This window comes from Pogoniulus pusillus, chromosome 17 (assembly GCF_015220805.1).
Source record: "Pogoniulus pusillus isolate bPogPus1 chromosome 17, bPogPus1.pri, whole genome shotgun sequence".
NCBI classification, from domain to species: Eukaryota; Metazoa; Chordata; class Aves; order Piciformes; family Lybiidae; genus Pogoniulus; species Pogoniulus pusillus.
Window position 1 is genome coordinate 14,458,329 of NC_087280.1, and position 277,215 is coordinate 14,735,543.

General features: G+C 51.0%; 7 protein-coding genes, 1 long non-coding RNA gene and 1 other non-coding gene across 19 annotated transcripts; 6 read left to right on the forward strand and 3 right to left on the reverse strand.

The window, feature by feature from the left end:
* Positions 1 to 2,521: 2,521 nt before the first annotated feature.
* On the reverse strand, positions 2,522 to 8,305 carry LOC135183057 (protein regulator of cytokinesis 1-like). Of its 2 annotated transcripts, none has more exons than XM_064157829.1 (13): positions 8,164 to 8,305; positions 7,660 to 7,792; positions 7,208 to 7,330; positions 6,676 to 6,909; positions 6,425 to 6,595; positions 5,708 to 5,857; positions 5,238 to 5,385; positions 4,995 to 5,131; positions 4,646 to 4,741; positions 4,367 to 4,513; positions 3,912 to 4,022; positions 3,510 to 3,659; positions 2,522 to 2,910 (listed from the first exon to the last, which is right to left on the reverse strand). In XM_064157829.1, the coding sequence occupies exons 1-13, from the start codon at positions 8,187 to 8,189 to the stop codon at positions 2,809 to 2,811; spliced, it is 1,728 nt and encodes a 575-aa protein (XP_064013899.1). In that variant the 5' UTR covers positions 8,190 to 8,305; the 3' UTR covers positions 2,522 to 2,808. The 2 variants fall into 2 exon arrangements, with proteins under 2 accessions (XP_064013899.1, XP_064013898.1); XM_064157828.1 differs by having other exon boundaries at positions 3,474 to 3,659; positions 8,164 to 8,304.
* A 2,238-nt stretch (positions 8,306 to 10,543) lies between these two features.
* On the reverse strand, positions 10,544 to 12,626 carry LOC135183068 (uncharacterized). Its single transcript, XR_010305395.1, has 2 exons — positions 11,825 to 12,626; positions 10,544 to 10,931 (listed from the first exon to the last, which is right to left on the reverse strand). It is a non-coding gene; the product is annotated as an uncharacterized LOC135183068 (long non-coding RNA).
* Positions 12,627 to 13,104: 478 nt separating this feature from the next.
* Positions 13,105 to 24,896, forward strand: EIF3J (eukaryotic translation initiation factor 3 subunit J). 2 transcript variants are annotated; one of them, XM_064157834.1, is made up of 8 exons: positions 13,105 to 13,237; positions 13,324 to 13,424; positions 18,302 to 18,359; positions 18,583 to 18,674; positions 19,191 to 19,305; positions 20,956 to 21,114; positions 22,852 to 22,925; positions 23,873 to 24,896. In XM_064157834.1, exons 1-8 carry the CDS (start codon positions 13,210 to 13,212, stop codon positions 24,002 to 24,004), a joined length of 759 nt encoding a protein of 252 aa, XP_064013904.1. In that variant the 5' UTR covers positions 13,105 to 13,209; the 3' UTR covers positions 24,005 to 24,896. The 2 variants fall into 2 exon arrangements, with proteins under 2 accessions (XP_064013904.1, XP_064013905.1); XM_064157835.1 differs by having other exon boundaries at positions 23,876 to 24,896.
* A 1,989-nt stretch (positions 24,897 to 26,885) lies between these two features.
* Positions 26,886 to 73,245, reverse strand: SPG11 (SPG11 vesicle trafficking associated, spatacsin). 2 transcript variants are annotated; one of them, XM_064157808.1, is made up of 40 exons: positions 72,838 to 73,245; positions 71,669 to 71,856; positions 70,719 to 70,946; positions 69,884 to 70,082; positions 68,674 to 68,811; positions 66,996 to 67,444; positions 66,137 to 66,282; positions 64,695 to 64,827; positions 63,691 to 63,846; positions 61,601 to 61,779; positions 61,279 to 61,455; positions 59,930 to 60,001; positions 59,133 to 59,260; positions 58,246 to 58,418; positions 57,608 to 57,815; positions 56,212 to 56,415; positions 55,586 to 55,692; positions 54,225 to 54,370; positions 53,231 to 53,392; positions 51,415 to 51,481; positions 49,659 to 49,824; positions 48,944 to 49,149; positions 47,377 to 47,485; positions 46,330 to 46,489; positions 43,907 to 44,140; positions 43,003 to 43,203; positions 42,270 to 42,377; positions 40,364 to 40,526; positions 39,204 to 39,418; positions 38,016 to 38,760; positions 36,872 to 37,014; positions 35,542 to 35,740; positions 34,517 to 34,654; positions 33,365 to 33,498; positions 32,564 to 32,671; positions 31,003 to 31,171; positions 29,526 to 29,614; positions 28,893 to 29,048; positions 27,852 to 28,003; positions 26,886 to 27,271 (listed from the first exon to the last, which is right to left on the reverse strand). In XM_064157808.1, the coding sequence occupies exons 1-40, from the start codon at positions 73,191 to 73,193 to the stop codon at positions 27,091 to 27,093; spliced, it is 7,392 nt and encodes a 2,463-aa protein (XP_064013878.1). In that variant the 5' UTR covers positions 73,194 to 73,245; the 3' UTR covers positions 26,886 to 27,090. The 2 variants fall into 2 exon arrangements, with proteins under 2 accessions (XP_064013878.1, XP_064013877.1); XM_064157807.1 differs by having other exon boundaries at positions 58,246 to 58,424.
* A 1,391-nt stretch (positions 73,246 to 74,636) lies between these two features.
* Positions 74,637 to 85,020, forward strand: CIAO2A (cytosolic iron-sulfur assembly component 2A). Its single transcript, XM_064157798.1, has 5 exons — positions 74,637 to 74,852; positions 79,066 to 79,230; positions 80,070 to 80,119; positions 81,763 to 81,808; positions 84,526 to 85,020. The coding sequence occupies exons 1-5, from the start codon at positions 74,726 to 74,728 to the stop codon at positions 84,621 to 84,623; spliced, it is 486 nt and encodes a 161-aa protein (XP_064013868.1). The 5' UTR covers positions 74,637 to 74,725; the 3' UTR covers positions 84,624 to 85,020.
* Positions 85,021 to 91,039: 6,019 nt separating this feature from the next.
* ADAMTS7 (ADAM metallopeptidase with thrombospondin type 1 motif 7) lies at positions 91,040 to 144,844 on the forward strand. Of its 2 annotated transcripts, XM_064157799.1 has the most exons (24): positions 91,040 to 91,146; positions 92,331 to 92,683; positions 94,270 to 94,441; positions 97,109 to 97,305; positions 98,916 to 98,999; positions 100,096 to 100,220; positions 101,895 to 102,044; positions 103,208 to 103,351; positions 109,351 to 109,495; positions 109,666 to 109,758; positions 111,351 to 111,496; positions 112,628 to 112,797; positions 113,949 to 114,082; positions 115,123 to 115,243; positions 116,426 to 116,670; positions 118,672 to 118,813; positions 119,691 to 119,817; positions 120,766 to 120,979; positions 125,081 to 126,859; positions 128,740 to 128,892; positions 129,743 to 129,916; positions 130,684 to 130,830; positions 131,524 to 131,683; positions 143,343 to 144,844. In XM_064157799.1, the coding sequence occupies exons 1-24, from the start codon at positions 91,041 to 91,043 to the stop codon at positions 143,513 to 143,515; spliced, it is 5,454 nt and encodes a 1,817-aa protein (XP_064013869.1). In that variant the 5' UTR covers position 91,040; the 3' UTR covers positions 143,516 to 144,844. The 2 variants fall into 2 exon arrangements, with proteins under 2 accessions (XP_064013869.1, XP_064013870.1); XM_064157800.1 differs by lacking the exon at positions 91,040 to 91,146 and having other exon boundaries at positions 92,656 to 92,683; positions 94,274 to 94,441.
* Positions 144,845 to 149,311: 4,467 nt separating this feature from the next.
* Positions 149,312 to 149,384, forward strand: TRNAK-CUU (transfer RNA lysine (anticodon CUU)). Its single transcript has one exon. It is a non-coding gene; the product is annotated as a tRNA-Lys (tRNA).
* A 236-nt stretch (positions 149,385 to 149,620) lies between these two features.
* MORF4L1 (mortality factor 4 like 1) lies at positions 149,621 to 170,871 on the forward strand. 5 transcript variants are annotated; one of them, XM_064157802.1, is made up of 14 exons: positions 149,621 to 149,772; positions 152,827 to 152,873; positions 153,679 to 153,746; positions 155,415 to 155,480; positions 155,879 to 155,965; positions 156,707 to 156,787; positions 159,231 to 159,293; positions 164,356 to 164,381; positions 164,961 to 165,049; positions 165,343 to 165,444; positions 167,362 to 167,450; positions 168,891 to 169,063; positions 169,393 to 169,477; positions 170,069 to 170,871. In XM_064157802.1, the coding sequence occupies exons 1-14, from the start codon at positions 149,733 to 149,735 to the stop codon at positions 170,151 to 170,153; spliced, it is 1,101 nt and encodes a 366-aa protein (XP_064013872.1). In that variant the 5' UTR covers positions 149,621 to 149,732; the 3' UTR covers positions 170,154 to 170,871. The 5 variants fall into 5 exon arrangements, with proteins under 5 accessions (XP_064013872.1, XP_064013873.1, XP_064013874.1 ...); XM_064157803.1 differs by having other exon boundaries at positions 155,454 to 155,480; XM_064157804.1 differs by lacking the exon at positions 159,231 to 159,293.
* Positions 170,872 to 190,417: 19,546 nt separating this feature from the next.
* UACA (uveal autoantigen with coiled-coil domains and ankyrin repeats) lies at positions 190,418 to 230,151 on the forward strand. 3 transcript variants are annotated; one of them, XM_064157809.1, is made up of 19 exons: positions 190,418 to 190,509; positions 206,517 to 206,650; positions 207,539 to 207,627; positions 208,686 to 208,750; positions 209,513 to 209,570; positions 210,562 to 210,632; positions 210,737 to 210,843; positions 211,752 to 211,933; positions 213,010 to 213,047; positions 213,644 to 213,730; positions 215,868 to 215,975; positions 217,567 to 217,599; positions 218,427 to 218,537; positions 218,723 to 218,759; positions 220,560 to 220,612; positions 222,724 to 225,408; positions 226,448 to 226,600; positions 227,454 to 227,519; positions 228,280 to 230,151. In XM_064157809.1, the coding sequence occupies exons 1-19, from the start codon at positions 190,453 to 190,455 to the stop codon at positions 228,349 to 228,351; spliced, it is 4,206 nt and encodes a 1,401-aa protein (XP_064013879.1). In that variant the 5' UTR covers positions 190,418 to 190,452; the 3' UTR covers positions 228,352 to 230,151. The 3 variants fall into 3 exon arrangements, with proteins under 3 accessions (XP_064013879.1, XP_064013880.1, XP_064013882.1); XM_064157810.1 differs by having other exon boundaries at positions 218,427 to 218,525; XM_064157812.1 differs by lacking the exon at positions 217,567 to 217,599.
* The last annotated feature ends 47,064 nt before the right edge of the window (positions 230,152 to 277,215 follow it).

The following is a 277,215-nucleotide window of genomic DNA, read 5'->3' on the forward strand; positions in this document are numbered from 1 at the left end:
AGATACCCGAGCAGATCATCCTGAATGCCATCACAGGGCACCTACAGGCTGGCCAGGGGGTCAGACCCAGCCAGCATGGATTTAGGAGAGGCAAGTCCTGCTTCACCAACTTGATCTCTTTTTATGACCAGGTGACCCACCTGGTGGATGTGGGGAAGACTGTGGATGTAGTCCACCTCGACTTCAGCATGGCCTTGACACTGTCTGCCATAGCAAACTCCTGGCCAAGCTGGCAGCCCATGGCTTGGGCAGGGGCACTCTGTGCTGGGTTAGGAACTGGCTGGAGGGCTGGGCCCAGAGAGTGGCAGTGAATGGTGCCACATCCAGCTGGCAGCTGTCACTAGTGGTGTGCCCCAGGGATCAGTGCTGGGCCCAGTCCTGCTTAATATCTTCACTGATCAGCTGGACGAGGGGATGGAGTCCAGCATCACTAAGTTTGCAGAGGACACCAAGGTGGGAGCAGGTGTGGATCTGTTAGAGAGTAGAAGGGCTCTGCAGAGGGAGCTGGACAGGCTGGGCAGGTGGGCACAGTCCAGTGCCAGGAGTTTTAACAAGTCCAAGTGCCAGGTTGGCACTTTGGCCACAGCAGCCCCATGTGACTTCATCATAAAAAGCCACTGAATTTGTCAGGCATGGTCTGCCCTTGGTGAAGGCATTGCTGGGTACCACCAGTCAGCTCTGATTTGTTTTCCATTTGCCTTAGCAGAGCCTTCAGGAGGATCTGCTCTATGCTCTTGCCAGGCACAAAGCTGAGAACTGACTGCTCTGCAGTTCCCAGGGTCATCCTTCTTTCCCTTCTTGAAGCTGGGCATTGTTTGCCCTTCTCCAGTCAGCAGGAACTTCACCAGTCTGCCATCACCTTTCAACTATGATGGGCACTGCTTTAGCAACTTCATCTGCCAGTGCCCTCAGGACCCATGGGTGGATCTCATCAGGCCTCACGGACTTGTGCACATTCAGATTCCTCAGGTGCTGATGGATGTGATCTTCCATTACAGTGGGCAGAGCTTCCTTCACCCAGTCCTTACTTTTGCCCTCTGGGACTTGGGCATGGTGGTTGGTGTCCTTGCTGTTGAAGACCAAGGCAAAAAAGAGCCTCTGCAGACCCCTCTCTTGCTGCAGCCTGTGGAAAGCTCTTCCAAGTGCAGTTGTGTCAGCAGAGGTTGCCACCTCCTGTCCCCAGACACTGATGATTCCCCAGGGCTCCTCTGCTCCGTCAGGCTGAGCTCTCTGTTTAATTTTCCAGCCCCTTCCAATTCTTTCTTCCTCTGACCCAGCCCTGGCAGTTAAAGCCCCTGGTGCTTTATGGGCCCCTTGTTCAGCAACCCCTGGCTCAAGTCTGTATATGGGTTGCTGAGGTGCTGGTCTCATGTGCAGGACACCCTGCACTGGGCACCTTCTCCCATTGCAGCTCAGCTCTTTCCCATTTCTTGAGCCAGCACTCCCTCTCAGCCACGTGTCTGCCCTCAATAGCTCAGCCTCTGCCAGTCTGACTAGTGCCAGGCACTGTGTGTCCCACTCACAGCCTCCACCTTCTCTTGGGCAGTGACTGCCACTACCTGGCACCAGCTGTGGCAGTACCCATGGTGGCACAACTCACCCACGCAGGGTTTCACACACCCCAGTGTGTGATCCAAGTCCTGCCCTTCATTGCCCACATGCTCCTGCCCTCCTTCGTGTGCCAATAATGTGAAATGCTCATCATGGGGGCTGGTGCCATCCTGGGATGGGCCCCAGCTTGTCCTCTCATGCTTGCAAGTTCAGGGCCAAAGTGATTGCTGGGATGGTACTGGTGGTGGCGCAGCATGGCCTAGAGCAGCTGTACCCAGGCTGCTGGCTCTGCCTGAACTCATGGGCACGTTTATCAGCTCAGGGCTGTGCCTGTCACCACACAGCACCTGCAGGACCACAGACACCCCTCTCACAGGTGACTGCAGCAGGGCAGGGCTCAGGGCAGAGCACGGCCAGGAGCTCCTGCCTGCAGCTGCTTGTACCAGGAGGCTCTCACCTGTCCTCTCTCCCTGCCAAAGCATCAGAGGAGCTGTTGCAGAGGCCCCATGCCCTGTAGTATCTGCAGGGAAATGCCAGTTCTAAAGCAGCTGGGGCACAGGCAGAGGAGGTGGTGTGCAGGCCTAGGGCACGGTTTCTTCCTCAGCTGCCAGCACCCAGTGCCAGGTCATGTTCACTTTTTCCATCAACTGACAGCCTTCAGTCTTGCTCCTGGGGACATACAAGGGAACAGAAAGAACAACCACACCTGGTTGTTCCAGGCATGGGTACAACCAGTGAGGAAACTCAAGGTCACACTTGAAAACACAGGAGGTGTGGTTTCAGGCTGGAGGCAGGAGGAGGGGAGAGGCAAAGCTCTGCTCCCGCACCCCTGCTGCCTCGCTCTGCTCCCAGGGATGGGGCAGGCAGTCCCCAGGAGCATCTGCTGCGGTGTAGCCCCCGTGGTGACACAGCTGACAGGCTGGAGCTGGGCTGCAGCCCCACGCACGCCGAGGACAAGCGAGGGCCAGGCTGGGAACATGGACTGCAACCTTTATTAAATCCTTCTTTTTAAACACTTATTTTCTGCAACACCTACTCCCATAAAACAGCTCTTGCTCACCCTGGACAAAGTGCCCTGCTGCTCAAGCCCCTCACCTTCCATCCCCCTGCACCTCCCCTGCATCCCCAGCCCTGCAGCTGCTGGGGGACCCCTCAGCACCGTGCCCAGCCTGCAGCCAGGGCGAGCCCAGGGCGCGGGGGACGCAGGCAGAGGGGCAGCAGCTGCCTGAGCTCTGACCCAGCAGCGCCGCCTGGCGGCTACAGGCAGTTAGAGGCGGCGGCAGCAGCGCCGCGGCAGGAGGCAGTGGTGGCGGTGGAGTTGAGGATGGTGTCGGACCTCGATGCCTTCGAAAGGTCACGCTGTGGAGAGAAGTGTGAGATGAGGATGAGGGGATGGAGCTGGTGTGGGGAAGCAGGGGCAGCTCCTGGGGAGGGGAGGGCAGGGCAGGGCAGGCTGCTCCAGCTGCTTTGGTTTCTCCCCACAGCTTGCTTCAGAAGAGGGCAGGAAAGTGTCACCCTCAAGGAGGTGAGGAAAATCTTGGGGTATCAGGCCAAAGATGGGAACAGCCCCAGGCTGAGAGCCTTGTCCCTCCCTCCTGCTGCCAGGCAGCTGTCCTGGGAAGGGTCACAGAACCAGAGCCAGGAAGAGACTCCTCAAGCTCATGCAGTCCAAGCCCCTGCAGGCAGCAGAGACATCAGCAACTAGAGCAGGTGGTTCGGAGCTCCAAACAACACTGAGGGACAGAAACAGCCCTGCTGAGCCTTGGACAGCATCACCACACTCAGGCTCAGTCTGGGCCAGCCTCAGCCCCACACCTTACTTCAAGGGTCTGGATGCAGAGCTCAGTGGGGTGCCCGGGGAGCAGGGGGCAGAGCCCTGTGGTGCCCAGCGCAGGGAGGGGAGGGTAGGAGAGCTGAATTACCGCAAACACAGAATAGGTGCTGGGAACAGAATTAACACCAAGGTTCTGCTGGGCAGGGGCTCCAGGGGTGCACCCACTGCTCAGGGTGGTTCCGTGCTGCTGGGCCACGTTCTCCTTGTTCTGCTCCCTGTATCCAGCCCGAGGGGTCTTCGGGGTCACAGGGCCAGGGGTCCGAGCTGGCCTGAGCTGCAGCAAGAAGCTGAGGTCAGACAGGCCACAGGAACCAGGCAGGGCTAGGGGAGCTGCACTGGTTTAGCTGCCCATGGCACAGCAGTGCCAAGCACCAAAAGCATTTCAAAGTCCAGTTCGGATTTAGTTCTGTAGCCCTGAACTCCCTCTGGGTCACTGCACAGTGCTAGGTTAGCCACGAGCATCTGTCCATCCAGGGCAGAATGCTCAGCTGCAGGCAGTGTGCCAGTCTGGCACAAACAGTTTTACCTTCCTTGCTTTGCCAGGCACGTGGGGGCCAAGCATCTGGCGTTTTGATGGCATCAGTGAGGAGATTCCATCCAGCATCTGCATCTCAGTCTCACGGATCCTCTTCAGCTGCTGCAGAGGGAATTGAGCTTGGAACCCCAGCAACGAGCAGCTGCCAGGCCAAGGGCAGCCCAGGGCACAGCCCCACAGCAGCTTCTGCCTTTACACAAATGCACAGGCACCCAGAGCTGTGGTTCTGGCACAGCTGGGGCCACGGGAGGGGCTCAACACACACAGACACCGACAGCAGTGGACACCAGTCCTGCTCTCAGAGGTGACCATGCAGACAGAGACAGCACCAAGAGCCCTGGGCAGCGACTTGGGGCAGCCATAGCAGGGCAGGGGCCCTGACACCTGCATTTGCTGCAGCAGAAGCTCCCCAGACTAGCAGGCAGCAGGTTCAGCTCCACACTCACCCTCTCCTGCTTCTCCTTCTCTTTCTCCAGGTGGTACAGCTGCCACTGCTCTTTCACATGCTCCATAAACTGCTGCCCCTTCACCAGGAAAACTGCCTGGTGCTCCTGCTGCCAAGCCTGGGTCTTGACCTCCAGCTCCTCCTGCAGCTGGTGACAACACAAGGATGCTGTGGAGAGGATGCTCTCCAGAACGTGGCCACCTCCACGCACAGAGACAGCCCTTGCTGGCTCCACGCACTGTGCTCGCCCTCAGTCGCTGCTGCACAGGCCTGAGCCTACCTTTGACAGCACCTTCTGCAGCTTTGCTCGCTGCTTCTCCTCCTTCAGCAGGTTGCCCCCACGGTTGGTGAAGCGGCTGGGGTCAGTTGCCTTCCTCTGGCAAGGGAGGGAGGTCAGCAGAGCACCCAACACACCACCCCTCTGACAGCCCAGCACGGGACAGGGCCACTGGAGGAAGCCAGCCCCATCCCAAACCTCAGCAGTGCTCTGCCTGCAGCACCCCAGCCCCTCACCATCCCACTCTGGTTTCCCAGGGGCCCCTGGCCTCTCCAGCAGCCTGCTGCAGCTGGCAGCAGGGACAGGCACTGCCCTCACCTGGCCCTCAGCCATGTTCCTGCCCGCACAATACCTCCAGCTCCAGGAACAGCTTCCAGTTCTGCTCCCACTTCTGCACAGCCTCAAAAAGGTCTTTGTGTGATTCATAATAGTGCTTCATCTTCACCACCTCAGCGTCGTGGAGCTCAAGCAGGGTCTCTGTATAGCTCTCTGCACAGGAGACAAGAGCACGTTCAGAGGCAGCAGGGCCCCTGTGGCTCCCGGGCAGCCTGCAGCTCCCTCTGGGGGTCCACGAGCAGCCAGAGCCAGCACCCACCTTCACAGTAGGGGCTGAAGGCCTCCTTCTGCTCCTGGCTGTAGAAACACCTTTCCCAGTAGTCAGCCAGCTCTGCCCGGGTCGCCTCAATCACTGCCTTCATGTTCTGCACCTTCAGCTCCTCCAGGTGCTCCACTTCCAACTGCAGCTGCCAACAGGACCAGAGCACAGCCTCACAGAAGGCAGCACCAGCAGGAGCAGGCCAGGATTATCCTCGGCAGAAGCCTCCAAGATGAGGCAGCTGAGACAACCAACTCCCAGCTCCTCCACTTGTGAGGACAGCATTTGGCTTGCTCCCTTCATAGAACCAGGGAATGCTTTGGTTGGAAATGAGCTTTGGAAGCTCTCCCACTCCAGGCCTCCTGCAGCGAGGACACTGCTGGAAGCAGTGCCCCACTTCAGCTCCATCACCAGGAGTGCTGACCCAGGGCTACCCCAGCTCCCCTCCCAAGCCACAGGAAGGTCCTTACAGCATTCCTGGTCCTGGCTCTGCACCCAGGCACATGCACTGCAGAAGTTTCTCTCTCCTCCACGGGCACCTGCAGGCGCTCCCAAAGCTGCGTGATCCTGGAGCGCAGCTCTGTGCATGCAGCTTCGTTCTGGGCCCGACGAGCTTCCAGCTGCAGGAGGAGAGCAGGGCTCAGGGGCAGCCAGCCTGGCCCGGGGGCATGAGCAGCTCCTTCGCTCTGCTGCAAGCAAAGCCCCCAGCTCCCCTTCCAGCGTTCGCAGGTGGCATCAGGTTGGTTGGAAGGGACTCTCCCAGGGCTTTTTGTCCAACAGCCCTGCAGTCAGCAGGGGCACCTCCAACCAGATCAGCCTGCCCAGGGCCACATCAAGTCTGAGCTGGAATGCCTGCAGGGATGAGGCCTTCACCTCACCTCTGGACAACCTGGTCCAGTCTCTCACTACCCTCACCGGGGGGAAGTCCTTCACAACATCCAACCCAAATCTGCCCTGCTCCAGTTCCAGTGCAGTGCTCCACATCCCATCCCCACAGGCCCCTATGAACAGTCCCTCCCCAGCCTTCTGTAGGTCCCCTCCAGGTACTGAAATGCACTTGTAAGACCTTGCAAAAGCTCCCCAGAAGCCATTGCAGCACAGGCTGCCTGCAAGCTGAGGAGCTGCTCCTTACATCGCGGTGCCAGCTCCTGCCAGGACCCACCCACGGCCTCAGCATGCCAACGTACCTGCCGCAGCAGCTCCTGGAGGGCAGCGAGGTTGTCCGTGGACAGGCAAAAGGCTTCCACATCCTCATCCACCACATCCCTCTCAAAGCTGGTGTCTGGAATGTGCTCCAGCTCCTCCATCAGAAGGGTGATTTGCCGCCTGCTGCGCACAAACTCTTCCTGCCTTTGCTCCTGAGGTGAGGAGCACAGTTAGGACCCAGCCAGTGCCACGCCTGCCACCCTGGGTGACACCACCACCCCTCCTCCCTTACTTTCTCAGCAGCCAGAGAGGCCAAGTGACGCCGATAGCGATCCAGCTCCTCCAGGCTGGGCACAGCCTTGGCATCGATGGAGAACGGAGTGGTGCACAGGATGTCACACAGGTCCTGCTCCTGCTCTTGCAGGTTCTTCAGCTCCTGCTTCCTGTCCCACCTCTGCTTCAGCAGCACTTCCATGCGTGTCCTCAAGCTCTTCTCTCTCTCCAGAATGGTGCCTTCCTCCTCTGTCTGCAAAAGCCCAGATATCAGCTTTCTCCCCCTCACCTTGCACACCTTCCTGAAGACTTGGAGCAGCAGCCCCAGGTCTGAGTAAGGGACTCCCCAGGCAGGTACTAACACAGCAGCACTGCACAAAATTAGATCCTCGCTCCCCACACAACCATCTCCCACTGCCTGACCTGCCAGGAGCCACAAAGCTCCACCAGGCACCAGGAAAAGTGGCTTTGAACAGGTGTTTGCCTCATGAGCTTTCGTCTGTCCAAGGCAGCCAGCTGGAACCCAGGAGGGCAAAGCAACACTTCTTTACCGAAAAGGGCTCCAGCTGCAGGTCCTCACAGAGGCTACGAAGCTTCTCCTGACACAGCTCAATGCTTTTCAGAAGACGCTCTTTCAGGTCCTTCTCCTCTGCCACCATCTCATCCAGAAGCTCCTGTGGCACAGGTACGGTTAGGGATAGGGTTGGGGAGTGAGAAGGGGACACACAGAGAGAGCAGACAAGGCAGTGGAACCGTAGCTAAAGAAACACTCTAGGGGACAAGTGAAAGATGGGCAGGTAGGGTGAGTGGCCCAGCAGAAAGGGGACGAGGGCAGGGTGCAGCAGTACCCTCGGAGCTCCTGATAGACCCAACTGGCTCTGACTTTCTGGGCAAGCTCACATCGAGCTACCCTGGCTCAGGGATCAAGCAGGGCTGGCTGTAGCCGAAGGGACTCGGCAGTGGTCCCGGGACCTCCTTGTTTCAGGAACCCCCTACCCCTCACCTTGATGTGATTTTTGGCCGTACGGGTACGCTCCAGGCGCTGCTCCTCCGGGATTCCGATCTCCTCCCAGATCTCCCGCAGCGTCTCCATGGCTTCGGTCAGGGCCGTCACGACCTCGGCCGCCAGCACCTCGCTGAGAGCACCGGTACCCAAAAAACATCAGCATCGCTGGCCGCCTGCCTCCCCCACTCTTCGTCCCGCTTGCCGGGGCCCCGCCGCCACCCGCTTGTCTTGTTGCCGTCTTCTTACCTGGGTCGGCACATCCCGGTGCAGCCGTACTGCCCCACCCTGAGCCTCCCCTGCCGCCCCAGCTGTCCCGGAACCCCACAGTTGCTCCCCCAACTCATCTCTTTACGGGGCTACTCCTACCCCATCCTAGGCTGCCTTGGTGCCGCCACTCTCCGTCTCGTCCCAGGATCCCCTTCCCGGCGCTCCGCCTCATCACTCGTCCTACTCCCTGGCTCCCACACCCCATTCCGAGTACTGTCCGCCTCGACGCCGTACCTCTGCCTTGTCCGAGCTCTGTTCATGGCGGCTCCGCTTACGGCTGGCGCTCCGCTTTGCGTTTCTCTCCCGCTAGCTCCTCTCTCCACGGCCCCACCCGCAACAACTCTCTCCGGGTCGCTTTCGCCCCCGATTCAAACCGCCCGCAAGCACCGCGAGCGCTGACGTCACCGCAGCCCTGCGGCCGTGACTCCGCCCCAAGCCTGACGCCAGCCAATGGAAACGAACAGCTCCCGGCGCTCTAACCAATCCCGAGCGGCGGCGCTGGCGCAGCCAACGGCGCTCCGCGGCGAGTGTTGGCAGCGGCCACGTGACGTCAGGGGACTGCCTCGCCGCGGTGCCTCCCTTGCGCCGGGCTCCCGTCCGCCTGCAGCGCCGGGTCCAGCCGAGCAGCAGCGCCGGAGATGTTTATTGGTACAGTCTCTGTGGCCTTGAGGCCGTGATTCCAGGAGCACTCCCAAGCTTGCTCCCTGCTCCACGGCCTGCAGCTCTCCACCGCTGCCGCTCCCACCTCTCTCCTTCTCCAGGAACCGAAGAGCAGCGATCTCGGAGAAGGTGCAGCCGCCCAGGAAGACAGCAAGGATGACGCGCTGGTAGTCCCAGGTGGGACTGTCCTGCACGGTGCTGTCTGGGTGAGGAGGCACAGACTCGTGGGACCTGCCAGCCCCAGGCGCACCCATCTCCAGCCAGCCGCTGGATCCACCTCAACCTCCTCAGCACCTGAGACTGCAAACACCAGCCAGCCCCGGCGCTCCAGCACCTGAGGGATGGGGCTGGGGGTCAGGACCGGCCCGAGGGAGGCTGCGGGCTGAGAGACCCCCATAGAGCTGCTGGCAGGGGGAGCAGGCTCAGGGTGGTGCTCAGCTCCAGGTGGGCTCACCTGCTTGATGATCTTCCAGCCGAGGGGGACGTAGGCCCCGCTGAACACGTATGCCATGTCCCGAGGCATCTTCTGGCAGCAGGGGGAACACAGCCCCCCGAGGACATACCAGCCCCAGCTTCTTGCTTATGGCTCGAAAGTTGCTCTTCCTTGCCAAGGAATTGAAGGCATCTGTGATCTTCCCTGGAAGGGAGGACACAAAGTGGCTCAGAGCCTGTGCATTGCTCATGGCTGCAGGCTGGCAGAGCTGCTGTCTCTAGTGAGGGCAGTGGTGCCAGCCCTGCCACCCTCATGGGCAGTTCACACCATGCCTGGGGATGTGCTCTGTGCCCACAGCTTCCACCTGGCTCTGCAGCAGCTGCCAAGGATCAGGCCATGGCCGCAGGACCCCTGTGGCAGCTCGGGCTGGCTCTCACCCGTGGCGCAGTCAGTCACCAGCCTGCTGACTTTGCTCTCCACGGCCGTCAGGGTGTCCCCAGCCGACTGCTCGGTCAGCAGCCCAATGCGCTTCAGGTTATGGAAGGTCAGGAGGTGCTCAGGGCCATCGCTCTGAGGAGGGGGCAGCTGGGTCAGGGACAGCTCCTGTTGCCAGCATGGGAAGGTGGCAGGGTGCTGGTGCCACCTTCATCAGGTGGCAGTCACAGAATCAATGAGTGGATTGAGTGGGACCATTCAAGCGCTTCAGTCCAGCCCCTGCAGTCAGCAGGAATATCTGTGCCTAGAGCAGATTGTTCAGTCTATGTCTCCCATCTTCTAGCTCAAAGCCTTTTTCTCTCATCTTCTCTGTAAGCCCTTGTCAAGTGTCCCTCCCCAGATCTCCTGTAGCCCCCTTCAAGTACTGGAAAGCTGATATAAGCTCTCTGCAGAGCCTTCTGTCCTCCACATTAAACAGTCCCAACTCGCAGCTTTTCCCCACAGGGGAGGTGCTCCTGCCCTCTGAAGATCTTTGTGGCTTTCTTTAAACCCTCTCCAGCAGCTCCATGTCCCTTTTATGTTGGGGGTCCCAGGACTAGATACAGTGCTTAGTTGGGGTCTCAGCAGAGCAGAGGAGCACAATCTCCTCCCTTGTCCTGCTTGCACACTTCTCTTGATGCAGTCCAGGACGTGGTTGCCTTCTGGGCTGCCAGCGACCACTGACAGCTCAGAGTGATTTTTTTCACCGACTGTCAGCCCCAAGTCCTTCTCTTTTAAGTCCTTTGAGGGTCTCCAAGGCCACTCCCCCTATCAGCATAGGTGCTTTGATGTTTTTCCCCAGCACCAACACGAGATGGTGGTGGTGTGCAGGCCCTGGACACCCTACATCTGTAGGCTGGAGGCAGGAGGAGGGGAGAGGCAAAGCTCTGCTCCCGCACCCCTGCTGTCTCGCTCTGCTCCCGGGGATGGGGCAGGCAGTCCCCAGGAGCATCTGCTGCGGTGTAGCCCCCGTGGTGACACAGCTGACAGGCTGGAGCTGGGCTGCAGCCCCACGCACGCCGAGGACAAGCGAGGGCCAGGCTGGGAACATGGACTGCAACCTTTATTAAATCCTTCTTTTTAAACACTTAGTTTCTGCAACACCTACTCCCATAAAACAGCTCTTGCTCACCCTGGACAAAGTGCCCTGCTGCTCAAGCCCCTCACATTCCATCCCCCCCCCTCCCTTTCCCCTGGATCCCCAGCCCTGCAGCTGCTGGGGGCCCCCTCAGCACCGTGCCCAGCCTGCAGCCAGAGTGAGCCCAGTGCGCGGGGGGCGCAGGCAGAGGGGCAGCAGCTGCCTGAGCTCTGACCCAGCAGCGCCGCCTGGCGGCTACAGGCAGTTAGAGGCGGTGGCAGCAGCGCCGCGGCAGGAGGCAGTGGTGGCGGTGGAATTGAGGATGGCGTCGGACCTCGATGCCTTCGAAAGGTCACGCTGTGGAGACAAGAAGTGTGAGATGGGGATGAGGGGATGGAGCTGGTGTGGGGAAGCAGGAGCAGCTCCTGGGGAGGGGAGAGCAGGGCAGGCTGCTCCAGCTGCTTTGGGCTCCCCCCACAGCCACTCTGCCCCAAGCCTGCAGCATTGATGGGGTTGTTGTGACCCAAGAGCAGGATCCTCACACCATAAAACATGCCCTGTGACAAGTAAGGCTTTATGTACAGCAAAGCACATCCTTGAACTACAAATGGCCATCTCCTGGCTCACAGCCAGGACACCTTCTGAGCCTGAAATGCAGGAGTTATTTACTTCCCAGGAGCCAGTCCCTGTGCTGCGTGTCCTTATGGAAGTGAGCAAATGTATGTTGTGAGCAGGAGCTGGAAGCCTTCCTGTCAGCTGAGCCTGCTGGAGCTGCAGCAGAGCTTCCCACACTGTATCTACAGAAAACACAGGCTGTGCAGCTGCAGCTCTGCAGAGAGAGCACCTCTGAGCTGAGAACTCCCACCCCTGTGGCAGTGATGTGGCTCTGAGTGCACCTCACAGATTCAAAGATTGCATTGGGTTGGAAGGGACCCTCAAAGGGCATCTTAACCAATCCCCTGCAGTCAGCAGGGACACCTCCAAGTAGATCAGACTGCCCAGGGCCACATCAACTCTGATCTTGTGTGTCTGCAGGAACAGGGCCTCAGCCACATCCTTGGGCAACTTATTCCAATGTTCCACCTCTGTCATTGTAAAGAACTTCCTCCTACTGTCCAACCTGTATCTCCCCTGCTCCAGTTCCAAACCTGAACCCAGTAACACAGCTCCAGCAACAGGAACTGCAGTTCAAGCCCTGCTGGCTTTATTTGCCCTGTGTGGACACTGTGAACCACAGGGAAGAGACCAACCTGTATCTCTGTGACCCAGTTCTGCCAGACTCCTCCTGTCTGGCACCCAGATGAGATATCTGCTCCCCTGGCACGGGCAGCACAGAGGAGCCTCCCCTGATCCCACAGCTGTGGGGAAGTGATTGTCCCTTGCTTGCACTGGTGAGGCTGCAACCTTGAATCCTGGGGTCAGTTCGGGGTCCTCACTCCAAGGAGGGCGTGGAGGGGCTGGAGCAAGGCTAGAGAAGGGCAAGGAAGTTGGAGAGCAGGTCTGGTGAGGAGCAGCTGAGGGACCTGGTGTTGTCTGGTCTGGAGAAAATGAGGCTGAAAGACCACCTGGCTCTCTACAGCTCCCTGAAAGGAGGCTGGAGCCAGGTGGGGCTTGTCTCTTCTCCCAAGGAACAAGTGACAGGACAAGAGGAAATGGCCTCAAGTTGCCCTGGGGAGGGGGGGTTAGGTTGGACATGAGAAACAATTTCTTGCCCTTTAGGGCTGTCAAGGCCTGTTGGAGGCTGCCCAGGGCAGTGGCAGAGTCCCCATGGCTGGAGGAGTTTCCGAGCCGTGGAGATGAGGTGCTGGGCGCTACCAAACGGTGGTGCCCTGGTAGCGCCGGAGTCAGAGTTGGACGTGAAGATCTCTTCCCACCCAAACCATTCCGTGGTTCCGCCGGGACAGCGCCGGACCTGAGAGAGACCAGCAGCAGCCGGAAGGTGCCCGAACGCCACCAGCAGCCCTCCTCCGCTCCCGCCGTGCCTGCACCGGCGGCTCCGGGCCCGGCCCGCGCTGGGCGGGGTGTGCGGGTCCCCGCGGGCGGCGCTGTGCGGGTCCCGGCGGGCGGCGCTGTGCGGTTCCCGCGGGCGGGGCTGTGCGGGTTCCCGCGGGCGGGGCTGTGCCGGTCCCCGCGGGCGGCGCTGTGCGGGTCCCGGCGGGCGGCGCTGTGCGGGTCCCGGCGGGCGGGGCTGTGCGGGTTCCCGCGGGCGGCGCTGTGCGGGTTCCCGCGGGCGGCGCTGTGCGGGTCCCGGCGGGCGGCGCTGTGCGGGTCCCGGCGGGCGGGGCTGTGCGGTTCCCGCGGGCGGCGCTGTGCGGGTTCCCGGGGGCGGCGCTGTGCGGGTCCCGGCGGGCGGGGCTGTGCGGGTCCCGGCGGGAGGGGCTGTGCCGGTCCCCGCGGGCGGGGCTGTGCGGGTTCCCGCGGGCGGGGCTGTGCGGGTCCCGGCGGGAGGGGCTGTGCGGGTTCCCGCGGGCGGGGCTGTGCGGGTTCCCGCGGGCGGCGCTGTGCGGGTTCCCGGGGGCGGGGCTGTGCCGTCCGCCCGCCGCCGTCCCGGCGTGCCCCGCGCGCGGCGCTGCTGGGGCCGCTCTGCCCTCGCCGTGCCTGCAGCCAGCGCCGGCGGTCACGACTCGGCGGGAAGATGGCGGCGGAGGCGGCGGATTCGTGGGGTAGGTGGCGGCGGCCGCCGTGCCGCGACCCGCCAGCAGCCCCAGCCCTCTCCGCTCGCCCTCACTCCCTCTCCTCTCCCCTACAGACGCCGACAGCTTCGAGGTTGTGGAGCCAGTGGCGAAGCGGCTGGTGCCGGGAGTGGCCGTAGACCGCTGGGCCGGCGAGGATGAGGAGGACGATGTGAAGGTGCGGCCGGGCGGGCCCTCGCCGTGTGGCGTGGGCACGGGGCTAGCCGCACGGACTGACCGCGGTCGGGGAGCGACGGGAAGCGGATCGGGCCTGCCCCGGGCCGCTGCCATATGGGGCCGCGTGTGCGGGGCGGGCGGCGGCGAGGCCCGGCCCAGGGCAGGGCAAGGGAGGCCCCGCGTCGGGGCACGGGAAGCCTCCCGCTGGGGTGATCGTGCTCGTCGGGCTCCAGGGCTTCACCCGTCCGCGGTGGGGAGGCGGCGGAGAGGCCCGGGCGGGTCTGTGCGGCTCCGCCTGTGTGGAAATGGGTGTCGGGTGCTGGCGCTCCGAAAGGGCAGCGGGCGGTGACAGATGACAAGTCCAAATGCCGAGTGGAAAAGGAGTCTGGCTGTGCCCCGTGCCCCTTAATCCCCGCTCAGAGCGGCCGCCTGTGCCCGAGCTTTGTCCCTGCTGCGTTCGGCCTGCGAGGGTAGGGGCAGACAGACGAATTTCCAGCCTGAAGAGGCCTTTCCTGATCTCTGATGGATCCGTCCGCACCTTGCCAGATGCCTGCCAGGCTTCTGGGCACTTTGCTGTGGCTGGTTGGTTTCCCCTCGATCTCTGTAGCCTTTCAGACACACTTTGGAGCGTGGTGAGACGGTTGGTTGGGTTATCGGATGCAGTGCTGTGTTAGTGCAGCCCCTCTGGATCAGATACTTCTGTCCTGTAGCAGTGTAGCTTTTCCACCTCTTCGCTACTTTGTCACACCCCACAGCCACAGCTGGAAAGTGCAACAGCCTCAGCGTGCAGTTCCAGATGTGGCAGTGCCTAGATCATGTAAGATTTGTTTACTTAAGGCATTACACAAAACTGGATTTTACTCTGTTTGTGTGGAATTGGCATTAAACCACGAGGGTGCTCATTTCTGGTGCTTCTGAAAGCAGAACTGCCTTAACAGCTGATTTCCAGCTGCCCCAGATCAAGCCTGGGGGACTGAGTGGTGGAAACCTTGGTTTGCTCTATGTTCCTATGGACTGTGAGCAGAGTGATGCCAGAGGACACACAGGAGCTTGGTGACTGTAAGGAGTGGAGATGGGTCAACTGAAAAGAGACCTTTTTGTTTCAAATCAAGCTGCCGAGGTATTCTAGTGGACAGTCTGATGAGGTGGCTTGGTCATTGTGATGTGGTCAGAAGTGTGAAGCTTTCTGAGGTAGTTTTGTTGCCTGCCGGATGAGGACTTGTTGGGTTTGTTATTTAGGCCACTGACTGTTGCCAGAGTCTCTGGAAAACACCAGCATGGTGTCCTTGGAGCCTAGGGTGGTTTTCCTTTTATAAATAGTGTGGGAAAAGTAGTTCATCTTATCTTAAAATAAAGCAAAGTTCCATTTCTGGGCATTACAAGCTGTCCATCTCCCTTCTTACACCTACCAACAGCCACAGCCTGCGGTTTCTGTAGGTGTCACACTGCAGCAGGCAGTGCGTGACGGTGTGTAGCAGCCACAGCCACTTGCAGTGTGGTCAACACGTAGCTGTGTGCAGGTATCTGATGTCTGTGTAGCTTGGACTCGCTGTCTCTAGGACACTTCTCCTCCTTCCTTTGAAAATGAGACTTTGCTGCTGCAGTGAAGTCCAGGAGCCTGGTCTCTGATGCGTTACTTAGGCTCTTGAAGACCCCTCTTGAAGCAGCTTTCTCTGACTGCTCTAATAAAGGACCAAACATGTCCCACATGTACTAGGAATGCAACTACTTTTCCTCAGAGTGCTGGGGCTGCATCTGGAGAGAAGGACCAGTCCAGCAGAGAAAGCTGGTTTGGCTTACTGTAAAAACACTAAGGAGCTGAGCCTGGGAGGTGGCTGCTTCACTTTTAGGTGCTTTGTTTGTAAGGGTCCACCTCGGGCAAGTCCCTGCGTGAGAACAATGATGTAAACCAGAAGCACAAAGTGTTTTCTGCACGAGGTTGGCCTTTCACCTCTTGGGCTGTGCTTTTGTCTCTTCAGACTCTGGGGTTTATTTTGGAAGACGTTTTAGTAGTGAACTCAAAGTGAGTGTTGGGAAGCTTCCGACTTCCCCAGGTTTAAAATTAGCAACTTCACCGGTAACCAAAACGCTCCCCAGTGCTGCCCTGAGCACAGGTTCCCCAGAAGACAGGCCTCCTGCCAAGGAATGTTCATCTCTTGACTCTTGGGCATTTCAGTGCTGGGCACTGGGCTGGTTGTCCTCTGGGAGACATCTCTGGCATGGCACAGCCCTTCTCTCTTTGAGGGAGAGCAGTTGGATTCAGCTGGGAACCTAAATGCTGGAGATTCTGTCACTTCTCAGTTGTATCTGCTGGGTTTGGGGGGCAGAATGGGCAATGCTGGAGTTCCTGTATCTTTCCAGTCATGTCTGCTGGGTTTTTTTGGGGAGAATGTGCAGTATCTGTTTATGGTCCAGATAAAATCATGCCAGAGAGGTTTAGGTTGGATGTTAAGAAAGTTCGCAGGCGCTGGAACAAGCTGCCCAGGGAGGTGGTGGAGTCAGCATCCCTAGAGGTGTTTAAAAGCCACATGGATGTGGTGCTGAAGGATGTGATGTAGTGGTTTAACAGTAGTGATGGGATTTGATTTGGCGATCTCAAAGGTCTCTTCCAGCCTGAACAGTTCCATGGGAGAGCTGCTCTCATCAAGGCTTTATTCACATGAACTGGAAGGTGCTGGCAGTGGCCTTACTTTAGGCAAATCTGTGTGAGTCCAGATGAAGTGCTTGGAAGTTCTAAGCCACTTTAGTGGGTGTGCTTGGGAGTAAGGATGTCCTCTGTGAATTCATGATCAGAGCAAAGATGCTGCACTGAAGCCATTTCCTGGTTCCTCCAGGAGAGCTCCCTGGAGTTTATGGAGCTTGGAGACAGGTGGACATTTGGGTGCTCAGCTCAGTAAAACTAACCAAAACCCTGCCCAAGGTGTTCACCAACTTCTATTGCTGCTTGAAAACAAAAAGTCTCTGAGAGTGGAGTGAGACAGCTCAGGAGACCTGCATGTCTTGGCACAGCAGGCTGGAGAGTGAGTCCTCAGCGGGCAACCTGGTAGCAGTTGCCTTCAGTCCTGCAAGTACCTTTAGGTCAAGGACCTGGTGCCCTTCTGCTGAGGTTTGCACCACCAAATGCCTGATGCTCAAACCTGGCTGTGAAGGACAGGGCAGGGGCTAAGGCAGGGAGCTCCACACAGCAGTACTGAAGAGAGCTGCTTAAGGAGTGGGTGTAACAAACTCTTAATTAGATAGCAGCCAAAATGCTGCTGCTCCAAATTCAAGTCAGCTCCTTGGAATGCAGAAGGGAAGCTGAGTCCCTGCAAGTGCCAATTAGCTCAGTGAGCTGGTGAGGAGCTCGAGTGGCTTCCTTGCTTGGGTCAGCAGGTTGCAGTGAAACACCAACTCCTTCCACCAGTGTCCTTTGTCTTTCCTTTTCCCATGGCAGCAGCGCCCTGAGAAGCGAATCAGTGATCTGCATTCCTCTTGTGAAGGGGGAAATGGCAAAATTCAGGATTCAGGGGGTTCAGCTTTGCAGAAGGAGGTGCTGACAGGGGTGTGTTTGTGAGCACTGGGCCTTGTCAAGTGCACTCCCAGGCTTGCATCTGGAGGTGAAGTGGGGACCTAAAATCAGCTTCCTAACAGATGTCTTGGCTTAGCTTCTGGTGTGGGCATTGTGTGGATCTTGGTGTGTAGATTAGTCCTAGACCATTGATTTCCACCTGCTGGGATGTGCAGTGCAGATTCCCATGGCCCTTCCCAGGTGATGTCAGGGAGAAGCTGCAGAATTACTGCTGGCAGAGTCTGCAGGTGGCACTAGCAGGTCAGTTCTGTGCTTCCTCAGTGTTCAGTTGAACCATTGGTGGCAGGTTTTTTTTTTGTCATAGGCTTGTACTCATCCAGCTTGGAAAAGACCTTTGAGATCATTGAGTGGATGAGTTGCTGCTTTTGACAGGAGGGAGACTGTGATGGTGAGACCTGCAGTGTGTGGCTGAGGGCCACCATGAACGTTGAACATGATGGAGGCAGAGAGTTACAGCAGCCACCAGAGCTGAGGCTGTTTGAAAATACACATGAATGTGGTGGCTGTTGGAGAAGATTTCAGCTGGAGAGTGGGGGTCTGGAGAGGAGTGATGGGGCCCTGGGTGGTGGTGGTGGCAGCATACTCTGGGTTTAAATGGTTTCAGCTGAGTTGCCCATTCCCAGCAGTGCTGTGCTACCTGTGTGCATCCACTGGCATCCCAGTGTCCCGTCAGGTGTAACACAGGTGTTCGTCTCCTGCCTTATAGTTTTAGGGGGCTACAAGAAAGCTGGGGAGGGGCTTTAGACAAGGGCCTGTGGTGCTAGGATGAGGGGCAATGGCTTTGAGCTGGAAGAGGGGAGACTGAGACCAGCAATTAGGAAGAAGCTCTTTATACTGAGGGTGGTGAGACACAGGAAGAGGTTGCTCAGGGAGGCTGTGGATGCTTCCCTCCTGAAGGTGTTCAAGGCCAGATTGGATGAGGCCCTGAGCAACCTGGTGTAGTGGAAGGTGTCCTTGCCCATGGCAGAGGATGGGTTGGAAATAGATTATCTTTAAGGTCCCTTCCAACCCAAACCAGTATGTGATAAACTCCTGTTGTGCTGTGGGTGTTGATTTGACTCTGTGAACTTGCTGTTGTAACTATGGAGATGAGATTTCTGATTCTTTGAACCAAAGTCACCTTTTTTATGGTAAAAACTGATCCTGGAATGTCTTGGCCACTTTCCAGGAGCTGTGCCCTTGTTCAGCTCTCATGAGTTCCTCACTGTCAGATGGACAGACACAGCAGCACTTAAAGAGGCTGTGTGTGAGCTGCTGTTCTTTGTTACCCTCTACGAGGAAAAGAAATCTAATGGAAACTTACTTTGTAGGATAACTGGGATGATGAGGAGGAAGAGGAGGAAGTAAAGGAGACAGAGATAAAACAAGGTAAGAAGGAAGGAACACCTGGGAGCACTCAGCATCAGGACAGACATGCTTTTGTCCTGAGTGTCTGTGGAGAATCCAAACTGCCTCCTGGGGCTGGGTTTGGATTTGGCACAGCCCTTTTCACCCTGCTAAGAGCCCAGTGCCTGGGCTCTGGCTTGCTCTGGGATTGGTACCTCTGTACTTGCTGACAGCACTCCTGCATTTACTGGGCCATGTTTTACAGAACCCAAAGTTTCAGAAAAAAAGAAAATAGCAGAAAAAATAAAAGAGAAAGAAAAGCTACAGAAGAAAAAGCAAGAGGAGCTTAAAAAGAGGGTAAGTCCTTATTTCTTCTGGGTCTCAACAGGTAGAGGGCAGGTTGGGTTTCTGCTGTTGAGCTGCAAAGTTGTTTATTAGCCTGATAAATAACAGCTGGGGGACCTAGCTTGAATTTCTCTGCACTTCAGCCAGTTACTGAAGTCATGTTTAGCTGTTTCTTCTGTGTGTACCACGTCATAAACCGTGCCTTAGGTGAGGTCTTGAGCAGCCTGGTGTCCCTGTCAATGCCAAGGGGTTGGAACTGGATGATCTTCAAGGTCCCTTCCCACCCAAACCATTCTGTGCCATGGTGAAATGTTGAACTTTGTTTTTTCCCCACTTCTTGTCAAATTAACAGTTTAATCACCAAGGTGACATTGTTTGTTGGACTTCAGTGGGGGATGACTTTGGGTTTGGACGTGCCTGAGGCGTGTTGCAAGCTGTGGTGTCGGGTAAGGGGTGGCACTGGAAACCCCACCAGCCCTGCTCAGGGTGGGATGTGTAATGTTCTCCCTGTCTGCGTTTCTGTTTTAGTTAGAGGCACCAGAGGAACACAAAGAGCTTACACCAGAAGAACAGTTAGCAGACAAACTACGACTAAAGAAGTTACAAGAGGAGGCAGACCTGGAGTTAGCAAAAGAAACATTTGGTGAGTGCATTGTGAGTGGAGCAGCTGGTGTCACGCATGTGCTGTGTCTTCTTGAGTAGAACAGTGTCACAGGTGGGTACCTCAGGAAGAAAGAGCTGATGGAGCACAGGCAGGTTGCTCCTGGGAATAGAGAGGGGTTTGAAGCAGACTAGTGGAGGCATGTCTGAAAGACACAGAGATGTAGTGCTGAGGGACATGGGTGAGCACCAGGCTTGGTGAAGTTAAGAGAATGGTTGGACTTGATCTGAAAGGGATTTTCCAACCCAACCCATTCTGTGTCCTGGTACTGGGGATTGGTAACAAGAAACAAAAACATAGTCGTGGATGCTGCCTCCTTTTCTGCAAGATGACCATGGTTTAATGGCTGTGGTGGTCTTATGTTGAAGGTTGGACTTGATGATCTTAAGGCCTCTCCCAGCCCAAACAATTCTAAGGTGTTTTTTCTGGTGGGAGCTTACAGGAAGAAGATGGCTGGTTAATTATCCAACATTGGTGCTTCTGGGAGAAAGATGAGTGTGTACAAAGAGAAGAGCTGGCTCTTCATGTCCTGAGGTGCTTTACAACCTGGATTTCACGAGGCTTTGGACAAGTGTGGCACAGCACAACTCACACTTCACTTCAGGCAGCCTGCAGTAAGCTAGGTGTTGCCCAATCCATCCAGGCCAGTGGAGTGAGCTGGCTTCCTGAAGCAGCCTTGGAGCTGCTCCTTCTGGTTCTGTGCTGTGACAGGCCTGGCAAAGACCCTGATTCATAGTAGTGTCCTCAGACATGAAAGGCTGCTCCTTGAATTACAGTGAGGTGCAGAGCTTGGGTGCTGCTCTGAGTCCTCTGGGGAGGGGCTGTGCACTGAGTACAGTGCCAAGAACCAACTAAATCTTGCTCTTAGGAGCTGGGGGCAGGAGGCTGTTGATTGATGTGGCTTCACTGAAGGGGCTTCATATAGTGTCTGTTGCTCCAGAGGGCAAGAAGAGCTGCTTCATATTGCTGAGCTTTACAGCAGATCTCTGTATCCAGGGAGCACCTAACTGTGGCTGGAGTAGCAGCCAGTGGCTGAGCAAGAAACTTGGAGTTAGTTCTGGGCCCCTCACTCCAAGCAGGACATTTTGGTGCTGGAGTAAGCCCAGAGAAGGGCAGGGAACCTGTTGAAGGGTCTGGAGAATAAGTCTGAGAAGCAGCTGAGGGACCTTGGGTTGTTCAGCCTGGAGAAAAGGAGGCTGAGGGCTATAGAACTTCTTGAAGGGAGATTGGAGCCAGCTGGGGGTTGGTCTCTTGTCCCAAGGAACAAGTGACAGAACAAGAGGAAATGGCCTCAAGTTGTCCCTGGTGAGGTTTAGGTTGGACAGGAGGAACAATTTCTTCCCCTTAAGGGTCATTAAGGGCTGGCCCAGGCTGGGCAGTGGTGGAGTCCCTGTCCCTGGAGGAGTTTCAAAGGCATGGAGATGTAGTGCTGAGTACCATGGTTTGGTGGTGACCTGGCAGTGCTGGGGTAATGGTTGGACTCCATACATGAAAGATCTCTTCCAGCCTAAGCAATTCTGTGACTCTGTTAAGGCTTAAGAGGAGGGAAGGGTCTCAACGTTAGTGTGGTTCCTTGTTCCCTCCGGTGCCGTCTTTTATGGCTCACAGCTGCTGTTCTCTCTTTCCCTGCAGGTGTAAATAACACTTGTGGAATAGATGCCATGAATCCCTCTTCTAAAGAAGACTTCACGGAATTTGGCAAACTGCTCAAAGAGAAAATCTCACAGCATGAGAAATCCTTACATTACGCTGGCTTCTTGGAAGCCTTAGTGCGGGACCTCTGCATCTCCTGTAAGTGGAGAGAAAGGCACCTGAGAACTGTCTTGGGCTCTAATTCCAATTCCCAGAGACTCTAATAAATCTGATAGAACCAATAACAACTTGTAGAGTGCCCTCCCCTCTTCCCCCTTCTTTGCCAAAGGAAGGGATTAGATCTAGGGAGAGAGAGAGGTAAACACACCCGAATAAATCAATCTCACTTGATTTGGAAGTTGAAAGGAAAAGTTTCACAGTGACTTAGAAAGGTATTGGAGGGAGGGAAGATTACAAAGGATAGGGAAGGGGAAAAATGGCACAATACAAAATGTGTAAATACAACCCGAGTTGGTGGTGGTGGCTTTGTCTGCCTCGTGGTGTGCTGGTATGCAGGTAGTGGAGAGAGATGCTGAGAGTGAGGTAAGGGGAGCGGCAGAGAGAGAGAGAGACCCCCCTAGGGTCAGGTTCAGGGTTACTCCTGGAGTGTTAACCCTATACAAGAACCTGCTGCTTGCTGTGCTTGGGCTGGGCTTGAAATCGTGCTGCTAGAGCCTTGTGAAATCCAGGCTGATCCATGTGGGTTTGTACCAAGTGAAGGGTCTGACTCACTGAGTGGTGTCCAACACCTGCAGCTTTGATCAGAGAGCTGCTTGTACAAAAATTCCTCTCTCTGCCTGCCAAAGAGTCACTCAGATCAGCACCAAAAGTCACTTTGAATCCTGAACAGTTTTCCTGAAGCCATTTTTTACATTATTAATGATGATTATTCTTTGAGCCAGGTAACTTTGAAAGGAAACTATTCCAAAATAAGATCTGTGGGGGAGACCCTAGAGCAGCCTTCCAGTATGTGAAGGAGCCTTCAGGAGAGCTGGAGAGGGACTTGTTCCAAAGGTGTGGAGTGACAGGATGAGTGGTGATGACTTCAAACTGGAAGATGGATTGAGATGAGACATGAGGAAGAAATTCTTCCCCATGAGGGTGGTGAGACACTGGAACAGGTTGCCTTGAGAAGCTGTGGAGGCTCCAAGCCTGGAAATGTTCAAAGCCAGGTTAGATGGGGCCTTGAGCAACCTGGTCTGGTATGAGGGGTCCCTGCCCATGGCAGGAGGTTGGTCCCTTCCCACCCAAAGCAGTCTGGGATTCTGTGAAAACTGAATTCATGTAATTCTGGAACTGCAAAGCAGACTGTTCTGGAATTCAACATGAACTGTAGACAGATAGAACTAACTCCACTCACTCTGCTCCTCTGCTGTGGAAGGATGAAGGACATGCTGAGCTCATTGCCTGGGCAGTACAGGTGTTGCCCTTCAGAAGTGGGAAATTGATGCTGTAGAAAGAGTTAGTGGGGATGGTAACTTCCCTAGCAGGATTCCAGAGTTTCTGACACGCAGGATCTCCACCTTTTGGAGCATGTATTGTTAAAACCAGTCATTTATTCTTAACCCACTACTCCTTTTTATGTTTTCACTGCATCCATAACTAACTGCTCACATTCCCCTCCTTAAGACTTGACTCACTAACTCCTAACTTGCGAGTTTCACCTCCCAGCATTCAATGAAGCTGCTTCCTGGGCACCTTCTGAACTAGTGACTGATTGTAGGGACCAGAGTCACCCCCTTTGCATTTTCCTGATTTAATCAAGTAATTATCTGCATTTACTACAAAGTTCATTCCTACTTTTTTAGAGTTGTATTGTTAATTAATTATTTAACTACCTTCTAAGAACAACACTGATGAGGAATCTCTTTATGTTTTTTTCTTCCCCTGCCATAGTGGAAGTTGATGATTTGAAAAAGATCACAAATACTTTGACAGTACTATGCAGTGAAAAGCAAAAGCAAGAAAAGGTAAGGGAGGTTTGTGTGTGTTTCTGCAGCAGCAACAACAAACACCCACTGAAGGGGCTGGATGGGGGCAGCAGGTCTCAGGCTGATTTGAGCAGAGCAGAGATAAAATGATAACCTCGATACTGGGGTAGTGTTAAATCCTCTTCAGTGTGTGAAGTCAGCAGCAGTTGAATGAATCTGGAGATCACAGGCAAAACCTGGTTGAAGTTAGATTTAGGGCAACCAAGCTGGTGAAGGGTCTAGAGAAGAGCAGATGAGGGCCTTGGGGTTGTTTAGTCTGGAGAAAAGGAGGCTGAAGACCTCATTGCTCTCTACAACTCCCTGAAAGGAGGTTGGAGTGAGGTGGGGGTTGGTCTCTTCTCCCTAGCATCAGATTGAGACAAAATGGTCTGAAATTGCACCAGGAGGGGTTGAGCTATTAGGATAAACTTCTTTCCTGCAAGAGTGGTCAGGCATTGGAATAGGCTGCCCAGGGAGGTGGTGGAGTCTCCCATCTCTGGAGACAGTCCAAACCCACTTGGACGTATTCCAATGTGACCTTTTCTAGGTGACCCTCCCTTGGCAGGGGTTTGGACTTCATCTCCAGAGATCACTTCCAACCCCTACCATTCTGTGATTGTGACTCTGGGGGGAAAAAGCCATTTCAGTTCCTTCATCAAATTAGTAATTCCACAGAAGCAAGCTCCAGGCTCTGCAGTTCCTTAGCTCTGGTTGTTCAGGGTGTAGGGAAAGCAGGACGGGTGGCAGCACCTGGGCAGGTGCTGCGGGACAGCTGAGAATACCCCAGGCTGCTCTGTGGGGTGGTGCAGGGCACAAACCACTGCTGACCCGGCACTCACTGCAGGGGCATGCAAATGCTCATACCCAGAGAGACGTGGCACTGCTGTAATCAGCGTAATGACTAATTACTGTGGCTTTGCAAGTAAACTTGGCTCTCCTTTTTTAAGCAGAATAAAGCCAAAAAGAAGAAAAAAGGTGTGGTGCCTGGAGGTGGTTTAAAGGCGACGATGAAAGATGACCTGGCTGATTATGGAGGCTACGACGGAGAATATGTACAAGACTTTGAAGACTTCATGTGACACCAATTTCCCCTTCTGTTGTCTTTCTGTTGCCCATAATCCCTTAAACATGTAGCACAACTTCTCTTCCTTTTCAATTCTGCCAAATGCTACAATCAGAGTTGCAGTATCTCTGTGCTGGTGGCTTCACTCTCGACGGGTTTCCTGCTCTGCGGGTGGGGGTTAGGATCTGAAGACATCTGAAAGCTTCTTAAAATTACAGCTTAAAAAACCCCAACATTTTAATGATGGTAACTTGTTGTTGTTTGGGTTTGTAGTGACAGCCACTGAGCTTGGGAGAGGCATCTGAACAGGGTGAAGTATTCTTGCCAGCATAGCTCAGTGACATGGCCTTAACTGTACCTCCTTGGTGGACACAAGCAGTTTGCAGCAAGGGCATGGTGTGCACTTAGTGTTACAATTGCTTTGTCTTGACTTAGAGCTTGGGGTGTTGTGAAGGGGAACTGCTAACTTCAGAGTGAGGATCTGCATCAGGCAAGGCAGCCACTGACCCCAGGCTCCACACCCACTGGGTCAGAATGATTCTTTCCTTGAGTAGTTGCAGAGGTGGGGCGGGGAAATAAATCACAGTTTGTGTCTGGGGCATGAAGTTGAGTTTCCATTCACCTCCATTTTTACTAATGCAGCTGTAGGGATTGGGTGTTTTCTAACAGCCTCCTTCTGGCCTCTCCTGGGTTGAGCTCTCACCCTTTGGCCATTTTTTTTTTCCATTAAGAAACAAACAAAACAAAAACCAAACCAAGACACAACAACAACAACAATTCTCAAACCAATCTTGCTTAGCAAACTGCAGCAGTTACTACAGTTGGGCAAATTGTTATGTTAACAATTATGATATCTGCAATGTTTTATAAAGCAACTAATTTAATAAAAATCACTATTGAGGACTTCACTTAGGGCTGACTTTGGAGCAGTTCTTTTGGTAGCTGAAAAGAGCGATGTGCTGGAGCTCTTTGGGTGTGTGTGATAAGGTCTGCTCTGCTGAGCTGCTGTTAAGAGGAACATGGTTTCACCTTGTAAAAAGGTGGTAAGAGTCTTGGTTCCTGTCAGCACCTTTTAGGAGAGTCCTAATCCAGGCATTTCCATGAGGAACTTCATCTTTTGTTGCTGGAACTGCTGAGCTCCATGGCTTAGGAATGTTGTGGGGTAGCCCTTATCAGTGAAGGCAGGTGCTTGATTCCAGCTGGCAGCTGCTGTTGCCAGGAGCAGTCCTGGGGTTTATGCAGGTGTTTGTTCCCACTGTGTGTCCAACAAGGCAAGTGTTCTTCAGAGCCCTCCCACCATTAATGGACCCAGGGATGGTAATGGTCAACAGCTTGAGGTTCTCCCAGGAGCTTTAAAGTTCAGGCTCAGAGCTTGGTACTTAGCCTTGGACCGATCACAGCCAGCTCAGTTTGAATTTGGTCTTAGGAGACTGACTGGAAGTGGAATTTTAAGTCAGGTTCTGCTCAGGCAGAAACCTTCCTCCACAAAATGTTTTGTTGATCAGAGGAGTTGTGACTTGTCTGTGACTTGTCCTCCAGTGCTGCCCCTGCAGGCTTGGGGTGACACTGGGCAAGTAAATATTTGTCTGAGGCCTAAAAACGTTCCGCAACCAACAGAGGACACTGCAGGCTGTAAAGCCACCTTGTCCTCTGCTAATGAACTAACGGTTATTGCTGTGACACTGTTTTTCCTAGGCTAATGCTGAAAGATAGTAGAAAGTTGTTGTTTTGTTTCACTGCAAAGCTCTGTCTACTGTAGGCCACCCATTTTGGACAGGTGATGACATCTCTGGATCAGCTGGAAACTCTGCAGGTTGGTTGTTTTGGGCAGCACACAGAATACAGAGTACAGAGTGAAACAGTTTCTGCATGAAGCAGTGTCCAAGTCTTGTAGCTCTTCCTGCTTAAATCAGCCCCAGCCTTGTGAACTTACCAGAATACCTTGAGAAGCAGCAGGTTGGTAGTTCCTGAGAGAGGCTTGAAAGCAACTCTGTAATCGTGGAAAGGAGTTACTTTACTAACGGTAAGAATCCAGTTCTATTTGGTCACTACTTCTACTCAAGAAAAGAAGCTGAGTGTGTGCTGTGGGAGCTCACTCACACACCTCATCACTAAGCTGGAAACCAAAACCAGTCAAACCAGACTGGGATCAAAGAAGGGGTTATCTGGGAGTGGGAGGTGGAGGAGTCATCATCTCTGGAGGTGTTAAAAAAAGGAGTAGATGTAGCACTTGGGAACATGGTCTGGTGGTCATGGAGGCGTTAGGTAGAAGGTTAGACTTGATCTTAGAGGGCTTTTCATAGAATCAGAATCAGCCAGGTTGGAAGAGACCTCCAAGCTCAGACAGTCCAACCTAGCATCCAGCCCTATCCAGTCAACCAGACCATGGCACTAAGTGCCTCATCCAGGCTTTTCTTGGACACTGCCAGGCACAGTGACTCCACCACCTCCCTGGGCAGCCCATTCCAATGCCAGTCACTCTCTGGGAAGAACTTCCTCCTAACATCCAGCCTAGACCTCCCCTGGCACAACTAGAATCCTAAGAGTGGTTTGGGTTGGAAGGGACCTTAAATATTTACTTCCAAGCCCCCTGCCATGGGACAGCTTTCACTAGACCAGGTTACTTAAAGCCTCATCCAGCCTGGCTTTGAGCACCACCAGGGAAGTGGCCTTAACAATTCTATTTCCATGATTGATTGATTTCAACCTTAATGATTCTATGAGTGTGTACCTGGAACTTTCAGAGGAGGTTCCTCATTCTGCTTCCTCCACTGTCCATGTGCTGGATGTTGTGCACCTTCTGCATCAACCTGTTGAGCCACCATCCACGTCTTCATTGGAAGGGCTGCTGGATCTCTGGTTCATCCCCAGTCTCTTATTTGCTGGCTAGTCAAGCATTTGGTAAACAGATTTATTACAGAAAACATAATTTCAGGTCAACACAGTCTCTCTTTTTAACTCTTTACAACCACCACCAGTCCTCTGGAGTAACTTTCACCTAGCAGCAACCAGTGCCAGTAAACAGCTGTCAAGGGAAGCAGGATTAACTGCTGTGTGGCGTTGGTGCTCTCCAAGGCAGTCTCTGCCCCAGGTGGTTGGAGTCTAGTTTGCTAACATGTCATTGAGGCAGCAGCCAGTCTGGGCATCCTTCAGCAGCGTGTTCACCACGTCGTAGAACTTGTTGTCGTAGGCCAACCTGTAGTAGGTGTAGATGTCCTCACAGTGAGCCAGCAGGCGCTTGAGGTTCTTCAGAGCAGCCTCAGAAGGTGGCTGTTGTTTGACTCTGGAAGGAATTGTATGTTACATTGGAGTAGAAAAGCCTCACAGACAACAATTATCCTGCCATGGACCAACAAGAACTACAAAGGAGGTTGTGCTCAACATGTACAGTCAGCCCCTGGATTCACTCTTAAAAGAGATTGGATCTGGCCAGCCCTCCTCTGGGGCAAGAATGAAATCTCAGGCTGCACCACAGGAAGTTTAGGTTGGATATTAGAAGAAACTTCTTCACTGAAAGGGTTCTCAAAGACTGGAACAGGTTGCCCAGGAAGGTTGTGGATGGCCCCTCCCTGGAGGTGTTGAAGGCCAGGTTGGATGGGGCCTTGAGCATCCTGGTCTGGTAGGAAGTATCCCTGCTCATGGCAAGGGGGTTGGAATTGGATGATCTTTAAGGTCCCTTCCAACCCAAACCATTCTGTCACTCCATGATTCTATGAATCTGTGGTTTATCACCAGCCTTGGTAGAGTTAGAGAATGGTTGGACTTCATGGTCTTAAAGGTCTTTTGCAATCTAAACAACTCCATGATTCCTCTAAAGTACTCTGTGTAAAAGGAAGTTCCAAGTTGACCACAGAACCACTTACTTCTTGGCAATCTCCTCAAAAATGCTTGGCTTCAGTGGTCTTTGTTGTTTGAATTCTTCAAAGTAAGTAAAGTCTCCCTTGAGGATCACTTGTTGATAGAGAACTTCAGCCCAGTCTGGAACAAACTCATAGGCTTCAGCCACAATGGCTGCCTGTGGGGAGAGCAGATGTTGGAATCCCTGCCCAGGAGGGGTTCATCACTGGCCCAAGAAGGATTTCTCCCTGCCCAGGAGGGGTTGTTCCCTGCCAAGGATCATATGGCATTTCAGAACATTGTTTAACAGCCATGGTGGTCTTAGGTTGATGGTTGGAGGTCTTTTGCTACCATAACAATGATTGCCAAATTCACAAAGTGATGGCTGCCAATGTTGATCAGATTTCAGGGATCTAAGGCAGCTTCACAGCAGTATGGGCAGCTGCTGGGCAGCCAAGGTCCTGGCTCTGTGACAACAGAAAGCCAGCAAGGACCACAGGAAGCATTATCTGCAGCAGGACTGAGATGTCATTGTCAGCCTCATTCCCATCTGCAGCAGTATCATAGGATCAGAGAATGGTTTGGGTTGGAAAGGACCTTAAAGATCATCCAGTTCCAAACCCCCTGCTGTGGGCAGGGACAGCTCCCACTAGACCAGGTTGCTCAAGGCTCTATCCAACTTGGCCTGGAACACCTCCAGAGAGGGGGCACCCACACTCTTCCTGGGCAACCTGTGCCAGTGTCTCACCACCCTCACTGTAAAGGACTTCTTCCTCATCTCCATTCTAAGTCTCCCCTCTTCCAGCCCAAAGCCATTGTTCCTCATCCTACCACTACGAGTCCTTGTAAAAAGTTCCTCCCCAGCTCTCCTGTAGTCTCCTTCAGTTACTGGAAGGCTGCTCTAAGGTCTCACAGGAGACTTCTCTTCTCCAAGCTGAACAGCTCCAACTCTCTCGCCCTGCCGCCAGAGGGGAGGTGCTGCAGCCTCAGTGGCCATGTGCAGGAGCTCAGGTACCTGCTGTTTAGAACAACTTAGAAGAAACAAGAACTGTGGCAGGCCAGCTTACCTGGTAGAATCTAGGCAAGGAGAGGATGGAGTCCATCAGGTCCTGTCGGGTCAGGTTGATCAGCATGGTGCTCTGGCCAGTGTTGAGGAAGTGCAGCTGGAGGGTGATCAGCTTTGTCAGGCGACTGCAGCGCAGAGACTGCCGGACGCAGGAGTCCTAGGGCAGAAGTCAGAGGCAAATGCAAGCTTCTGGGGCACGCTTCTAGGGGAAAGGACTGAGACTGCCCTCAGAGTAATAGGTTCAGAGCTGGATTTAATCTTTTAGATCGCTGCAGTTTATCAAGAAGGACAGGGACTTGCTGGAGAGGGAACAGTAAAGGGCTACAAAGATGCTGAGAGGACTGAGACATCTCTGAGAGGAGGAGAGGCTGAGATTTGGGGCTGTTTAGTCTGGAGAAGAACAGCCTGAGAGGGGATCTCATCAATGCTTCAAGGGTGGGTGTCAGGAGGGCAGAGCCAAGCTTTTGTTAGTGGTGCCCTGTGTCAGGACAAGGGGAAAGGGGCACAAACTGAAACATCAGAAGTTCCATCCATCTAAACATGAATCAATCATCACACAATCAGAGAACTGGTTTGCCTGGAAAAGACTTCCCAAGGTCATCAAGCCCAACCATTTAATCTCATCTCATCTCACCTTCGAATAGCTTTCTGCTGCATCAATGAAGAGAGTCAGAGCTTTCATCAGCAGCTTCTTCAAGTTTGTGACATCCTGAAGAGACTCCTCTGAAATGGGGCAGGGAAGAAAAAAAAGAGGAATCAATCCTGTATAATAGATAAAAATGTAATCTAAATCAAGAAACTAAATTCATAATCAAGAAAAAGACTAATCCATTCTTGATATGAACTCTATTGTTATGATCACCTTTGAAAATAAAGGTGACAAGGGCACAAAAACACCTCCCAGTACCAACTCTGTCCCTGGCAGTGAAGCCAGTTCACCTAATGGACCAAGCTACTGCTGGGGCCTAGCTGAATGACTGAAGAAGTGAGAAGAAACCCACTGACTGACACCAGGTAATCCAGAAAACCCCCACTTGGTAGAGCTGCTGTTTGAAGTGGTTGTGAAGGTCCAGGGCTGAGTGCCCTGGGGTGAGATGTCCATGTGCTCCACAGCATCTTCTCAACACACACAGCTCACGGAGTTTAGATGTTGAGAGGTTACCTGCACACACACACACACACACTTTGTACAGATCCCACTGTGCCACCTCCTATTAAAGGGAGGAAACCTTGGACATGTCATAGAATGGTCCAGGCTGGAAGGGACCTCCAAAGGTCATCCAGTCAAACCCCTCTGCAGTCAGCAAGGACATCCTCAACTAGATCAGGTTACCCAGAGCCCTCTCAAGCCTCACTCTGAATATCTCCAGGGAAGGGGCCTCAACCACCTCCCTGGGCAACCTGTTCTGGTGCTTCACCACCCTCATGGTAAAGAACTTTGATCATAACATCCAACCTAAATCTGCTCTTCTCTACCCTCATGATAAAGAACTTGTTCCTAACATCCAACCTAAACCTGCTCTTCTCTACCCTCATGATAAAGAACTTGTTCCTAACATCCAACTTAAACCTGCTCTTCTCTACCCTCATGATAAAGAACTTGTTCCTAACATCCAACCTAAACCTGCTCTTCTCTACCCTCATGATAAAGAACTTTGATTCTAACATCCAACCTAAATCTGCTCTTCTCTACTTCGAAGCCACTGCCTCTTGTCCTGTCACTGCAGCCTCTCTCCATCCTTCAGGTACTGGAAGGCCACTATTAGGTCTCTCCAGAGCCTCCTCTTCTCCAGACTGAACAATTTCAGCTCCCTCAGCCTGTCCTCATAGCAGAGGTGCTCCAGCCTGTGGCCCTCCTCTGGACCCACTCACCATCTCCTGCATGTGGTAGCACAGAAAAGGTTACCTCATGGTTAAGAGAAAAACATCTCAGTTCTTTGGGGAGACAGCAGAGCAGCCAAGAGTGAAGCCCACAGATGCCCCAAGCCTGGCTGGGCAGGGTTCTCCTCCCAGACAGCACGGTCTAATTTCATCAGGAGGGCTGCAGGAGGTGTGATGGATGCAGGACCCCTGAAGGACCTTTGCCCGGCTCCCTCCGTGGCAGCACTCACCCCAGGGCCGCGAGTCGATGAGTTTGAGCTGGATGGAGGCAGCAGCCTCGTGGTTCTCCCCGATCTCACGGCACATGCTGAAGCAGAGGGCGATCATGTTGTGCTTCTCGCTGTCCCCGGGGCGGCACCGCTTGATGTAGTCCAGCAGAGCTGTCTTCAGCGTCCCGCTCTGGGCAGGCGAGTCACAGAATCACAGATGGGACCCCTCAGAGGTCGTCGTCTCCTACGCCCCTCCCCTCAGCCCAGACAGCTCCAGCTAGAGCAGGCTGTTCAGGGCCCCATCCGGTTTGACTTGAACATTTGTCTCTGGCCTCTGGGCAACCTGTTCCCCTATTTCACCACCCTCACTGCCATAGAATCACAGAATTGTAGAGCGGCTTAGGCTGGAAGGGATCTTAGAGATCATCTACTCCGACCCCCACTACAGGCAGGGAAGCCTCTCAACTAGATTTGGCTGCTCAAGGCCTCATCCAACCTGGCCTTAAACACCCTTGGGGAGGAGGCATCCACAACCTCCCTGGGCAGCCTATTCCAGAGTCTCACCACCCTCCTACTGAAGAACTTCTTCCTAAGATCCAGTCTGACCCTGCTGTCCCTCAGCTTCAAACCACTCCCCCTTGTCCTATTGCTAGACACCCTTACAGAAAGTCCCTCCCCAGCCTTCTTTCCTCCTACTGTCCAACCTAAATCTACCCAAGAAATGCCAGTTTACCAATAAAGCTCCTCAGACCTTAACTGCACAGCTGAGTATCCAGAAGCAAAATCTCTTCTGGTACAATTCTCATGACACTCTTTGAAGGACAAGACCTTGAGCAACCTGGTCTAGAGTGAGGTGTCCCTGCCCATGGCAGGGGGTTTGGAACTGGATGAGTTTTAACATCCCTTCCAACCCAACCATTCTGTAAATGAATCTCCATGCTCTTTTAGAGCATGATGGCAACGTTATCCTTGGGGATTAACCACACTACATCAGCTAAGACAATCCAGCACCTATCCACTTACTTATTTCTACACAAACATCAAAGCTGGACTTTACCAGACCTTATGTTTGACTTTAATTGAGGTCATTGAGTCCAACCTTCAGCCTAAGACCACTGTGCCCATCAAACCACGTCCCAAAGTGTCATGGCCACGTGTTTACAGATTCACAGAACCCACTGGGTTGAAAAAGACCCTCAAAGGTCATCTTGTTCTTTATGTTACCAGACTCTGTGTATCCTCCCAGACCTTGTGTCTGACTTTATGTCACCAGAAAGCTCCAAATATTTATGATTCTTATATCCCCACAAAGCTGAATTGGAAGTAAACCCAAAGCAGGACAGAAAAACTCTCTCAGTGCCATTCCAAGCTTGAAGTTACATCGCTGCACTGAACTAATCAGAAGAAACTTGTTCAACTAAAACTAGACTAAACCCAGACTTAATTTATGATGATGAGACATGGACCCTGCCTGCACTCCAGGAATTAAGATCCCCAGACAACTCCACCTTGCTGTGAAGAGTTTCTGACATGGCCACACAGCTCTCTGGAGGTTTTCTCCCTGCTGTCTTCCTGCACCTACCGGGTCTAACTTCTTCCTCATCAGCACCTCGAAGTAGTGTTTCTCATGCAGCAGCTCGAATATGTAGGTCATCTCGTTGTATCTGCCAATCCCAGTGAGAAGACGAACCTGTGGCAGTGACAGTGGAAGGATGAGGCCCAAAGGAAAGCAGAAAGACTTTTCCCCCAATGCAGCTGGTGCTGTGGTGAGGCTGTGTCAATTGACACATGGAACCACAGAATCATTTTGGTTGGAAAAGACCTTTAAGATCAAGTCCAACCACTCTTCAACCCTGCTGAGCCTGGTGCTAAACCATGCCCCTCAGCACCACATCTCTGTGGCTTTCAAACCCCTCCAGTGATGGGGATTCAATCACCTCCGTGGGGAACCTGTTCCAGAGCTGAGAATCCTTTCAGTCGAGAAGTCTTCTCTAATCTCCAACCTGTCTCAGAATCCTGGAGTCCTTTGCAGGCAGGACTTTAAGACAGCTGAGAGCCCAGTGACAGAAATCATCAGGTCAGGAGTAGCTGACTGACTCTGACCCTCCTATTCTGATTGACTGCTCTAACTGTCTGCTACCTCCTCCTCTAATTTTCCAGAGAGGTCTTCTAAGAGCTTCTGTGGCAAAAATCACTACTTGACCACATGAGACCAAATGCTTTTAGCTTCTAGAGCCAGGCAGGAGAAGAGCAGTGAAACAGAGGTGACACCTGTCCTCCATTCCCTCAGCCACCTGCTGCCCTGCCCTGCTCATGAGCAGTCAGGCCTATGTGCAAGCCTTCCCACAGCACCTGGACAAAGCCAGGTGACAAAGACACACACCACCAGTCCGTACTCCTCGTTAGGAGCCAGGTGCTGATCCGTGAGCAGCCGTGCCGCCTGCAGCACTCGCGTGATGCCTTCCATGTGGCACGTCAGACTGAAGCAGTTATGGGCCAGGATCAGCAGCTCTGTAACTGGAGGACAGAAGAACTTTCAGTCAGTACACTCGGAACTTTCAGCACTTCAGTGGAGACAATCACTGACTTGGTTTGGTTGGAAGAGACCATTAGGATCAGGGCAAGGCTAGAGAGGTGGGCCCAAGCCAACCTCACGGAGTTCAACAAGGCTAAGTGCAAGGTCCTGCACCTGGGCCGCAGCAATCCTGAGCACAAATGCAGGCTGGGTGAGGAGTGCCTCGAGGGCAGTCTTGAGGAGGACATGGGATGGAAGGCTGAAGCAAAACTTCAGCAGCACGGTCACTTCCTGCACATGTACTCACATCCAGGAATTTAATAGAAGGGAGAGCAGCCAGCAGGTCAAGGGAGGCTCTTCTCTCCACCTGCTCAAGCCTGGTGAGGCCACAGCTGGAGAACTGGGTCCAGTTCTGGGCTCCCCAGTCAAAGAGAGACAGGGAACTACTGCAGTCTGGTGAAGGCTGCAAAGATGCTGAGGGGCCTGCAAGGCTGAGAGCCCTGGGGCTGGTGAGCCTGGAGAAGAGCAGCCCCAGAGGGGATCTGCTCAATGCTCAGCAAGAGATAAAGGGTGGGGGGCAAAAGGATGGGGCCAGACTCTTTATCAGTGGTGCCCAGTGACAGGACAAGGGGCAGTGGGCACAAACTGGAACCTAGGAGGTTCCAGCTGAAGAGGAGGACAAAGTTCTTTGGTGTGAGGCTGCTGGAGCCCCAGAGCAGACTGCCCAGAGAGGTTGTGAAGTCTCCTCTAGAGAACTTCCAAACCCCCTGGCCATTGTGTTCCTGGGCAAGCTGCTGTGGATGCCCCTGCTTTTGCAGGGCAGTTGGTCTGGATGACCTCCAGAGGTCCACTCCAAGCCCACCACGCTGGGATTCTGGGATTCTTTAGTATTGCACTAAAGCTCAGCAAGAGAGGCTTCCATGGGCTCTGCTTTTCCTCTTTGTGCTGTGATCTCAGAGCAAACAGCAGCATGTTCAGCAGGGCCCTGGTTACTTCCAGCACCATTTGCTCATTACTTACTGCAAGACAGTTCCCCACGTGGCACTGAGGAAATTTTATCCAGTAACTTCATGCCAACTAGTGTGAGATCCTGGCAGAGCTTAGCCAGCTGCAGGAATGTCTGGCTCTCAGACGCAGGGTTGGAAACCTGCTTCTGTCCTGTGGTTGCAGAGAGAGGAGGGGGAGAAGGGAGAAGGGAGAGAGCTGCTTAAATTAAGAATCAGCCACTACCTCTTTGCCAGCTGAACCCAGTGACAACCTATCATCACTTCACAAACCCAGCAGGCAGATGCTGCTGAAAGAACATTTTCCTTTTCCTTTCACAACACAATTCTCACCCACTCCTTGCACTTCCATTTACACCCTTCCATGAACCAGCTCAAACCCACAAACCCAAGAGAAAACTCTCATCTTCTGGGTTTGTTTTCTGCCGGGTTAGGAAGCTGCCTGTGCTGAAGGAGGTGCACCAAACGGTCTGAGCTCACCACAGGGAGCAGCAAGGGTGAAGGGTAGCAGGGTGGGAGAGCAAGAGCAGAGGAGAGCACAGCTGCACTTGTGAACCTCCATCTCGTGGCTGAAAGCTTCTCACAGAACTTTGTCATTAATGCTGAGACAACACAAAGTGACATCAAACAGGAAAGTCACCCAGATAAGTTCTTGCTCTTATGAGAAGCACCCCTCACTGCACAGAGTCAGAAGGGGAAAACCTTTTGGCTGTGTTTTACACCAAAAAATGAGCCCTTCCACTCAGATGATGAGGGGACTGCGAAGATCATGATTAAAATCCCAAGCAACCTTTGTTTTGAGACTCACTGAATTTACATCCATGAAAAAAAAAAACAACCACCTTAATGACTGCAGCACCACCCTGGACACAGAAATAACCAAAAACCATTTACAGAAAACCTTCTTTAAGGTAGGCAAGGATTACAAACCTCAGTGGAGAGCTGCCCAAACACCGCTGGCTATAAGCAGCCCTCAAATGGTATCTGGTTTGCAGATACAAACCAAAACCACTCAAAGACAAGCCCAAGTCTCTTTACTACCTTTGCCTTCTGAAGATGCCAACAATTCCTGCATGATTTCTTCAGCCACCAGCTCTGCCACAGCTGCAGACTGCAGCCCCTGTGTGCTGATGAAGGCCTGAGCCTTCCTGCACCTGTCTGGCTGATGGGAGGACAGGATGGCCCGGAGCACCTTCTCAGGGTCGTGGGCTGACATTTCACTGTAGGAGCAGTTCAGTTCCTGAAACACACAAACACAGCAAGAACTTCAGTGAAGGATGAGGCCAGGCTGAGAGAGTTGAAGTTGTTCAGCCTGGAGAAGAGAAGGCTCCATGGAGACCTTCTAGTGGCCTTTCAGTGCTTCAAGGGGCTGATCAGAAAGTAGGGGACAGGCTTTTGAGTAGGGCCTGTTGTGACAGGACAAGGGGTGACCTTTTGAACTAAAAGAAGGAGATTCTGACTGGAGAGAAAGAAGAAATGTTTGACCCTGAGGGTGTATCTGGTCTAGGATGCCCAGAGAGGTAAAAGATGCCCAGGGCAGTGGTGGAATCACCATCCCAAGGGATGTTCAAGTGCTGTGTGGACCTGGTGCTTAGGGACATGGTGTGGTGTTGACCCTTCAGCGCCGTGTCAAGGGCTGGACTGGATGATCTTGGAGGTCTCTTCCAACCAGACACATTCTGTGATTCTGTGACACTGATCCTTTCAGCACACATGCTGCTGCTTTTATTCTGGAAAACATCCTGATGTTATGTTCCAAAAATGCAGGCCAAAGGTCATGGAAAGGGATTCTGTGTCCCCAGAGAAGGGTCGAGCAGCATCCTCTGGAGAAGAAGCGGAGGTGAGCTGCTGGCAATCACATGGGTCACCAAGCAGAGAGGCAGCAAACTACAATCTGCTGCTTCTCCTGTCTGGAGCAAAGGACTTGGAACTCCTTAGTCACTGCCCTGAGCAGCCTGTGAGTGGGGAGCTGTCTGTGTGCAGCCTGCAGGGCCCTTCTTCTGAGGCAGCTGCTACCTGTGCCTGCTCCAGGGTCAGTGCTGACTATGAAGGCATCCCACAACAAAGGCCTGCAGCAAAGAGTCAGATGAACAACTCATGCTCAAGAGACTAGAAAAAAAGAGGTGGATCAGAGAGAGGGGCTGATTTGTGGCTTAGTGGAGACAGAGCCAGGGGCCTGGGGAATCTGGGGGTCAAGTTCATTTCAACACTTAATTCCTAGGAAGCATCTGGTCATTTTTCCACACCAAGGCTTGGTAATTTCACCCTCTGAAGCTTTTTTCAGGCACCCGATGAGTGCTTTCACCACTCTTTATCCTGTCCTCCACAAACAACACAGTAGTTTTCTTCAGTCCTGTTACTAGACACATACCTTGGAAAGCTCATAGAGACAGAGAACCTGTCTGCAGTAGTTTCTGCCATGGACACACTCATCTATGAGAGCTTTCAGACTGGTAACAACTCGATCATCTAGAGGTGGAGCCACAGCGTGTGTCCAGTCCTCTGTGCTTGATGCTGGAAACAAAAAGAGTCTAAATTCCTTCTGCATAAAGACAGGTGACACCAACAAGCCTTAGACCTGGAGCAAGGCTCTAGAAATGGGTAGCAGATAGATCATAACCTTCTCAGTCTGAAAACTGAACTCTTGATACCTGGGATTTTGATGTCTGTTCTTTCAGTTTTAGGGTACAAACAGCATGAGAGAACACAAATGTGCCAAAATATCCACAATAGTCTCTCAGACATGAAACTCTTCAGCAGAAGAGAACAAAAGGCTTCATCAGCCTTTCTGACAACTTAGGCTTTACTTATTCTCTTCTGTTTCTGTCAAGCTTTACACAGGTTAGTACCAGAAAGTAAACTGCCAGCTGACAGCTTTCACATCCAGACTTTAGAAATGAGCAGAGAGTATTTAGATATATTTATACAATCAAGCTTAGCTTGGATAAGAAATGCTAAACCCTTCACAATGCACAAAGAAGGGAGGCTGGAGTGAGGAGGGGGCTGCTCTGCTCTTTGGTGTCAAGTCACAGGGCTACAGGAGATGGTTCCAAGCTGTTCCAGGGGAGGTTCAGGCTGGATATCTGGAAATATTTCATCCCTGAAAGGGTTCTCAAACACTGGAATGGTCTGCCCAGGACAGTGCTGCAGTTACCATCCCAGGGGATGTTCAAGTGCTGTGTGGACCTGGTGCTTAGGGACCTTCAGTAGTTGGGTCAGGGGCTGGATTGGATGATCTTAGAGGTCTCTTCCAACCAGATACATTCTGTGATTCTGTGTAAAAACTGACAGAGTAGGAGACCATAAAACCCCAGACAGAAACACCCTGCCTGAAGCACACTGGAGTCCTGGCTGTCACAAGGCTTCAAATTCCTCTCAGGAGAGGACTTATGAACCAGGAGATAAGCCATTGCCATGATGACCTTACTTCCTGCAGAAATCTTGGGGGAAATTAACACTGAATTAGGTCAGGAAGAATCCAGTGCAGCCCCAGCAAACTGGACTGTGTCACTTACCACTTGGGACTCTGCCCTGCTGAGATGAACTGCTCTCAGGTGTCCTCTCCCTGGCTGCCAGCAGAGCCTGGATATCTGTGTGGAGTTTGTCCAGCTCAGCCTCCCCTGAGGCCAGAGCTCTGCAGTGCAGCACCAGTGAAACATCTTTGCTGTAGAACTGGAAGTACTGGCACACACGACTGGCTTCATGCACACTTCCTTCATCCAGAAGACAGCCAATCAGGAACTTGAGGGCTTCCTCCTCATCACTAGTCAAGGTCTGTTGAGCCTCTCTGAATGCAAGACCCTCCAGCTGCAAGTACTTTGGTGTGTTTAGAGCAGGTAGCTTGGAGAAAGAAAACTCCTTAGCTAAGCTGTCAAAGGTAAGATCTCTGTCTGCTGCAGCCTGGGAGGAAAATCTGTCCTTGCCTGACTCCTGGTCTGTGAGGAGGGTTTGTTGTGTGATGTGACAGATCCAGATCTGCTTCTCGATCTCCTCCAACCTGCGCAGCGGCACCGAGTCGCTCTTGGCCAGCCAATGGCCAGCCAGGGTAAGCAAGAGATGTCTCTCCATAATGCTGTTAATCTTCTCCTGACCTAAGGATTCAAACACTGTGTTTGCCTGCTCGAAAAAGAAATCAGATGCAGCTTTGCTGGAGATGGAGTTTTTCAGGAAGCTGTCATGACATTTTCTCCAGAACTCAACTCTTGTCTGGTTTTGGTGCCACTGGCCAACATCTCTTAATCGGTGTAGATCTCTCAGAACCTGCAACATTCACAGAGCCTTTTCAGTAGATGTCCTTCCCCCTAGGAATCCTCACATTCTATGGCCAAAATACTCTCCTCCCTCCCCAGAAAAGTCAGTTTAGATTAAGTGGCTCAATATGCAACAAATCAACTTATCTTCTCACTGAATTAAGCACTGCAAGGCAAGTGTGGTTTAATGGCCACGGTGGTGTTAGGTTATGGTCAGACTCAATGATCTCAGGGGTCTTTTCCAACCAAAATAACTCTGTTTTAAGCAAAAATAGGAAGAGAATCAGGACAGCTCCACTGTCCTCCAGCCAACTTGTTTGGTGGACTTGCATTTAAAACTGGGAAGAGATCTGAAGCACAATTTGTGCCTTGGAAAGGCTGAGAAGAACATTCTCAACGCTGCCACTAACAGGAGTGTTAAGAGGTGAGTAGCACCACTCAGCTGCACTGTACCTCTCGTGTAACTATGTTGTCCATGGGCAGCTCAGCCAGAGTGGCTACCTCCCGAGCTAGAGAGAACATCCCTTTCTCTTGCAGCTGCTCCAGAATGGACCTGCACTCCCTCTGGAAGCTCTCCATGCTGTAACTGGTTAGGATGGAACGGTTAATAGATATGGAGCAGTCCTTCAGGGTCTCACTCAGTGCACAGAGCTTCTTCACATAAAGACCTGTTTTAGAAGAGGACAAACAACTTAAAGGCAGCTGTGGTTTAGAAAGCTGGGGAAATGCTGCTATTTCTATCAGCATTCCCCTGCCAGAGCAGGAGGTTGTACACTGAAAAGGAGCTCTGCATCCACACAGCAAACCCTTCTGCAGATAACAGGTGTGCTCCTCATCAACACTTGTGTGCAGGTAATGAAACACTTCCACAGTTACATCTTTACCACTGTAATTTACCATAAGAGGGTGGCTAGCAGGTCAAGAGAGGTTCTCCTCCTGCTTTGCTCTGCCCTGGGAGACCACACCCAGAGTACTGTGTCCAATTCTGGGCTCCCCAGTTAAGGAGGACAGACAAATACTAGAGAGTGTCCAAGAGAGGTTATGAGGATGCTGAAGGGACTGGAACATCTGTCTGATGAGGAAAGGCTGAGACCTGGGGCTGCTGAGCCTGGAGACAGCAGCCCCAGAGAGGATCTTACAAGAGTCTATAAATACCTGAAGGGTGGGGGTCGAGAAGAAGTGGCCAGGCTCTTTTCAGTGGTCTCCTGTGATAGGACAAGGGGTAACAGATACAAACTGGAACCTAAGAGGTTCCACCTTAACACAAGGTGAGAGGGTGTTGGAGCCCTGGAGCAGGCTGCCCAGGGAGGCTGTGGAGCCTCCTTCTCTGGAGAGATTCCAAACCCACCCGGCCACTGTGATCTTGGGCAAGCTGCTGTGGGTGCCTCTGCTGTAGCAGGGGGGTTGGACTGGGTGACCTCCAAAGGTCCCTTTGAACCCCTATCATTCTATGACTCTATGATAAGCACCACGTCTGGTTATCTAAATTCTTACACAAACATAAACCAGGGTGAATGCACTTAAAAGTTCACATTTTCAGTTGCTGCAAACCCACTGCTCGTGGCCTTGAGCTTCAAGCAGTGATGTTCTCTAACAGAGGAAGCTGTATTTACCATCAAGCAGGAAACTGTCTGCTGCAGCAAACAGCTGTAAGAGCTTTCCCAGTTCATACTCTGTTTTACACTGCTGCATCATCAGCTCAAGAAGAAACAATGCCTGTGATTCCAACCACTGCACAGGTAATTCTGAACCTGCTGGCTCCTCTTCAGTTTTCAGCTGTGTAGATAAAAAGAGTTTTAAGAAGGTTAAGGCTTGAAGTATTTCTTTGCAAGTATCTTCTTCATTTTGATGGGAATCACACTGGAAATGGAAGGTACCAGATCAATCTCCCTCTGAAAAGCAGTGAGCTGCCATGCCCAAGGGGATATCACTGAAGTAAGTTTGACTTTGATCTGCAAGTGGTCAATTTCATGAGAGAGTGACCAGGTGGTAACCATGGAAGAGATAAAAGATGCAAGAAGGATCAGGTCTGAGCAGATAAAACAAACTGCCAGGTTAGCAGCTCCTGTCACACTGCTCTTCATTTCATAACCACATCTGTTATGCAAGTGGTGCAAAGGCAGAGGAAACTGATCCAGCCTTAGCTTGGATCACAAGAAGGAAAATCCCTCATGGCATGGACTGTTAGCTACTAACTTGCACTTGCAGCCAGGAGGGCAAACCAGATTCTGGGCTACATCAGGAGAAGTGTTGCCAGTAGGTTGAGGGAGGTGATTCTCCCCCTCTACTCTGCTCTGGTGAGACCCCACCTGGAGTACTGTGTCCAGTTCTGGAGCCCTCACTACAAGAAGGATGTGGAGATGCTGGAGCGTGTCCAGAGAAGGGCCACTGGGATGATCAGAGGGCTGCAGCAGCTCTGCTATGAGGACAGACTGAAAGAGTTGGGGCTGTTCAGTCTGGAGAAGAGGAGGCTCTGAGGTGACCTACTGTGGCCTTTCAGTATCTGAAGGGGGGCTACCAAAAACGCTGAGCAAGGACTTTTCAGGATATCAGGGAGTGACAGGACTGGGGGGAATGGAGCAAAGCTGCAGGTGAGTAGGTTCAGGCTGGAGGTGAGGAGGAAGTTGGTCAGCATGAGAGTGGTGAGAGGCTGGAATGGGTTGCCCAGGGAGGTGGTTGAGGCCCCAACCCTGGAGGTGTTTAAGGCCAGGCTGGATGAGGCTGTGGCCAGCCTGCTCTAGGGTAGGGTGTCCCTGGGCATGGCAGGGGGGTTGGAACTAGATGATCCTTGTGGTCCCTTCCAACCCTGACTGATTCCATGATTCTACTAAGATATCCAGGGAACTAGAGAATTGTGATGGAAAGGAAAGAACCAAAATAAGTTTTGAAAACACCTGTATGGGACCAACACCACATGAAAACACTCAGGAAGCCAACAGCTGCACCACTGTCTTAACTGGTGTGCAGTTCATTGTCAAACAAAAGTCTACACCACTACCAAGACTAAAATGGCATCACAGATTCATCTAGAAACTGCTTCAGAAGAGCTGTGTGGCTTCAACAGATATTCCCTCCCACACACTGCTTTACCAGCTCAGTCTTGACTCAGAATCAAGGAATTGTTTTGGTTGAGTAGAGAATATCCCACACTTAGCACAAACAATTCGATTTACCAGCAGTGGTTCTGCTTGAGTCAATGTCAACCTTCAAACAGCAAAGTGCTCACAGGAGCAGTATGACTTGGTATTTCAATCTGCCCAGGTCACCTTGATTTGATTTAGATGGATTGCTTAGATTGATCCAATCAGTCCAAAGTGATTCAGGAAAATGTGCTGTAGGTTTTCATTTGTCAAAACCAATTTGTTCAAAGCAATAAAAAGAGAAGCTGCTGCAGGCTGCTGCTTCACAAACCAGCTCATAGCTCATTCTGAGTGTCCCCCTCCCTCATTAGACATTAGATGGCAAATCCCATTCTAACAAAGGAAGACCTCTAAATTTAGAGAACATGAATCTGCTTACTTTGGTGAGACTGTCCTGAAACTTGTCCAGTTTGCTTTTAGCTTCGTTGTATTTCTTACAGTTCATGCACAGCTCATACATCTCCAGGATATGCAGTAAAGGGGAATCCTTTAAGACACACAAACAGGTTAAAATTCTTCCCTTTCTCAACAAATGTAGAATTTGCTTTCCTCAGCACCAGAACAAGAAAGCTCTCACTGATCAAAAAAAATCATGTGAAAGGCTGACATGATCTGCAGATGTGTCACAGCTGGAGGGATTCCCACTCTAAGATGGTCTTTCTTGACTGGGATTTTTCACAGAATCCCCAAATCCCAGCATGATGGAAGTTGGAAGGGACCTCTAGAGATCACTCAGTCCAACTCCCCTGCTCAAACAGCTTGCCCAGAATCACAATGGCCAAGGGAGTTTGGAAGCTCCCCGGACAAGGAGACTCCACAACCTCTCTGGGCAGCCTACTCCAGGGCTTCAGCAACCTCACCCCAAAGAACCTTCTCCTCCTGTTCAGATGGAACCTGCTGGGTTCCAGTTTGTGCCCAGTGCCCCTTGTCCTATTGCTGGACATCACTGAGAAGACTACATCCAGTGGATTACATCCAGTTAATGTAGGCCACATACAGCGAGAAACAGGGAGTCTAAAATCCTTCCCAAGACCACCCGACCCAATCCATGTTCTCACTCAATACATCACTACAATACACTCAATACACCACCAAAAAAGACATTATCTTACCTTTAAAAACAGCTGGAAGCCACTGAGAAGTGTTTTATTTTTTTGCTTTCTTAAAAAGACTTTCCAGATAACTGATAGGTCATGAAGACTCCACTCATGGGTTTCTGCTGAGCTTTGGATATGGTCTGTGGCTTCAGCTCTGGTAGTATCATCCACAGTAGTAATTATCCAAACACAGAGGCAGTGAATGATGTTTGCATCCTGTCAAGTGACAGAAATTATGGTTGTCATGGAACCAGAGAATCATAGAATGGCTTGGGTTGGATCTTAAAGATCATCTAATTCCAACCTCCACATCATAGCCAGGGACATCTACTACAGCAGCTTGCTCAAAGCCACATCCAACCCAGCTTTGGACACTTTAGCCTTGGAAGCCCAGCTGCTCTGGGCAACCTGTTTCAGTGCCACATCCAACATGGCTTTGGACACTTCCAGCCTTGCAGGCTCCACAATTGCTCTGGGCAACCTGTTTCAGTGCCTTCACAAAGAAGAATTTCTTCCCAATGTCTAATCTATATCCACCTTCTTCCACCTGGAAGCCATCATCCCTCGTCCTGTCACTCTGTGACTTTGTACAAAGTCCCTCTCCAGCTCCTCTGTAGCCCACTCCAAATACTGGAAGGCTGCTCTAAGGTCTCCCTGGAGCCTTCACTTCTCCAAGCTATACAACCCCAACTTTCTCAACCTGGCCTCATGTTTCTCAGTTTTGTAACAGCCAGAGGCAAACACTTCCTTGTTACACATCCCTTGGCCAGATCTGTCAGATAATTGACAACTGCTACAACAACTGAAAAGGAAACCTTGATGAATGCAACCTACTATTTCCCACTGAACACACCTGTGTGCAACCGTCCTTGTTTTATTACTGCTCCCTCTGGAACACACATATTTCATCAGCACTCACCTGGAAACAGGCTGCTAAAACACTCAGAATGGGAGTATGCTGTCTCAGGCCCTCAGCCAGAAGATAAGCTGAAGGGCTGGAGTGCCCCTGGCATTGAAGCAGGATTTGAAAGAGGCTATCTGCATATTTGCTCCTCAACATACTCTTTTCAGGACTCAAAAATGGTAACTTCTCCAATGCCAACATCAAGTGGTCTTGCAACACAGGAGTAAAATCCTGAAGGATGGACATGACCTAGGAGGAAAGAAGCAAAAGCATCTCTTCAGAGTGAGATCCAAGAAGAGGAAGGAGGAGGAAGAAGGACTGAAGAGTTAAAAACACCAACAAGACAAAGAAAACATTCTTCACATTCGAGTTTTCAGATGGGTTTTGGAGACTAGAGATGGAAATATGTTGGGTGGGTGTGAATCACTCCAGTAACTGAAGCTCATCCTTTCACTAAACACCTCTCAGAGACACTTTTGGCACATCTCTCCCACTGCCACCAGCACAACATGAGAAGAGCCTCCTTACTTGCTGGGGTGTAATTAAGTGTTTTAATTTTCAAGGCAACAACAAAGAGATCCAAGTCAAAATCCCAGCCCTGCTGAGCATCATTTTACCTGGAACTCTCCAGTTAGCTTCTTTGCCCAGATTGCTTTTCATTTTGACATATTTGCCATTGAAAAAAAAAGTGTTGAAAACAGAAAGAAAACAAAAAAGAAGATTAAAAATTCTCAAAGGGTTAAGCCACAAAAATGGATGTGGGTTTTGAAAAGAAATGTGAGTGGCTTAATTAAAACCTACATTGAACATATGAAGCAAAACCAAACCAAATCAGTGACAAAACCATTCAAAAGAAGAGCTCACTTCAACTTCCTCATCCTCTTGCATGTATTTTAACTACACTGAAAACAAAAATGGAGTCCTTTCTTGGCAAATACTTTTGTGACCAATCCACCTCAGAGATACTCAAATCATTCCTCTCTGAAAATGGTGAGGTGAGAGGCCAGGTGAGAGGCCTGGAACACAAACCTTATGAGGAGAGGCTGAGGGAGCTGGAGGTATGCAGCCTGGAGAAGAGGAGGCTCAGGGCAGAGCTCATTGCTGTCTACAACTACCTGAAGGGAGGCTGTAGCCAGGTGGGGTTGGTCTCTTCTGCCAGACAAGCAGCAACAGAACAAGGGGACACAGTCTCAAGTTGTGCCAAGGGAGGTCTAGGCTGGATGTTAAGGGGAAGTTGTTGGCAGAGAGAGTGATTGGCATTGGAATGGGCTGCCCAGGGAGGTGGTGGAGTTGTTGTCCCTGGAGGTGTTCAAGGCAAGACTGGATGAGGCACTTAGTGCCATGGTCTGGTTGACTGGAACAGGGCTGGGTGCTAGGTTGGACTGGATGAACTTGGAGGTCTCTCCCAACCTAGTTGATTCTATGATTCTATGAAATTGTTGTCTCCATCACTGATTAATAAGTAAGATATTTCCATCAGGGAATTTTTGTTTTCCTTAATCTTCTCCTTTAAGAATTCACTTTTGTGCTCTTAAGAGCATATTATGGCTTTTTGCTTGTCTCTGCAGAAATGCCTCTCTACCTCTGCTCTTCCCATACTTCCCTCCTTGGCAGGAGAAAGCACAAAGGTTTTGCTCTCTTGAAACCAGTCAGTGACAGATGAGTATCAGCTGCATGATATCAGACTGCTGGATGTGGTCCAGAGGAGGCCACGAAGATGATCAGAGGGCTGGAGAACCTCCCCTGTGGGGAGAGGCTGGGAGAATTGGGGCTATTCAGCCTGGAGAAGAGAAGGCTCAGGGGAGACCTTAGAGCAGCCTTTCAGTATCTGAATGGGGCTCTAAGGTCCCCATTCAGGACAGGAGGGGAGGTATGTTTTACAAAGGCTTGTAGTGATAGGATGAAGGTTAATGGATTGAATCTTGAGGAGAGGAGATTTAGATTAGGGATTAGAAAGAAATTCATAGCAGTGAGGGTGCTGAGGCACTGGAACAAGTTGCTCAAGGAAGCTGGGGATGTCCTCTCCCTGGAAGTGTTTGAGGCCAGGTTGCATGAGGCCTTGATCAGCCTGGTCTAGCAGCAGGTGTCCCTGCCCATGGCAAGGAGCTGGAACTGGATGATTTTTAAGCTTCCTTGCAATCCAAACCAGTCTGTGATTCTGTGATTATTACACCTGCTGAAAAGCCTCCTCTCTTTAGACTCACATTTCTTTGTTTTGTGTTAGCTTTTCATGCAGGGAGAGGGAAGTAGTAAATTTGGGAAGTCCATCTGTAAGAGAAAGGTTATCACACCCAAAGCATCCTGAGACAACTCTTAATTCCCTGCAAACTGATGAGGCTTCAGTTTGATGTTGCCTCCACAACTGTCTTATTAAAAGGATCTGGTTTTTCTTCTTGATAAGCTCCATCTTCACATGAAATCACACCAGGCAAGCTCACCTCATCTGGCTGGTAGCTGTAGAGCTGAGTTTGGATGATGAACTGCAGCCAGTCGTTGGATTTGGCACACTCCTTTAGGTAAGATGTACTCAGGCTGATGTTATGGACTTTACAGAACTGCATGACCAATGCCCACTGCCTTCTAGAGTCACTAGAGGTCCTGCATGGAATTGAAAGAGCTTCAGCTGTAATAAATTGATGTTTGCAGATGTTAACAATGTCTCTACTCATCATGTGGCCTGTGAACAGCAATTCCACTGACTTCACTCTAGATAAGATCACTCTCCACTGTAGGAGCTTCTCCACCACTAAAGCAGGACTATAGTCCTGTCTTGACAAAAGGGCAATGAAGCTGGAGAAGAAGCCTTGTGAAGAGCAGCTGAGGGAAGTGTGGTTGTTTAGTCTGGAGAAAAAGAGGCTAAGGGGACACCTTGTGTTCTACAACTTCCTGAAAGGAAGTTGGAGTGAGGTGGAGGTCGGTGTCTTCTCCCTAGTATCAGGTGATGGAATGAGAGGAAATGGCCTGAAAGTGTGCCAGGGGAGGTTTAGGTTGGAGACCAGGAAAAAATTCTTTCCTGTAAGTGGTCAGGCACTGGAACAGGCTGCCAGGGAGGTGGTGGAGTTACCATCCCTGGAGGGGTTTTAAGAAACCTGTGGCCATTGCACCTGGGGACAAGGTTTAATGGCCATGGTGGTGCTGGGCTGATGGTTGGACTCAATGATCTCAGAGGGCTTTTCCAACCCAAACTATTCTGTGATTCTGTGTTGGCTTTGAAAACAAGTCAGCAACCTCCACTCCTGAGCATGCTGCAAGAGCTCTGTGGAATAGATTCACATGGAACATGCTAACCACACTTGCTCTTGGCCCAGACTCATCTATTACCTGCGTTAATGGAAATGCCAAGACTACCTTCTAAATTCCAACACTGCTGCTCAAGTTACTGCAAGAAACCACACAGGGATCTCTTTAGCATTACACACAAATGGTAACACTCAGTGCTCAGCCTCAATCTGCCAGCATAATCCTTCAAATCATGTTCTACTCACTTCTTTATTCCTTGGTGCTCAACTGAATTCCAAAAGGCTTCTTCTAAGGAGAGAAGAGCTTCTTCTGCTGCTGCTTTTCCACCATCAGCCAATTTTGTTAACTTCTCAACTGTTTGAAAGAAGAAAGTACTACTTTTGAGGAGCTATCTGGGAGTAGAGCAAGGGCAGCACCTTCAGAAGCGGCAAAATCAACAAGCAGAACAACTCCTACTAGTGTAAATGTTTCAGTGGTCAATTATGCCAAGGCTGGCACCAAAGTGGCTATTTGATTTCTGAGAAAGAGCTGCAACTTTGAAATCTCTTCCTGAGGTTTTAAATGGGTTTTTTGAATGATCAGAAAACCAGAACAAAGTATTTATAGGAACAAAAAGTAGTTTCCTAGCTGTGACAAAAAGAGACCTGTGGACCTTTAGTTAGAAGTTCAACTTCCTGAAGTTATTCCTAGGATAGATTTTATTTCCTTCCAGCCTTGAACATCTGATTTCACTGTAAGACAGTTTGTAAGTACCAAAGAGAAAGGAGATTTGGTAAAGCACCTTTGTTTAATTCTGCAGTTAGATTATTACAGCATTAGGCTGTGCTTTACTAACATTACACTGAGCCTTAGGCAGGCATCCAGCTCCTGCACTCTGGGTTCTGTGCTGTATTGGAGTCTTGCTGCCTTCACAGCTATGCCAGCTTCAAAATGCACTTCAAAATTAGGAAGCATCTGGGTCAGGCTAACCCCAGGCACAAATCCAGGCTGGGTACAGAATGGGTTGAGCTCTGAAGAAAGAAACTTGTTGATCGAGAAGCTCACCATGAACCAGCAGTATCCACGAGCAACTCAGAAGGCAAATCATGTCGTGGGCTGTATCAAGAGGAGTGTGGCCAACAGGGCAAGAGAGGGAATTGTGTCCCTCTGCTCTTGTGAAACCCCATCTCAAATACTGCATTCAGTTCTGATGTCCTTAGCATAAGAAGGACATAGAACTGTTGGGAGTGAGACCAAAGAAGGCCACAAAGATGATCCAAAGGCTAAAACACCTCTGCTATGAGGACAGGCTGAGGGAGCTGGGAGTGTCCAGCCTAGAGAAGGCTCCAGGGTGACCTTATAGCTGCCTTCCAAAATCTGAAGAGATCCTACAGGAGGGCTGGAGAAGGACTTTTCATAAAGGTGTCTAGCAACAGGACAAGGGAAATGGTTTTAAGCTGAGGGAGAGTAGGTTGAGACTGGATCTTAGGAAGAAGTTTCTCAGTATGAGAGTGGTGGAACTCTGGTATGGGCTGCCCAGGGCTGTGGAAGCTTCCTCCCTGGAGGTGTTGAAGGCCATGTTGGATGAGGCCTTGAGCAGCTGAGTCTAATTGAGAGGCATCCCTGCCCATGGCTGGAGATCTCTGAGGTCCCTTCCAACCTAAGCCATCCTGTGAGTCTATGAATAAATGAGCAAAATGCTCATCTCTCCAAAGGAGAGGATGCTTGTACTGCACTCCTAAGAAGCTGGACACCATCCTTCAGTCCATCACTGCTTCTTCTCTCAATAAACACAGAGCATGTGATGCTAAGGCAAACAAAAGACAGCCTCACCCAAAGATTCTCGTATTTGATGGTGCTGAGATTCTTCATTTTGAGTTCTGTAGCTGAAAATCATGTTTGCAACTTTAAGATCCACCCTGAGCTTGAGGCTGCTGAGACCCAGCAATTCCAGGAAGCACACACAGGCTGCTCCTACTGCAGGTACACTGAAGGAGGAGAGAGCTAAAACATAGGCTTCGTTTCCTGCTTGCTGAATCCTGAAACAAGAAGAACATCAGTTAAGAGGTTAAGATTTTAACCCATTTTCAAACAGGAATATTCCCCACATAAATAAGCACCTCCAAAGTTTATTAAACTCAGAGTTTCTGAGCCTGAAATCTCTTTACAACCCAAAAGTTTCATAATGATTAAAAAATATAGAGTAGGAGGATAAAGCCTCACCCACGATAAACAGAGGCTGAAACTGAACCAACTTTAACAAAAAGCCAAAGTATTTGAAATGATAAATAATAAACCACACTTGGCAGGAGTGGTAGGGCAAAAAGACCCACCACAGAGCTCACAACCCACACACAACAGCATGAAGAACTCGAAAGTGATGTGTGGATTGTGCTGAGGGCTAAAAAAGGTACCCTTGAGGGTGGTGCACACAATAGTGTGCGTTGGGTCACTTGGTGTTCTGGATGGCCTAGGATTAATGTCCCTCCACGTGGCTAGATTCTAACTCCAAAAGAATTATCCAATGGTCATTTTTGAGAAGACTTACAACTGTTTGGGGGATTTGCTCTTTATTAACTGCTGGACCAAAAATGTACCAAAAGCAAAGGCTGGGCGCCCATGGTGCAAGTAGTACAAGAAATCCAGGCGTTCCATGATGGCATATTTGTTCACCAGCTCAGGGGATGAAAAATGAGGGAAGTCACTTGATGCATCTAGAAAGAATACCAACATTATGAGCTGAGAAACAGGTGAAATTCAACACAGAAAACAGCTTTCAGCTACAAAATAGGAGGTGACAGAATCACAGAACGTTCAAAAGGACTTCTGCAAGGGTCCAAACCCTCTGCCACAGCAGGATCACCCAGGGCAGGCCACACAGCAACACGTCCAGGTTGGCTTTGAAAGTCTCCAGAGAAGGGAATTCCATAACCTCTCTGTTTCAGTGCTCCATCATCCTCTCACAGTGAAGAAGTTTCTCCTCATGTTGAGGTGGAACCTCCTGTGTTCCAGCTTTTACCTATTATTCCCTGTCCTATTACTGAAAAGAGTCTGTCCCCTTCCTCTTGGCACCCACCCCTCAGGTATTGATAGAAATTAATAAGATCACCTCTCAGCCTCCTCTTCCAGACTAAACAGCCCCAGATCTCTCAGCCTTTCTTCATGGGAGAGATGTTCTAAAGTCCCTTCACCATCCAATCAATATTTCTCTTCCTAGTCCAATTCAGATCTCAGGTGCCCAAACCCCACTGCAATTCCAGCTCTCACTGTGCAACCAGAACTTCTGATTGATTCTTAGGCCCTCAAGTTGCTTTTAAAAGAAATCACAGAATCACACAATCAACCAGGTTGGAAGAGACCTCCAAGCTCATCCACTCCAACCTAGCACTCAGCCCTGTCCAATCAACTAGACCATGGCATTAAGTGCCCCATTCAGGCTCTTCTTCAACACCTCCAGGGACAGCGACTCCACCACCTCCTTGGGCAGCCCAATCCAATGCCAATTGCTCTCTCTGGCAACAACTTCCTCCTAACATCCAGCCTACACCTCTCCTGGCACAACTTGAAATGCAATACCTCAGCACAGGAAGAACATGAACCTGCTGGGAAGGTCCAGAGGATGGCCACAAAGATGTCTGAGTGGCTGGAGCTGCTCTGCTATGAGGACAGACTGAAGGAGAGCTGGGGTTGCTCAGCCTGGAGAAGAGAAGGCTTCAGGGAGACCTTAGAGCAGCCTGCCAGTACCTGAAGAGGGTCTACAAGAAGGCTGCAGAGGGGCTGTTTCCAAGGGCCTGCAGTGATAGGATGAGGGGCAGTGATTTGAAATTAGAAGACAGGAGATTTAGGTTGGATGTTGGGAACAAGTTCTTTACCATGAGAGTGGTGGAACACTGGAATAGGTTGCCCAGAGGGGTAATTGAGGTCACAGATATTCAAGGTCAGGCTTGAGAAGGCTCTGAACAACCTGACTGAATGGAGATGACCTTGCTGACTGCAGGGATGCTGGGCTGGATGACCTTTGGAGGTCCCTCCAAGCCCAAGCTGCTCAATGATTTGTGTTATACATATTCAGATAATCTATAGAATATATTTAGGGGGCAAAAAAAATCTGTCTGTGGAGAGCTTAATGGGCAAAGGAAACTCATCCAGGATCCAGTTGCCACTCAAAATTTTAGTAAATTACTCATCTTTTTTGAGTAAAGGAATTGTCTTTTGAAGAAATTCATTGTCAAACCACTCCACTGGAAGGTTTTATTCAAGGTGCCCAAGCTAGAAAGCATCTTAAAGGTTGAAATGCAACATACCTGCTACAGCAAGAGTGTTTGTTGATTGCCAGCCAAACAGTTTAGCAGGGTCAAAGGGTGCTAATGACTGAAAAAGAAACAGAAGCATATTACATTTAGAAGCTTAAGATTTACTTCAGAGCACACTGAAGGAGTTTCCAGGGTGCTAGAGCAGCAGCCTGAATTGCTATCAAGCAATGATGCATCTTCAGCAAGTTCTCTCTCAAAGGTACATTTTCATCTACCCAGGTTTAGCATTTTGGGGGTTTGAACAGGAACAGAACCCCCCAAAAAAGTGCCAGGAAAACTTTAGACTTTGGTCTAAGGAAAGGGGGGGGAAAATGCTTCATTATTTTGCTAAAACAACTGCAGCCAAGTGAACATTTTCCTTGCAATGAATCATTTATAGCATTTCTTCCACCTTGCAGTTTCTCTCACTTCCAGCTTTCAGTTTCTCTCACACCACAGCTCTGAAGGGCCCAGAGTGACATTCCATGAGGCTCCTCCCCTTAATTCCACATTTCAATTTCCCCCAGACAATTCAAAACACCTTCATTTTTTGCAACACTAAACCACCTGAACACTGTTAAGAACTTCACTGACGCTTCAGGGCTGCTGAAGTTAATCGTTGCAGCTGTCTTTATGTGCCTGGGTCAGCAGGGGGAAGCCAGACTCAAGGTATTCAGAAACCATTTAGAAACCTGGTCAGAATGAAGCTATAAACTTTGGCTCCTAATTAAGGACCCAAAGGGAACAACATGTGGTGTCCACCTGTGCTAGTTTGAGACTAACTGAAATATTCTAGTGAAAGACTTAGATTACAGGGCTGTGAAAAGGAAACAGTGGTGATGTCTGCTTCACTCATAGGCTTGCTGAAATGTGTAAAAGCAAGAACATAAGCACAGATAACTCAGTGTGGCTCTCTGATGCAGTTAGTGCCTGTCTTTTTTTCTCCCTAGCCTGCTTTCTGTGTAACTAATCCTTCTGTTTTCTAACCCCCCTGCCCAATCCTCCAAACTGATCTTGCACATAAGGCAAAGTCTGAGATGAGGTAGAGGAGTGTAAAGGAGGTGGAAGGGTGGTTGGGAGCCCCTTCTGGGGACTCAGGTTTCTGGGAGGGCTGTTGTGCTTCTGTATTACTTTTAACTTGTGTATTTCTGCATATAGCTGTATATGTTGTAAATATCTGCTCCTATATTGTGCTAAGCTGCAAATATAACTTCATTTCCTTCATTTCCAGCTTGGCTGGGTCTAGTCTGGGTGATTTCATAAGAGTAGGGGGGGCAGGTAACTCCCAAACCATCATGGAACCCTTCAAGCTTTCAGCTGTCTCTACACTTAGCTCACATCTGGGGCTACACCACAGCAGTTGCTCCATCACACAAGGACCCCCTCCCTAGCTAAGAAGAGGATCAAGAAAAGGAGAGGAGACCTGTGGCTGCAAATGAAAATGGATTTAATGAAACAAAAAAACTGACCCCAATGCCAACAGAAAGTACTTAAAGTGGTGCTCAGCCCAGCAAAGCTGTGCTGGTCATGACAAACAGGAATTCTTCCTAAGGAGGGGAGCAGAGGGAGGCAGGGGGAGGCAAAAGCTCAAGCAGCAGGGCCCTCTGTCCTTAACAAACTTCTCCCTTTATACTAAGCTGACATTTCTGGTCTGGTATACACCTGGGTCCAGCTCAGCTCAGCTGTCCTGGCTGACTTCAAACTGCTACCAGGCTGCAGCCCATGGCTTTGGGATTCTATCCCAGGCAAACCAGGATAAGCTGAAAAGAAGTTTCTCTCTGTTTCCTTTGGTTCTACTTAAAACACAACCAAGAAGCATTTCATGTACCTGAACAAGATGGTAAAGAGAGATGTCAGGTGGCAAAACTCCATGAGAAGTGCAGGGGGGGAAGAGAGCAGCTTTCAGTTTGGGGTAAGGAGTCAAGGCCATTTTTAAGAGCTGGGGATCAACTTTCTTTAGAGGTTTTTCCACATCTTCATTCTGTAGAACCTGCATTGCAAAAGAGCAAAATTATTTCATTAGGAAGATGAAACTGCAGTAAGATAATAATAAAAGAGCCTCTGAATGCACCCAACTGCCTCATGGGCATGTGACATACAGTGACAATGCTTGGTGGTATCATTTTCACCTGCAACTTCTTTTAAAGTTCTATGAGACATATCTGGAAGAGTACCTGATGGATTAGGTTACTGTGCTCTGTAGCAGAGAACTACCTGAGTGAATAAATTCTGCTTCAGCACATGGTTCACCAATCCAGAAGTTTACTCAAGGTACTTTTCTACACTAAAACTATTTGAAGAACGAAAGCAACTCAGTTGAACCTGTTAGGAAGGATTTGAAGACAACTTGCAGCTCCTGTGTCTTGCTGTGTCTAAACCAAACCACCTCAGACTGCTCTAGTTGCTTCCTTTGGTCATACCAAACCCAGACTTTTATCAAAAGAAATGTTATGATGGCATTAATATTTTTATTTCCATATCCCTTTGGGTTTTCAACACCATCTGAGAACTTCTCCTAAAGAAACAAGTGAAAGGATAAGAGGAAATGGCCTCAAGTTGCCCCAGAGGAGCTTTAGGTTGGACATCAAGAACAATTTCTTCCCAGAAGGGTTGGCCTGTTCCAGGCTGCCCAAGCAGTGATGGAGTCCCCATCCCTGGAGAGGTTTCAAAGCTGTGGAGATGTAGTGCTGAGGGCAGTGGTTTAGTGGTGACCTGGCAGTGCTGGGTTAATGGTTGGACCTGAGATCTTAAAGGTTCCTTCCAAATCCAAAACAATTCCATGATTCTCCCAAAGCCTGTCAGTAGCTGGGTGCAGACAGTACCTGATCAATGCCTCCAGGAGCATACATTGTAGTAGCAAGGGCCAGCAGCGTCCGTCCCTCCAGCAGCATGCTGCTGACACTGGCTTGGTTACTCGGGATCAGGATCTGAGCATTTGCTAGACTGGCCTGGAAAATCATCCTTGGGTCTTGAAAGGGAAAAAAAAAGAGCTGTAATTTCATGCAAAAGCAGTGTGAGACCACCAAAGCATGCAGCAAAGCTGTTCAACAGCTGTGAAAAAGAACGAATTCGCTGTGGTTTATTATCAGTTTTCTAGACTGGAGATTAGGAAGAAAATCTTTCCACTGAGGGTGCTGAGACACTGGAATAGGCTGCCCAGGGAGGTTGTGGATGCTTCCTCCCTGGAGATCACAGGATGATAGAATCAACCAGGTTGGGAGAGACCTCCAAGCTCATCCAGTCCAACCTAGCACCCAGACCCATCCATTCATCTAGACCATGGCACTAAGTGCCTCAGCCAGGCTTTGCTTGAACACCTCCAGGGACGGCGACTCTGCCACCTCCCTGGGCAGCCCATTCCAATGCCAATCACTCTCTGTGGCAACAACTTCCTCCTAACATCCAGCCTAGACCTCTCCTGGCACAACCTGAGACTGTGTCCCCTTGTTCTGTTGCTGGTTGCCTGGCAGAAAAGATGTTCAAAGCCAGGTTGGGTGAGGCCTTGAGTAACCTGGAAGGTGTCTCAGCCTATGGCAGGGGGCTTGGAACTAACTAGATAATCTTTAAGGTCCCTTCCAAGCCAACCCATTCAATGTTTCTATGAATTCTCTATCCTGTACTGGTTACATTCTCTGAGAAAGCTTCACTTGGGCTGATTTTAATCATTTATTAATGTGTGACTCTACAAAAGATAAAATCTTTTGAAAGTGAAAGTGAAATGACTCGAGGACACAAATTCAGCTGATTTGCAATGACAATACCAAACAACAACAACAAGAAGTAAGGCAAACACACAATCCAAGAGGCAGAGAAGCCAAAATGTGCCACAAGAACTAGAGGAAGCCTTAATTTTAATAGTTTATCTTGTTCTGAATTCTTCTTCTGGTCAACGTGTTGAGAACATCATCAAATGGGAGGGAATTATGTTCATACACAAAACAATTCCCATCTGTCTAGAGGCTCCAAACCTTTCTGTACAGGAATTTTAAGCCCTATTTTCATAGAATACCAGATTGGAAAGGACCTCAAGGATCATCTAGTCCAATCTTTCAGGAAATGAGGAGTTGATGCACACGGAAATGATTTGCCACGGGCAGAAAAAACCCTTGCAGCAGAGCAAAGAATTAAACTCAGTGAGCAGCATAAACACCAGAGCACCTGCTGAGAGAGGCCAAGCTCTCACCTCGTGGATTACTGGCAACCCCTCGACACTGCACGAGGAATTCGAACCAGGGATGAGCTTCATGCAGTTCCTTGTTATCCAAAAGAGGGCAATTTGAAGGAGTTAAACTGGAAACAAGATAAGTAGCAGCACAGTGAAAATACAGCATTTGTAACCTTCCTCTGCCCCAGCACCACACTGTGTTAAAAACCAGGAGCATCTGAGAGTGGTGCTAGGGACTTATTTCATCCATTCTTCTGGAGGAGTCAAGCCACAGCACCCTTTTGCACAAAGCTTTAGTTGAGGTGGCATCTCTGACAGCTCATTTACAGGTGCTCAAGTGAGAGAGTTCTGAAGAACAAGTTGTCTTGGCTCAGTCAGGATTGAATTGCTTCTAGTATTCTACTAATGACAACTCTAACTGTTCCCTTTGACGACTGACACCAATTAAGGCTGCCAAGACAACCGCACCAAGTTTCAAAATGCAGCACGGAGCCTCACAAACTGCCACACAGCTGTTAGTGAACGACACTGCTGTGACCTTCTCTTGCCAAACAGGAAGGGATTGAGCAATACTCTTACTGCCAACTATTAAAATGTCACGGTTGAAAGCCGCAGGAGGCCTGAGGGATGAAAAACATTTGTACCTGTAGTAGTCCAAGTAAGTGTACAACAGATACTGCAAATTATGCTCTAAGCAGTGGAGGATGAAGCGAGCATGGAAGTCCAAGGCACCTGCAGCACTGTATTTCAGAAGAGGGTGAGGGGTTTGCAGTACTCCCCCGAGGTAAGACAGCCTTTGGAGCAGAAGTTCAAAATCCTCCAGCTCAGAAGAGACAAAAATGCCATTTCTAGCAGAAAAGAGAAAAAGCCATACACAATGATTACACACTTCTCTCTTCAACCAAGTCTGAAAGGTGTTTTCAGCTCAGGATCAGAAAGCAGACCAGGCCTGAAAGGTGTTTTCAGCTCAGGACCAGAAAGCAGACCAGGTCTGAAAGGTGTTTTCCTTCCAGGGGACTGCTTCACCATTGAGGTAAACACAACATGCAGTGCTCAAAGAATAGCAGTTACTACAGCCTGCTGCAGAGAATGAGGTGTGAGGAGTGATATGCTGTGTGCAGAATCACACAGAATCACAGAATGGCAGATTGGAAGGGACCTCAAGGATCACAGAATGGTCTGGGTTGGAAGGGACCTCTGAAAGTCATCTAGTCCAACCGTCTTTGCAGTAAGCAAATCAAGCTGCCCACAGCCCTGTCAAGCCTCACCTTAAATATCTCCAGGGATGGAGCCTCAACTACCTTTCTGGGCAACCTGTTCCAGTGTTCCACTACCCTCATGGTAAAGAACTGGTCCAACCTTTCTAGGTGATAGTGGAGCTGAAAGGAGCTGGCCTAGCCCCTGTCCAGCTGAGTCTTAAAACTGAGCAGTGTAAGGGAATTTCCTCCTCTGTGTTAAAATGGGCATCAGGAATATAATCACTGTGAAAGATCAAAGGGCTGATGGAGGATTTCTACTGCTGTCATGCTGCTGTTTTCAGGGACCAGAAAGTGCAAGTACAAGACTACAATTAACTGTACCAAAGTATGCTGTTTTAAAAGAGGGCACTAAGTACAATATAAAAATTAATAGGTATCAGAGATTCATTAACATGTACCTGAAAGGGGCTTAGAGTGAGGTAGGGGTTGGTCTCTTCTCCCCAGTATTGGGTTTTAGAACAAGAAGTGGCCTGGGGAGATTCAGGTTGGAGATCAGGAACAATTTATTTCATGCAGGAGGAGTCAGGCATTGGAACAGGCTGCCCAGGCAGGTGGTGGAGTCCCCAGTCCCTGGAGGTGTTCAAGAAATGTGTGGACATGGCACCTGGGGACATGGTTTAATGGCCATGGTGCTGCTGAATTGATGGTTGGAATTGATGATTGATCTTGGAGGGCTTTTCTAACCCAAACAGTTCTGTAATTCTATGTACTTCTGCAACTATCTGACAGTGGTGCCATGTAAGACAGAAAGTTAGAAGAAGAATGCACTAAGGGCACATACCTAGCCAGCTTGTTTAAAATGTCATTTCTCATGTAGCTACTGCACAGCATCTTCTGGTCAATAATGGCTGGAGTAAGAGGAGGCCAGTTAGTCTGTCCACATGGAGTCTGGCAGGGATCAGATTCTTCAATCCATGAGCAAATACTAAGCCAATCGTGTTGGGCTGTCAAGTGCATCCAAAGAACTTCAGGATTACAGGTCTTGAGGTCTGTGATTCAGAAAGGCAAAGTGATGAGAGCAGCACAGACAGACACAGCTTCGGGAAATGCTGACGGCGCTTTGCATATGGACGGATTTGTAAGGCACATGTTTAGAGACCAGAAAAGCTGAGATGAAGAGAACTGTCACAGCTTGTTAGGGCTTCCTCTTGGCAAAGCTAAGTGGGATCAGTTTTACAGAAGATAGCAGAGTAGAAAATTTACAAGTGGCAAGTCCTTTTCAGCCAGTTGTACATTTTGCTCTTCCCTGCCAGAAGGTAAACAGGATGGAAACTCTTTGTTTACCTTGTATCACTGACCAAAAAAATACATCAGTGACCTGCTGTGGTTTCACCCAACTTTAGTTCTATCCATGCCACTCCTACACAATTTATGTCAAAGACAGGCTTTTTACCCACATTTTAAGCCCAGAATACTTGCCTTGGCGTGGCTTTCTGGGGAGAAGAATCATTTCCTGCACAACCTCATCCCACCACTGAGCCCAGTTCAACATGATTTTAGCTCTCCTCTTGTGAACCCCACGTCTGTCACCACACAGCAGTGAGTCTAGAACATCCACATGCCTGGAAATATCTTGTTCCTTCCTCCAGCTCCTGAAACTGCAACAAGGTGCTGCATTAGAGAGGTTTGGCAGTGTTCTTTTCAACAACAATCCACCAAGCTGACAAATCAAAGATGATGGATGGGTCAACAAATTGGGTTAGCCCATTTGGAAGAGAGTTCTGGAAGTGGTGGAGGGACCTAGTTCAGTTTGAGAGTGCTGATGAGAGGAAGGAGCAAAGGAAAACTTCACCTCTCCACAGCTGACACAGCAAGTGGTAAGATTTGTAACACAGAAAGGCTTGTAACATAAAGAAGAATCAAACTAAAGAGTTAAATAACTCTAAAATGATTTTAAGGTTCTTTAGTTTGCTTTATTATGGATTTCCTATCTCCAAAACAGAGCAAACATTCCATCTGCACCTTTGATTCATAATTCCAGTCATAGCAATTGTTATTAAAAGGACTTCATTTTTGATGATGGCATGAACAGCAAACCTCTGTTCCACTGACAACAGCATGGTGTGGCTTAGTCTGGAAAGAACAGGGCAGGAATCATGACATTAACCAGAGAAGTAATTCTGCCCTCACTGTGCCTTAGTTCTGCAAGTAAACATCAGTGTGAAATACATGAAATTACAGCAGGCTGCATTTGTTAGTGCAGCAAATCACAGCATTGCTTCAATTGGAAAGACCTCTGGAAGCCACCCCATTCTACATCCTATTAGCACTATTAATTAATGATTAAAACTGATAACCCACATTACCTGGAGAGAGATTGAATCTCTTTATTTTCTTGGAAGGATCCCGAGTAAAAGCTTTCAACCTGATGCACAAAGTCTATCATTTTCTTCTCTTTTTCAGAAAAGTAATTGTCTTCTTGTAACACTTTGACCTTTAATTCAAATTAAATCATTGCCTCCAATTACAATTGTTATCTGCTTAGGAGACAGCAAAACTAGAAATGATGCTGCAAGTGCAAAGAAGTAACCAACTAGGAGAAAAAAAAATGTGGGGAGCACTGAGATCAACACATTGCAATTACAAGAGGGTCAAGATTTTGGGTGCAAGCAAAAGAGAATTTAGATCAAAGCCAGGACAACGAAAAAAGGGACATTTAAAACCATTTTAAGGATTTAAAACCATTTTAAGGTTAAATGGAAACATAAAGGGCTTGTCAGTGACTTTGTATCAGCAGCTAAGCTGCAAGGGCGCAGGGACAAAAGCTGTCTGTTCCTATTCTGATTGGGTACTCAGCACAATGTTTTCTAGGCTGGGTGTTAGGAGGAAGTTGTTCACAAAGAGAGTGATTTGCCATAGGAATGGGCTGCCCAGGGAGGTGGTGGAGTCGCCAGACCTGGAGGTCTTCAAGAAAAGCCTGGATGAGGCACTTAGTGCCATGGCCTAGATGACTGGCTAGGGCTGGGTGCTAGGTTGGACCGGATGACCTTGAAGGTCTCTTCCAATCTGGTTGATTCTAGGAGTCTAGAATTCTCTCAGGGTAAATACACATCAGACTTCAGAACATCAGCTAGGCCCTGAAAAAAGCTTTTCCCAGGCTCACCAACAGATCTCGGACGTGTTTGTCAGCAGTGTAGAAGCAGATCTTATGCAATTCCTCATGTACATCAAAGCCCTAAGGAGAAAGAAGACACTCAGTGTATGCAAACTGTAAAAGGCAGCTGCAGACAACATAATAAATGCACCCAGCTTCATCCCAAAGCACACAGCCTTTCACAGGCATGCTTGTGACAGTCACCTCCTCAGTTACTAAAGATGATTTGTGGGATGTCTCCAGTGTGGTTGGAGATAAAATTTGTGCCTGCTAATATCTGACCTGCCAAAACCACCTTTACACTTTGCTGATCACTGTATCGATCAATACATGCTCATAGCCCACCTCAGTGTTCTGAGTCATTTGGGTTGGAAAAGACTTCTAAGATCATTGAGTCCAACCATCAACCCAACACCATCACTGCCATTAAACCATGTCCCAGAATGCCACATGTTTCTTAAACGCTTCCAGAGATGGGGACTCCACCACCTCCCTGGGCAGCCTGTTCCAACAACTGAACCCTCCTGCTTGAAAGAAGTTGTTCCTTATGTCTAACCTAAACCTTCCTTGCCACGATTTCAGGCTATTCCCTCTTGTTCTATCACCTGGTACTGGGGAGAAAAGAGCAATCTCCACCTCGCTCCAACCTTTCAGAGAGCTGTAGAGAGTCAGAAGGTCTCCACTCAGCCCCATTTTCTCCAGGCTAGACAACTCCAGTTCCCCCAGCTGCTCCTCACCAGGCCTGTTCTCCAGATCATTCACCAGCTTCATTGACCTTTGCTAGACATACTGCAGCCCCTCAATGTCCTTGATAGAATGAGGGGCCCAAAACTGAACCCAGGATCTCAGAGGCAGCCTCAGCAGTGCTGAGCCCAGGGATATGATCACTTCCCTACTCCTGCTGGCCACACTATTCCTGATGCAGGCCAGCATGCTGGTGGCCTTCCTGGCCACCTGGGCACACACTAGCTCATCTTCAGATGGCTTTCCAGCAGCACCCCTATATCCTTTTCCACCAGGCAGTCTCCAACCACTCTGCCCCAAGCCTGGAGTGTTCATGGGGTTGTTGTGACCCAAGTGCAGGACCCAGGCTTTCACTCACTGATCCCGCCTGGCCAGATCCCTTTGCAGAACTTTTCTACCCTCAAGCAGATCAACACTCCCACCCACTTTAGTGTCATCTGCAAATTTACTGAGGGTGAAGGCACCAGTGATCAAAGCAATTCTTTCAAACAAGTTAATTTTCATTGCAGCAAGTGTGTGGTGTTGGAATCGACACATCCATCGGAGATCTAAATGCCTCCCACACTCTCTCTCAGCATTCATTTACTTTGTTAGACTTACTGAACACTTCTCACCATATTCTTTAAAAGCTCAGAGGCCTTTCTGGTGTTGTCCTTCAGAAGACAGTCATAGACCAGGTTCAAACCTGCCTGAATAAACTCTGGAAGGCTCTGAGCAGGATGCTGGCGTGTTCGGAAGAAGGCCTGGGCCTCTGGCATTTTGTTGCTCAGGATGGCCTCAGCAATCACTTCCTAAAAGAGGGAGAAAAATGGAACAGTCTGCTCTCATCCATCATCCCTGTCTCATTTTCATCCCTCTCCAAGCATTTAAAGTCTTGTCCATATTAGCAATTCCCTTAAATATATTTAACAACAGTAAAAAAAGGACTCTTTTTACCTCTGCTGTCAGTTTTTCCCACAGGTGGCTTTCTTCTACCAAGAGGTCTTCATCAAGCTCCCCTCTTCCTGTCTGCACTGTGTTTACTTGTGGTCTAGGATATCTCCTCAGGAATTTTCTTAGTTTAATAATGTAATCAGTTAAAATATCTGCCCCTTTCTGCAGGAATCCATCAGGTTCTGTCAAAGAGCATCCAAGAGGTCACTTAAGCAGAAATTAATGAGATTAGGTAAGCAGAAATGAACAACACAAAGTGTTTACTGCTCAGCAGTGCTGGTTGATCCTGACTAATGAAAAAGACATCTCAGAGGAAAGGACACATCAACTCTGTACTGCAGTTTGACCTGTACAGGGCCTGACACCAACCCACCACTACCAGCTCACTGGCAAGTCATGGTTACAATCCTGTCAGCGCTCCACAGAGGCTCCTGTGTCTTCATCTGGTCTCTTTTGGGACCAAATAAATGAGAAATGAAAGTTTTTATTAATCCTGACCACTGGCAAATTCTTTTGGAGTTAGAATCTAGCACATGAAGGGACATTTATCCTCCCCAACAGTGAACAAGTGGTGTGCATTGGGTCACTTGATGTTTTAGATGGTCTAGGATCAAGTAGGATAGAAACCAAGTATCACCTAAAGGAAAGTGTCTTGAGTGACCTAAACAAAATCTACTCCATGAAAGCAAGGAATGAAAGATTCTTGCCAATGAAAGATGTTCCAGCCTTATCAAACATCTTTAGGCTCTTCCTCTAGGGATCTGAGCTTCTAGATCACTCAGTAGAGTAAAAATATCCATCATCTAGAGGTAGTAAATGTCTCATCCCTGGAAATTTTCAAGGTGAGGCTTGACAGGGCTGTGAGTAACCTGCTGTAGTTGCAGATGTTCCTGCTGACTGCAAGGGTGTTGGACTGGATGATCTTTAAAGGCTCCTTCCAACCCAAACCATTCTGTGGTTCTCTTCCTGGGTATTTCCTAAGGATGACACTTCTTCAGTTCTTTACCTCTGGGACATGGCCTAGTGGCCATGGAGATGTTGGGCAAAAGGTTGGACTGGATGATCTCAGAGGTCTTTTCCAACCTTACTGATTCTATGATTAACCAATTATTAGTCAGCTAAATGCCATTTAAAACATACAGACTTTTAAAGCTAACATTCATGTAGTAAGAAACCAAGACTACTAAAAATCATGTCCAGAAAATGATTAGCAGCTAATAATGTGCAGCTTTTACAGTCAGAAAGCATCAGTTCTGCATTAACATGCAAAGCCTGTTGGTTAACAGACCAAACCCCACCACTGACAGGGATTCAGACTCAAGCAGCAGCACAGCACTCTCTATGTAAGGACATCTCACCCCCTTTTTCTCTAGCAAAACAAAGTTGTCCTCTGAGATTCTGTCATTTTCAGAGTCATTGAATGGTTTGGGACCTTGAAGATTATTTAAAGACTGACATAAAGAACTTAAAGGTAGGATAAAGAGTTCATAGAATTATTGAATGGTTTGAGTGTGAAGGGACATTAAAAATCAGCCATTTCCAACCCTCTGCCATGGACAGGGACACCTCACACCAGACCAGGTTGCTCAAGGCCCCATTCAACTTGGCTTGGAACAATTCCAGGCTTGAAGCCTCCACAACTTCTCAGGGTAACCTGATCCAGTGCCTCACCACCCTCACGGGGAAGGATGTCTCATCTTGACAGCTTTCAGCCTGAAGCCCTCATCACTCACCCTCTCACTCCATGTCTTTGGAACAAGTCCATCTCCAGCTCTCCAGGAGGCCCCTTTGCATACTGCAAAGCTGCTCTAAGGTCTTCCCACAGACCTTATTATGGAACAGTTCCCTTCCAAATGAGCTACTCAACTTATCAGCCTCAGACAGTAACAGCAAAGGGCATTATTATTTTAGAAATAGCCTTCAGCAAACTGTGCAGGATTCCAAGTCTCACTCCATGCCCTTTCCCCTCCAGCATATTTTGGTTTTAGTTCTAGGCAAACATAGACATTCAATTAAACAAAAATTTAGTTGTTCTTAGTTACCTAAACAATGACTCATGACATTACTGCGTGGTTCAAAATGAGGAATCTCACCTTCTGTGTGCACAAGAACTTCTTCAAGCTGCTTTGTAAGGAAAGTCAAGGTGAGGTGTAGCAGCTGCTCAGAGAATTGTTTGCTGTGAGGCTCCAGATCATTTTCTCTGATTGCTGAGCAGAGCAAATTCAGAGCTGGCCTCAGCTCTTCCAATTCTGCAACATTTACAGACAAAGTTAAAACATCTGCATTTTACCATGGGACTGATCACATAAATTAAGCATTTAAGGTAAAAAGTCCTAAAGGTATGCTACAAAAATCTTCTTAAATGTGTTAAAAGGTTGGACCAGTGATCCTTGGGTCCTCTCCAACCTGGCACTCTATGATTCTATGAAGTAATCACAAAATCATAGAGTGCTTTGGATTGGAAGGGACTTTTAATGGTCATCTAGTCCAACATCCTTATAATAATGAACTAAAATGCTTTGCTTTCACATCCAAATGCATGGCAGCAGCAGAACACAGCAGAGCCTCTGCACATCAATGGCAGCAGCAGAATGCACCACAGCCCCTGCACATCAATGGCAGCAGCAGAACACAGCAGAGCCCCTGCACATCAGTGGCAGCAGCAGAACACACCAGAGCCTCTGCACATCAGTGGCAGCAGCAGAACACAGCAGAGCCCCTGCACATCAGTGGCAGCAGCAGAACACACCAGAGCCCCTGCACATCAATGGCAGCAGCAGAGCACACCAGAGCCCCTGCACATCAGTGGCAGCAGCAGAACACATCAGAGCCTCTGCACATCAATGGCAGCAGCAGAACATACCAAAGCCCCTGCACATCAATGGCAGCAGAACACAGCAGAGCCCTTGCACATCAGTGGCAGCAGCAGAACACACCCTGCACGTTATGCAGCATTTCTCCCTTATCTCCCAAAGGGAAGTGGCAGTGCAGCATCACTCTAAGGTACACAAGCAGAGGCAATTCCATCTGCTGCTATAAACACACAGGCATAAATTGAACTTCCAAGCCTCTGTGGGGTCGCAGGTGTTTGACTTACTTTGCAGGTAAGACTGGGAGGCACTGGCAGGAGGCTGCTCAGGTCCAGAGCAGGCTGCAGACAGACTGAAAAGATTTTCTTTGCTTTTTAAAAATAAGTCTACTGTGTCCAGCTGACGATTTTCCAAACCTGCCTGGACAAACACAGGATCATAGCATCACAGCACAGCCCAGGCTGGAAGGGACCTCAGAGATCATCTACTCCAACCTCCCCAGCTGGCCTCATCCATACTTGTTTTCAACACCCATAACCCAGCACTGCCAGGTCATCACCAAACCATGTCCTTCAGCACTACATAGGACCAGGGAGGTTATTCTTCCCCTGTACTCAGCACTGGTCAGGCCACACCTTGAATGTTGTGTCCAGTTCTGAGCTCCTCAATTCAAGAGAGATGTTGAGATACTGGAACGTGTCCAGAGAAGGGCAACAAAACTGGTGAGGAGCTTGGAGCACAGCCCTATGAGGAGAGGCTGAGGGAGCTGAAGGTGTGCAGCCTGCAGAAGAGGAGATTCAGGGCAGACCTCATTGCTGTCTACAACTACCTGAAGGATGTAGCCAGGTAGTGGTTGGTCTCTTCTGCCAGGCAAGCAGCAACAGAACAAGGAGACATAGTCTCAAGTTAGGCCAGGGGGCATCTAGGCTGGATGTTAGGAGGAAGTTCTTCCCAGAGAGAGTGATTGGCATTGGAATGGGCTGCCCAGGGAGGTGGTGGAGTTGCTGTCCCTGAAGGTGTTAAAAAAAAAGCCTGGATGAGGCTCTTAGTGCCATGGTCTAGTTGACTGGACAGGGCTAGGTGCTAGCTTGGACTGGATGATCTTGGAGGTCTCTTCCAACCTCATAGATTCTATGATCTCCACAGCTTTGAAACCCCTCCAGGATGGGAACTTCACCACTGCCCTGGGTAGCCTGGGCCAGGCCTTGACAACCATTTTGGGGCAGAAATGTTTCTTTATGTATGTATCAAAGCAAAACGTTTAGAAAGCATATGAGAGATCAGCCTTGAAACTGCTACCCCAGCCTGAAATGTGGCAACACAGGCTTTAGAAGGGTGGTATAATACAATCAAAAAATCAGCTTCTAAGGAGCTATGTAACTTAATGTATGAAACCTGTGACCTATTTTTATCTCTGGCATTTTGCAAGAAGGCAGAAAGTGCTTCAGAAATTATTTTGGGTCTAATTAAGAGGGAGTTTTGACAACAGCTGAGTTTAAAAAGTTGAGTCCTTTTTAATGTGCATTAACTTTGTTGCTGCATTTCTCCTTTTGGGTTACTCGTCTGGGTTCCTTCAGGGGTTTTTTGTATTGATGATTTATTAACTAAACTACTACTTTTTGCCCCTAGATTACTTCTAATAGTGTCTAAAAGCATCATGAACGTTGCTGAAATGCCTTTAGGATTTTAAAGAGGTGTTTTTTGTTCCCTGTCAGGTGGATTTCTTTACCTCTAGTGCATGCATTGGAATTGAACATCGCTCCCACCCATTGAGATGGCAAACGGCGTCGACGACTCCAGCGCTGCCATAGATCATCAGCCTGTTCAAAAACTCTTCTTGAGTTAAACCAAACAGGACTAAGGAGAGACCATCCTCTAAAGAAGAGAATCAAACCATCACTAAAAACAGAGAACCAAGTTGTGACACAACAACATTTCTGTCTCTTATGAGGAGCGGCTGAGAGACTTGGGGTTGTTCGGCCTGGAGAAGAGGAGGCTGAGGGGAGACTTTCTGGTGCTACAGCTCCCTGAAAGGAGCTGGAGTGAGGTAGAGATTGGTCTCTTCTCCTCAGTAGCAGGTGATAGGAGGAGAGGAAATGGCCTGAGATTGTGCCAGGAGAGGTTTAGGCTGGACATCAGGAAAAAAATCTTTCTTTCCAGAGTGGTCAGGGATTGAAACAGGTTGCCCAGGGAGGTGGTGGAGTCCCCATCCCTGAAGGTGTTTTAAGAAACCTGTGGCCATGGCACTTGGGGACACAGTTTGATGGCCGTGGTGGTAGGTTAAAGGTTAGCCAGCACAACCTTAGAGGGCCTTTCCAATCCAGTTTTATGATTCTCTTCCAAAAGAGTGACACAGAAACACAGAATTGCTTAGATTGGAAAAGACCTTCAAGTTCATTGAGTCCAATCATTAGTTTCACAAGTCCTTGACTAAACCAAATCCCTCAGCACAACACAGACACAGAGCTGCTGAGGGTCCACTTAGGTCCCATCTCCACAAGAAAACATCAGCAATGAGCCAACAGCAGCCAAAGAGAAAAAAAGCTTCTTATCAGAAGGCTAGACCAGAACTGTTATCCACACCTCACCTGTCAGAAGCAGGCATGTTGGCACCTCTGCACTGCACTCCACATAAACACTGTTTTTGCTGAAGTGGTAGTAAGTCACATCTCCTGACTCAAAATCCCAGAGAGCAAGGGTCAGTCCTCTGCCAGCTGTTAACACCACAAACAGGGCTTTAATTCCAGTCACCAATTTGCACTCCAGTTTCACCACTTCCTGCGGTGCTTCTAGGGGGATTTGTTTCCATTGCTGTCTTGCCCCACTGCCTTGGGCTGCTTTGGAAGGGGCCCAGGAAACAACCCGTGGAACAAAAGCCAACATCTTCTCTGAAGTTTCATAGATTTCAGGATCATGATCTTCAAGGTGGGTAAAAAACTGGTACCAGGGTAAATTCAATTCATTCACTGAATTTGAAGGACCTGGTCTTCCTCTTCTTACTCTGTCAGAGAGTGAGGCTAAATGTGCCTTCCAGGACCTGGGGTGAAGAAAGAAGTTGTCTCTAAAATCAGGTATCACACAAAGACCACCACAGATAAATACTTTTTAAGTTTCTTTAGTCAAAAAACGTGCATTTTAAGCTTATAGATCCCACCCAGCATCTTGCATTTTAACCTTAAACTGTCATAGAGTCATAGAATCAACCAGGTTGGAAGAGACCTCCAACATCACCCAGTCCAACCTAGCATCCAGCCCCATCCAGTCAACCCAGACCATGGCACTAAGTGCCTCATTCAGGCTTTGCTTGAACACCTCCAGGGATGGTGACTCCACCACCTCCCTGGGCAGCCCATTCCAGTGCCAATCACTCTCTCTGTCAACAACTTCCTCCTAACATCCAGCCTAGACTTGCCCTGGCACAACCTGAGACTGTGTCCCCTTGTTCTGTTGCTTCTTGCCTGGCAGAAGATACCAACCCCACTTGGCTACAACCTCCCTTCAGGCAGTTGTAGATAGCAATGAGGTCACCCCTGATCATTCTAGGTTTGTATGAATCTAAGCTGGATGATCACAGCTGCATTAACTTGCAGCATCCATTAACCTGAGCATTTTCAGCAGGAAACTTTCTTTTCCTCACAGAAAATGCCACCATCAATAAAAGCAAAAGGAAATTAATTTCAGATTTGAGTACTTCACATTTGCATCAAATTATAATGAACATATTTGATTTGTATGAATAACTCTAAGTGTCACAAAACAGAATGACAGAATGTTAGGGGTTGGAAGGCACCTCCAGAGACCACTGACTTTAAGCCCCCTGCTAAAGCAGGGTTACTTAGGGCAGGTCAGACTGGACATGAGGAGGAAGTTGTTCAGCATGAAAGTGGTGAGAGCCTGGAATGGGTTGCCCAGGGAGGCAGGTGAGGCCCTGTCCCTGGAAGTGTTTAAGGCCAGGCTGGATGAGCCTCTGGCCAGCCTGATCAGGGTTAACATGTCCCTGCCCATGGCAGGGGGGATGGAATTAGATGATCCTTGTGGTCCCTTCCAACCCTGACTGATTCTGTGATTCTATTCTATGATTCTAGGTCACACAGAAACTCATCCAGGTGTGTTTTGAAACTCTCTAGAGGAGATGCCAGGCAAGCTGCTGTGGGTGCCCCTGCTTTGGCAGGCAGGCTGGACTGGATGACCTCTAGAGTTCCTTTCAACACCACCGTTCTGGTACTCTGTGAAAATCCAGCCCGGCTCAGGATTGTCATTACCTACCTGTCTGTGCGGAATGGCAGCGGCAAGAGCTCCATGCTGTAGTCAGAACTAGCAGGATCATCCTCATCAAGTCCTTCAGGAGGCTTCAACGGAAGACTTTCACCATCTCTCTTACAGAACAAATGCACAGGGAACTGTCTGTGAAGAAATAAAGATGAGATCTCAGCTCCTTCAGATGATTTAAGATTTGGTTTTCACTTCATGTTCAACTCCTGCAGGAGCTACCAGAGTATCGGTTTGCTCTCAGGCTCACAGTGTTCAGAGATGTATCCAGGTGAGCCCTCAAGACCTAGTTTGTTTACTCCAGTTTTGAGGTGGACACCACCTCTACATTACAACCTAGCACTCTTCTATTAAGCCAAACCAGTAAAGCTCTGTCAGAAGAGTTTAAACAATCCCATTCTCTCCGGTGTTTCTATAAGGTGCTAGCAGGCACCATGGGCACTGACAGCATGGACCATCAACTTCCTAAGAGGACTGCAAAGTCCAGTATAAATAATTTCTATCTGTTAAAAGGTTAAATCTGAGCAGATTTCTGTTTGTTAAAGTGGCAGAGCATAAACTGGAGCAAATAATCAGAGAACAGAGTTAATGAAGGTTGGAAAAGACCTCCAAGATCATCAAGTCCAATTGTTAAATAATGGCCAATCTTTAAACACAACTGGATCCAGTCTTGGGCTCCCCAATTCAAGAACAGGGACTTGCTGGAAAGGGTACAGCAGAGGGCTACAAAGATGCTGAGGGGCCTGAGACATCTCTCTGAGGACAAAAGGCTGAGAGAATTGGGGCTGTTTAGGCTGGAGAAGAGCAGCCTGAGAGGAGATCTCATCAATGCTGATCAGTACTTCAAGGGTGGGTGTCAGGAGGGTGGGGACAGGCTTTGCTCAGTGCTGCCCAGTGGTAGGACAAGGGGAAATGGGCACAAACTGGTACATCATAAGTCCCATGTGAACATGAGCAGGAACTTCTTGAATTTAAGGGTGACAGAGCCCTGGAGCAGGCTGTGTCCAGAGGGGTGGAGTCTCCCATTTCTGGACACATTCAAACCCATCTGTATATGTTCTTGCATGACCTGCTCTAGGTGATCCTGCCTTGGTAGGTGAGTTGGACTCGATGATCTCCAGAAGTCCCTTCCAATCTCTTTCCAGGACCAAGACACTTTGTCATGTCAGCTGTACTCAAATCTTCCACTTAGGAACTGCAAACATACCTGAAGTAGATGTTTAGATCCACTGGAATGGCAGAGTTGGAAGAACTGATGACAACAGCAGTGCTGAGGTCATGCGACACCTTCACGGCGGTGAGCGGCGATCTGACAGCTGCATTCCTGTCCCCATCCTCCATGTCTCCCTGGCAGAGTGCAATATCCACCTTTGCTAGATTTCCCCCATCAAAAGAGTCAAATATGTCTTTAAGCAGTGTCAAAGGAAACAGCAGGCCTCAGATTGTCCACCAAACAAGAGGTTACACAGAAGAAAAGAGTGAGGTCATTCTGTGGTCCAAGCCAACCTCTGCACAACAAAACGTTTGGTTTACAGGAGCAAGGTTCCTAAACTCAGCTGGGATCAGGAGGGAATTGTGCTGGGTGCTGTACAAACACAGCTTGTGCCACCTCAAGAGTTCATAGATTCATAGAATGGTTTGGGCTGGAAGGGACCTTGGAGATCATTTAGTTCCAGCCCCCTGTCATTGGCAGGGACACCTCCCATTTCATTTATACTTAAGGGGCAAGCGGGACAAACATTAGCAATCTAATCTAATCAAGACAAGACTTCAGTCTATTACACCCAAATCCACACATCAAACATGCTGGAAATCATTACTGCAGCATGAAACATCTCCAGTAGCACACTCAGAAACTTCACCTAGCCACAACTCTAGCATGTGGTACCACAACATCCAGCACTTGGCTGCAGAACCCCTTTAGCGAAAGCACCTCCAAACCACACACTTGAACATCTCATTTCTGCTAGGCAGAACTAAGATTAACATTTATGCTCTTCTAGAGGATTCACACTGGGATCAGTCCCTGCAGCAAAGGATACAAATCCAGCCAGAACTGTCTAGCAGGAACAGGATCCCTCTGCAGAAGTCTGTATCTGTTACCCTGTCCAAAACTGGTGGAGGCAAATCAAGGGCAAAGCAGCGACACATCTCTAAGGGTGAGTCTCTCCCAGGAAAGGTAAGATGCACAACGACAAACTTATTGAGCAGAAGTTTACACTTGTTGTTTCCAAAAGACAGCAACCTCACAGAGAAAACTGAAGACAGACCTGTAAATGTAAAGGTATTTTGAGGGTTATGGCAGCCTGGCACATGTGATTTGTGAAGATACCTCAAGAAAGACAGCTCAAACCCATTCGCTCTGCTACCACCTTAACAAAAGCTGGGAGTGGGGAAAACAGGAGGCTTGGTTTGTCTTTTTCTATGTCAGGTGCACTAATTTTACAAGTTTGCTACAACAGGGAAGGCTTTTTAAGTGGACAGTACTATGAAGAACACCAACAAGCCCTCCCAAAAGAGTATTTCAGTCAGAACTGAAAGTAAAAACTACACTCTTTGGAAATAAAAGTACTTTAGCAAGGGGAGAAAAACATCAGAGGTCTAGGTCCTGCAGACTGTACATTGCAGCAGGGCCTGATGCCTGCTAAGCAGAGAATGCACAGTTCAACCAGAATTAGTCCTTGCAGGAATAGTGAGGAGCCCTCTCTCCATTTTGTTCCCAATGTCAAAGGGAAAATCTGAGCTTGCAGCCTTGCATGAGTAGGCTCCATTAAAGCTTCTTTTTCTTTCACCCAAACACCTTACTCTACACACCTTTAATTCCCTCTACCAGCCTCTGAATACAGAAATGTTTCTTGATCACTTGAAAGCAGTGTGAACGTACCTGACACCTCCCCAATGTTCAGGTCTCCTCCCTCCCTTTTCACCAAGCTGAAGCAGAGTCAGACCCATAACCACATCAGCCATGGCACAGACAGGGAAATCTACTCACTGATGTTTTCCACTTCAAGATGCTTTTTAAGTGTGTCTTCCTTACAACTGTGCAGGGCAACTGGGTTGTGTTTTCCATCTTTTAGAGTGAATTCATAGACAAACAGCTCATGATTTTTACTAAGAGCCAGTATTTTGGTCTTGTCTGCTCGCAGATCATCATCATCTTCTGTGCTCTCCCACATGAAGCTAAAGACACAAGATGCACTTTGTTTACTGACCGTTGTCTCTTGCCACACTCCACACAGTGAAGGGTTGTGGAAGTGTGCTTATGATGGTTGGTATAACTTTTATCTTCGCAGTAAAGATTCTGCCACCACCCCCTCCCCTCCTATTTCACCTCTGCCAGAGATTGCAACACTTGAGAAAACTCCTCCTCCTCTTCCTCTCAAGAATACACAGAGCTTTTCTCTGTCCTTGTGTGTTTCTTTTCTTTAGTCATCCCTGACAGGTGCCACATGAGTGATGCTCTACTTCAGGACTGCAAGGAGCAGGAACACCAGCACTGGCAGCTAGGAAGGGCAGAAGAGATTGCCCATTTCCACAGCTTTTCCTTCCCTGTTGTTTAGGCCACAGAACCCTCCAGGTTTCTGTTTCCACACCTGTTCTCCTATGGAAAGGGGATCAGTTACACAGGAAACACCTAAAAGGCCACTTAGGATGGTGGAGAGTGAAACACAAGACTAGAGGACCACAGCAGAGTTGGTACTGCTTGACACATTTAGGCATTTAGAACTGCAATGTGACTGTGGTTTTGACTCAGCATTAAAAGTCACTAATATCTTGTGACCACTGAACGTCATACACAAGAGCTTGCCCCTGACCAACAGACAGGGAAGTCAAGCAATCAGGGCACAAGACAGACAGACATATCTTCTCCTTCTCCTTTTCTACTGTAATTAATATACCCACGACCGAACAATGAAGCAGATACAAATAAAGGTCCCCTCCCACAAAGTTATTTTAAGCAGAGGGCATCCCGTTCCAAGGCAAAGTGCAAAAGAACTCAGTCTCTGGCAGCATTCAGGGCTGCCCTCACCTCTCCAAGACTGCTCCCCTCAGGGGGTTTTCTCAGCTCCTGTTGTCCCCCCGGCACCTTCCACCAAAGCAGAACGACACCAGCGGATCTCTCCCGGCCTCCCCTTCACCTTCTCGCCCCCCGCCACTTACTCAGCCCAGTCTCCCGGGAGGACGCTGCCCCGAGCCCGGCCGCCTCCGCCCGGCACCAGGGACTCCAGGTAGATCCCACCAGAGACCAGCAGAGTGCCAAGAGCATCTTGGCCCCTGCTCAGCCGGACGCAGGCTGCGTCCCTCGGGGAGTGCCGCGCGTCTCCCGAGCGGGATGCCAGCAGCAGGCGCAGCTCCCGTGCCGAGCCCTCCATCCGCCTCAGGGACCGCGCGTCAGCCGAGCGGGATGCCAGCGGCGGGCGCAGCTCCCGTGCCGAGCCCTCCATCCGCCTCAGGGACCGCGCGTCTGCCGAGCGGGATGCCAGCGGCGGGCGCAGCTCCCGTGCCGAGCCCTCCATCCGCCTCAGGGACCGCCGCTACCCCCGGCCCCGGGGCCGCCCCGGAACGCCGCCATGTTGGACGGGGTGGAGCCTTCTGCCCGGTCAGGTGACAGCGCTGGCCAACGCGGTGGACTACAGCTCCCAGAACGCACCGCGGGCGGCGCCCGCACAGCAATGCATCCTGGGAGCTGCGGTGTCTCTGAGCGGCGGCGGGCGCCGGTGGGAGCGGGAGAGGCTGCTGGTTGCGGCGCCTGTATAGACCAGAGGCATGGAGTCGTTTGAATTCGAAGAGATCTTTTAGTTATGACGGAGTCCAAACATTAACTTAGCACTACCAGGTCACCACCAAACCGAGGTGGGGGGACAGGCTCTACTCACTGCTCCCTGGGATAGGACAAGGAGCAGTGGGTGTAAGTCGCAGCAAAAGAGGTTCCAGCTCAACACAAGGGGGAACTTCTTTACAGTAAGGGTCACAGAGCACTGGCACAGGCTCCCCAGAGAGCTTGTGGAGTCTCCTATGGAGACTTTCAAGGCCTGTCTGGATGTGTTCCTCTGTGATCTGTGTTAGATAGGATTGTCCTCCTCTGGCAGGGGATTGGACTCGATGATCTCCTTGGGTCCCTTCCGACCTCTAACATCCTGTGGGCCTGTGAAACCATGGTCCTCAGCACCACATCTCCAGGGCTTTGAAACTCCACAGTTCTTACTTAGAACCATTGATGGTTTTAAGTACTGAAACATCACACAAGTTGTAACCTGAGTTTGTTGTTTCCTCTTATCCTTTTCAGCACTGTGTACAATGCTGCATAAAAGCCTCACACTACTCCTAAACGCCTACAAAATAAGAGTTGATTCTATGATTCTATGATTCTACCTGTGAGCTTGACAATGGCTTTGGAATCTTCTTGGATTCTACAGGCAGCATAGAATCAATCATCTTGGAAGAGACCTCCAAGATCATCCAGTCCAACCTATCCCCCAGCCCTAGCCAGTCAACTAGACCATGGCACCAAGTGCCTCATCCAGTCTCTTCTTGAAGACCTCCAGGGATGGTGCCTCCACCACCTTCCTGGGCAGCCCATTCCGATGGGAAATCACTCTCTCTGTGAAGAACTTCCTCCCAACATCGACCCTATACCTACCCTGGCACAACTTGAGACTGTGTCCCCTTGTTCTGTTGCTGGTTGCCTGGGAGAAGAGACCAACCCCACCTGGCTACAATGTCCCTTCAGGTAGTTGTAGACAGCACTTCCAGAGAAGAAATCTTTCTGTGTTTCACAACCTCCTCGGTCAGACGCCACCACCTCCCGGGCCAGCCTTTGACAGCCCTCAAGGAGCGGAGACTCTTTGCAGCGTCCACCCGAAACCTCCCCCGGGCGGAGCATCCGCAGAGCGGCCCCGCCCCCACCCCGCTTCGGCCCCGCCCCCACCCCGCTTTGACCCCTCCCCTAGCCCTTCCCTGGCCCCGCCCTCAGAGGAGCTTCCCTCTGCCCGCGGCCGACGGTGGCCGTGAGGGTCTGCTCTGCGCTCTCCCATGGCGGAGCGGGAGGATGTCGGCGGTGCTGGGGCTGCTGTCGCACACACTGAGCAGGGTGCTGTGGTACTCCGGGCTGCGTAGGGGCTGCCATGCCCCCCGGAAGCAGGCCATGGAGCAGGACAAGGCGCTCGAGGTTTACGGTGACTGTCGTGGGGTGGTTGAGGAGGGTGGGTTCAAGGGTCGCGCCTCGGAGAGGGCTTGAGGTGAGGGAGCCTGTGAGGAGAAGTGAGGCGAGGGGATGAAGGAGCGTGGGGAAGGCGTGTATGAAGTGCTGTGGGTTGTGAGGGACCGTGGAGGCTATCGGTATTGTGCCCTTGGGGTGTGTGTGGGGGGAAAGCAGGCCCGGCCAAGCCCTTGGCGGGGACCGGGAGCTGTGTCCTGCGGTTGAGTGCGCGGAAGGCTCCTGTGGGGCTCCCGGGGCCGGGGGGAAGGTGACTGCGCTCGGTGTGCGGCAGAAGGAAGGGTATTGTGGGGCAGGTGTGGTGGGCGGCTGCGAGGGGCTGTGGGACAAGGGTGGTGAGGGATCCTGGGGCTGTTGGTGCTGTGTCCTTCGGGTGTGAGGTGAGGAAAGCCAGATCCTGCCCAGCCCTCGATGGGGGCCGAGAGCTGTGTTCTGGGGTCGAATGTGTGGGAACACTCCCGTGGGACTCCTGAGGGGCTGGAAGGAAGGTGGCTGCTCTTGGTGTGGGGTGGGAAGGAAGGATATTTAGCTTACTTGAGGATTGGAATCGCTGTCAGAGGTGTGGGGCACCCCTGCGGTACTAGGGGATCCAAGAAGCATTAAGGCAGGGTGAGGGGCAGCCTTGGGTGCCAGCTTTCCCCAGCACACTGTCGTCCCAGGCCGTGCCTGAAGGTGGGTGGGATGCTGTGACCTTGGGATGGGACATATGCTGTGGTCATTCTTAGGATCTTGAGCAAGGAGTGTGCTGAGAAAACTGTCTGATGCTGTTGGGTGCTGCTGCTGCTGCTTCCCAGCTCCTGAGCATGTGGGAAAGGGGCTGGACTGCTGCTGGGCTTGCTCAGGCCCTGTGCTGGGCTGAGTTACCTTAGTGTTTCATCAGCTTAGACAGAAGAGGAGCTGCACACACCTAGGAAGGCAAGTAATTCCAGCAAGGTCAGCCACTTAGTCCAGAGAAAGGGAGATTTCTGTTACTGAATGACCAAGGAGTTAGTGAAAAAGAGAGATTTTACATCTGGAAATGCAGCCTGTAGGATCCAAGAGTATGCCAAAGCCATTGCCAAGCTCACAGACACTCTTATTTTGTAGGCATTTAGGAGTAGTGTGAAGCTTTTATGCAGCATTATACACAGTGCTGAAAAGAATAAGAGGAAACAACAAACAAACTCAGTTTTACAACTCAAGTGATGTTTTAATACTTAGAAACATCAGTGATTCCAAGTAAGAACTTAGGTTACCAACTTGAACCATTCAGGCAGCCCTGTTAATTTCCCTTCATCCACAGGGTTATGCCTATGTGTGAGATCTGTGCAGAAGTAAAGAATCTGTCCATGTGGAATTTAGATTCAAAAGGCCAGAGGCATCCATGAAGCCCTGCTGAAGTAAATCAGCCTGTCTTCCTCTTGCTGCTTGGTGAAGGAACTGGTTTTCTCTTGGGCCTTTTCACATAGGAAGAGGATGAAATTTAAAAATAAAGGAAGAAATGTATCAGAATAAATCAGAAGGAGACCTCTATGTGAAGATAATTCTATTGTATTTAGATGTGAAGTCATTTCTTGTTTGGCTAGACTGCAGTAGCTGCCTAGGACTTGAAGGTGATACTAGAGTCAGAACAATGGAGAAGAGGTGGAAATTGGCTTTTCTATTGGCCTGACAAATGAGTCTGTTCATCTGTTAGCTGGAGAATGTTCTAATAAAGCCAGACACTTCCTTTGCTACCATCATGATGCTTAGTGTAGCTGAGGGGACAGTTCTCAGTTCTTTGGGAGCACAGAACTAATAGCCTGTGTCCTCAGCAGCATCATATCCTCTTGTAATCAGAGAAACAGAGGCTGGGGGCTTCAGAACGAGGCAAGCAATTCTCTGCCTCCCTGGAAGTCAGGGAGTGGGACTCATCTCTCTCACCCATCTCAAATTTTGGCTGAAGGTATGAGTGCTGACAGCTTGTTTTGGAAGGCAGGTGTTTCCCAGCCTTCTTGAAGCAATTCCTAGGTCTGAAGAGCGATTTGAGTGACCTTTACAGGAGGGTAAAGGTTTGCAGAAGGTAAGCTGAGTCCCAGGCATGAAAGCTTGTACAAACTCAAGTCTGTAGGGGTCTATCTCTGACTTTAGGCATTCCCCCTCTGAGGTGGATGGACTCCATACAGGCATTCCTGCCTGCTTCCTTCCTTCCTGGGAGTAAGAGAGTGCTGTGAGGTCCTTGCCGTGAGGCTGGGCCTATCAGCTGCATGGCAGGAATGCACCAAAAGCAGCTTTGCAGCTCTGCAGGGCTGGGTGGGTCTGTCTGTACCTACAGATAGACTGGAGTCATCTGCTGCAGCAGGGGCTGGAGTCACATTTGCTCCAGCAATGCTGTTAGCTGCTGTAGTGGACCTGTTGGTAGGGTGACACTAAAAATAAAGTCACTACAGCCAGCTAAAATTACCCACTCATGCCTTTTGTTAAAGGATACAGGTTAAGAGCTGGTTTAGTTACCCTATTTAGAGCAGAAGTGCTGATACTTGCATTTCTGAGGGGCAAACAGCTGCAGACAAGGCAGAAGCAAGTGCAAGGTGGCAGCTGGGAGCTTTCTAGGTTTGGCATTCATTGTCTGAACGTTTCTTCATGTTATGCTGAGTCTGTGGCACTGATGAGACCTCTCCTGAGCTGAATTGCTCAGCAAGCACTCTGGAATGTCCTTCTGTCAGGTTCTTAGGAACTTACTGAATCCCCTCTCCTGTGCTTTGTTTTGGTGGTGTCTTACAATCCAGTATTGCAGCTTTTGAACGTTGCTTCAAAACTTCTGCTTTTTGGCAGAGTGGCAGCCAGTGTGATTCTGTTTCATTGTGTGATGAGACCTCTTTCAGCTAACCTTGCCCACACTGCTTCTCTAAAGGCAGGGTCGTTGCCAGTTTCTAGACAGATAGCTTCAAAAGTGTAGTTTAGTAAAAGAAAGTGACCATTGCTGCAGCTAAATATGGTTCAGTGTAGTGTTTCTCTACTGGCTTTCCTTAAGATGGCTTCAGAAGCTTATCTATGAGGCCCAGACAGGGAAGTGGAAAGAAGATGAGAAGGAAATCTGGCTTGTCTGGTCAGTTAGGTAGATGCTGACAAACCCGAAGGGCAAGCAGACCTCTCTGAAATGCTACATCTGGGTGTATCTGTGGAGTAGGTTAATGTCATAGAATGGTTTAATCTGGAAAAGGCCTCGTCAAGTACAACCATTACTCCAGCACTGCCAGGTCACCACTGAACCATGACCCTCAGCACTTCTCCATGGCTTTGAAGTGCCTTCAGGGGTGGGGACTCCACCACTGCCCCGGGCACCTGGGGAGCAATAATAAACTGCACCAGTAGAGGCTGGGAGGTGATCTGCTGGAGAGGAGCCCTGTGGAGAGGGACCTGGGTGTGCTGGTGGGTAACAAGTTGTCCATGGGACAGCAGTGTGCCCTGGTGGCCAAGAAAGCCAATGGGATCCTGGGGTGTATTAGGAAGAGTGTGTCCAGCAGATCAAGGGAGGTTCTCCCCCTCTACTCTGCCCTGGTCAGACCTCATCTTAAATACTGTGTTCAGTTTTGGGCTCCCCAGTCGAAGAGGGACAGGGATCTGCTGGAGAGGGTCCAGCGGAGAGCTGTGAGGATGATGAGAGGACTGGAGCACTGCCTGATGAGGAGAGGCTGAGGCACCTGGGGCTGCTTAGTCTGGAGAAGACTGAGAGGGGAGTTAATACATGTTTATATTATATATCTGAGGGCTGGGGCACAGGCTCTGCTCACTGCTCCCTGGGATAGGACAAGAAGCAATGGGTGTAAGCTGCAGCACAGGAGGTTCCAGCTCAACACAAGGGGAACTTCTTTACTGTGAGGGTCACAGAGCACCTGAACAGGCTCCCCAGGGACACTGTGGAGTCTCCTTCCCTGGAGACTTTCAAGGCCTGTCTGGATGTGTGTCCTCTGTGATCTGTGCTAGATTGTGTGGCCCTACTTTAGCAGGGGGTTGGACTTGATGATCTCCTTGGGTCCCTTACAGCCCCTAACATCCTGTGAGCCTGTGAAGCAGGCTGAGGTAATGCAATGCTGATGTCTATAGCTTTATCATTTCTTGAGGAAAAAAAAACAGTGTCAGAAAGAAGGTTTCTAATGAAAATTAAATCTGGGCAAGCCACTTCATTGCTGTCTGTTTCTCTTCTGCTTCAGATATAATCCGCACCATCCGGGACCCAGAGAAGCCAAACACTTTAGAAGAACTGGAAGTGGTAACAGAAAGCTGTGTGGAGGTGCAGGAGATAGGTGAAGATGAGTATCTGGTCATCATCAGGTTTACACCAACAGTACCTCATTGCTCTTTGGCTACTCTGATTGGTAAGATTTGTTTTGTTAATCAGAGAATCCCAGGCTGGGACCTCTCAGGCTCATCCACTCTAAACCTCCTGCAGTCAGCAGGGACATCTGCAACTAGAGCAGGCTGCTCAGAGCTCCAAACAGCCTGACCTGCAATGGTTACAGAGATTAGGGCATCTCCTACCTCTCTGGGCCAGACTCTCACCACCCTCAGTCTCAATCACTTCTCCTTCTCTGCAGTCTGAATTTCTCTCTTTTAGTTCAAACCATCACCCCTTGTCCTGTCGCAGCAGGCCCTGCTCAAAAGCCTGTCCCCAGCTTTCTGATCGACCCTGTTCAGTACTGAAGAGCCACCAGAAGGTCTCCCTGCAGCCTTCTCTTCTCCAGGCTGAATCAATGATTTATGCTGTAGGGTGGCAGGGTAGCTGGTTAAAGCAGGAATTAACTGATTAAGATTTTACTCTTCTTTTTCAGCCAATGCTCAGAACCAAGAACATTTGCATGCACAACTCTAGTGTGCAGAACCAACTTCTTCTCACCATCTCAGTGTGAAGTTAGTTTTAGGTTGTCTGAATAATAGCAGCCTTAGTTAAAATTCAGTATTATTTGGCCAGGACTTGCATCTTGAGGTCCTTTCTAGCAATGCAGACAAACAAAACCCAGGAGGAAACATGGGGATGTTCATGTAGTTTTATCAGGTTAGGGCAGCTCTTCAGAAAAGCTCTCTCCTCCAGTTCATGCTGCTCAGAACACAAGAGGGGAAAGCTTCTCTGGTGGGTTTTGATTATTAAATAGGGATTCTTTGCAAACTCACCTGAAACCTGGAAGTTTTACAGGAGAATTCTGCATTGTCTCCACAGGCCTATGTTTAAGAATCAAGCTTCAGAGGTGTTTGCCTTTCAGACATAAGGTAAAGTATCTGGAACTTGCTTTTAATGACAGGAGTCTGTGCCAGGCTGTGAAGATGTGTAAGCTGCAGGGTCAGATGGGCTGTGATTTAAGGTTGTGGTTATGAAGGGACAGAGTGTTACAGGACAGTGGTGCTACACTGAAGGGGTCTCAGAAGAGCTGTGCATCTGCCTTTCCTGCACCTCTGAAATCCACTCTTCAAAGGGATTTCCACACCAGCTGTCAGTTGGATTCTGGCCAGCTGGTAAAGTGTTCAAATGTAGTGCTATGATGAAAGAAAGTGATGCTCTTGTCTTCAGGCAAATTAATTTGGCATTCTGCACTATTTCAGTGTCTCCAAGCATCATAAATATAAAATGCAAAGAGTTTCTGACTCTGCTGTGCCTTTTGGAATATCTGAGAGGGTTCTCCAATGTACCAGCCCTCTGTGAACAAGTGCTGAAGGCAAGGAGAATGTTAGAAACTGATTCAGCAGAGCTCCACTGCTTTGTGTAGGCATCATCTAGGAAGGCAAACTTGAGAACAGATTCATTACATGTAGAAGAGCTGCAGAATTCAAGCATTGAAGGATCTTCTGATGACTTTGGTCTTAGGACTGTTACATAAGTGGCACATGGGCCTGACTTTGGTCAGTGCACTGTCCCTAACTGGGGCCAGCCCTGCCTGTACTGCTGAAGCCTAAGGAACTCCATAGGAAAGAGTTAATATATCCTTAATATAGCCTTAAATATGTCCTCAAAGCTGGTTAGGTCTTAGCAGGAGCTAAGAGTAGACCTTTAATGACAAGCACCATCTTTTACAGACCTTTAGAAACTTGCCCAAGCTAATGTAAAGTGTCAATTAATGAGCTGAGCATTTCTGGTGCTGATTTTTTGTTGTTGTTGCTAGCTTTATCTTTCTAGTTAATCCAAACTAAGACTCTGACTTCTAGAGAATTAGGTGGACAGGGATTTCTTTGGCTGGACACATGGCAACAAATAGGTTTAGCTTTGGTGAAAATAGGATAAAAGGCATGAGATTTGTTTACTTGGCTTTCCCTTGGGCACAGCAGCTCAATGTGTGTGAAGGGTTTGTTTTTGTTGGTTTTCCCAGGCCTGTTAAATCCATGAAAGTGGTTTAGGTTAGGAAATTGATGCTGCATCATACAACCATCTTCTCATCAAATATCTGTTATGATTCTAATCACTGAGCAAAACTTAACCAGGAGTGTCTTAGGAACAATCTCTTCCTAAGGACATCTTTTCAAGGGTGCTTAGCTTGTAAGTGCTAGTTCTTAAACTCTTCTGAATTGTGGCCTGCAGAGAAGTTGCTGAGGAAGCAGTGCCAGTTCTCCACTCTGTTTCCAGCAGCCTGTCTGCAGTTATTTTCTCCAGAGCAGTTGATATGAGTGAGGAGCAAATGAGTGCTTCCACAGCTCTGAAGAAAGACTCATTTGAGACCTCCCTCTGAAATGGAGGAGGAAATTGTGTGGTGTAATCGAGTCTTAAGATGAGTTCTTGACATTGATCCCTTCTCATTGTCTGTGAGCATCCAACTTAGAAGTGGAATTAAACGTGTTGCATGTGCACTGTACAGTGCTTTCTCTTCCAGCAATGAATATATACAGCTGTTGCATGCATCTAACACGAATGATCTCTCCTCTAGCTGGAAATCTACATATCTGAAGGTACACATTCCACTGAGGAGGACAGTAAGTAGAGCTTGTGAATGAGTGCAGCTTTAGCCTGTGTGTTTGCCTGCTTTTGAGAAGTTCTTTCCTTCCCCACCTTCCTCTCTATTGCACAAACAAACACACTTCAAGGCTTTGAAATGAAACCTGCAGTTGAGGCTGATTCAAAAGCTGTTCCGTGTAGGTTGCCTTTTTGTTGTTGGTTTGGTTTTTTGGGGGCTGGCTTCTTTATAACAAAACCAAAACAAACCCCCAGGCTTCTCCCAGGTGTTAAGTTATGTTTACAACAAAAAGAGCTGCTACTGTGCTGCTGAAAAGAACTTCCTGGCTGATTGATCTTCACATCAGCATAAGAAGAAAAATAGACTTTTTTCAGCCCGTGCTTTTTGAATCAGAAGGCAGAGGATATGCAAATTCTTTCCGACCTTCAGAAAATCACTGTCTGAAACACCTGTTGAATCCTTTGTCCAGGCAGTGTCCTAGGAATTTTGTTCTTCAGCATGAGATAACTTTGCATGGTGGCAATCAGTTCGTTTTGACTGACTAGAAGTTGAAGCTGGAGAGCTTGGGGCTACTAATTTGTCAGGAATTTCACCCTTGATATTAAACGGGATCGTTAGAGCACTTTGCATTCTTCTCCTAAACTAAACGAGTCACAGAAATGTTTGATTCCTGATGTTTTTTTCTTTCTTTTATGTGACTTGAGCTGCTGTTTGCTGTGTTCTGAATTTCCTATGGATCCTCAGTCCTTTGCTGGCTCTTCATATTATTCTTATCTTGTCCTTCTGTTGTTGCTGGCACAACCTTAGTCTAGGCCATGCAGTTCTAAAAGATCTGTCTGTATAGTGCTTTATTACTGGTACAGTAGCCTCAGCTTTGGCTATTATGCAGATACCTTCCACCTAAAGAGACAATTGGAAAGGAAGTTATCACAATGTGCTGTTACTGCACCTTTTTTCAGTCTCTGAGTTGGCATCTCACACAATCACAGAATGGTAAGGGTTGGAAGGTGCATTGATCTGAAGATCATGTTCAACCCCCCTACCAAGGCAGGGTCACCTACAGAAGATCACACAGGAAATGTCCATGTGGGTTTGGAATGTCTCCAGAGATAGACACTCCACCAGCTCTCAGAGCAGCCTGCTCCAGAGCTCTAGCACCAGTGGACTTCAGTTCTCAACTCAGTGGCAAAATGACTCTCATTAATTGTGAGGAGAGTGCTGGCATTTCTCTCTGTAGAAAAAGAGAAGTACTATGCCCCACATAACTAAAACCACAAAACCAAACCAAGAATGGAGCCAACAATCCTAAAAGTAGGTTGCACTCTTTAACGTTCTGAGCTGGCTCCTAGAAATGCTGCTGGGCACCGCTGAGGGAGGGCACAGGCAGCCAAGGACACAGTGGCTGGAGGCAGTGCCACATCCCTGGCCTGCTCATCCTTATCTGCCTGATAGCCCAGTGGCCTCAGGGAACCACTTGTATGGCCAGACATAAACACTGACATCATTATGAGAGCTAAAACTAGAGAGCAAGGAGAGAAAAGCCAGCATAAGGTAAGATTTTTAGAAGCTTTTGGTTCAGCTGAACCAAATTAAATTGAAGAAGTTCCTTCTGGTGTTAGATGGAACCTCTGATGTTCAAGTTTGTGCCTGTTGCCTCATGTCCTGTCATTGAGCACCACTGCAAAAAGCCTGGTTCCACCCTCCTGACACCCATCCCTTAGATATTTGTAAGCATTAATAAGATCTCATCAGGCTGGAGGATCTTCACTGTGATATCTTGGCTTTGTCATGTTGCTGAGGCAGTGTCTGTGAAGTACCTCTGTGTCTCAGTTCTAGTTTAAATTGCCCAGAGACTCAAATATAGGTAATGGAACCAATGACAATTTGTAGGATGCCTTTCCCTCTTCCTCTCCTCTATTTTTTTTTTAATCAAAGAAAGGGAATTAGATGTAGAGAGGGAAAAGTAAAACACAGCCAAAGAAATAGTCTCTCTTCAATTTGGAAGTTAAAAGAGAAAATTTTAACAATAAATAAAAGGTATTTGAGGTAGAGGAGTTACAAAGAGGTATAGAGAAGGGAAAATAAGATACAGTATATCATAGAATCAACCAGGTTGGAAGAGACCTCCAAGATCATCCAGTCCAACCTAGCACCCAGCCCTAACCAATCAACCAGACCATGGCACTAAGTGCCCCATACAGTCTTTTCTTGAAGACCCCCAGGGACGGTGCCTCCACCACCTCCCTGGGCAGCCCATTCCAATGCCAATCACTCTCTCTGTGAAGAACTTCTTCCTAACGTCCAGCCTATACCTACCCTGGCACAACTTGAGACTGTGTCCCCTTGTTCTATTGCTGGTTGCCTGGGAGAAGAGGCCACCCCCCACCTGGGTACAGCCTCCCTTCAGGTAGTTGTAGACAGTAATAAGATCACCCAGGTTGATGGCAGTGGGTTTTGTCCCTCTGGTGGTAAAACAAAGAGCAGCAGGAACAGGATGGTGATGCTGTCAAGCAGGGAGGCAGAGCAAGAAAGAATGAAAGGGGGAGTGCCTCTGTTTTTATAGGGGGCTAGACAGGAAGTGGGCTAAACACTACACCTGGAGTAAGGCTCGGACCCACCCTCAGGGAGGAGTCAGGAGAACCTGGGGGTCAGAGTCAAAACCACTCCCTGGAGGGTTAACCCTTTACACTCTTGAAAGCTGCTTCTGACCTGACACTTCCCTGTGATGTTTTGCAGTCAACAAGCAGATCAATGACAAGGAGAGAGTAGCAGCTGCCATGGAGAACCCAAACCTGCGTGAAATCGTGGAGCAATGTGTCACAGAACCTGACTAGCAGCTCTGGTCCTCACAGAGTTACCATTTTGATACATTTCTTAAAAAAAAAAAAATCTTTGTTTAAAAAAAAAAAAAGAAAGAAAAAAAAAGGAGAAAAATAATAATCAAGGCCTTGAGTTTAATACTTGAGTTCTTTTTATCTTCCACGTGTTTTTTAAATGAAGCTGTTTATAAGAGATGATTTAAATGCTGAGGAATTAGTCTCTGCAATAAAGTGATGTGTACAGTGCTAAAAAGGTTGTAATTTCTGGTGTCCAGAGGAAATACTTTGATGATTAAACCCCATCCATATTGCCTTCTGATGGACATTGTGATAGCCATTGCTTTGCAAGGTCGATTTCTATATGGTTTCAATCACTGCACTGGAAAAATAAAACCAAATTCTTGTACTGAAATGCTCTGAGCTCAGAAATTCTTATTGGTTTTGGGTTTTGTTTTCTTTAGGCTTAGATTTCTGTTTGAGAAGGAAGGGTTTCGCTCAACTTCTGTGTTGACAAAGGCCTGAAAGCTAAGATTAATTCAGAAAAGGAGTTTGGAATGCAGAGACTGAATTAGAACAAGGTAGATTTTTAACTGGGTCACTATTCCAGCTCAATATTTGTGCCTTCTCCTCCTCTGAGTACAAGTTCTTGGTTCTGGAGGCTTTGCTTTAGAAGTCACCTGAGGGTAGAATTTTCCTGTGGATGAGGTCTTTGCGGTTTGATCCTGCTTTGTCTTGCAACTCATCCTTTTAAGTACTGAAAGCCCTGAGTCTCTCAGCCTGGCCTCACAGCAATGGTCTTCCAGCCCTCCCATCATTGCTGTGGCCTTCTCTGCCCCCACTCCAATAAACCCATTCTCTGCTGTGCTGAGGACTCCAGAGCTGAATGCACCACTCCAGGTGAGATTTCAGCAGAGCAGAATCACATAATATATCTGGTTGGAAGAGATCTCAGAGATCATCCAGTCCTACCTTCAAACCAGTACTGAATCCCACAGCCCTTCATTCCTCTGGTTCCCCCTGGCCTGTTTCCCACTAATCTTATCTGGGATGTCTGTGATGTTGCCAGCTGTTCCTTGTGCTCTCCGTAGAGAGAGTTTCCATGCAGCTGTGGATTTGGCCAGGGATTTACCTTTCCCTGAACAATTGGGCAGAGATTCCTCCCTCAGATGTCCTTCCAGAGGAAGTGATGTTCAGCATCTACCATACAGCCAGAGAAAGGTCTTGGTGGTAAATACCTGCTGAGGGAGAGAGGATCCTGCCACCATCTCGTACCTCGTGGTACTGACAGTCTCTTTGGGTGTCCTAGGGTTGTGTTATCTGGATGAAGTGGTTCATGAGAGGTTCAGGAAGCTGTTCCTCCATGAAGCAGTAATCACTCCACTGGCCTTGTGTTTGGTTAAGCAGTGAGAAATCCTGGGAGTTCAACTCAAACATCTGCTGAGCTTTCAGGGATTTGTAACCATTGCACTAATAAGCCCCAGAAAGCTTTCCTGGAGGCACGAAATGATTGAATGGACTCCGGCGAGGCTCTGCAGTATAAACAGTGTGTGTGGGGGGACCTTCCCTTTGTAAACCAGCAAACTGACACATGTCACAGCTGTGCCAACAAGAGCTCCTAATCTCCCTGCCTCCAGTGCCAAAGCTGTCCTACGAAACAAGAGGAGGAAAAAAAGGGGGAGAAGAGAGAACAATTCCCTTTTCCATAGCTCACAGCACATCTGCAGCACTGTCAGTTTGTGCGTGGGGATAATCATTGAACTCCAGCTCCTCAGCTTCAATTCCATTTTACTCACCTTTCACAAGCCTTTGTTACCCTCCTTGCTCACCCTGGATTAACCCTGAGGGAAGGGTCTATGTCCTTCAGCAGCACTTCTACAGATGCCTCAGCAAAGTGTAATTAGCTGTAAGCTTTATTGTGGGACACGGCCCCGGCCACTACCTGAGCTATTCAGCAGAGTGTGAAGGGGATTTGCTACTTGATGTTTGTATGAGAAACTAAGAACTTGGTGTTGCCTCCAAAATAAATAAAGGACACATGGAGCAACACTGATTTAAATCCTACTTTGGGCAAGCCCTAGAATCTGTGAGTTGAGGCTCCTACTAGAATATCTGTTGTAAAGTACCCAAAGAATTGAATTTGTCAAGGGATTTTTGCCAGGTTGTTTTGTTCCTTGTTTCTCTGTTGTTTCTTTAGCTGGAGAGGCTATTTCTGTCAGGTGATGCCTATGAAAAGAAGGTGAAGATGTTTTCCTACAAGGTTCCCAGTTCTGTTGCACCAGGTGATGGGAACAAGGACAGAACAAGACCCATCTTTTTCTCCTCCACTCTTTCCCCTTCAATAAAACACTGCAAATTATCACTTCAGTAAATGCAGTGAGAAGTTCAGTTCAGGCTTGGAAGGGACATTGAAAGATCATCCAGTTCAACTGCTCTGCTACAGCAGGGTCACCTAGAGGAGGTCACACAGAAATACATCCAGGTGGGTTTTGAATGTCTCCAGAGAAGGGGACTCCACAATTTCTTTCAGCAGCCTGCTGCAGGGCTCCAGCACCTTCACAGTGAAAAAGTTTTTCCTTATGTTCCTCTGCTCCAGCTTGCACCCGCTGCCTCTTGTCCTATCATTGGACATCTCTGAGCAGAGCCTGGCTCCATCCTCCTGTCACCCAGCCTTCACATCTTTAACAACATGAATGAGGTCACCCCTCAGGCTCCTCCAAGCTGAAGACTCCCAGCTCCTCAGCCTGTCCTCACAAGAGAGATGTTCTACTGCCTTCAATATCCTTGTGGCTCTGCACTGGACTCTTTCAAGCAGTTCCCTGAGGTCCTTCTTGAACTGAGGGGCCCAGAGCTGGACACAATATTCCAAACATGGCCTCACCAGGGCAGAGTAGAGAGAGGAGGAGAACCTCTCTCATCCTACTAACCACTTCCCTTCTGATACATGCCAGAATGCCACTGGCCTTCTTGGGCAGAAGGGCACATTGCTGGCTCCAGGGTATCACAGAAACTCACCACAGAAGTCCCTCTCCTCTGAGCTGCTCTCCAGCAGGTCAGCCTCCAACCTATATTACTCCATGGGGATTTATGAAGGCTTTATTCTCTGTAGTGACTTTGTCATCATCAACCCAGCCCTTCTAATGCAGCTGTCCTCCCCAAAACCTTCTGGGTTGTTAAGCCATGATGTCCTGTCACTCTTGGGCTGGTCCTTGCAGCTTCTGGGTTTGTTTATTGCTCTGAGAAACTTGCTGTGGTGGGCTGTATCCAAAATGGCTTTGAGGCAGTGGCTGCAAGGCCACACAAAGTCAGCTTGAAAGAGAGAAATCCTTCATCTAGAGGCATCTCCATTTCCATTTTGTAATGAAATCTAAAGTGAGTTTGTTTCAGTTAAGTAGATGCAATCTGGATTTTTTTGGTCTTTTTTTTTCTGTCTGTTTTGCTTTGGATTTTTTTGTATGTTTGTTTGTTTTGCCTTTTCTCTTTCAAAAGGAGAAGAACAAAGGATTTTGAAACGGTTCGTTTCTGGAGAGAAGGAAGTGAGCAGAGCTGGAATTGGTATCTCATGAGGCGGATGTTGAGGAAAGATCACAGAATCAGACTGGTTTGGGTGGGAAGGGACCTTTGAAGTTCACAGTATCACAGTATCACAGTATCACAGTATCATCAGGGTTGGAAGAGACCTCACAGATCATCAAGTCCAACCCTTTACCACAGAGCTCAAGGCTAGACCATGGCACCAAGTGCCACGTCCAACCTTGCCTTGAATCCAGTCCAACCCTCCTGCAGCCAGCAGGGACATCTGCAGCTAGAGCAGATTGATCAGAGCCCCTAACAACCTGACCTGCAGTGGCTCTCCAGGCATGGGGCACCTCCCACCCCTCTGGGCAGCCTGGGCCAGGCTCTCACCATCCTCAGAGTCAAACATTTCTCCCTTCTCTCCAGTCTGAATCTCCCTCTTTGAGTTCAAACCATCACCTTTGTTCTGTCACAACAGGCTCTGCTCAAAAACCTGTCCCCAGATTTCTTATGAATCCTTCAAGTATTGAAAGGTCTCCCCGGAGCCTTCTCCTCTCCAGGTTGAACAGCCTCAACTCTTTCAGCCTGTCTCCACAGGAGAGGTGCTCCAGGATCACAGGATGTGAGGGGCTGGAAGGGACCCAAAGAGATCATCGAATCCAACCAAAGCCCTGTGGTCACCATCATGATTTCTTCTGGACCCACTCTGTGCATTCAGAAGCTTTCAAAAAACCTGTGCTCAAATTCCTTCTTTGTATTTCCCCTTCTTCATGCCTAAAATCAAGTCTTTTCACCTCAAAGGGCAGCCTGGCACACCTGCCAGCAGCCAAACACCAGCTGTAACCCAAGTCCTGGTCTGGTGCCAGCACAGAGGGTGGCTGAGAGTGGGCATGGGTGAGGGTAAGCACAGCTCAAAGGTTGTTATTATTTACTGTTGATCTTTGCTTTTTTGGGGGGGGCTGTTTAATGATGATCCAAGATGTAAATATATGGGGGCAAAGATAATGTTCTTCACCAGAATTCCAGGTCACCCTGGTTTAAAGCTGCCATTAGACCCCAGGGAGTTGTCCTTCAGAGCTGAATCTTTATCTTCTAATTCCACACTTTACCTTTCCTTGGCTTTAAGAAAAGACTTCCTCAGAAAACTTTCATCATCTGAGAAAAACTGTTACCACCAAACAGCTGCATCCCATCCTGTGCTTGGCACTGGGGTCGTTGTGCTGGTGTCCATAAGATCCATCTTATGACTTAGCTGCAAAATTAGCAGCAGATCTCTGAGCAGTCCCTTGAGCACCCTGAGGTGCTGGAGATAGTCTGGAGCACAAGTTTTGAGAGGAGCAGCTGAGAGACCTGAGGTTGTTGAGCTTTCTGATTCTTTACAACCTTCTGGCTGTCTACATCCAATGGGATGGTATTCAATAGCTCCAAGTGCAGGGTGCTGCACTTTGGCCACAACAACCCCATGCAGAGATACAGGCTGGGGTCGGAGTGGCTGGAGAGCAGCCAGACAGAGAGGGATCTGGGGGTGCTGATTGATACCCACCTGAACATGAGCCAGCAGTGTGCCCAGGTGGCCAAGAGAGCCAGTGGCATCCTGGCCTGCATCAGGAATGGTGTGGTCAGCAGGAGCAGGGAGGTCATTCTGCCCCTGGACTCTGCACTGGTTAGACCACACCTTGAGTACTGTGTTCAGTTCTGGGCCCCCCAGTTTAGGAGGGACATTGGGATGCTTGAGCGTGTCCAGAGAAGGGCGACGAGGCTGGGGAGAGGCCTTGAGCACAGTCCTACGAGGAGAGGCTGAGGGAGCTGGGATTGGTTAGCCTGGAGAAGAGGAGGCTCAGGGGTGACCTTATTGCTGTCTACAGCTACCTGAGGGGTGGTTGTGGCCAGGAGGAGGTTGCTCTCTTCTCTCAGGTGGCCAGCACCAGAACGAGAGGACACAGCCTCAGGCTGTGCCAGGGGAAATTTAGGCTGGAGGTGAGGAGAAAGTTCTTCACTGAGAGAGTCATTGGACACTGGAATGGGCTGCCCGGGGAGGTGGTGGAGTCGCCATCCCTGGGGCAGTTCAAGGCAAGGTTGGACGTGGCACTTGGTGCCATGGTCTAGCCTTGAGCTCTGTGGTAAAGGGTTGGACTTGATGATCTGTGAGGTCTCTTCCAACCCTGATAATACTGTGATACTGTGAACTCCCTGAAAGGAGATTGGAGCCAGGTGGGGCTTTGGTCCCTTCTCCCAAGGAACAAGTGACAAGACAAGAGGAACTGGCCTCAAGTTGTGCCAGTGGAGCTTTAGTTCGGTGTTTAGAAGGAACTCCTTCACTGAAAGGGTTCTCAAAGTGTGGAACAGGTTCCCCAGAGCAGTGGTTCAATCCCCACCCCTGGAGGGGTTTCAAAGCCGTGTAGATATGGCACTGAGGGACATGGTTTAGTGGTGACGTGGCAGTGCTGGGTTAACGTTGGACTGGATGATCTGAAAGGTTTCTTCCAACCTCTGATTCTCTTAACTCCACCTTCCCACAGCGTTACTTTAATTACATGAAATTGCCCACATTTTGCATTTCCTGCTTAGCCCCTCCTCAAAACTCAATTAACCCCAAGATGCAGCTGTGGAACCGCCTCACCGAGCCAGCAAAGCTCCAAATTCTCCTCTTTAACGCTGAGATGCGCACAGGGCTCCGAGGCAGGGGGAACAGCCGCACGGAGCCGCCAGGCGGCGCCCTCGGGACGCGGAGGCCGCGGGAGGGACTCTGTTCGCTCACTCCCCTCTGCTCGGCGCCACGCCCACACCCGCGAATCCCCGCCCACCAGAGCGGTTAGCCCCGCCCACCAAGCAACGCCCTGCCCCTCGCCCAAGCTGCCCCCGCCCCCGCTCACCGCTGCAGCGCCGCCGGCTGCGTCGAGCTGCCCGCTGCCCGCACCCATGCTGGCCCCGGCTCTGGCCGGCCTTCTCCGCCTCGCCGCTGCCCTGCTGGTGATGGCCATAGGTAGCCATCGCCTGCAGGCAGGCGGAGGGACCGCGCCGACAGGTCCGCGGAGTGGAGAGAAGAGAAGGGTGGTCCGGGCGGGATGCATGCGGGAGGCGCGGGGATGTCCGCGGGTCGTCCTGCGGGAACCGGAGTCGGGCTGCACGGTGCTTGACCGGACGATTCGGTGGGCTGGGCAGGGCCTGACCCCTGACTCCATTTGGCTGCTCCTCGCACCCCCGGCTGTTCCCGGCGCCCCTCGACTGCTCTCTGTTCCTCCCAATCCCCCCGAATGCCTCCGGTTCCTCCCGGGCTGCTCTCGGCTCCCCGCGGCTTCTTCCTTGTCCCCCTCGCTGCTCCCGGTCTCCCCAGTTCTTTTGACTGTCCCTAGCTCCCCGCGGCTCCTCCCGGTTCCCCCTAACTGCTCCCAATGCTCTCGTCCGCCTCCGGTTCCCCCGGATTCTCCCGAGTGCTCCCGGCTCTCCACGCTTTCTCCCTGTTACCCCTAACAGTTCCTGGCTCCTCCCGCTTCCCCTCGTTGCTCCCGGCTTTTCCAACTGCTCCCAGCTCCGCCTGGTCTCCCCAGTTCCTTCTGGCTGCCTCCGGTTCCCTTCGATTTTCCCCGCGGTTTTCCCGAGCGCCTCCAGGTCCCACCGGTTCCTTCGGCTGCCCTCGGTTCCCCCGCGGCCGGGGAACTGCGGGGCGTTCATTTCCCGTGGAGTGCTTTGCCCCCAGAGTCGTCTTCCAAACATTACCTCAAAACTGGGATTGGGTTTTTTTTTTTTGGGGGGGGGGGGGTGGGTCTGGGGAGGTTTTTTCGGGTGTGTTATTTTTTGTTGTTTGTTTTTCCACCGCAGTTGGGGATGGGGAAACTGGGACCAGTCCCTGGAGGAGCTCCCTCCGGAGCTTCCCACTGCCAGCCCTGACCCCACCAAGGGCGGGAGAGCCCCCGTGCTCTCCATGGCTGGGGGGTTCCTTCCCTTCCCTGCTCCACACTGTGCAGCAGTTACCAGATCCAACTGGAATCTGGATTCCTGACCCCAGCAGTTATCGGATGCATTTGGGTGCTTGACCCCACCAGTTACCAGATCCAGCTGGAATTTGGGTACTTGACTCCACCAGTTCCTAGTTCCAACTGGAATTTTGGTACCTGACCCCACCAGTCTCCCTTGGGAGTTGAGCCTCCAGCCGAAGGGGTAGGAGAGGAGATGAACCCCAAAGGTAACACTGAACCTCTGTCCTCCCAGAGCCTGCTCCACCATCCTCCAGCAGTGACATCGTCCATCCCATCAAGGTCGATGAGAGTGGTTCGTTCCTGTCCTATGACTTGTCCCACCGAGCCCTTCACCGGAGATCTCCTTCCTCCAGGAGCAAGTTCCTTGCCTTCTATCAGCTGCACTACAAAGGCCAACCCCTGAAATTCAACCTGAGCCTCAACAGCCACCTCCTGGCTCCTGGCTTCGTCAGTGAGAGGCGCTTTGGGGGCATCGCCGGCGCCAAGATCCGGACGCACACGGACAGCTCCTGCCATATGATCGGGGAGGTGCAGAGCCAGGTGCAGGCAGGAGGTCTGGCTGCTCTCAGCACCTGTGATGGGCTGGTAAGTAGGGAGATCCTTCAGATCCAAAGGCCTTTTTTAATACTGCCACAGCGAAACTCCTGACAGCAGCAGATGGGATCTCACCAGGTGGGTGTCATGCAGCTGTGGAGGAGCTGAGTGTAGATTTCCCAGGGATTCCAGTGGTTTGGGAACTTTCTGGGGTTGTGTTTCCTTGTTTGGATCCGGATTTGCAAAGAGCAACTCTCCTGGCACCTCCACCTCCAGTGCATAAATGGAGGACTGTGAGAAGTCATAGAGCTGTAGATTCACAGAATGGTTTGGCTTGGAAGGGACCTTAAAGATCATCCAGTTGCAACCCCCTGCCATGGGCAGGGACAGCTTCTACTAGAGCAGGTTGCCTCATCCATACTGGCTATGAAGACTTCCAGGCTTAGAGCCTCCACAACTACTCTGAGCAACCTGTACTAGTGTCTCACCACCCTCATGGGGAAGAATTTCCTCCTAATGTCTTGTCTAAGTCCAGCTTCTTCCAGTTTGAAGCCATCGTCCCTCGTCCTCTCACTACGTGCCTTTGGAAAGTGTCCCTCTTCAGGGAGGGGGGATGACTTCCTGGACATCCTCCTCTTCCCTTGGGATTTTCTGGTCTTTGACCACGGGAAGTCTGTGGCTTGATGGTTCTCAGCTTGGGCAGTGCAAAAGGGCAGAAGCCACTGGCTGTGTTTCTGAGGGTGTCCTTAGGAAAACACCTCTGTTTGGGCTGCTGCTGAAGACACTGGTGCTGCACTATAGCCAAAGCCCTCCTTTGGGGCTGCACTTCCCACAGCATCTCCAAGAAGGTCAGAGAGAGGAGGGATGAGCCCAGAGGAAGGAGGATAGGCAGACTCTATGTCCATCTATTGCTGGTGTTGCTCTGGCTGCTTGGAGAAGCTAGCCAGGCAGGGCTGGGGGATAGGTTGGACTGGATGATCCTGGAGGTCTCTTCCAACCTGGTTGATTCTAAGATGTTGCTCCCTCTCAGCACCCCTGATCTCCTCACTGTAAGACACCTACAGGGTTCACCACCTATCTGCATTTTGTGATGGGATCTCTTCAGCCTTTTGATTTTGGTTTGAAAAAGAGGAGGCTGAGGGGAGACCTCATTGCTGTCTACAACTACCTGAAGGGAAGCTGTGGAGAGGCTGCTGCTGGTCTCTTCTCACAGGCAGTTGCAGACAGAGCAAGGGAGAATGGCCTCAAGCTGAGACTGGTGAGGTTTAGATTGGACATCAGGAAAAAGTTTTTCACTGAGAGAGTGGTCAGGGACTGGAATGAGCTGCCCAGAGAGGTGGTGGAGTCACCCAGCCTGGATGTGTTTAAAGTTTGTTTGGATGTAGGGTTATAGGTTGAACATGGTGATCCTGAGGGTCTTTTCCAACCTAGGTGTTTCTGTGATTTGGCTTTCTTAATGCTCACTTGATGCTGGGTTCTGTTTGCTCTGGGACTTTGGAGCTCAAAACCTGCTCCCAAACAGTTTCTTTACAGTAGACCCTTTTCTCCCTGGAAAATGTTGCAACCCCCCTTCCATTCCCAGCTTCTGTGCCGGATACAGGTGGCTTTATGGTGACAACTTTGTCTCTCCTTGCCAGAAAGGTGTGTTTCAGCTCATGGATGAGGACTATTTCATTGAACCAGTGTCCACCAGCTTCCAAGAGCGTGGGGCACCGCAGCCCCATAGGATCTACAAGCGCCAGACTCCTGAGCATGGGGGAGAGCAAGGCAGGAGGCCACCAGCTCCACAGGAAAGCTGTGGTGTGCAAGGTATGGTCCTCTTGCAGACTTTGAGGTCTACTCAGTGGGTATATAACATGGCCTGTGTGCAGTGCATGTGGATCTCTGCTGCCATTTGGGCTACCAAAGTGAGTGAGATGTCCTGAAGAGCCTGCAAGACTTGAATTCCTGAAACCTTTTGTCCTGTACTGGTGCATTGCTGGTTTCCTTGCAAAGCACCCCACAGCCAGATGGTGTTGGACTGCTAAGTGATGTGTAGCTTCTGTCAACAGTCCTGCTGTCCTGGGAGTGCTACTGGACAATGAGGTCACCGTGAGGCAGCAATGTGCCTTCGCAGCCAAGGAGGCAAATGGTATCCTGGGGTGCATGAAGAGGAATGTGGCCAGCAGGTGGAGAGAGGTTCTTCTTCTCTACACTGCCCTAGTGAGGCAGGAGTCCTGGGTCCAGTTCTGATCGACCCAGTTCAAGAGACAAGGAGCTACTGGAGAGAGTCCTGGAAAGATGCTCAGCATCTCTGCGAGGGAAGGCTGAGAGCCCTGGGGCTGATCCCCCAGAGGGGATCTGCTTGATGCTCAGCAAGAGCTAAAGGGTGGGGGGCAAAAGGATGGGGCCATACTCCTGTCAGTAGTGGCCAGTGACAGGACAAGGGGCAATGGGCACAAACTGGAACCCAGGAGGTTCCATCTGAAGAGAAGAGCATTCTTTGTTGTGAGGGTGCTGGAGCCCTAGAGCAGGCTGCTCATAGAGGTTGTGGAGTCTCTTTGGAGAGCTTCCAAAACCCCCATGTCATTTTGATCCTGGTCAGGCTGCTGTGGGTACCCCTGACTGAGCAAGAGGATTGGACTGGATGATCTCCAGAGGTCCCTTCCAACCCCCACCATGCTGGGAGTCACTCAGTCCCTGGTGCAGCCAGTGTGTACAGCTGGGTAGGATTTGAGAGGGCTCTCCAAGGGATAGTGCCACAGGAGCCCTCCCCTGGAAACCCTGGGAGGTCCCCACACCCATCTTCTGCTCAGTACCTTCCCATCCTGGCTGGAAGCTTGGCAGCCAAGGACACAATGGAGACAAGCTCCAGGGAAGCTGCTGTGATGAAGCTGACCCAGTGCTATTAGCAACTCGTCAAATTATCCGGATAGTTGGGATTTTTCTGGCTGGGAGATAAATTCTCTTCCACAGCTCATGTAGGGGACAGTCCCTGCAATGCCCATTGTTAACCCAGTGAGGCTGAGCCCTCAGAAACTGGTCATAAAAGCAATTCCCAGTGCGTGGGATGGGGTTTGTAAAGCCTCTGCCCAGCTTGGGGCTGACCCTGACCTTGCTCTTGGAGCAACGTCAGAGGAAAAGTCTCTGTGTGAGAATTCCCAGTTGCTGGAGTGCGTGAGGAGCATCCCAGCCCTCCTCCACCTCCCATCCCTTCCCAGCCCAGTGAACATTCCCCTTGTTTCTCCCTGGGAAGGAGCAGAGCTCAGCCTCCGTGCGGCTGAGGAGGTCTCTGTGAGGTCTTGCAGCACCTCAGGCTTGCCCAGGGCACTCATGGTCTTCAGGGTTTGGCTCCAGACACCAGTCCAGCTTCAGCAGCACAGAGTTACCCTGCTGGGGAGCTGCTCCTCCCTGCACAGTACAGATCTGTGATGGGCACCAGAGGCACTGAGCCCCCAGGGTTGTTTCCATGGTTGTTAACCATGAGCCAACAATGTGCACTCGTGGCCAAGAAGGCAAATGGTTTCCTGCAGGGCATGAAGAAGAGTGTGATCAGCAGGCCAAGGGAGATTCTCACCCCCTCTGCTCTGTCCTAGAGGGGCCACAGCAGGAATCCTGGGTCCAGTTCTGGGCTCCCCACTTCAAGAGAGACAGGGAACTGCTGGAGAGAGTCCAATGTAGGCTGGGAAAATGCTGAGGGGCCTGGAGCATCTCTGTGAGGAGGAAAGGCTGAGAGCCCTGGGGCTGGTGAGCCTGCAGAAGAGCAGCCTCAGAGGGGATCTGCTCAATGCTCAGCAAGAGATAAAGGGTGGAGGGCAAGAGGATGAGGCCAGACTCTTGTGAGTGATGCCCAGTGACTGGGCAAGGGGCAATGGGCACAAACAGGAACCCAGGAGGCTCTATCTGAAGATGAGGAGAGAGTTCTTTGTTGTGAGGGTGCTGGAGGCCTGGCGCAGGCTGCTCGTAGAGGCTGTGGAGTCTCCTCCTCTGGAAAGCTTCCAAACCCACCTGGCCATTGTGATCCTGGTTAAGCTGCTGTGGGTGCCCCTGCTTTGGCAAGGGGATTGGGCTGGATGATGTTCAGAGGTTCCTTCAAGCTCCACCATGCTGTGAACCTGGGATTCTTGGTGGTGCGTGCTCGAGCCTCTCTGCAGGGCTGTCTATAAATTAGGCATTTGAAACCCCACATGCTCCACTCTGCTCAGCTCTCTGCTCCTCAAGGAGCGTTGCAAACCCTTTTCCAGTCAAAGAAGTCCCTTCAAAGGATGTATTTATTTGGTTTCCTATCCTGCCTCAAACTGGGGTCAAAGACTTCACCCCCCAGGGACTTTTTGGAGCGCACAGTGAGATACATGTGGGTTATGGGTCTCAGCCTGGAGCCTCCTCAGCAGCAGAAGGTCGTTTCTTTGAATTGAAGAGGAAGATGTTTAGTCAAAGTTGCAGACATTGTATGAAAGAAAAACAAACCTCTTCTTTCTTCCCCTCTTGATCCCCCAGAATCTCAGGAGAACCTGGAGAGGGCTGAGAAGCGGAGGGAAAGATGGGAACAGAAGCAACACAGGAAGAGGAGAATCAAGCAGCGTTCCATCAGCAAGGAGAAGTGGGTGGAGACCCTGGTGGTGGCAGACACTAAGATGATCGAGTACCACGGGAGTGAGAACATAGAGAAGTACGTGCTGACCGTGATGAACATGGTGAGTCCTGCTCCTCTGGGCTGCAGAGCCACCGGCTCCCTGGGCACCTGGCTGAGAGGCACACAGGCCACTGGGCTTGCCTGGCCTCAGCCCTGCTGGGGCTTCAGCAAACTTCTCACCAGACAGGCTGCTCCCACCCAGGCATTGGTGTCTCTGCCTTGCTTGGTGCTCTGTCTGCTCTGGGAGGATGGGTTGGTGTCAGCAAGCTGAAGCCCAAAACCTTCAAGTGTGTGCGTGCAGCTCAGCCCTTGACAGCTTCACCTTCCTCCTGGGGCTCCAGGGCTCTTCCTTTGTCCTTCCCACCTAGGGGATGGGTCAGTGCAGGCACAGCTCAGCCCATGGCAGCTTCACTTTCCTCCTGGGGCTCCAGGGCTCTTCCTTTCTCCTTCCCACCTAGGGGATGGGTCAGTGCAGGCACAGCTCAGCCCATGGCAGCTTCACCTTCCTCCTGGGGCTCCAGGGCTCTTCCCTTCTCCTTCCCACCTAGGGGATGGGTCAGTGCAGGCACAGCTCAGCCCTTGACAGCTTCACCTTCCTCCTGGGGCTCCAGGGCTCTTCCCTTCTCCTTCCCACCTAGGGGATGGGTCAGTGCAGGCACAGCTCAGCCCTTGACAGCTTCACCTTCCTTCTGGGGCTCCAGGGCTCTTCCCTTCTCCTTCCCACCTTGGGGATGGGTCAGTGCAGGCACAGCTCAGCCTGTGGCAGCTTCACCTTCCTCCTGGGGCTCCAGGGCTCTTCCTTTCTCCTTCCCACCTTGGGGATGGGTCATGTAGCCTTGTCAGGATTATACTCCAAAGGCAGAGATGCTTCAGGGAAGAAGGGAGGTGGTGGGTGATGCCTACAGTCATGACACCACCCCTGTGGCTCTCTCTAGGCAGGTGTGCAGGCAGGTTGGGCATGGCTGAAAGGGAAATCACCCTAAGGCCTGCAGGAGTGCCACCCACCATTCTCTGTGTGATAAGGAACCCTCCTGGCAGGAGGAGTGGCCTGCAGAGACCTGGAGCTTTGAACTTGGCACTGGCTATGCACACAGAGGGAGCTGGCATCTAGTCAGCACTAGCATCTGGTGGCAGCTGGTCAGCAGGAGACACAGGAGTGGCTTTCCTGGTAAGGTGCCACTGAGGACAGTGGGAAAGGGGCAGCCAATTCTGGCAGTCTCCACTGGGCATCTAGGTGGGGTTTGCTGGTGCCATAAAGCAGACAGGTAAGTCAGTGTGAGTTGGTTTAGTCTCTTCACTCTGGTGTGCTGAGGGCTTTGGTGGCCAGTGGAGAGGGTGGGCAGAGGACCTCAGGGAAGTCTCTGGCTTTCTGGAGGTTGAAGGCACCTGGAGATCACAGGTTTCCTTTGAGGTGTTAAACACTTCTATTAGGAGAGACCAGAGGACTTCCCCAGGGCGTTTCTGGTTGGGTTTCAAGGTGCTCCACAGATCCTATCAAGTTCTGACTGGTTTAGACTTTTTAGTCCGGGTCTGCATCTGGCATTTCATCAGGGGGACTTCCCCGAGATGTTGTCAACAAGGCTCAGAAGCTTCCCCTCGAGCTCACCTTCCCCTACAGATGGGGGAGGTCTATTTTTTGGCCTTTGTTTCCTTGGCTCTTGCGTGTTGCAGGTGGCAGGGCTGTTCCACCACGCCAGCATTGGCAATCCCATCAACATTGCCATCGTGCGACTCATCCTGCTGGAGGACCAGGAGGTAAGAGGAAAACACTGGGAGGAAAACATCAGAAAGAAAACAGAGTGACTCATCCTCCCTTGCTGGCAGCCAGACTGGGATAGACTGGGAGCTGGCCTTGAAAGCCCAGAAGCTCTCCCTTGTGCTGTCTTCGTGGCTTGGATGATTCCATGTAAGATAAATGTGCCGGTGCTAAGGTTCCTTCTGCGTGGGCTGCAGCCCTGGTGAGGTCAGGAGGATGCCACGGTGAAGGGGATGCCATAGTCACAAGGATGCCACGGCCAGAGGAGCTGCAGACTCTGAGTTTGATAACAATTCCTGAATACTCAGTGTCGCTGCCGACAGCAGAGGGCTGTGAGTCACTCCTTGGTGGTGCTCCCAGCTGCGGTGGTGCCTCTCAGGGGGCTTGATGCAGCTCCAGCAGCCTCCTCATCTGTGTCCTTCACTGGCTGTGTCCTTCACCATCAGTCAGGATGGGCTGTTTTCTTCACCCTCATCACCAGATGATTTAATGTTTTGTTTGAGCTGCAGATGAAAATAAAGCAGAGAAGGGCTGTGTCCACCCAGCCTGCACCCAGTCGGTGTGGAGTGATTCTGTCTGGATTGCCACAGCAGTGACCCAAAGAAGCCCTCTGCTGTGAGGCCAGGCTGAGAGAGTTGGGGTTGTTCAGCCTGGAGAAGAGAAGGCTCCAGGGAGATCTTCTGGTGGCCTTGCAGGGACTGATCAGGAAGCTGGGGACAGACTTCTGAGCTGGGCTTGCTGTGGCAGGATAAAGGGTGATAGTTTGAACTAAAAGAGAGAGATTCAAAGTGGAGGGAAAGGAGAAATGTTTGACCCTAAAGCAGTGAGAGCCTGGCCCAGGTTACCCAGGGAGGTGGGAGATGCCCCATGCCTGGAGCCATTGCAGGTCAGGCTGTTTGGGACTCTGAGCAGCCTGCTCTAGTTGCAGATATCCCTGCTGGCTGCAGGGGGTTGAACTGGTTGAGCTTTCAAGGTCCCTTCCAATCCATTCTATGACTCCACTCTGTGTCTGAGGTCAGACCCCTCCCCACTGTATCTTAAAATCCTGGCAGATGCAGCAGCAAGGTGACATCAGACTTTTCACTGTGTTGGCAGGAGGATCTGAAAATCTCCCACCATGCAGACAACACCTTGAAAAGCTTTTGCAAGTGGCAGAAGAGCATCAACGTTAAAGGAGATTCCCACCCTCTTCATCACGACGTCGCGGTCCTGCTCACCAGGTACTGTGTCCATGTGCTCGTTTCGTGCTGCAGGAGCTACACTGGCAGCTGGGAACACATCTGCTGGCTGTTGGCACTGGGGCCACCAGGGGAACATCTCAGTGGGAGCTGCTGAAATCTTCCTCTCTGTGCCTGAGCCCTGCGTGGACACCTGCCCACGAGATGTGACATGGAATCTGGAGATAACCTGGTCCTAATGAATCACAGGATGGTAGGGGGTGGAGGGGACCACTGGAGATCATCTAGTCCAATGCCCCTGGCAAGGCAGGGTCACCTGCAGAAGGTCACACAGGAATATGTCCAGGCAGGTTTGGAATGTCTCCAGAGATGGAGTCTCCACCACTTCTCTGGGCAGCCTGGCTGGAACTAGTCTCAAATCTCAAGCTTAAACCTGAAGACAGCTCCTAGTTGGAGGTTTCCAAACCAGGTTTTCCCCACGGCCCTCTTGCCAAGCCCTGGGATGGCTGGATCCTTCCAGCAGATGTACGCAGGGATTCATTCCCCTTCTTCCCTTGGAAGCTTACTGCTTGGGATTGGCAGAGGAGGCTCTGAGAAGGCCTCTGACCTCCCATGAAGCTCAAAGGAATTCATGCCTCTGGCCAAGTTTAGATACCTTGCAGTCAAAACTTGGTTTGATGGCTTCAGGCTGCAATGTCTTGGCTCTTGGCAGTGTTCTGGTGATTTGTGTGATGATTCACGACCCGCAACAGCTTTATCTTCCTTAGGAAGTTTGCTCCGAGGCAGAATGAGGCACTTAAGGCCATGGACTTCAATGGGGTTGTTCTTCCTGGGTGGCTGGAGCTCCTCTGCCCTGGACCACAGCACCCCTGGGATCTGCTTCCACAAGCAGCATAGTAATTGCTTCGTTATCCCCAGCATCAGCTTTATTTACACAATGGAGGAGAGGCAGCCAGGCTGGCTGGCTGCTCCCATTAATCAGGCTTAATAATAAGCTGGGAATACTGGGAGAGGAAAGGGGAAAGGAAAGGTCATAAATCTTCCTCTTGAGGACAGAAGTTGGATGTCACTGTTCTCACTTCTGTTTGGCTAGGGTCTGAGTGTCTTCTGTGGGCTGGGATGTGTCCCATGTTGGGTCCTGCCACTTCCACACCTCTTCTTTCACTGAATCCCAGCATGGTGGCCGAGCACCTCTGCCACTCTCCAACCCACCACCTGGAGAGAGGTCAAAGGGAAATGTCTCAGCTGGAATAAGTGGTCAGGAGCCAACCTCGTCTGCTGCCCCAGCACATTGAGCACTGCAGGGGGTGAGGTTTAGCACCACAACCAAGAGGTGCCTGGGGCCAGGTGATGCACACGAGGTGCTTCAGCAGCCTGTAACCACCGGCAGGGCTCAGGGTCATGGGGCAATGAGGGTCCCAGCTGGAGCTTCAGCCTAAGGTTAGGGTGCCCAGACCAAAAGTCAAGGATCCCTGGATCCCAGTATGGTGAGGGCCTGGAATTGACCTTTGGAGATCATCCAGTCCAACCCTCCTGCTCAGCAGGGGCACCCAAAACAGCTTGCCCAGGATCACAGTGACCACATGGGTTTGGAATCTCTCCGCAGAAGGAGATTCCACAACCTCTATGAGCAGCCTGCTCCAGAGCTCCCCCATCCTTAAAGAAGTTTCTCCTCTCTGCTTTGTGTCTGTGTGTCCCTTGGCTCCATCGCTGAAGGAAGGACATCTGTGCAGCCATGAACAGACCCTGCGAGACCCTGGGCCTGTCCCACGTGGCAGGGATGTGTCAGCCCCACAGGAGCTGCAACATCAACGAGGACACAGGACTGCCCCTGGCCTTCACTGTGGCCCATGAGCTCGGACACAGGTACCACCACTTTCCTCCTCCTCTCCTCTCAGCTCTGTCCTCTGCTCTGCTGAGCCAGGGCTTGAGAAGGCATGGGTGGAAGCTGGGAGGAGATTGGCAAGTGGCTTCTCACTGGGGCAAACTTTTCCTCTGCACCCTTGAGAACTTGCCCTGGGATTTCCATTTGAGAGTTCATTTCTTTGGGTGCCCCAGGCTCAACGAAAACCAAGGCAACCTGCACAGGTTGTGTTTGTCCTTTGTTGCTGTTGTGGAAGGTTCTGGAGAAGAGGGTTGGCCATTAGAAGTTTTAAGGAAAGGTCTGAGTACAGAATCAGCAGCAGAATTTTGCCCTGATTTCGATTCAGCTTTGACAAGATCACTTAAAGATTTTAGTTCATAAAAGAGAAGTTGGGACACATGGTCCTTGAGGCCACTTCCAACCTGGAATCTGATGATTCTGTGCCACCTTTGCCTGGTAAAAGCACCTACCCAGTGAGGTTCATTAACTTGGTGTTCTTTGGTGGCCTCGTTTCTTTTCTTTGTTCTTGTCTGAGCTTTCAGTAAGAAAACTGAAATAAAATCATAGAGTCACAGAATTGTTTAGGTTGGAAAAGACCTCTAAAATCATGGAGTCCAACCACCAACCCAACACCACCACTGCCATTAAACCACGTCCCAAAGTGCTATGGCCACACATTTCTTGAACACCTCCAGGATGGTGACTCCACCACCTCCCTGGGCAGCCTATTCCAGTGCCTGACCACTCCTGCAGGAAATAAATTGTTCCTAGTTTCCAACCTAAACCTCCCCTGGCACGATTTCAGACCTGCTACTGGCAAGAGAAGACCAACCCCCACCTCTCTCCAGCCTCCTTTCAGGGAGCTGTAGAGAGCCAGAAGGTCTCCCCTCAGCCGCCTTTTCTCCAGGCTGAACAACCCCAGTTCCCTCAGCTGCTCCTCACCAGACCTCTTCTCCAGACTCTTCACCAGCTTCGTTGCCCTTCTAAATCGTTGGGACAAAGTCCTGAGCAGTGACCCTGGTATGAGCAAAGCATGCCCCAGGGCCAGGTGCCCAGGTGCTGCTGGAGGCCAGTGTCCGGCGTGGTGCGCGGTGGTGCTGGGCAGCAGAGCGGCTGCGGCAGTGTGTGGCTCACCTCTCCTTTGTGGGGCTGTGCTCTTACACAGTTTTGGGATTCAGCATGATGGAAGCAGCAATGACTGTGAGCCAGTTGGGAAAAGACCTTTCATCATGTCTCCACAGCTCCTGTATGACACGTCCCCACTCACCTGGTCCCGCTGCAGCCGCGAGTACATCACACGATTCCTTGAGTAAGTCCTCTCTTCCTTCCTCTTCTTCCTCACTCCTGGGGTGCTGGGAGTGGCTTGGGTCTTGGATTTGCAGCTGGGGGCTGGTCAAGCAAAAGTCAGCCCCAGGGCACTTTGCAGGAAAGGACTTCGGGGTGGTGGTGGGTGAAAAGCTGGAGATGAGCCAGCCATGGGCACTTGCAGCCCAGATGGCCAATGGCAGCCTGGGCTGCATCCAAAGCAGTGTGGCCAGCAGATGAGAGAGGTGATTCTGCCCCTCTGCTCTGCTGAGCCCTCACCTGCAGTGCTGTGTACAACTCTGGAGTCTCCAAGGCAAGAAGGACATGGATCTGCTGAAGGTCCAGAGGAGCCACAGAAATGATCAGAGGGCTACAGCACCTCTCCTGTGGGGACAGGCTGAGGGAGTTGGGGCTGTTCAGCCTGGAGAAGAGAAGGCTCTGGTGAGATCTTAGAGTTGCATTTCACTATCTGAAGGGGACCTAGAGAAAGGCTGGGGAGAGACTGTTCAGAAGGGCCTGTGGGGATAGGACATGGGGCAATGGTTTGAGACTGAAGCAGAGGAGGTTTAGGTTGGACATCAGGAGGAAGCTCTTCACAATGAGGGTGGTGAGACACTGGCACAGGCTGTCCAGAGATGTAATTGAGGCCCCACCCCTGGAGACATTCAAAGTCAAACTTGATGTGGCCCCGAGCAACTTGTTCTAGTTGGAGGTGTCCCTGCTGAGTGCTGGGGGAGATAGAGCAAGATGCTCTTTGAGGGGCTCCTTCAAACCAATGCACTCGGCAAATCCATGATCTCACTTGGTTGCCTCTGTCCTTGCTGTGAAGGGTGAAGGTTTGAACACAAAAGCATCAGAAGCATTTGGGTGGTGGAATGAGAGGCCTGAGTCATAAAGTCAGAGAGGTTTTCAGCACAGATGAGGAGCTGACCTGCTGGGAAGCAGCTTTGTGGAGGCAGACCTAGGAGTGCTGGTGGACAAGATGCTGCCCATGGACCAGCAATGTGCCCTCATGGTCAAGAAGGCAAATAGTACCCTGGGGAGCATGAAGAGCAATGTGGCCAGCAAGTCAAGGGGTGCTCTTCTCTCCCTCTACTCTGCCCTTGTGAGGCCACATCTGGAGAACTGAGTTCAGTTCTGGGCTCACGAGTTCAAGAGTGCCAGGAAACTACTGCAGGGAGTCCAGTGGAGGCTCTGAAGATGTTGAGGGGCATAGAGCACCTCTGAGGAGAAAGATCTGAGAGCCCTGGGGCTGTTCAGCCTGGAGAAGAGCAGCCCCAGAGGGGATCTGCTCAATGCTCAGCAAGACATAAAGGATCAGGGATGAGAGGATGGGGCCAGACTCGTCAGTGGTGTCCAGTGACAGGACAAGAGCCAGCAGGCACAAACCAGAACCCAGGAGGTTTGATTTGAAGATGAGGAGAGCATTCTTTGATGTGAGGGTGCTGGAGCCTTGGAGCAGGCTGCCCAGAGAGGTTGTAGAGTCTCCTCCTCTGGAGAGCTTCCAAACCCAGGTGGCCATTGTGATCCTGGTCAAGCTGCTGTGTGTATCCCTGCTTGAGCATAGGGGTTGGATTGGATGATCTCCAGAGGTCACTTCCAACCCCCTCCTTGGTGGGATTCTGGGATTCTTTGGTGCTCTGTGGAGTTCTCTTCAGCGCTGAGCGTGCAGCAGATGAGTGCCTGTGAGCAGGAGGCATCCCGTGAGGGAATGAGACAGGGCCAAGCTCTTCCCTGCATTTGTTTATTTTTAGCACCCCAGGGCAGCTCTTGCAGCTCGTTGTTGTTAAGCTGCTCGGAGCTCAGCCCAGAGCGTTGGGATTGTCAGCCAGTGGCTGCTCTGCAGGAACATTCTCTTGCTGTGGGCACCGAGAGCCTTGGCCAGGAGCAGTGGCAGGGGAGAGCTGGGTGAGGGTGGTGGGGCTGAGCTCCATAGAATCACAGCCTGGTAGGGGTCGGCAGGGACCTCTGCAGATCATCAAGGCCAGCCCCCTGACAAAGCAGAATCACCTAGGGCAGGTCACACAGGAGCGGCTCTTGAAAGCCTCTAGAGAGGGAGACTCCCCAGCCTCTCTGGTTCCAGGCTGATCCCAGGCTGGAGTATGTGGGCTTGGCTCCCGTCAGGGGGAATTACTTTGATTTATGGAGCTTTCTCGTGGCCACAGCGTTCTTGGCCCCTCTGCTTTTAACCTCTGCTGCTGGGTTAAGAATTTCCTGCTTGCAGTGACCTTGGGCTGCTCTGAGCTCGGATGGAGAAGAAGCAGAGCAGCTGCATGCTGCTCCACTTGTGTTTGGGGCTCTTTGTTCCCTCCCCAAAAGGTGCAGCTCTTCCTTAAGAGCAGAGCAAGCATCCTTCCCCAGCTGTGACTTCCCCCAGGCGAGGGAGAGGCCCCTCACCAGCATGGACATGAGTGTTTTAACACCACCTTGGCAGGAGAAGAAGAAGGAGGGGGGGGCAGGCAATGGGACCCTGCTGACCTGGGGTTGCTGGGTGTGCTGGAACAGACCAGGCAACAGAAAGCTCTCTGAGATGCTGGTTATTATTTCACAGCAGATGATTGTCTTACAAGCACTGCTGAATATTTAAGCATCTGCAAACGGTTCCTGTCATCAACCCATCCCTGGAGGTGTTTCAAAGCTGCAGAGATGTGGTGCTAAGGGATGTGATTTAGCACCAGCCTTGGTAGAGTTGGACTTGATGGTCTTAAAGGCCTTTTCCAACCATGGTGTGGTGGCTGTGAGTCTGACTTTGGGTGCAGCCAGGGCTGGGTGACCCTCTTGGTGAGGCTGTGGGTCAGGATCTGCTCAGAGGAGGTGAAAGAGGTCACCTCCCTGGTGCAGTGGTGCTGTCCTCCTCCGAACAAGCATCCCTTGTTCAGGATAGTGAGGGAGGCTGGCACAGTGTGGGTAGTGATGGTCCTGTGGTAGAGGTACCACTCTGGACCTGGGCATCTCAAGTTGTGCCAGGGGAGGTCTAGGCTGGATGTTAGGAGGAAGTTCTTCCCAGAGTGAATGATTTGCGTTGGAATGGGCTGCCCAGGGAGGTGATGGAGTCACCATCCCTGGAGGTGTTCAATAAAGCCTGGCTGAGGCACTTAGTGCCATGGTCTGGTTGACTGGATAGGGCTGGGTGCTAGGTTGGACTGGATGAGCTTGGAGGTCTCTTCCAACCTGGTTGATTCTGTTATCTCCTTGGCTCCAGGTCATGCCAGCACTTCCCAGACAAACCCTTGTAGGTGCTCCATGACTTTTTGCCCTCTAACCCTCAGAGGAGCTGGAAGATGTTCTAGAGCTCCTCGCTCTCCACCCTCACCATGCCACGAGTGATGGCGTTTCCCAGTCCAGCTGGTGGAGTACCCTTGTGAAATGGGTGCCCTGCTCTCCACCACCAGCCTGTGATGGAGTGGAGCAGCCTCCCTTTATCTCAGCAGCAGCCTTGGCACAGCTGCAGAATTCTCCCTAGGTTAAACAACCATTTGTCAAGCCTCTTTGCACAGCACTGAAGATCTTCCATCCTCTTGCCATGGGCTTCCTTCCAGCTGATCCCTACCATCCTGGAGCCTGGGGAAGCCCTATCTGTCACATCTCTCCCCTTCCAGTCCTGCCAGGCCCCCAATTTGTGCAGCTGATTGTTTCCAAGCTCCCATCGTTGCCTTTGTTTTGATGGAATTTGTTTGTTTGGTTTTTTGGATCACTTCTGCAGTTCCCTGAGAGCTTTTGGAATGTTAATGCTGCTTTCAGATGGCTCTGCACATCCTCCCAGCATGCTCACATGTGGGGGTTTAATCCTTTAGCCCATCTCCTCCCTCATCCAGCTCGTTAAGGAAGGGACCTCTGAGCGCTTCGGAGTGTGGTTTGTTGCATAGCCTTGGGAAGCCTGGGAGAAACTCCTGCCAAATTCTGGCTTGGGGATGTCTTTTGGCCAGTTGTGGGGACCAGTAGGGACAGCTGGAAAATATTGGACGAAGAAATTGAGTTTTAAATGTAGCACTGGAAAGCTGACACAGCACATCCAGTCTGTATCTCCCTCCTGTAATCTGGGGTTGTTCAGCCTGGAGGAGAAAAGGCTCCAGGGAAACCTTCTGGTGGCCTTTCAGTGCTTAAAGGGGCTGATCAGAAAGCTGGGGACAGGCTTTTGAGCAGGGCCTGTTGTGACAGGACAAGAGGTGATAGTTTGAACTGGAAGAGGGAGATTCAGAGTGGAGAGAAGGGAGAAATGTTTGATGAGTGTGGTGACAGCCTGTCGCAGGTTGCCCAGAGAGGTGGGACATGCTTCATGCCTGGAACCATTTCAGGCCAGGTTGTTTGGGGCTCTGAGCAAGCTGCTCTAATTGCAGGTGTCCCTGCTGGCTGCAGGGGGTTGTACTGGATGAGCCTTAAAGGTCCCTTCCGACCCAAACCGTTCCATGATTCCATCATTCTCTGGTATTTTAAGGGCCTGTCTCCTGCCAAGTGAAGTAGTGTGGACCTCACTGGAGTGCAGTGGGAGAGGGAAGAAGGTGCTGATTCTGCCAGACATCCCCCATGGCACTGCCAGCACCCCAGAGCAGGAGCACCCCCATATACATGGCCCTCCTGTTGCTGCTTTGAGTTGAGGAGGAATCTGTTTCCATGTGAACTTAGAGCCATTCCCAGTCAAAATCAGCAGAAGTGATCCAATCTGCTGGGAAAGCCTCGCCAGGGAACCTCACTGTGCTGGAAACAAGTTTAAGTCAGCACTGAAAGCTCCACGAGTGGCAATTTCTGGTGTGTTTGTGGAGCATCATAGCAAAAGCAGAGCCAGGACCATCCCTCGTGGCTCCTGCAGCCTGGCCACCAGCCACCGGCCGCCTCCTTGGCTCGAGTTCAACATCTCTGTTCTAAAATTGTCCTGCCCAGCACAGTTTGAGCTCTGTTTGTAATGGCAGAGGCAGGCTGAGTGCTGACAATCTGCTTTATTGCAACGAGCAGGCTGTTGACACGCGGGTTGTGGTGTCCACGGGGACCTTCGTGGGGTTGGAGTGATGTAGGACAGCATCTGGCTCTTGGCAGTGAGCTGTTTGTTCAGTGAAACCCTTCCCCTTGAAAGGGAGCTGAGTTGCTGACCTGTTCACAAAGCAAAAATCCAGGGAGTTATTCCCAGGGAAAAAAAGACATTCCTGTCTTGCCAGAGACTCATGGAATGGGTTGGGTTGGAAAGGGCCTTAATGATCATCCAGTTCCAACCTCTGGCTATGGGCAGGGACACCTCCTGCTGTATCAGGTTGCTCAAAGCCTCATCCAGCCTGGCCTTGAGCACCACCAGGGAGGGGATGTTCATCATGGGGTTGGGGGCGTTTCAGGGGGAAAAGGGGGAGTGTGCAAGGCAGGGGCACGGAGAAGCTGCTGCTGCCTTCACCTGTTTTGCTTCCTGACATCTGTTGCATGAGGAAAGGCTGAGAGAGCTGGGGCTGTTTAGCCTGGGGAAGAGGAGGCTGAGGGAGGAGCTCAGCAAAGCTTACAAATATCTAGGGGGTGGGTGTCAGGAAGATGGGCCCAGGCTCATCTCTGTGGTCTCCAGGACAAGAGCTAATGGGCATAAGCTGGAACATGGGAAGTTCCATCTTATCATGAAAAGGAGCTTCTCTACTTTGAGGCAAGCAGGGCACTGGAGCTGGCTGCCCAGAGAGGTGATGGAGTCTTCTCTGGAGATTTTTGAGGCCCTTCTGGATGTGTTCCTACGTGATCTGCTTTGGGTGATCTTGCAGTGGGGGTGGACTTGATCTTCAGAGGTCCCTTCCAAACCTTACCATTCCCCATCACTCACTGGATGGTCACTCTGGAAGCAGGCACCCACCCTGAGAGGCAGTTACCCCTCCATGTGCTGGAGCAGCTCTAGGGTTGAGTGGAGACCCAAGCTCATAGCAGCTAGGGATGCTGATTGCTCCTGGTGGTGGTGGGACATTAACGAGCTGTGGTTCCTCCGTTGGCAGCTGCCGGGTGTGCCGGGCTGGTGGTGACGCTGCTGTGACCCCTCTCTTTCAGCCGGGGCTGGGGGCTCTGCCTGGATGACCCCCCTGCCCGGGAGGTGCTGGACTACCCCTTGGTGCCTCCGGGTGTCCTCTATGACGTTGGCCACCAGTGCCGGCTGCAGTACGGACCCTACTCCACCTTCTGCGACGACATGGATGTAAGCCAAGGTCTCCCCCAACGTAACCCCCCCAGGCTGGTGGGGCTGTGAGGGGTTTTCTGGGGGCAGGAAGGGCTTTGCATGGGGCAATCCTCCCTCTGCAGGCTCAGCCTGTGCTGGTGGGTTGGCTGCTGCAGTGACCAGGTCCTGCTCAACGGTGTTTTCTGCAGAGCGTCTGCAACACGCTGTGGTGCACGGTGGGGAACACCTGCCACTCCAAGCTGGACGCGGCCGTGGATGGCACAGCGTGTGGGCACAACAAGGTAATGGGGAGCAGCCCCCTCCGTGGCTGCAGACACTCCTCCTCCTGAATAGAGAGGAGTTTTGCAGCCTCCATCGCACAGGCATGGGGTGCCCTTGCTGCCCTTGCCCTGCCCAAACCTCTGCTGGGGAGGGTCTGCCTTCAGCGGAGCTGAAGGTGCCTCAGGGTGGTGAACCCCACGTGGTGGCAGGGGAGAGCACAAGGCTTGTTCTGCTCGGTGGGTGCTGCACCAGGAACAGGGTGTGGAGGGGCCCAGCTGTCAGCAAGCAGCTCTGGTCACCCTTGGCTCCTCTACTGTGGGGCTGAGCCCTCACCCTACACTTCTCCAGGACAAGGTTTTCCTGCTCAGTTTCCTACCCATCTCCACAAAGCCAGAGTCATAAAAAAGCTTCATTAGTTCAGTGTCCCCTCCCCAAGCCATGGCCCCAGAGCACCAGAGGTGACCCTGGGCTTAGCTGTTGCTCCCTGCAGAATCTCCCATGGTGCTTTGTATGGATGTGGCTGTGCCTCTGGGCTGAGATGGGGCTCTGAATCCTCTTGTATGGACGTGGCTGTGCCTCTGAGCTGAGATGGGGCTCTAAATCCTCTTGTATGGATGTGGCTGTGTCTCTGAGCTGAGATGGGGCTCTGAATCCTCTTGTATGGACGTGGCTGTGCCTCTGAGCTGAGATGGGGCACTGAATCCTCTTGTATGGATGTGGCTGTGCCTCTGAGCTGAGATGGGGCTCTAAATCCTCTTGTGTGGACGTGGCTGTGCTCCTGGGCTGAGATGGGGCTCTAAATCCTCTTGTATGGACGTGGCTGTGCTCCTGGGCTGAGATGGGGCTCCGAATTCCTCTTGCTGGTGGGTCTGGTGGAGGTGTGGGTGTTTTGTCTTGGAGAAACCCTCAGACAGGTCAACATCTGAATTTCCCATCCTTAGAGGTGCATCAAGCCCTAGCAGAACCCCACATGAGCAAAGCGTGGATTTGGGGGCAATTTTGAGGGGCTCTCTGGTTACCTGCTGTAGTGGTTCTAGCCATCACCTCCCCCCTCCTCTCCACCAGGATTCACCCAGACTAAACTCAGCCAGCTGGAAGTTAAAGAATGAGGCTTTATATTCACAGCTTAGCACAATTTACAAGCTAATATATACACACAGTATATCACAAACATTTACAGCTATATACAAGGTAAAAGTAATACAGAAATACAAGACCCCCTCCCAGCAGTCAGAGAGCCCAGGAGGGGCTCCCAACCACCCTTCCACCTTCTTTCCACCCCTATCTCAGAATCTCCCTTAGGTGCAAGGTGAGCTGGAAAGGTCAGCAAGGGGTGTTAGAAGCGGAATGATGAGTTGGAAAATGTGCAGGCAGAAGAGTTAACAGGGCAAAAGCCAGACAGAGACTGTCTTATCTGTGTTTGCCTCCTTGCTTTTATATGCCCCAGCAGAACGAAAGGGTAACTTGGAGATCACCACGTTTCTTTTCACAGCCAAGAGTCTGATTTCTCTCATTAAAACATGCTAACTTGGAAAATGTTCTAAGTGTTAGCCTCTAAGCAGCACACCTGCTGAAGCTTTGCTCTCTCTTCTGCTGGGCTGTCCCCCTGCAGTGGTGCTTCAACGGCGAGTGCGTGCCGGTGGGTTACCGTCCCGAGGCCATCGACGGCGGCTGGAGCCCCTGGAGCTCCTGGGCCCTGTGCTCGCGGAGCTGCGGCGCCGGCGTGCAGAGCGCGGAGAGGCAGTGCAGCAGCCCCACGTAAGCAGCGGCTTGCTCCCGCAGGGGCCAGCCAGGACCCCCTCCAGCAGAGGAACCCAACACTTCGTAGGAGCAGAGTCCACCTGCAACCCAGCACCGCTGTGGCCGTCAAACCACGCCCCAAAGTGCCGTGCCCACGGGGTTCTGGAACGCCGCCAGGGATGGGGACTCCAGCACCTCCCTGGGTGGCCTCTTCCAATGCCTGACCCCTCTTGCAGGAACGAATTTGTTCCTAATCTCCAAAGTAAGCCTCCTCTGGCACCATTTCAGGCCATTTCCTTTCATTCCATCACCTGATACCAAGGAGAAGAAAGCAGCCCTCACCTGGCTCCAACCTCTTTTCAGGGAGTTGTAGAGGGTGATAAGGTCTCCTCTTGGCCAAGAGTGATCCTGCTCCTGTACTGGGCATTGCTGAGGTGCCGCCTTGAATTCTGGGTTCAGTTTTGGGCTCCACACTTCAAGGACAATGAGGGGCTGGAGCAGGTCCAGAGAAGGGCAGTGAAGCTGATTAGTCTGGAGGACAGGTCTGGAGCAACTGAGGGAACTGGAGAAGAGGAGGCTGAGAAGTGGCTGGAATGAGCTGCCCAAGGAGGTTGTTGAGTCACCAACCCTGGATGTGTTTAAGGGTCATTTGGATGCAGTGCTTAGGGATATGGTTTAAAGCGAATCTTCTAGAGAAGGGTTATAGGTTGGACTTGCTGATCCTGAGGGGCTTTGCCAATCTGGATATTTCTGTGATTCTGTGACCTTCTGACTCCCTACAACTCTGATATGGGTCAAGAACTGGCTAGAAGGCTGGGCCCAGAGAGTGGTGGTGATCCTTGAGGTCTCTCCAAGCAGGTAGTCTATGATGTTGGGTCCACAGCCAGCTTCCTTACCCTACATTGCAGCAGTAGTTTGTTGGTTGTAACTGAGAGAGCTCCATATTGACTCCAAGTAGAGTCAAAAACGAATCCTCCTCAGTTGTGGATGCTCCATCTCTGGAAGTCTCCAAGATCAGGTTGGAGAGAGCTTTGAGCAACCAGATGATGTCTGCTCGCTGCAGGGGGATTGGACTAGATGACTTTTAAGATCTCTTCCAAGCCAAAGCCTTGTGTGACTCTCTGCTATCCCTTTCCCTCCCATGGCCAGACCCAAGTACGGGGGCAGGTACTGCCTGGGGGAGCGGAAGCGGTTCCGGATCTGCAACGTCAAGCCGTGTCCCCCGGACAAGCCTTCCTTCCGCCAGGTCCAGTGCAGCCACTTCAACCCCATGCTCTACAAGGGCAAGCTCTACAAGTGGACGCCGGTGCCCAACAACAGTGAGTCCCAGGGCAAAGCCTACAGAGAAATATAGAAGAGGGTCAAGAAGGTCTTCCCAACAGCTTCATCTTGCTGTGGGTGGCCACAAGATTGGCCTTGCAGCCGGTGCTGTTCAGTGTCCTCATTGATGACACACAGAGCGAGGCTGAGGGCACCCCCAGCAAGTTGGCCAGTGACACCAAGCTGGCTGGTGAGGTTGATAAGTCTGAAGGACAGGATGGCTGCTATCCAGAGGGACCTGGGAAGGCAGGCTGAGGAGAATCTCATGAGGTTCAGTAAGGCAAAGTGCAAGGTTCTGCACCTGGGTCAGGACAATCCTCGGTGCCAATCCAGGCTTGGGGCTGATGAGATTGAGAGCAGCCCTGCAGAAAAGGGCTTGGGGTGGTGGTGGGTGAGAAGCTGGAGATGAGCCAGCCATGGGCACTTGCAGCCCAGAGGGCCAATGGCAGCCTGGGCTGCATCAAAAGCAGAGTACCCAGCAGATGAGAGAGGTGATTCTGCCCCTCTGCACTGCTCTGGTGAGACATCACCTGCAGTGTTGTGTCCAGTTGTGAGGCACTCAGCACAGGAGAGACATGGACCTGCTGGGGAGGGTTTAGAGTAGTCCACAAAGATGATCAGAGGGCTACAGCACCTCTCCTGTGGGGAATGCTTGGAAGAGTTGGGGCTGTTGAGTCTGGAGAAGAGAAGGCTCTGGGGAGACTTTAGAGCTGCGTTTCAACATCTGAAGGGAACCTACAGGAAGGCTGGGGAGAGACTATTCAGAAGGGCCTATGGAGATAGGACAAGGGGGGATGGTTTGAAACTGGAGCAGAGGAGGTTTAGGTTGGGCATTAGGAGGAAGTTCCTCACAATGAGGGTGGTAAGATACTGGAACAAGTTGCCCAGAGATGTGGTTGAGGTCTCATCTCTGGAGACATTTGAGGTCAGACTTGAAGAGCCCCTGGGCAGCCTGATCTAGCTGGAGGTGTCCCTGCTGACTGCAGAGGGGTTGCACAAGATGCCCTTTGAGGGTCCCTTCCAACATGATGCAATCTGTGATCCTGTGTAAGCTGTGGCTGGGCTTGCAGGGAGTTTGAGTTGTGTTTTTGGAGATGATTTGGAGGCCCCCAGGCGCTGGGGCTCAGCTGTTGCCTGTTGGCTTCCCCAGTTAACCCCTGCGAGCTGCACTGCCGGCCAGAGGATGAGTACTTTGCGGAGAAGCTGCGGGACGCTGTCATCGACGGGACCCCCTGCTATGAGATGAACGCCAGCAGAGACATCTGCATCAATGGCATCTGCAAGGTGGGGCCCAGCCCTCCTCCTGCTGGGGGGAGGAGGAGCCCAGGGACCATCCCTGTGCTCAGGGAAATGGATCTGGGCATTGAGACCTGTCCCTTAGGTGAACATTGTTCCCTCTCACCTGCACTCATGGGCTGGAGAGAGGAAGGGAGGTTTTGATTGGAAATAAGGTCAGAGATAAAGAAGGGGACATGAGCTGTGATGATGCTGAGGGGCCTGGGGCAGCTCTGTGAGGAAGAAAGGCTGAGAGCCCTGGGGCTGGTGAGCCTGCAGAAGAGCAGCCTGAGAGGGGATCTGCGCAATGTCCAGCAAGAGATAAAGGGTGGGAGGCAAGAGGATGAGGCCAGGCTCTTCTCAGTGCCCAGACACAGGACAAGGAGTAGGCACAAACTGCAACCCAGGAGGTTCCATCTGAAGATGAGGAGAGAGTTCTTTAGGGTACTGGAGCAGGCTGTCCAGAGAGACTGGATTCTCTGGAGGTCTTCCAGAACCAGGTGGCCATTGTGATGCTGGGCCAGCTGCTGTGGGTGCCTCTGCTTTAGCAGATGATCCCAGAGGTCACTTCTGACCCCCACCATGCTGTGAATCTCTGAGAGGACATCCAGCTCAGCTCTTCATCCTGAGTGTGGCCGTGGGTCTTACCTGGGGGCCTCTCCCAGTCTTGGACTTTATCACAGAATCCCAGTATGTGGGGGTTAGAAGAGACCTCTGAAGCTCATCCAATCCAGACCTGTAAAAAGACCCCAACTTGCCCTTCTCTCCCACTTGTCTTCCTTATTTTCCACTGCTGGGGACCAAGACTGATCCTCTCCCTTGTTCCTCCCACACTAATGTTGGAATCATCTCCCAAGGGCAGCAGTGGATTCTCCTACACTGGTCAGTTTTAAGACCCAGCTCATTTCTGTTTCACTGTCACCTAGAAAGGTCAGAGCAGATGACACTCGGGGTCCCTTCCAACCTGGCATTCTGTGATTCCATTGGCTGATGTGGTGGGAAGTTGGGGTGACATGGGGACACAGGTGACTGATGGAGCTACCTTGCAGAATGTGGGCTGCGACTATGAGATCGACTCCAATGCGGTGGAGGACCGGTGTGGTGTCTGCCACGGGGACGGTTCCACCTGCCACACTGTCCAGAAGACCTTTGAGGACAGCGAGGGGCTGGGTAAGGTGTAAGGATTGGCACAGCAAGGGGCTGGGTAAGGTGTGAGGAGTGGCACAGCGAGGGGCTGGGTAAGGTGTAAGGAGTGGCACAGCGAGGGGCTGGGTAAGGTGTGAGGAGTGGCACAGTGAGGGGCTGGGTAAGGTGTGAGGAGTGGCACAGCGAGGGGCTGGGTAAGGTGTGAGGAGTGGCACAGCGAGGGGCTGGGTAAGGTGTGAGGAGTGGCACAGCGAGGGGCTGGGTAAGGTGTGAGGAGTGGCACAGCGAGGGGCTGGGTAAGGTGTGAGGAGTGGCACAGCGAGGGGCTGGGTAAGGTGTAAGGATTGGCACAGCAAGGGGCTGGGTAAGGTGTGAGGAGTGGCACAGCGAGGGGCTGGGTAAGGTGTGAGGAGTGGCACAGCGAGGGGCTGGGTAAGGTGTGAGGAGTGGCACAGCGAGGGGCTGGGTAAGGTGTGAGGAGTGGCACAGCAAGGGGCTGGGTAAGGTGTGAGGAGTGGCACAGCAAGGAGCTGGGTAAGGTGTGAGGAGTGGCATGATGCTGGTGCCCAGGGGACAGGAGCACCCATCCACGGTCATGGTCTTCCAGTATCTGAAGGGGGCCTACAGGAGGGCTGGTGGGGGACTATTAACAAGGTCTTGTAGTGACAGGACGAGGAGTAATGGGTTTAAACTGGCAGGGGGAAGATTTAGACTAGATGCTAGGAAGAAGTTCTTTCCAGTGAGGGTGGTGAGACACTGGCACAGGTTTCCCAGGGAGGCTGTGGCTGCTCCCTCCTTGGAGGTGTTCAAGGCCAGGTTGGATGGGGCCTTGAGCTACCTGTTCTGGTGGGAGGTGTCCCTGCCTATGGCTGGGGGGTTGGGACTGGATGATCCTTGAGGTCCCTTCCAACCTAGACCATTCTGTGATTCTGTGTCAGGCTGGATGAGGCCTCGAGTGACCTGCTCTACTGGGAGGTGTCCCTGCTTATGCTGGGGAGTTGGGACTGGATGATCCTTGAGGTCCCTTCCAACCTAGACCATTCTGTGTCAGGCTGGATGAGGCCTTGAGCGACCTGCTCTAGTGGAAGCTGTCCCTGCCCACGGCAGGGAGTTGGAACTGGATGATCTTTGAGGTCCCTTCCAACCTAAGCCATTTTATGCTTCTACTTTCTCCCCCAAAGACCCAACTGCTGGTTCCATTCCCAGGTTACGTGGACATTGGGATCATCCCGGTGGGGGCCCGGGAGATCCGGATCGAGGAGGTGGCCGAGGCTGGGAATTTCCTGGCGCTGCGGAGCGAGGACCCGGAGAAGTACTTCCTGAACGGTGGCTGGACCATCCAGTGGAACGGCGACTACAGGGTGGCAGGGACCACCTTCACCTACAAGAGGACGGGCAACTGGGAGAACCTCACCTCCCCAGGGCCCACCGTCGAGCCTGTGTGGATCCAGGTATGGCCTGGGCTCTGCTGGTGGCTGAGGCGGGACAAGAGAGACACAGCTGCAGTTCTGCCTTCCCACGCGGGGCTGAGCTGCTGGGGTCCATCGTGATGCTTTGCTGCCATCCAAGGGATGGGGCCATGTTTCTCCAGGAGCCACTGCTGGGAGCAGCTGACTACACACTGCTGGCCCAGGGAGCTTTTTCAGCCCGTGCCACTTCCAGCTAAGCCTGACCCCTTTGCAGCATTCCTCCAGATGTTTACCCAGAGGGACAGTGTGAGGAGAAAGAATCATAGAATCAACCAGTTTGGAAGAGACCTCCAAGCTCATCCAGTCCAATCTATCCCCCAGCCCTAGCCAGGCAACCAGACCATGGCACTAAGTGCCTCAGCCAGGCTTTTCTTGAACACCTCCAGGGATGGTGACTCCACCACCTCCCTGGGCAGCCCATTCCACTGCCAGTCACTCTCTCTGGCAAAAACTTCCTCCTAACATCCAGCCTATACTTCCCCCAGCACAACTTGAGACTGTGTCTCCTAAGAGATCCTTCCCGAGGCCTTTCCTGTACCTTCTCAAGAGCAGGGGAGGAGCCAGCAGTGCTTCTGGCAAGGCTGGAGCAGCTGGTGTAGGTGGTGGGAGCTGAGAGACATTGTAGTGGCAGGCGGTGGTTAGCTGTGTGAGGTGCACCCATGGGTCTTGCTCCATGGTCCAAACCTAAGTGATATTGCCCAGGGTGCTCCATCTGCTTCCTCACAAAAGCCCTTGAGGCAGAAGGTGAAAGTCCAAAAGGAACGTTTTAAATCCTTCAAAATAACTGGAGATGTCCACTTGTCCTCTTTGCTGCACATCAGGTGGAGACCTTGGGGCCTTCTGGCTCTTACAGGCTGGGGACAGACTTCTGAGCAGGACCTGTTATGACAGGACAAGAGGTGATGGTTTGAACTAAAAGAGGGAGATTCAGACTGGAGAGAAGGAAGAAATGTTTGACCCTGAGGGTGGTGAGAGCCTGGCCCAGGCTGCCCAGAGGGGTGGGAGGTGCCCCATGCCTGGAGCCATTGCAGGTTAGGTTGCTTGGGGCTCTGAACAACCTGTTGTGGTTGCAGATGTTCCTGCTGACTGCAGTGGCATTGGACTTGGATGAGCCTGAAAGGTCCATTCCAACCTATTACCTGACTCTGTGAAATTCCTTATGGTGCAAATCTTGCCACCCCCCTGGAGGTGCATCCATCCCATGGACCTCCAGGACCCTGCTGACCCTAGCAGGCGCAGCTTAGCCTCATGCACACTTCCTGAGCACCAGCCCCTGTGCAGAGACTCACCCTGGAGCCCAGCCATGCTGAGCAGCCAAAGTCCTCATCTTTGCAGCTCTTCAGCAGAGGCTCCAGATGAAATATGAGCAGGATCCTCTGGCAGCTCCTCTGCTGCCAAGTGCTGCTGTTAATGGGAGCAGTGGTGTGCTCGGCACCCGCAAATCATTCTCTGGGACCCATAACATAATTAAAACCTTTTGGCAGAAACCTTTCAACGTTCACTGAGAGGTTTTGGCAAGAAGCCCTGAGCCCCACCAAAGCTCCAAGAACAACAAAGCTTTGGCACTAATGGGAGTACTTAGGGTAAGAAAAACAAGGTCGAGCTCCAGCCTTGGCCCAAAGCTGGTGTGGGAGGTGCTAGGGGGCAGGACTTGTGTCAACTTGCCCACTCCCTGGAGGTGTTCCAGGCCAGGTTGGATGAGGCCTTGAGCAACATTCTCTAGTGAAAGATGTCCCTGCTCGTGGAAGAGGGTTGGAACTGGATGATCTTTAAGGTCCCTTCCAACCCAAACTGTTCTGTGAATAGATCTATGAATCGCCAGCAGACAGTGCCAGGGGACAAGTGCCACCTTGGGATGGGGAATGATGTCTTCATGGCTGTGCTAGGCAGATTTTTAGCTCCTGAAAAGCTCCTGGGGTGCAATGGCCAACCTGGACTGCTCTGTAGTAGCCACCTCTTCGACCACCTCTTGTGCCCCCACAGCTGCTGTTCCAGGAGACCAACCCAGGTGTGCGGTACCAGTACACCATCCAGCGCCCGGCCGACAGCCAGAACGAGATCCAGCAGGCAGAGTTCCTCTGGCACTTTGGCTCCTGGACCACCTGCACAGCCACCTGTGGCACTGGTGAGTCCTCACTCACCCACTGCAGAGGCACAGAGCAGGCAGAGCATCCCTGAATCCTGAGGATGCCTTAGAAGTTCCTGGGTCTTTGGTTTCAGGAGGTCTTGGAAGGGGGAATAGAAGGCAACATCTGTTGAGGTCACCACTGCAGTCCCCCCACTGCTCTCACCTGACAGACCCCCAAGGAGCTTTGGCAGCTTCTTGTTTGGTGTTGTGTTACCACTGGTGGTCCTCAGCGCCAGGGTGATGGAGACAAAAGAGCTTTAGAGAAGCTCAGGGAGTATGGAAGGGTTCTGGGCCTCTCTGAGGGGCATTCCTTCCAGAGTTTTGTGGACAACACATGGGAAGGTGCCCGATGTGGGCAGAGCTCCAAGATCCTGTGCTGCCCCGTGATGTTGGACACTTGCTTCCCCTTGTCCCACTCTGCTGTGCCACTGGCCAGGCATCCTGGGGAGCCTGGAGCAGCTTTTGGGATGGCTCACTGAGCGGGACAGTCCAGGCACAATGCCAAGGGAGAAGCTGGGTCCAGTGAACATCTGCCAGCCAAGAAAGACATTCAGAGAGCTTCATGCCTCCTAGGTGGTGCAAGGTGATAGGAGATGCCTCCTGCCTCTTCTTGGGAGATTGCTGTGGGTCCCTGCTTGGAGCTGGAAGGCTGTGGCGTGGCAGGAGCTGCTATTTGGGCTGAGAGCTGTGGCGACCTGTGTTGCCACAAGCCATGTGGCATGGGAGGGCGAGGAGGACAGAAGCCGAGGGCACTTGTTTGTGTTTGAAACCTTGCGAGGTTTGGGTGCTTGGCTTCCGAAGCAGAGGGAAAGTAGAGGAGGGAGTCAGGCAGGTTGGTGCCTGCTTCCATCCCAGCCCTTGCCTGTGTCCACAGGGGTGCAGCGGCAAGTGGTGCACTGCGTGGAGAAGCTGGCTGGCATCGTGGAGGAGCGCTACTGCGACGCCCTCACTCGCCCTGATGACAAGCAGAGGACCTGCAGCGAGGAGCCCTGCCCAGCCAGGTCTGGTAGCTCTGCCCTCAGCTCTTCTCAGCAAAGCTCTTCAGCTCCAAACTGTCCTCTAAAGGGTTAATGTGACCTCGGTCACTGCAATTGCACCAGGACATGTGCACCCATTTGCACCCTGGGACTGAACCTCTCCTCTCCATTGTGCTTGAGAAGGGCTCCCAGAGCCTGTGTTGGTCTCTGGGGAGCAAAGCCCATGGCTGCCCAACTGCTGCAGTGTGATGTCTATCTGCAGACCAGGAGTCACACAGGAAGACACCTTCCTGGCAGGGCCTGGAGCCCCTCTGCTTCCGTGCAAACAACCATCCCCTGTGTGCTGTGGGGACTAACTCAGCTCTGGATGTGCCAGAGCCCTGGAGCAGGCTGCCCAGGGAGGTTGTGGAGTCTCTTCCTCTGGAGAGCTTCCAAACCCCCTTGGCCATTGTGATGCTGTCAAGCTGCTGTGGGTGCCCCTGCTTTAGCAGGAGGGTTGGACTGGATGATCTCCAGAGGTCCATCCAACTCCTACCATGCTGGGATTCAGAGATTCGGTGAGAAAAGTCTTACAGCTTCTGTTTAGTGAGTAACAAACTCACTTAAGATCCAGCAGGGAATTTGAAGAAGGTTTCTGGCTACAACAGGAGCCTGAGGATGGTGTTGTTAAACCCCACAGAGGCTGATCTCCCGAGGTTGATCTCCAGAGGTCTCTTCCAACCCCACCATGTTGGGATTCTTGGATCTCTGACCTTTGGTTCGGGCACCCTAACCTTGGGCTGAAGCTCCAGCTGGGATCCTCGTTGCCCCATGACCCTGAGCCCTGCCAATGATTACAGGCTGCTGGAGCACTTCATGTGCATCTCTGGGCCCCAAGAGGTGCTAAACCTCACCACCCTGCAGTGCTCAGTGTGGTGGGGCAGAGGAGGGAGGTTGTTCCAGCTGAGCCCTTTCCCTTTGACCTCTCCCCAGGTGGTGGGTTGGAGAGTGGCAGAAGTGCTCGGCCAGCTGCGGCGGGTCGGGGCTGATGAAGAGGACGGTGCTCTGCATCCAGAGCGTGGGGCTGGACGAGCAGAGGGCCCTGCAGCATGCTGACTGCCAGCACCTCTCCAAGCCAGATGCCACTGCACCCTGCCATCGAGAGATCCCCTGTCCCTCCCAGTGGGCAGTAGGGAACTGGTCTGAGGTGAGAAGGAGCACTGGGGAGGTGCCAGTGTCTGCAAAATGGGATAAGGTCCTTCCAGACAACCTCAACCTGCTCAGCAGTGGTGGGGGTCCTCCTGCTTGCAAGGGCATTCATAGCTGGGCTGCATGTGCCCCTGGTGTAGCAGCAGCTCCTGTGGATGGGGATTTCATTGCGTGGGGAGGTCTCAGGGTGAGGAAGGAGCACTGGGCTGGGCTCTTTGCCTCTGCCCCACCTCCAGACCTTTATGCTCCCTCAGGGTGCTGGCCATATTCCATGCTTCATGTGAGGAGGGCAGAACCAAGAGACCTTCAGCATGTTTTTCAGTACCAGTCTTTCTCTTTGTTCTGCCAGAAGCCTCAAAGATGTTTCTTGCCTGCTTAGGGTGTGGTGTTGGAGGCCAGATGGGCATGGGTGTGCTGGCCAGAGGGGACCAGCTGCCTGGTGCTGGGACAAAGCTGCCTCATCTCTGCTGCAGGGGTGGGCAGAGACAGAGACCACTCACAGTGATGAGTGGCTCATGAGACAGAAATATGGCCTTCTGGCCAAGAAGGCAAATGGTCTCCTGGGGTGTATGAGGATGAGTGTGGCCGGGAGGACAGAGGAGGTTCTCAATCCCACTCTACTCTGCCCTAGTGAGGCCACACCTGGAGTATTGGGTTCAGTTCTGAGCTCTCCAGTTCAAGGGAGACAAGGAACTATTGGAGAGAGCCCAGTGTAGGCTACAAAGATTGCTGGAGCATTTCTGTGAAAAGGAAAGCCTGAGAGCCTGGGGCTGTTGAGCCTGGAGAAGAGCAGCTACAGAGGGGATCTGCTCAATGCTTAGCAAGAGATAAAGCATGGAGGGGCAAGAAGGTGAGGCCAGAGTCCTGTCAGTTGTGCCCAGTGTCAGAACAAGGGGCAGTGGGCACAAACTGGAATCCAGAAGATTCCACATGGACAGGAGGAGAGTATTCTTTGTTGTGAGGGTGCTGGAGTCTTGGAGCAGGCTGCTTATAAAGATTGTAGAGTCTCCTTCTCTGGAGAGCTTCCAATCCCCCCGGCCATTGTGATGCTGAGCAAGCTGCTGTGGATGCTCCTGTTTTGGCAGGGTGTTGGACTGGGTGTTGTCCAGAGGTCCCTTCCAACCCCACCATGCTGGAATTCTGGGATGCTTTCAGGGAATGGAAGGAGGCCATCACGTTTTTAAACTGTTTTGTTGTTTTGTTTTTTTTTTAAGAGAAAAGACTCAAAAAGCCTCAGCCTGGAGGCAGTGCCAGGGGCTGTGGTCACCCTCTGTACCCTGCACTTATTTCTGTATTTCTCTGGGTCAGCTGAACCATGGGTTGAGGTTTGAACCAGCAAAAATCACAGCTCCTCATCTCAGCAGTGGTTTCAAGAAGTGTTTGATCTGAAGACAAATGTGGGGAGAGAAATGAGATCTCCTGGGAACAGAGCTTGTTGCTAAGGAACAAATGGGATAAAAATGCCAGCAGAGAAGTTGAAGGCTACACGAGAGCTGGGCAGAAATATTTTTCCAGGGGCCCACAAAAGCCACAATTTCAGGGCTTGAGGAACAGCTGCAAGAGTTTAAAGGCAGAACCAAGAACTGCCCTTGGATTGCATCTCCATGTCTTGCATGGAGTCAGCCCAAGCTGTCACATCAAACTCTGTGGTGGTGACATCAACAGATCTCAGAGCCCAGGAGGAATGTGTTTGAGAGTTGGAGATGTCTGTTGGTTCTCTGTCTTTTCATTTAAATCAAGAGGCCCCATCCTTCCCCATTCCCACCACCAGCAGGAAGGAGAAATCTCAGGGTGGTAAGGCACTGGAACAGGTTGCCCAGGGAGGTTGTGATCACCTCACCCCTGGAAGTCTTTAAAACCACGTTAGATGACACTTGCAGCAACTTTGTCTAGTGGAAAGTGTCCTTACCCATGCTGGGGGAATGAAGCTTGATGATCTTTCCAACTCAAGCCAGTCTGTGTTTGTATGAAATCTGAAGGGTTTGGGAGCTCCCCAGAAGTGTGGTTCTTCTGTTCAGTGATAATCACCAGGGGTTGTTGCTTTTTTGGGGACTTGGAGACCCTTGGGCAGGGCCTGTCTGGCACCAGGAGCACCCAAGGAGCCCATGAAGCCAAAGGGGTTATTTGTGGTTTGGGTAGTCCAACAAAGGGCTTAACCACTGGGACTTGGTGCCTTCAGAAGGACCCAAAAGCCATCTCTAGTCAGCTTGAGGGACTTTACAGTGAAGCTCTAAGTGTGATCAGAAATATTGTTTGCTGTCCAAAATGAAGCTGGTGAAGGGTCTGGAGCACAAGCCTTGTGAGGAGCAACCTGGAGTTGTTCAGCCTGGAGAAAAGGAGGCTGAGGTGAGACCACCTGGTTCCTAATAACTCCCTGAGAGGAAGTTAAATCCAGGTTCTTCTCTCAATGAACAAGTGAGAGAATGAGAGGAGATGGCCTCAAGTTGCTTAGGTTGGACACGAGGGACAATTTCTTCCCCAAAAAGGTTGTGAAGGCCTGGCTCAGGCTGCCCAGGGAAGTGGTGGAATCTCCATCCCTGGAAGGGTTTCAAAGCTGCATAGAAGTGGTGCTGAAGGACATGGTTTGGTGGTGGCGTGGCAGTGCTGCGCTGATGGTTGGACTTGATAACCTTAAGGCACAATCCTTGGAGTTGTTTCTGTTCCTGCTTGGCATTGCCCAGGAGATACAGAGCTGGGGAAGCCGAAGCACAGAGATGCTGACCCAGCAGCCAGACAGTCCTCCCTAGAGAGATGTCCCGCGGGGTGGGCACTCATCTGGAAGGCCACCAGGACTAGCTGAGGGAACAAGGCAGGTGCCATCCAGGCACCTGGCCTTCAGGAGGACTGAGGGAGGATGAGAAATGCTCAAAATGCAGGAGTCTGGATCATCTGAGGAGCACATCTCCAGGCCAGCCCAGCCCAGCAGCTGTGCTGATCCATTCAAACCTCTTTAATTCCCATGTGCTGGTGGTTGTGCTCTCTCCTCAGCCCATCCATTTGCATCCAAAGGGCAGCAACTGTAGCAGCAATCCCCTTTGTTTGGTTTGTTGACCCTTTGTTCTCCTTGGCTGGCTTGCACAAGGCTCTTTGATGTCCATGACTAATACTCTGTGCATGTCACCACGAACTGCAGCAGCCCACATGTGATGTTAGCAGCCCAAGGATTGACTTAGCCAGCAGAAAACGTTGTTGTCCCTCTCTCTGGCTTGTGGGTTCCTCTTACGCTGAGCAAGCTCAAAGGGACCATTGTGGTGGAGGAGGAGCTCCACAAAGCTGTGTCTTGACCTTTGCCTTTTCCATAGTAGGACAACACCCATCTTATTATCCCCTGCTTCAGAAAGTTCTTTTCTAGAAGAAGAGATGCAATTCATGGTGATAGGTCATAGGAAGGACCTATGAGATCATCTTACCCAATGGCCATCTCCTGGGAAAATTATTCCTGGCTGGAGTGGAGGTCAAGGAGCACCCTGAGCAAAGTGCCCTGCAGTATCAACCCTGCACTGGGATGGTCTCTAATAGGGAGATAGCCCTGGAGGTACATTTGCCTGGTAATCACACTGCTTGCTGGTGTGACTGGTTCCTCCTGCTCCTCACTCCTGGAAGAAGGGGCTCTGTGCCACGGATGAGAATGGCACAGGAAGGGTAGAGCTGGAGCTAGAGCAGGGAAGATTCAGGTTGGACATTGGGAAGTAGTTCTTAGCTATGGGAGTGATGAGGCACTGAAACAAGTTACCCAGGGAGATTGTGGACACCTCATCCCTGGAATTGTTTGAGGCCAGGCTGGATGAGGCTTTGAGCAACCTGCTGTAGTAGGAGGTGTCCCTGCCCATGGTAGGGGGTTGGAACTGGATGATCTTTGAGGTCCCTTCCAACTCAAACCATTCTGTGATTCTGTGTCTCAGCATCCAGGTGGTTGGTAGGAGCTTCTCCTGTTCCAAAGCGTGGTGGCCCATGGGATGGTCAAGCATCCACTCTATCTCAGCGGGGATCACCAGTGAGGGACATGGGCACTACTGTGCTACCCCTGCCAGCCCCTTCCCCGCTCCACCTGCCCTCACCCATGCTCCCATCCCTGACATCTCCTCTCTTCCCTCCCCAGTGCTCCAGCACGTGTGGCAATGGGACACAGAGGCGCCCTGTCTACTGCAGCAACAGCACCGGAGCCGCTTGTGACCCTGCAGAGAGACCCAGTGTGGAGAACATCTGCTCCTTGCCACCGTGCCAGGAGCAGCTGGACAATGCCAATGCAGACTGGTCTGGCAGCGGGTCCTCCAGCAGGGAGATCTTTAATGAAATCCATTACATCCCCAGCAACCACATGGCTAAGTTTAACCCCATAATCCCAAACGTTCCAGAGTCCAATGATGTCAACATCATCCCCGAGGAGGACTTCTCAGACAGGAAGGGAAATGTCTTTGTAGATGATTTTTACTACGACTACAACTTCATCAACTTCCACGAGGATCTCTCTTACTATCCCTTCACAGAGAAGGAGATCAAGGGTGAGGGCCAGAAGCCAGAGCTGAGTGCCAACGATGTGGAAAGGTCCCACGAAGTGCCTGCTGATATCAAGCCAAGTGGAGAAGCAAGTGAGGACCATCTGGTGACAAGCAAAGCAAATGCTTCTGCTCCTGTGCCCAGCAAAGGAGAGGCAGAGCCTGGGGGATCAGCCATGAATGACCTCCTGAGCGTGGTCCATGAGGATGTGGGGACAGCTGCCCCCAGATACACCACCCCTGACTTCAGGGGAGAGGAGGACACAACATTTGTGCACCACTCTGAGAATCACCCAGCCACCCAGAGCACCACGGGTCACAACTCTGCCAACAGCCACGACCACCTGCCCCTCAATGATCCCCATGGAGCTGCACCAACGAGGACAGGTCCTGGGCAGGATGGTCCAGCCCATGACTTTGTTTCCTGGGGTCTTTACCCAGCTGGTCCTTCCCCACCACTGCCCACTGCTGGGGGCAGCTCTGGCACAGCCATATCTGATGCACAGCCAGGGAGCAGGGGTGAGGAGCGTGTGAGCAGGGAGGGACCAGGTGACACCAGCAGTGAGGAGCAGGATGTGACCAGTTCTGTGGGGAGAGGCCACGAAGACTCAAGGGAAATGGATGTTGTCATCACTAGTGCTGGCCCCAAGACCACGAAGCAGGAAGAGTGGGCAGAGATGATGGAGAGGACAGTGGGCACACACACAATGCAGGTGGCTGATGAGCAAGCCCATGGGACAGAGAGGGCAGATCTGTCCTTCCCCACACCACAGGGACCAGGATGGGACGTGGGAAGCAGTGCTGGAGGCACCCATCCTGCTGCAAGTCCTTATCCCATGGGTGCTGCTGGGAGCCCCATGGAGCACCAGTCAGAGCTCCACACCACCACATCGCTCACCTCAACTCCCTTGGCAGCCATCACAGCATTTCCAGTAGCAATGTCCTTATCCCCTGCCGTGCCTGGACCTGCCAGCCCCTCCACCTCCAGTGGTGTCACCCAGCAAGGTGCCCTGACGCCAGTCATGCCCATGGCCCCAGCTCACAGCCCTCCTCTTTACCCAGTGGGAGCATCAACCTCTGAGTCCCCTGCAGCATGGTGGACCCTGGGAGTGTCCCACCACCCAGAGCTGCTGTCACCCCATGCACAGGAGATGTCCCATGAAGCCCTGCTCAGCAGCACCATGCCAGCAAAGCACTCACTGTGGGCAGCTCCCCGGACTTTTGCTTTCAGTGATGCTGAGCATGAGGCATCCCAGCCCACCCCTGTCCCACCACTGCTCTGGGAGGAGGAAGACATGGAGAAGGAGGAGGCTTTACTTCTGCCATTGACCACTATGGCAGCCACTGCAGTGCCCAGCTGGGAGGTTGGCAACTGGAGTGAGGTATGTGTTGAGTCCAGGACACCTTCTGGCTCTCCACTGCTCCCTGAAAGGAGGTTGGAGCCAGTGAGGGTTGGTCGCTTCACCCAGGGAACAAGTGAGAGGTTGAGAGGAGATGGCTTCAAGTTGCTCCAGGGGAGATTTAGGCTGGATATGAAGAACAATTTCTTCACTGAAAGAGCTGTCAAGGCCTGTCCCAGACTGCTCAAGGCAGTGGTGGAATTCCCACCCCTGGAGGGGTTTCAAAGCCATGGGGATGTGGTGCTGAGGGCCATGGTTTGGTGGTGACCTGGCAGTGCTTGGGTAATGGTTGGACTCTATGATCTTCAAGGTCAGTTCCAACCAATACAGTTCTGTGTATTAAATGGGTTATGGAGCAGGGTTTTCCTCCTTCCCCCAGTCCCAAGACCTTGCTGATGTAGGTCTGGTTTGAGGGGAGTCTCTCACCCTGAGGATTTCTCCACGGGGCTGGGTCCTCATCCAAGAATTGCTGGTCACAACCTCTGAAAAAGCTCTGCCCCATCACCCCACAGTCCTGCCTCCAGTTTTATTGGCACCCCTCTTGACCACAGGGGAGGTGATGAGCTGAGTCTCTCAGGAAACTTTCTGCTGGGCTACCAGACTTTGCTCTGGCCTGGTGAGACCTCATCTTGAATACTGCATTCAGTTTTGTGCTCCCCAGTTTAAGAGGGACAGGGATCTGCCAGAGAGGGTCCAGTGCAAGGCTATGAGGATGATGAGGGCACTCACTGCCTGATGAGGAGAGGCTGAGGGACCTGGGACTGTTTAGTCTGGAGAAGAGAAGACTGAGGGCATTTAATAAATGTTTATAAACACCTGAGGGCTGGGGGTCAGAAGGGGGGACAGGCTCTGCTCACTGCTCCCTGGGATAGGACAAGCAGCAATGGATGGAAGCTGCAGCACAGGAGGTTCCAGCTCAACACAAGGGGGAACTTCTTTACTGTAAGGGTCCCAGAGCACTGGCACAGGCTGCCCAGAGAGGTTGTGGAGTCTCCTTCTCTGTAGCCTTTCAAGGCCCGTCTGGATGTCTTCCTGTGTGACCTGAGCTAGATTGTATGGTCCTGCTCTGGCAGTGGGGTTGGACTCAATGATCTCTTTGGGTCCCTGACATCCCATGAATCATAGAATCATAGAATCAACCGGGTTGGAAGAGACCTCCAAGATCATCCAGTCCAACCTATCACCCAGCCCTAACCAATCAACTAGACCATGGCACTAAGTGCCCCATCCAGTCTTTTCTTGAAGACCTCCAGGGACGGTGCCTCCACCACCTCCCTGGGCAGCCCATTCCAAAGCCAATCACTCTCTCTGTGAAGAACTTCCTCCTAACATCCAGCCTATACCTACCCTGGTACAACTTGAGACTGTGTCCCCTTGTTCTATTGCTGGTTGCCTGGGAGAAGAGGCCACCCCCCACCTGGCTACAATGTCCCTTCAGGTAGTTGTAGACAGTAATAAGATCACCCCTGAGCCTCCTCCAGGCTAAACAGGCCCAGCTCCCTCAACCTCTCCTCATAGGATTTGTGCTCCAGGCCCCTCACCAGCTTTGTTGCCCTTCTCTGGACACATTCCAGCACCTCAACATCTTTCTTGAATTGAGGGGCCCAGAACTGGACACAGCACTCAAGGTGTGGCCTGACCAGTGCTGAGTACAGGGGAAGAATAACCTCCCTTGTCCTACTGGCCACAGTTCCTGATGCAGGCCAGGATGCCATTGGCTCTCTTGGCCACCTGGGCACACTGCTGGCTCATCTTCAGCTTACTATCTATCAGCACCCCCATGGTCCTTGGGCAGAGCCTACAGCAGGGCATCAGGGCCGTGGGGAAGGGGAGAGGAGCAGGAAGCCTCTGGTGTGTTGCAGTGCTCAGCTACGTGCGGCGTGGGCGCGGTCTGGAGGAGTGTGCGCTGCAGCAGCGGCAGCGACGGTGCCTGTGCCGCGGCAGACAAACCCGTCCCGGCTCGGAGGTGTTCCCTCAGGCCCTGCTCCTCCTGGCGTGTGGGCAACTGGAGTAAGGTAAACGGCTCTGTGAGTGGTAGGGAGGCCCCAGAACGTCCATGGAGAGCTGAAGGCAGGTGGTGGGGCTGAACGTGGCTGGAACTGTACCTGCTTTTGGGCTGTGCTCCTGCCCCATGGCAAAGATTGGCGCTGGCCACGGAGTTTAAACGTCCTCGTCCCATGAGTCTTGTGGGATGGGTTGAGCACCCGTGGGTTTGAAGCCAGAGCAGTGTAGATTTAGGTTGGATGTTAGGAGGAAGCTCTTCACAATGAGGGTGGTGAAAGACTGGAACAGATTGCCCAGAGGTGTGGTGGAGGCCCCATCCCTGGAGACATCCAAGATCAGACTCAATGTGGCCCTCAGCAGCGTGATCTAGTCCGAGGTGTCCCTACTGAGTGCAGAGGGTTGGACAAACTGACATTGGAGGGCTCCTTCCAGCCCAGTTCAGTCTTTGATGCCATCTGTAATCTCATTTGTCCTGCTCTTGGGCTGGTTGCAAAGGCAGCAATTTTCAGAAGCTTAACTAAGAATGGCAGAAAGTCTGAAGGAAGTCTCTGGAATGTGCTCCGTGGGGTGCTGGTGGTGGGGTTGGTTGAATCCAGTAGGTCCAGTGGTGGGGATCAGCTTTCCTTGCTCTGGGTGGCCTGAGGATCATCAGCTGCTAACGCAGGAGGAAGTTGTTGCAGCTGTGACTGGAAACTTGTGGCTTTCAGAATGGCAGACTTAGAGCTGAGTGGACTCTTCTCTAGGATGATCTGCCTAGCTTCAAACGAGCAATTACTCAACACCTCTGAGCTCACTTCCCATTGCTGAAGGGATTGGTCCCTTGTCACCCTTTCCCAGCGTGATGCTTGTGTCACTCCCCAGTGCTCCAGGAGCTGTGGTGGAGGGGTGAAGGTTCGGGATGTACATTGCGTTGACACCAGAGACCAGAGGCTCCTACGACCCTTCCACTGCCAGGCTGTCCTCTACAAGCCACCAGAGCAGGTCCCTTGCCAAAGCACACCATGCCTGGACTGGTACACATCCTCTTGGAGAGAGGTAGGAGTTGCTGGGGAGTGGCAGCCCTTGATGTCTGACACCACAGTGTGGTTTTGTCCCAGGATGGGGTGTTTGGCATCCCCAGTTGTCTGTCTTCTCTCCCTGGAAGCAAGTTTGGTCAGCACTTGGTGTTTGCTTGCCTAGAGCAAGTGGTCAGCAGCTGGGCAAGTGGGTGGCCATTAGGGTTGCAGTGAGGAGCCCCCATGGTCATTTTAGCGGGGCCTGTTGTGACAGGACAAGAGGTGATGGTCTGAACTCCAGAGGGAGATTCAGGCTGGAGAGAAGGGAGAAACGTTTAACCCTGAGGGATGGTGAGAGCCTGACCCAGGCTGCCCAAAGAGGTGGGAGATGTGGAATCCCTGGAACCATTGCAGGTCAGGTTGATCTGAGCTCTGAGCACCCTGCCAGTTGTTGCAGGTGACCCTGCAACTAGTCCAGCTGGGGTGGACTAGAAGGGCTGTAAAAACCTCTTCCCACCCAAACCAGTCCATGATTGGCAGCAGGGAGCAGTGGGCTGACCTGGCCTGTCCACACCTGCCAAATATCAGCAGATCCATCCCCGCAGCAGGTCTGGGGGCTCCTGCTGCCTCTGCAGGACCTCCCAGCCAGTTGGAAGCGCTGAGGAAACCACCTGCTGATAGCAGAAGTCGCTGCAGAGTGGGGACTCCACCGGGCAGGGTGTGGGTGTGCCTGAGGGTGGGTTTGCAGTGTGTTTCCTCAGGAGCAGAAGGGCACGGGGCTGATGTCTTCCGTGGGCTGTCTCGCAGTGCTCGGAGGCGTGCGGCGGTGGCGAGCAGGAGCGGCTGGTGACGTGCCCAGAGCTGGGGCGCTGCGAGGAGACCTTACGGCCCAACACCACCCGGCCCTGCAACACACACCCCTGCACCACCTGGGTGGTGGGCTCCTGGGGAGAGGTGAGTGGGCACCAGAGGCTGCAGGTGGCTCCTGTCCCCCAGGGCCTTGGGACAAAGTGCAGGAAATGGGAGTGGGGGGAAGTGGTGTTCGATGCCTTCATCGAGGGCACTTTCAGTCGGTGAGTGGTGGGGGTGATCAGACTGTCCCATGAGGACAGGGGCTGGGGCAGTTGGGGCTGTTGAGCCTGGAGAAGAGAAGGCTCCAGGGAGACCTTAGAGCTGCATTTCAATATCTGAAGGGGACCTGCTGGAAGGCTGGAGAGGGAACTGTTCAGGAGGGCCTGTGGGGGATATGACAAGGGACACTGGCTTGAAACTAGAGCAGGGGAGGTGTAGGTTGGACACCAAGAAGAAGTTCTTCACAAGGAGGGTGGTGAGACACTGGAACAGGTTGCCCAGAGATATGGTGGAGGCCACATCCATGAAGGCATTCAAGGTCGAACTCGATGTGGCTCTGGGCATTGTGCTGTAGTTGGAGGTGTCCTGCTAAGTGCAGGGGTTTGGACAAGATGCCCCTTGGTGGTCCCTTCCAACCCAGTGCACTCTGTGAAAGACTCAACCCTCAAATCCAAACTGGGGGCTGCTGCCCCAAGAACCTCTGGGGTCTGGTGCTGCTGCAGTGTGTGGGGGTGGCTTTGTTGAGCATGGGGACAGGTTCCCCCTGGTGCTGATGGGTCTGTGCCCTTCCCACAGTGCACAGCTCCCTGTGGTGGGGGCATCCAGCGGCGCCAGGTCAAGTGCATCAACACCAAGACTGGGCTGGCTGAGGAGGACAGCAGCCTCTGTGACCACGAGCCCTGGCCTGAGAGCACCCAGAAGTGCAACCCGCAGGACTGCGACAGCTCCGAGTCAGGCGAGTCTCCACCCTGCCCCTTCTGAAAGCTCAGGGTCTCCTCTTCAGGTGGTTATGCTCCACAAGAGCCTGTGTAGGCTGCTTGGGATCAAAGTGGCCTGTGGAGATGGGTGTGAAAACCACCCAGGCTCTCAGTTAAGCAACTGGTACCTGGAGAGCAAGCAGCTCCTCTGTCATCAGCTTGATGGAGGAGTGAAGATGAGCCAATGTGTGCCCAGGTGGTCAAGAGGGCCACCAGCATTCTGGCCTGGATCAGCAAGAGAGTCACCATCAGGATCAGGACAGTGGTTGTCCTCCTATTCTGGGCACCGATGAAGTCACACCTTGAGTATTTGGTTCAGTTTTGGGCCCCTCAATCCAAGAAGGACATTGAGGGGCTGGAGCATGTCCAGAGAAGCTGGCAAAGGGTCTGGAGAACAGGTCTGGTGAGGGGCAGCTGATGGAACTGGAGTCGTTGAGCCTGCAGAAGAGGATGCTGAGGGGAGATCTTCTGGCTCTCTGCAACTCCCCAAAAGGAGCTTGGAGGTGGGTGGAGGTTGGGTTCTTCTCCCAAGGAACAAGGGACAGGACAAGAGGGAATGGCCTCTAGTTGCTCCAGGGGAAGCCAGGGCCAGACTCTTCTCAGTGGTGCCCAGCATCAGGACAAAGGACATTGGGCACAAACTGGAGCCCAGGAAGGTCCATCTGAAGAGGAGAAAATTCATTGATGTGAGGGTGCTGGAGGCCTGGAGCAGGCTGCCTGGAGAGGTTGTGAAGTCTCCTTCTCTGGAGAGCTTCCAAACCCAGGTGGCCATTGTGATCCTGGTTAAGCTGCTGTGGATACCTCTGCTTTAGAAGAGAGGTTGGACCTCCATGGAGGTCCATGCATCCTCCAATCATGCTGTTGTTCTGGGATTAAACAGCTCCCTTTCAGCATTTGCAGGACCCTCCTGTAATTGCAAGGCTGTGGGACATTCCAGCAGTTAGGATCTCCCTGGGCTTGCTCAAGGAGTGATGTGTGGTTCCAGCTATTTTTGGGGCCAATTTCCGTGTTGGGCTGGGTGATGAGAGCTGTGGAGCCGTGCAGCAGAGCCAAGGCTGGCCCAAAATAATCACTTAGATGTGTAGGAAGCAGAGAAAAGTTAAACTCCTAGGTTGGGGATGACATAAAGGCTCTGGCTGCAGCCCAGAGCAGGAAAGGTCTCTTGGAAATACAAACATTTCCTGCCAGACCACAGAGAGGAACCAAACTTTCACATGGCAGGAAATCACAGATGTGGAAATCCACAGGCAGAGGCTCCCAGAGAAGGCATGAACATAAACTCCAGCCTTTTCCTGGCTTTTAAAGGATCTTTAGTGCTCAAAATTAGTGCAGGCTGGAGAGACTCAGAGTTGTGTCAGGAGCACAAGGAGCTTTCATCTCCTCTACTGTGGCATTCACCCACAGCAGTAAACCCGTGGGTTTGTGTTTGTGAGTGGTCATGTTCTGGCTGGAATAACCCCAGAAGAGATGAAATGTTAGAACCATTATCAGATGACTTTGTAACCAAGATGGAACAGATCAGGCACAGACAAACATCTCCAACATCTCACCAGCGTCAGTGGGAGGTGGTGGGAACTAATTGGACCTAGAATGCTGCTCTGTGTCTGGGTTGTGAGTTAATTGATGGTTTCACAGAGGTTATTTGTGAACGTGTCTCCTATTTTACAGCTGCATCCAGCTGTGAACAGTGAAGATAAGGTTGGGCATGCCCTTAGATGGCTCTCAGGGAGCATCATAGAATCAACCAGGTTGGAAGAGACCTCCAAGATCATCCAGTCCAACCTAGCACCCAGCCCTATCCAATCAACTAGACCATGGCACTAAGTGCCTCATCCAGTCTTTTCTTGAAGACCCTCAGGGACGGTGCCTCCACCACCTCCCTGGGCACCCATTGGGCACCCAGGTGCTGCCAGGTGATGCCCCAGCAAAGCTAGGGACATTTATCTAACTCCATGCTGAGACAAGGAACTCAAACATGACTGCAGTGCAAGGAGATCTTCATGAGGGCAGGAAGGTCTTCAAGATATCCATGATAGTGGCAGCCAGGAAAGCCCTGCAGCCCCTTCCTGGTGACCAGTGGGGCAAGGAGGACATTGCTGTCCTCTTGGAGCACAAGAGGTGCCTCATCAGTGATGGAAGGAACAACCCTGTTCAGGACCAAATGTTTGCAGCCCATGGGGTGCCCCCATCATGGTAAAAGTCACACAGGACCAGGGTAGTGACTGTCCCCCTGTACAGGGAACTGTGTCTAGACCTGGGTTCAGTTTTGGGCCACTCACTCCAAGAAGGACACTGAGGGGCTGGACTGTGTCCAGAGAAGGGCAATGAAGCAGGTGAAGGGTCTGGAGGACAGGTCTGGTAAGAGCAGCTGAAGGAACTGGGGTTGTTCAGCCTGGAGAAGAGGAGGCTGAGGGGAGACTTCATTGTTCTCTACAACTCCCTGAAAGGAGGCTGGAGACAGATAGGAGCTGATCTCTTCTCCCAAGGAACAATCAATAGGACAAGAGGAAATGCCCTCAAGTTGCCTTAGAGCATGTTTAGGTTGGACTTGAGGAACAATTTCTTCACTGAAAGGGTTGTCAAGAGCTGTCTCAGGCTGCATGTGGCACTGGGGGAGTCCCCATCCCTGGAGGAGTTTGAAAGCTGTGGGGAGGTGGTGCTGAGGGGACCATGGTTTGGTGGTGACCTGGCAGTGCTGGGGTAATGGTTGGACTGCATGAGCTTGTATGATTAATAATCTTCCTCTTGCCCATTGCTCTGGATCCATTGCATGAGGGATGATGTTTGGTGGGACAAATCCTATGAGGAGAGGTTGAGGGAGCTGGGGTTGTTTAGCCTGGAGAAGAGGAGGCTCAGGGGTGATCTTATTACTGTCTACAACTACCTGAAGGGACATTGTAGCCAGGTGGGGGGTGGCCTCTTCTCCCAGGCAACCAGCAACAGAACAAGGGGACACAGTCTCAAGTTGTGCTGGGGTAGGTATAGGCTGGATGTTAGGAGGAAGTTGTTGCCAGAGAGAGTGATTGGTATTGGAATGGGCTGCCCAGGGAGGTGGTGGAGGTACCGTCCCTGGGGGTCTTCAAGAAAAGACTGGATGAGGCACTTAGTGCCATGGTCTGGTTGACTGGCTAGGGCTGGGTGCTAGGTTGGACTGGATGATCTTGGAGGTCTCTTCCAACCTGGTTGATTCTGTGATTCCTTGACGGGAACTGAGGAGTAAAGCCTCAGACTCATACCGGGAACAGGCTGGGGCGAGTCCCAGATGCTGTTTACATTGCTCCAGGCTCATTATCCTGGATCTGGTTGCATTTCTGCTTGCTTCAGGATTAATTGGCAATTAACCATGTTACTCCTGCTTGCTTGGAGTAGGGAAATGACCTAGCTCCTGGTTGTGCTGTGGCTGAACTCGCTCTGAGGGGACACACGAGGAGTAACTGCAGCAAATTCCAATTTTCTCTCTCCTTGGAGTGTGTGAGTCTGTGGCCAAGTGGCAAGAGCAGGAGATGCTGCTTCAGGAGTCATTAAATGCTCTTTATTTACTGCTAATTAACAACAGATGTCAGTGGAAAACGGATGTTTGGGAAAGGATTCCCTGTTTTGATTAGATGTGGGATGGTTGTTACACACCAAGCATTGTGGAGAAAGAGGCTTTGAGTGACAGGGCTGGCAGAGCCTGCTCAAAGGTGAGCCCATACCACAGAACCATGGAATCCCAGAGTCCCAGGGTTGGAAGTGACTCTGGAGATCATCCAGTTCAACTTCCCTGCTAAGACAGGGGCACCCACAGCAGCTTGCCCAGGATCACAATGGCCAGGAGGGTTTGGAAGCTCTCCAGAGGAGAATCCACATCCTCTTTGGCAGCCTGTTCCAGGGCTCCAGCACCCTCACACTTAGATTTCTCCTCCTGTTCAGATGAAGTTTCCTGGGTTCCAGTTTATGCCCATTGCCCCTTGCCCTGCCACTGGGCACCACTGAGAAGAGTCTGACCCCATCCTCTTGTCCCCCACCCGTTAGCTCTTGCTGAGCATTGAGTGGATCCCCTCTGAGGCTGCTCTTCTCCAGGCTCAGCATATTGACTCAATGTCAATCCTTCCTAGTGAGGGGGTGATGCAGATGCCAGGTCCATGCAGCAATGGGGCTGTGCAGGTCCTTGGGATCCAGACCCTGGTCTACCTTGGTCCACCCACCTCGTGCTTGTACGGTGGCTCCTGGGAAACCTGGACAACAGGAGAAAAATCCATAATAGCCACCAGGAGCTGGAGCAGGAGCAGCACAGTTCCTTACCCTGATGGCAGCAGCTGAGTCTCCTTATTGCAGGGCTGCCTCCTTTCTGTGTAAATGGGTTTGATTTGACCAGCAGTGGTGGGAGATGTCTCTCCTCTGGCACTGGGCTATGCTTCTCCTCCCTCCTCCTTGGCAGCTGCTGAGCAGATTTCAGTTTTAGGAGGCATAAGTTGCAGAGGATCTCAGCAGCCAGCACAAGCAATTAGGGAAGAATAATAATCTGTTTTTCTTCTGCCTTGGGTGTGGGTTGTGGGCTCAGGACACTGTGCAGGCACCAAGGGGACCTGGTGGCTGCAGCTTGGGCTCCTCTGCCAGGAGCTTCTTGCCAAGCCTCTGATAAGAGCCTGGCAGGGAAGAGGCAAAGCCAGAGACCAACAGCAATTAACTCCAAGTTCACATTGAAAACTCTCCAGAGTAGATCAAAGGCATCATTCTCTGTGCAGAAGGAAGACCTTCAGCAGAGAGGACCTTGGCCTTGAAGTGCTAAAAACAGAGAAAGCAAGGACAGGAATGAAGACACAGTGCTGTACCCATGGCTGGAGGGACTACTCTGCCCAGGCAGATGGGGGCCCTGATTGGGGTGGGGTTTCCTTAGTCTTGGACTAGAGGAGAGCTTCATGCTGCTTCTGAGCCCCCCCCCCTCACCCTGCTTCTGAGCCCCCCCCTCACCCTGCTTCTGAGCCCCCCCTCACCCTACTTCTGAACCCCCTCACCCTGCTGCTGAGCCCCCCTCACCCTGCTGCTGAGCCCCCCTCACTCTGCTGCCAAGCTCCTTCACCCTACTTCTGCGCCCCCTTCATCCTACTGCCCAGCCCCTCACCCTCCCTGCTCTTCATCTCAAAAGGCAAAGGAAGCAGAGCCTCCATCTCTGTGGCAGGGATTTTTCCTGTAGGGCTGCCTGTGGGAAGCTCTGGATGTGTTTAAAGGGAGTTGGGATATAGGAGGGGAAGACAGGGTCATGGTCAGGGACTCATTTTGGCACAGTTGGGTGTTTCTCCCCCTCCCTGCATAATAAAATCACCCCAGCTCCAGAACATATCTGAAACCTTAGCTTTAGCCTTATTATAAGCCAGATCAATGAAATAAGCAACAATTTGACCTTTTAACCAACTAAATGCCAAGAAAACAAAACCAGACCAGAGCAATGCACCAACCAAATACAATAGCTGCTTGATTAGCTTCATCTTAATTCCCAGAGCTAATTTCCACTCACTGAAATCTCTGGCCCCACGTTGGGAAAGCCAATTAAAAAATGTGATGGTTTGGGGGTTACCCCGCCCCCCCACACTTTTGAATTTGCCCCAGCTAACTCAGACGGACCCTGGGAATATAGATGAAGCAATTTATTTACAGCTAGCAGAATTTACAAGCAGCTATTTACAATATATACAGTTATATACAATTATATACAGAAATATACAAAGGATAAACAATGTAAAAGCACAACTCCCCTCCCAGAAACCTGAGTCCCCAGGAGGGGCTCTCAAACCACCCCAACACCTCCCCCTGGCCCTCTCAACCTTACCCCAGTTCTCAGGAAGAAAAGAGGTGCAGCCAAGAGGTTAGGGAGCAAGGTTAGTAGGAGCAGGGTTAATGAGATGTGACCAGGTCAAAGGCAAAAGCAAGAGTGAGAAACAAAAATGGAGAAGAAGTCTTTCTTCTTCCCAGAGTTCTCAGCGTAACTGTGAGAGAAGTAGACACAATTGTTTTTCATTTCACTGCCTGTTATCTAGTTCTGTTACCAAAACATTCTAGCTTGCTTCAAACTAGCACAGACAGGAATGAAGACACAGTGCTGTACCCATGGCTGGAGGGACTACTCTGCCCAGGCAGATGGGGGCCCTGATTGGGGTGGGGTTTCCTTAGTCTTGGACTAGAGGAGAGCTTCATGCTGCTTCTGAGCCCCCCCCCCCTCACCCTGCTTCTGAGCCCCCCCCTCACCCTGCTTCTGAGCCCCCCCTCACCCTACTTCTGAACCCCCTCACCCTGCTGCTGAGCCCCCCTCACCCTGCTGCTGAGCCCCCCTCACTCTGCTGCCAAGCTCCTTCACCCTACTTCTGCGCCCCCTTCATCCTACTGCCCAGCCCCTCACCCTCCCTGCTCTTCATCTCAAAAGGCAAAGGAAGCAGAGCCTCCATCTCTGTGGCAGGGATTTTTCCTGTAGGGCTGCCTGTGGGAAGCTCTGGATGTGTTTAAAGGGAGTTGGGATATAGGAGGGGAAGACAGGGTCATGGTCAGGGACTCATTTTGGCACAGTTGGGTGTTTCTCCCCCTCCCTGCATTCGTGGGAAGGATAAGACAACACAGGGCATAGGGAAAGTCCCAGCAGCTCTTTGGAAATGAGAATTCCTCTCTGGGATTGAGAGTCCAAACATGGAGGATCTCCCTTTCAAGCTCTTGGAAAGTACTGGCATCTTGAATCCTATCCTGTGACTCCCAGACTGGATGCTCCTGCAGTGTCTCTGGATGCTCTGTGATGGTGCTGAGCGAGATGTGGCAGGATCAGACAGGCTGACACCTAAAACCAGCTGATTTTGTGCTTTTCCTCCCAGCTTTCTCAGCTGTGGCCATGTAGGTGCCTGCCTGTGCAGGAAAACCTGGCAGCTGGCTGTGGGATGAGTTGCTCATTCCCTGGGGATGGCCCCACAGGCTCTGTAGCAGGAGCTTGGGATAACACTTGCTAGCCCATGCTTCGGGAGCATCCCGAGGGCCAGAGGTCAGCAGTTTCATTCTCTGCTTTTGCCAGCTCAGCTCCAAGCTCAACCTTTCCTTGTTTTTTAGTCCAGGAAGTTTATTTTTCCCAAGCTCAGGTTTGTGTAGCAGGAGCTTAGATGAAATTTAAAGTGAGTTCCACACCAGCTTAAAAAGCCCCAACCCCCCAGGAAAGTGTTGTCAGTTTCTAAGGTGCTGACTCAGGCTAGAACTGTAAAAACCCTGCTCGAAGCTGTTTCTTCAGGCTAACATTTGGCTCAGATTTGTGCTCAGATGAAGTGTGAGGAGCAGATTTTAATAGGAAACAAAATAGCAGTCAAAAGGGCTTAGATGAAAACTGGGGCAATTCTCGAGGGGACCCTTCCTGAAGAGCTGACAAATGAAGTGCTCAGTACAGCTTCCTGTGCTCAAACCCAAATTCCAGCTTGGCCAAGATGTTGAGACCTGAGCTTGACCTCACACATCCATGCTGGGATGCTGCATCAGCTCAAAGCATAGGCTGCTCTGGAAAATGAGGAGTGTTCACCAACTCCCACCCACTTCTCTTCCTTGAAATGCTTTGAAAATGTGGAGGTCTTGTGTAGGGTCAGCAGAGAGCTGCAATGCTGCCTCCAGCCAAGGGTGGTGGCTCTTCTCCACCCTTCTCTCAGCCCATCCCAGCTCTTATCTCATACCTTTGCAGAGGATATGATGAGCAAAGAGAAATCCCTCCTGGCAGCAGACCCATGGGTTTGTTTATGCCTCTAGTGCAGGTTTGGACACTTCCTACCAGCATCCAGGGTGGTGACCTCTTGGAAATGGATCAGAAAAGAGCTAAACCATCACCTCTGGTCCTCGAAAGTGACCTTCTAGTGAGAGGCTCCAAAGCCTTCACAACTCTTCCAAGAGAAGGCAGGAGGCAGCTTGGTCGGGATCCATAAATAGCTTTCTAGGAAGAGGGTTGTGATAAGCTGAGGGCTGGTGGACAGAAAGGAGCCCAGGGGGCACAGCAGCACTGAGCTAAAAATACCGGGGGCTCGGCGGGGGTCTGGGACAGCATCGCTGCAGGGCTGCAGCATGCACCCTCCCCAGCACCAGGGACCTTCCCACCCCTCCCTACACAGCTCTTAACTGGGCTCTTCTGACTGCTGTGGAGTTTTGAGAGTCACAGAGTCATTCACATTGGAAAAGACCTTCAAGCTCATTGAGTCAAACTGTTATCCCAGCACTGCCAGGGCACCATCAAACCATGTCCCCCAGCACTACACCTCCATGGCTTTGAAACTCCTCCAGGGATGGGGATTCCACTACCTCCCCAGGTGGCCTGGGACAGGCCTTCACAACCTTTCCCATGGATAAATTGTTTCTCATGTCCAACCTAAACCTGCCCTGGGCAAGTTGAGGCCATCTCCTCTCATCCTCTCACTTGTTTCTTGGGGGAAGAAACTGACTCCCACCTGGCTTCAAGCTCCTTTCAGGGAGTTGTAGAGAGCCAGAGAGTCTCTCCTCAGCCTCCTTTTCTCAGGTCCCTCAGCTGCTCCTCACCAGACCTGCTCTCCAGACCCTTCACCAGCTTCTCTAACTGCCTCTGGGTTTGCTCCAGCATCTCAATGTCCTTAGGGTGGGAGGCCCAAACCCAGTATTGGAGGTTGTGGCCTCACCATTGCCTAGTATATGAAGGACAATTTCTGCTGGAGCAGTGATCCCACCTGTCCACCATGGGGACCATCAACTCACCCCTTTTTCCAGAGCTGTCTTAGCTTGGGCCCTCCCTGTCCTGCAGTAGGTACCCAGGGGAACATGTGTATGTGTCTGTTCAAGTGCCCCAAGGGGCGCTGGGGACACTATGCTTGGAGTCACAGGGATGTTCCCAGGGAACACCATCCCTGGGACCCTGAGGGAGCAGCTCATGGGCAAACACTGCCCTTTTCCTGACAAACTCTGGGGCTCTTATGGCAGATCTGTGGGTGTGCCTGACCCTCTCTGGGCTTCACAGCAATGTCTCACCTCATCTGGTGAAAGGTGAAGAATAATGGAAAGACAGAATTGTTTGGGTTGGAAAAGACTTCTAAGATCCATCAGCCCAACACCACCGTGGCCATGAAACCATGTCCCAGAGTGCCATGTCCACATGGTTCTTGAACACCTCCCTGGGCAGCCTGTTCCAATGCCTGCCAACTCTTGCAGGAAAGAAAAGAGGAGGAAAAAAATCACATTATCCCCTTAAGTCCTAGCCTGGGAGTGTGATGTGGGGCTGGGATCCAGCTTTGGTAGCAGTCTGTGCTGGCAGGGAGCAGCTTCTGTGTCCAGTGGTTTCTTCAGGTCACAGAGATGTGATGTGGGAGAGGAGGAGAGGAATTAACTCTGGTGAAGCAGAGAATTCATTTTAGAGCAGTCCAGTGATCTCTCTGATGGGCTAGGGATGGGGCTGAAATCTCGGACTGGGGGAAAAGTCTCTCTGCCCTGCATCTGCTGTGTCCTGCAGCAGCTCAGCTGGTCCCCGTGGGAACCAGGGCAGCAGCTGTTCCCTCAGCAGAGCCTTTTGTTTCTGCAGGGAGGTGGTGAGGGCCAGTGGTCAATGAGAGCTCCCCTGGCTTGGTCCTGGTGTTTCCTCAGCAGAAAAGTGTCCTGAGAAAGAGAACTTCAGAGGTGTGGTTTGGTGGGTTGATGGTTGGACTTGGTGATCTTAGAGGGTTTTTTCATAGATTGATAGAATGGTTTGGGTTGGAAGGGACCTTAAAGATCATCTAGTGTCAAGTCCCCTAGCGCTGGCAGGGGCACCTCCCACAAGACCAGGTTGCTCAGGGCCTCATCCAACCTTAATGATTCTATGAAAAGTCTATTTTCTTCCCTAATTTCTGCATCTGCTTTCTGTGATCCCATCTGGAGATGGAAAGCAGGAGGACCAGGGGGTTCCAGTCCCACACATCCACCACCGAGGGAGATAATTCAGCCAGAGATGATGTAACTGAAGTGAGTCTTCCACAAGTGGAGGCTCTGTGAGACACAGGCTTAGGTGAATGTGCAGTAGAAAAAGAAATGACAGAAGAAAGCAAACCAGCTCTGTTCTAAACAAAGTGTGTGTGGGGATGGCGCTGTGCTGCTGGCACCCAGTTGAGCTGCAGCCTGGTTGAGCCTGGTCTGACTGGTGATGGAACTGGGAGATGCTGGGGCAGGAGAGGGCTGCGATCCCATGGGACCACCTGCAGTGCTGGGACCAGCTCTGCAGTCCTCAGCACAGCAGAGACGTGGACATGTTGGAGCAGAGCCAGAGGAAGCCACAGCAATGCTGGGAGGTCTGGAGGCCATCTGCTGGGAGGATAGAGAGAGAGTTGAGGTTGTTCAGCCTGGAGAAGAGAAGGCTCCAGGGAGACCTTCTGGTGGCCTTTCAGTGCTTAAAGGTGCTGAGAAGAAAGATGGGGAGGGACTTCATCAGGGAGTGTAGAGATAGGGCAAAGAGTGATGATTTGAAACTCAAAGAGATCCAAACTGGAGAGAAGGAAGAACTGTTTGACCCTGAGGGTGGTGAGAGCCTGGTACAGCTTGCCCAGAAAGATGGGAGATGCCTCACCCCTGGAGCCATGCAGGTCAGGTTTGGAGCTCTGAGCAGCCTGCTCTAGCTGCAGATACCCCTGCTGACTGCAAAGGGTTGGGCTGGATGACCTTTAGAGGTCCCTTTCCACCCAAACCAGCCCGAAGATCCTATGCCCAGCACAATCTGCATGCAGCGGGAGCTGTGAGGGCGTTTTGGGGTGGTTGGATGTTCTGCCCTGTGGCACCCCAAGGATGAACTCTCTTTGGGACAACACTTGCATCATCCACCAGGCACCAAACCAAATGTCCCGAGGTGGCACTGCCAGCCCAAGAGAGAGAGGTTTGTGATGTCCAGACTGTTTGCAGAGAGGAAGCAGTTTCTGCAAACAGTTTGCTCCCCCCACGAGTGACTCAGCCAGGCTGTGATCCGTCGCCACCACGGCTGCAGCTGGTCTGGGTGCTGTGCCCCTAGCAGGACCAAGTGCTGGCCCTGAAGCAGCAGTTCCCAAAACAAAGTCCATCCTCCAAGCCGTGCTGATGTTGTTTTGAAGGTCTGAGACACCTGCAGGAAGTGGAGCAGATGATGCAGGTTCTCAAAATAACCTAAACACAACTCAAAGCAAAAGCAGTTATCGTCCTGCTGCTGTCTTCTGCTGGGAAGGGCTGGCACTGGGGGGAGATGTCACTGTGGGGACCTTTGTCACTTCTCCCAGGCCTCCAGCACGGGCATTTCTCCCTGGGCAACCAGCCCCAGGCTTAGTCCTGTGCTCCCAAATGGTTTATTTACCTCGGGAAGGTGCTGCAGGGGTGCAGACAGCAGCAGAGGTGGTGGTGTTTCTGCTGGTAGGTAGGAGGAGGCTGCTCAGTCCTCAGGTGCAGGTGGGCTTTGCCTTTGCTGAGCTCTTTGTCTGTGCCACCTACATCCCTTAAAATACATGGAGATGTGATGCCAAGGGACGTGGTTTAGTGGTTACCTGGCAGGGCTGGGCCTGATGGTCCTGGAGGTGTCTTCCAACCCAAACAATTCCACGATGCTATGGTGCTGTGCTAATTTGGACATCAAACAGCTGCTAACCGCCCTGGCGACTCCAGTACTAACCCTGTCCTTGCCTTCTGCCTCCCCTCCAGGCTTTGTCTGCGAGCGTGACCGCTTGACCTTCGCCTTCTGCCAGACCCTGCGTGTGCTGGGCAGATGCCACCTCCCCACGGTCCACCTGCAGTGCTGCCAAAGCTGCCGCCAGCACGGGCACGACGCGGCTCCCGACCGGCACCGTGGGGACGAGCGGGCAGCCAGGAGGTGACAGGACCAGCCCCCAAGGCAAGAAACACCAGGACCTGTGGTGGTTCCTGGACCAGCGTGGTGGTGGTGGTGGTGGTGATGAGCTGCGTCACAGCCAGGACTTGTGGCACTGCCACCTGTGAGCCCCCCGGTGCTGTTTCCAACCAGGGGAAGCCCTGATGTCTTTTACTTGTCTAATGGTGCTCAAACCATCTCTCTGAACAATAAGGTCTGGCATGGGCTGGGTGTGCTGCTCCCACTGGGCAGATGCTGGGGCAGTCAGAACCCTCCACTGGAGTCACGCTGCCACTGGGTGACCGGTGGGGAAATATTCTGGGGAAGGCAAACCACACACAGCAATCATTTGGGGGGGAGACCTCTCAGAAAGGGTTATGGTGCTATCACTTGACGTTTGCAGCCTCTTGATGGTGTTGGCTGGCCAGCACAGGACTCCTGATGGCTGTGGTCATCTGTATGTATATGAAGTGACCATCTGGCATTCCACCAGTACCACCCACCCCTTGGGTTGGGGGGGGGTTACCTTCAAGAACTTGAAGCTGGCAACCCATTTCTGTGCTTCTTGTTGCAATGTTTACTCACTGACGCTGGGACAGCTTGAGGAATGGGGACAGGGCAGAGGAGAGAAGAGCAGCTTCAGTTGTCTCCATGAGTCCAGGGCCCGTGGCATGTGCCAAGGCTTCATCCCCTCATCTCCCTGCTGCTGGCTATCTCTGCCCAAGCCATGCCCGTGTCACTCTGGGATGGAGGGGATGGTTAGGGCCACCAAGGCAGCGTTTGTTTTGGAGTCCAGCAGTGCATTCCCCTGCCTGTATTTGTGAAGGAGAGGGGGAAGCTGCTCCAGACATAGACCCTTGGACTTCTGTACTCAATTTAATGGTTGATTAAGATGTTCTTCTGTGTTCTTACAGCTAAAGCTCTTTTTTTTCCCCCCTGCTTATGTAGCTTCACCTCTGTTAAGGTTAGCTGATGCTTTTATCTAGGATATCCAGCATTGCATGAAGAGCTCCAGGAGCATCTCACATTAACCCCTCCCTGTCTTAGGGAAGATTTGCTGTTGGCTTGGTCCCCAGAAGAGAATCAGGAGTATTTAGGTAGGGATTCCTTTCCATATTGCTCTTTAGGCTATGGGGGATGACCAAAAAGGGGGAGACCGTGATGGCAACCCTACTTGCATGTAGGTTCTTCTGTCTTCACCTTTGCTGTCAGGAAGAAGGTTCAGCCCAGGACAGGGGCCATTCCAGTGTGTAAGTTGTATGTAAAACACAAGCCATGACTTCACCATTTGTGTTTTACTCCTTTGCAACGTGGTGTAAATTTGGATGTTTCAAAAGCCTGTGGTCAGACCTCTTTTCCTTTTCACTCATCCCATGCTTCTATCATGGGATGGAGACTAAATGTGGCTCCCAACCGTGTCGCAGAATCACAGAATGTCAGGGGCTGCAAGGGACCTCAAAAGTCATCTAGTCCAATCCTCCTGCCAGAGAAGGATCACATATATGAGATCACACAGGAACTCAGCCAGGAGGATTTTGAATATCTCCAGAGAGGGAGACTCTACAACCCTCCTGGGCAGCCTGTTCCAGGTTCTGCCACCCTCCCAGGCAAAAAATTCCTCCTCATGTTTATATGAAACTTCCTCTTCCTTAGCTTCCACCTATTGCCCCTTGTCCTGTCATCTGGCATCACCAGGAGCAGCTTGGCTCCATCCTCCTGGCACTCACCCTTTACATCTTTATAGACATTAATGAGCTCATTAATCATAGAATCAACCAGCTTGGAAGAGATGTCCAAGACCATCCACTCCAACCTGTCACCCAGCCTTGTCCAGAGGGGCATGCTCAGCACTGTGGGCAGCAGGTCCAGGAAGGGGAATCTTCCCCAGGTGCAGGACTCTACCTTTGCCCTTGTTGAACTTCATGAGGTTCCCCTGCACCGAACTCAATGAAACAGAAAATCAGGACTACGTCAGCTCCCACCACAGAGGTCCCTGAGCTCTCTGGTGGGTGTCCTTCAGTTAGGAAGAGCAGCCTGGAGCCCACCACGCTGGTGGAGCACAGGGCACTCTGAGAACATAAGTGTGTGTTTGACTGGAGCCCCCAGCTGAGCTGTGCCCTCCAAGCTCCCCTACAGAGCCCTGCCTCTGAGCAGCGCAGGCAGAAGAAAAGCTCTAAATCATGCTTGTCATTAGAGGGCCAGGATGCCTGGGGACCAGGACACATTCCCTTTGTCATCCAAGGATACTTTTGGTTCATTACTTCAGAAAGACCCCATTGAGGACCAACGCTGCAGCACTCACATGCTTCATTTGACACAGAGCAGAGGAGAGGGTTCCCACCACCGAGGTGAGGGGGGGTCAATGCCTGGCTGACCTTTGGCCGCACGCTTCTGCTTGGCCCGCTTGGAAAACATCTGGTTTCTTCACTAAAGCTGTTGGAGGCTGCAGGAAGTTTTGTTCTTGCAGCTTGGGTCACCTCCCAGCACCAGCTGGGTTGTCTGCACTGGGTTAACTGGAGCTGAGGGCTGGTTTTCAAGGCAGGAATTATTATTATGCAAATCTCAGCAAGTTTAATTGCACGACACAGCTACGTCTCCTCGTTCAGATGAGTTGTTGGCCTGGTTTGAGCTAGAATGGAACAAATTCTGTTCAGTTTCTTTACTTCTCAGCTCAGTGACAGCGTTTTTTGAAGGTAATGATGTGGTAACAGAGGCTCTGAAGATGCTGAGGGGCCTGGAGCATCTCTGTGAGGAGGAAAGGCTGAGAGCCCTGGGGCTGTCGAGCCTGGAAAAGAGCAGCCCCAGAGAGGATCTACTTAATGCTCAGTAAGAGCTAGAGAGTGGGGGGCAAGAGGGTGAGGCCAGACTCCTGCCAATGATGCCCAGTGGCAGGGCAAGGAGCAGCTGGCATGGGCTGGAAGCCAGGAGGTTCCACCAGAACAGGAGGAGGAACGCCCTTGGTGTGAGAGTGCTGGAGGTCTGGAGCAGGCTGCCAGAGAGGTTGTGGAGTCTCCTTCTCTGGAGAGTTTCCCCCCTGGCCATTGTGATCTTGGGCAAGCTGCTGTGGGTGCCCCTGCTTGAGCAGGTTGGTTGGACTGGATGATCTCTAGAGGTCCATCCAATTCCTGCCATGCTGGGGTTCACAGATTCTGTGACAAAAATCTTACAGCTGCTGTTTTGTGAGTAACAAACAAAAACTGGGCTAAGATCCAGCAGAGAACTTTTGAAGAAGATGTCTGGCTATATCAGGAGCCTGAGGATGGTGTTTTTAAGCCCCACAGAGGCTTAGAAGGAAGGGAAGGTGGTAGTGAGACCAAGCATTCTGCTCTGCAGCTCCAAAATCTGCACCATTATATGCCCCAGGGCTTTGGGCTGCTTGGGCAAGGCCTGTCCCCATATGGTGATGGTGGGACAGGAGAGATTTGGAAAGGTTAATGAAGTCCTCTTAAAGAAGCAGAGCCCAAGATCTTGTCCACCGGCGCAGCTTAGTCAAAGGAAGCAACTTGCTGATGGAAACTTGAGCTGAGCTCAGCCAGCTCCACCATGGAGGCTTCTCCAAGTAAGTGGAGATGTGGAAAATCAAAGGATATGTGGGTCTGTTGAAAGTGAGGACACACCAGCAAATGTGGTGGCCTCAGCCTGGGTAATGGACAGAGTCTGTGGTAGCATCAGAAGTGCTGAGGATGGGAAGAGATGCTGGGTGGTCTTCAGCCCCAGAGTCCCCTCCAGGCTGTGACTGCCCAAGAGTTGTCCTGCAGGGCTGCTTTTTCCTGGAGAAAAGATGGAAAGGGGGATACTTTAAACAGCTACCTCAGCTAGGTGACAGGGAGTTGGGTGACCAGGAAATGGACGACCAGGAGGTGGGAAAACAGAAGGTGGGTGACAGATTGATGAGGACCAGCAGCAGCATCTCAACAGTCAGCAGCAGGATGGTGCTCACAAGCACGTTGAGAATCTTCCTGATCCCAGAGTAGCAGGAGACCCTGTGCAAGGATCCTTTCAGGGTCTCCTGAAAGCCTCTCTGAGAGGAGCCAGAGGTTTTTGGCTTCATGTAAGATATGAGACATTGTGCCTGCCCAGATCACCTCCAGACGTTTCCAGAGCTGGAGACAGGAAGGAACTGGGAGCTCGTTAATGGGGAAGCAGCAGGCATCTTCTGGAGGAGGTTGTTTGTGTCTCTATTAACAATAACACTTCAAATGCTTCCGCATCTCACGCAGCAGCTGCAGCTCCTTGTCACAGCACCTGCGTTTTGCAGGCTCCCTTCTCCTACCCAAGTGCTTCTGTCTGGACCTGATGATCTCAGCTGGAGTATTTTAATCCCCAAGGAGGAGGAAGGGTTATCAGTTCTTCATCAACAACAGGTGTTGGATGTGGTCCCAGTGCTGACCTGAGCACGCAAGGAGGCAGCAAAGCCCAGAGGGACCAGGAGGAGCTCACAACACCCTTCCGTGTCTCTGCAGTATGAACAAGAGATGGGTTTATGTTCTCTTGTTCATAAAACCCTTGCCCTTCAAAGCCCACAAGCCCAGCTTTAGAATCACAGAATCGTTCAGGTTGGAAAAGACCCTCTGGGATCCATCCTTGTGGATCAGGAAAGCCAAAGCAGGACAGAAAGGTTAAGAGAAGGATCCAGGGAGCAACAATGGTGGGAGGGCTGGAAGCCCTCTGCTGTGAGGCCAGGCTGAGAGAGCTGGAGTTGTTCAGCCTGGAGAAGAGAAAGCTCCAGGGAGACTTCCTGGTGACCTTTCAGTGCTCAAAGGGGCTGATCAGAAGTCTGGGGATGGACCTTTGAGCAGGGCCTATTGTGACAGGAGAAGGGGTGATGGTTTGAAACTAAAAGAGGAAGATTCAACCTGGAGAGAAGGAAGAAATGTTTGACACTGGCCCAGGTTGCCCAGAGAGGTGGGAGAGATGCCCCATGCCTGGAACTATTCCAGGTCAGGTTGTTTGCTGCTCTGAGCAACCTATTCTGGTTGCAGATGTCCCTGCTGACTGCAGGGAGGTTGGAGCAGATGAGCATTAAAGGTCCCTTTCCACTCAAACCTCTCCATGATTCTCTAATTTCAATCTTTTATGTCCTGCCTGGGAAAAACAGAGGTGAGATGAGCTGCTGTGTGAGGTGCCCACGTGTGAAGCCCAGTCCAAGAAGCCCAGGGCAGGGATGCTCCGCACCCAGCAGATGACATTTACTGGGTGTAGTCTCACTCCGTGGCTTGCTGGTGCCCTCTGCAGTTGTTTCTCCTCATTGTAACTGCAGAGTAGTAATAATACAAAGGGATAATTTTTCCTACTTGATGATGTGCAGGTGAGGACAGGAAACCTGGCTCCTTTCCCAGGTCTGGAGAAAAATCCTGAGTTCAAATATTTAAAGGGTGTCTACAAAGAAGGTGGAGATTGCCTTTCCAGAGGGAGTCACGTGGAAAAGACTGGGATGATGGGGACAAGTTACTCCTGGGGACATTCCGATAGGATACAAGAGGAAAGTTGTTCAGAAAGTGATCATCTGTTGGAATCATCTCCCTGGAGAAGTGCTGGAGTCCCCAACATTGACATGGCTAAGTGCTGGAGCTGCGCCAGCTTCTGTAGACCAGGCGTTGGGCAAGAAAGACTGGATCAGATGCTCCTTGAGTGCTTTCCAACCTAGGATTCTGTGATTGATTCTTTACTGCTTTGACCTGTTCCTCTACTCACATGTGGGCACCGTGACCTGCTTCATCACCATGGTGACTTCGACAGTTCATGGTCGTAGTGGGTGTAGTCACGCTAACGAATAACATGGGAGAGAAGGCTAAACAGCAGCGCCCGGCTAGCTCAGTCGGTAGAGCATGGGACTCTTAATCCCAGGGTCGTGGGTTCGAGCCCCACGTTGGGCGCATTACCTTTTCTTTTCTCTGCTCTCCGTCACATTTTTTTTCTTTTCCTTTTTCACTCTTTAAGAATCATTTATTTTCTCCCATTAACGGTGCCCGCAGCTAGCAACAAAAAGAAACCCCAAAGCCACTCTTTGTCCCTTCGGAGAGCGGTGGCGGCGGGGTCTGGGAGTGGAGTGAGGCCATCGCAGACTACAGTTCCCAGCGTGCAGCGGGAGGGGGCGGGGGAGGGCGGTGGAAGCCATCGGCGGCTGCGCGGAGCTGAAGGGGCTGGGGCCGGCCGCGCAGAATGCGGCGGAGGTGGTGAGGCCCCCGCGGGGAGGGGGCGGGAGGAGGCAGACCCACTTATAAATGGCGCCCAAGCAGGACCCCAAGCCCAAATTCCAGGAGGGTGAGTGCGGCGGGGGGCGGTTGGCCAGGGGCGTGAAGGGGCCTGGCGGGAAAGGTGCAGGGGGCTGAGGCCTGCTCGGGAGCGGGCATCAGGACTATGGGGTCGTGGGGGGGGAGCTCACTGGGGTGAGAGGCTGGGCCTGGGCGGCTCTGGGGACCTAAGGCCGGCCCCCGGTGGTGGGTTCCCGTTACCGCCTCTCCCCTCGCTCGAAATCGCGGCTCTCAACCCGCGTCTCAACCCGTTTCGTTCCCTTGGAGGGCGGCGGTGGGTGGGCCAAAAAGAGACAAAGGAAACGGTTTAACGGGAGGGGAAAAGCACAAATCCCGCTGGTGTGTCGGCGAGTCGCAGTGCGAGGTGCGGTGAGGCTGCAGGACGTTTACCGGCGGCGGCGGCGGCGGCCCGGGCTGGCCGTGGAGGAGGCTGCTGACAGGTCCCAACTGTCACCCTGCAGCCGGCCAGCCCTCGCTGCAGGCTGCCTCTGCCCTCGGCCAGCTCCCTAATAGCGCAGCGGCTAATTGCAGTGCTGCGGCTCTAGGGCTTGTGGCCCTGGGGCAGGTGTCCTCCGGGGCCGCCAGCCCTGGACTCGGTGTTTGTGAGCCCTCAGTGCTTAGTTTTAGCTTTTGCAGCCCTAGCAGTGCGAGAAAATGAGGAAAAAAATAGCATTCCTATCGTCTTTGTCTCTCTTCCTGTTCCTCCTCTCTCCTATCAGTAAGACAGGTGGCTTTCCTATCCCCTGTCATGCTAAATCTGCTCCATTTTCTTACAGGCATGGACATTCATGGGCATTAAGGCTAAGACTGTCAGGATTTTGACTCTGCAACATGCTTATTCTTTACTCTTCCCCAAAAGAGTCTGAGTTAGGGGTCCTCATGCAGGAGGATTCCCAGAGCAGCACTTGGACTGCGGCTGGCTGTTGTGGTGGGATCCATAATTACCACAAAGCAGGGTATTTTGTTCAGGTGAATAAGGGTTAGGATTATGGTTTTTTGTGAGATTTATTTTGCATGCATCATGATTTTTAGGTAATGGTTGTGGTTGGCACTAAAACATGTAAATGGAAACACCAGGCAGCGGTAAATGAAAATTCACTTTGCCTTTTTCTCCTCTCCCTGTCCTTCACTTTGACTTCTAAGCAGGATTTTTCAGCCAGGTCTGCTGTATCCGTCAAGCCACAGTTAGCAGAAGGATGGCTGGAAGCTGGCCAGTTTGGGAAGCTTCAACACCACAATTATATATTCTCCATGTTTGCTGCAGCATTCCATGCTATGCCTTAGTAGTAGCAGTGGTACTCTTAACCCTACAGAAATAATCAAGGTTTGAATATGTTTGTTATAACAATCAGGATTTTAACCTTTTCACATTATGATAATTAATATGAAATCAAATGGACTGCAGAAACTGAAAGAAAAGCAGAATTGCAGGCTGAAATCATGCTCACAGCTAGAGGAGTGTGAACAACTTGAATTCAGTGTAGATTTTAGGCTTCATTTTCTGCTATGTGTGTCTTTTATCTCAGCTGTCACATTAAAAGGAAGACAAGTGCTATGAATAAAGCTTCCTGCAGGCCTCAAATGCCTGAGTGTGACCCTTCACAGAACCACAAATGGAAATTGCGTTGATTGCTGCATCAAAGGGTGGTAGGCAAGCTCAAAAGTTGCCCATATTGGCTTTTTTCACACAGCAAAATGTGAGGAGGAAATTGGATTTGGAGGAAAAAACTCCAGAGCTAGAAAAATGGGAATGTTGTGCTATGAGTACCTTAAAAAGAAAGGACTGAGGCATTTATGCAGGAGTGAGAAAGTAGATCAGCACTGAGGCAGCTGAATTAAGGGTTGTAGGTACTTCAGGTGCTCCTCATTTTCTAAAGCAAAGGTAGGACAGCCTCAGATCTAAGGTTCCTTAATATCAGATGATAGAACAAGAGGAAATGGCCTGAAATTGTGCCAGGGGAAGCTGAGTTTGGTTATCAGGAGAATTTTTTTCAGGAGTGGTCAGGCTGCCTATGGAAGTGGTAGAGTCACTATCCCTGCACCTATGTTCAAGGAATGTATGTATAAGTACTGTACAGCCTGCATGTGGGGCTGGGACAGTGTTCCTATGTCCTGGAGATGGTGGCAAGAACTGGGTGCATGTTGCATTATGTAGCCTGTCTCTGAAAAGCTGAGGTCCTGCAGCATTCAAGAAGGAAACATCTAGACTCAGATGTCCTGTGTGAAGTACCTTCAGATTCCCACCACAGTAAGATTTAGCCATTGAAGGCAAAACACCCTCAGACCAAAGAACAAGCTCTTCCTGCTTAAAACCCACAGGAGTTTTTCTTGCTGTTGTGCAGAGTTGACTTTCTTCAGATGGGGGAACAATGTTTGGGTCTTTCTCTTCCTGACTTCATTGATCTAAAAATACCAGGTGTGCTTCCTGCAGGAAAAAGAGTGCTAATAATAACACTTGGATTTGGCAGAAACTGAAGATGCAGAGGTGACATGTAGGATAGTTGATTTCCTGCTCTCAATCAAAATGCAATGTCACAAAGGCTAGAGAAGCCTTATAGCAAAGCAGGTTTAGCTGCTTACTGCCCCAGTGCTGAGCCTGAAGTCCATTTGCACTGAACCTATGTGCCTTGGTGTCTGCATCTGCCAGTCAAGGGTTTGAAGGAGTTCTCTGTTCCCAGCTTACAATGGGAGGCAAAGGTGTCTCTAAGTGAAGCTGGCAGTGACTGGAAGTGTTTGCAGGGGCATTGGTGCCAATTGCTTGCTGAAGTCACCAGCCCTTCTGCTGAACTCTGGCAGGCTTGGATGTGGCTTGCATGCAGCTGCCCTTGTATGAGTGCTCCTTGGGGAGCTCCTCAGGAATCTGTCTGTGGCCTAAATAATCTGAGCTCTGATCCTTCTCTTTGAGAGCGAATTTACTCTTCAAACCCCAGCCTGCTTCTTGCATCAGGACCTACCTTTGCATTTCTCTCTGGGCTGGCGCTGAGAGTCCTTCTGTGTTGTACTTGGTGACAGGTTTTGCAGAAGAGGCACATGTCTAAGATGTTTATCTGCCACTTTCTTTCAGGTGAACGAGTGCTTTGTTTTCATGGACCTCTCCTTTATGAAGCCAAGGTATGTGTGGCTGGTTGCTGGAGGTGCCTCTGACTGTTCCCCAAGAAAATAAGGAATGGTATCAGTTCTGCCTCACTGTGTGGGATTAAGGACTGAAAGTAAAATGAACGAAAGTCTGATAATGTGTGAAATAAGTTTTAGATCCTGGAGCTCTGTATTGGAAATGCCAGTGGTGCTATCAAGCCGTTTTGGTAAAGTGCTGAAGGCCAAGGGGTCTTGTGTGTTGAAGATCTGATTCCCTCGTGCTCCCAGAGCACCAGGAGTCATTTGTGCCCATGGAACACCAGATAATCTCAAGAGATTCCTTCCAACCATTATCATTCTGTGCTGGTGCTCATACATGGAGCAATGGCTTAGCTGCAGCCTGAGTTTACTCAGGTGTAGGTGTGGGTGCAACTGGTGGTCTTCAAATGGGGCATCACTGCAGAAGGTAATGCTTGATTGAAGTGACAAAGAAGGTGGAATTCTTTCTTCTGTTTTTTGAACTGCAGAAACCATGCACTGCAGATTTTTGGCTTGGAGGAGTGGGAGTGTCCTTTCCTGCTTTAGTTGCAGATCTCTGCTGCCATACTTCCACTAAGTTGCTTTTCCTCAGGTGTCTGAGGACAGATGAGAGTCGCTTGTTTGGCCAGCCCTTCCACGTCTGTAAATGGGAGAGAACTTCCTTTCAGCCCCGAAATGGCTGCTGGTGTTTGAGTTGCTTGCATGGAAACCTCTGCATGCTTCCAACTCAAAGCTAAAGCAGTAAAACTCACTCGGCTCTTTGTTCTTACTGGCACTGAATGAACTTTCTGCTCTCTTCTAGTGTGTAAAGGTTGCCATAAAGGACAAGCAAGTGAAATACTTTATCCATTACAGTGGTTGGAATAAAAAGTAAGTATTGTATGAAGTGAAAGCAGCTGCTTCATTTCCTTTTGTGGGCACGAGTGAGCTTTGACAGTTTGAATGCAAGCTTGAGGGACTAGCACTGCTATGTCCCTGCTATTAGATTGCTGCTGAAATCAATTGATTTTGATACAGAAACCAACGATTTCTGGTACCACAAAGACAATATTGCTCAAATGAGCTTTCCTTCAGGGCTTTGGTTGTATAGACAAACTAGCTTGGGGAGTCACATTGCTAGGAGAGTTTACAGGATTCTGTTTGTTCAGGTTGGAAATAGCTACTGTAATTCCTCCTTGGTGGAAATACCTAGCACAAAATCTTCCTTGTGAGGAGGATAGGCAAGCCCTGCTGAGGTGGAGCAGAGCTGGCTGCTGGAATACACACTGTACTTGACTTTTTTCACCACTTCTGGAAGCAAAGCTTTGGAGAAGTACACCTTCTTGAGGTCTCTGTTCAGATGAGTCCTTCACAGAAGCAGGCTTACCCTGTGTTTCACTAATCTAAAGAGGCTTCACCCTCTGCAAAAGCAGGATTGTAGGTGAGAGACTGCTGCAGAATAAAGGAGTCTCTATGAAACAAACATTGAGCCCATTAATGGTGAAGCCTTTCATGACATGATTGCATTTATGCACTTTTTCCTTTCACTTGAATCCTTCTGCCACTGGAATTTGAATTTAGTGAACATAAATTGGTTAATTTTTTTCCCCTTGCTTCCTCAGAGAACACTTCCCTGTTTGTGTTTTTCAGTTCAGTGCTGCAGACTGTCACTAATCTTGATCTCACTGACATGACTAAAAGCTGACTATGTTTTAATATGTAACTTTAAGTGCATCCACATGCCCATAATGGACAGATAAACATTTTACTGTAAACACTTGACAGGCTCTTATGATGTCTGTTAATGAGGCAGCATAAATTTGATACTTCCTCTCCTAGTTTATCTCTGAAGGGTGCCATAAGTGATGTCATGATTCCAGCTTTTCTTGCTTGCATTATTTGGGATTGTTTTTTTTGCCTTCAAGCTGCTAATTAACTACATTAAAAGTGGCATTGCTGCAAGATTTAGACACTATGGGGCAATATGACTGCTTAATTTGAATATCTAGAAGTTGTTAATTGTTTGATTTTTTGAAGGTGTGTTGGGGTTTTTTTTCCCAAATACCAACAGTTAGGGTACCAAAAAGTTTCTTCATCATGCAGCAGAATGTGCTACAGTTAGACCATACTTCTTTTGAAGGCCTCTTGCAGCTATCCAGGCCAAGAGTAAGAGAATTGGCTTAAATATCTGAGCAAAGCACTATCCTAAAAACATAGTCTTAGAACATGTGCAGCTGGACATGTTTTTCTGTAACACTTGGAATCTAAGCTTGTGTTGTCTTAATGCTCCTGAGGACTTTGTGTTCCTCTAGTATAGTAGTTTCTGGTTTTGTCACCTTGCTGTTCTAAGACTGGCAGCTATTGCCATGAAGTGAAAATGACCCAGCTCTCTCTGTAAAAGAGCTAAACCTTGCATACTCAGAATGGCTTGGCTGCTTTTCATGTGTTTTATTTGACAGAAGTTGTCAGATTGCTCAGATAATCCACTCTGTCAAAGTGGAGGTCTTGCTGGTAATGGCAATTCCCCCAACACCTCTTCTCTCAAATCGTTCACTTCAGATTCTTCAAATATTCATGCCATGTTGGTTTCCTTCACAGACAGAAATCAGAGCTCTTCTTCTTACAGTAAGATCTTATTGCTGAATTTGTTAACTTATACAATGTTGGAATAGATAAAGGGAACTTGCTTCATTATATAGTTATGGCTACAGGTGCCCCATAAGTGTAGAGAACTTATTTTCCTAAGACAATGCTTTTAAATTGAAGACAATCCCCTCCCTCCTAAATTGCCCATCCTTCAAGTTTGGGAACCTCTGTGGAGATGACTGAAGGTTACTCTTCCCTAGACCAATCCTTATAGCTTCAGTCAGTGGGGAATGAGTTTGGCCAGTCACATTTTTAGTTATGCCAGACTCGATACAAAAGTCTCAATTTATGCAAAGCTTTTAAAAGCCTGTTGTGTAGAGTGCAATTCTCCCATGGTCGGGAATGATGGTTTGTTTTTTTTCTGTCATCTTTTTCAGCTGGGATGAATGGGTTCCAGAAAGCAGAGTGCTCAAATACGTGGATACCAATTTGCAGAAACAAAAAGAACTTCAAAAGGCCAACCAGTAAGTGTTTGTGTTACAAAACTTTGTCAGTAAATCAATTTCTTTTCCTATAGAGCTTCTATTCAACAGCTCTTTATCACAGGAAGTTAGTGATGAGTCTATAAACAAAAGCTTTCAAGAGGTGTTTATTGTGCTCCTTTACTCTTGAGATCTCTGGCTCAAAAGTGTTTTGATCTTTTTCCTGCAAACTGTTACTCACCTTTAAAATGGTGACTTGAGGTTTTGAGGAAGGTTGGCTTGGTGAAATGAAGGAGCAGCCTAACTGCAGGTACATCCTTTGATGTGGAAATTAGGTGGCTTAAAAAATGACCCTTCTGCAGCATACCTAAAGTATGTTAAGTGGTGAGGATCTCTGCTTCAGGATGCCTACAAATAGTTGGATTTTGATGAAGGTTACGCTTGAAAATAAATGCTTTTGTGGAGAAGCTGTTTTGTTTTTCATGGGCTGCTTCCATGTGGTTCAGAATAAGAGGGATGGTGGCAGGGGGGAGGAAATGGGTGTTCATACTGTATAACGAAACCTTAATCTTCTTGATATTGAGTTGGATTTGTTCCTGCTTATGACACACTGATTTGCAAAGCCATTTCTATTCCAAGCTATACTATCCTGTGCTCTGATTCTGTTTACTAGACATTCTCCAAATGTTTTGCATAACCTGGTCTCCTTTCAGGAGAAAACAAGCTGCCCTTTATTCCCTCTTCCATTAAAGTCTTACTTATTAGTTTGCTCTTGCTTTAAAGGGAACAATATGCAGAGGGGAAGATGAGAGGTGCTGCTCCGGGCAAGAAGACTTCTGGTCTGCAGCAGAAAAATGTTGAAGTGTAAGGAACTTTTTTAGTTAAATGATAAACAAACCAACCCACCCCTAAAACCTCATCCCAAAAAGCTCCCCAACCTTTTGCTTGTCAGTTTTACTATTGAGCTTTAAAAAGTAGTTCTTCTTAGAGTGGTTCTGCAGGCCAAAACTTCTCCTGACACAACCCCCTACAGAAGTGATTTCACTTTTGTGACCTGACCAAGGCTTTTGTTCTGAAGTGCTTTATTCAAGCTGCCTTCCGGTAGCGCAGTGATTCATAGTGAATCAAAGTACTGAACAGACAATTCTGTACTGCTTTTACACTCTGAAGTTAGTGAACTGACACTCAAAAAGTGGTGAGTCCTCCTAACATTCTAGTGTCTTGGTGAATTGGGTTTCTCTATAGACTCTTAGAGTTCTTCCAGTCACCTTTGATCCAAATCCTCAAAAAGGCTTTGCTGTGTTTTTGTACAGTAAGAGATTTTGGTTTGTTCATTTAGGTGAAACAAGCCCTCTATGTTAACAAACGGTTTTGCATCTTAAGAGACCAGAAGCAAGCTCAGACATTTACTGGGGGGAGGGAAAAGAGTCATTTCAGGATGTAACTGTCAGGTTGCTTTCATCCCATCCATTTTGTTTTCCAGAATCAGTTTGTGTGGTGTTCAGAGTCTCGCAGTCAGTGCAGCTCTCCTCCTTTTGTTTGTGTGCCATGAAACTCTCCTCTTTGGGGTAGTGCTTCACTTAATTATGAAGATGGCCATGACTAATGAGGTGTTTTGAACTCCTAACTTCATTTACGATTCTGGTCTTCATGAGAAAGCTGCTGAAATGACACCAGCTCCCAAGAGCAGCATTTGGCAGCAGCCTCAGATTTCATTTCTTATTTGCAGGCAGCCTTGTTATGGAATATATTTCACTGGCTTGAGAGTGGGTACAGGTGTTGGTTTTTTGGGCTGGATCCTGAAGGCAGATTTGCCAGTGGGATTAGTCAAAACCCAGCCACAAGACCATAGATTGCCTCTTGGCCTCTGGATTGGGAAGCCCTATGGATCTGGGCATCATGCTGTGTCCTTCCATTGGGCTCTTGCTGAGGTGCTTTGACACCACTGGTTTAGTGGCAGGAGGTTCCTGTCAGGGTGGGCCTCTGACAGGAACCTGCTCACTTGTTTGGCCTTCATTCCAGGGTGGAAAAGAAAACCCCAATCCAATGATCTGTTACACATTTCCTAATGAGTGCCATTGATATGTTATGTGAGCAGATCTGACTTATGACAGCTGCTAATTTGGCTGCTTAGGGACTGTTGCACCTTAGTCGTCTTGGATTTTAGTGGGGGCAGGGTTAATGTCCTGGCTAAATTTGAACCAGGTAGAGATGACTCAATTTGCATTGCAGAGAACATCCCAACAGTGACTTCAGGGTTAGGTTCCTCATGCCATCAGCTTTAGTCACCTCAGTAGCTCAGGCTGGTTGCAGTGGGATGAGTTGTTCTCACTTAACCTGTGCTTGGAATCCAAGTTGGTTTAATCTTCTCAGCCACACCTAATGATGTTGTATCCAAGGGAGACCCACACAGCAGAAATTACTTCATCTTCAGCCTCTGCGTAGCCCAGATCTTGAAAGCACATTTCCAGGTCTTTCTTTACTCTCTGGTTGAAACAAGTTGGGGTAGAAGGAATGGCTTGGTTTTGTGCTGTCATCACTCTCCTAGGCATAGGTGGGTGTTTCCCAGGCAGTAAGGTCGTTCTCTGAAGCTTCTGCCTCATGTCAATTGGAAAAAATAATTCCTTGATGGTGGATTTTCAGTTGTAAAAAGGGAAAGAAGGAAAGGAAACGTCATTTAGAGCAGAATAGTCAAGGCTTTTGTATCGGGGGCCCATCTGCTCATCACACTGATCTTGCTCCTAGTCTCTAGTCATTACCTGCATCCTCCTAAATTAGTCCTGTGCCACTTGCAGCAAGCTCCCCCTATCTTCCTTCCCTATTTGGAGGCTGAGGGAGAGGAAGTACTTTGTTTCACTCTAGCAGTGATGCAGGCTTGTGATTCTGATGTGGTGTTGACCAAACTACTGCTACACACTTGCTGCTTACAGCTAAAGGCAAGGTGGATTCTGAAAAAAAAACCCAAACCCACCTCAAAATACTGTTCCAAACCAAAACTTCTGGACTGTGGTAAATCCCAAAGGTTGTTGCTGGTGGGGAGGGGGAGAAACTAAAAGGGTAACACAATTTGGGCCTCAAAATTTACCTTTGGTAGCATTCTTGGAGGATGGAAGTAAGGGAGAGGTAACAGATTGTGAAGCTTTATTCTTCAGCTAGCCGAATAATAATGGAAAGGGAATAATCTGTAAGCACAACATTCTCCTCCAGGAATGTTCAGTGAGTAAATTTTTGACTCTTAACTAGATTCTGTTGAAGGCTAAGATGAGGTCTGACATTCTGTCCTTAACTCAACCCCCATTGTGCCTAGATTTTTCAGACGAGATGGAGCGCATACAGTTTGCTGTTTGGAGACCCCTACAATATCGACGCGGTGAGTTAAGGATGGATTGTCAAACCAGGATGGTCATCCTGAAATCCTCATCTCCTTGCTTTCATAGATTCCTTTCAGAGACTCTTAAAAGTCCCCAGCTGTCCTCGTGTAAGGTTTGGGAGCAGTGCTGTTCATTACAAGCACTGCACTGTATCACTTCTGGTTTATTTGTGTTTTAAAGCCAGCGTGGACCTGCCAGTTGAAAGTTTCTCTGCAGTGTTCCCCTTTTTGGTTGGGAGAGGGGGCAATAAGAGTAGTAAAATACACTCAGTGTCCTACTCTTTAAAAAGAAGTGGGGAGGACAATTGAATTCAGGCTTTGGAAACTGTTTCTGGAAGGTCACACAAGTTGCTCCACATGCAGCCTGGGGTTCTGCTTGTGTGGCAAGTGGTAACAAGCATCACTGGTTTCTGTAAGTCTTGGGAGGGAGGCTGCTGTGATAATGGCATTAGAAATTCATAGTTTCATAGAATGGTTTGGATTGGAAGGAACCTTAAACATCATCCAGTTCCCTGTACATGGGCAAGGGACACCTTCCACTAGACCAGGTTGCTCAAGGCCATATCCAACCTGGCCTTGAGCACCTCCAGGGAAATGGGAAGCACACAACTTCCCTGGGAAACCTGTTCCAACAAGGTGTAACAAACATCACTGGTTTCTGTAAGTTTTGGGGGTGAGACTGCTGCGATAGTGGTGGTAGAAGTGTGAGGTTTGAACTTGCTTCTTAATGTCCCGTACTCTTGTTGCCTTCAGTCTCTTTCTGTAAACTGCAGCCAGTGGTTCAAACAGTTGCTGAGACTGTTTGTTTGTAAGCCATGTTAGGTCAAATAAATATGCATGGCATGCAGGATGCATACAGTTGTGAAATATTGATCTTATAACTAGAAGCTATCATAGAAAAATATTTGTACAGTTAGATCAGGCTGCCAAAAATGAAAGATAACTCTACAGTTCCTGGCTTCTCCAGAGTGTTTTATACAAAGCTCTGCTGAATTTCCAGCTTCTAAGAGATTAGACCCTTTGATGTGCCTCCTAGAATTAACTTGCAAACAAATCAGTGAACAATCAGAGTTAAAGGGTGCTTGGATAATAGGAAGTGGGAGTGTTCAGGAGGGAAGGTCAGACAATAACAAATTTGAGAGCAGTTTCTGTTTTAAATGATAGATGTACAAGCAGTCTCATCAGAGATGCTCTCAAAACAGTCTCTCAATGTGGGAGTTGTCTCTTACTTCCAACAGGAGTCTTGTTCTTAATCTGAATGTACTACTCAAAAGCATCTGCTCCTGCTGCATGTTTTCTCTGCATCCTCTGCCATCTTTGGAGCAGTTGGTAGCACTCAGGAGCTACCTTCAAAGGTCAAGCAGCAGGTGCATGCTGCCTACGTGCCAGTTGACCAGGGCTGAAATGACACTGAAATGGCTACATCAGCTCACACTGAAAGTTTTCCTCACCCCTTCTTCTCTCTAATGGTCCTGAGTCATATGGGCTTAGGGATAATCAAGTGAGTCAAGTCCAGAATGATGCTCTCCCCCCAGATACCCTTCTACTTCCAGCAGCCTGTAATTAAGGGAGTTGAGAGCTGGAGGCTGTATCCATATAATGGATTTAATAACCCTGTGTAGGACTGGCTTATATTGGTCTGACAACTTCTCAATCCTTTGGACACGTGGCAAGCACATAATCTTGTGGCAGCCTGTTCTCTTTCAGTTCTGTGCTGAACAGGGGAGGAAAGAGGATGACTCCTTCTGTGGTTTTAATGTCTGCTGCTTTGGGGCTTTGGTCTGGTTTATCTGTTTGAGGGAAGATTGCTTCTTGATTCGAATCATAGAATGGCCTAGATTGGAAGGAACCTTAGAGATCATCTACTCCAACCCCCTGCTATGGGTAGGAACACCTTTCAACTAGACTTGGTTGCTCAAGGCCTCATCCAGCCTGGCATTGAACACCTTCAAGGTGTTCACCTTCCTCAGCTTCAAACTATTCCTTCTTGTCCTGTTGCTAGATGTCCTTATGGAAAGTTCCTCTCCAGCCTTCCTGTAAGTTCCTTTCAGGTACTGGAATCAAAGTATTAAGCTATTTGACTTGAAGTTCAATCAATAACGTCTTGATGGAAGTTTTACAAGCTTCATCTTCTATCACTAGTTGTACCTCTGCCACATTTCCCATCAGCTGCCAGGTCAAGAAAGCCCCTATCTGCCTGGTTACTCCTGGTAGAGAAGCTGTTGTACACAACCAACTGTTCTTGGTCCTCCAGACCTTCTAGCTTGGGTGCCTTCTGAGGTCAGGTTGCCTCAGCAAACACAGCAGATTCTCATTTTCTTTTTTTGATTACTACACACCTTGTGTCAGGAGAGACTTTGGTTTCCAGAAGCTCAGTCACAGCTCTTTTGTCACTAAGCTGCTGTCTGATCTCCTGTTTCTGACCCTTCACGTGTTGAACTTAGGCCTGAGACCAGGTGGGAGCTACATAGGAGCTGCTACTCATACCTTAACCAACTGTTGCAGGGAGGTTTAACAGACCTCTAACTCCCTTCCAAAGGTACATGGGATCTGGGGACAGTAAAATGTGTGCTACTGCCCGCAACACTCTTATCTGCCTGGTCGTGGTCCCCTGACTGTTGTGGAGTGAGTAAACCTTCCAGGGTCTTCTTTCTTCTAATGTCATTTGCCTGTGAATTCTGTTTTCTAACCTGGTTTTGTTTTCTACTGACAGTACCCTAGACATACCTCAGAAGCCACTTTGAGCCTTAACACCAACTCTTGTGCAAAGACTGCTGGCTTCTTGAGGTGGCACCCACAGGTCTGTGAGAGACACTCAATTTGTTTGTATTCTGATGACTCTCTGTGGCAAGGGGGAGTGCAGGCTTTCAGTGTCTGGTCTCCTCTGGCAGCCTCTTTAGTCTCATCATTCGATCATGAATGCAGTCCTGCTTTGGATGTTGAGACTGGAAGCTCAGTGTTAGGTTCTTGTGGCATGGGTTGCTCGTTTTCCTTCTGGGTGAGCTTTTTAGCAGAGCTGATCACTGACCCTTGTCTGACTCCTGTGGGTTACATCCTTTTAAATCTGAACTGCCAGATCTGCCTTGCCCCTCTGGTTAGTCTTTGAGTTAACTCTTTCCACAGAAGCTTTCCTGAAAGCTTCTTCATTTTGTTGTCAGCTTTCAGTGAAGAATAGCATCTAGGCTGTGCTTGCTATATAGAGGAGTCAGTGAAAGCTGTTGTGTTGCTTCTAGACAGCAGTACAGGGATGCTGGTTATAGTGTAGTCCTGAAGTGACACAAAAGGATAGGTTTTAACCTATGCTAGATCAGTTTCCTCTTGTATCACTTGAGGACAAAGAGAGTGCAAGTCTTGGTCTGCCATTGTGAGGAACACATCTGGTGTTCTTCAGCTCTGTCCCACACAGCAGCAGCCCTTCCACTTTCACAGCTGCTTTCAAGTGAAAAAAACATGTCTTGCAAGCCTGCCAAATGCTGGTGTTACAGCTGTTTCTCTCTGTTCCCTGACTTGGATCTGTCTTTTAGACTTTGCAGACAGCTGCTTTGAGAGGAAGCAGAGGTGTGTGACTTGAAATAGAAGGAATGAGGTGGGAGAGGAGAGAACAAGCACCTGCTTAGTGTGGGTCATTCTAGACTTTGTGCTCCGCTAATGTATGTGGGTTTGCTGCATTAGTTCTTTAAGTACTTCATTTTGCCCATCCCAGTTTTAGGGCTCTGCTTCTAGACTTATGCTTCACATTGTTCTCATCTTGTGACTTTAATTCTGGAAAGAACTCCCTGATCCTTCTTGTTTAGCTTTGGAAGAAAAGACTTTCTCTTCAGTACACAAATCCATTATCAGTGATTTAACTTGGCAACTCTTCCTTCTTGCTGGAGAGAGATGATCTTTCTTCTGGCCACAGTTTAAGCCTAATGCTTGTTTGACTCAAAGCTTGGCAAAAAAAGCCTCTTCCTATCTTCAGACCTTCCTAGGAACTCTGCCTGCTCCCTGACCCTGATAAACCCAGTTCAAAGCAGAGAGTCACTTGAGATAGTGGATTTCCAAAGAAAGAATCTTGTGCTGGTGAAGAGTTTCATCCACGCAACCTGCAATTTCATTTTGGTTTTGAGGTTTGACTCTTAGTGAGCAAACTGAAAGGTGGCTAATAGTGCTTTGAATTCAAATGGCCTGCAAATAAGTTTTGCTAGTGACAAACACAGGCACAGTTCAGATAGTGACACAAACACCTTGTTAGGACAGTTGAGTGTAGTCTGTGATGCTCCTGGCCTGTCTGAATATTTACATATCCTGTGCTTTGTATTTCTTCATATGTTTTTAGCTCACTGCCCAACTTAGACTAAAAATGAGGGCTAAGGATTGAGACTTTGCAAAATGTGTGAATTAAAGGCAGTAAGAAGAGAAATAATCAGGGACAAGGCTCTTTGGCACAGTCCAAATGTTTCTAATAAGTGGCAAGTTGATCACCATCTCCCTTACAAGCTGATGATGGATTGTAGGCAGTCCATGCAGCTTCATGGATAGAATTTAAACTTCCCTCTCTGCTGTAGCAGTAAGACTCTGGGTTTTTTTCAGTAATTCACTGGTATTTAGTTCACTTCAGTGAGCTTTGTCTGATCACTCCCAGTACTTCTGTTTCCTTATCCCATAATCTGAGTGATCCCTGAAATAGAGAAGTAAACCACCTCCAGACCTAGTCTGGTTTTCCAGCAGCACTTAGAAAGCATGAAACATCTTGTAGCTGTTAGTTGCCAAAGTGTCAGTCAGTTCTGGCTTTAAATACTCATGTTCTTGGCATGCCTTCTGGGGGCTCTTAAGTCTAACTTTTTAGTGATTTCCCTCCCCTCCTCAAATGGTGAATCCTAACCTGTTTAGTGAAAACAATCTTGTAGTATCAGAACTGTGGTGCAAAATCCTCTCTGACACTGTTCATGTGCCTTTTACTTAGGCCAGAGTGTTTGCTCCTTGTTCTGAACTTAGTGACTATTTTTTTTTTCTGGTTTTCTGCTTTGGATTCTTTAAGTAGAATTATCTTTGTTTGCAATAATTTGTGTTCTTCTTGCAGGAAAACAAAAAAGAATAAACAGAAAAGTAAGTATGTCTTTATTTTGTGTGTCAATGGAGATTCTTAATGGACTCTTAGCTGGAATGAGACCTTAAATCTGCCTCAGCTAAGCTTCCTGAAGTCCCTCAGTGTTGCTTCTCATGGACTTCAGATATCCCTTCTTGGTTGGGAGCAATGCACTCTTCTGGTTTGTACACAGACTGCTTGTTGCAGTCTGCCCAGCTTCTGATCTCTTCAAAATGCAAAGCAAAATAATGTCTCCATGGATCTGTTGAAATCATTTCAGAAGACAGACTTAGGTTTTCTTTTTGAGATGAAGACACATCTGTATATTGCTGAGCTGCTGGTTCCCAAAATCCTTCTGGAGAATGTGACAGATAGTGACTTAGCAGTTTGGGTTTAGTGTAGAAACTTCCATCTTCAGGTGAGGTTTAGATGCTTACAGAATACAAGTGATATTTAAAAGAAACTCAAGAAAAAGAAAAGCAAAAAGGTGAGCTGAGAGAAATCCTTTTAAATCTTTCTTTACTGGTGTGTGTTTGACTTAAGGAATCACCTGGCTAGAAGAGACCTTGATTTCTTAAGCAGTGTATCTTTCTGTACAGCTCCAGGAATTGGAGAAGGGAGCAGTACCAGTGAGACTCCCCAGCCTCCAAGGAAGAAGAGGGCTCGAGTAGATCCAACTGTTGAAAGTGTATGTACTCCTGATCCTCCCCCAAGGGATTTGATAGCAAAGGGGAAGGTTGCTGTGCTCAGGAATACAGCAGTGCTTTGGCCTGCAGTGGGAAATGGGACAGCTTGCAAAATTCAGCTTCCCAAGTGGCCTTGAGAAATGGAAGCTGTTCCCTCTGGAGGCTTCAGGAATTCCTGCAGTAACTCCTCAGTGCAGGAGGGTGTGTTTCAGTTGTGAAAATGGGGAGCATAGGGGACTGTTAGCTTGGACAGTTACCTGAGAGATTTAATTAGTCTGGTTTATCTTTGTTCCAGGAAGAAACATTTATGAACAGAGTTGAAGTCAAGGTGAAAATCCCAGAAGAGCTGAAACCGTGGCTGGTAGATGACTGGGACCTGATCACCAGGCAAAAGCAGGTAATTAGTCACAAGACTAATTTAGTGAGGGCACTAAAACTTAGTTTTGTGTTTTCTCCAAGCACAGTGTGGTGAAATCTCTTGCAAAGTTTGACAGCAGCTCGGTGGCTTACTTGGCAGTTCTCTGAAGTTGGATTGCTGGTGGCTCAGCAGAGTTGTGTGTAAATTTGTAGACTAGACTTGGTCTCATCAAGCACAAGCTGGAAAGGCAAATGGTTTAAACTTCTTTAAGCTCTGTGGTTTTAACTCTGTGCTGCTGCTGTGTAGCTGATGGAGGATTGGTATATGGGAGTGTCACAGATGATGCTTGTTTTCCCTCAGCTCCTTCCTCCCTTCCTTAGGTGTCACTTGTCAAGTTCATAGAATCAGTTAGCATTGGAAAGGACCACAAGGATCATCTGGTTCCATAGGCTGGGACACCCTACCCTAGATCAGTCTGGCCTTAAACATTGCAAGTTCCACAAACGTCTTAAGTTGTTCACCATCTCTAACAGAAAGCCACTGCTTAAGATGGAGATTATATGGCTCCAGCCTGGCAAAGATGAAAATAAAGCTTCCAATCTATCACAGAAGGTCAGGTTGGGACAGATGATCCTTCCAACTTTTCTAGATGATAACTAAAACCAAGCTTTGCTTTGTATTTTCACAGAATCAAACACTTTGAATTAAGTCATGAGTCATTCACCCAGTCTGGGATGAAACTGCAACTAAAACCAGCAGAAAGCATGGAAAAATAATAATGAAAACTGTTTGTTGTTGGGTGGGCTGCATGCTGTAACTTACTGTCATTCTGAGGTCCTGTCTCTGTTCCTGGAGTCTCACACATAGATCATTTAGAGTAAGACCAAGATCGAGGCAAACTACTAACTCTACTCCACCAAATTCACTGCTAAGCTGTATCCCCAAGCACTACATCTACACAACATTAGAAGAAAACGTTGACTGAAAGGGTTCTCAAACACTGGAGCAGGCTGCACAGGGAGGTGGCTGAATCCCCATCCCAGGAGGTGTTTCAAAGAGGCAGAAGTGTGCTGCTGAGGGACATGGTTTGTCAGCAGACTTGATAGAGTTAAAGGATAGTTGGACTAGATCTTAAAGTTTTTTTTCAACCAAAATTGGTCTTTGATTTTTAAAGTGTGCTAATCCTATATGGAGAAGGCTAACTTCCCTTGGTCAATGCAAATCTTAATCTTGCATCACTAGGAAAGATGTTCAAACACCCCAGTTCTGGAGAATCAGGGATCTCTTTCTTTCCCCCTGAATGTCCTCAGACCATAGTGCTCTTGTGAGAAGAAAACAGCTAAGTGGGGCACCTGCTTCAGAAACCCAGCCCCATGTACTTGCTCTGCTACTGAGCCTTGCTGCATACAACTGATACAGTGTCTGTGGAAAATGGAAGGTAATCCATGATGAATCATGGCTGGAAGTATTTGGCTCTGTTCTGACAGCTTCTGAGTGACCTGCTGAGGTTCCTTAGACTCTACAAGCAGCAAAACCTCGTGGCAGGTGTCTTTGCTTCACAGCTGTAGCAGTGCCAGGTGCTGAGCTGTAGGTGCCAGGGAAGCAGCAGACAGGACAGGCAAAACTGTCACTGTTGGTTTTGTATCTGCTGTGTGGCCTGGTGCGGAGCTGTCTGCAAGGGCATGTGAGTGCTTTGCTGTGAATAATTTGACTCTTGAACTTCAGCAGTTCATCAGGTTGCTGTTGAGCAGCAGAAGTGGAACCATGGCTGCAGTTGGTGTTAGCAGTTGGGTAAAACAGAATTGGGTGTTCCTTGAATAACTCTTAACATCTTAACCTGTTAATTTTAACCTAGCTGTGTCCTTCTGTCTGTTGATTTAAACTTAGCAGACACAGATATAAATGTCTACATCAACTGGACAGCTTTGTATTTGTCTGTTTCTGCTTTTTGTGCAGCTCTTCTACCTTCCTGCCAAGAAAAATGTTGACTCCATTTTGGAGGATTATGCAAACTACAAAAAGTCCAGAGGAAATACTGATAACAAGTAAGTAGCAACCATATCAAACCTGAAATGCTTCTGCTGTTGCTCTTGGACTTGGATCCAGTGGAAAAATTAGGAAGGTTGTAAAAACATGTCCCAGCCCTGTATGCAGATTTGTGTTCCAAGGTCAAGGTGATAGAAGACTTCAGAGAGGTGGTTCAAGAATGCAGTGCTGCTTTTCTGGGTAGTACCAGAGAACTGTGGAGTGATTTGGGTGAGAAGGGACCTTTCAGGCTCATCGAGTTCAACCCCTTCCTGCAGCCAGCAGGGACATCTGCAACTTGAGCAGGTTGCTTAGAGCCCCACACAACCTGACCTGCAATGGCTTCAGGTATTGGGCATCTTCCACCTCTGAGCGGCCTGGGCCAGGCTCTTAACATCCTCCATGTCAAACATTTCTCCCTTCTCTCCAGTTTGAATCTCCCTCTTTTAGTTCAAACCATCACCCTTTGTCCTGTCACAACAGGCTCTGATGAAAAGATTGTCCCTATTGCATCATTTCTGTCTCCCCCACTTTCTTGAAGCCTCTTCCCAAAGGAATCTGATAGAAACCAAGGGAGCAGTTCCCCATCCCTCCATTCTAACTCAGGCTGTGTGAATACATTCAGTGGCACTTGCTGAACAAGCTGCCAAGACACACACCTTGCAGGTGAGCAAAGTATTAGTGTCTGGGTGGACTCCTAGAGGAGGACAGGAGGTAGGTGATGACTTTCAGAAGAATCAGATGGACAAAGCTAATTACTCTAATTACTTAGATTTTCTTAATTGCTTCAGCAGTCCAGCCCTGACAAACCAGATGTGTTTGTTCTTTCCTCTTTGAGAGGGAGAGAAACTAGAAATGTGAAGCTCTTTTCATCCACTCAGGAGGAAGCTTGTTGACTCCTCAGGGTGTTTTGAACATTCTTTTGTGTCATTGCCCTAATGTCTGTTCTAAATTTGTTTGCAGGGTGGAGTAAGGTTTTACTTCTCAGATGTGCAGAGTCCCTGCTAATTGCTATACAGTTACTCCTCAGTTAGTTGTGAAGTTGGAAGCCTGCAGGAGTTTGACCCCTTCTAACTCAGCCTCTCAGTTACCTGAAATGGTGGTTGATTGTTCACTTCCAGTCAGCAGGAATTATGTCTGGTTACTTTTTTATTGTACTTTTTAAACTGGTTTGAGTTGAGATTAACTTTGAGCACAGAAGAGCTGGTGAGTGTCCTAATGCCTGGTGCTTTGAAAGAACTGCTTTGAGTTAACTTTGAGTAGATGACTACAAGTAAGGCTTTTCTTGGTGTGTCTGAATTCTTACTGACCTCATAGTGAGGTATTGAAATTCATCTCTCTTTCTGTGGCTCTACATTTGAAGGTCTCCAAATTTCCTTATCTGCTCCCTGAGCCAAGCCTCATCCTTGTGTCCATCTGGTCACTGGAACAAGACTCACAGTTTTTTCTCTCTTCACCAGGGAGTATGCAGTCAACGAAGTGGTAGCTGGCATTAAGGAATACTTCAATGTCATGCTGGGAACTCAACTGCTGTACAAGTTTGAGAGGCCCCAGTATGCTGAGATCTTAGCAGATCACCCAGATGCTCCAATGTCTCAAGTCTATGGTGCTCCACACCTGCTGAGGTTGTTTGGTGAGTTGGACCTCCAGAGATGGGTGGAGAGAAGTCAGAAGTGTTCAGACAATTTCTCCCCTGGGTCCCAGTGGGTGCCAGATGCAGAAATTTGAGCACTATGAAATGTGGTGTTGTCATTCTTTCTTTGCTCCATATCCCCAAAATGTTCAGAGCCACTCAGGGATTTGGAATGGAAGTTGATTTTTGAAAGTCTAGGTAATTTAGGTGACTGTCTGTGTTGGAACAGATTCCTGGGCTGTTTTACATGCTACTGTGAGGTTCTAGAGTGACCTTAACTATGAGGTAAAGCTGTTTGGAACTAACAAGTGCTTCTTTTTCTGCAACAGTTCGGATTGGAGCTATGCTTGCTTACACTCCTCTGGATGAGAAGAGTCTGGCCTTGCTCTTGAACTATTTGCATGACTTCTTAAAGTGAGTAGAAAGTCCTGCTTGGCATTGGTGAGAGTGTCACAAACACTGGGCCACTCCCTCCAAGAAGAAAATTGAGGGGCTGGAGAGGGTTAAGACAAGGGCAATAAAGCTGGTGAGGGGTCTGGAATACAGGTCTGGCAAGGAGCAGCTGAGGGAGCAGGGGTTGTTCAGCTTGGAGAAAGGGAGGCTGAGAGGAGACCTCCTGGCTCTCTACAACTCCCTGACAGAAGGTTGTCGAGAGATAGGTGTCAGTTTGTTCAAGTAACAAGAGACAGAACAGAGAGGAAACAGCCTCAGTTTGCCCCAGGGCAGTTTTAGGTTGCATGTGAGGAGCAATTTCTTAGTTGAAAGGGTTGTCAGGGCCTGTTCACCACTGCCCTAGGCAGCCTGGGAATCCCCATTCCTGAAAGGATATGCAATGGTGTGGTTGGATGAGGCTTTAAGCAACCTGGTCTGGTAGGAGGCTTCCCTGCCTAGGGCAGGGGGGTGAAACTAGATAATGTCTAAGGTCCCTTCCAACCCAACCATTTTAGGGCCCCACGGGATCTATGGCTTCAGGGAGGTAACTTCATCTTCTCACCCTTTCCCCAGGTATTTAGCCAAGAACTCCTCTGCGCTGTTTAGTGCCAGCGACTATGAAGTAGCCCCTCCTGAGTACCATCGGAAGGCAGTGTAACCCTCTGCTGCCTGGCAGCCAGGTGATGCTTGGCCTCCCCCTGCAACACTCTCCACTCCTGCATCTCCTCCTTCACCTCTCTTGCACAGATGATGTAACCATGAAGTGAGTGAAGCTGGGTGTCCCAAATGGAGCTGCCATCCTTACCTCTCCATTGAAGATCCTTTCTCCCGCAGCAGAGTTTCACAGGAACTCTTTTGGTGTTTCTGGCTTGCTTCTGTTGTTTGCATCGATGGAATGCACAAAGAATTGCTTGATGGTGTTTCATTGTTTTGAGCTCCTCAGCTCCCCCCAGGTCTTGTCAGGTGAAGATTGGCTTCACTTTTAACCTGCTTGATTGTAACAGGCACAGGCTGGGACCCACGGGGGCTGTGCCCACCTCGTGTTGGTGCTATTGATTTTAGTCCTTCAACCTCATTTCCTTTCTCAACTTTGGGAGTAAATTGGTTGGGCCATAACTGTTTGCTTTAATTAGATAGCTGAGGGACTGTGACCTTTTTATATCCTAACAATAGGAAGAAGCTTTATCATTTCATTGTGTCTTGGACATGTTGGTCTTTCACACAGCTCTTTTCCAAACCTTCCAATAAACCTTTTTTTGTTTGGTTTTAATTTCAAATGTTTTCTGATATTTGTATTTGCATCAATCACCCCCAAATGATGGTGTCAGTCACAATCTGAAGTGTATGAAGTGCAGTATAAAGTTCTGCAGTGTTAACCAGGAGGTGCTGTGTTTCTTTTTCATTCTAAGGATTGCCAATTAAAGCCTCTGCATCCCATTCCAGCAGGGAAGTGGAGTTGTCTTCTCTGGGATCATTAAATAGTCAGTGAGTAATGATGGCAGTTTCACTAGCATCTGCTGCAGAGTTCATGTGATCACAGGGTGGTAGGGGTTGGAAGGGACCCTGGGGATCATCCAGTCCAACCTCTTTGCCAAGGCAGGCTCACCTAGAGAAGGTCACACAGGAACATGTCCAGGTGGGTTTGGAATGTCCAGGGATGGAGACTTCAGCATCTCTGGGTAGCTTGCTCCAGAACCCTTATGCCAAAGAAGCTTCTTATCTTCAGCTTGACCCTCCTGCCTTCCAGTTTGCATCTGTTACCACTTGTCCTGTCACTGGGCACCACTGACAAGAGCCCAGCCTCATCCTCTCACCCCCCCCGCCTTTATCTCTTGAACACTGAGCAGATCCCCTCTCAGGCTGCTCTTCTCCAGGCTCAGCAGCCCCAGGGTTCTCAGCTTTTCCTCCTCCCAGAGATGCTCCAGGCCCTTCAGCACCTTCCCAGTCTCCACTGCACTCTCTCCAGTAGTTCCCTGTCTCTTGAACTGGGGAGCCCAGAGCTGTATCCAATACTCCAGGTACCACCTCACTAGAGCAGAGGAGGAGAACCTCCCTTGACCTGCTGGCCACACTCTTCATGCACCCAGGACCCCTCATGCTCCTGATTCTTGTCTCTGTACTGCTCAAGCAGAGCTATGGCAGAAGCTGCAATTGCAGAATAGGTGCTGAGGATGTGTCAGTGAGAGGAACATGAAGTGGAGCTGGCAGGAAGGAGGCTCTGGCCCTACAAGATGTCTTTGTGCTCATTGTTTTCACAGCAGCTTGGTGCTGTGCTTGGCTCTGGTCTCTTGCTATCAGGCACATGAAGCTTATCTCTCTGTGGTGTTGCAAGTTCCCTGTGAGGTTATGCACTGGTTCTGGGAAGGTCCTTGATGGAGTTGGCTCCAAGCTGCACAACAATGACTGTTACTGTCATGTGAACTGTGTCCTGTCTGCTGCTTGTTTCCTTTCCTTGCTTCCCTGTGTATTTCCCAAGACATCTTCTCTGAGGAACTCCCTGTTCCAGCCCCCTCAGCTAAGCTCTGTCTGGGGAGCCATGTCCTCTTCAGGTCTTTTGTCTACATTTTCCTTAGGCTTGTCAAACTCTTCTGGAACAGCTCTTTTAGGCCAAGGTGGTAGTTAGGATTCACAGATGGCATCAGGTTGGAAGGGGCCCTCAAACGTTGTCTTGTCCAACCCCTCTGCAGTCACCAGGGATGTCTCCAACTAGATCAGGCTGCCCAGGGCCTCTGCATTTGACTTTGAATGTTACCAGGGACAGGGCCTCAATCACATCTCCAGGCACCCTGTGCCAGCTTCTCACCACCCTCCTTGTGAAGAGCTTCCTCCTAGTGCCCAACCTAAATCTATCCTGTTCCAGTTTCCAACTACTGCTTCTTGTCCTATCAGATACCACAGGCATTTCCAACAGTCCCTCCTCAGCCTTCCTGTAGGTCCCCTTCAGATACTGAAATGCATCTCTAAGGTCTCCCTGGAGCCTTCTCTCCTGGCTGAACAGTCCCAACTCTCCCAGCCTGTCTTCATAAAATAACTGTTGCAGCTTTCTGACCCTCTTTGGCCTGCTCTGGACCTTCATGTTTCTGTTGCTAAACTCTTTTTAGCAGCCAATTCCCCAACTTGAGAAGTCAGACTGAATGATGTAGTGCATCAGGTTTGCTTCCCGGGGCAAGGGCTGCTTCCCTCTGTGTCTGTGGGACAGGGTCTGGAGTTCTCCTATAGTGCCTTCATTCCCTGTGGACCATACAAAAGTATCAACTCCAACTGCCTTCTGCAGCTCCTTTGCCTGCAGAGCTGTTTGGAGTCAGTCTATAGGAATGATGAAAGAGGCTTTTGGTCACATCTCTGAGAAGTGTTGCATGACTTGGCCCTGGTATCAGAAGCTGCTCTTTCTGGGCAAAAGACCAGCTTTTAATCACAGCTGGTTTATGGCAGGAAACAGCAAGAGCTAAAGATCTGAGAACCCCTCTGCCAAAGGGCTGGTCCAGTGCTGGTGGGTGTGAGCCTGTGCCCTTCCTGAGCAACCCTGAGGAGCTGCTGCTGTGCCAGCTGGCCACAAACACAGTGTTCTCGAGTACCTACTGCTGTGCAAAGATGGGATTGGACCAGCCTCGGTACGGGGAGGAGGTACATGCTCCCTCCCTGGAGGTGCTCAAGGCCAGGGTGGACAAGGCCCTGAGCCAGCTGGTCTCCCTGCTTGTTGCAGCAGGGTTGGAACTAGATGATCTTTAAGGCTCTTTCCCACCCAAACTGTTCTACGAATCTGTGAAGGTGTAAACAGCCTCAGGTTCTTGGTGGTTGTCTTCTGAGCTTGGTCTGAACAAGGACACATCTAGGTTATGTCCCACCCTCTCCTGGCTCCCCTTCTGTACCCAAGCATCAACACTTGTCAGTAGGCTCTGTTTTGTAGAGGGTAGTGCTGGGTGAGGGATGGTCTGCTGGAGCATGAACCATCATGAACTATCTTAAGGAGGAGCAGGGCCTGCTGTGAAAGGAAGAAGGATATTGAGCAAGGATGTGACTGGAAGTTGCCATGGAAATAGAGGTAGTGCTGGGGAGCAGATCTAGAGTAGGAGCCCAGGGGGCTGTGAATCCAGCTCCAGGCAGGTGGGAGGGGAAGCTCTGGAGCTGTGTCATAAGTGGGTTCAAGAAGGTGAGGAGCTCCCCTTGCTGCCTGCTGCTGTTGCAAAGCCTGTGAGCTTTTCTTGCTAACCCAGCAGCTCTATCAGGCCATTGCTCAGAGGAAGAGCCAAGGTTGTGTCCTGGCTGTGAACAGTGGTTTTGTCCTTTGCCAAGCTGCTCCAGGAGTGAAAACAAGCCTTCTGCTGTCAGAGTGCTCCTGCTTGGAGAGCAACATTTGTACCCTAGACCTGTGCAGATTTTCTGGTCATTCTGTGCTGGCTCCCTGTTAGAAACCCAAGCACAGGACAACTGGCACAAAGGTGAGAGTGGCAGCTGGAGGTGGTGCCAGCCTGAAGCCCACCTCAGGGGAGGCTTATCATAGAACTCACAAAAGGCTCCCTCTGCCACAGAGGGACCCTACTGCTCTTCCTCCTTTGCTCCTTCTGTGCTGAACCCCTGAGGAATGACCTGGTTTTGTCCTGCATCTGGTCACTGAGTCCCTGTGTGGAAAGCCAGGTGAGCAGGCAGAGGCTTGGCCAGCACTGAGGCTTCACTGAGTAGTGCAGCCCCTGTCCTAGTGTCCTCAGCCTAGGGCACTTCAAGTAAGGACCTTTTGGCTGTAGAACTGGAAGGCTCCCAGGGCTTTGCTCCTGTGGTGGAGTCCCTCTGAGCTGGGAAGCCTCAGCTCTTCCTGGCCTGAGGCATCATCATGGAATTCCAGACTGGCTTGGGTAGGAAGAGACCTTTAAAGGTCATCTGGTTCAACCCCTTGCAATCAGCAGAGATATCTGCACCTAGTGCAGGTTGCTCAGAGCCCTGAACACCCTGACCCCTGAAATGGGGCAACTCCTAGCTGTCTGGGCAGCTTGGGCTAGGCTGTCACCACCCTCAGGGTCAAACATTTCTTCCTTCTCTACAGTCTGAATCTCCATCTTGAGGTCAGACCATCACCCCTTGTCCTGTTGCAGCAGGCTCTGCTCAAAATTCTGTCTTCTAGACTCCTCACCTGCTTCCAGGCCAGGAGCTTCACACCAAGCTTGGAGAGAGAGGTGGATGGTCAACTTGGAGCCCTTGGCTCATGCAGAACCTGGGGTGGCTGTTGTGTGCTCCTGGGGTCAGAGCCCTGTGTGCCTTGGACAGGGTTGTACACACTGGAGAAGCTGAGGCAGTGTTTGAGGAGAAGGAAGCTTGATGTTTGCAGCTGCAGGGTGCTGGAGCCCAAACTGGGTGGCCTGAAAGGGAGGCTTTTGCAAGTGGAGCACCACCAGAAACAAAGTGACTATCGCTGAGGGAGGTCAGCTGGCCAAGCTGTCTCCTGCAGGAGGTGCTTTTTGGCATGGAAAACTGCCTTTGGAGGCTGTGGCTGAGCAGTGATGGTCATGGCTGCCGAGGTGGCCCCGGCTCTGCAGCTGGAAGGTGGTGCTGCTGTTTCACCTCCATGTCCTGCCCTGTGCATTGTTTCACCTTTTTCCTTCCTCTGCTCCCATCTGAGGTGGCTTCCTGCCCCGTGGGTGTGGAGGGCTGGGTGCATCCTGCTGCCACTGAGGGCCTGCCCAGCGCAGCAGCCTTTGCGTCAGATGGGCTCCTGATGTTCCTCCATCCTCGTGGTGAGGCCCCTCCATGAGCTTGGCTGCTTTGGCTGTCACTTCAGCTCCACGGGACAGGCAGCAGAGGAGAGGAGGTCACAGAGACCCTGCAGCTCTGCCCAAGCTCAGCCATGGCATCGTTACAGCTGGATGCCTCCCCCACAGACCCAGCCCTGGTGTCTTCTCCAGCAGTGAACTTGCAGATGAGTGCTTCCCCCACAAACCCATCCCTGGTGTCTTCTCCAGCAGTGAACTTGCAGATGAGTGCTTCCCCCACAAACCCACCCCTGGTGTCTTCTCCAGCAGTGACCCTGCAGGTGAGTGCTTCCCCCACAAACCCACCCCTGGTGTCTCCTCCAGCAGTGACCCTGCAGGTGAGTGCTTCCCCCAGTAAAGCCTTACCTGGTGTCTTCTCCAGCAGTGAACTTGCAGATGAGTGCTTCCCCCACAAACCCATCCCTGGTGTCTTCTCCAGCAGTGACCTTGCAGGTGAGAGCTTCCCCCACTAAACCCTTCCCTGGTGTCTCCTCCAGCAGTGAGCTGTGTGTGTGGTGGCTTGTACTCTGAGCTGTGCCAGGGGTGTTGTGTGCCCTCCTTAGAAGGCTGTGCTGTGGTGGGTCAGGTTGGATGACCTCATTTCTCTGCTCTGGGTGGTGGCATGTCGTGTGGTGGCATCGCTCTGCTCCAGGTGCCCATGACAACATCAGAACAGGCTGGGGGCTGACCTGTTGGAGAGCAGCTCTGGGGAACAGGACCTAGCAGTGCTGATAGGCAACAAGATACTTGTGAGCCAGCAAAGCATCTCACTTTGGCCAAGAAGGTCAATGGCATCCTGGGGTGCATCAAGAAGAGTGTGGCCAGCAGAGAGTGGGAGGTTCTTCTCTCCCTTTGCTCTGTCCTGATGAGGCTACATCTGGAGCCCTGGGCTCACCAGTTCAAGGACAGGGTGAGCCCAGGTGAGCTGGTGAGGGTACAGCAGAGGGCTACAAAGATGCTGAGGGGACTGAGACGTCTCTGTGAGGAGGAGAGGCTGAGAGAATTGGGGCTGTTTAGTCTGGAGAAGAGCAGCCTGAGAGGGGATCTCATCAGTGCTGCTCATTGCTTCAAGGGTGGGTGTCAGGAGGGTAGGGTCAGGCTGTTGTCGGTGGTGCCCAGTGACAGGACAAGGGGAAAGGGGCACAGACTGGAACATCAGAAGGTCCATGTGAACATGAGAAGGAATGTCTTTAAGGGTAATGGAGCCCTGGAGCAGGCTGCCCAGAGAGGTGGTGAAGTCTCCATCTCTGGACACATTCCAAACCCACCTGGATGCAGTCACAGGATGTCAGGGGTTGGAAGGGACCCAAAGAGATCAAGTCCAACCTCTCTGCCAGAGCAGGACCATCCAATCTAGCTCAGGTCCTGTGTCACACTCTCTAGGTGACTCTGCCTTGGCAGGGGGGTTGGACTGGATGATCTCCTGAGGTCCCTTCCAACCTCTGCCATTCTGTGACTCTGTGCCAGTGGGGCTGTGCCAGCTTGCAGGAGTTCATCCCCATCATGAGGGAAGGAGCTGGGGGTGCTGGAGCTGCTGGCATTGCCTCCATGTGGGAGATAAGGAGCTTACACCAGGGAGTAAGGAGCTAATTGAGCCCAAGCCCCTTAAGTGTGTGTGTGGCTGTGCTCTGATGCCACGAGGAGCTTATGCCAAGGCCTCACTCTGCTCACTGCTGTTAATTAGTAACACAGAGTGCAATTAGCGAGGTGAGCAGTGGAGAAATAAGGGGAGCACCTGCACAGCACCAGGGTCCCTGGCCTGTCACACTGAAGCACCAGCTGGTGCCTCCCTGGGGGTCAACACATACAAAGGGTAGTGCTCAAGAGCTCAGTGTCCACATAGTGACAAGTGGTGTCCCTCAGGGGTCCTTACTGGGACCAGTGCTGTTCAATATCCTCATCAATGATGCAGTGAGACTGAGGCACTTTCAGCAAGTTGGCAGATGACACCAAGCTGGCTGGTGAGGTTGAGAAGTCTGAAGGATGGATCCATCCAGAGGTACCTGGATGTGCTGGAGAGGTGGGCAGAGGAGAATCTCTTGAGATTCAGTAAAGCAAACTGCAAGGTCCTGAATGTGAGTTGGGGCAAACCTTGATAAGAACCTGGGGTGGGGGATGCTGAGGTTGAGAGCAGCCCTGCAGAAAAGGCCTTGGGGGTGCTGGTGGGTGAGAAGCTGGGGGGTGCTGGTGGGTGAGAAGCTGGAGGTGAGCCAGCAGTGGGCACTTGCAGCCTAGAAGGCCAAGGGCAGAGAGCCTGGGCTGCATGCAAAGCAGTGTGGCCAGCAGATGAGAGCTGATTCTGCTCCTCTGCTCTGCTCAGACACCACCTGCAGTGTTGTGTCCAGCTCTGGGGCCCTCAACATACGAATAGCATGGACCTGCTGGAGTGAGTCCAGAGGAGCCATGAAGATGACCAGAGGGCTGCAGCACCTCTTCTATGGGGACAGGCTTGGGAGAGTAGGGGCTGTTGAGCTTGGAGAAGAGAAGGCTCCTGGAAGACCCCAAAGCACCCAGCACAACCCTGCAGAGCCACCCACCCTTCACAGGAGGACGAGGAGCACTCAGGCCTGTGCAGAGCTCCGGGCTCAGACGCTGCTGTCAGCTTTAATTTGCATCCAGGGGTTGCCAAGGGCAGGACCAGAGGCAGCTGCTGCTGAGCTGATTCTCCAGAGCAGCCTTTCAGGAGCAGCTCAATCATCCTGGGAAAGGCTTCCTCCTCCCAGGGCTGCAGAAGGGTGGCCAGCTAATGGAGCTGGGAAAACCAAACTGGTGTGCACACTCCCTCCTCCTGTCTCCCAGAGATCAAAGCCTGGGTGACAGCACATGGTGTCAGGAGCTGGAGTGGTGGCTGAGACCTGCCCTCCTTGCCCTCGGGTGCTTCTCTCTGAGCCTTATGGCCAGTTCTGCTACACAGAATCACTCAATGCTTAGGGTTGCAAGGGACCCTCAAAGGTCATCTTGTCCAATGCCCCTGCACTCAGCAGGGACATCTCCATCCAGATCAGGTTGCTCAGGGCCACATCAAGTCGAATTGTGAATGTTTCCAGAGATGGGGCCTCAATCACATCTCTGGGCAACCTGTTCCAGTGTCTCACCACCCCCATTGTGAAGAGCTTCCTCCCAATAGGCAGCCTAAATCTCCCCTGCTCCAGTCTCAAAGCATTCCCCCTTGTCCTATCCCCACAGGCCCTTCTGAACAGTCCCTCCCCAGCCTTTCTCTAGGTCCCCTTCAGATAGTGAAATGCAGCTCTGAGGTCTCCCTGGAGCTTTCCCCTCTCCAGGCTGAGCAGCTCCAGTCCTCCCAGCCTGTACCTATAGAAGAGATGCTGCAGCCCTCTGATGATGGCTGTGGCTGCTCTGGACCCTTTCCAGCAGGTCCATGTCCTTCTTGTTCTGGGGTGCCCAGAGCTGGACACAGCACTGGAGGTGATGTCTGAGCAGAGCAGAGGGGCAGAATGACCTCTCTCATCTGCTGGCCACACTGCTTTGGGTGCAGCCCAGGCTGCCATCGGCAAGTGCCGCCAAGGTAGGTTCACCTGTAACAGGTCACAAAGGAGTACATCCAGATGGGCCCTGCAAGCCTCTGGAGAAGGAGAGTCCCCATCCTGAGTCCTGTGAAAGCACAGGGCAGGGCCCTGAGGCTCTCTGCTGCCCAGTGGTGCTGCTCCCCCAGCTGTTGGCATCTGAGGGATGCTGCCTGGTGAGGACTGAGCTGTGTCGATTTCCACGGGACTCCCACTTTTCCCTGACCTGCTTCAAGGCTGGTGTGTGATCCTTGAGAGTGAGGAGTGTGAAAGCCACTGCTGGCAGCTCTCACCAGTCCTGGTGTCCTGGTCCTGCCCCAGCCCAGTCCTGGTATCTCCACCACACCCAAACCGGTGTGACAGGGATGCTGGTCAGGAGCCCTGACCCACCTGAACCTCCAAACCTCACCTTGAACCTGGCTGCAGAGGAGGCTGAGATCCTCCTCCCCAGGTGGGAGGCCTCCTTGCCTCTTGGGCCATCACTCTCAGCAATTAGGCTTTGGGAGTGGCTGGGGAGTTTCTCCTGTTCTTTCTCCCTGGAGAGTTTCTCATCAGAAGCTCTGCCCCACAACTTGCTCTGATGGGTCTCTTTGTCCCAGCTGAACCTGCACAGCAGCTGTAACCTCCCCTGTTCACTCCTCAAAAGGAATCAAGTGCTGGTCCTGCTCTAAAGGCAATATCTGGGTGGAAGCTCTTTGCTGTGAGGCCAGGCTGAGAGGGTTGGTGTTGTTCAGCCTGGAGTATAAAAGGCTCCAGGGAGAACTTCTGGTGCCCTTTCAGTGCTTAAAGGGAGCTACAGGAGCTGGAGAAGGACTTTAGACAAAGGCATGGAGTGACAGGACAAGAGGTGACAGCTTCAGACTCAAAGAAGCTGGATTTAGATTAGACATGAGAGAGAAATTCTTCCCCAGGAGGGTGGTGAGGCACTGGAATAGTTTGCCCAGAGAAGCTGTGAAGGCTCCAAGCCTGGATGTGTTCAAAGCCAGGTTGGATGAGCCAGGTTGGCCTTGAGCAACCTGGTCTGGTAGGAGGTGTCCCTGACCATTGCTGGGGGGGGTGGGTGGGTGAAATGAGATGATTTTTAAGGTCCCTTCCCACCCAAACCATTGTGTGATCTGTGGTGGGTGTAAGGGTCCATAGAGCTCACAGTAGATCTCTTCTGTCCTGCTTATGAGGGACTCTTTGCTTTCCTGAAGCCTTTCTCATCCTCTTCCCACAGCACAGGTACCTCCAGTGCCCGGGTAAGATCTTCAAACAGATGCCATGACACATGCTGGTGAGGTGGTTTGGTGGTTTCTTTTCATCCTGGGAGAATTCATCTGAGAATCATTCAGGTTGCAGAAGGCCTTTGGGAACATCAAGTCATAGAGTCACAGAATGGTCTGGGTTGGAAGTGACCTCCAAAGGTTGTCCAGTCCAACCCCTCTGCAGTCAGCAGGGACATCCTCAACTAGACCAGGTTGCCCATGGCCCTGAGTCAAGTCTCATTTTGACTGTCTTCAGGGATGGAGCCTCAGCCACCTCCCTGGGCAACCTGTTCCAGTGTTGCACCACCCTCACAGTGAAGCACTTGTTCCACCCGTAACGACACACACAACTAGTTCTGATTAAGAACCAGAGTGTTGTGAGCCCTTTGAGGTCATTTCTGCAGCTTTTCAGTGAAGGAAAACTCAACTACCCCAGAATAATCCCAAGCAGGTGCCTGAGCCAGCTCTCTGGGAAGACGAAGCCAGTGCTTGTGCCACAGTAGGAGGTAAGAGGAGGTAGAACACGCAGTGGGACAGGGACCTCACACCATGCAGCTGTGGTCTGCAGCCACAGACAGCTGCCAGTGGTGGGCTTGGGGATCTTCTCACCTCTGCTCAGCTCCCTCTGCCCCTTTGTGATGTCAATGGGCAGTGGGGAAGGCTGTGAGGGGACAGTGCCAGCTGAAGCTGGGGTGGGAGCACAACTGGTGACTTCTCCCTCCTATCAGGTGACATAATGAAAAGAAATAGCCTCAGGTTGCACCAGGGGAGGTTCAGGTTGGACACAAGGAACAACTTCTCTCCTGCAAGAGAGTGGTCAGGCACTGAAACAGGCTGCCCATGGAGGTGGTGGAGTCCCCATCCCTGGAGGTGCTCAAGAAACCTGTGGGCATGGCACTTTGGGACATGGTTTGATGGCCATGGTGGGGTTGGGCTGATGGTTGGACTCGATGATCTGAGAGGGCTTTTCCAACCCACACAATTCAATGATTCTGTGAAGTTTGGATGGTCAAAGTCTCTCCTCTGGAAGCTCTCCTGTGCCACCTCAACACCTCCCTTCTCTCCAGAGCTGGAGCTGCTCTGGTCAGGGACACAGAGTGCATAGTCCCAGGGGGTGCCATGGTTGTGCTGCGCTGCCCAAGCCACGTAACCAAACGCTGTGGGTGCCCGAGCAGTGTCTGGTATGTTCCTGCTGACCCTGGGTGGAAACAGATGAGGACACCACATCCCTTGGCATGTTTCTACTTTTAACATGTTGCAGATCATGTCTGTAACCTGCTCTAAGTTTAGGCTGCTCCCAGGGGCAGGAATGAGTGCAGGTGTAAAATTAGATGCTTTATTTATGGGCTGGCTGTTACCAGTGCTCTGAAGATCCCTGCCTGGTCATGTCCATGCTTCTGCTCCACACCAGCTACCCACCAACCAGCCACCTCCCAGCCCAGCATCAGCCTGCAGCCAAAATCCTGTTATCCAGGAAGGGGTTTATAGGGAAAGGACATAATTCCTGATGCCTGAGTTGATCCATCTTAGAATGATAGAAGCATTAAGGAAGGGGAAGACCCTGAAGATTGCCAAGCCCAGCGCTTCCATGGCCACTAGACCATGTCCCCAGGGGTCCTGTCCACACATCTCTTCAACACCTCTAGAGACAGTGACTCCACCACCTCCCTGGGCAGCCTGTTCCAATCCCTGACCACTCTTGCAGGGCAAGAAATTGTTCCTCATGTCTGACTTAAGCTTCCTGTGTTGCAGCTAGAGGCCATGACCTCTTGTCCTTGTCATCAGTTACCTGGGAGAAGAGGCCAGCAACAGCCTCACTCCAATCTCCTTTCAGGGAGTTGTGGACAGCCAGAATGTCTCCACTCAGCCTCCTTTTATCCAGGCTCAGGTTCCTCAGCAGCTTCTTCTCACCAGCCCTGTTCTCCAGACCCTTTACCAGCTTTGCTGCCCTTCTCTGGACCTGCTCCAGCCTCTCAATGTCCTTCCTGGAGTGAGAGACACAAAGCTGGACACAGATGAATGCAGAAGCTCTTTATTCTCTGTGGCTTTGGCTGGTGGGAGCTGGCAAGCAGGTTTGGGGAGCCACCAAAACACGCACAAGGGCTGAGGTTCCTAACTGCCAGAGCTGGAGGGATGGTTCTGTGAAATAAGCAACATGGCAATGTTAATGAGCTCTGGTCTAAATTCCATCATCTGGAATGCTAAATGCTGAGGAGGAAAGTGCTCGGATTAGGGTGACTTGGCAACAGGATCTGCTCACCAGGGTCTGGGTCTCGTGCTCCAGGATTTCAGCTCTGGTTTCAAACAGGAGGAATTTTCTCCCCCTCGTTGCTGGGTACACCACAGATCTTAGAATGATGCAGTCAGACTTGACTGGGTTGGAAAAGCTTCCAAGATCATCAAGTCCTGCTCTCAATCTAACATCCCCATTGCCATCAAAGCATGCCCCAGAGGGCCATATGCTGTGACACACGTGTCAGGTGCTGTGATGTGTGCAGGAGGCCTGGGATACTCCCCTGAGGACACCTGAGAGCAGCAGCTTGTTGGTGTCATCACAGACATCCCTGCTGAGGTCCATCCAGGGGGACATAGCTAGAGACTTGTGTCATGGAGAGGCTGAATGGGTCTGCAGGAGGCACTGACAGCCTGGAGGGCTGGGAAAGGACACCTGGGTTTAATCCAGACCTGAACGTGCAAACCAGGATGCAAACCTTGGAGAGATTTGTGCAAGGTCCTGCCCCTGGGTCAGGGCAACCCCTGGTATCAACAGAGGCTGGGGGTGAAGGAGTTCAGAGCAACCTTGTGGAGGAGGACTCAGGGGTGCAAAGCTGGAGATGAGTTGGTACTGAGTGGTCCCAGCTCAGCCCCAGCTGTGTGCTGGGCAGCAGGGGCAGGGGGAGGATTCTGCCTCTCTGCTGTGCCCTGCTGAGACCTCATCTGCAGTGCTGGGGCCAGCTCTGGAGTCCTCAGCACAGCAGAGCCATGGGCCTGTTGGAGCAGGGCCAGAGGAGGCCACAGAGAGGCTGAGAGAGTTGGGGTTGTTCGGCCTGGAGAAGAGAAGGCTCCAGGGAGATGACCTGGCTCCATTTCAGTATCTGAAGGAGACCTACAAGAAGGCTGGGAAGGGACTGTTCAGAAGGGTCTCTGCTATAGGATCAGGAGCAATGGTTTGAAACTGGAGCAAGGGAGATTTAGGTTGGACACCTGGAGGAAGTTCTTCACAGTGAGGGTGGTAAGACACTGGAACAGGTTCCCCAGAGATGTGGTGGAGGCCCCATCTCTAGAAGACATTCAAGGTCAAAATTGGTGGGGCTCTGAGCAGCCTGATCTTGCTGGGGACATCCCTGCTGAGTGCAGAAGGGTTGGACGAGATAACCTTTGAGGGTCCCTTCCAACCCCAGGATGCATTCTGTGATTCTCTTGGATAGCCAAGAGAAGAGAGACAGTGTCTGGTGTCTGCTTGGAGTGTGCACCGTGGCACATGAGACAGCACTATGAAGGGGCCAGAGGAAAGGAATCTTCTGGAAGCAGTTCCCAGGCTGCTGGGATGGCCAGGGAACTTTGTCCTTGGGTATTTTCCCCCCCCCCCCCCCCTTCCTGAATGACAAGACTTTGAGACAATCCAGCCTTGAATAGCTCTCAGAGAGTAGCAGGCTCAGCTTACAGGGCTGCAGAACCCCGAGGCAGGTGTTTCAGGCAGCTTCTGCCTGGTGGCACTCTGAGGGGAGGCACAGGAATTAGGACATGTGCCTGCCACCACCTTCTGCACGTGGATGTGCTCAGGGACGTGGTTTAGTGGCAGTGGCTTAGCAGTGCTGGGGGGATCACAAGCTCTTGACGAGGAGTTGGGCTCCATCATCTCAGAGGTCTCTTCCCACCTCGGAGGTCTCTTCCCATCTCAGAGGTCTCTTCCCATCTCAGAGGCCTCTTCCCATCTCAGCAGTTCTACAGTTCTAGAATTCTTCCAGGCTGGCTCCAGAGGCCTCTGCTCTAGAGCAGCTCTTGGGCTGGTGCACAGCTTGCAGCCAAAGCTCCTCTGCAGAGCCCAATCCCCATCACAGGAGATTCACACCCTGCTTGCCTTCAGCCAGCATCTCAAAGCAGCAGCAAAGGCAGGAGGGAGGTTCATTTGTGGGGAGTGAAAGGAACTGGGCAGCACTGCAGTGAGCTGACAGCCCTGTGCCAGCCTCACCCCAGGCACTCCTCCCTGTGTCACCCTGAGGTTTGAGCATCCTCCAGTCACCTCTCTGTCCTGCTCAGCTCCTCTGCATCCTTTTCAGTGAGGGTGGTGAGACACTGGAGCAGGTTGCTCAGGGATGCCTCCTCTCTGGAGGTATTAAAGGCCAGGTTGGATGAGGCCTTGGGCTAGTGGGATGTGTCCCTGCCCATGGCTGGTGGTTAGAGCTGGATGATCTCTAAGGTCCTTTCCAACTCAAACCCTCCTGTGATTCTATGGATCCTTGGATTCTCTGGTCCTCCTCCTCCTGTGATCCTGGAGCTGCCCCTGGTTTGGCTGCTGCAGGTTGCTGCTGTCTCAGCAGCAGGCAGGCTCTCAAATCCTGCTGAGCAGAGCAGCTGGAGAGATAATGAAGCTATTCTGTGAGGCTTGGAGAGCTCTGTGGTGCTCCTCTGGCTGCTGCTTAGGAGACGCCGCGGTTGCTATTATTACTCTGCCACAAATCCACGCCTGGATGGTTGCTAACCTGGGACCTCGCTTGCCTTGCTTCTCATCAACCTAAAAATGACTCAAGGGTCTTTCCTGTGCTGACAGGAGTTCCCAAGAGGAGACACCAGGTGAGAGAGCTGCTGCAGGTCAAGCGGCTCTGGTTTCACCGCTGCTGCATTTGGGTTAAGCAAGGCTGTTGATGGTCTGACCCCAGGCACTAGATGCACACGGACGAGAAGCTTGTGAGGAGCTGACTTCTCCACCAAAGCTTTGGAAAGTGCAGTGGTGTTGCCTAGGAGCTGTGGTTTCCAGTGTAACCAGCCAGCAAAACCGACCCGGTGAGGGTGGAGAAGGAAGTGCTCATGGCCCACAGCTATGGAGATGTTTCCCTTGGAACCAGGCAACAGAGCAGGTTACCCAGCACCACGATGGCCAGGCAGCTCTGGAAGCTCTCCAGAGAAGGAGACTCCACAACCTCTCTGGGCAGCCTGCTCCAGGCCTCCAGCACTCTCACACCAAAGCAGTTTCTCCTCATCTTCAGCTGGAACCTCCTCATTCCAGTTTGTGCCCCCTGCCCCTCGTCCTGTCACTGAGCACCACTGACAAGAGTCTGGCCCCATCCTCCAGCTCCTGCTGAGCACTGAGCAGATCCCCTCTGGGGCTGCTCTTCTCCAGGCTCACCAGCCCCAGGGTGCTCCTCACAGAGATGCTCCAGGCCCCACAGCACCTTTGTGGCCTCTGCTGAACTCCCTTCAGCAGCTCCTTGTCCCAAGTTGAACTGGAGAGCTCAGAACCGGACCCAGCACTCCAGATGCGGCCTCACGAGGGCAGGTTTCAGGAGCAGGAGAACCTTCATTTACCTGCTGACCACACTCTTCCTCATGCATCCTTTGCTAGAACTGGAATGCCATGCAGCCATGGCAACTCAACTGTGGGGTCATCCTGGGGAGCTGTTCTGACCCGGGCTCCATTCACAGCCTGAGACTCACCTGCTGCTGCTGCTGCTGCCAGGACAGATTCCCTTCCTCTGGGGTGTTATCTTCTCTTGGGGTGTGTTCAAGCTCTGAGAACACCCAGGACAGGCTGTTCTGCTGGCTCTCAGCAGCAGGCAGCAGCCCTGGTTTCAACACCCACTTCTGACCTGATGTACAGCTCTGGAAAGTCCTATCCCACCTGTTCCCATTCCATCAGAGGTGGACAGGCAGTGCTTGCGGTCTCAGGCTGGGCACTGAGCTTGGTGTGTTCCCTGTGGCCATCAGGCACTGCTCTGAAACAGCTGCTAGTGACAAGTGAGAGCAGCCAAGTTGGCAGCAGAGCTTCTGTCAGCCTCAGCTCCAGGAGCTTGGCACAAGCTTTGTTTTTCCCCAAGCCTGGCGTGATGCCACGGCGGGCTCGGGAGCACGCAGGGAGGAAACATGGCCTGCGTGGAGACTCCCATCTCAGCACGCTTCAACCTTCTCCCTTTCTTGGAGCTCAGAGCAAAGCAGGGCTGAAAGAAGCACAAGCAAAGTTGGGACACCAGCAATGTGGGGCTGTGGGGTGTTGAAGGCTCTCCTCTTCATCCCCAGCACAGTAGTAGTAGCAGGAGGTGCAGATGGGGTCGTGCACACCTGGATGAGGAGAAGGGGCTGTAGGGGAAGGTGGGAGTCAGGCCCCTTACTCCAAGAAGGACATTGAGGGGTTGGAGCAGGTCCAGAGAAAGGAAATGAAGGTGGTGAGGAGTCTGGAGAACAGGTGTGGTGAGGAGCAGCTGAGGGACCTGGGATTGTTCAGCCTGGAGAAAAGCAGGCTGAAGGGAGACCTTCTGGCCCTCTACAGCTCCCTGAAAGGAGGCTGGAGCCAGGTTGGTCTCTTCTCCCTAGTAACAGGTGATGGAACAAGAGAAAATAGCCTTGAGTTGCCCCACAGGAGGATTAGGTTGGACATGAGGAACAATTTTTTGCCCTTGAGGGCTGTGAAGACCTGTCCCAGGCTGCCCAGGGCAGTGGTGGAGTCCCCATCCCTGGGTGGGTTTCAAAGCCACGGAGATGTGATGCCGAGGGCCATGGTGTGGTGGTGCCCTGGCAGTGCTGGGCTAATGGTTGCACTCCATGAGCTTAAAGTTCTCTTTCAACCAAACTGGAAAGGGTGTTCTGATGCAGAGCTGGCAGTGACTGTTCTAAGTGGCCATGATTGCAGATTGCTCCCAAGAGGTGCTTGGTGTTAGGCACTGGACAGAGAAGTGTTCCTCTGCCAGGTGCTGTGAGCCACCCCTGGAGAGTGTCACATCCTTGCAGCGAGGACTGTGACTCTTCAGGAGCTGAAGAGCAAAAGGAGATAAAATTATCCTCTCCTCTGTGTGCATGCCTGGAGTGGAGATTAATGTCTTGGGATGATCAAAGCAGCAGGAGATGCAGGAAGTGGTTGGTAAATTTAATGACCCATGTAGAAACAGAAAGTGAGGAGCACGTTTGCCTTTCATGTGGGGGGTTGATGGTGATGTTCTGCTATAAAGTGATTGATAAGTGCAGTGCCTGGAGGCATCTGACACGCTCAGGCTGACCTGCTGAGCTGCTTTCTGCCTTATGGAAGAGCTGAGCACCAAACCTTGTGGAGATAGGGGCTACAGAGGGCTTGGAAGAGACCTCTGGAGGCCATCCAGTCCAGCCTCCCCACCAAGGCAGGGTCACCTAGAGAGGGTCACACAGGAATGCATCCAGGTGAGTTTGGAAATGGAGACTCCACCATCTCTTTGGGTTGCCTGCTCCAGGGCTCCACCAGCCTTAGATTAAAGAAGTTCTTCCTCGTGTTTGTATGGGGTGGTTTGTCCAGAGGGTGCTCCCCAGCACCTGTTCAAGGGTCTCACCACCCTCACTGTGAAGAATTCTTTCATCACCTCCAGTCTAAATCTCCCCTCATGTTGCCCCCTTTGTGGAGGTTGCTGAGCTTTGGAAGAGCCAAGCCCCAGCTGGTTGGTGCCCAGATGTGTGACATGGAATGTTCTGGAGCTGGTTTTGAGCACTTAGAACTGCACTGACCTCTCCAGGAGTTGTTTTAACATTCTGTTTTCCTTCTTAGTGGCTCAGAAGGAGCTTCCTTCCAACAGCAGAGCTAGTGGATGGAGGAGAAACCTCCTGCTGCTAGCTTGGTCCTGGAAATCACTTAATATTTTGGGAAGCTGAAACTTTTGGTGAAAACCTCTTATTTTTGAAGGCAAACGATGGCTCTGATTTGAACAACTCAAACCAGCTCATCTGCCCCAGGTGAGACTGGTCCTGAGTGGACAGGAAGGTTGCTGGGTCATGTCTGTGCAGCTCCTTCCCTTACCCAAGCACCCTTTGGAGGAGCCACAGCTTGGGTGAGCTCTGGGAATGTGCTTTTTTCAGTTCTGTACCTGCAGCTGAAAGAAACTGTGGGTGGAAAATCACCAGGGAATGCTGATCTCACCAGCTTCCAGCTCCTGCTGCTGTTTTACCCACCACCTCACCTTCAGTGGTGCCAGGCAAGGCCAGGTTACCTGTACCAGCTGTGGCAGGGTGGCAATGCCAGGCTGAAAGTGATGGGGACCAAGGTTCAAAGGGCCTTTGAGAGCTGGAGTGATGCTGACTGTTGGAATGACAAGAGATGTTGGCTTCTGCTCTGAGGAGATGCTGCTCTTGGAGCTTCAAAGTGTGGAAGCACCAACAGGGGGAGGAAGGAGGTGCCTGCTGAGAGAGGTTGCCTGAAAGCCTGGCTCCTTCAGGAGGAGAAGCCCAAAACTCTTCAGTGGCACCGAAAGCATGAAGAAGGTTTCTCTGAAGAGTTTAATCCAGACATAATCCCTTTTAGATGAGGTTAGGGGGAGGGTTAGGCTCCTCTGGGGGAGGATTTCATTTCAGAGCATGCTGGTGCTTCCCAGCAACCCTGCTAAGTACACACTTAGAGTGTTTGGAGACACCAGGTACCCTTCCCTCTAAGCAGGCCACCTGCAGTGTCTGCATACATGGTTGGCCTGAACTGATGAAAAAGCAGTGACATTTACCTCCAGCTCAGCTTATGCTTAAGATTTATTTATTGAATAGCTCCAATCCAAGGCCTTAAACACAGTTCCTGGCTTGTAGTTAAACAGCCTCACCACTCCTCCTGACCTTGGAGCTGCCACTGCTGTGCCACCATGTGTGACAGGGCTGTGAGTAAGGGCATGAAAAGGAGATGCTAGAGAGACTTGGGGCTGAGCAAAGCTGTGACCAAACCAAACAAACTGCTGCCCTCAAACATTCCTTAGGCAGAAGCTGGGAGTTAATGATGCTGTTTTAAACGCTGCCTCTGCTCAGCTTGTAAGAGCTCCTCTGGCTGAAGGTCTCCTTTATGAAGAGGGAGGATGTTTGCAAGGACAGGGATCCGTTTGCACTTTTTGCTCCTGGCAAGCGTGCACCAAGCTGTTCGTGCTCTCTCCCTCCTGTCACCAGCCCTGGCACCTCTGTCCTTTGTCCCCAACCTGGGGAACCCAGAGGGAGACAATTACAGCAGGCATTGCAGACAGGTTTGGGTGGCAAGGACCCCTCAAAGGTCAGCCACTGCCACCCTTCTGCAGCCAGCAGAGACATCTGCACCTAGAGCAGGCTGCTCAGAGCCCCAGGCAACCTGACCTGCAATGGGTACACGGATGGGGCATCTCCCACCCCTCTGGGCAAGCTGGGACAGGGTCTTGCCACTCTCAATGCCAAACATTTCTCCCTTCTCTCCAGTCTCCAGCTCCCTCCTGTAGTTCAAACCATCACCCCCTGTCCTGTCACAACAGACTCTGCTCAGCAGTCTGTCCCCAGCTTTCTGATCGTCCCTTTGAAGCACTGAAAGGCCACCAGAAGGTCTCCCTGCAGCCTTCTCTTCTCCAGGCTGCACAACCCCAACTCTCTCAGCCTGGCCTCACAGCAGAGGCCTTCCAGCCCACCCAGCGTTGCTGTAGTCTCCTCTGGCCCCACTCCTAATAGGTCCCTGTCAGTGCTGAGCAGAGCACAGCAGAGGGGCAGAATCCCCTCCCTGCCCCTGCTGCCCACACTGCTGGGGCTCAGCCCAGGACGCGGCTGATGCTCTGCTGACTCGTGTCCAGCTCTGCACCCCGCAGCATCCCCAGGTCCTTCTCCAGTGTGGTGCCCCATCCCCAGGCCGTGCTGACAGCAGGGATGTCCCTGGCCCAGGGGCAGGACCTTGCCCTCGTTGTATGGGACACTGCTGAACCCCATGAGGCTGACCCAGCCCTTCTCCAGCCAGCACAAGCTCCCGCTGCATGGCTCCTGCCCCTCAGCCTGCTGGCATAAGCACACTGCTGAGGGCACCGGCAGCGTCTCCCGCTGTCACCACCGCCTGTGCTTAGGGTGCCGCCGGTGCCGGCCGCTGTCGCCCGGTGCCAGCCTCGCCCCAGGGCCGCACCACCCTCTCTATGGCCCCCGCGGGGCAGCCTCGGCGCCAGAGCGGCGCAGCGCCTGCCGCGTGTCCCGGCTCTGCTCTGCCCCGCCCGCGGCGCTCCCCCTGGCGGGCAGGCGGTGCCGCCCGGGGTCAGACCCCGCCGCGCCGCCCCCGCCCCCGCCCCCGCGGGCCGCTTTAAAAGGAGGAAGTCCCTCCCGCTGCCCCTGTCGGCGATTGGCCGCGGGGCCGGGCCGGTGCGCGCTGACTGGCTGCGGCTGGCCGGTGGGCGGCGTGGCCGGCGAGGGGTGGCGGCGGCGGCGGGCGGGGGCCGGCTCCGGCTCGTCCCGGCCGTGGCGGCGGCGGGTGCGCGTCGCGGGGCCGGTTCGGCGCCCGCCCGCCCGCCCCGGGCCGCGCCATGAAGAGCCTCAAGTCCCGCTTGAAGAAGCACGAAGCGGTCATCGCAGGCAGCACGGTGGGTGCCGGTGGGGCTGCGCCGGGGACGGAGGGGAGGGGAAGGGAAGGCCATCCCCGTGGGACTTGAGGGCTTGGGGTCTTTCTCTGGGGGCAGCGGCGGCTGCTGGCCTGGGGGGCACTTTGAGAGCTAACCCTCTTTGGGGGCTAGCTGGGGATGGGGCGGGGAGGTAAGGATGAGGAGCTGAGGAGTGGGCTCTGGGGGGGTCGGTGGGGCAGGAGGATCCGAGGAGTGGGGTCGAGGGACTCCGGGGGGTGGGCGAGGCTGGGAGACTGGGGAGGTGAGGGAGTGATTGCGGGAGGTTCAAGGTGTGGAAGTGCTGCGATGGAGCAGGAGGGCTGCGGAGGTCAGGGGTCAGGGCATGAGGGGCAAGAGAGCTGCAGGTCTCTGAGGGCTGGGGTGAGAGGAACAGAATGAGCCAGGCAGCTGGACATGGCGTGAGAGCGCAGAGTCTCTGCTCCCTGAGGAGCTGAGGCGTTGCTGGAAGCAGGGAACATGGAAGAGCTGAAGGAATTTATTGGGAAGAGAGTCCCTGGGGTGCGAGCTCTCTGGGGGAGCCCCTGGCCTTTGGTGTGAGGGGCTGGGCTTCAGTGAGCTGGGGATCAGCGGGAGGAGTGGGGGGGTCCTTTGGGATTTCAAGGCGAGCAGGGAGCCCCCGGGGTGGGCTGTGTGTGGGGAGGAGGCAGAGCAGAGAGGCTCTTCCAGCACTGGTGTGAGGAGAAGCCTGATGAGAATATTCACAGTGCCTGGCCCCCAGCCTCTTGCTGAGGCTGCCCTGGATGACCTGCAGCTGGGAAAACAAGCCTGCAAACGCACCTTACCTCTGCCTTCGCTTTTGCTTTGTGGCCCCACCAGAAATTAACACCTTTTTTTTTTTTTTTTTTTTGGTTTAATCTTCTAAGAGCCTTGGGAGTGCTGAGCTGTGGCTGGCAGCCTGCCCCGGGGCGTGCTGAGATGTGTGTGCATGGCGGTGGCAGCGGCCGGCTCAGCCTTAGTAATTCCTGTGGCGGAATCCGAGCGCTTAGCCCAGCGCACAGCAGGAGGATTCGCTTAGGAGGTGAACAAAAAGCTTTCAGGGCACCTAGCGACTTTTTGCAGTTGTGTTTTCTGCTCGTACGGGGCCTGGGGGGGGGGGTTGCAACCTCTGGAAATGAGGCACCTCCGTGATGCTGCGGTTGTCTGTGTGGTCTTCTCTCTGGCTTTCAAGATTGAGTGGCTTTAGGTAGCTTTGTTGGCTTTCCTTTTTTACTTCGTGCCTCGGGGCTGTGTCAAAAGCAGTGTGGCCAGCAGATGGAGAGGTGATTTTGCTGCTCTGCTCTGATGACACCTCACCTGGAGTGATGTGTCCAGCTATGGGGTCCTCAGCACAAGAGACATAGAGCTGGTGGAGTGGGTCGATAGGAGGCCGTCAAGATGATCAGAGGGCTGGAACACTGCATGTGGGGGGCTGAAAGAGTTGGGGTTGCTCAGCCTGGAGAAGAGAAGGCTCCTGGAAGACCTTTAGAGCTGCATTTCAGTATTTGAAGGGGACCTACAGAAAGGCTGGCGAGGGACTGTTCAGAAGGGCATGTGGTGGCAGGATGAGGGGCACTGGTTTGAAATGAGCAGGGGAGATTTAGGCTGGATATCAGGAGGAAGTTTTTCACAATGAGGGTGGTGAGATACTGGCACAGGTTGCCTGGAGATGTGGCAGAGGTCCCATCCCTGGAGACACTCAAGGTCGACCTTGATGTGGCCCTGAGCAACCTGATCTACTTGGAGATGTCCTTGCTGGGGAACTGGACAAGGGGGCCATTGAAGGTCCCTTCTAGCCCAGTGCAGTCTGTGATTCTGTGATCTTCACAGATGGCTTTTGCTGAGAGAGGGCTTTGCGAGGGAATAAAGCAATGCTGGGAAGTTACTTTGGTAAATCATCTCTAACTGTGACCTAAATGCTTCACTTGGAGTCTGCTGTGGCAGTTGCCCTCTTGAGCTTCTTGCTGTCTCTGTTGCTCTGCTGGACTTGCCTCTGGCCATGTGGAGTAGAAGAAGAGAGCAGATTAGCAGCCACACGCTGGCTTTTATCGCTCGTTTAAGATAGTAGCAGTCTTTAAAATACCTCTGTGCATTTGTCTTGGATCTGAAGCTGCGACTTGAAAATAATAACTCATTTGAAAGCTATGCCAATAGTCAGGCTTGGGAAGTGCTGAGCCAACTCATCCGACACGGTGACAGCTCCCTGTGGAAGTGCTGCCCTGTGCTGAACGTTTCCCTCTGCAGAGGAGTGATTCAGAAGTCAGTTATGATGATCTGTCGTGTGGAGGCTGGCACTGGTGTGCTGTTCATTAGTTGTGCTTCAGAACTGTTTGTTGTTTCACTGCGAGGCTACAATTATGCTATTTCAACAAACACTGGCAGCAGCTCTGTTTGGCTTTGAGTAGAGGTGGGGACTTCTCACTTCTGAAGGTGAAGGCTGCACAAACCTTCCTTCCAAAGCAGGTTTGAGCAAGTTTGAATAAATTTCAGAATAACCTCTGCTCTTAAAAGCTCGAAGGGAAGTTGTTTTCACAGACACCTAAATTCACAGAATGGTTTGAGTTGGAAGGCACCTTAAAGATCATCCAGCTCCAACTTCCTTGCCATGGACAGGGGCACCTTCTTCTAGCCCAGGTTGCTCAAGTCCCCATCCAGGCTGGCTTTCAATGCCTCCAGGGAGGGGACATTCCCAGCCTTCCTGGACAACCTGTTGCAGTGTCTCAGCACTCTCACTGTAAAGAATTTCTTCCTAATATCCAGTCTAAATCTACCCTTCTCAAGCTTAAATCCATTGCTTCTCATCCTTTCAACAAGCCCTTGTAGGTGGTGCTGGTGGTTTCACTTAAAGCTTCTAGATTAGAAGATAATGTCCACTCTTGATGCTTGGACTTCAGTTAGGATTTTCTGCTCCTTCTGCAACTAAATAGTAGACAGAGATCATTGTTTATACATGAAAAATGCTTCCCAAGACTCCCCCACTGGTTGAAGACCTCTGATGGTGGAACATCTAAGGCTGTCCTTCCCAAAGGAAGCTGAGAGGCTCTTAGCACTCCACTCCTTCCCTAACAAAAGCATCTGGCATAGATTCCAATAGATAGGAAGTGTCATATTTGATCAGAAATCATACTTAATACTTATTTTCAGTGAGATCCTTCCAGAAGCCCCCCTTTTGTACCCATGATGTCCTTGCTTCCCCTGCCTGTTACGTACTTTGGTTACGTGATCACTCCACTCGCTAATCAAACCCCAACATGGAACCTTCTATGTGGGGAAAACAAAATCCAGCCCTTTGGGTCTGTGTCAGTAGTGGGGCTGAGGGAGAAGGATTGGGGAAAAGCCAGGTCTCTGTTTCTACCTCCTAGGGAAGGAGGGGAAGTGGGTGGGAATCCTGCCAGCAGGAGCTTTATAGATCCTGCCTAAAAAGAGTGTAAAAGAGTTGCTTGTCTGAGAAAATTCATCCCTCCTTCCTGTCCCCACCTAGTGCTATTTCCTGGGGGGGTAGAGAGAAATTGAATCCCTTTGCCATGCTCCTGAACTTTTTTTCTCCAGCTTCAGGTAATAATTCCATGCCCTCTGTCTTCTGATGGTGATCCTTTGGAAAGGGCTTTGTTGCTTTTCTTCTGAAGCCATAAAAAGAAGCAGAAATTAAAATGATAGTTATTAGCAATTCCACAGTTCTCCAGAACATCATGTCTGGAAATGGAATGGTCTGGGTTGGCCAGCTCCAGCTGGCTGATGGTGCTTGGAAAATAAGCTAAGGAATCTATTGAGGAACTGCTGTGGAGTTGCTCTGTTAAATTTCAGCTTCATCATCATCTTAATTGGGGGAGTTTTAACCTTTCTGTCCTTTCTGCTGAGGTCTGGACATTAGGGGAAGCTTCTTCTGGACTGCTTGCCAGGGGATGAGAGTTTGCAGAGATTCCTGGTAGAGCTTCGAGCACAGCCAGAGCTGTATCACTGAGCACTGGTGGGGCTGCAGCTCTTGGGAGTTGTTTGCATCTGAAGATAGGACATCAAAGCTGGAGCTGGTGCGAGATAAGCAGGCAGGCAGGCACTCTAGAAATCATCAGCACTGCCTAGAGAGGCTGTGAGCAGTGAGACTGAGCAGATGTCAAACCCAGCCAAAACTTCCACCAGGCCTTTCTCCTCTGGGGAGAGCCATGCTGGATGTGTTTGGTGAAGAGAAATGGCACATCACATATCATTAGTGAAAACCATTGTGCAAGAGACAGAGGTAGCTGCCTGAGCACTTGTCCTGGTATGATGAGCTGTGACTATTACTTGAGGCTCTGAACAGGGAGGGGGTGTTATCCAGAGCCAAGCTGGAGAAGTGGGCCCATGTGAACATCATGATGTTCAACAAAGCCAAGTGCAAGGTCCTGCTCATGGATGAGGACAGTCATCAGTGTCAGCACAGGCTGGGGATGGAGAAACTGTGAGCAGTCCTATGAAGGAGGACTTGCTGGTGCAAAGCTGGAGATGAGCCAGCACCAAGCACTCCTAGCCCAGCCCTGGCAATGTCCTGGGCTGATCCTCCACAATGTGGGCAGCAAGGGCAGGGAGATGATTCTGCCCCTCTGCTGCACTCTGCTGAGACCTCACCTGCAGTGCTGGTGCCAACTCTGAAGTCCTCAGCACAGCAGAGACATGGACCTGTTGGAGCAGGGCCAGATGTGGCCACAGCAATGATGCTGGAAGCCCTCTGCTGTGAAGCCAGGCTGAGAGAGTCGGGGTTGTGCAGCCTGGAGAAGAGAAGGCTTCAAGGAGACCTGGTAGCTTTTCAGTGCTTCAAGGGGCTGGTTAGAAAGCTGAGGAGGGACTTATGAGCAGGGCATGTTGTGAAAGGATGAAGAGGTGATGATTTGAACTAAAAGAGGGAGATTCAGACTGGAGGGAAGGGAGAAATGTTTGACCCTGAGAGTGGTGAGACCCTGGCTCATGTAGGAGATGCCACATCCGTAGACCCATTGCAGGACAGGTTGTTGGGGCTCTGAGCAACCTGTCCTGGTTGCTTAGGTCCCTGCTGACTGCAGGGGTATGGGACTGGATGAGCTTGAAAGAACCTTTCCCACCCAAACCAGTCTGTGCCTCCACAAATTCTGTAGCTGGAGGCAGCTGAACATGTTTCAGGTGGTACTCACACCTCTGTTCCTGTGCACACTGCCCAGCGTTAGGTGGATGACTTCTGTCTGACAGAAGTGGAACTGTTTGGGTTGTCCCACTACACGCTTCAGCCGCTCCTGCCCCGTCAGCAGCCCATGGGAGGCACCACCTCTTGTCTGATCTGGCTGCTTTTGTTAGGGGAGGAATGCTGCTGTTAATTAGCTGGTTAATCAGTGGAGGATCGGTCTTTGTACCTGCAGCAGAGTAACTTCACAGTGATTTGTAGCAACAGACCGCTGTAAAATTGGATCAGAGAATGGTTTGGGTTGGAAGGGACCTTAAAGCTCATCTAGTTCAAACTCCTCTGCTGTGGGCAGGGGCACCTCCCACTAGAGCAGGCTGCTCAAGGCCTCATCCAGCCTGGCCTGGAACATCTCCAGGGATGGAGCATCCACAGTCTCCCTAAGCAACCTGTTCCACTGCCTCACCACCTTCACTATAAAGAATTTCTCCCCCATCTCCAGTCTCAACCTCCCCTCTTCCAGGCCAAAGCCATTGCCTCTCATCCTCTGACTACAAGCCCCTGTAAAAACTCCCTCCTCAGCATTCCTGTAGTGCTCTTCAGGTACTGGGAAGCTGCTTTAAGGTCTCCTTGGAGTCTTGTCTTCTCTACGTGAGTACATGAAGGAATGAAGTGAAAATCAGATATTTGATCTCCTGGTTTTAACCTATGGATCAAAGCTGAAGATCTAAGGTCACTTCTGTGTTGAGTTCCTTAGGCAGCAGAGAAAACCTGTGCTTGCTGGTGGCACACATCAGCTTGTGAGCAAGGTTTTGTCACTGCTCTGCTCTGTGCAGACTCCAAACAATTGTCATCAGCAGAATTTTTCCAGCATTGCTACTGTTGGCTGGAACAAAATTGCTGTTCCCTGTGCTATGTCTGTAGGCAACCCAGACAGAGTAGTCTGGAGGAGAAGGATTTAGGGCTCTGAGTTGATGGAAAAGTTCCAAAGGAGCTGGGAATGGTCGCTGGCAAATTAGGATGCAAATGTGTGCTGGGCTGTGTCAAGAGAGGTGTGACAAGCAGGACAAGGGAGGTGGATCTGCCCCTCTGCTCTGATGAGACCCCAGCTGGAGCACTGTGTCCAGATCCAGTGCCCCCAGCATTAGAGGGATGTGGAACTGTTGGTGCATGTCCATAGCAGGCCGTGAAGGCAATCAGAAGTCTGGAGCACCTTCCCTCTGGGCACAGGCTGGGCAAGTTGGGGCTGTTCAGCCTGCGGGAAAGAAGGTTCTGGGGAGGCACTAAAGCAGCCTTCCAGTACCTGAAGGGGGCTACAAGAAAGATGGGGAGGGGCTCTTTAGAACTACTTGTAGTGATAGGATGAGGGACAGTGGCTTTGAGCTGGAAGAGGGGAGATTTAGACTGGAGATTAGGAAGAAATTCTTTCCAGTGAGGGTAGTAAGACACTGCACAGGTTGCCCAGGAAGGTCCTGGATGTCCCCTTCCTGGAGGTCTTGAAGGCCAGGTTGCGTGAGACCTTGAGCAACCTGGTGTAGTGGAGGTGGCCCTGCCCATGGCAGGGAGGTTGGAACTAGGTGATTTGGAAGGTCTCTTCCAACCCAAGCCGTTCTGTGGCTCCCTGAAACCCAAGGTGACTCCGTGAGGGCATCATCAGGCAGCGTGGCCGAGAATCCGCAGCGCTGTAATTTTCTAGTGTCAAACCTGAGGGCTGACAGCACCATAATATTCAAATGGCAAAGCCCTAGCCTGACTCTGGTGGCTCCTCAGAGCATGTTTAGGTTCCAGAAGGGCTTATTAAGGCTCCTGCTGATGTCAGTGCTCCTTGAAGAACCCTTGGTACTCCATTTGCATGTAGCAAACCAGAATGAGCTGCTTGTTTGTGGCTGATGGTGGAGGAACACAAGGAGCACTTTGCGGTTCAGCAGAAGCTTTGGGGTGTAGCCTGTTTCTGGGTGCATTGAGATTCTTCAGGCTTCTTTTTTTGCCACTGCTTTATGAGTCTTTATCAAAGCTTTATCACTTTGGAATGCAACAAGTGGAAATATTTTAAATATTGGAGGTAGGGCCAATGCTTGAGTGCAGACTGCATCTCCTTAGCTGATCTGTGGCCAGAATGGTGCCGATAAGGCTCTTTGCTTATCTGTCTGAAGTTCGTTTGACCTTCTCCTCAGATCCAACCTTCTGTAGTGCTTTGTCAGTATTTCAGTATCAATATTTGTCATCATGCAAGTGCTTGCAGCACCTGGGAGTCTGAGGCTGTCTCTGTATGTTCATTTCTAAGTGATGACTGAGCAGGTTGGGGTCAGACAGCAAGGTAGGTGTTCTCTGTACCACACGGAGGTGCTGGAGGCTGCTCCCCTGCACAATGGTCAGGTTTTCCCTGCATGGTAGGTCAAGTTTCATCACCCCTTAATATTCCCTGATGGTTTGCTATTAATCAGGGGACGCACACAAATCAATCAGGCCTTGCATGAGAACTTTTAATCAGGCTAATGGTTCTTGCCTCCAGGCCTGAGGAACGTGGGGTGACACAGGTTTTAATGGCAGGGAAAGGCAGCTGGGCTCTGACCTTGTTGTTGCTTTCTCTCCAGTTCAAGGGGAAATACTTTCTCCTGGCTGCTTTTGGAACAAAGCTGCTGCAGGACCTGGGCTCCCAGGTGTTTTTGTGCTGGCATCTGTGATGCTTTTATTGCTCTCAGGGGTTGTAACCTTCTTTGATGTGCCTAACTCTGGCTCCAGTTCCCATAAAATGTACTTAACAGATTGTTTGAACACCACTGGTTTGTTTTCAGGGTGTGGAGGTTTTTCTGATCACTTTTATTACTGTCCAAGTTGATCTGTACTTCAGGGATAGAAATGTTGTGGATTCATAGAATGGTTTGAATTGGAGGGGACCTTGAAGATCATCCAGTTCCAACCCCTCTGCCATGGGCAGGGACACCTTCCACTAGAGCAGGTTGCTCAAGGTCCCATCCAAGGTGGCCTGGAACACCTTCAGGGAGGGGGCATCCACAGCCTCCCTGAGCAACCTCTTCCAGTGTCTCACCTTTTGAGGAGGTTTTAGCAATCCAGTGCCCTATGGTTGTGTGTTGGCAAGGAGGAAGTTGTGTTCAAAAACAAAAATTGGGAAGATTTGTAGGTCTTTGATTCATTTTAGCAGACTTGGCCTCCTTCAGGTGTTCCATGCAGAGTTCTTTCTGTGGCTTGGGTGCTGTTGTAGCTGATGAGTTCTTTTTCCACCTGCCCTGGCTGTGTGGGAAATGAAACGTGGCCATGTTCTTATGTACTTCTCTCTCCTTGTGGATTGAAATGACCTATTGGACACAGATTTGCAGCCCTTTAAGAGGGCTTTGAAAGGACTATTTGCCTTGTCATGTGGAGAGCTAGATTTGAGTAATTAATGATTTGATCTTGGTGAGAGATGGCAACTTGAGGAGGAAGGAAAGTGCCTTAAAGATGGGGTAGAATCAGGAGTATTAGTGGTGTGTGTTTGGGTGGTTACTGATTGCTAATCCTGGTTGTGCAGAGATTGGTTTCTAGCACCTAGTGAGGCCACAGCTGGAGCACTGGGTCCAGTTCTGGGCTCCACAGTTTGAGAGACAAGGAGATACTGGAGAGTTCAGCAGAGGCTCTGAAGATGCTGAGGGGCTTGGGGCATCTCTGTGAGGAGAAAAGGCTGAGAGCCCTGGGGCTGTTGAGTCTGGAGAAGAGCAGCCCCAGAGAGGATCTACTTAATGCTCAGCAAGAGAGCTGAGGGGGTGGGGGGGCAAAGGGTTGAGCTCAGACTCTTGCCTGTGGTGCCCCAATGACTGGACAAGGGGCAATGGGTACAAACTGGAACCCAGGAGGTTCCATCTGAAGATGAGGAGAGCATTCTTTGTTGTGAGGGTGCTGGAGCCCTGGAGCAGGCTGCCCAGAGAGGCTGTGGAGTCTCCCTCTCTGGAGAGCTGCCAAACCCAGGTGGCCATCGTAGTGCTGGGCAAGCTGCTGTGGGTGCCTCTGCTTTGGCATGGATGATCTGCAGAGGTCCTTTCCAAACCCCTCCGTGCTGGGATTCAGGATTAATTACAGGATGCAATTACATGAATCAAGCCTTGCAGCAGCACAACCTGCTGATGTGTATTCTTGACAGGAGCTTTTTGAGCAACACAAAACCAGAGCAGTCCCAGGAAGGCTGCTGTGTTTGATCACTGTTTAGACTGAGCCTCACCCACTCATAGCATTCAGTAACCTTCTGTAGATGGAGAAATGAGTAAATGAGGTGATAATGTAACCTGGGGGTGAAACAAGAACTCTCTGTTCAAGCTGTTGTTCCCTGATGCAGACTAAACATTGCCTCTGACTCTGTCAGTTTTGAACTCCAAAGCATTTGTAAGTGAATACAGACAGTCAGATAAGCAAACTATGGTTATAAACCAGAAAATGCCATTTTCCCCCTTCACATATGAGCTAACACTGCCCCAAACCTGCAGTAGTTTCTTGGCAGCTGGAGACCACTTCAAATGCACAGGTTGGGTGGGTATTGGCTGGTGTGCAGCAGGAAGAGGCTCAGCCTGGTTGCTGAGCTGTTTCCACAGCCTGACCTGGCCTTTCGTGTTGTCAGCCTGTGCAGGGGAAATAAATCAAACGACTTCAAAAGCAGCTGTCACCTTGTGCCATGTCAAATGACAGGGTGGGGCAGTTCAGACCTTGGTTTGGCTCACAAATGGACTCTGGCCTCTGTGAAAAGAGCAGGGATGTGAAATGTGCAGGGTGATGAATGTGCCCAGCCTGCCCTGCTCCTCCCTGCTGAGCTGGTGGGGCACACAGACGTGTAGTAGATGTGTAGTAATGACTCAGCAAGCACTCGGTGACAAAGCAGCCCTGTGGGAACCCCCTGAGACCTGAACTGGGAGAAACAGAATAGAATTCCAGACTGGTTTGCATGGGACCTTTCAAGCTCATCCAGTCCAACCCCCTGAAGTCAGCAGGGACATCTACAACTAGAGCAGGTGACTCAGAGCCCCAGACAAGCTGACCTGCAATGGCTCCAGGCATGGGACATCTCCAGCTTCTATGGGCAAGCTGGGCCAGGGTCTCACTGCCCCCAGGGTCAAACATTTCTCCCTTCTCTCCAATCGCAATTTCCCTCTTTTAGTTCAAAGCATCACAACAGGTCCTGCTTAAGAATCTGTCCTTAGCTTTCTGATCCAACCTTTGAAGCGCTGAAAGGCCACCAGAAGGTCTCCCTGGAGCCTTCTCTTCTCCAGGCTGAGCAACCCCAGCTCTGTCTCTGTCCTCCCAGCAGATGGCCTGCAGCCCTCCCAGCGTTGCTGTAACCTCCTCTGGCCCTGCTCCTATAGGTCCATGTCTCTGCAGTGCTGAGGACTCCAGAGCTGGCCCCAGCCCTGCAGATGGGGTCTCAGCAGAGGGGCAGAATCCTCTCTCTCACTTCTGCCCGCTCCAGCCCAGGACACAGTTGGTCTTCTGACAGATATGAGCCTAAAGTGAGTAGTTCTTGGTCTCTTCTTTGAGGAGAATCGTTCTCTGTGTCCTTTCCAGGCCTCCTCACCTGTTTCCACAGGGGTATGATGTCAGTGTGCTTCTTTAGGTTAGCTGAAGCCCACTGATAGCTCTGTGAGCTCCTGGTGTTAGTGCACTGGCAGTGTTTGCCCAGAGCTCTTTGCTCTCAGTGTTTGATGTGCTTATGTCACCCACTAATGGCATTAGAGGAGGCTGTGTTCCCTCTGGCTTTCCTCGTTAATGGGATTATCTGCCTGGCTCAGTGCTGCTGAGGAGCCCTGCTCACTTTCACAGGTTTATGTCAGCTTTGGGGACTGAAAGGTTTAAGAGCTGCTTTGACTTCCAGCTGGTGTTCCTCAAGGGAGGCAGATGACTGCTGGAGGTTGTTCATGTTTTTTCTTTGTGTAGTTGATGTTTTGGAGCTCCATAGGCAAAAGTGTTTAGAGATGCTGGATGAGCAATTTACACTGCAGGTGGAAGCCTCCTGAGCAGTAATTCTACACCTCAGCAACAAGTTAGCTTGTCACAATTTCTTTTTGCTGCCATAGTAGGACCATTTTGTGTGTCCCTGGCCCAACATTGCAGGAGCCCAGTTGATGGGGTCGGAAGGGACCTCTGCAGGTCATTCAGACCAACCCCACTTCTCAAGCAGGGTCATCCACAGCAGCTTTCCCAGGATTATATCCAGGTGGTCTTGGAATCTCTCCATTTCAGGAGCTTCTGCTGTATCAGTGATGGCCTTTGTTCTGAAAATCCCAAGTAAATTAGGTTCCAAGCTTTGGTTATGAGTGGAATGAGTGCAGCATAAGCTCTTTTCATGAGTTTATACCCTTGGAGCTCCCTTTCTGCTCTTCTGAATTTCCACTTTGATCTGCCTTGGAGAACAGTTCAGTCCCTGTGAATTTGTCACCAGGGTTGTGTTTCTCAAAGCTGCTGGGTCCTGCTGGAGCCATGAAGACTGAATTTCCAGAGAACTTGTGTTTGTGCTTAGTCTGAGCTGGGCAGGACTGGGGAATGTGGTTTAGCAATCCTAAATCTTGTGGTCAAGGCTGCTTTGGGAGGATCTTCAGCATAAAGGGGCTGCAGGGTGAGTACAGCTCACGAGTCATGAGGAATGTCTGCAGGCAGATAAAAATGGAGACAAGGGAAAACCTTGGGACAAACAAAGTAGAGAAGAAGACTGTTGACATGGAAGGCACAACTCTTACTGATGTGGTTTCTCATCAAACTCATTTCAGTTCAATGGATTTTGGCAGAGCTTGGTTTGGTTATTTTGCTGTTGTTGTCACTTGTAAAGTGTATTTATTCTTATCCCCTCCCCCCAAAATAATGCCATTTTTAGCTTGAGGAGACAGACTTGGTCCTGGACAGAAGATAACTTGAGATGACAAAGTCACTGCCCTCTTTTGGAGTGGCTTTGTCATGTGGACACTAATTGCAGAGAGGTCCTGGAATGTTCTCCTGAGAAACATGTTGGTGCTGGGAGGCCAAGGGCTGGTGCTTGCAGCAAGTTGGTGTGGAACTGTGTAGAAGCTGCTGGGAAGGGGTAAATTGTGTGTGAGTGATTTCAAAAGTCAGTTTAACCTCAGGTTGCTGAGCCTGGAGAAAAGGAGGCTGAAAGGAGACCTTCTGGCTCTCTACAACTCACTGGAAGGAGCTTGGAGCCAGGTGGGAGTTGGTATGTTCTCAGGAGGAACAAGTGACAGAACAAGAGGAAAAAGAGGAAGTGGCCTCAAACTGCACTAGGGAAGGCTTAGAGGAACAAATTCTTCCCCTTGAGGGTTATCCAAACCTGGCACAGGCTGCCCAGGACAGTGGTGGAGTCCCCATCCTTGGAGGAGATTTCAAAGCTGTGGAGTCATGGTGCTGGGGGGTATGGTTTAGCAGTAGACTTGGTGATGTTGGGTTAATGGTTGGACTTGGGTGATCTTAGAGTTCTTTTCCAGCCTGAATGGTTCTGTGACCCATTTATGAAGTGATTTTTTTCAGTCCCTTGTGGGTGCCCTTCAGGGTGTGGATGTGGTTTCTCCATCTCTGCACCGTGGTTGGACTCTGATCATAGAAGTCTTTTCCAACTGAAAACAGTTCTCTGATTCAATGTTCCTGCAGCCACAACAGTGTGTTCCTTGTCTTGTTGACCTGTTCCTCTAAATATGCCACTTGGTAGATCTCCATTTAAATTTAAACCTTGTGAAAGGAGACCCCTTCATCATCCCTGCTGTTAATCATTGCGCTGTCTGTGGCCTGTTTTCACAGCCTCCCTGACTCCTCTCCTTGAACATCTTGGGAGACAGCCTGGCAGCAGCAGCAGTAAGCTGAAACCAGGTTCTATTCAGAATGGGTTTCACCCCTGGAGAAGGAGGATTGATTTTGTTTAAAAGCAGAGGCATGTGTGTTTTCTAATTTCAAATGGGCTCCATTTCTGTCCAAATAGGACCAGGCATTCCATCTGCTCCGGGGCTGAGACTGTCTGAAGTCTGCTCCCCAGTCTGGTTTCGGCTTTGTGGTGTTGTGGAACACGGGGAGGGGAAAAAATTACTCCTGGGAGTATTTCAGTCCTGCTGTGTTATTAGTGGCGTGCTGAGTGTGACCTTCCTTAATGTCAGTGGGCAGCTAATTTGTCTTCACGTGTTTGTTATTTTAAAGTGAGTGCTTGCATGTCTGGGGAGCGGAACAACACCGTAGTAGAGTTTCATGCATGCTTGTCTCCTTAGTTAACATTAAACCTCAGATGCCTTACTCAGGGCAGGAGCATGCAGGGAATGTGTCCACAGCCATGGCTTTCTGTCCTGTGGCTATCAGCTACTGCCTTATCAGAAATAGATCAGGGTTGATGAGACTGCCTATGGATTGTTTACAAGATATTTCAGACCTGAAGAGGTATTTACTTGTGGCTTGGAGTCCTTCTGGCCACTTCGGTCCCAACACAGAAGTGAAAGCTTCCAGGAGGGTTTTCTTTGGGGCTGGCTGGTGAGAAGGGACAGAGCCAACAAAGGGCTTCACTGGCCAGGCAGCCTCTAGCCAGGGGTGTAGCCCCTGTTTATTTCAGAGTGATGAAGTCTGAAGATGATCCTGAAGATGGGGAAAATGGGGATCCAAGCTAAGTGAAGGATGGAACAAGATGAATTCAGGGCGGTGGAAAGAATCCGTGTGTGAGCTCTGCCCTGGTGCTTTGTGAGCTGCCCTGGTTTGTAACTTGAGGCGAGATCAACTGATTGCTTCTGGCAGCAGGAAGCTGCGACTTCTACCATGACTTGTTGGTTTGCTTGTGCAGCTAAAGACACAGTAGGTATCTTGGGTTTCCTATCCAGGGCAGCACTGCAAAAAGGGTAGAAGCTTGAATGCTGTAAATGCTTTGTAAGAGTTTCTTTTTAATTCCTGTGAATGCCCTGGTTTGATTTAGGGGGGGGGGGGAAACCCCACTAATTCTGTTTGGTTTTACTTTCCAGCTCAGTCTCCTAATTAACTCCTTCCTTAAATGTGAAATGTATGGGGTGATAGTATTTAATTACAGGAAATTAATGTGGTTTAATGAAGTGCTGTAACCAAAAGGGAGAAAATATTCATATGGCTGTCTTTAAATAATGCTTTGGATAATCAGATCTATTATCTGAGAGGGTGATTGGAATGGGCTGCCCAGGGAGGTGGTGGAGTTGCCATCTCTGGAGGTGTTCAAGAAAAGACTGGAAGAGGCACTTAGTGCCATGGTCTAGTTGATTGGATAGGGCTGAGTGATAGGTTGGACTGGATGATCTTGGAGGTCTCTTCCAACCTGGTTGATTCTATGAAATGAGGGTGAGGAATTTTGATTTATTAAATAGATTTATGAAGTTTCCCCGGAGACCTTCAAGATCAGACTTGATGTAAGCCTGGACAGCCTGATCTAGTTGGAGGTGCCCCTGCTGACTGCAGGGCAAGATGCCCTTTGAGGGTCCCTTCCAACATGATGCAGTGTGAAGGGTCTTCTGTAGAGCTGAGTGAGTTTGTGCTAGCAGCTGTAAGCTCCAAGTGTGCAGCTCAAGGGTCTAAATCCAGTGGCAACCATACCAGATGTGGCTGCTTTCCTTCAGGGATGTGAAATGTGTCACACACCATAGAACTCTGAGAGAGCAGAGCTTGATGCTGTCTAGGTACTGTGGCTGATGTAGTTCAGAATCCTTGGCAGAGGAAGCTTTGCCCAGCGGCAGAGGAATGTTGGCATCCTTCTGGCCATGGTGCAGCTTTTGCTGTGACCAGAAATGTCACCAGTGTCATGACTTCATTATGCCAAGCAGCCTGGCTTGGCTTTTAAGCTAATGGATGTTTTAATTGATTGCCAGCTCAGTGCTGTGCTGGGCAGCACCCATGGCTGTAATTTCATTAGCTGTCTATTTTTATTACTCCATGGCACTTTGAGCAGGTATTGCACTGAACAAGCTGTTGCTGAGACTTCATGAGGACTCTAATCTCATTAATCCTGAGCATGGAGAATAGATAATCATGGCCACAACTCCGTGGCACAGATCATTCTGCAGGTGCAAGCTGGTTGGCAGCAAGTTTGGGGTTTGGTGTGGGGATTTTTTATCTCCCCTTTTTCCAAGCAATCCCAGGCACTGGTGCAGACCTTGCTGCAGCTCTGGGCTCTGCCTGCTTTGAGAACTGGCTGGTTTGGCTTGGTGTGCTTCATCATGGATCAAAGGACACAAAAATTCAGTCCTTGCTAGCAAAGGCAGTCTAAAGGAGAAGGAAGCTCTGTCTTGGTAGCATCTAACTGGATGTTTTTTGACATGAAGTTTCCATAGTTTTTAGATTTTGTTTGTTGTTGTTCAAGAGAGAGAGGAATCTGCTGGAGAGAGTCCAACAGAGCTAGAAGAGTGATGAAGGGACTCAAGCATCTCTTATGAAGAAAGACTGAGAGACCAGGAGCTGTTTAGACTTGGGAGTAGAAGGCTCTCAGTGGCCTCAAACTGTGCCACGGCAGATTTAGGTTGGACATGAGGAATGATTTCTTCCCTGAAAGAGTGGTCAGGCATTGGAACAGGCTGCCCAGGGAGATGTTGGAGTAATCATCTCTAGATATGCTCAAGAAATACATGGATGTGACACCAGGGGACATAATCTAGAGCTCATGGAACTGTTAAGTGGAAGGTTGGACTTGATCTTAGAGGTCTTTTACAGCCTTTATGATTCTTTGTGCTCCATGTTGTTTTGGAAGCTGCAGGCAATTCAAAGCTGTAGACTTGGAATGTCTCTCTGCAGCTCAGTAGATGTTCTCCTCTTGAACATCAGAGGGAGGTGAAGTTTGACCCTGTGAACAGTCAGGAAGAGCTGTGTCTGTAGAGCACTCGGAGCTCACCTGCTTCTCTGCTTCTCTCCTGCACAGCTGAACACAGACTGGAACAAGTATGACGACAGGTTGATGAAAGCAGCAGAAAGAGGTGATGTGGAGAAGGTTTCATCCATCCTTGCTAAGAAAGGAGTCAGTCCTACCAAACTGGATGTGGAAGGGAGATCTGCGTAAGTACCTGCTGGTGCTCAGTAAGGGTTCCGGGAAGGTGCTGGAAGTGTGCTCAGTCCCTGGATCTTGCTGCTGCTCTGAACCCTCTCTTTAATGTCTAAATCTGTGTAATAGGCAGATCATGATGGGTTCTAGGTCCATGGGATTACTGGAGAGAATCCAGCAGAGTCTACAAAGATGCTGAGGGGCCTGGTGCATCTCTGTGAGGAGGAAAGGCTGAGAGCCCTGAGGCTGTGGAGCCTGGAGAAGGGCGGCCCCAGAGATGACCTGCTCAGCAAGATCTAAAGAGTGGAGGGCAAGAGGATGGGGCCAGACTCTTGTCTGTGGTGCTCAGTGGCAGGACAAGGGGCAGTGGGCACAAACTGGAACCTGGGAGGTTCTACCTGGACAGGAGGAGAGCATTCTTTGGTGTGAGAGTGCTGGAGCTGTGGAGCAGGCTGCCCAGAGAGGTTGTGAAGTCTCCTTCTGTGGAGAGCTTCCAAACTCAGGTGGCCATTGTGGTCCTTGACAAGCTGCTGTGGGTGTCCCTGCTTGAGCAGGGGAGGCTGACTGGGTAATCTCCAGAGGTCCTTCCTAACCCCCACCATGCTGGGATTCTGGGATTTAAATATTTGCTCTTGCTAAGCTGGGATGTTAAAGAGAAATTGAAAGCAGGTTGGTTTCTATTCCCCTGTGTGATTCAAGGTAAATAATGATTACTTGTCAAGAAAGTGATCTTGTTCCTTCAAGTAATGTCTGCAAACTCCTAAGGTGGATTTGGATGCTGGCCAAAGCTGGGTTTGTGCTGTGTCATGCTCTCAGTAGGCAGCTGTTTGCTTTGACTCCTGGTCAATATCACTGCTGTGTACAGTCCAGGGGTGCTTAAGCAAAGTGGTTTCTATTTTTAGATTCCACGTTGTGGCCTCAAAAGGAAACCTGGATTGCTTGAACACCTTCCTGATTCATGGAGCTGATATCACAGCCACTGATGCTGCAGGTAGGTGTCCTCAGAGGTCCAAGTGCAACTTGCAAAGGTTCTCAGCCTGGTCTTAATTTTGGAGTGGAATTAAGCTGACCCACAGGGTAGATCTTCCTCTTTCCTATAGCTTCCTGTGGTTGACAAAACAGTGAATGATGTGTGTGACTTGCTGCTGACCTTCAGGCAACTGGTGGGGTCCTGCCATGTAAGGTCATGAAGCTAGTAGAGCTTAAGGACTTTGTTTTTGTGCTGCTACAACTGTTTATGGAATTACAGAATTGTTTGGTTTGGAAAAGACTTTTAAGTCCAACCATTGTCCAACTCTGTGAAATCTGAACCGTGTCCCTCAGCACCATTTCTGCAGCTTTGAAATACCTCCAGTGCTGGGGATACAGACATCTTCTGGGGAGCCTGTTCCAGTGTTTGAATACCCTTTCATTGAAGAAGTTGTTCCTCGTGTCCAATCTAAACCTCCCCTGGAGCAACTTCAGGCCATTTCCTCTTGTCCTATCTCTTGTTACTTGGGAGAAGGGACAAACCCCCACCTGGCTACAGTCTCTTTTCAGGGAGTGGGAGAGATCCAGAAGGTCCCTCAGCTTATTTTGTTCCCCAGGATAACCCCAGATCCCTTAGCTACTCAACAGATCTACTCTCCAGGCTCATCTGGGCATCTTGTTCCAGTGCCTCACCACCCTTGTTATGCAGAACTGTCTGTGAATGCCCCACCTAAATCTACCCTGCTCCGGTTTCAAATCATTGCCTCTCGTCCTGTCACCACAGACCCTTCTGAACAGCCCCATCCCAGCCTTCCTGTAGGTCCCCTTCACATGCTGAAGGAGGTAGCTGGGCCCCCCCCTCCCTTCAGATGCTGAAGGAGGTAGCTGGGCCCCCCCGCCCCTTCAGATGCTGAAGATGTGCTAATGCTTCAGTGCAGTATAGATGAATTCATTGGGAATTGGTGTCCCCTGATTAGCACTAAACTTGCTGATCACCAACCCGAGTACCTTGGGTCTGTGTCTGGTGCTTCTCCCTGCGTGTTCCCGGTTGATCTGCAGCTGCTGTTCTTCCCTCCGCAGGCAGAAACGCGTTGCACCTAGCGGCGAAGTATGGGCACGCCTTGTGTCTGCAAAAGCTGCTGCAGGTAGGTACTGGAGAAGACAGCTTGTTTAGGGGCAAGAAGGGGCCCTGAAGGTTGAAAACGGGGCTGTGCCACGTCTTACTGGCACAATTACATCAATTGTAACAATGAGGCAGTCGTGGGGGAAAGACCTTTTTTTGTATTGAAGAACTCGTGTCCGAGAGGGTGCTGAAAGGAAGCAAATGAACCTTTTTGGTCTGCTCACAGAGACAAGCAAATCAAGTTGTGGTTTCTACCTCTGAAATAAAAAGGAGCTGGGTGTCTCTTCAACCTTGATCCTCCTTTCCCAAGTGCCTTTAGGAACAGCAGCACTGAAAGGTCTACCCAAGCGATGGGATCCCCTCAGAGGTCTCTCCCCAAGGGGAGCACTTAGCTCCTCACAGGCTCCAAGGGGAGGGTGCTTCTCCTTGTGGGGCTCTCCCCAAGGGGAGAGTTGGTTTCCCCTCAAAAGATGGATATTTGTGTCCCCAATCTCTCACTAATAAAATTATATTGGGAGCTTCTTAGTTTTGTGTGCTACTTTTATTTTGAGTGTGTTTGAACTTTTGAAGCTTCTACAACTCTTGATCAGTGTCTGTAGAGCATTGTAGTACCTGTAGGGACAGCTTGGTAGTCTGTGCATGGCACCAGGATTCTAAACTACAAACTTAGAGTTGTTTTTAACTAAGTCACCTTTTATTGCTTTAATTCAGACCTCTGAATGCTTCATGCTTGCTCAGTGCAGTCTGAATCTTAGCTGATAACTGGGGCTGCTTGTTTTTACAGTACAACTGTCCAACAGAGAATGTGGATCTTCAAGGAAGGACTGCACTTCATGATGCAGGTAACAGGTTTTGCTTCCCTCCCAGCTGGAGTGTGAAATGTAGATTTAGCTTAACTTAAGTTTCTTAATCCTTCTAATTTTGGCAACTGTAGTAGGAGAAAATTGTTTTCTGTTGTCATGTTTGTCCTCAATGACAAAGTTGTTATCCGTGGGACACAGATGTGCCCTGATAGCCATGAAGGCTACAGGTCTCCCTCTCTACTCTGCCCTAGTGAGATCACATTTGGAGTACTGGGTCCAGTTCTGGGCTCTCCAGTCCAAGAGGACAGGGAATTACTGAACAGAGGCTATGAAGGTGGAGTGGAACATCTTTCTGATGAGGAAAGGCTGAGAGTCCTGGGGCTGTTGAGCCTCAAGAAAAGCAGCCTCAGGGGGGATCTGCTCAGTGCTTGGCAAGAGGATGGGGCCAGACTCTTGTCTGTGGTGCTCAGTGTCAGGACAAGGGGAGATGGGCACAAAATTGGAACCCAGGAGTTTCTACCTAAATAGGAGGAGAGCATTCTTTGGTGTGAGTGTGCTGGAGGCCTGGAGCAGGCTGCACAGAGAGGTTGTGGAGTCTCCTCATGAGAGCTTCCAAACCCATCTGGAAGTGTTCCTCTGGCCTGCCCTAGGTGATCCTGCTGTGGCAGGGGAGTTGGACTTTGTCTCCAGAGGCACCTCCATACCCCTACCACTCTGTTAGTCTATGAACAGTTTTGGTAGAGATTGTAGGTCTGAAGGTCTCTCCTGATGCCTGTGAACTAAGCAAGTGTGAGGAGCAGCATTTCAGGTCAGTGTTAGTAAGTTAAGATCCCATCACTCTGGATTCCCTGCATTCTCACTCTGTTCTGCAGTGTCTCAAACAGTGGAGCTCGATTTCCTCCACATGCTTTTGAGATGGTTGTGTGGGAGCTAAGTCTTGGAGCCTTGTCATGCTTTAACCTGTGAAACATAGATCTGGGGAGGTGTTTGGAGTGTCACCAAGGATATGACTTGCTCTTTGTCTTTCAAGCTATGTCAGACTGTTCCTCCAGCATACAACTGCTCTGTGATCACGGGGCCTCGGTGAACTCAAAAGATGGAGTAAGTTGCTGCTTTGAGTGTTCCCCTGCACAAACCCTGCCTGAGTTCTTGTGTTTTCTCTGTCTTCTCCTTATCCTTATGTCTTTCCCCTTTCCTCTCTGCAGGATGGGAGGACGCCACTAGTGCTGGCCACTCAGATGTGTCGTCCCATGGTTTGTCAGCTGCTGATAGACAGAGGAGCAGATGTTAATGCTAGGGACAAACAAAACAGGTAATGTTTGCTGAGGCTTGTTGGAGTGCCTGCTGACATTTCAAGAGTGGAAAGCTCTCCTTTGACTTACAGGCTGCAGAATAAGAATGCTAAAGTCAGTGGAAAAGAACCTAGGCTTGAGTTCAGAAGTGGCTGTGCTGACACAGATCAGGCCTGGCCTTCTTAATTGCTGCCTCTTGCATCTTGAATAATTGGATTGCTACTGCCAGCAGAGAACCTGGAGTTTGTTGTCTGGAGGCTTTGTTTGTAGAACTGCATCTTGCACCCTTTGGGGTCAACATGCAAAATGATTCCTGACAAAAGTGGTACTTGGTCAAGAAGTACTTGAGTCCCATCATGGCTTCAAAGAAATCTGAAGGCCTTGAAATGTTTGTTCCTATACTCAAGAGGTCAGGGAAGGGGGGTTTGCAGCTACTACTTCTGCCAGCTGTTTCTTGAAGGATGGCTGCTTGTTGGTTCATGAACATGAGGCTGCTGTGGGACAAAGCATGGATCCTTGCATTGCATGTTCTGGAGCTGGCAAGTGTTTGGATGATGTTGCCAGGACTCCCAAGTACTTGCCTCCTCCAGCTTTGCCTAAACCTTCTTGTTTTGTTGTGTCTGAGATCTGCATCTAACTAAAGAGGAAGCAGAAGTCATAGCTGTTTTCAAAACACTGGGTGGCTCTCAAAGGCTTGAGGTTTATGTTGAGTTCCACAAAAATGCTGCTCTTGGAGTGTTGTTTGCTTTTAAACATATATTTAACCAACGACTTTTGAAAGCTTAGCTTTCTCCCTCCACAGGGGAAAGACTCCTTGCCTCACATTGCTATTGTTAGGCACGAGGGTAGGAAGGGTTATTTCTGTGATTGCTCCATTGAAGGGTGAGATCCTCAAGTCTCTGAATCCAATCTTTCTCCTCATCCTCAGGACTGCCTTAATGCTAGGCTGTGAATACGGCTGCAAGGATGCGGTAGAAGTTTTGCTCAGGAATGGTGCTGATGTTAGTTTGACTGATGGCCTTGGTCATGACTGTGCTTACTATGCCCGAATTGGTGACAATATTGACATTTTGGCTTTAATAAAAGCTGCCCTTGAGGATTCCAGCAAAGGTATGGAGAAGCTGGCTGTAATGGTTTGGGTGGGGTTGCTCTCTCTTGTTTAGATTGTGCTCTTCCCACTGTTGTGCCTTCAAGAATTGGCTTTTGTGGTTTTGGAGGGCAGCTGTAGGTTTTTTTTGAGCAACAACAAAGAAGTGATAAACTGGGAGGATAAAGTCTGGTGGTGGTGGTGTTTTAGTCTGAACATGAGCCAGCAGTGTGCCCAGGTGGCCAAGAAGCTGCCAACATCCTGTCCTGGATCAGCAACAGTGTGGTCAGCAGGGATTGAGAAGTGATTGTCCCCCTATGCAAGTATTGGGCACTGGTGAGGCCACATCTTGAATCCTGGATTCAGTTTGAGTCACTCAATCCAAAAAGGACATTGAGGGGCTGGAGCAGGTCCAAAGAAGAGGCAACAAAGATGGGGAAGGGTCTGGAGAACAGGGATGGTGAGGAGCAGCTGAGGGAACTGGGGTGGTTGAACCTGGTGCAGAGTTGGCTGAAGGGAGACCTTCTGGCTCTCTACAACTGCCTGAAAGAAGGCTGGAGTGAGGTGGGGGTTTGGTCTCTTTTGTTCCATCATCTGATACGAGGGAATAGGAAATAGCCTGAAATTGTGCTAAGGGAGGTTTGGTTTGGACACAAGGAAAAACTTCTTTCCTGCAAGAGTGGTCAGACATTGGAACAGGCTGCCCAAGGAGATGATGGAGTCACTATCCCTGGAGGTGTCCAAGAAACCTGTGGACATGGAACACTGGGATATGGTTTGATGGCCGTGGTGGTGGTGGGTTGGTGGTTGGACATGATCTTAGAGGTCTCTTCCAACCCAAGCAATGATTCTATTTCAAGGTAAATGGAGGCTCAGGGTTGCTGAGCCTGGCATTGCAGTGTCGATGATGGGAGTTACTTAGCTTTAGTCATAGAAAAACCTTTTCATTCCTGACTGTTTCCATGGTTGATTAACTGAGGAGGGGTGAATTAACTTCTTGAGATGTCCTCCCAAGATGGAAAGTAGATGGAATTAGCTGCATGAGTCTGAAGGAAATACAGATTTCTTTTAACTCCCTCTTCCTGTTTTGCCTTTTCAGCAAGAGACAGCATGAAGAGAGGGCAGCCTGAACAAAAGGTGAGGTTGAATTAAAGCTTCTCCCAAGTCATTCTGTCACTGGTGGTGTTGAAAGGCTCCTTAATATTTGCTGTGATGCAAAATTAGTTTAGTGTATTATAAAATCTTCACTTCTTGCTTAGCTGAGAAGATTCCCTCTCTACTCAGATGCTGTGGCTGTTGATGTGAGAAATATCTGGGGATTTGCACGTTCAGGATTAGAGCTTTGACTGTTTGCTGGCTGGGTGAGCTCTGGGTGACATCTGTGAGAAGTCATCTGTCAGAATGTGGGTGTTGGTGGTATTGCCTCCCAGTGGAAGCTGAAATGGAGGCAGAGTGGGAATGGACTGAAGCTTGAGGGAAGATTTAGACCTGAGATTAGGAAGAGATTCTTTCCAGTGAGGGTGGTGAGACACTGGAATAGGTTGCTCAGGGAGGTTGTGGATGCCTCCTCCCTGGAGGTGTTGAGGGCTGGGTTGGACAGGGCCTTGAGCAACCTGGTCTAGTGGCAGGTGTCCTTGCCCACGGCATGGCCTTGGAACTGGGTGATGTTTAAGGTCCCTTTTAACCCAAACCCTTCTATCTGTGAACTGAAGGCTTCATTGTTGCAATCCCAGGTTACTAATATGTCACAGAAGTGGAACCGGCTGCACACTCAGGAGGAGGTGAATGTCAAGCTCTATCAGAAGGATCATAATGCTCAGGTAAGTGAGGAGAATTGCTGTGACTGCTCTATTCCCACCCTCACAATCAACCAGACCTCCTCAAGTCAAGATGTGCTTGTAAAATGAGTTAGCAATTCCACTAAGAAAGGTCATATCTATTGCTGCTTAATTAAACCTTAATTGCATGCCTGTAATGTGGCAATTATGCAGATAAGCTATAAAGTTTTTCAGGAACAAAGTACTTGTTTGGATAACAAATGCTTGCAAGTCTCTTCATGTCTTTGGCTGGCCCAGATCTTCACCTTCTGCTCCTCCAGCCTGCAGTGAAATCCCAGGGTCACAAAGCAGGAAGGCTTATGTTACATGCTGTCGAGAGGGAGGTTTAGTGGTGGCCAGAGGGAAGGTTTACTCACGGCCAAACAACCTGTAACATCTACTAACTAGTATTGATTTTTCTCCTCCTGTGACTGTGTCACTGCAGTTTCCACAAAGGTAAACAATGTTTTAAGCTGTACACTGAAAGCTGAAGGCCTTCATTCTGCACCACGTTGTACTGAAGGGATTAGGCCAATGGTGTTCTGGGATGCACGAAGAAGAGTGTGGCCAGCAGGTGAAGGGAGGTTCTTCACCCCCTCTACTCTGCTCTGGTCAGACCACATCTGGAGTATTGTGTCCAGTTCTTTACTCCCCGGTTCAAGAGGGACAGGGATGTACTAAAGAGTGTCCAAGAGAGGCTATGAGGATGATGAGGAGACTGGAACATCTGTCTCATGAGGAAAGGCTGAGAGATCTGGGGCTGTTTAGTCTGGAGAGTAGCAGCCTGAGATAAGAGATCTGATGGATGTTTGTAAATATGTGAAGGGTGGGTGTCAAGAAGGGCCCAGGCTCTTTTTCAGTGCTGTCCTGTGACAGGATGAGGGGCAATGGATACAAATGGGAGCCCAGGAAGTTCCACTTCAGTATGAGGAGATACTCTTTTAGTGTGGGTGTGCTGGAGCCCTGGAGCAGGCTGCCCAGAGGGGCTGTGGAGTCTCCTTCTCTGGAGACTTTCAAGACTAGTCTGGATGTGTTCCTGTATGACCTGCCCTAGGTGATCCTTCTTTAATGTGGGGTTTGGCTCTATCTCCAGAGGTCCTTTCCGAGCCCTACCATTCTATGACTGATAAAAATCTGAGTGCAGCTTGCTCTGAATTGAGCTGAAGTAGTCACACAATTAGGGCAGCGATGATCAGGCAAGAGTTAAAGGTGGTTTATTGTTTGGATGGGAGCTCTTGACAGCACAGAGCTATCATTTTCATGTGCTGGCTTTATTACACGTTACCAGGGTGTCTCCTGTGGCTGCTGGAACAGTTAGCACATTTAAAGGTCGCTGTGCTTCATGCCTGTGAGGCTCTTTCATCACACCTTTGGCTGCAGTGGTTGGGTTTCAGGAATTGTTTTAACATCAGTTATTTTTACTCGTTAGCAGACAGCAGATAAGCAGCCTCTGGAGTGCTGTCAGCATCTTGCTCTGCTTGTGCTTTCAAAACCTCTATGCACCCTGACAGGAAGATGAGCTATCTATAGGTGTAAGGCTTGAGGACTCCAGAGCTTGTGCTTAGGTAAACCTTCAGAATGAAACAGACCTGGAGGAAAGCCACACAATCATTAGGAGACTTGTTAGGCAGGGCTTGGTGTCTGTAATTACTGCTCAAACTGTTGATTCAGATTGGGTTTCTTTAGGTGGGAAGGTTTGAAGCTGAGAGAGTAGGTTTAAACTGGATCATGGGAAGAAGCTTTTTGGTATGAGGGTGGTGAGACTCTGGAATGGGTTACCCAGAGTGGTTGTGGATGCCCCTTCCCTGGAGGTGTTCAAGGCCAGGCTGAATGAGGCCTTGAGCAACCAAGTCTGTTTGAGAGGTATCCCTGCCCATGGCAGGGGAGTTGGAGTAGGTGATCTCTGAGGTCCCTTCCAGCCTAAGCCCTTCTGTGACTCTGTGAACATGAGTAGAATTGTACAATGATTTGGGTTGGAAGGGACCTTTAAAGGGCATCTATTTCAGACTGTGGTCAGCAGGGACACCTGCAACTAGAGCAGGTTGCTCTTAGTCCCAAACAACTTGACCTAGAAAGGCTCCAGAGTATTGTGGTGGTGCTCCTTATTAGTGTGTGGGTTTTTTTCCCTTACTGTTTTAAGGAATTGGAGTTAGAAAATCAAGATTTGAAAGATCGGATGAGAGAAGTGCAAGAGGAGCAAAGGATGCTGCTGGATAGAATCAGTGGGCTACAGCTCCAGCTCAACGAGGTAAGCTTGGTGTTGGAACAACTTGACTTCAAGGTTGGAATAACCACCTGATGCTGGCAGTAGAAGCTTGAGGAGGGAAGATTTAGACTGGAGATTAGGAAGAAATTCCTTCCTGCAAGGGGGAGAAGACACTGGAACAGGTTGCCCAGGGAGGTCATGGATGCCTCATCCCTGGAGGTGCTGAAGGCCAGCTTGGATGAGGCCTTGAGCAACCTGGGCTAGTGGAAGGTGTCCCCATGGCATGGAGTTGGAACTAGATGATCTTTAAGGTCCCTTCCAATATAAGCCATTCTATGAAAGTAGAGAGGGAATCGTGTGAAATTGGGATGTGGCCTTCACTGCTTCCCTGGGAGTTGTTTCTGTACTGCTGTCACTTTCTTCTGCTGCAAAAGCCTTTGCTTTTATAGCACCTAGAACTTAAGGAGACCTTCTGCAACTTCACTCACTGCTACTGCTAAATTTGAGCAATAACACTTATGGCTGTACATTGATGTGAAGGTGAGCCATGAGATGCTCATGCACCTCGTAACCTGGAGATAAACTTCACCTGCACAGTTCACCAGAGGTGCTGTCTGTCAGCTCTTAAGCTCTGCCTATTTTCCACCTGCCATTTGAAGTGAAAACACACAAAAAAAATTCTTGTGGCAAAAAAAGTTTTTTTCAACAGGGAAATTCTCTTACCCCCTCTGTATTTGAAATGCTGTTTTAAAAACATCTGTTTTAAACCCACTGCTTTAGGTCTCTTGTCTTGAGTCTAAATAGGAGCAGTAGAGGTGAGAAGGAAAAGAAACCCAGAATTTTCTTCTTATTTTTCAGCTTTTGGGGGCTCACATTATGCTGCTTCACTGTTTACTTTTGTAGAGGGTTTGAAATGTCCTCTTCTTTGAGGACTAAATCTATGACCAGTAGAGGTGAAGGAGGAAATAAAACCAGAAACAACTTAATTTTGTTGTTAGCTTTTTAGGGGCTCCCATTTTGCTTCTTCAATGTATATCTTTTTTGGGTAGCAGTTTAGACCTCAAAGAAGAGGTCATTTTAATTATGCCCAGTGGAGGTGAGGAGGAAAATAAAACTAGAAAATAATTTAATGAATTTAATTGAATTTAATGAATTTTATTTTGTTGTGTGTTTTAGTTTAGCTTTTTTTTGGAGGGGCTGACATTTTATTTCACTTAGCTTTTGTAGAGCTTTCAATTGTGTATGCAGCTTCCCCTAGGTGTGACATGTGGATAAGCAGAATAATTCTCCTCAAAACCATTTGCTAGTTGAGTTTCTCTCTTTTAACACAAAGCCACAACATTTGTGTTCACTTTCCAATATCAGAAAACTTCTATAAATCTTCTCTTCTGCATCAGGAGTGAAGGAATTAGGCAGGGAAAGAGATTCCAGTTCCCTGCTTGCGTTGCTCTGTCCATCACCATTCACTTCTGCTTATTTTCCTTTGCCAGAGGTTCCATGTTAAAGGGGAATGGTCAGAAGTGTGTAGTGTTAGAGCCTGGGGTAGGTTTGTCACTAAAACTGTGCATAAACCCCTGAAATGATTACTAAAAAATATGATTTGTGGGGGGGATTTCTTTTGTTATTTTTGCAGGAGCAATTGTTTGCAGATGATCTTGAAAATGAGGTATGAGATGTCACCTTAAAGTGTAATAGAGCTTTGAAACAGGGGAAGTAGCCACTGTAGTTCAGTTGTGGTGTAGGGAAAAGAAAAGCTGTCTGAAAGTGCCTGAACACCAGGAAGGACTTCAGAACTTCATGGGTGCTGGAGCCCTGGAGCAGGCTGCCTTCCAGTACCTGAAGGAGGGGCCTCAAAAAAAATGGAGAGGGACTTCTTAGGCTATCAGGGAGTGCCAGGACTGGGGGGAATGGAGCAAAGCTGGAGATGGGGAGATTCAGACTGGAGGTGAGGAGGAAGTTGTTCATCATGAAGAGTGGTGAGAGCCTGGACTGGGTTGCCCAGGGAGGTGGTTGAGACCCCATACCTAGAGGGTACTTAAGGGCAGGCTGGATGAGGCTGTGGCCAGCCTGATCTAGGGTAGGGTGTCCCTGCTCATGGCACGGGGCTTGGAACTAGGTGATCCTTCTGGTCCCTTCCAACCTTGACTGATTCTATGTATCAGTCTAATACAACCTACTGGGCTCATAAGCTGCACAGGATGTCTGCTACTGCAAATAGTGTCTGTAGTCCCCAGGGCACCTTTACAGCTGACTTAAATGTGCCTTTAGTGACTTAGTGCTGTAGTAATGCAAGCCTAATACATGTGAATGAATTAAGCACTGACAGATGATGTTGGTGCCTATTCCCTCTTGTTAGAGGAGCAGGGTTGTGGACCAACTTCAGAATCAAAATCAGGGATTCTTTCTGTGCTGATCTTGGTTAAAGTTCACCCCAAACTGTGAGATGTTAGAAATCTGTCTCTTCTTGGCTATGTGACACTCCTTCTCTTTCAGAAGGATGAGTTGAAGAAAATCCTCAGCACCAAGGAGAAACAGCAGGAGGAAAGCTTAAGAACTATTGAAGCTCTCAAAGCTAAACTCAAGTATTACGAAGTACGTTCAGAGGTAACATAGCAACTGATGGTTACAGCAGTAAATACTTCAGCAGTCCTAAATTGTTAAAAGCCTGAATGATGACCTCATTGTTAAAGCTTTCCCTGCCCTTTAAACCATATAGGAAAACACTGAGGTGAATTTTCAGCTTTTTCTTACATTTTTTTTGTGTGTGTTTCTTGCTGTTGACTTTTTAGGTTGACTTGATGGGATCTGGAAGTAACTTTGGGAACAGTAAGTATATTGAGTTCTTCCAACTTACCATGCATGATGCAGTGTTAGAATACATGGAGAAGGGGTTTTTGTTGTTGTTGTTTTTTTTCCTTTCCTTCCTCTTAAGCATAATGTGTGTGTCCACACCTAGGGGTGCAGTCAGTTGGGTGCAGTTGTGTTTGTACCCAGGTGCTAGGGCACTGTTGATCAGCTTCATGGGTGACTGCTCTTGTGAAATGTCCATTGTCACACTCTGTCTTCCAACAACATGAAAAACAAGCTGGGTAAGATCTGTGCTCTTTGTTGAGCCTTCACCTTTCCATCCTTGAACAGGTTGCAGTGAGGTGGTGGTCGCTCTGTTCTCCCTAGTATCAGTTGATAGACCAAGAGGAAATGGCCTCAAGTTGCACCAGGGGAGGTTTAGGTTGGAGATTAGGAAAGATTTCTTTCCTGCAAGAGTGGTCATTGATTGGAACAGGCTGCCCAGGGAGGTGGTGGAGGTGTCTAAGAAATATGTGGCCATGGCACTCTGGAACATGGTTTCATGGGTGTGGTGGTGTTGGGTTGATGGTTGGACTGGATGCTCTTAGAGATCTCTTCTAACCCAAACAATTCTACCATTCTATGGGAAGAAAACCATGGTCACTATGAAAGCTTGAGTGTGGGCAGGCTGAAAGCAACTTTCAACACAAGACCTCAGCTTTACCCTTCTACTAGAAGTGATTCCATTTCCAGAAGCCAAAGTCTTCTGCTTTCAATGTGGTTGCAGGCCTGGCCTTGCACTTGTGTAACTCAAAGCGTTACTTAATCTGTCATGAGCCATCGTGGGAGCTGTTTGGCTGCCTGTCAGGAAGGATCATTTCTTTGGAGTGCAAGAAGATGCTTCTCCCAGGTGTGATCATGTGCAGACATGCACTTGGCTCAAGGTGTGTGTTTTGCAGAACAGTTTCAGAAGCCTGGCAGAGCTGGGGTGGTTTGTGCATGTTTCCAGTGTGGCTTAATTAGGGAATCGTTATTAGGACAGGAGTTAGGAGTTGATAGGAGAAGAGGAAACAGCCTCAAATTGCACTAGGGAAGGTTTAGGTTGGAAGTGAGGAACAATTTCTTGCCTTGAAGATTGTCAAGGCCCTGCCCAGGGCAGTGCTGGAGTCCATCCTTGGAGGGATTTCAAATGTAGGGCTGAGTGCCATGGTTTGGCAGTGACCTGCCAGCGTTGGGTTAATGGTTGGACTCAGTGATCTTAAAGGTCTCATCCAACCAAAACTATTCCATGATTCTAATACCAGGTATTTCATAGAATCATAGAATTGTTTTGGCTGGAGCAGACCACTAAGTTTGAGTCCACCATGGCCACTCAATCACGTTGCCAAATGCCACGTTTCTGTAACACCTCCAGGGACAGTGACTCCATCACCTCCCAGGGCAGTCTAGTCAAATGCCTGACCACTCTCACAGGAAAGAAACTGTTCCTAATCTCCAACCTAAACCTCCCCTGGTGCAATTTCAGACCACTTTCTCTTGTTCTATTGCCTGATACTAGAGAGAAGAGGCCAACCCTTACCTCACTCCATCCTCCTCTCAGGGAGCTATAGAGAGCCAGAAGGTCTCCCCTCAGCCTTCTGTTCTCCAGGCTGAACAGCCTCAGGTTCCTCAGCTGCTCCTCAGAGACCTGTTCTCCAGACCCTTCCCCTTAAACACCAACCCACAGCCTAGAGCAGTCCTGTTGAACACAACAAACTTGAGGAAGGGTGATAATGGTTGCTGTGCTTCTGTGTCACTGTTTCAAGCACAGGCTAACTTCTGCTTGCTCTTCACGTCTAGGGAAAGAAGATTTGCTGCTTAAACAAGGTCAAGTGTTCGCAGTGGAGTCTCAGGTAATTAATATTCTGCCACTGGAAAGAATTCCAAGATAGTTCTGCTTGGGAAAGCTAAATTCTCTGATTTATGTACACAAGTTAAACGCCGCTTCCGAGGGGAACGGTTTTAGTGCTGCTTGCTCGGAGATGTTTCTTCTTAACGGCTACTGCCCTCTAGAGTCACCGCTGTGGGACAGCTTTGAGTGCTGTGAGATGGTTGAGTGCTCAATGGTCTGTAAAACAGAACCGACAGCCTGCTGGGTCAGCACTCGGAGTGCAGCTGTGTGGTCATCCTTTGAGCCAGCAGTGTGCCTTTGTGGCCAAGAAGGGGTGCATAAAGAGGAGTGTGGCCGGCAGGTCATAGAATCAGCCAGGGTTGGAAGGGACCACAAGGATCAGCCAGTTCCAACCCCCCTGCCATGGCCAGGGACACCCTACCCTAGATCAGGCTGCCCACAGCCCCATCCAGCCTGGCCTTAAACACCTCCAGCCATGGGGCCTCAACCACCTCCCTGGGCAGCCCATTCCAGGCTCTCACCACTCTCATGCTGAACAGCTTCCTCCTCACCTCCAGTCTGACTCTCCTCACCTGCAGCTTTGCTCCATTCCCCCCAGTCCTGTCACTCCCTGATAGCCTAAAAAGTCCCTCCCCAGCTTTTTTGTAGGCCCTCTTCAGGTACTGGAAGGCCACAGTAAGTTCACCTTGGAGCCTCCTCTTCTCCAGACTGAACAGCCCCAACCCTTTCAGTCTCTCCTCATAGGAGAGCTGCTGCAGCCCTCTGATCATCCTGGTGGCCCTTCTCTGGACACACTCCAGCGTCTCCACATGCTTTTTGTAATGGGGGCTCCAGATCTGGATGGTAGTACTCCAGAGTAGAGGAGGAGTATCACCTCCTTGGCCCTGCTGGCCACACTCTCTTGATGGAGCCCAGGATCTGATTTGCCCTCTGGGCTGCAAGTGCACACTGCTGGCTCATGTTGAGCTTCTCATCCACCTGCACCCCTAAGTCCTGCTCCTCAGGGCTGCTCTCCAGCCAGTCACTGCCCAGCCTGGATTTGTGCAAGAGAGATCAAGAGAGGTTCTTCTGCTCTGCCCTAGTGAGACCACATCTGGAGTCCTGGGTACAGTTCTGGGTTCCCCAGTTCAAGAGAGACCAGGAACTACTGGAAGGAGTCCAGTGGAGGCTGGGAATATTCACAGAATTGTAGAATGATTTGGGTGGGAAGGGACCTTAAAGAGCATCCAGTTCCAACCCTCACCATGGGCAGGGACATCTTCCACTGGACCAGGTTGCTTAAGGCCTCATCCAGCCTGGCCTTGAGCACCTTCAGGGAGAGGACCTCCACAAGCTGAGTTTGGTAGTGGAAACTAGGGGAAGACTGTTGGGTTCCTGAGACATCCTTTACTGGACCCTAAATGAATTACTTTCCCCAGTTATTCAGAGAGGAGGCCATGACATACACTGGTTCCTTGAAAAGTTACTCTTCACTTGCTTTGAAGGAGCAGGGGAGATCCTGCAATTCAATGTCATCCAGCAGAGGAGTGATTGATGACAAATAACAAGGGGAATGAGTATAGTGTCCCTGCACTCTAGTGTCAGTAGGGTCTGATGGCTGGGCATAGTCACGTAGAGCGATAGTCAAGACTGAAATGCACAAGTTCTGCACATGGGCAAGAGCAAATGAGTGTTTGTAAGAAAGAAATCTCAGTGCTTTATAGAATCCTAGAATGGCTTAGGTTGGAAGGGAACTTAGACATCATCTACTCCAGCCTCCCTCCATGAGCAGAGACACTTCTCAGCTAGACCTGGCTGCTCAGGGTGTTGAACACCCCTAGGGAGGAAGCATCCACAACCTCCCCGGGCAGCCTCTTCCAGAGTTTCACCACCCTCCTGCTGAAGAACTTCTTCCAAAGATCCAGTCTAATCCTATTCTCCCTGAGCTTCAAGCCATTCCCCCTTGTCCTGTTTCTGTTTTCAGACTTTTTTTTGTCATTATTTTGCTATTTTCAGACAAGTTATTGCTAAATCTCAGGCAAATGCCACGTGAGACAGTTGTGTGTGATAATTCACCTGCCTGTGACTTGTCAGGCTTTAAAAGTGTCTGTTTTCGTGCCTGTTTCCCTGCAGTCTAGGTCTATGCTGAGACCCCTGGAGCTCTCCCTGCCCACCCAATCATCCACATCAGAAAAGGAGACTTTAAAGAAGGAGCTTGACAACATGAGGACCTGCTATGGTGCAGCAAAGGAAGAAATCAGCAAATTGCAGAGAGAGCTGTCTCACAAGGTGTCAGAGTGTAAAGCTTTGGCATCAGAGTGTGAAAGAACCAAGGCGGAATCTGACGGACAGATAAAACAGCTGGAAGATGCTTTAAAGGATGTGCAGAAAAGAATGTTTGACTCTGAAGGCAAAGTTAAGCAAATGCAGACCCACTTTCTGGCTCTGAAAGATCACCTGACTAGCGAGGCTGCTGCAGGAAACAGTAAGCTAACGGAGGAGCTGAAGGATCAGTTGAAAGAAATGAAAACCAAGTACGAAGGAGCCTCTGCTGAGGTGGGAAAACTAAGGAACCAGATTAAGCAGAACGAATTGCTGGTGGCAGAATTCAAGAGAGATGAAGGGAGGCTCGTGGAGGAGAATAAAAGGTTGCAGAAGGAACTTGGGAAGGTGGAGATGGAGCGAGATAAAAGGGGAAGAAATGTGGTGGAGTTGGAAGGGCAGCTCAAAGAAGCAGCAGCGACGTTAGCCCGCTCTGTGACTTCAGAGAGGTTTGAAGACATGAAGAGCTCGCTGTCAAACGAGCTGAATGAGAAAGCAAGGAAGTTGGCAGAGGTGGAAGGAGAGTGTGGGAAACTGCAGGCAGAGGTCCTGCTTTTAAGGAAGGAATCTGAGAGTCAGAAAGCCAAACTTGCTCAGCACATCAAGCCAGAGGACCATGAGCAGATGAGGAGCAGGTTTGAGCAGGAGAATGAGGAACTCAGGAAGATGATTTCTGAATTGTCTCAGAAGAATCAGACTCTACAGAAGGAACTTGAAAGATTGCAGATGGATAACAAGGTGCTGAAGCAGCAAACCCAAATGCTAAAAACTGAAATAAAAAGCCAGAATGTGCCTTTAAAAATACATGAGGAGCTGAAGAAAACAAACGATCAGGCTGTTGGTGACCTGACCAAGAAGCTTTTTGACATCACAAAGAAGTACAACGAAAGCAAAGCGGAGGCTGAGAAGCTGCTGGTGGAGAAGAATGACTTAAATGAGGCCATCAGCCACTTCCAGGCTGTGTACCTGTCACCTGAGCAGCACAAAAAAGAAGTGGAAGCTTTAAAATCTGATGGTATTGAGCTTGAAAAGCAACTTGCTGAGCTCCAGAAGAAATATGACGAGGAACAGGCACGAGTGGGCAGGTTGGTGTCTGAAAACGCAGCCATGAGAGAGGCTGTCCGTGATCAGTACGTGCTGGCTGCCACACACGAGGAGGTTAAAGCAGTCCTGAACAGCACTCTGGAAAAGAGTAACAGGGAGCTGGCAGAGCTGAAGGGAAAAGCTGAGGAGATAAAGCAAGAATTCCTGAGAGTCAGTGAGGAAAATGGGACTCTGAAAAATCAGGTGAAACTCCTGGAGAATCAGCTGCAGACGGAGTTTATAAGTGTGAAAGATCATGAAGGCACCACGGCTGCCTTAAAGAAGAGTGTGCAGGAGCTTCAGGAGAGCAATGCTGCTGTGATGGCTGAATATAAGAGGGGCCAGGAAGAAATTTTGCAGTTGCATGCAGAAATTGAAGCCCAGAAGAAGGAACTTGACATGATTCAAGAATGCATTAAGTCAAAATATGCCCCGCTCGCCTCCTTTGAAGACAGAGAACAAAGCTTTGAAGCCACGGTGAAAGAACTGAAGGTGCAGTTGCAGGAACAGGCACAGAAGTGCAGGGAGAGCCAGGAGGAAAACCAGAAGTTCAAAGTGGAGAATGAAAAGCTCAGAAAGGGTATTTTGTCCATCCAAACCGACTTGCAGCAGAACTACATCCTTGCTGAGAAATCCCGTGAGGTGGAAAAAATGTTTGCCAGCAAAATGGAGGAGCTGAATAAGCAGCTGAGGGAACTGCTGCAGAAATACACAGGTGACAGAGAAGAGAAACTTGAGCTCCAAGAGGGCACTGAGCAGCTTCTGCAGGCTCAGCAGCTTTCAGCAGAGCAAATTGAAGCCTTAAAGAAGACTCTTGGTCACACTGTGGAGGAGCTGAAGGAAGCCCTCAGAAGCAGGAAGGAATGCTATGAGAAAGAAACACTGAAAGTAGGAGAATTGCAGCAGGAATTGTCAGGTCTGAAGAAGTCTTCAGTGCCTTTGCTGGAATATACACAAATGAAGGAACAGCTTGAACAAGAAATTGTAGCCATCAAAACCAGCTTGAGGGAAAAGGAAGAGGAAAGCCAGGTTAAAAATGAGGAAATCTTGAAGCTGCAGTCTGAGATGCAGCTTACTCAGCAAGCTTTAGCAGAACTGGAGAGCAAAGAAGTGGTTGACCTGTCTGAGTACAACTCCATGAAGAGCTCTCTGGAGGCCCAGCTTAGCAGTGTAGCTGAGAGCTTGGCCAGTGTGAACAAAAAGTATCAGGAAGCACGTGAGGAGGCTTTGCAAGCTAAAAGGAGTGAGCTCTCCTTGAAGGACGAGAAGGAGTTGCTTCAGCTAAGGAGCTGCAGCATTGAGCAGGAAATTAAAGACCAGAAGGAAAGGTGTGATAAATCCCTGAGCACAATTATTGACTTGCAGAAGAGAATTCAGGAGTCTGCAAAGCAGGTGGAAGCCAAGGATAACAAGGTGGGATGTCAGGTAGCTCCTTACTCCTAATCTGAAGGCCAGGTTGGATGAGACCTTGAGCAGCTTGGTCTAGTGGGAGGTGTTGGAACTGGATGATCTTCAAGGTCCCTTCCAACCCAAACCGTTCTGTGCTTAACTGGGCTCCAAATACAGCAACTTAAGTATTCAAGCATGACTTTGTGTTCTCAGTGTTAGGCAGCCAGGGCAGCCCCAAATCTGAGGTCAAGGCCTGATTTTGTTCATACTATGCTAAATTTTTCTAAGTCCTTTCAGGTGTCACATTTAAATTGTCAGAACTTCCAAGGTGGGTTTGACACTTGTGGAGTGGTTAGAAGCTCGCTGTCCTGTTAGAGTTGGGTCTGTTTAGCATCTCTGATGCATCTGCTCATTGTTCTTCAGAGAGACTTTAAGTCAGTTTTCTAATGAGCAGGAGTAATTTATGTCACTGGCTGACCTCCAGGACCCTTACCTTACTTTACAGATGTCAGTGCTAGGAAGCAGAATGTGAACCAGTGATAGCAAGTCATGAATTACAGAGTCACAAAATGGCTTGAGTTGGAAGGGACCTTAAAGTTCACCTAGTTCCAACTGGCCTGTCACGAGCAAGGACACCTTCCACTTGACCAAGTTGCTCAAGGCCTTGTCCAACCTGGTCACAAACACTTCCAGGGCTGAGAGCTGTCCACAGCTTCTCTGGGCAGCCTGTTCCAGTGTCTCACCACCCTTACAGTAAAGAACATTAGCTGGTGCATTGCCAACGTTTGCTGATCTTCATCAGTATTTGATTGAATCCCAGCCTGGTTTGGGTGAGAAGGGACCTTTCAAGCTCACCCAGTCCAAGCGCCCTGCAGTCAGCAGAGACATCTGCAACTAGAGCAGGCTGCTCAGTGCCCCAAACAGCCTGACCTGGGATGGGTCCAGGCATCTCATGCCTCTCTGGGCATCCTGTTCCAGTAAAGAATGCTAGAGGAAATGAAGCTTTTGGTAAATGCCACATCCTTGAATGAGTTTTTCCTGTGCTTTTGGCTTTCTTTTAAAGATAACAGAGCTGCTGAATGATGTCGAGCGGTTAAAACAAGCTCTGAATGGCTTGTCCCAACTTACCTACACCACTGGCATCCCCTCCAAGAGGCAGAACCAGCAGGTTGAAATGCTGCAGAACCAAGTGAAAACTCTGCAGCAGCAGCTGGCTGTAAGTAGTCACACAAGGTGTGGTCTGAGATGCGGCGGTTTCTCATAGAGGCAAGGGAATAGCTGTGTGGCCACTGCAGTCCTGGGATGTCTCTAAGCTTAGCCTGTCATGTGCTTGGGTGGCCAAGAAGGCCACCCACATCCTGGCCTGGAACAGGGGCATTGTGACCAACAGGACCAGGGAGTTAATTGTCTTCCTGTACTCAACTCTGGTGAAGCCACACTTTCAATCCTGGGTTCATTTTGGGGCTCTCGATCCCAGAAGGACATTGAGATGCTGGTGAAAGGTTTGGAGAACAGGTCTGATGAGGAGCAGCTGAAGGACCTGGGGTTGTTCAGTCTGGGGCACAGGAGACTGAGGAGAGATCTTCAGGAGAGGAAAGGAACACTTTATTCTGGGCTTTTGTGCAGAAACATCTCGTGTGGCTTCAGCAGCGCTCATGATCAGAGCACCACATGTGAGCAGAGTTAGCTGCTGGTAAATCTGCCCAGAGCTAGGATGTGTCTTTGGCAACATTTGTACAAGGCAAAATGCTAAGTTAGGTGGTTTTAAACCAGCAGCTGATGGTGCTGATGAAACAAGATGTTCATCTTATCACCTGGGCTGACAGCCCAGAGCAGCACATCCCTGATAGCCTTTGGTGAAATCGCTTTGCTCCAAGCAGGCAATAAAAGAAGTGAAGCAGTGAGTTGTTTCTTGGTTAATGGAGGGGGATATGGTGACTTTAACCTTGACATTCTGCTTGGGCTGGCTTGTGTGTGTGCAAAACCAAGCCCCCAGGGTTGGAAGCAGGCAAGAGCAGATGTGAGAAGTGTGCTGATTTCCCCTCCTTTCCCTGTCTCATTGTTTTTAGGACGCTAAAAGGCAGCATCAAGAGGTCGTTTCAGTTTACCGGACACATCTCCTTAGTGCTGTACAGGTATGAGGGCCCCAACTTCAGAGTCTTCTACTCTGTCATCTCCCTGTAGAGAGTCTTGAGGCATATTTCCAACTGGAAGACTAACTTAAAACTAGCTTCAAGTTTCTGTTTTCATGTGGAGTTTTAAACTCCACAGCTGTAACTTCTCTGTGCCATCTTCTTGTCACTTGTCTTTGTGTCACTAGGTAGAACAATAACCTGTTTAGAGGTGTCTGGTGCGTTGTTAATTCTGGACAGAGGTTGAGTAGAAGTCAGAGCCTTGATGCAGATTTATCCTGTGGCTCTCACTGGACATAATGCTGATCAACTAAGTCAACTCTTATGACTTGAGATAGTTAACCTGCAATTGAGTGGCCATGACTGCTGCAGCAGCAGCTGTAGGTTCTGGAGGATGGGAACAGTAATTTCTTCCCCCATCCTCTTTTCCTCAAGGAAACTGCTGTGTCAGAGAGAAAAATCACAGACACAGAGCATTAGGGGTTGAAAGGGACCTCCAGAGATTGTTTGGCCCAACTCCCCTGCCAAAGCAGGATCACCTGGGGCAGGCCATGCAGGAACACATCCAGGGTGGCTTTGAAAGTCTTCATTTCTTTCTGTCCTGAGAAAGGAGTAACAGAATTCCCAAAGCAGGTCAGATCTGCTCAGAGTAGTGAAAATACACCAATGAGTGAAAGCTTTTTTGGGCTAGTCTGGAGGAATCTCCCAATCTTAGCTGATTTTTTTGAGATTTTAATTTCTTTGACCTGTTTGCTTGCTCTAGGGTCACATGGATGAAGATGTCCAAGCTGCTCTGCTGCAGATCATTCGAATGAGACAAGGACTTGTTTGCTGAGGTGCTGTAGTGCCCATTGCTCTTGAAGGCTGCTGCATCTTGGAGTGCTGTGATGATGATGGTAGTAGTGCTAACCTTCAGGAGATGTATCCAATTCTAGTAATGTAGCTGCAAGTAGAACCTCCAAAGCTGAAGTATTCTCTCCTTGTCAAACACTACAACAGGGCTGCTAACTTTCAGGTCTCGACACTACAACGAAGGATGTAGGAGCATCTTCACAAGCTGGCTGTCAAAATGATGACATGGTAGATAAATTATTGTGATGTCTGATTGACCAATTGAGGAAAGCAAGGCCTGGAGACTCCAGGTTTATGAACTCTAATGCTATGCTTATAAAATAAACTGTTCAGATGAGCTTGGCTAAGTATAGTAGCTGTATATCTCCTTTCCATCATGAAGAGGAGGTGGCTGTTCTGTCACAGAAGCTGATGAAGACTGCCTGAAGTGTACTTTAGGAAGCCAGCTGCAAAGGGTAGAGGAGAGCTATTTCAGGGGGAGTGTTGTGACTTGGCTGGCCAAGTTACAGGCTTTATTTAAGTACAAGCTTCAGCTGTAGTGCCTTTGCTTTATTTTTTTGCAAGACTTAAATCAGGTTTTCCATCAAAACACTCATTTTGTTTGCTCCCTTTCTCCCTCCTCCAGATTTTCTGGTGGTGGTGGTGGTTGTTGTTGTTGTTGTTTCAGGAATGGTTTATTATATCAATGAAATGGTGAGGCTGGAGTGTCACAGCTTGTAGAGCAGCAGCTTTGCTCTAAATTCAACAGTCCTGCTTCTCATTTCATTCTTCATTAAGCCTCATATGGGTGCAGAGTGAGCAGTTCGTTAAACTGGACACTAAATGATTCAGGTATTGGATTTTTCCAACACCTCTCTCATGGAAGTGGAAGGCATTTTCCACTTAACTGGAATTTATGCACTATAACCTCGAGATGCAAATGGTAAAGATGAATGAAAAGGAAGGTTTTTATTTGCCTGGGGTCTACCTGGGCTCATACAAGATAGGAATTGAGTAGTAACTGAAGCGAGATGATCCCATAAATATGTTTTATGGAAGGGGGGGGGGGAAAGGATATTAGGAACTAATCAAAGGAAGTAATTGAGAAATGAGCTTGCTAATGGATGTGGCTGTTGGAATAAAGCAAAGTGCTCTCAGTAGCTGTGTTAACTTCAGCCTGCTTGGTTGAAAGCTTCTAACTGGCACCTAGAAATCTGGCATCAAACTTCTCATTCTAAGGGCTTAAGTCAAGGAGCAGCCTTGGGAAGCTCACTGTTAGCTGGGCTTGCCAACAAGCTGCACCTCACAGCCTTAGGTCTCCTTTAGGTTATTTTTTTTCCAGTGGTGTTCTGTTTGTTTTCTGTGTTTTGTTTTTTTAATCCCCATTTGGGGATTAAAGAAGTCTTTTAGAGTTGAAGAGGAGCCAACTGCCACACGGAGCAGGCTCCAGACCTAGTGCTGAATGTGCAGGGGCAGGTTTTACCCTAGAAATACACTTTAATATATGACTTAAATGTGTCTGTCCTTCCACAGATCTCCTGCTGCTTTCCTTTTTCATATCTTAGAGGGCTATTCCAGGAACCATCTCAGAAGATATATGTTACTGTTTTTAGCCAAATGCTTCTCATGATTGCATTACTTGAAGCTCTTATTTAGAGAACATTTGTTTTGATAGACTAAGTCTGGCAGGTTTTGCTGTTGTAATGTGTCCTTACATCAGGGAGTTCCATGTTTTCTTCTCTTGCTCCCTTATTACAGTACCAATAAAATGTGGTGGGTTTTCTTCCCCCTTCCTCTTTTTTTTCCCCTCCTCCTCTTTGTTTTTATTGTAGTGGTCAATTCTGTAAATGGTTTGGCAAAATGATGTGGGGGAGTGAAGGGTGTTGAGGGTTGGGAATGGATGAGCTTGAAAAAAGGCAGGTGAAAAACAGGGTTGGTTTTTAGATGCTTACTGGGATTATTGTTGGGGTTTTTACCTATTTCCAGAGCTTTGGGTTGGTTTTTAGATGCCTTCTGGGATTATTGTTGGGGTTTTTACCTATTCTCAGAGTTTTGGGTTGTTTTTTAGATGCCTTCTGGGATTATTGTTGGGGTTTTTACCTATTCTCAGAGTTTTGGGTTGGTTTTTAGATGCCTTCTGGGATTATTGTTGGGGTTTTTACCTATTCTCAGAGTTTTGGGTTGGTTTTTAGATGCCTTCTGGGATTATTGTTGGGGTTTTTACCTATTCTCAGAGTTTTGGGTTGGTTTTTAGATGCCTTCTGGGATTATTGTTGGGGATTTTACCTATTTTCAAGGTTTTGGGTTGGTTTTTAGGTGCCTACTGGGATTATTGTTGTGGATTTAATCTCTTTCCAGAGTTTTGGGTTGATTTTTAGATGCCTACTGGGATTATTACTGGGGGTTTAATCTATTTCCAGGGTTTTGGGTTGGTTTTAAAATGCCTACTGGGATTATTATTGGGGTTTTAATCTATTTCCAGTTTTGGGTTGGCTTTTTGGATGCCTATTGGGATTTTTATCTATTTTCAGAGTTTTGGGTTGATTTTTAGATGCCTACTGGGAATATTGCTGGAGGGGGGTGTGTGTGTTACTTATTTCTAGGGTTTTGGGTTGGTTTTTAGGTACCTGCTTGGTGTGGTGGTGTTTTTTGTTGTTTCTATCTATTATATCCAGAGTTTTTGGTTGGCAAAATTTTGAAGTGGTCTGCAAGAAACCTAAGGAGGAAGTTTTTCCAGGAGCTGGTCATACAGGAACCTGTCCAAGTGAGTATTGAATGTCTCCAGAGAAGGAGACTCCACAACCTCTCTGGGCAGCCTGCTCCAAGGCTCTGCCACTCTCACATGAAGTAGTTTTTTAATGTTCACCTGGAACCTCTTCTGCTCCTGCTTGAATCCACCGCCCCTTTCCTGACATTAGACATCTCTGAGCAGAGCCTGACTCTGTCCTTCTGGCACTGCCCTTCACGTGTTTATCAACACAAATGAGGTCACCTCTCAGTCTCCTTTTCTCCAAGGTGAAGAGCCCCATCTCCCTCAGCCTGTCCTCACAAGGCAGATGTTCCCCTCCCTTCAGGATCTTTATAGATCAGTGCTGGACTCTTTCAAGCCCTGACTTTGAGGGACTCTGAGTACTGGACACAGTACCTTGAGTGCTGTGTCCAGTTCTTGGCCCCTCAATTTAAGAAAGATGTTGAGGTGCTTGAATGTGTCCAGAGAAGGGCACCAAGGCTGGTGAGAGGCCTGGAGCACAGCCCTGTGAGGAGAGGCTGAGGGAGCTGGGGTTGTGCAGAAGAGGAGGCTCAGGGCAGACCTCATTGCTGTCTACAACTACCTGAAAGGAGGTTGTAACCAGGTGGGGTTGGTCTCTTCTCCCAAGCAACCAGTGACAGAAGGAGGGGCACAGCCTCCAGCTGTGCCAGGACAGGCTTAGGCTGGATGTTAGGAAGAAGCTATTCATGGAAAGAGTGATTGACATTGGAATGGGCTGCCTGGGGAGGTGGTGGAGTCACCATCCCTAGAGGTGTTCAAGAGCAGCCTGGCTGAGGCACTTAGTGCCATGATTTAGTTAATTAGGTGATAGGCTGGACCCAATGATCTTGAAGGTCTTTTCCAACCTGATCATAGAATCAACCAGGTTGGAAGAGTCCTCCAAGATCATTCAGCCCAACCTATCACCCAGGATTATATCCAATCAATGCTGTGATTCTGAGGTGCTTCTTCAACTGAGAGGCGCAGAACTGGACACAACATTCCAGACGTGGCCTCTAAAGAGCAGAGTACAGGGGGAGGAGTCCATATCTCAGTGGCCTCCCCATGGCACTGCTTCATCTGTGTGATTGGCCAAATGAAACCCAAGCTATCACCTGCCTGGGAAGGAAGCTTTCAGTAGTTCCACGTTCACTGCTCAAGGGGAAGAAGAAGAAGAAATGGGAGGTCACCAAGATGTCAAATGTAAATGAAATGCATCTCTGAGAGGTTGGAGAGGTGCCTCAGAAGAGAGATTTCATTCCATCAGCCAGCAGAGCAACGTTAATAAGGTAATGCAAGTAATAAGGTAATAATGGATGGCTGGCACAACGTTCCTCTGATGCGACAGCACTTTGGAAGGGGAATATTTGACTTGGAAATGCCTCTGAATCCTGGGAAGTTTATAGAGATGACTGCTCTTTTTTTTGTCAGTCAATTTAATGCTTGGCATTGCTCTGCCAGCTCAGAAAATGAACTTTTAATAGAAAAAACATACACATAATTCAGTCACAGCTATTAGAGCCGATGGGGCTTTGCATTAAGTGAAAGAGATGTTGAGCGTTTAAAGGGCCATTAAATTGTGAAGCTTTTTTGCTGTTGGCCTCACAGCCTCCAAGCCAACACTCTGCTGGGAGGAAAAAAAAATGATTTTTTAACGTTTGCAAAGTGGTGCAGGGTGATGGGAAGGGAAAGTGTTTGAAAGGAAAAGCTGACAGGAAAATTGGGTCGTCTTTTTGCTTTGTGACCAGCCTGCTTTATTGCACAGAATGGTAGGGGTTGGAAGGGACCTCAGGAGATCAGCCAGTCCAACCCACCTGTCAAGGCAGGGTTGCTTAGAGAAGCTCACACAGGAACATGTTCAGGTGGGTTTGCAGTGTGTCCAGAGATGGAGACTCCACTGTCTTCCAGGTTAGCCTGCACCAGGAATCTGCCACCCTTAAATTCAAGAGGTTCCTGTTCATGCTGCTGCCTACAGCTACCTGAAGGGAGGCTGTAGCCAGGTGGGGGTTGGTCTCCCAGGCAACCAGCAACACAAAAAGGGGACAACAGCAACAGAACAAGGGGACACAGTCTCAAGTTGTGCCGGTGGAGGTCTAGGCTGGATGTTAGGAGGAAGTTGTTGGCAGAGAGAGTGATTGGCATTGGAATGGGCTGCCCAGGGAGGTGGTGGAGTTGCTGTCCCTGGAGGTGTTCAAGGCAAGACTGGATGAGGCACTTAGTGCCATGGTCTGGTTGATTGGCCAGGGCTGGGTACTAGGTTGGAGTGGATGATCTTGGAGGTCTCTGCCAACCTGGTGATTCTATTCTATGTTCACATGGATCTTCTGGTGTTCCAGTTTGTGCCCCTTATCCCTTGTCCTGTCACTGGGCACCACTGAGCAAAGCCTGGTCCCACCCTCCTGCCACCCACCCTTGAAGCATTGAGCAGCATTGATGAGCTCCCCTCTCAGGCTGCTCTTCTCCAGCCTAAACAGCCTCAATTCTCTCAGCCTCTCCTCATCAGAGATGTCTCAGTCCCCTCACCATCTCTGTAGTCCTTTGCTGTACTCTCTCCAGCAAGTCCCTGTCCTTGAACTGGGGAGCCCTGAACTGGACAAAAGTGGCCTCACCAGGGCAGAGGAGAGGAGGAGGAAAACTTCCCTCTCTCTGCTGGCCATACTCCTCTTGGTGCACCCCAGGATGGGATTGACCTTCCTGGCACATTGCTGGCTCCTGGACATCCTGCTGCCCACTGTGGCTCCCAAGTACTTTCATCATAATTAGTTTCACAGCCCATTGAATGTTGAGGGTTTTTTGCTCATGTGCTCTTAAAATAATGTGGAGAAGCCTCTAAAAAGCCTCAGCAGGGCATCAGGTTAGAGTTTTATAATGCTGCTGGGAGTATTGTAAATGAAGATGAGATCTTTCCAAAGGTTTCCCATATCTTGAGGGTCAGCTTTAGTATTTGGAGTGCAAAGACCTTTCTAGTTAGTGCTTTGTCTTGCCAAGGTCCTTGCTGGAGTTCAAGTCTTGTATGATGTTGATGAACATACAGATAGGTGTCAGTGTGACCTGGCCACAACAGGTTTCACAGCATCGCAGTATGGGAGGGGTTGGAGGGGACCTCAGGAGATCACTCAGTCCAACCCCCTTACTAAGGCACCCACAGCAGCTGGCCAGCATCAGAGTGGCCAGGGAGACTTGGAAGCTTTCCAGAGAAGGAGACTCCACAACCTCTTTGGGCAGCCTGCTCCAGGGCTCCAGCACCCTCATACCAGAGTTTTCTCCCCTTGTTCAGCTGGACCCTCCTGGCTTCCAGTTAGTGCCCATTGCCCCTTGATCACTGCTGTGACATGGGAATGGTCTTCTGGCTGTGCAGATCCTTCTCAGTGTGTAAATTCCTGAAAGAAGGAGGTTTTGGTTTCGAGGGAAGCAAAGATGGGAGAGGTGAGGCACATGACCTTTCTGTCTCTAGGAAAATTAAGGAGAGAAACATGATGGTGGTGGTGAAGTGCCAGTTGTGAGATGCCAGCATAAACCCCCTTCCAGAATATGACCAGGAGTGGAGCTTCAGTGAAAGAGCCAAAGCTCTTTGGGCTTTCTGTGTGTAGAGGAGGCCAAGGACTTGCAGAAGGGTAATGGCCAGGTTCTGAGAAGAAATGGGTTGAGAAATGCCCATTAAGTATTTATGGGCCTGCCTTGAAATGATGAAGCTGGAATAGGTTCCAGCTGGTGAGCTGTTAGAGGAATGTCCTGGAAATGGCAGCCTGGCTGGTGAGCTATGATATTAAAGCTACCAGTGCATGGCCTACAATCAGGACATCGTCCTCCAGGCTTGAGAGCTGGCTGAGAGGGCTCCTCTGAGCTCCATCACACTTTGAAAACCTCTAACTTGAGCTCAACACTGAATTCCTAGGCAGCAGGAGTTGGCTTTCCTTGCTTTGGCAGCTTCTGTGCTGCCCAGCAACAGGGCAAAAGGTAACAGGCACAAGCTGGAACCCAGGAGGTTGCATCTGAAGATAAGGAGAAACTCCTTGGCTTTGAGGGTGCCAAATCCCTGGAGCAGGCTGGACAGAGAGATTTTGGAATCTCACTCTGGTGAGATTCCAACCCCCCCTGGCCATTGTGACCCTGGGCAAGCTGCTGTGGGTGACCTTGCCTGAGCAGAGGGGTTGGGCTGGGTCATCTCCAGAGGTCATTTCCAGCCTCCACCATGCTGGGATTCAGAGTCCAGCAAAGGACTACAAGGATGATGGAAGGGACTGGAGCACTGCCTCATGAGGAAAGGCTGGGAGACCTGGGGCTGCTTAGTCTGGGGGAAAGAAGACTATGAGGGCATCTAATCGATGTTGCTGAGTGTGAAGAAGGAAGGGACAGCCTCTGTTCACTTGTGCTGTGTGGTAGGACAAGAGGCAATACTGTAAACCACAGCACAGCAACTTTCACCTCAATGTGAGGGACAACTTCTTTACTGTAAGGGTCACAGAGCACTGGAGCAGGCTGCCCGGAGAGGTTATGGAGCCTCCATCTCTCTCTGGGTATGTTCTTGTGCAACCTGCCCTAGATTCTGTGCTCCTGTTCTGGCAGGGGGATTGGACTCAATGATTTCCAGAGGTCCCTTCCAACCCCTGACATCCTGTGATCCTGTGGGGAATTGTTTGGCTGCAGAAGTGGAAGTTTGAAGTGTAGCTGACAGGTGCAAGACATTGAAATGCTGCTCTTTAAGGAGCTTGAGAGTTCTAACACCATAGAGTCATAGGATTGTTTGGGTTGGCAAACCCCTCTAGGACAGAGTCCAGCCATCAACCTGACACCACCATGGCCATTAAACCATGTCCCCAGGTGCCATGGCCACGGGTTTCTTGAAGGCCTCCAGAAATGGCAACTCCACCACCTCCCTGGGCAGCCTGCTCCAATCCCTGAGCCCTCTTTCAGCAAGGAAATTGTTCCTCATGCCCAACCTAAACCTCCCCTGGTGCAACTCGAGGCTGTTTCCTCTTGTGCTATCACCCTCTAGACGCTGCAGCAGGATTGTCAGGTGCTGGCACTCCTGTTGTCTTCTGCCTAGAGCAAATGCCCACGTCTCCCTTCAGCCTGTTGGCAGCCTGCTGCGATCTGGAGCTCAGCAGAGCTGAAATTGGAAGGCAAAACGATGGTGTGCACTTAGCTCAGCCTTTCAGCCTGACCCCCTCAAGCTGCTGGAGGGTTTTTCCCCCTGCAGGTGCTGTGTTGCTACCTTCCACACGCACACAGAGTGGGTGTGATGCACTCAAACCACCAGACCTTGGGTGTTCGTGGGGGTTTCTTGTGAGGAGAAGTTGGAGCTGACCCTGCTCCAGCAGTCTCCTGCCAGCCTTTGGTGGTTCAGTCTCTCACATCCTACTGTTGCTAAAAGGTGGAGGAGATCAGCAGGAAGGGAAGGAGTGACAGGCTGTGAAAAGAGGGCCAAAAGCAGAAAGCTTGCAAGGGAAGAGCTGTTTGTGGTGAAAGCAAAAACCAGCAGGAGGTTGGAGTGCAGGAGCAGCAGAGGCTGAGAAAAAGGGGACAGGACTCAGGAAGAGTGAGAGAGGTACAGACCCCATGGGAGTCTGGGCAGTTGTGAAGGATCATACAAACAGTCAGGGTTAGTGGGGACCACAGGGATGATCTAGTTCCAACCCCCCTGCCATGGGCAGGGACACCTCACACTAGATCAGGCTGGCCACAGCTTCATCCAGCCTGGCCTTAGACACCTCCAGGGATGAGGCTTCCACCACCTCCCTGGGCAATCTATTCCAGGCTCTCACCACCCTCATGGTGAAGAACTTCTTCCTACCATCCAGTCCGAATCTCCCCATTTCCAGCCTTGTTCCATTCCCCCCAGTCCTATCACTGCCTGACAGCCTAAAGAGTCCCTCCCCAGCTGTCTTGTAGCCCCCTTAAGATACTGGAAGGTCACAATAATGTCACCTTGGAGCCTTCTCCTCTCCAGACTGAACAGCCCCAGCTCCCTCAGTCTCTCCTCAAAGCAGAGCAGCTCCAGCCCTCTGCTCATCCTCGTGGCCCTCCTCTGGACGCCTTCCAGAACTGGATGCAGTGCTCCAGGTGGGGTCTCAGCAGTGCAGAGCAGAGTGGGAGGAGGATCACTTCCCTCTCCCTGCTGCCCACACTTCTGCTGATGCAGCCCAGGCTCTGGTTGCTCTCTGGGCTGCAAGAGCACACTGACACCTCAGTTTGAGTTTCTCATTGTGGCAGTCTGCTGCTGTATTTGCTGTCTTCTGAATGAGGGCACCAGAAGGGCTCATCTAAACGTGGGGAAGTTGTGTAATGTAAGGGTGCTGGAGCCCTGGAGCTGGCTGTCCAGAGAGGTGGTGAAGTCTCCATCTCTGGAGACTTTTCAAGCCCACCTGGACATGTTCCTGTGTGACCTTCTCTAGGTGATTCTGCCTTGACAGGAGGGTTGGACTTGATCTGCAGAGGTCCCTTCCAGGTCCTATCACTCTGTCTGAAGGAGGGTGGTGCAAGTCCCCTGTGTGCAGGAGAAGGCTCTTGAGACTCCCTGGTTGTTCCTGTGGACCCAGAAGGAGAGGGCAGGTGGTGGGAGGGAGAGACAATTCCTCACCCCTCCGAGAGGCTAAGAAAGGAGGAATGCTGCTGTGTTTCAGGGTTTGCCCCAGCTGAAAGGGTGAGGACTTGCTCCTCAGCCCCACCACATGTTCCAGCTCCTGGTTTGCTGCAGCAGGTTCAGGCTGTCTGCAAGAGGCAAGGTGACCACAGGAGCTGGTGGCAGAGTCCCTTCCTTTTCTTTCCAAGAAGGCTGGGACTGCAGAAGGGCCTCAGTAGCTGAGAGAGCTTCATCTGCAGCAGAACAAAAGAGCTTCTGCCTTCTTAGAGTCATGGAATTACATAACTGTTTGGGTTGGAAAAGATCTTTAAGATGACTGAGTCCAGCTCAGGTCACCACTAAACCATGTGCCTCAGCACTGCATCTCCATGGCTTTGAAACCCCTCCAGGGATGGGGACTCCATCACTGTCCTGAGCAGCCTGGGACAGGACTTGACATCCCTCAAGAGGAATAAGTTGTTCCTCACGTCCAACTTAAACCTTCCCTGGGACAACTTGAGGCTGTTCCTCTCTCCTATCACCTGGGGGGGAGGTAGAAGAGGGAGGGCTTTCAAAGCCGTGGAGATGTGGTGCTGAGGGCCATGGTTTAGTGGTGATCTGACAGTGCTGGGCTAAAGGTTGGACTTGATAATCTCAGAGGTCTTTTCTAACTCAACTGATTCTGTGATATCTCTTGTGGCTAGGCAGAAATCCCAGCAGCAGCTTCGTGCCACGGGCTGCGCTCCAAGCCTTCCAGCCACGGCTTGGTGATCATTAACAACCAGCCCCTGTGCCATCAGATCTCCTGGCAGCACACATTTGTCTACCTCAAGCACGATCCTGTCATCTGTTTGTCAGAGCAGCTAGAACAGGCAGTCCCCAGCTCCTGCTGGCTCGGTGGTTTTGGTGCCAGCTGGGGGCTAACAGATGGTACCTGCTCTGCCATAACCTCTCCTCTGCAAGCTGATAAAGACAGGCTGAGGACAGAGGTTACCTGAGCTGGCCCAGAGCCTGCCAGGACAGAGCTGATGTGCCAATGCTTCTGGAACGTGTGGGAACTGGCTCGGGGTGTTTAGGCTGGGTCAGCACTTCTGGGCTGCTTGCTTATGGCATGTTTCCACAGAATCCCTGTCTGGTGGGGCTTGGAAGGGACCTCTGGGGGTCATCCAGTCCAACCCCCCTGCCAGAGCAGGGGCATCCACAGCAGCTTGCCCAGCATCAAAATAGCCAGGGTGGGTTGGAAGCTCTCCAGAGAAGGAGACTCCACAACCTCTCTGGGCAGCCTGCTCCAGGGCTCCAGCACCTTCCCACCAAAGAGGTTTCTCCTCCTGTTCAGTTGGAACCTCCTGGGTGCCACTTTGTGCCTGTTGCCTGTCGCTGGGCGCTACTGAGAAGAGTCTGGCCCCAGCTTCTTGCTCTCCACCCTTTAGCTGTTGCTGAGCATTGAGCAGATCCCCTCCGGGGCTGCTCTTCTCCAGGCTCCACCACCCAGGGCGCTCTCAACCTTAAACCAGGGAATCTTAGACTTGTTTGGGTTGGAAGGGACCTCTGGAGGTCATCAACTCCAACCCTCTTGCAGTCAGCAGCTAGAGCAGGTTGCTTAAGACCTCAGCCATCCTTGACCTGGTTCCAGAGATGGGACACCTACCTCCTGGGTTCCAGTTCGCTCCCATTGCCCCTTGTCCCTTGCTGGTGACCACAAAGAGCACAACCAATTAGAACACTTAACAGAGGGTCTCCAGTGCACTCCATCTCTGGCTGTTCTGTTGCAGGTTGGTTTTCTTCCCATGCTGCTCTTGAAGCTGGGTGAGCTTTGGAGATGTGCAGGCCTGGCTTTGGCCCTGAGGCTGTTGAGGAAGAGTTTGTCATGCTGATGGAGAGCTTGGCATCTTTCCTGGGATCAGGAGGAGAGCCAGCAGGAAGGCTGGACAGTTCTCTAGGCAAGTTAAAGATCTAGAAGGGGCTGTAGACCCCGAGTAGCAAAGCTGTGATTTCATCAAGTGACTGCTGGACTGGGGGGGGGGGGGGGGTGGTGTGGGGAAACCTCTTGCTCAGTATCTCAGGGTTGCCATCAGATGTCTCTGTTTGCTGCTGATTTTATTCCTGCTAGTTTCAAATGCAGTTAATTGCTGTGTGCTTGCAGAACTGCTGCCTGTGGGCTCTGGCAGAGCTGCTGTTCTGCCCTGTGGCTCCAAGGTTCCCCATGCCAACTCGTGTTCCTCATTGCCAGTGTTTGCTCTGCGCTGTCCCAGCAAGTCAGGAACGCTGTGGGGAGTGTTGTGGGGGGAGAGAACACTGGGAAAGGGACTCTGGCTCGACCTCCATACCAACCACTCACCCAGGGGTGCTTTCCCATCTTGGGCACGAGGTGCTGTTGTGTTCCTGATGGAGTGGAGGTGCCCAGGAGAGGTTAGAAATGCAGATGGACTTTCTTGGGGTGGGGTTTGATCTCTTCTCTCTAGTAACAAATGGTGGAACAAGAGGAAAAGGCCTCAAGTTGCTCTAGAGGAGGTTTAGGTTGGACATGAGGAGCAATTTCTTCCCCTTGAAGGTTTTCAAAGCTTGTCCCAGGCTGCCCAGGGCAGCAATGCAAACCCCATCCATGGAAGGACTTCAAAGCCATGGAGATGTGGTGCTGAGGGACATAGTTTGGTGGTGACCTGGCAGAGTTGGGTTCATGGTTGGCCTCGATCTTAAAGTTCTCTTCCAAACAAAACAATCTTATGAGTCTATAAAAGTGATTTCCCTCCTCCCCCCTCACTTTATTTTCTATAACCTCCTTCCCCCACCCCCAGGCTTTCTTAATCTGCTTTGGAATCTGAGGAGCAGCAGATGGCTCCTTGCTCTTCCCAAGCACCCATCCCCTCCCTACCAAGGAATAACAAAGTCATCTTGTTCAACAAGCCACAGAGAATAAGATTTTAATCCAACCTTGCTTCCCTCTTCTTCCTTCCCCCCTCAAACACCCCCGCTGTGGTTTGCTGTTTCACTCAGTAGCTTGCCATAACCCATGGAGTCCTCCTGCTCCTGATTGGAACCACCAGCCATGGCTTCATTACAAGCTCCATGGCTTCCCCCCCCTCCCCTACACTTAACATACCCTACAAATTGGTTGCTCAGCTTTGGCATCTTGCCCCAGAAGAGGTTTGTTTTTGTTTGGTGGTGTTTGAAGGCTGGAAATCAGCTCTCTGAGCTGTCAAGAGCAGGCTGTTAGGTCGTGGGAGTCTTGCTTGCTGGGTTGGAGGGAATCCTACCATCCTGGAAAGGTCCTGATGGCACTGGAACCAAACCTTGTTAAGGAGAACCCCCAAACCACTGTCCTGGGAAAAGGCATTTAGAGGGAAGGAGTGAGCTGAGTGGAGCTCCTTAGCCACATGGTCCTCATTTGCCTCTGATTGCTTTAACATGTCCTGGCTGGAACGGGTTACCCGGGGTGCCCGCGGGTGCCAGCTCCACACCTGGCTGCAGCTGGGCAGAAACCAGCTTGGCCCTTTCATCTTTTCTTGTCTGCTTGCTGCCGTGATTGGAACCAAGGCTTGGCCCCACATCACACAAAGGGGGGAGCTGAAAACCACCTTGGGAGCTGGCTTGTAGAGGAAGCCTTACAAGGGTTGTGGAGGGGGAGGTCGAGGTTGGTACTGGGTGGAAGTTTTTTTCCTCCTCTTATTTATCTCTAAAACATTTCCCCCCCTGTTCTTCTTTTATTTTCCTCTCTCCCCTTTTCCTCCCTGTTTTTTCCTCTCCCATTTTTACCTCTTTTCTCCTCTCTCTCCTTTTTTCTCTCTGGGTTTATGCTTTTTACCTCTCTCCCTTTTTTCTCTATGGATTTGATTTTCCCCTCTCTCCCCATTATTCTCTCTAGGTTTGCTTTTTTCCCCCCTCCTCTTTTTTTCTCTCTGGGTTTGGTGTTTTTTTTTTTTTCCCTTTCTCCTTTTTTCTCTCTGGGTTTGGTGTTTGTTTTTTCCCCTTTCTCCTTTTTTCTCTCTGGGTTTGCCTTTTTTCCCCTTTCTCCTTTTTTCTCTCTGGGTTTGCCTTTTTTCCCCTTTCTCCTTTTTTCTCTCTGGGTTTGCCTTTTTTCCCCTCTCCTCTTATTTTCTCTCTGGGTTTGCCTTTTCTCCTCTCTCCACTTTTTTATCCCTGGGTTTGTTTTTTCCTCTCCCCTTTTTTCTCGCTGGGTTTTTCTCCTCTCTCCCCCTTTTTCTCTCTGGGTTTGTCTTTTTTTCCCGGTCCCTTGTTTTCTCTCTGGGTTTGTTTTTCTCCCTCTCCCCTTTTTTTCCTCTCCTTTTTCTCTCTCGTCTTTTTGTCACTCTGGGAGCAGTTGCCTGCAGCTCCCTGGCCGGCAGAGGCAGAGCAGCAGGGACAATGTGGCAAGCAGAGCTCGCAGGCAGCCGGGCCAAGGGCTATAAATTATTGTTTGGATTTCTTGGTTTCTGGTTTCTCCTCGACTCCAGATCAATAGGAAGAAAAGGTGCATCCAGCCCTCCCCTCTCTTTTAATTAAAAGGCTGCTGTGATTAGGCTGCAGTGAGGAGCATGAAAAGGATGTGCCTGGAAGCAGACGCTGGTCTCCAGCATGGGGTGTGCTGCTTGGCTCATGGCTGGCTTGTTGGCTGGCGTTTGCTGGAGGCCAGCTTTCTCCAGGAGAAGCCCAACTGCAGTGCAGCACACTTCAGCCAGCTCCTGCCAGCCTCTGCTCTGGTTGCATCCTCACACTCTCAGCCAGCAGGACCTCGATTCTCCTGGAATCAAGACAACAAGTGGAAGCTTCTGCTTTTGTTTTCAACCTGTTCCAATTCCATTTCACCCCAAACTTGGGGACACTCTCCCCGATCTCCTGAGGCACCACCAGCATTTTTGCACCTAGCAGGTGCAGCATTGTTGTTGCTCCTGAGGAATCTCCAGAGCCAGCTGCACATCTGCACCAGAGCTTTGGTTCCTCTGCTCCTCGCCTTCAGACACAGCTGTAATTAAATGCAGATATTAAAACTGAAGCCTTGGTTTATGTTCCATAGCTCTGAGGAGAGTGACCCATCCTATCATAGTCGTTTGAAGTCTTTCTTAACCTTTACTTCTTTGATGCTGAGTCTGGCTTTGATTTTCCTGCAGAAAAAGTGGATTTTTGCAGAATCTTCAGGAAGGAAATCTGCCAATCCCACCACATTTCTCATCCTGCAGGGAATGTGGTGTCTGAAATCTCTGATAAAGCCTGGGGAATGCAGGCTTTATCCATCCCCATTCTTGGGCTTTGCTGCTTCTGAATCAATGAGCCAAGGCCAGTGGGATGATATTCACTGAGGCCAAGTGCTGGGTTCTGCACTTGGGTCACAACAGCCCCATGAATGCTCCAGGCTTGGGGCACAGAGCCTGGGAACTGCCCGCTGAAATAGGACCTTGGAATGTTGGTCAACAGATGGCTGAAGATGAGTCAGAGTATGCCTAGAGGGCCAAGAAGGCCACCAGCATCCTGGCTTGGATCAGCAACAGTGGGGCCAGCAGGACCAGGGCAGAGACCATTCCCATGGCCTGGGCAGTGGTGGGGCCACAACCTTCAATACTGGGCTCAGTTTTGTGCTCCTCCCTCCAAGAGTGGCTCTGAGGGGCTGAAGCATCTGCAGAGAAGGGCAGCAAAGTTGGTGAAGGGTCTGGAGAACAGGACTGGTGAGGAGCAGCTGAGGGACCTGGGATCATTCAGTCAAGGAGACAAGGAGGCTGAGGGGAGACCTGGCTCTCTGCAACTCACTGAAAGGAGGCTGGAGTCAGGTGGGAGTTGGTTTCTTCTCCCATGGAACAAGGAACAGGACAAAAGGGAGGGACCTCAAGTTGCACCAGAGGAGGTTCTGGTTGGACTTTCTGCCTGAAACAATTCTCAGAGCTTGGAGAAGGTTCCTCAGGGAGGTGTTTGAACCCGTGAGCGGTTTCAAAGCTGTGGAGGTGTGGCGTGGTGCTGAGGGACGTGGTTTAGCACCAGCCTCGCTAGAGTTAGAGAATGGTTGGACTCGATCTCAGAGATCTGTTCCAGCCGAGGTGATTCCACGGCTGCACAGTTCTAAGGCTGGAATCCATCATCATCAGATCTTAAATGCTGCTAAGCCTAGCGTTGTGTGTGGTGGAGATCCAGCGTGGCTTGGTGCACGGCTCGGATGCGGAGCTGCCTCCTGCCAGGCTCTGCCTCCTGCCAGGCTCTGCTGAGCAGCTGCTCGAGGAGACACTCAGAGGTGTTCAGGAAAGCACAGCTACGAAACGTTCCGCCTCCAGCACATCGCACGGTCCGACGGCAGCCGGCAGCTCTTCTGCTGGTTTGGTGTTTCCCCCTCTGCCTGGCGGGAGCCGCTCGGGCAGGAGCCGCTCGGGCAGGAGCCGCCCTGCGCCCCGCCGGCGAGCGCGGCCAGGAGCTGCCCGCGGCCAGGAGCTGCCCTCGCCCACCCCCCGAGCGCTCGGCAGCGGAGCTGGAGCTGGGGCCGGCGCCGCCTCCCGCGGCGGTGGGAGCTGTGGCTGCCCCGGCGGGTCTGGCTCGGAGCCTGCTGAGCTGGGCTCCCATCAGAGGTGGAAATCCTCTGGCTGTCTCGCTGCTTCTGCGAGGTGGGCAGGGAGCCAGGTGCCCTGGGCAGGGCAGGGCTCGCTGCGCCCCGCTGCCGAGCGAAGCAGGGCTTCTCGCCCTTCCGCCTCCCCCCTCCTTCGTCCCTCTGGCTGCTCTTTGCCGCAGTCCTTTCCCCGTAACTATCGCAGCTGTTTCCTGCTCCAGAGGGAGAAATAAACTCCTCCAGCTCCAGCCAAAAGCTAACTGCTGGGAAGTGGCTTGTCAGCAGGGACGGCGAGGGTGCGAGGGAAGCGGAGCTGGGGACATGTGCTTCCAGGCGCTGCTGCACAAGCTCATCCTCTCCTCCTGGAAGAGCCTGGACCTGCCATGGAGCTGCTGAATCTGTCAGGCCAAGAAGAGCATGGAGCATACCCTAGGCTAAGGTGACCTGCTTGGCTCCAGATGTTGCCCAGAGGCTTGGCCAGGGGCTAGGCAGCTGGTGGACAGATGAAAGGGAGGGTTGCAGTGGGCATGCACTCCCCAGAACATTTTCTTCCTGCCGTGCATGAGCACTTGGCCTGTGAGCCTGCAGTGTGGGTGTGAAAACCATAGAATGGCTTCAGTGGGGAGGGACCTTAAAGATCACCTAGTTCCACCCCCCCCTGTCATGGGCAGAGATGCCTCCCACCCGAGCAGGTTGCTCAATGCTTCATCCAACCTGGTCTTAAACCACTCCCAGAGATGAGATGTCCATAACTTCCTTGGGCAACCTGCTCCAGTGTCTCACCACCCTCACCGTAAAGAACTTCCTCCTAGTGTCCAATCTAAATCCACCCCACGCTAGTTTCAAACCATCTTCTCCTGTTACCACAGGCCCTGATAAAAAGTCCCTTCCCAGCTTTCCTGTACCCTCTTCAGGTGCTGGAAGGCTGCTCTAAGATCTTCCTAGAGCTTTCTTTTCTCCAAGAGAACAGTGGATTTGAGAGGAGGTGGAAAATCCCTTCCTGGGCTTGATTTGGGCAATTCAGGCTTTGCCAGCTGGTGGGCTCTTTGCCCCTGCTGCTGGCTGTACCTTGTGGGGAACCTTTCAGCCTTGGCTTGTGGTGCTGTGGTCTTGCTTTATCCTCTGAGCACTTCTGCTGAACCCTAGAGAGAGCTGGGCAAGTGCCCAGGAGCGTGTGGGATCAGCTCTACTCCTCTGAAGCTCTTAGAAGCCACCCTAAGCTCAGAAGCTTTCAGCATGTTTGCTTCCCCCGTGCCAAGAGATCTGCACGGGGCAGTCCTGGTTCTGCTGTCATAGAGGGCTTTAGGGGGGTAAGCTGTGAGAGATGCTGGGCTTTGCGGGCTTGCTTCAGACAGGTTTGGTCCCCACATCTCTCTTGGCTTCATCCCTCCCCCTGTGAGCTGGTGATAAAAGAGCTGCCGTGTCTCTCCAATGTCCTGGGGAGGATGAGGGCTCTGGAGACGGGTGGGACACAGCATATGGCAGAGACTGGGGCTGGTTGATGCTGCCAGAGCTCTCTCCTGCCATGGCCAAGCACCACCCTGCCTTTCTCAGCTCTGCTTTAGGTAGTTTTCCCTTCCTCCCCTGAGGGAGCTTTGTGGAGCGATCCTCATCTAAAGAGGAGAGGCTGCAACACTGTGTGTGGCTGTGGTCGTCTCTGCTGGCTGGGTGATGTTAGCAGCCACCTGAGGGTCTGTGGTTAAACAGTTTTCAAGGCCCTTCTGCTTCCCCTGCACCCTTCCATAGAACTGTTTCAATTGGGCAGGACCTCCAAGGTCGAGTCTAACCATTGTTTACCAAGTCTGGTGCTGAACCATGTCCCTCAGCACCACATCTCTGTGGCTTTGAAACCCCTCGAAGGATGAGGCCTCAACCACTGCCCTGGGCAGCCTAGACCAAGCCTTGACGACCCTCAAGGAGAACTTGTTCCTTATGTCCAACCTGAACAACCCTGGGTGCAACTTCAGGCTGTTTCCTCTTGTCCTATCATTTACTCCTTGAGGGAAGAGACCAACCCCTACCTGCCTCCAACCTCCTTTCAGGGACAGGGTCCAGAACAGGGCAACAAAGCTTGTGAAGGCTCTAGAGAGCCTAGGAGCAGCTGAGGGATCTGGGGTTGTCCAGGATAGAGAAAAAGAGGCTGAGGAGAAACCTTCTGGCTTGCTACTACTCTCTGAAAGGAAGTTGGAGCCAGGTGAGGTTTGGTCTCTTCTCCCTAACATCAGGTGATAGAATGAAAGGGTCTCAAGTTGCAGCAGGGGAGGTTTAGGCTGGATATTAGGAACAGTTTTTTTCCTGCAAGAGTGGTCAAGCATTGGAACAGGCTGCCCAGGGAGGTGATGGCATCACCACCCCTGGAGGCGATCAAGAACCCTGCGGGCATGGCCCTGTGGGACACGGTTTAGTGCCCATGGTGGAGTTGGGTTAATGATCTTAATGGTCTCTTCCAAGCGAAGCGATTTAACGGTTCTGTGATTCTCTGATTTGGGGGGAGGAGGTGCAGGAGCCCTCAGCTGCTGATGGGACTGCAGCCTGCAGATGGTGCCAGAGCCGTGGAGAAGAGCGAACTGGCTGCTGCCGCAGAGCTTGCTGCCCCAACGCTGCTTCGAGGGGACGCTCTTCGTGGTGGCACCGGGGTAAGGGCAGAGGCGATGTGGAAATGGAGGAGGGAGCCTTCCAAAGTTCAGAGAAAGCTGCTACAGAAGGTTCTGCTTCGGGTGACTGAGAAGGCAGCCCCGAAGCTGGAGAAGCTTTCAACACAGAATGGAGGTGTGGAGAATCAGGATCATAGAATCTTAGGGCTTGGAAGGCACCTGCAGAGATTGGGTCCAGTCCCCCTCCACTTCCCCAGAGCAGGGAGGGCAGGTCACACAGGAACACATCCAGACTGGTCTTGAAAGTCTCCAGAGAAAGAGACTCCACAACCTCTCTGGGCAGTCTGCTCCAGGAGAAGGTCCTCCACTTCTTATAACAGATTTCTTCAGAGCTTTGTCATTCTTCTGCTCTAGGACCAGTTAGGTCCAGCCCTGGAGCCTGCCCATGCAGTGCAAGATGATGGACACAAAGAGAGCAGTAGGGTTTGCTCTGTAAGTGCCCTCAGGAGAACTTCTGGAGGAGGTGTACGTGGTGTACATCCACCATCAGGCTCATGTGCCAGAGGCTGCACTGCAGGTCACTCATCCGTCCTGCCTCATGGCTGGGCTGCTGCATGAGCATCTCCTCTGCTTCTGAATAGCCTTGAAGACACTTCCATTAACTTTCCAATCTGAGGGTGTCTAATGTGACTTCAAGAAGCCTAAGGACAGGAAGGCAGGGCAGGGAATGCTCCTGTCACTGAGCAAACAGGGATGTCTGGAGAGCAGCAGCATATCTGCCATGGGTCAGAGCTGCCACAAGCCTGAAGGACTCGATCCCTCCATCTCCAGTGATGCCAGGCTGACTGCTTGCTTCCCTGTTCAAGCCATCTGTAGTTGGTAAGAACTGGTGGCCAGCTGCTAGTTCTACAGAAGTGGAAGGGAGCCCACAGGAAAGCTGGGGAGGGACCTTATAGAAGAGCTTGTAATGAGAGGATGAGGGGCAAAGGTTTTGAGCTGGCAGAGGGGAGATTTAGACTGGTGATTAGGAGGAAAGTCTTTACAGTGAGGATGGCAAGACACTGGAACAGGTTCCCAGGGCTGTGCCCTCTCTTGAAGGTGTTCCAGGCCAGGTTGGATGAGGCCCTGAGCAGCCTGGTCTACTGGAAGGTGTCCCTGCCCATGGCAGAGGTGTTGGAACTGGGAGATCTTCAAGGTGCCTTTGAACCCAAACCATTGTATGACAACTCTCTGCTCCCTCCTGCTGTAGGGGATGTCTGCTTCCAGCAAAAGTCTGGCATAAGAGCTCTGTTCGTACAGGAACCAGTGGAACTGCTCAGCTGAGCACACTTGGAAACACTGATTTTACAGAGCTGGGACATATCTTTCTCTTCTGAAAGAGGTGGAACCTCTTGTCACATCCCCTGAGACCAGGGAATCTTCCTACTGATGTCCAGGAGGGGAAGCTGCTGCACATGGCACTGTATGACCTGGTCATGGGTCACACTCCAGCAACCTCCATGGGCTTGCTCAGGAGGGTTGGACAAGATCATAGAATCAGTCAGGGTTGGAAGGCACCACGAGGACCATCCAGCTCCAGCCTCCCTGCCATGGGCAGGGACACCCTACCCTAGATCAGGCTGCCCACAGCCCAATCCAGCCTGGCTTAAACACCTCCAGCCATGAGGCCTCAACCATCTCCCTGGGCAACCCATCCCAGGCTCTCACCACTCTCATGCTCAACAACTTCCTCCTCACGTCCAGCCTGAATCTCCCCATCTGCAGCTTTGCTCCATTCCCCCCAGTCCTGTAACTCCCTGATAGCCTAATAAGTCCCTCCCCAGCTTTTTTGTAGGATACCGGAAGGCCACAATAAGGTTATCTTGGAGATGACCTTTGGGGGTCCCTTCCAAGCCTGTGCAATATTGTGGGTCATACCCCAGCAACCTCCATGGGCTTGCTGAGTGCAGGAGGGTTGGACAGGATGACCTTTGGGGGTCCCTGCCAAGCTGATGCAATGTCATGGGTCATACCCCAGCAACCTCCATGGGCTTGCTCAGTGCAGGAGGGTTGGACAGGATGACCTTTGGGGGTCCCTGCCAAGCTGATGCAATGTCGTGGGTCGTACCCCAGCAACCTCCATGGGCTTGCTCAGTGCAGGAGGGCTGGACAAGATGACCTTTGGGGGTCCCTGCCAAGCTGATGCCATCTGTGAGTCTGTGGGCTTGGCTTTCTTAGTCAGGACATGCTCTGTGGGCAGTGCTCCTGCCTGGCCACATGTGTCCACCACGCATGGAAGGGGCCTCGTGTGAAAGGGCTGCTAACTGGAGGCAGGGACTGACTCTGATTTGGCTTCCCAGCAGCCTGTGGACAGAATTTATCTTCTGTGGCCAGGCCGGCTGGATGCAGAATGGGCTGGTGGGGATGGCATCTCCCTTTTCAAGTGTGCTTTCTGTGGAGCCTACTTTCTTCCTAGGTGAGAACTTTACAGAGGAGACTAATGACCACATGTTGATGAAACACTGCTGTGAGCCCATCTGGCCCTGACCTGCCTCTGTGGGTAACAGCTGGTGAGCAAAGACAGCAGAGGGAGCTGCCCCAGCAGAAGTGGAAGAGGTTGACCCCTTTTTTCTTTCCCCTGACAGGGTTGTTAGCTCTTTAGGATCAAAGCTTTTCACATTTGGTCCCTGTACTTGAAGAAGTTCAAGTGTTTCCACTGCAGACATTAGCGATTCTGGCTCTGCTCCCTGCCACCCAGCCCCAGATCCACTTTGTGAGCCTTCTCCTTCAAACTGGAGTTTACAAAAATAAAACCTAGATGAAAGCCAGTGCAGCTGCCCCGAGGTTGGAATCGATGCTGGTATGATGTGCTGCCAAAGAGAGAATTACTCAGGAGCAGGGATTAGAGCTGTTTGTCTCCAGGAAGACCTGGTCTTCAAAGCCAGGGAATTTTCCCAGCTCTAGCTGCTCTGTCTTCAGCTATGAGGTGCCTTCTCCACGGGCATCAGCCTGCCAGCTATCTCCATTTTACCTCCACTTCTTCAGCTCCTCTCTTCCTAACTGCTTCCAGGTTCTCTTGCTTTGGCTGGGTTTTGCTGCTCAGGACTTTCTGCAGCCTTTCTCTCTCTCTCTCTCCACCAGCTGTAAAAACTTCAATACTCTGAAAAATATTTTTCTTCCTGTTGGGAGAGAGGTTGGGTTTATTTTTGTGTTTGCTGCTTCTAAATGCTTCATGCTCCTCCAGCGCTGCTGAGGGTCCACATGGTCCAGGAAGGTTTAGAAACTCCTGTTCTCAGCAGCTTCTGGGGATGGAGATGCTGCTGCTGAGGGTCCACATGGTCCAGGAAGGTTTAGAAACTCCTGATCTCAGCAGCTTCTGGGGATGGAGATGCTGCTGAGGGTCCACATGGTCCAGGAAGGTTTAGAAACTCCTGTTCTCAGCAGCTTCTGGGGATGGAGATGCTGCTGCTGAGGGTCCACATGGTCCAGGAAGGTTTAGAAACTCCTGTTCTCAGCAGCTTCTGGGGATGGAGATGCTGCTGCTGAGGGTCCACATGGTCCAGGAAGGTTTATAAACTCCTGTTCTCAGCAGCTTCTGAGGATGGGGATGGAGATGCTGCTGCTGCTGAGGGTCCACATGGTCCAGGAAGGTTTATAAACTCCTGTTCTCAGCAGCTTCTGGGGATGGAGATGCTGCTGCTGAGGTCTTGCAGGGGTTGTCTGGGTGATGGGAACAACACAGGGCTGGAGTGGTGACCTGCACAAAGGGGAAGGTGAGGATTTGGAGGAGAAAAGGGTTCAAGGCATGGCTGGTGTTTGGCAGAGTGCTTGGGGCCAAGTCTTCCTCTGCTCAATGCCCTGACTCCACATCTTGCCACTGGAAAGGGTGGCAGCAAATGGTGGTTGGTGCCATCAGCCAGCTGCAGCAGAAAGGCAGCCCTGACTACATGGTCTATAGCAGGTTCTACCTGTTGCATGGTGAAGTCATTGTCCTCCTATGAGGGGCTCTGCTGAGGTCTTGCCTCAAATCCTGGGCTCAGTCTTGGGGCCCTCACTCCCAGAAGGACAGTGAGTTGCTGCAACGTGTCCAGAGAAGGGCAATGGAGCTGCTGGAGAGTAGGGCTGGTGAGGAGCACCAGCTGAGGGGTCTACTGTTGTTCAACATGAGAAAAGGAGGCTGAGGGGAGACCTTCTGGTTCTTTACAGCCCCCTGAAGAGAGGTTGGAGCCAGGCAGGAGTTGGTTTCTTCTAACAAGGAGCAAACAATAGGAGAAGAGGAAATTGCCTCAAGTTGCCCCAGGGCAGGTTTAGGTTGGACATGAGGAACAATTTCTTCAGCAAAAAGCTTGTCAAGACCTGTCCCAGGCTGCCCAGGGCAGTGGTGGAGTCCCCATCCCTGGGAGGGTTTCTTGGCAGTGTAGCTGTGGCGCCGTGCCCCATGGTTTGGCGGTGACCTGGCAGTGCTGGGTTAAGGTTTGGGCTTGGGGCAGGCTGGTAGGAGGTGGTGGAGAGGAAGCTGCTGGGGAGCTCTCCGCTGTGTTTTCAGCGGCGGAGCAGCGGCCGAGGCTGCCGTGGATGTTGTGATGGATTCAGGTTTTATTTATTAATGTTCCATTCCTGGCTTGTTTGTCCATCTCCTTAACAAGGTCAGGGCTGGAAACCAAAAATAGCATCAGCGATGGATCCCAGCCTTGTCTGCTCAATCTCTCCTTAAAACACAGCCTGGCCCAGAGGGAGGGGGGTGAGCCACCAGCTCTCCCCACCCCCATCCCCCTTCCAGATAGAATTCCTTCCAGCCAACAAGGACCTGCTTCCTTCTGGGCCGAGACCCCAGGATGGTTTAATTTCTGTGTCAGTGCTAATTGATTGGAAGCAACAATTTTGCCAGACAAAGCTGTAAATTAGTTTCAAATGGGGGGGAAACAAGGGCCACCCACTGCCCAAAGATCATCTTGCAGCAACAACATGAAACAGCCAGCAAGCCAGAACCCGGGGAAGGAAAACCCGAGTGAAACCAGATTTCCACCCCTTCCCTTTCCCCAGGAAAAGTGGAACCAGATGGTTTGTGGCTTTGATAATAAGAGAGCCTGAGCCTTTCAGATAGAGCCTTCGGCACAAAGGGATGGGCTGGAGGAGTGAAAACCTCACAGGCATGAACTCTGCCTCTGGAGACCATCGGCATGTGAAAGCCTCCCAATAAAAACACGACGGAAAATTGTCCTCCTAATTGCAGCTCGGCCCTTCCTTGCTGGGCCTGCCCCCTCTCTTCACCTCCCACCCAATGTGGGCACCCAGCCCTGGGTGCAAATCCCTCCTCCTGCCCACCCTGCCCGCCCGGGAGCCTGCCCGAGGTGGCTGTCAGCAGAGATGGGCTTCGGGCAGAGCTTGCTGATGGGACCCAAAGGCACTCCCTGGAGGATAGCCAAGGTCTGTAGCCTGCCTCTGCAGCCAGGCACTGCAGAGAATCCTCAAAGTCTCTTCCAGACCAAGTGGCTAAGATGACTAAGTGCAACCATTAGCCCAGCACTGCCAGGTCACCACCAAGCCATGGCCCTCAGCACCACATCTCCACGGCTGTGAAACCCCTTCATCACTGCCCTGGGCAGCCTGGGACAGGTCTTGACAACCTTTTGACTGAAGAAATTGTTCCTTGTGTCCTACCTAAACCTGCCCTGGGGCAACTTGAAGCAATTTCCTCTTCTCCTATTGCTTGTTCCTTCTTAGGAGAAACTAACCCCCACCTGGCTCCCACCACCCTTCAGGAGGCTGTAGAGAATCAGAAGGTCTCCCCTCCATCTCCTTGACTCCAGGCTGAATGATCCCAGGTCCCTCAGCTCCTCCTCACCAGTCCTGTTCTCCAGACCCTTCACCAACTTTGATGCCTTTCTCTGCAGATGCTTCAGCCCCTCAGAGCCACTCTTGGAGGGAGGAGCACAAAACTGAGCCCAGTATTGAAGGTTGTGGCCCCACCACTGCCCAGGCCATGGGAATGGTCTCTGCCCTGGTCCTGCTGGCCCCACTGTTGCTGATCCAAGCCAGGATGCTGGTGGCCTTCTTGGCCCTCTAGGCATACTCTGACTCATCTTCAGCCATCTGTTGACCAACATTCCAAGGTCCTTTTTCAGCAGACAGTTCCCAGGCTCTGGAGCATTCATGGGGCTGTTGTGACCCAAGTGCAGAACCCAGCACTCAGCCTCAGTGAATATCACCCCACTGGCCTTGGCTCATTGATCCAGCCTGGCCAGATGCCTCTGAAGATCCTCCCTACCCTCCAGCAGATCAATACTCCCACTTAAGTTCTCATTTGCAGTCTTACTGAGAGTGCACTTTTGGGCTGAGCCAGGATGAAGATTGCTGAGTAGCTCTGAGGTTGGGCCACAGCTTCATGGTAGAGCTTGAACTGACTCATAACCTCCACTACCTGGGAGCTCCTCAGCTTCAGAGCCATTTCCTGCGTCGCTTGCTGGCTCTGGCTCTGCTGCCAGCCCTGGGCATGTGGTGGGCTGCTGGGTTTCAGCCACAAGCACTCTGCCAGTGAAAACTCAAATCTTCTTGCTTTGGTTGCATTACATGGTCAGCTTTCTCAAGCCTTTGTTGGTGCTACCTTCAAGGCTGACTAGAAGCTACCAGCAGGTTCTTCTAGAGGTCAGGTGGCTGTGTTGAGCATCAGCACACCAAAGCCTTCATCTGATCTGAGTCTAGTGCCTTGAGGTAACCTCACTTCTGGGTAAATAAAGATCACTTCTGCTTTATTTTCCCCTTGTGGAGTGGTGGAAAAGAAACAAAACTATCATGAGGAGCCTTCTTCTGTCCTGCTTTGCGCTTATCTCCTGCCCTAACAGGGACAAGACAGCATCAATACATGCTGTGGGATGTGAGGAAGGTCCCCACGGGGACATGAAAACTCAGTTCCAAGTTCAATGCCATCATCTGTGTGTTCCTGTAGGACCAAGTGCCCTGTTCCTGGTGTGCTGGAGACAGATGAAAACTCTGGTTCTGCCTCAGAGTGGAAATTCCTTCTGAATTCCACGGACTTTGGTTCTGGACACAGAAATCTTTGTCTGCTGTGGGTAAGTCCTCCTTTCTCTAGGCTGGTGTCTCCTGACTACCTAGGTTCTAGGTTGTGGAGCAAGGAGAGGCTGAGAGAAACTTTTCTGCCTTTTCCTCTTCTTCTTTCTTTTGGTTTTGATATATTACTTCTGTCTTCTCATGGCTGCCCTGGGAATTGGCTTGGCAGGGCTGTTCCCTCCAACTGGAAAGAAGCAGATAGGTGGTGGAGCAGAGACACTGAGCTGCTGTTAGCTTCTGGGGAGCCCAGGAGCTGCCTGATGATGGATTCAGGGGAGCTCCATGTCTGTTGGGCTCGGATGAGGGCTCTGAGAAACTAGCAACAAAGAATTGCTGTTTCCTGTTTGCCTTGTGGTGAGACGAGACCTGACGCTGAGGAACCACCGTTGATCCACCCAACAGCCATCTCCACTTCACCCCCTGCGAGGTGCCACCCAATCACTTCTACATCTCTGTGGGTGCCTTCAGCCACAGATGCAAAGTCTGACATCCAAATGCACAACAGAAGGTGGGTAGGAAGTGCTACACAGACCTACATATGTGTGTGTTTGCTCTCTGTTGCACGTGGCTCCCCACGCTTCCTCGCTCAGTCATGGACGAGAAGTTGGGTGGTATTTGTATCACTTTGGGGTGTTCAGCCTGGGGAAGAGAAGGCTCCAGGGAGACCTTCTGGTGGTCTTTCAGTGCTTCAAGGGGCTGATCAGAAAGTTGGGGACAGACTTCTGAGCAGGGTCTGTTGTGACAGGACAGGGGTGATGGTGTAACTAGCAAATTGGATTGTGCCTGTCTGTGTGATGCTGCCAACCTGCATTCACAGCGCTGGACACCTCCAGCCTGGTCTGCCTGAGGCTGGGGGCTCCTGGCTCATCTGCACTCCCTGTTGGTGGCTCACTCTTCCCTCATCTCTGCTGACCTGGAAATTGTTTCTGCCAGTGCTTTGTGTGTCTGGTGGAGGCTCTGCCTGGCAGCCTTGATGCTGTGCTATTTAAACCTCCCTGCTCGCTGCCTTCTTCAAAGGTCACAATATCTGCAGAGACTTCTCCAGCTGAAGCTGCTGGAGGGCTGGGGAAGATCCCGTGCTTGTCGAGTCACATTGGGTGCAGAGGAGCTCTTCCCTTTGCCACACAGAAATAGCTTCTCTTGTTCTGAGGAGGACACTTTGCTCTCGGGCTCCTTGCCTGCCGCCGGCTACGCAGGCGCCAAGTCAACACACAGGGCTCAGCTGCAGCTTCAAAGTGATGGTGATGTGATCCCCCCCAGAGCTCTGCTGAGCTGCACGGTGCAAGCCTGGCAGGTGTTCACCTGGCTCGGTCCTTTCCAGCATCACACCTCTGTCTTCTTGCTCCTGAGAGGTGCGGGAAGGAGCCACGTGGAGACTTGGGTGTTTCTGAAGTGGACCTATCTTCCTTCAGGAGCAGGAGAATGCAGGCTTCAGGGAGACCTTAGAGCTGCATTTCAGTATCTAAAGGGGATCGACAGGAAGGCTATGGAGGGACTGGTTAGAAGGGCTGGCAGCGATAGGATGGGGTGCAGTGGTTTAAAACTGGGGCAGGGGAGAGTTAGGTCAGACATTAGGAGGAAGTTCACAATGAGGGCAGTGAGACACCAGAGCAGGTTGCCCAGAGATGTGGTTGGGGCCCTCTTGCTGGAGACATTTAGGGTCAGACTTGCTGTGGCCCTGAGCAACCTGATCTAGTTGGAGATCATAAAAATCATAGAATGGTTTGGGTTGGAAAGACCTTAAAGATCATCTAGTTCCAACTGGGCATGGGCAAGGGACACTTCCCACTAGACCAGGTTGCTCATGGCCCTGTCCAAACTGACTTTTAACACCTCCAGGGAGGTGTCCCTGCTGATTGCATGGCCTTGGACAAGAAGATCTTTGATGGTTCCTTCCAACAGCATGCATTCCGTGACTCTGTGAGCCCATCCCAGGCCAGGCAGGAGGAAGGTGAGTGTCCCTCTGTCCACTGGCTGCTGTTTTTCTCGCAGGAGCTGCAGGAGAAGGCACTCCTGCTAGATAGCTCCAATTAAAGCTCAGCTTGGCGCTCATTAGAGCTCCAAGTTACATCAAGAAAAGGAGGCGGGGGGGGGGGGAACAACTATGTAAATAAGCAGAATTATCCCCCCCCCTCCTCATCCTCTCGACAGATGGAGCCTCGCCGACGAGATGATCCCATCCCCTCCTGCAGAACAAATGGTGGAGGGGAAGCATCTCTGGGTGGCTTCGCCACTGACGGTGACGCTTTGTTTGTTCCCCGGCTCGCGGCAGGCAGCCGCTGCGGCCTTGGCCACCGTCCCCGCGCCGCTGCCGCCAGCCACCGGTGACAGGCTGGGCTCCCGTCTGTCTGCTGTGGGGAGCGAGGGGGTTCTGATATGAAATCACTTCCTCCCAGTAATTGCATCCGCTAATTGGGCACCTAATTGGCTAATTAGAGCGAAGTGACAGCTCCTTCAAGGAACACGGCGTAACGGCGGCGCAAGCGGCGCAGCGCCTGGCTGCCAGCGCCCGTGGTGGTGCAGAGGGGTGGTGGAGGAGATGATGGGTGAAGCCATCAGCCTGTGCTCTCCTCCTCTTCTTGTCTGGAGGAACTCGAGCTCCAGGCTTCAAGGGTTCCTCTGTTACGAGCAGACAGTTTGGGGTGCTCATAGAATCAGAGGAGTGTGGAGGTTGGTAGAGACCTTTGGGATGTCAGGGGTTGGAAGGGACCCAAAGAGATCACTGAGTCCAATCCCCCTGCCAGAGCAGGAGCACACAATCTAGCTCAGGTCACAGATGTACACATCCAGATGGGCCTTGAATGTCTCCAGAGAAGAAGACTCCACAGCCTCTCTGGGGAGCCTGTGCCAGTGCTCTGAGAGCCTTACAGTAAAGAAGTTCCCCCTTGTGTTGAGCTGGAGCCTCCTGTGCTGCAGCTTCCACCCATTGCTCCTTGTCCTATCCCAGAGACCATCAAGTCCAGCTGCTCTCCTAGCATCACAGAACGGTTTGGGTTGGGAGGGACCTTAAAAATCATCCAGTTGCAAACCCCTGCCATGGGCAGGGACATCTCCCACCAGACCAGGTTGCTGAAGGACCCATCCAACCTGGCTTTGAGCATTTCCAGGCTTGAAGCCTCCACACAGCTGCTCTGGGCAACCTGGGCCAGTGCTTCACCACCCTCATGGGGAAGAATTTCTTCCTCATGTCTAATCTAAATCTATCTCCTTCCAAATTGAAGCCATCACCCCTTGTCCTGTCACTGCATGCTTTTGTAGCAGGTCCTTCTCCAACTCTCTTGCAGCCCCCTTCAGGCTCTGGAAGGCTGCTGTAAAGTCTCCCTGAAGCTTTCTCTTCTCTAGGCTGAGCAATCCAACTCTCTCAGGTTGTCTTCATAGGAGAGGTGCTCCAGCTCTCTGATCATCTTTGTGGCCTCGTCCAGACCTGTTGCAACAGTTCCACGTCCTTCTTGTCTTGAGAGCTCCTCAGCTGGATACAGGACTCCAGAGCTCATAATCTCACCACTGCTGCTGAGCTGCTACCTCTAAACCACGTTCCTCAGCACCAGTGTTGGGTCAGTGCAGGAGGTCTCGTGGGGAAGCAGGACACTGAGTGCCATCAGCCTCAACAGGTGTTGTCAAAGGCAGTCTGGAGCATGGCAGAGAGCTGCTAGCTTAAGCCCACACTCCTTGCCTGGCTTTGCTGGTGTACCTCCTCAGCAGAAAGGGCTGTGGAGGAGCAAAGGGAGCAGATAAATTTTACTGTCACCGCCTTCTCCCCCCCCCACACTTCAGACAAACCCAGCCACAAGTGCTGCCTGAGTCTGTGGTTTGGCTGGGATTGGCTGAGTCTTCAACACATCCTTGGATAGGGCTCAGTTGTGGAGGGCCTGGGGTGGCAGCTGAGGACTTGGATGCTGCTCTCTGCTCTGGCACTGGCTCGGTGTGGCCTTGAGCAGTTTTTCCCACCACCCTAAGCCACTGCTTCTGCTTTTTTGCCAGCCTCACCTTCTAAGTAACCTCCTTGGAGCATAAACATGTCTGTGTGTTCACAGGCAAGCTCTGATCTTGTTTGGAGCCATGCATATTCCATCTCAAGCTGCCTTGGACATCTAAGTATGGCCTTACTATTCCTGTAAGCATCAGATCTGCACTTTAAGCTCTCATTCATGTGTGACCATAAAGTCTGGTTAGCATGTGTGTATCTGGGCACCAAGATGTCCATTACCTGCTATTCCCAGCACTTTAGAGTCTTCCATATATTGAGGAGCTCGTGTCTGACTCCAGGCAGTGCACCTCACCCTGGAGGTGTTTAAAAACCATTTGGATGAGGTGCTGAGAGACATGGTCTAAAAGTTGTGTACAGGGAGATGTTAGCTTATGGCTGGGCTTGATCATCTTAAGGTCTCTTCCAGCCAGGTGATTCTTTGACCTTGGGATGCACAAACTAGGTGTGCCTCAGTTGTCTATCCAGAGACCTTGGTCCACTACGATCCATGAGGGCCAGAGCAGCCACCTGGGTCAGCTTCTGAAAGATCAGGAGGTGGGAGGTGCTCTCTTACCAACTGTAGGTTGCAGCAGGCATCTGGGGCTAATTGCAGGCTGGATGTAGCAGTGTGAGATGCCTTCAGTCTTCTGCTTGGAAAGGTCATACTGCCTGTGAGATTATAGCAGTGATCAAGACCAGAGGAACTGATGGTGTCTGAGCTGAGAGGGATGCTGCTGGCAGAGAGGGTGGGATGGGGGCCAGGAGCTCTTCACAGAATCCCAGCATGGTGGGGGCTGGAGGGGACCTCTGCAGATCATCCAGTCCAATCATCCTGCCAAAGCAGGGGATCCCACAGCAGCTTGCCCAGGGTCACAATGGCCAGGGAGGTTTGGAAACTCTTCAGAGGAGAAGACTCCACAACCTCTCTGGGCAGAGCCTGCTCCAGGCTTCAGCACCCTCACCCCAGAGAAGATTCTCCTTGTGGTCAGGTGGAACCTCCTGAGTTCCAGTTTGTGCCCACTGCCCCTGTCACTGGGCACCACTGGCAAGAGCCCAGCCCTCTGCCCCCTACCCTTTAGCTTTTGCTGAGCACTGAACAGATCTCCTCTGGGGCTGCTCTTCTCCAGGCTCAACAGCCCCAGGGCTCTAAGCATTTCCTCCTCACAGAGACGTTCCAGGTCCCTCAGCATCTTCAGAGCCTCCACTGGACTCTCTTCAATAGTTCCTTGTCTGCCTTGAACTGCCCAGAATTGGACCCAAGACTCCAGATGTGGCCTCTCTATGGCAGAGTAGAGAGGGGGAAGAACCTCTCTCTCCCTGCTGGCCACACTTCTTCATGCACCCTAAGACATTGTTGGTCTTCTTGGCCACAAGGGCATGTCACTGCCATCTTTATAGCCTCCACTGGACTCCCTCCTCTGTCTTTCTTGAACTGGGGAGCCCAGAACTGGACCCATCTCTCTAGCATCAGAGGGAGCATCCTTCTGTAAGGCTCTCTTCAATCTTCTTGCTTTATCCTTTCACAGGCATGCCACGACCCTCTCAGGGGAGAAGTTGAACCTGCTCTGAGATGTTTTTGCAGCTGGAAGAAAAAAGCCTTGTAAAGCTTCAGGAGAAATTGGTTTCCAAGTATTTTTGTAGTGCATAAAATAATATTTTAGAGAGAGAGAGAGAGAGAACAAAACAGGCAAGGAAAGGAGGTTAAATTCCTCCAGCAAATTGCTCAGGGAATTTTTGTTCAACTCTGTTCTTACTGCAGGAAAAAATCTGCCTGTGATTGTGGTGTTAAGAGCCAAGAAACTGCTTCAACTGAAAACCAAGGCTGCTTGTGGTCTCCAGAGGTTCAGAGGTGAGGGTTGGCCCAGGCTGGTGCTGCTGGAGGTGAGACACCGCAGGAAGCCGTGGGGTGAAGCCACCTTCTGGGTACACGATGACTGTGGTACAGCTCTTGTGCCTGATGGGATGGAGACCTTAGCACACAGGGAAAACCTACAGAAGGACTTGGACAATCTACAGAGAGTCCTTCTATAAAGGGGTCTGGCCAGGCTGGATCAATGGGTCAAGGCCAGTGGTATAAGGTTCAATGAGGCCAAGGGCTGGGTCTTGCACTTGGGTCACGTCAACCTGATGAACACTCCAGGTTGGGGCAGCGTGGCTGGAAATCTGCCCAGTGGAAAAGGACCTGGGGGCTTTGGTCAACAATGCCTGAAGATGAGCCTGTGTGTGCCCAGGTGGCCAAGAAGGCCACCAGCATCTTGGCTTGGATCAGCAATGGTGTGTCCAGCAGGATAAGGGCAGGGATTGTCCCTCTGTACTGGGCACTGGTGAGGCCACAGGCTGAATCTTGAGTTCAATTTGGGGCCCTCACTGCAGGAAGGATGGTGAGGGGTGGAGCATGTACAGAGGAGGCAATGAGGCTGGTGAAGGGTCTGGACACCAGGTCTGGTGAGGAGCAGCTGAGGGATCTGGGTTGTTTAGCCTGGAGAAAAGGAGCTTGAGGAGAGACCTTCTGGCTCTCTGTAGCTCCCTGAAAGGAGGTTGGAGCCAGGTGGGGGTTGGTGTCTTCTCCCAGGGAACAAGCAGGAGGAAATGGCCTCAGGTTGTACCAGGGGAGGTTTAAGTTGGACATGATGAACAATCTCTTCCCCCAAAGGCTTTTCCAGTAGTAGAACAGGCTGCCCAGAGCAGTGGTGGAGTCCTCATCCCTGGAGAGGTTTCTAAGCCATGAAATGTGGTGCTGGGGGACATGGTCTAGAAGTCGACTTGGTAGTGTTGGGTAAATGACAGGACTGGGGGGAATGGAGCAAAGCTGCAGGTGAGGAGGTTCAGCCTGGAGGTGAGGAGGAAGTTGTTGAGCATGAGAGTGGTGAGAGCCTGGAATGAGTTGCCCAGGGAGATGGTTGAGGCCCCATGGCTGGAGGTGTTTAAGGCCAGGCTGGCTGAGGCTGTGTGCAGCCTGCTCTAGGGTAGGGTGTCCCTGCCCATGGCAGGGGGGTTGGAACTGGCTGCTCCTTGTGGTCCCTTCCAGCCCTGACTGATTCTATGAAAGGGTTGGACTCACTGATCTGAAAGGTCTTTGCCAGCCTAAGGGATTCTGTGATTCCAATCCCAGCCCCTTTAGGTGGCCTGCTGATCTTCCCTTCACCCCCACGGGATGATGAAGAGTAGCTCATCTTCCTAGCAGAGCATTCTTTAATGTAAAAGCCTTTCCTAAACCTGACTGTTGACAGAATTTGGGTTTCCCTGGGACTTCTGCTAACCCAGGAGAAAGCAGAGCTCCTGAACAGACCTTGCTCTTGCCTCTCTCACTTGAAATATCACTTTGGGTTCTGAAGTAAAACAACAACAACCAAAAATTCCATTTGCAACGTTTTGCCTTGAAATGTCATTTTGGTTTTAATTGAAGAAGCAGAGGGAAATGACATTTTGAAGTCAAAATGTTAATGTTTTGTTTCAATGTCTCCCATGGGAGGATTTAAATGTTCCACCAGAGCTGGAGGTTGACTGTGAAAGAATCCCCAGCCCCAGGGGGTTCTCCAAACAAGGCTGAAGTTTTCCATTGCTGATGGGCTGCTCTGCAGATGGTCTACTGCTTCACCAGAAGCAGGCAGGGGTGTCCTCAGGTGGATCATTACCCAGACCTGCTCAGGCTGCTCCTGGTATGAATGAAGTTCAGCTGGTGGTTGGCCACAAGTGGTGGTCTCCAGGGCTCAGTACAGCTACCAGTTCTCTTTCATGTCTTTGTCAATGGCCTGGAGGAGGGGATAGAGGCTCCTTCAGGTGGTTTGCAGGTGACAGTAACCTGGGGAGGGAGTACTGATCTGCTGGAGGGTAGGGGGGATCTAAAGAGAGGCTTGGCTAGGCTGGATTGATGTGCCAAGGCCAATGGGATGATCTTCAACAAGGCTAAGTACTGGATCCTGCACCTGGGTCACAACACCCCCATGAATGCTTCAGGCTGGGGGAAGGACTCCAGGCTGGGAACTGCCTGGTGGAAAAGGACCTGGGGGTGTGGTCAGTAGTGTCTGAAGATGAGCCAGTGTGTGCCCAGGTAGCCAACTGCATCCTGGCAAGCCAGATCAGGAACAGTGTGGCCAGCAGGACCAGGGTGGGGCTTACCCTGTTGTACTGGACACTGGTGAGGGCCCCACATCAAATACTGGCTTCATTTCTGGGCCACTCACTCCAAGGAGGACACTGAGAGGCTGGAGCAGGTTCAAAGGATGGCCATGAAACTGATTGAAGGGTCTGGAGAGCAGGTCTGGAGTGGAGCAGCTGAGGGAGTTGGGGCTGTTGAGCCTGGGGAAAAGGAGGCTGAGGGGAGACCTTCTGGCAGTGCCACTGGCACAGCTTTCCTGGAGAAGTTATGGATACCTCATCCCTGAAAGTGTTCAAGGCCAGGCTGGATGAGGCTTTGAGCAACCTGGTCTAGTGGGAGGTGTCCCTGCCCATGACAGGGTGTTGGAACTAGACAATCTTTAAGGTTCCTTCCAACTCAAATCATTCCATGATAAATTTGCCTGAGTCTTCCCAAACAGCCAAGATCTGGCTGGTTCAGGTGGTTTTGGTTTCTCTGTGCCCAAGGGCATGTGGAGCAGGCATCCTGCTGGCTCCCAGGAGCCAGGAATGGCACTGAGCCTCTCAGGAAGGAATTACAACTACATCAGTTCTCGTTCTCAGACATTTCTCTTCCTGGGGCTTAATGTGGTGTCTGCTTTTTTTCCCCATAACCAGAAGGAAAATAACTCTGAGGAAGCTTTGGTGTTTGCTCCTGCTGTGGTGGCATCACCGTGGGAGCAAGCTAGTGGGTCAGGCTGGTCTGTGCAGTGAGGGGCTGAAGAGCAAGGAAGGATGTGGCCCTGAGAAATGGCACGAGGACAAGGCACTTTGGGATGGGCATTGCTTCAGGCTGTTGAAGGCCTAACTTCCACATGGAGATGTAGATTGGATAAGTTCTTCATCATGGTGGAGGGTGCTGAGACACTGTGAAATTGCCCAGAGTGGTGAGAGACTCATAGAATCAATCAGGTTGGAAGAGACCTCCAAGATGATCCAATCCAACCTAGCACCCAGCCCTATCCAGTCAACTAGACCATGGCACTAAGTGCCTCGTCTAGTCTTCTCTTGAACACCTCCAGGGGTGGTGACTCCACCACCCCTGAAACTGTTCCAGGTCAGGTTGTCTGGGGCTGTCAGCAGCCTGCTCTAGTTATGCATCTTATGATCATCAATGGTGAGGGTTGGAAGAGACCTCTGGAGATCAGCAGAATACAACTCCCCCTGCCAAAGCAGGGTGTCCCCGTTGACTGCAGGACTAGATGTGCTTTAGGGTGTCTTCCAAGTTATGAAACCAAGCTATTTGCAGGTGTTGATCTGTTGGAGGGTAGCAGAGCCCTGCAGAGGGACCTGGCCAGGCTAGATGAGTGGGCAGAGGCCAAGGGGATGAGATTTAACAAGGCCAAGTGCAGGGTTCTACACTTTGGCCACAACAACCCCAAGCAGCACTACAGGCTAGGGCCAGAGTGGCTGAGAGCAGCCAGGCAGAGAGGGACCTGGGGGTGCTGGTAGAGAGTAGCTGAAGATGAGGCAGCAGAGTGCCCAGGTGGGCAGGGGAGCCAATGGCATCCTGGCCTGGATCAGGAGCAGTGTGGCCAGCAGGACCAGGGAGGTTATTCTGCCCCTGTACTCAGCACTGGTCAGGCCACACCTTGAGTGCTGTGTCCAGTTCTGGGCTCCTCAATTCAAGAGAGATGTTGAGGTAGTGGAACACGTCCAGAGAAGGGCAACGAAGCTGGTGAGGGGCCTGGAGCACAAACCCTATGAGGAGAGGCTGAGGGAGCTGGGGGTGTGCAGCCTACAGAAGAGGAGGCTCAGGGCAGAGCTCATTGCTGTCTACAGCTACCTGAAGGGAGGTTGTAGCCAGGTGGGGTTGATCTCTTCTCCCAGACAAACAGCAACAAAATGAGGGGACAGAGTCTCAAGCTGTGCCAGGGGAGGTCTAGGCTGGATGTTAGGAGGAAGTTGTTGTCAGAGAGAGTAATTGACATTGGAATGGGCTGCCCAGGGAGGTGGTGGAGTCACCATCCCTGGAAGTGTTCAAGCCAGGCCTGGATGAGGCATAGTGCCATGGTCTGCTTGATTGGCTAGGGCTGAGTGCTAGATTGGACTGGATGACCTTGACAGGTCTCTTCCAACCTGGTTGATTCTGTGATTCTATGATTTCAACCCAAACCATTCCACAATTCTATGAAATATCCCCCCCACCAATATTCCAGTTTGGAATTAACAAACCCACAGGTGTTTTCCAGCCTTGCCCTGGCTGCACTCATGGCATATCTGAACTCCTTGGTGGTGGGAACATCCCAACCTTCTACTCTTCCAGGTTTTTCCACTTCTGTTCCTATTTCATTGTTTCTCCACAACAAAGATCCCTGCGGCGACGCAGAGCCCTGCAAGCAATCCTTGCTGCTACAAACACCACCATCCAGGGAGAGAGAATGCTGTGCTTGGTCTGTTGTGTTTTGGTCTTGAGGTGTTTGCAAATAGCTAAAATTATCCTTAATTATGGCTCGAAACCAAGCAAAACAACATCTCCTGTTGTCAAACCTTGCCGCGTCGAGGCGCGGTAGAGCCGGCTGCTCCTCCGCCGTGCCAGCAGGACCGAAGCCCTGGAGCAAAAAGAGAAGCAGGAGCCAAGAGCCTCGGAGCAAAATGAGAAGCCAAAAGTCTCCTCGGGGGTGATTAGAAGGAGGCTTTTGGCTTGTTGTTTTCGCTCTTGTGGATTGGCAAACTGCTTTGTCTCTCTGTTTGCCTTCACCAAGTTTTTCTTCCCCTCCCTCTACCTTTCTCCATCTCCTCTCGGTGGGATGAAGGGGACGCTGTCACTGTGACAATGCCAGGGAGGATGGCAGAATGTGCTGATCCAAGGTGGAAGGCAAGCAGTTGGTCCTTTTGGCCATAGCACACGTCTCTTAATTCCACTTGAAGGTCCCTGGCTGCCAGCATGCCACCGTCACCTCAGATTAATAACGCGGTAGGGACTCACCAAGGCAACTCTCCGCGGGGAGTATCGCCTCTCGTGAGGAGCATCCTCCTCCTCCCATCCTATCCTCCTCAGCCAAGAGGTTTGAGCTTGAGAAGGGGGGATTTAGACAGGAGATAGGGAAGGAATTCTTTACAGTGAGGGTGGTGAGATACTGGAACAGAGTGCCCAGGGAAGTCCTGGATACCTCCTCCCCGGAGATGTCCAAGGCCAGGTTGGATGAGGCCTTGAGTAATTTGGTCTAGCAGAAGATGTCCCTGCCCATGGCAGGGAGTTTGGAACTAGGTGGTCTTTAAGGTCCCTTCCGACCCAAAGCATTGTGTGAATCGTTGAGATTCCCAGCTCCAGCTGGACATTCTGAGTTTCCCATTAGGCAGAGAAACCTCAACCCCATCTTCTGCTTTCCTTTAATTGCTGCTTTTCTGAAGGGCTTCAAAGAGCACTTCCAGCGGTGGGATGGGGCACGGAATATTAGATTGGGTTTTGCTTTTGCTTTTCTGGAGGGGTGGGGGGGGTGGATATAATGATAAACTGTTGCCATTATGGAGGGAGATGCAATTATCTGCAATCTATTTTCATCTCTTCTGCCTTTTAAATCTTCTCTGCTCCCTTTTAATAAGAGGCAGCAACCGCCCTTTGATGTTGGAGCGGAGGTGTAGCAAGCTTCTCCTCTCCTTGCTGCAGATGTTAATTGAATTGCCTCCCTTTCTCTTCATTAGCTGCATTAGCTGGCATTAACACCTTTTAATATCTCTTTAAAATCTTGTTCAATTTACTTTCTTTAATCTTTTCCCTTTCCCAGAGTGTTGCATCACTTTGATCCTCGTCTTCTCCTTTTCTTTGATGACAACTCCGGGTTTAATTTGTATTTGAATTGAAATGGAAATTTCCTAATTCCCCAGAATTCAACCAGCATTTTACAGGGTGTGTTTTTTTTTTTGGGGGTGGTGGTGGTGGTTTGGCTTTGGGTTTTTGTTTTTCTTTTTGGCATCTGCATTAGCATTTGGGTGCTGTCTGAGTCGGGAAAGGGGAGCCAAGGGCAAAGAAGAAGAAGGAGAAAAGTGAAACTGCTAAAGTTGCTGCCCAAAAAACCCATCCCTGTCCTTGTGTGTGAGCTGCTCTGCTGGGGATGCCTGGAGGAGCACAGACAGGGTTTCCTGCAAAGCCTTGTTCTGAAGAACCTGGCTTCCAGGCTTAACATGGTGGAGCACAGACAAAGTAGATTTAGACTGGGTGTTAGGAAGGAGTTCTTTCCAGTGAGGGTGGTGAGACAGTGGAACAGGTTGTCTGGGGAGGCTGTGGCTGCTCCCTCCCTGGAGGTGTCCAAGGCCAGGTTGGATGGGGCCTTGAGCAACCTGGTCTGGTGGGAGGTGTCCCTGCCTGTGGTAGGGAGTTGGAACTGGATGCTCTTTAAGGTCCCTTCCAATCCAACCCATTCTGTGATTCTATATGCTCCAGCACAGGATGGGTGGGCTGAGCTGGGCTGCTTCTGCTGCTGGAGGGGCTGTTGAGGGCCTCCTTATGATTATGGAATCAGAAAGTTGTTTTGAAAGACCTTCAAGATGATTGCAGCAGCCACCCTGTGTGTGGTGTGCCAGCCTGTGGGAAGGGTGGAAGATGAGCAGTCTAGTCTAGTGGGGAGTGTTTCTGCCAATGCCAGGGGGGTTGGAACTAGATGATCTTCAAAGTCACTTCCAACCCAAACCACTCTATGAACCTGTGAAAGCAGAGAGCAGGAGGTGGGGTGGCAGGAGGAGCAGTCGAGGAGTCAAGCTCCTCCTCCACCCTTACCACAAGGCTCCCAGAGAAAACCAAAGCACTCTCATGTTGCTTGGGCTTGTAGGAAGGAGAGAAAGTTGCTCCCAAGTTGAGGTTTCCATCAGATAGAGGCAAGAGCTGCAAAGACCCAACCCGTTGGGCTGTTTGGGGTTGGTCTCAGCCTGATGTGCTCCATTTCCTGCAGGGTTTGGGTCAGGTCTGGATGCCTGTGGGAAGCCTTTCTCCTCCTTCACCCACTCGGATGGGGTTGGCAGGGGATAATGAGTCTCCTGGCACACTCAAGTGCTGCACCCCTTGAAGCCAGTGGTGCAGGCCTGCGGTGGGGTGGGTGTGTGGGTGATGCTGAAGGTTCAAAGCACCAGCTTTGGTTCCTCAGCTCCTTGGGTGAGCTCCTCTAGCCCCAGATCCCCTCTGCCTTTTGTTCTCCTTTTTGAGTATGCTTTGAGACCAAAGAAACTCTGTGGATTTCTGTATGTGCCTTCTCTGCAGGAAGGGGAAGCTGCTGGTGAGGTCTCCAGGGGTTGTCTGTCCTACAGATATCTTGTGGGATAGAATCAAAGACTGATTTGGGTGGGAAGGGACATTTTAAAGGGTCATCTAGTCCAACCTTCTGCAGTCAGCAGAGACATCTGCCACTAGAGCAGGATGCTCAGAGCCCCAAACAACCTGAGCTGCCGTGGTTCCAGGGATGAGGCAGCTCCCACTTGCTGATGTGCAGCAGGCTGGATCATGCTCTCCCAGCACCCTTGCCCCTTGGCCAGGTGGCATTCAGTGGCTGAATTTCATCCTTTGGCCTGAGGGTTTGATGACTCTGCTACGGCCTCTTGTGAGCTGGGAGCATCTCAGGACTGGCTTCACTGTTGTTCTGCTGCATCTCTGTTGGCCATAGCCCCAGGTCCTATCCCTGAGCATGAAACCTTGATGGTGCTGCTGGACAAGGGAGGCAGCAATCAGCAGTGGTAAAGCACTTACCAGCTGCAAGGCCCTGATGGGAAGTAGAGGGTGGAGATGTTTGGGCTGCATCAAAACAAGGACACATCACTGCTATTGAATTTATTTCACCTCTCCCAAGCTTCTCCTTCTCCCTCTGCTACAGCTTGGTCATCTTCTGGGGAAGGAGGAAAGCACTTTGCATTAAGAGCTGGGCTGGGTTCTCCTGGGCAGCCTCTCTGGTGTTCCTCTGGAAGGCTCACTGAAGGAAGCCCCATTTCTCTGCAGATCTTTAACTGGAAGTCCAGGAGGGTTATTAAGCAGAGAGCAGAGAATTTATTCTGGCCATTAATTATTGATGGGTAACATGACACAGGTTTAATGGTGTCCTCTGATCCTGCTGCAGCACAGCAGTGTGGGGATGGGAGCAAGCCCAGGGGGAAACCAAATCCACCTCCCATGTTGCTGCAATGTGCTGGTTCATCTGAGAGCCTGGCTGATCACCTTCCAGAAGCCTAGGTTGGTCTAGTTCATGGGGATGGGGGTCAGGAGCACTTTACAGAATTCTAGCAGGGTGGGAGGGTGGAAGTGACCTCTGGAGATCATCCAGTCCAAGCCTCCTCCCCAAACAGGGGCACCCCCAGCAGCTTGCCCAGCATCACAACGGGCAGGTGGGTTTGGAAGCTCTCCAGAGGAGACTCCACAACCTCTCTGGACAGCCTGCTCCAGGGCTCCAGCACCCTTAGACTAAAGAAATTTCTCCTCATCTTCAGGTGGAACCTCTTGGATTCCACTTTGTGCCCATTGCCCCTCATCCTGTCCCTGAGCACCACAGACAAGAGTCTGGCCCCGTCTTGTCCCTCACCTTTTAGATCTTGCTGAGCACTGAGCAGATCTCCTCTCAGGCTGTTCTTCTGCAGGATCAGCAGCCCCAGGGCTCTCAGCCTTTCCTCTTCACAGGGATGCTGCAGGCCCCTCAGCATCTTTGTAGCCTCCACTGGACTCTCTCCAGTAGCTCCCTGTCTCTCTTGAAGTGGGGAGCCCAGAACTGGACCCAGTACTCCAGCTGTTATCTGACTAGGGCAGAGTAGAGGGGGAGAAGAACCTCTCTTGACCTGCTGGGCTATGCTCCTCTTCATGCCCCCCCCAGCAGACCACTGGCTTTCTTGGCCACAAGGACACGCTGCTGGCTCACAGTGACCTTGTTGTGCCCCAGCAGTGCCAGGCTGTTCTCAGCAGAGCTGCTTTCCAGCAGGTCACCCCACCTGCTGGAAAGCAGCATCCCAGGCTGGCTCCTGACCCTGTGGCAGCCCTTGCAGAAGTTCTGGAAGCTGTGGGACCCCTGTGGGAGCTCCCACGACTCTGTGGGTGCATTCTCCCACCAGCCTTTGCCCAGCAGCAGCCGTGGGCTGGGTAGGAACGGGCAGACTACCCTACCACCGGGCTGGGGCTGTGGGTCTTGCATGGGTGAGGAGCTGTGTATGGTCTCCCCCGAGGCACAGGAAGGAGAAGTGTTCAAGCACAAAGCTCCAGCAGCTGCAGGAGACTCCCCCAGCCCTGCCCGAGCTGCACTAATCAACTTGCAAAGCCTCACTGAAGGCATCCAAGCCTCTGTACCCCAAAGGGACCCCCAGGTGCTCACAGAAGTTGAAGCTGGGCTTGGCCAAGCAGCTGTGTGTGCAGCAGGACCTCTTCCCAGCCAGCTCTGGGTGCTGGCTCCAGCTCTTCCTACTTCTGGCGTGGAGAGGAGAAGGCTTTGGCAAGTCACCAGTCAGGCCTCATTTGTCCAATGGATTTGCTTCTCCTCCTGCTCTGTGGATGTTTTGCCCTTGTCCATGTGAATGAGCCATGGAAAGCCTTCTCTGCTCAGATGGTGGCACCAGGCTTCTCCATGAAGCTGAACCCTGCTGCTCTCAAACCAGCTGAGATAGGATGAGCAGAAATGGCCTCAGGTTGAGCTCGGGGAGGTTTAGGTTGGACATGAGGAATAACCTCTTGTCTTTGAGGGTTATGAAGGCCAGTCCCAGGCTGCCCAGTCTTTATACCTGGAGAGGTTTCAAAGCCTTGGAGATGTGGTGCTGAGGGACATGATTTACTGGTGACCTGGCAGTGCTAGATTGATAGTTGGACCAAATGCTCTTGGAGGTCTCTTCCAATGCAGACTGTTCTATTCCCCTTATGCCATCAAGGACACTGAGTTGCTGGAGGAGGCCCAGAGAAGGGCAACAAAGCTGGTGGAGGATCTGGAGCACAAGTCTTGTGAGGAGCAACTGAGTGACCTGGGACTGCTCAGCCTGGAGAAAATGAGGCTGAGGGGAGACCTTCTGGCTTTCTACAGCTCCCTGAAAGGAGATTGGAGTTCTGTGGGGGTTGGTCTCTTCTCCCTATTAACAAGTGATAGGATGAGAGGAAATGGCCTCAGGTTGCACCAAGGGAGGTTTAGTTTGGACATGAGGAAAAGTTTCTTTCCTGCAAGAGTGGTCAGGCGTTGGAACAGACAACTCAGGGAGGTGATGGAGTCTCCATCTGTGGAGGTGCTCAAGAAACCTGTGGCCATGGCACTTTAGGATATGATTTAATGGCCATAGTGGTGTTATCAGGTGGACAGTTGGAGTTGATGATGTTGAAGGCTTTTCCCAACCACAGTGATTCTGTGATCCATGGAGTCTGCTTTGTGTTTGACACTGTGCTCATGCAACCTACACATGGCAGCAGGTCTGGTCAGGCATCAGCATGCAGAAGCAGCCACAGGACTCAAGACTGGATTCAATGTTCTTGGAAGTCTCTTCCAGAGGAACAGTTCTATGACTTCCCCTTCCTGAAGCCTTCACCCTGCAGAAACCCTGCTCTTGCCTGGCTGCTTGCAGAGCAGCTGCTGATCCCCCTGCCAGCCTGGCTGGGCACGCCATGAGTCCATGCTTTGGCCCCCAAGCCCTTTAGGACGAAGAGAAATCCCTCCAGACCTTCTCAAAGCTGTTTATTCTGCGAGCACGGAGCTTGCGTGCTGGGCTCTGCCGTTCCGGGGGGCTGGAAATGAAAGGGAATATTCTTGCCTTTGAAAAGGAAAGAGGGCTCGTGCCTGCTGGCTTAAATTCAGTGTCTGGGATGTCTGTGTGTGTGTGTGTGTAAGAATCCTCTCAAAGACCATGGGATGAGAAGCTTCCTGCGAGCTGATCCGGAGTAATTGGGATGAGAGGTCTCGCGCGGTGCCGTTGGTCACCGAGGGGCCGTGCGGAGATGCAGCCCTTGGTGCTGTTTGAATGCCTCCTGCAAATCCCAGGCCAGGCCATTAGAAATTAAAGAGCTGCTGTTAATCTGAGCTGGAAAATAAAACAGGACACCCATGAGCTCATCCGCTTGGTCTTCAAGGCTGCTGCTGCTGGTGTCAGCTTCAATTGGAATAAACAAGCCTCGGTTGCTCAACTGCACCGAGCTACTGGAGAGAGACTTGCTGGGAGCAAGAGGCTGCTCTGCTCCCAGATGAGAAGCACTTGCCCAATTTCTGCTCATTTTTAAACACAGGCAGTTGGGAAACCAAGAAGGGTACTCAGGGGTGCTCATTACCACTTCTCCTTCGCAAGAGTTTTTCCTCCAGCGCCCAGAAAAACCACTTCTGGCCCTCGCTCGGGATTCCACATCAAATATTCAAGGCAGATTACACCAGAACCATGCAGGAGAAGGGAGTGGAAAGGAGGGGAAGAGGGGAGGGGGAAATAAAAGAGAAAAAGAAAAAAAAGGTCTAAACTGTTCAGTTGCTTTAATAAAGGAGGCAGAAAAAGGTTAAGAAGGAGAAAGGGAGAGGCTCCTGCTTGCTCCTCGGGGCAGTGCTGCTGTTGATGGATGCCACTGTTGCCTTGGGTTTTATTTATTACCTGCAGCCAAGAGCAAAATCCTGAGCAGGGAGAACGTGCCTGTGGCTGCTGCCAGAGAGTCCCTGCAGAGCTGCTTTAATAATAAAATAAAATAAAATAAAATAAAATAAAATAAAAAAGACAAGGGTGGGGGAGAATTCCTGCCCCAGAGGGGTCGGTGGCCTCTTTGAAATGGAGTTGTTTGCTCTTGGTCTAGGCAGAGAGATTTGGGGTATTGCTGCTGCCCTGAGGAACTGGAGAAGCTGGATATGAGGGTCTCAAAGAGATGTGAGGTGTTCAAGGCCTTGAGCAACCTGATCTAGTGGAGGATGGCAGGGGAGTTGGAATTGGATTATCTTTAAAGTCTCTTCGTGGTCTAGTGGAAGGTGTCCCTGCCCATGGCAGGGGGGGTTGGAATTAGATGATCTTTAAGGTCCCTCCCTGGTCTAGTGGAAGGTGTCAATCCATGGCAGGGGGGGTTGGAATTAGATGATCTTTAAGGTCCCTCCCTGGTCTAGTGGAAGGTGTCAATCCATGGAGGGGGGGTTGGAATTAGATGATCTTTAAGGTCCCTCCCTGGTCTAGTGGAAGGTGTCAATCCATGGCAGGGGGGGTTGGAATTAGATGATCTTTAAGGTCCCTCCCTGGTCTAGTGGAAGGTGTCAATCCATGGCAGGGGGGGTTGGAATTAGATGATCTTTAAAGTCCCTCCCTGGTCCAGTGGGAGTTGTCCCTGCCCATGGCAGGGGGGGTTGGAATTAGATGATCTTTAAGGTCCCTCCCTGGTCTAGTGGAAGGTGTCAATCCATGGCAGGAGGGGTTAGAATTAGATGATCCTTCCAACCCAAACCATTCTATGAGATTTTATGACGTGGTTTCCTGGTGGACATGGGGTTAAAGCTGGACCTGATAGTCTTAAAGGTCTCTTCCAACCAAAAGAACTGTAGGATTCTGTGTGGCACATCAGACTCCACTTTCCAGCCCCAGGGAAAGCTTTGGAATAGGAACGTAGGATGCTTTGGGTTGGGAAAGACCCTGAAAGTCACTAGGTCCTTTCCAACCCAAACCATTCCATTGTTTCATGATTCCAGTCAGGATCTGACTGGGGTCTGACCATCCAACAGGGCTGTGGATGTCCAGTTGCACTCTGTGTGTCTGACCAGTCCATGTGTGCATCCACCCAGGGTTTGGGATGGGTTCCTGCATTGCCTCATGAAACTTCCAACCTATTGGGGATGATTCTGCTGCAGGGTGGGAGACTGGGCTAGATGATCTCCAGAGGTACCTTCCAACTCCCACCATGCTGGGATTCTGGCAATTGCAACAGGGCAGGAGCTGACCCCTGGGACTGTCAGCTTTGGTTTGAGGAGGGAGGTGCTTGCTGAGCACCCTGGGTCCTGCTACCCAGGCTGTTCCTGCTGTTCCCATCTGGGTTTGCACTCTGGCCATGGCTGCCCACACACTTCAACTCACTTGGATCAGAAGCCCTGGGCATTGTCTGGAGGAAGCTGAGGCACAAGGAGCTCCCCACAGTGTTCCCAAACCACTGCTTGATGCTGGGTTCTACTGAGCACTGGATGGGCACCTCTCACAAGCACAGCTCAGGTGCACATGGCTGAGCTGAGTCCTGCCTTTGCCTTTGCTTGAGCGGGCAGGGGACAGGCCCAGGATGGAGAAGCAGCTCCAGACCCTTTTCATCCATGTGGGTTTTGATCATGACAGCAGCAGGTGCTGGGCGTTCTCTGGCCATTTGTTCTCGTGGTGATCCCCTTCAATCTTTTCTTTCCACCAGGAACCTGCCACTGCTGAGCCTCACTTTGTCCCGGGAGGTGAGGAGGAGACTGGGTTGGAGGAGGTACAGAGGCTGAGTGGCAGATGGGGCAGGGGTTGAACAGGGAGTGGGCAGGAGGGGGCTGGGGCAGGAGGTGAGGGCTGAGGAGGGGATGGGGCAGGAGATGAGCAGGGGTTGGGACAGGGGTTGAGCAGAAGAAGGTTACCAGGAGCAAGCAGGAGGTGGGGCAGGGGTGAGGGTGCAGAACAGCTCTGGTTTCACAGAAGGAGGTGAGAAGTGAGAAGAGACTGTAGCTCTGAGGGCAGGGCTGAGGCTTCCTTGGGTGCTGTGGTGCCACCAGGTAAACCATTCCAAACCTGCCAGAGCTCCTGCGAGCCCAGTTCTGCTTCCCAGATAACATCTTCCCCCCCAGAAACATGCTTTGCTTCTTCCCTTTTCCACCACCTAATTATTTTTCTCCTCCTAATTGCACCGTGGAGCATGACCCAGCTGCAAAGGAGGAGATGCTGTGCGGTGTGAACCCGAGGCTTGTGTACTGGGGAGGATGAAGGGATGCTTTGCTGTGCTGATGCTTGAAGCTGGGGTGCCCAGGATGACCAAAGCCAGCCAAAGCCACCCAGACCATTTCTGGGGTCACCCAGCTCTGTCTGGTTGCAGAGTGATCTCCTGGTAGCAAGAGCTCGAGGCAAAGCCACCGAACCTGCCTGTGGCTTTGAGCTGTTTGCAGCAGGTGTGGTTTGGAGGCAGTGATGAAGTTGTGTTGTTCCATGAGCAGCCCCAAGGGAGTCACTTTGCAGCGCCCCAGAAGCTTTCTGCAATGCTCATACTCTGTGACAGGGGTGGCCCAGGTGACCTTTTGAACTAGAGCAGAGCTGATGTAGGCTGCACCTTAGGAGGAAGTTCTTCACAATGAGAGTGGCAGAACATGGGAATAGGTTGCTCAGAGATGTGGTGAAGATGCCCCCATCCCTGGAGACATTCAAGATCATACTTGATCAGGCCCTGAGCAACCTTCTCTGGTTGGAGATGTGCCTGCTGACCTCAGTGGATTTGGACAAGGTGACCTTTGAAGCTGTCTTCCAGCACAATGCCTTCTGTGATTCTTGAACCATCACCCGGGACCCCCAGTGCCCTCCCCAGGTTGCTCAGCACCTCGTGTGAGGTCCTTGGCTGCCTTCTGGTTGCAGATGTTGATGGCTGGGGGTTTTCTTCTGCTCTCCCAGTGCTGCACTGTTGGATTTCTCCAGGCTCCCAGCACCTGTGGCACTCAGCAGTGGAGCTGGTGAGTCACAAGCCACCCACGTGGAGTGTTTGTTAGCCCAGAGGGCAAAGCCCCGCTCCTTCAAACCCTGCATTCCAGAGACTCACCCAGCCCTGGCCTCCACCCCACCCAGCACCTCACCAACGGGGGAAGGCTCCAGCTCTACCCTGTGAGGGTGGCAGCACCTCCCCAAGGGTGGATGGGGGCTGTGGGGCACAAGCTGGCCCTGCTCCATGGTGCAGGTTAGATCCCAGAGCTGCTGCCAGAGACAGGGCATGGTTGATGCTCTGTGGAAACGTTGCTCCCTGGTGCTGTTTGGTGATGGACCAAGGAATCGTGGAGTCATGGAGACATTTTGGTTGGAGAGACCTTCAAGATCATTGAGTCCAACCACTAACCCAGCACTGCCAGGTCATCACTAAACCATGGCCCCTTGAAACCCCTCCAGGGCCAGGGATTCAGCCAACTCTCTAGGGAGTTTGTTCCAGTCTTTGAGAACTCTTTCAGGGAAGAAGTTTCACCTAATATCCAATCTAAACCTCCCCTGGTGCAACTTGAGGCTGTTCCTTCTTGTGCTATCACTCATTCCCTGGGAGAAGAGACCAACCCCAACTTGGCTCTCCTTTCAGGGAGCTGTAGAGAGCCAGAAGGTCTCCCCTCAGCCTCCCCTTCTCCAGACTGAACAACCCCAGTTCTCTCAACTGCTTCTCACCAACCCTATTCTCCAGACTCTTCAGCAGCTTCATTGCCCTTCTCTGGACCTGCTCCTGCACTTCAATGTCCTTCTTGGAGTGAGGGACCCAACACTCAACCCAGGATTGGAGATGTGACCTCACCAGTGCCCAGTAGAGAGGGACAATAAGGGAGCTCAGCCTGCAAAATGGGGATGCTGGGGGACAAATAAGCCAGGGACTGAGTTGGTACCCAACAGCACTTTTGTCTCCTGCTTTGCCTGTGGCAGTGCCACGGGCCCATTCCTGCAGCCCAGTGCCAGGAGGGCTCAGCCCTCCTCGTAGCTATCTCCAGGGAAGGTTGTGGGGACACAACACAGGGTGCCAACCCGTTGAACCATCAGCATCCTGTCCTAGGGGCTAGTGCAGGATGTCTCACTGGGCAGGGAGCACCTCCAGAGCGGGGCGAAGTGCCAGGCAGGCGGTGGCACCTGTGGCCCTGAGAAGCAGCATGGGTTGCTGTGGTTTCGTGCTCGTAAGCAAATGGATTTGTGGCTTCAGCCGATTGACTCAGAGCTCAAGAGCTGCTTGGCAAGTGGTGGAGGGCACCAACCCCAGCACTGCTCCTTCAGCAGCCCTGTGGCAAAGAGCACATCACGAGCAGCAGCTCGAGACAGGATGTGGCTGTGGCTGCTTTTCCTCTTCTGCTTTTCCCCTTCTGTGGGGGTATTTTTTTCCCCTCTTCAAGCTGAGATCTTCTCTAAAGAAAACAAATCTCTGTGGGTGTGCTGATGGCAGCAGTCCCAGCGAGCAGTGATGTTCTCGTTGCCACCAGCTCCAGGTGGGGTGGGAGAGCTACATGGTGATGTTGTGCTGTGAGAGCAGCTTCTGCCTCTGGATGCTGAACTCGGGGACATGGGGACAGGCTGCTCTGCTCCCCCAGGATGGCAGCATGGGAGGTGATCTAGCCTGTGGCTGCTCAAGGGCTCAGCAGGGTGCTGCTGGTTTCAGTTGAGTCATCTTGAGAAACTCATCTGGGTGCTGAAACTGCTTCATCTCCTGTCTGGGTCCTCAGTCCTGCTGCTGGAAAGTAGCTCTGCAGAGAAGGACCTGAGAGTGCTGGTGAACATGAAGCTCACCACGGGCCACCAATGAGACCAGGAAGGCCAGTGGTTTGCTGGGGGGCAGGAAGAAGAGTGTGGTCAATAGGTGAAGAGAGGTTCTCCTCCTTTACTCTGCCCTAGTCAGGGCACATCTGGACTGTTGGGTCCAGTTCTGGGCTCCCCAGTTTAAGAGATACAGAGAAGCACTGGGGAGAGTCCAGTGAAGGTTACAAAGATGCTGAAGGGCCTGGAGCACCTCTGTGGGAAGAAAAGGCTGAGAGACCTGGGGTCATTTAGCCTGGAGAAGAGCAGCCTGAGGATGAGCCACATCCTCAGATGCTCAGTGCTCAGCGAGAACTAAAGGGTGGGGTGCAAGAGGATCATAGAGTGTTAGGGGCTGCAAGGGACCTTGAGAGATCATCAAGTCCAACCCCCCTGCCAGAACAGGACCACCTTTACCAGACCACACTGTAACACCTTATCTGCCCCTTTTCCACCCCACCCACCTCGTTTTGTCCCTTTTCCCCTCCTAAACCCACAGCACCTGGGCTCTGTTTGAGTCTCCTCCCACCCCAGGTGTGGCCACTTAGACCTCCCTGCCCACATGCCCTTTATAATCAGCCCCAGGACAGGCAAGCTTCAAGCTTGCCCAACTGGGCAGAGGGATCCTCCTCTCATCATCACCGGTGAGTCCTTGTGGTGTGCACTGGGTGACTGGTGATGGGGATCTAAAGGCCGGGGGGCCTGGTGGCCCCCCGGTTAGCTAGGACAGGAGCTTGATGATTACTCTAATGTAAACCCACCTGATTGTCTGGGCTGGAAGGGACCTCAAGGATCATCTAGTTCCAAGTGCCCTGCGTTTTGGGGGCAGAATTAGCTGATTCTTTTGCAATTTGAACTGATCAAGCAGAGGGTGTGGTGCTCACATCCCTTCCACACAGCCTCCTTCCCACCAGCACACTGCTGGCAGCTCCATGGGATCACAGGAGGTTAGGGGTTG

Coding starts and splice junctions, on each gene's coding strand:
- LOC135183057 (XM_064157828.1), bottom strand. CDS start 8,189: ATGAACAGAGCTCGGACAAGGCAGAG. Junction 7,331..7,659: donor CGGCCAAAAATCACATCAAG/GTGAGGGGTAGG, acceptor CCTGTGCCACAG/GAGCTTCTGGATGAGATGGT. Junction 6,596..6,675: donor CCTCTCTGGCTGCTGAGAAA/GTAAGGGAGGAG, acceptor TCCTCACCTCAG/GAGCAAAGGCAGGAAGAGTT.
- EIF3J (XM_064157834.1), top strand. CDS start 13,210: ATGGCGGCGGAGGCGGCGGATTCGTGGG. Junction 13,425..18,301: donor ATGAGGAGGACGATGTGAAG/GTGCGGCCGGGC, acceptor CTTACTTTGTAG/GATAACTGGGATGATGAGGA. Junction 19,306..20,955: donor GTTAGCAAAAGAAACATTTG/GTGAGTGCATTG, acceptor CTTTCCCTGCAG/GTGTAAATAACACTTGTGGA.
- SPG11 (XM_064157807.1), bottom strand. CDS start 73,193: ATGGAGGGCTCGGCACGGGAGCTGCGCCCGCCGCTGGCATCCCGCTCG. Junction 39,419..40,363: donor AGACAGTTTCCTGCTTGATG/GTAAATACAGCT, acceptor CTTCTAAAACAG/GTCTTTATGTGAAGAAGCTC. Junction 35,741..36,871: donor GTCTCTATGAGCTTTCCAAG/GTATGTGTCTAG, acceptor TGTGTGTTTCAG/GAACTGAACTGCTCCTACAG.
- CIAO2A (XM_064157798.1), top strand. CDS start 74,726: ATGTCGGCGGTGCTGGGGCTGCTGTCGCACACACTGAGCAGGGTGCTG. Junction 80,120..81,762: donor GTTTGCCTTTCAGACATAAG/GTAAAGTATCTG, acceptor TCTCTCCTCTAG/CTGGAAATCTACATATCTGA. Junction 81,809..84,525: donor ACATTCCACTGAGGAGGACA/GTAAGTAGAGCT, acceptor GATGTTTTGCAG/TCAACAAGCAGATCAATGAC.
- ADAMTS7 (XM_064157799.1), top strand. CDS start 91,041: ATGCTGGCCCCGGCTCTGGCCGGCCTTCTCCGCCTCGCCGCTGCCCTG. Junction 102,045..103,207: donor GCCCATGAGCTCGGACACAG/GTACCACCACTT, acceptor GCTCTTACACAG/TTTTGGGATTCAGCATGATG. Junction 103,352..109,350: donor TACATCACACGATTCCTTGA/GTAAGTCCTCTC, acceptor CCTCTCTTTCAG/CCGGGGCTGGGGGCTCTGCC.
- MORF4L1 (XM_064157802.1), top strand. CDS start 149,733: ATGGCGCCCAAGCAGGACCCCAAGCCCAAATTCCAGGAGG. Junction 155,481..155,878: donor TCAGAGCTCTTCTTCTTACA/GTAAGATCTTAT, acceptor CATCTTTTTCAG/CTGGGATGAATGGGTTCCAG. Junction 155,966..156,706: donor GAACTTCAAAAGGCCAACCA/GTAAGTGTTTGT, acceptor CTTGCTTTAAAG/GGAACAATATGCAGAGGGGA.
- UACA (XM_064157809.1), top strand. CDS start 190,453: ATGAAGAGCCTCAAGTCCCGCTTGAAGAAGCACGAAGCGGTCATCGCA. Junction 225,409..226,447: donor TGGAAGCCAAGGATAACAAG/GTGGGATGTCAG, acceptor TTTCTTTTAAAG/ATAACAGAGCTGCTGAATGA. Junction 227,520..228,279: donor ATCTCCTTAGTGCTGTACAG/GTATGAGGGCCC, acceptor TGCTTGCTCTAG/GGTCACATGGATGAAGATGT.